Source organism: Acomys minous (assembly GCF_964271855.1).
Source record: "Acomys minous genome assembly, chromosome: 18".
NCBI lineage: Eukaryota > Metazoa > Chordata > Mammalia > Rodentia > Muridae > Acomys > Acomys minous.
Window position 1 is genome coordinate 13,784,256 of NC_140501.1, and position 288,358 is coordinate 14,072,613.

The 288,358-nt window shown below is 35.8% G+C and overlaps 1 protein-coding gene, 1 long non-coding RNA gene and 2 pseudogenes across 21 annotated transcripts in view; 2 read left to right on the forward strand and 2 right to left on the reverse strand.

Annotated features, from left to right (window-relative positions):
- The first annotated feature begins 16,982 nt into the window (after positions 1-16,982).
- On the forward strand, positions 16,983-17,882 carry LOC311589604 (peroxiredoxin-2-like; annotated as a pseudogene). Its single transcript has one exon. The product of its transcript is annotated as a peroxiredoxin-2-like (transcript).
- Positions 17,883-76,908: 59,026 nt separating this feature from the next.
- Positions 76,909-174,566, forward strand: LOC311589608. 3 transcript variants are annotated; one of them, XR_014776581.1, is made up of 5 exons: positions 76,909-77,012; positions 102,649-102,870; positions 104,943-104,986; positions 111,518-111,543; positions 174,432-174,566. It is a non-coding gene; the product is annotated as an uncharacterized lncRNA (long non-coding RNA). The 3 variants fall into 3 exon arrangements; XR_014776582.1 differs by lacking the exon at positions 174,432-174,566 and adding an exon at positions 118,703-118,746; XR_014776583.1 differs by lacking the exon at positions 174,432-174,566 and adding an exon at positions 111,910-112,517.
- Positions 84,079-222,827, reverse strand: LOC311589605 (uncharacterized protein). 16 transcript variants are annotated; one of them, XM_084768103.1, is made up of 11 exons: positions 222,737-222,827; positions 220,957-221,022; positions 217,472-217,576; positions 199,679-199,753; positions 193,522-193,609; positions 187,876-187,941; positions 183,259-183,416; positions 182,576-182,720; positions 176,064-176,129; positions 174,430-174,533; positions 119,466-120,170 (listed from the first exon to the last, which is right to left on the reverse strand). In XM_084768103.1, the coding sequence occupies exons 8-11, from the start codon at positions 182,669-182,671 to the stop codon at positions 119,942-119,944; spliced, it is 495 nt and encodes a 164-aa protein (XP_084624229.1). In that variant the 5' UTR covers positions 182,672-182,720; positions 183,259-183,416; positions 187,876-187,941; positions 193,522-193,609; positions 199,679-199,753; positions 217,472-217,576; positions 220,957-221,022; positions 222,737-222,827; the 3' UTR covers positions 119,466-119,941. The 16 variants fall into 16 exon arrangements, 14 of the variants coding, with proteins under 14 accessions (XP_084624226.1, XP_084624229.1, XP_084624230.1 ...); XM_084768100.1 differs by lacking the exons at positions 119,466-120,170; positions 199,679-199,753 and adding an exon at positions 84,079-84,168; XM_084768104.1 differs by lacking the exon at positions 199,679-199,753 and having other exon boundaries at positions 217,472-217,573.
- Positions 222,828-284,821: 61,994 nt separating this feature from the next.
- Positions 284,822-288,358, reverse strand: part of LOC311589579 (U3 small nucleolar RNA-interacting protein 2-like) — an 8,793-nt pseudogene continuing 5,256 nt past the window's right edge. Inside the window, exon 2 of the transcript in view lies at positions 284,822-285,826. The product of the transcript in view is annotated as a U3 small nucleolar RNA-interacting protein 2-like (transcript). The remainder of the gene's footprint in view (positions 285,827-288,358) is intronic.

Genomic DNA, 288,358 nt, shown 5'->3' on the forward strand with positions numbered 1-288,358 from the left:
ATCTTAAAAAGTAATCTTATAAAAGTCTTGAAAGAATCACAAATCTAAACTTCTATATAAAAATAATAAGCCATTTGTACTTTAAATCATTAAGGTGCACATCTGCTCATTCATAGATTTTATTAAATCATATCTGAAAGCTGAGGAAAAAAAAATACAATAAGGAAATAGATCATCATCTCAGTCACTGGCCCAGCTTGAAAGAGTAACATCAGACAGTGCTACTTTGGGCTACTGTTCTTGCTTGCCAACCTCAAACAGTGCTTAGCTTTACTACCGTACTTTTTGGGACTTTGAATTGTTCCCTAAGATTTTCTGTATCAGAGCCACTAGCAGGAAACATCTTTACATAACCTTGATAAACAATCTATTTTTTGAAATTCTTTCTAAAGGTAGTGGTCACTCTTAGCAATCCACCTTTGTAGTTCCCTTTCAAGGGTGGTGGTTGAATTATTAATCTGCTCCAGCTGCTATGAATGAAAGAGACCAAGCATTATTTGAGTGCCAGTGACTGCCCAGTGAGGTGCTGGAAGCCTACTTAGAGTTCTCATACAAGTCATGTATTATGAGTGATGTGGTTAACATAAGGGAAACAAGCAGGTGTATGTTCCATAACAGCATGAAGTCCTCAGGACATGTAGTTCTTGGAGTTATGCCTCCCCAAGACAGTCATTGTAGTTGGGCTAGCCAGTGGGCTGCATTCAATGAGCTCTAGGGCTGTTGTGCTGTTTCTCCTTTATGGCCCCCAACATGTGATAGAGGAATCACAGAGAGAGAGAGAGACAGAGAGAGAGAGAGAGAGAGAGAGAGAGAGAGAGAGAGAGAGAGAGAGAGAGAAAGGGAGAGAGGGAGGGAGGGAGGGAGATGAAATGAAATAATGAATATGAAATAATCTTTGATAAATTTGGAAGAATTGGTGTCACTTGAAAGAAACTGGATAATTTTTTTTTTTACATAAGCCTTCTCACCTACATCACCAACACAAATTTAGTCCATATTGTTCTTATTTAGGTAACTTGTGGTGGCTGCATGTGTTTTAGGGGTTTTCCACAGGGAGGGAGGGAGGGAGAGAGATAGAGAGTTAAACAGCTACTTCCCTTTTCCCCAAGACTCCTCTTAGAGAAGTAGAGATAGATTTTGAGACATATGTTAGGGACAGTGATATAAAACAGTGACTCCTGAAACTGGCAAGGCTGTAATGCTCATGAACTTGTAATTGTAGTGGCTGCCTGAACAATGTCCGAAAAACATAGTCCAATCAACATTCCTACAAAAATAGGAGAGGTGTTCACCAAGCCTTATACCGAGCTGAGGAGTGATTGGTAGTTGATGGCATTAGAGGAGAGATTGTCAATTTTCTTCAGTGCTGTGACCCCTTGTAGGTTGTCTATGCTACTGTAGTTGGTGATGTAACATTAGCTATCTATCTGTATCTTCTGTCATCTATGTATCTCTCTATAATCTATCGATATATGTATAAAATTATTTTTTAAATATATTTTATTAATTTACTTACATTACATCTCAATTGTTATCCCATCCCTTTTATGTTCCCATTCCACCCTCCCTCCCATTTTCCCCTTAACTCTCCTCCCCTATGACTGTGACTGAGGGGGACCTCCTCTCCCTGTATATGCTATAGGGTATCAAGTCTCTTCTTGGTAGCCTGCTATCCTTCCTCTGAGTGCCATCGGTCCTCCCCATTCAGGGGACATGGTCAAATATGAGGCACCAGAGTACGTGTGTAAGTCATACCCCACTCTCCACTCAACTGTGGAGAATGTCCTGTCCATTGGCTACATCTGGGTCGGGGTTTGCAGTTTATGGCCTGTATTGTCGTTGGCAGGTGCCATAGTTTGAGAGGGACCCCTGGGCCCAAACCTGCCTATCATAATGTTCTTGTAGGTTTCTAGGATACTCTGGATCCTTCTGTTTCCCTATTCTCCCTTGCTTCTCTCACCTAGAGTCCCAATAGGAAGTTTTCCCCTCTGTCCCACTTTCCTGGTAAGTGAAGACTTCCATGGGACATGTCCCTTGGGCTAGTGTCCAGATATAAGTGAGTATATACCATTTGAGTCTTTCTGCTTCTGGGTTAACTCACTCATTATGATTATTTCTAGTTCAATCCATTTATCCACAAATTTCAGTAATTCCTTGTTTTTAATAGCTGGATAGTATTCCATAGTGTAAATGTCCCACAGTTTCTTTATCCATTTGTCAAAATTGCAAAATGAGTAAATATCAATTGCTTTGCAGTGAAAAATATATATCATTAAATAATGAACATAAGGAAGGTTATAATTTAACACTTACAGTTAGTCTTAAAACATAAGTTAATTAAAATTAAAATAAAAAAACAACATCGGAAAAAGCATAAACTGTTAGTAGAATAGTGTTGTCAATAATGACTGAGGCATGATTAATAAGTTTTACTACATTTAACATTCAATTATTAAAGCAGGGAACCAAATGAGAAAATCAAGTGGCAGTTTAAAACTCAGCAATTGTCACATCAAAGAGCACAGCTGTATCAGTGCAATTGGGGCTTGAATCATCAAACATGCAGTGCAATTAGTTAAGTCTGAAAGTCCCACAGTGTTACAATATGGAGATGAATCAGCATAGCTTCCTGGTGATTGCTAAATACCTGACTACTTCCTCAGTAACTGTGGTTCTTGAATAATTCCCTAAATAAATATGCAAATGAAGTTTAGTGAAATGAAATAATGAATATGAAATAATCTTTGATAAATTTGGAAGAATTGGTGTCACTTGAAAGAAACAGGATAATTTTTTTTTTAACATAAGCCTTCTCACCTACATCACCAATGCAAATTTAGTCCATATTGTTCTTATTTAGGTAACTTGAGGTGGCTGCATGTGTTTTAGAGGTTTTCCACAGGAGTTTGCACAAAAGTAAATTTTCCTTTATCTGTAGAAACAATCCAGAGGAATCCAGTATTTGCATTCCTCATTTCAAGAGAATTAATCACACCAGGTGTAATTTCCAAGAAAAAAAAAACCACATATACAAATTTAAAGAAACCTTTCATATTGATGAGCTGAGAGTTCGAGTAGGTAAGAAGCTTTAGAGACAGAAATTTGTGGATATTAGATTTATCTATCATTTATCTATCATCTACCTACCTATCTATAAACTATCTGTCGTCTATCTATCTATCATCTATCTATCTATCTATCTATTTATCTCTCTATTTATAATCTATAACCTATTTATCATCTATCTTCATTATCATCATACACACACAACACACACACACATACATACACACATACACATACATACAAAAACACATACACACACGTGCAAAAATGCAGCCTTTCGTCCTTCACTTTCATACTCAATATAGAAATGGTGTACTTGGGGAGTTACTGAGATTCTAAAGCTGTATGCTCCATGTGAATTTGTCTTTCATAAAGAAGTTTGAGTTTGAAATTTCAAGCACCATATTTGACATATTTTTGTAAGACACCCAATTTAAATAAGATGATAATTGGCAGGTAAAAATACGTTCTTGGTTGATACCCAATGTCCTGATTAAAATTCATGAAATCATTTTATTTTGACAAAGTTGTAGGAATACCTATTTTTTAACTTCATTTTTAAAATAATTCTTTTGGAAAGAAATTGTAAGCTTTCACTAGTAAAGTGTTTGCTGCCAGTTATAATATATATGCTAAAAGTAAATCTAAAACTGGAAATTTGGAGCCAAAAGTATCTGGGGCTCTTGTCTCTATGCTGGCAACCAAATCATATATTTTAAACTTTTCCATCATTACTACATGAACAAATCTAACAACTGATTACTAATGAAATTATCTGCCTCACAATATCCTACCACAATCAGTTTCTTAACAAACATGATATCCATTCTATGTGAAGGAGACAGGTATACACAAATATGACTATAAAACACAAAGTGTACTTAAGAAATCTCTAAAAGAAGATAACACATACGCTCCAAAGGGATACATGTTCACTACTACAGCTATTTAATTTTACAGGGAATAGAGATTCAGTATATGTAGATTTTTGAAACCATAATTCCACTACATTTTATCTCTAACTGTTGGACATTTAAAAAAAATAATAATAATAGAGCCAAATCCACAATGTGTCCGTACTCTGTAATTCTTTAAACACCTTATCTGTCTTGAATTCTACTACAGAGATTGTGCTCTGTCAAGGAACTGATTGGGCAGAGTCTTGTGAGTCAGACAAGTTCATAAGTAATCACTTATTAGATTTCCTTATTAATGATGGAAAATTTTTAAACAACAAAAGATAGCTCTGTTCATATTTTATTTTAAATGCAAAGACAAAAATACTGAGAATTCAAGTATTTACTACAAAGTAAAACTATTGTGGTGGTTTTATTGTTTTTTTATTAATTTGTTATTTGATTCATTATTTGTTTGATTTGTTTTTTATTTCTGGATTTTAGACACACTTGCTGCTCCAGACTAGCAAGCTAAGTTCAGCCCCAGATCCCACTGTGGAATCCTATTGATTGAAGCCATTGATTTGATGTTTTCAATTTTGAATATTTTAGTAGTTGTTTCATACAAGGCTACAGTTGCATTCTTAAGTTACAATTGAAAAGGTATTTCCTATTTGGTACAAAGGCCTGAATAACTCATTTAAACCATATTCTCTCAGAATCAGTCCTCAAAATGTATTGATACAAAGTGTCATTTTAACCAATTTGCAGCATCCCAGTTGGGGCATAGAACAGAGAGCCTTCACTGTTAGGAGACACCCAGGGGAAGATACCTGCCAATGTATAGCCAAACATCATCTCTACATTGAAGAATCATATGTTGATATTATAGCTGTCCATGGAAAACTGAACAGAAAACTGTCAAAGAACTCTAGCAGAAGATTTACCCACAGATGAAAAGTAGGTAGAAAAACACAGAAACAAATATGTTTAGCTTAGTATCCATGCTAGGTCCACATGAAGTAGAAAGGAGGTAGAACAAAGACAATGTAATAGATTTATATTAAAATGTATCAGACCCAAATGCTATATATAGAAGAGCAAAATCAGTATGCTAGCAATATGCTAAATTAATTTTAACAGTTTTCAATAAATATTAGGTAAAATATCTTAACTTGGCCACACTGCTTAGTAATACTTCATTATTTATTCCTTTCCATAAACATTTAGAAATGGTTTCTTAATTTAAATGTGTATATATAATGTTTCTTTGATAACATAATCTTTTGAAAATGAAAATAATGTTGCTATTTCTTTAATAAATCTTCTTTCTTTAGATATTAATATATTTTTCTATTACAAAGCTTTTGAAATTTACAAAATTAGTTGATGATAGAAATCCATTAATTAAATAGGTATAAAAGGACATTAAACAATGATTCTTAATGAGAATAATTTACTTTTAACACACTAAATTGGTGAAAAAATTGAAGCCCATGTTAAGGTAAAGTAAAATACTTTTCATACAGGTTTTATAAAAAGAAGAATACTTTGGGAAATTAAATAAAGTAAAAAAGGAAAAAGCAGAACAGACTAGTGTATATAAAAATAGTTTTCTTTTTTCTTTTTTTTAAAGTTATATTTATTTATTTTATTAATTTATTCTTGTTACAAATAAATGGTTATCCCATCCCTTGTTTCCTCCCATTCTTCCAACCCACCCATTTTCCCCTTACTCCCCTACCCTATGACTGTGCATGAGGGGGACTGCCTTTCCTGGTATATGCTCATAGGGTATCAAGCCTCTTTTTGGTAGCCTGCTATCCTTCCTCTGAGTGCCACCAGGACTCCCCCTCCAGGGGACATGGTCAAATATGAGGAATCAGAGTACGTGTGAAAGTCATACCCCACTCTCCACTCAACTGTGGAGAATGTCCTGTCCATTGGCTAGATCTGGGTAGGGGTTTGAAGTTTCCGGCCTGTATTGTCCTTGGCTGGTGCCATAGTTTGAGCAGGACCCCTGTGCCTAAATCTGTCTATCATAATGTTCTTCTTATAGGTTTCTAGATACATCTAGATCCTTCTACTTTGCTATTTTCCCATGCTTCTCTCATCTAGAGTCCCAATAGGATGTTCTCCCCTCTGTCCCAGTTTCCTGGTAAGTGAGGGCTTTCATGGGAAATGCCCCTTGGGCTAGTATGCAGACATAAGTAAATATATACCATTTGAGTCTTTCTGCTTCTGGGTTAACTCACTCATTATGATCATTTCTAGCTCAATCCATTTGTCCACAAATTTCGGAAATTCCTTGTTTTTAATCTCTGAGTAGTATTCCATAGTGTATATGTACCACAGTTTCTTTATCCATTCTTCTATTGAGGGACACTTAGGCTGTTTCCATGTTCTGCTATTATGAATGAGGCTGCTATGAACATGGTTGAGCAAATTTTCTTGTTGTGTGCTGGAGCATCTTCTGGGTATATTCCAAGGATTGAAAAAGCTGGGTCTTGAGGAAGCCCTATTCCCAGTTTTCTGAGATAGCACCAGATAGATTTCTAAAGTGGCTGTACTAGTTTGCATTCCCACCAGCAATGAAGGATTGTTCCTCTCTCTCCACATCCTTGTCAGCATGTGGTGTCGCTTGAATTTTTGATCTTAGCCATTCTGATGGATGTAAGATAGAATCTCAGAGTTGTTTTGATTTGCATTTCCTTGATGATTAAGGAGGTTGAGCATTTCTTTGTTTCTTAGCCATTTGATATTCCTCTGTTGAGAATTCTCTGTTTAGTTCTGAGGCCCATTTCTCAATTTGGTTATTTGTTTTGGTGGTGTTTAATTTCTTGAGTTCTTTATATATTTTGGATATTAGACCTTTGTCAGATGAAGGGTTGGTGAAGATCTTTTCCCAGTCTGTAGGCTGTCGCTTTGTTCTCTTGACAGTGTCTCCTGCCTTCCAGAAGCTTCTCAGCCTCATTAGGTCCCATTTATTAATTGTTGACATTAATGCCTGGGCTGTTGGTGTTCTGTTCAGGAAGTTGTCTCTTGTGCCAATGTATTCGAGGCTCTTCCTGACCTTTTCTTTTATCTGAATTAGTGTGTCTGGTTTTATGTTGTGGTCTTTAATCCACTTGGATTTGAGTTTTGTACAAGGTGACAAATATGGGTCCAGTTACATTTTTTTACACATAGACCTCCAGTTAGACCAGCACCATCTGTTGAAGATGCTATCCTTTTTCCATTGAATGGATTTGGCTTCTTTGTCGAAAATCAAGTGACCACATGTGTGTGGATTAATATCTGGATCTTTGATTCGATTCCACTGATCTACCACCTTGTTGCTATGCCAGTACCATGCTGTTTTAATTACTATTGCTTTATAGTACAGTTTGATCTCAGTTATCGTGATTCCTCCAGAGGATCCTTTATTGTACAAGATTGTTTTCGCTATTCTGGGTTTTTGTTTTTCCATATGAAGTTCAGAATTGAACTTTCAATGTCTTTAAAAAATTGTGTAGGTATTTCGATAGGGATTACATTGAATCTGTAGATTGCTTTTGGTAAGATAGCCATTTTTACTATGTTGATTCTCCCGATCCATGACCAAGGAAGGTCATTCCATCTTCTCATGTCATCTTCAATCTCTTTCTTCAGAGTTTTGAAATTTTTTTCAAACAAGTCCTTCACTTGCTTAGTTAGAGTGACTACTATATATTTTATATTGCTTGTTGCTAATGTGAAGGGTGTGGTTTTCCTAATTTCTTCCTCTGCAAGCTTGTTCTTTGTGTATAGGAAGGCTACAGACTTTTTGGAGTTAATTTTCTATCCAGCCAATTTGCTGAAGGTGTTTATCAGCTGTAGGAGTTCTCTGGTGGAATTTTGAGGGTCACTTATATACACTATCATATCATCTGCAAATAGGGATCATTTGACTTCCTCCTCTCCCATTTGGATCCCCTTAATCTCCTTCTGTTGTCTTATTGCTCTGGCTAGAACTTCGAGTACTATATTGAAGAGATATGGAGAGAGTGGGCAGCCTTGCCTTGTTCCCAATTTTAGAGGATTTTCCTTGAGTATCTCACTATTTATTTTGATTTTGGCTATTGGCTTGCTGTATATAGGCTTTATTATGTTGAGGAAGTGCCTTGTATCCCTGATCTCTCTAAACATTTAAACATGAATGGGTGTTGGATTTTATCAAATGCTTTCTCTGCATCTAAGGAGATGATCATGTGTCTTTTTTATTTTCAGTTGTTTATGTGGTGTATTACATTGATGGATTTCCATATATTAAACCATCCCTGCATGCCTGGAATGAAGCCTACTTGGTCATGATGAATGATATCTTTGATGTGCTCTTGTATTCGTTTTGCAAGTATTTTATTTAGTATTTTTGCATCGATGTTCATCAGAGAAATTGGTCTGAAATTCTCTTTCTTTGTTGAGTCTTTGTGAGGTTTAGGTATCAATGTGACTATGGCCTCATGGAATGATTTGGTAATGTTCTATCCATTTCTGTCTTTTGGAGTAGCTTGAAAAGTATCGATATTAGCTTGCCCTTGAAGCTCTGGTAGAATTCTGCTCTAAACCATCTGGCCCTGGCCTTTTTTTTTGGTTGGGAGACTCAATGATTGCTTCTATTTTCATAGGGGAATTTGGACTATTTAGCTTGTTTATCTGTTCTTCACTCAATTTTGGCAAGTGAAATTGATCAAGAAAAACGTCCATTTCCCTTAGATTTTTAAATTTTTTGGCATATATACCTTCAAAGTAGGATCTTATGATTCTTTGTATTTCTTCAGTGTCTGTTGTTATGTCTTCCTTTTCATTTCTGATTTTGTTGATTTCAATACTGTCTCTCTGCCTTTTAGTTAGTTTGGCTAACGGTTTGTCTATCTTGTTGATTTTCTCAAAGAACCATTTCTTGGTTTTGTTGATTCTTTGGACTGTTCTCTTAGTTCTAATTTGTTAATTTCAGCCCTGAGTTTGATTATTTCCAGACGTCTACTCCTTTTGGGTGTTTCTGCTTTTTTTTTTCTAGGGCTTCCAGTTGTATCATTAAAATGCTTATGTGCAATGTTTCCAATTTCTTTTTAAAGGCACTTAGTGCTACGAATTTTCCTCTTAGCACTACTTTCAATGTATCCCACAAATTGGGGTATGTTGTTCCTTCATTTTCATTGAATTTCAGGAACTCCTTGATTTCTTTCTTTATTTCTTCCCTGACCCAGGTGTCATTTAGCAGAGAGTTGTTTAGTCTTCATGTATGTGTAAGCTTTTTTTTGTTTCTGTTGTTGTTGAATTGCAGCCTAAGCCCATGATGATCTGATAGGATACAAGGTATTATTTCAATCCTCTTGTATCTGTTGAGGCTTGCTTTTTAACCTACGATGTGATCAATTTTGAAGAAGGTTCCATGGGGTGCAGAGAAGAAGGTCTATTCTTTCTTGTTTGGGTGAAAGGTTCCATAGATATCTGTTAGATCCATTTGACTCATGACATTAGTTAATGATTTAATTTCTCGGCTTAGTTTCTGTTTCAATGACTTATCCTTCAGTGAGAATGGGGTGTTGGAGTCTCCCACTATTATCGTGTGTGGATCAATATGTGGTTTAAACTTCTTTAGCAGATCTTTTACAAATGTGGGTGCCCTTGTATTGGGAGCATAGATGTTCAGAATTGTGATGTTATCTTGGTTGGCTTTACCTTTGATGAGTATGAAGTGTCCATCCTCATCCCTTTTGATTAATCTTGGTTGAAAGTCTATTTTGTTCAATATTAAAATGGCTACGCCTGCTTGCTTCTTCTGACCATTTACTTGGAATATTTTTTCCAACCTTTTATCCTGAGGTAATGCCTATCGTTATGGGTGAGATGTGTTTCTTGAATGCAGAAGAATGTTGGATCTTGTTTATGCACCCATTCAGTTAGTCTTTGTCTTATTATTGGAGAATTGAGACCATTGATGTTGAGAGATATTAATGACCTGTGACTGTTAAGAGTCTTAATTTTGATGTTGGTTCCAGTCGAGCATTTGTGTAGTTGTCTTTTTGCCATGGTATAGTTATCTATTTCCTTAGTAGTTTTGGTTGTAGCTTGACTCTTTGGGATTGAGTTTACCTTCTAGTACCTTCTGTAAAGCTGGATTTGTGGATAGGTACTGTTTGAATTTGGTTTTTGTCATAGAATATTTTGTTTTCTCCATCAATGATTATTGATAATTTTGCTGGGTAAAGTAGTCTGTCCTGGCATCTGTGGTCTCTTAGGGTTTGCAGGATCTCTGTCCAGGCCCTTCTGGCTTTCATGGTCTCTGCTGAGAAGTTGGGTATAATTCTGATAGGTTTGCCATTAAATGTTATTTGGCCTTTTCCCTTGCAGCTTTTAATATTTTTTCTTTGTTCTGTATGTTTTGTGTTTTGATTATTATGTGACGGGCAGTTTTTCTTTTCTGGTCAATTCTATTTGGTGTTCTGTATGCCTCTTGTATGTTTATAGGCATCTCTTTCTTTAGATTGGGGAAATTTTCTTCTATGATTTTGTTGAGAATAGTTTCTGGGCCTTGGAGTCTGATATCTTCTCTTTCTTCAATGCCTATTATCCTCAGATTTCTTCTTTTCATGGTGTCCTTAATTTCTTGGATGTTTCGTGTCAGGAGTTTTCCAGATTTGGCATTTTCTTTAATAGTTGCTTCAAGATCTGTGATTGTATCTTCTAGACCTGAGATTCGTTCTTCCATCTCTTGGATTCTGTTAGAAAAGCTCAGCACTGTGTCATTCGCCTTTTTCTCTGAGGTCTCAAGTTCTCGTTTTTCTTCTGTCTGTGTGTTTATTATTGAATCCATTTTCATATTCTGATCTTGAACTGATTTTTTGATTTCTTTCATCTGATTATTTGTATATTCGTGAGTTTCTTCCATTGCCTCTTTATAGGTCTTCAGAGCGTGAACTGTTTTATTGATTTTATTCATCTGGTTGTTTGTATTTTCCTGAAAAATTTCCAGTTCTGCTCTATGTGCTTCTTTTATGTATCTCACCTGTTTGGCTGTGTCTTCCTGCATTTGATTACGAATTTTATTTGATTCCTCCATTATCATCCTCATTACTAAGGATTTGAGGTCATTTCCTTTTATTTCCCTTGTGCTTGAGTTCTCTAGGTTGATTTCTTTGGGATAGGTGGAAACTGGAGACACCATATTGTTTTGGGGTTTTTTGCGTATGTTTTTATGCTGTCCTTTAGACATCTTGCCATTTCTGTTTTTGTTGGGTAGCTTCCATAGTTGGGTGCAGGGAGTCTGATGATAGATTCCCTTGTTTTCTCACTATTCCCATAGGCCAGAAACTCTGATACTTTACTGGTGTGGATGGCAGGAAGCTAGCCCTGTCATTTTTGACTCTCACAGCCAGTGATCCTCAGCTCCCATGTATTGTGGGTCCTGCAATCGTTTTGGGTCTCTGAATGAGCGTTGGGTCAGGCCAAAGTATCCACTGCCTTCTGGGTCCCTTGCCAAGTCCACCCAGGGACACTAGGCCTGAACCACGTGCTGAGCTCAGCTAGATTCTCATGGCCCAAACTGTCTGCCGAACTCAGCTACGGACTCTGGGCCCAATCCGTGCACTGAGCTCCCCTAGGGACTCTGGCTCCAAAATGCACATAGTCCAGCTAGAGTTTTTGGGCTGGGATTGTGCAGCAAGCTCAGCTAGGGGTTCTGGGCCCAAAGCGCGTGCTGTGGTCAGTTATAGACTCAGGGCCCGAACCGTCACCAAGCTCAGCCAGGAATTCTGGATTCAAACTGTGCACCGTGTCCAACCAGAGTCTTATAGCCGGGCCTGTGCCAAATGCTCCGCTAGAGTCTCTGGGCCCAAGCTGTCCCCCAAGCACAGTTAGGGAGTCTGGCCCCAAACTGCACGGCTGAGCTCTGCCCGAGTCTCAGGTGCGGAATTGTGCACCGAGCTAAGCCAGGGACTCTGGACCCACACTGCGCGCTGAATTCATCCAGGACTCCGGGCCTAAACTGTGTGGAGATTCCAGCCAGAGTCTCAGGGCAGCGATTGTGCACAAAGCTCAGCTATAGTCTCTGGGCCCAATCTGCCCAGCAAATCCAGCTAGGGACTCAGGGCCGAATCTGCGTGCTGACCTTAGCCTGCGTCAGAGCAGCAGAACTGCATGCTGAGCTGAGCCAGTGTCTCTGACAGAACTGCTTGCTGAGCTGAGCTAGCGCCTCGGGCAGAACTGAGCGCTGAGCCCAACCTTTGTCACATTAGGGGAATTGCGGTTGAGCTGAACTAGCACCTAGGGCAAAACTGCGTGCTGAGCTGGGCTAGCATCTCCACGGCACTGCGCACTGAGCTGACCTTGAGACTCAGGGGCTGAACTATCTGCCGAGTCCAGTTTGGGTCTCAGGGCACTGCGCAACCCAAATCCTGCCCAGAGTCCCTTCTCCTGCAGCAACTCCCACTGGCCACCACACCAATTGCCTCTGCTGGAAGGCTCTGAGCTGCAAACCTCAGACGCTGCTGCTGCTGCCACTGTTGCCACTGCTGCTGCTGCTGCTGCTGCTGCTGTTACAATCTGAGAAAATCCACATTCCTCCTGTGTGCAGGGCCATGCAGGTCCTCTGTACACTGGTTCCTTCAAACCATGGAGCACTCCTGATGCAGTGGTGTGGGGACCTCGTTGTTTCTGGTTCAGATATCTGTGCAATTCCCTGAATTGTTTACTGGAGCTTCTAAACATGGTCCACACTGCTCACCGCCATCTTGGATTTCCTAAAAATAGCTTTCTAACACCCTTCGGAATCCATGGGTGGCAATGCAAAATGGAGGAAAATATTATTTACAGGCTCAATGAATGAGAATGGCTGTAATTTCAGTCCTTGTCATAGTATGGAGATATGTGGGGCTAGGTATACCACTAAGGTAAAACAGACTTCCGTATTTTGAAAGCAAACTTTAAAACTTATCTTCAAGATGTAGAAAAAAACATACGTACAAATTAGGCTTAATATCACTTTCTGTGTGTCTTACATTGTTTATATCTATTGCTAATTATTTTCTTTTAGTTGTTATTACCTTACAATCTTATGACAATCAAATATTCAAACCCAAGATCCATTCACTCCCAAGCCTTTAAGTATGAAAACATATCAGACTGTTTTTTTTCTTGGTATTTTATTTTATACAAACTTATTAAGTTAATATTTAATTGTAATTTCTATAAAATGAAACAAAACTTGATTAATAAGATTCTCTTCCAATTTTCTCTGCTCCTTAAACAACTCAGTTATTTTTGTTTTTAATTTATAATACTTAATTACAAATTAAATGTTATATGTGCAAACTATAAGATATTTTCTTATATATCCAGGCATGCATACATACATACTGTGTGATGAATACAAGAATCTAATTTATAAGCTCAGGCTCACTATTATTTATCATGAGTGTTAAGAAGAACTAAAAAGCCTTATTTTATAAAATTCCAAATAAGCAATAATACAGTTAATTATAGTTAACCTGATAATCTGTTGCTTATTAGATTACATATTTCTTTCTGTAGTTCAAAGTTTGAAACTTCAATGAATTCCTCCCTATTCCACACATTCTATCTCTTATAATCACCATTGGATTCCATGGTCCTCAGAGTGCTGCTGCATCCACTTGGTTAATCTATAAAAATTACCTAGCTTTAGTCAATACATATGTATTTAACATTTATATGTTAATTGTACAATAAAACCTTCAGATAAAGAGACAAAAACAAAACAATAACAAACAAACAAACAAAATGAGTTCCTGTCTCACAAACATGTCTGTCAGATATACTAGGCCTGTAGGCTGAAGATGATGCTCTAACATTATTGAGAGTTTTATATTATTTGTAGCTATTGTAGAAGGTAGTTTTTCTCAGCCTGCTTGTCATTTTTATGCAGCAAGGCACCTAATTTTAGTTTAATTTGTAGCCACTTTGCTGAAGGAATTAATCAGCTTCAGGAGTTCCTTAGAATTTTTACTTTTGCTTTTGTATACTATCGTGTTGTCTTCAAATAGTGTAGTTTGATTTCTTTCTTTCCTGTTTGTATCTCCTTAAACTCCTTTAGTTGTTTTATTGCTCTAGCTCAGACATCAGTACTATATTGAAGAGATGTTGAGAGAGTGGAAAGACTTTTCTTTTCCCTGATTTCAGTGGAATTGATTTAAGTTTCTCTCCATTTAGATTGATGTTGATTAGGGTTTGTGATATATTGCCTTTAATATGCTGAGGTATGTGCCTTGTATCCTTGCTTGCTCCAGGACTTTTAACATGAATAGATGTTGCATTTTGTCAAATGCTTTTTTGGCATCTAAGGAGAGATAGCAGTTTTTTCTTTCAGTTTGTTGATATGTTGTTGTTGTTTTGCTTCTATCGGTGCCATATTTGGGTCCCAATTTCTATACTTTTCTTTTTAAAAAGATTTTATTTTATTTTATTGTAGTATATACATTTATATTATTACATGTAAGCAGAAAAATTACGTACAGCGAGAAGAACCATGAAACAACCAGGGATCATATGAATGCTACATTCAAGGAGTTCTGGCTCGCATTTGACAACCTTGTAGAAAACATCTTTTCTATCTTGGTGAGTCTAAAATTCTGAATAAGAATCAATATCTATCATATGTCATCTTTGTTAACTAAAAACCTCTATCTAGACCTAAAAACATCTTAACCCCTAAACAGCTAAGGTTAATTGTAATACTAAACTATCTGGTATTCCACCCCATCAGAGACTTAAGAAGGAATGAAATTTTTATTAATTCATCCATATTAAATCTCAATTGTTATCCCATCCCTTGTATCCTCCCATTCCTCCCTCCCTCCCGCTTTCACTCTATTCCCCTCCACTATGTCTGTGACTGAGGGGGACCTCCTCCCCCTGTATATCATCATAGGGTATGAAGTCTCTTCTTCTTGATAACCTGCTATCCTTCCCCTAGGTGCCACTGGACCTCCCCATCAAGGGGACATGGTCAAATATGGGGCACCAGAGTTCATGTGAAAGTCAGACTCCACTCTTCACTCAACTGTGGAGAATGTCCTGTCCATTGGCTAGATCTGGGTAGGGGTTTGACGTTTACACCAACTAAGGACAATACCTGAAGGAATGAAACTTAATTACTTGAGTGAACCAAAAGTGCAGGTTAGCAGCTTGCAAAATGAGAAGGAAAGAAAAAAAGAAATGACAGAGACAGTTTGCTGCCTAAACAGTCTCTATAACAGCCTTGAAGAAAACATCTTTCTTATCTTCCTGCATCTGAAATTCTGATTATAACCAATTCCATCACATCTTGTCATTGTCATCTTAAAACATCTATCTAGACCTAAAACATCTTAACACCCAAACAACTAAGCTGTGAGACCAGCTGAAACATGAATGTCTAGGCATAGACAACTCTTCCTATTGGCTATAGAATCCCTATGAATTATTATTATATGCCATTCTTAGTATGACATGAATGAAGATTTGCAGATTTTTTTTTCTGCTCACAGAAAGGACAGAGAACCAGCCTTAATTGTTCTTTGTATCCCACATACTTTATACAATTATAATTTTAGGACTGAATAATGCTTGTGAGAAACTATGTTTTCAGAGCAAAAGAACCAAATACTGACATTGGATCAGACTTGACAGGATTCATTCCTTTCAGCATGCTGGACACCGACATCCTGCATCCTTCATGCTCCAGTACCAAGTGCTTCAGTTCTTGTTCCTCATGAAAACAAGGTAGCTCCCAGGAAATCTTCGAAGAAAGTTCCTTTTTTCTTCTCTCAGTCCTGATCAGTTGCCTGAGCCATCAGCTAGGGGACCCATGAGATGAAGTGAACTCGAGGGGATTCTGCATCCAGCCACAGAGATCCTACCCTGGGCCTTGCCAGAGATGCAGAAGGACATTAACTTACCACAGTACCAGAAGACATAGCATAAGCAACTAGGCAAAAGCATAATAATGAAATAGTAAATTGTAATTCATCCATGTCATTATCAATGTACAAAAACGTTACTTGTTTTTCATATTGATTTTGGATTCTATAACTTTCTTTAACTCACTGACTTAAATTTTTTCTTCGTTGGGGTCTTTAATGTTTTCATTACATCAAAGCATGCTATGTGTAAAACAAAACACATTATCCAGATAATTAGTTATTTTCATCCTTTCTTTAACTAAACCCTCCTTCTATGAGGACTTACTTAGTTCAATGAAAATGTCAGCTAGATGTCAGGGTTTTGTTATATTGGCTACTATGGGTGACTGATCATCTGGTATTTTATTTATAACAAGTTTATAACAGGTAATAGTACCAAAGTCTTTCATAAGGCATTTATACAATTAAAAATAAAAACAGAAAATTTCATACCTCATATCACATTATTGACATGGGATTAATACATGTATTTTTGAATATATACACATATACACAAAATCTTTTTATGTAATGATTAATATTTCTTCCACACAGGATATGGACAATCATTGTTATAGTAGCCATGAAAGTTTACCTGTCATACAGTAATGTTTATTCCCTCTGGTCTCCATCACACATGTGTGCCAGTGTAATGTTTCTTGGGCTACTTGGCCAATCCTTAAAATAATAGTCGTATTAGGCACGACCATTTCTAGAAGTGAATAACTACAGCTAAGGGTAAAGAAACGAGCAGGAACCTTGCTAAAATTCTTCAAACTGTGTAAAATTTCCCTCTTTGTTTTCTGTCACTCTACACCTTAGAAGACTCAGACGTGGCCTTCACTTTCTCTTCAGATGTTCCAAACCCCTTTGCATTTTACCCCAAACACCTGTTTGAAATACTTTTCTTAGCCGGGCGTAGGGGCGCACGCCTTTAATCCCATCACTCGGGGGGGAGGGGGGCAGAGGCAGTCGGATCGCTGTGAGTTCGAGGCTAGCCTGGTCTACAAAGTGAGTCCAGGACAGGCAAGGCTATACAGAGAAACCCTGTCTCAAAAAAAAAATACTTTTCTTGGGCTCTGAGACCTCTGTTCTGTCTCCGGTCCTGTCGGTCGTCCGCGTGTCTGGCTCTTGCCCACGTAGTCATGGCCTCCGGCAACGTGCACATTGGAAAGCCGGCCCCTGACTTCACAGCCACCGCAGTGGTGGATGGAGCCTTCAAGGAAATCAAGCTTTCGGACTACAGAGGGCAGTATGTGGTCCTTTTTTTCTATCCCCTGGACTTCACTTTCGTGTGCCCAACGGAGATCATCGCTTTCAGCAACCACGCCGAGGACTTCCGAAAGCTAGGCTGCGAGGTCCTTGGAGTGTCTGCGGACTCTCAGTTCACCCACCTGGCATGAATCAACATGCTACGGAAGGAGGGAGGCTTGGGCCCCCTCAACATCCCCCTGCTTGCTGACGTGACTAAAAGCTTGTCCCAGAATTACGGCTTATTGAAAAACGATGAGTGCATTGCTTACAGGGGCCTCTTTCATTGATGCCAAGGGTATCCTTCGCCAGATCACTGTCAATGACCTACCCTTTGGACACTCTGTGGATGAGGCTCTCCACCTAGTCCAGGCCTTTCAGTATACAGATGAGCATGGGGAAGTCTGTCCTGCTGGCTGGAAGCCCGGCAGTGACACCATCAAGCCCAGTGTGGATGACAGCAAGGAATACTTCTCCAAACACAACTGAGATGGAGAAACATCAGTGAGACTGAAGTCTTTTGTCTCACCTGTGCCCCTACCTGGATGTCCTGTGCTGGCCCAGAAAAGGCTAAATCTTCCTCCATACTCTGTGGAGGGGCTGGAGCCTGGGACAAGGCTTTGTTATTTCCCACTCAGAATCCGGTGAATAGTGACCCCTGCCTGAGCCCACTCAGCTGGCCACAGGTATATAAGAAACCAATAAAGTACTAGGAGCAGTGTAAAAAAAATATTTTTCTTGACTTCCATAATATATCTTCTTTCTGTTTCAACAAGACCTGGACTACAATTTTACACATATAATTGTATTGGTAAACAACACAGAGAGAGCAAACAATACTTAGAGCATTATTTATGTGAATTCCTCATGTGATAATTTACTTGAAGATTTCCTGTTAAATGCTGTAGATTATATAGCAAGTATTTATTTCTGATTGATACTGAAATACTTCTATGACAGTAGCAGTTGAGTTAAAGGAAGAAGAAATCATGCAAAATTGCAGAGTAGTTGATGAGCAAGCAGCAGATGTGAGGTATCAACAAACCTTCGAAATTAAAAAGCAGGTAGAGATTTGTAAATTAATTACTTAAGTGAAAAGCCCTATGAGGCCTTCTAGAGATACCAGAGACAAACACTTCTGTCCTTAAGGTTCCCATACACAAGGGTAGCTGATGATGCTGTTCAGGTGATAGTATATGTCAGGCACTCTAAATGGCAGTTAATCAAGTCCAAATAAATACTTAATATGTACTAAGTACCTCTCAACTGCTATAATTCTACTCAATTTAAAATGATGTAGTTCCAGTATTAGAATAGATTTTAATAAAGTATGTAATGTCTCTGAGACCATGAAAAAAGTGTAAGAGGCATAAATAAAGGAAATATGAGTTGTGGAAGAGTGAGAATATTGTCATTTTGCAATCTAAACTTGCTATTACTTATTATCTATCTATGTATCTATCTATCATATATCTATCTATCATCTATCTATCTATCTATCTATCTATCTATCTATCATCCATTATTTTTCAAGACAGAGTTTCTCTGTGTAGCCCTGGCTGTCCCGGACTCCCTTTATAGACCAGGCGGTCCTTGAACTCACAGTGATTCCTCCTATCTATGCTTCTTTGACTGCTGGGATTAAAGAAAAAGCTATGTGGCCACCACACTTGGCTATTTTTTAAACCTTTATATCTCCATACTTAACTATGCTACAAACTAAGAGACAGAAAGAAGGAAAGTTTGTGCTTTTACTTGTGATTGTGTAAATTTTGCTCCTGTAGCACAGTATTCATACTTCAGAGAAACTGCTTGAGGTCAGAATAGCTGTCTGTTAATTTGATGAGAGTAAGAGCTTCCTCTTCTGATCATTTCAGCTTTTAGAAACACCATGTTTTCCTTCTAAGTAAAGTAATTCTTTTATTGTCTGTGCACTTTATCATAACTTCTTTTACTTATTTTCACCTTAGCATACTAAAGCTGCTGGAAGATGTTTCTGTGCAATGTATGTTCAAATGCATTGATGTCTGTACCCAGAGATCTGGTTTCAGTCCCACACTTTGACATCATAATTATTATGAAGCTCTACTGTCTTGATATGTTGTAAAAATTGTTCTCCCTCACTTTCTGATTGGTCAGCCAATAACTAGGTAGGAGAGGATGACCTAGGACTTCTCAACCAAGAAAGAGGGTCTTTGGTAGGAGTCAGAGGGAGTAGGAGTTGCCATCAGGGCATTGATGAAGATGGAAGAGCCAGGCTTATAACAAGCCACATGTCTGGGAAGTAAGACAGGCCACTATTGGATGGTTAGAAAAGCTGAACATCTTCATAGCTATAGTGCCTGAAGGTTTTGGGTAATATAAAGTCTCTGAGTCATCATTCAGCATCTGGGACAGACACGAACAAATCCTGCATTTTACAAACTATCTCGGTTTACCATTGTTCGAATTATATGCTTTATTAACATTTTCTTATAAACCATTGTCAATATGTTGGGTAGAATTCTGAGGATAAAGTAAGAGCTCAAAAAAGTTGATATTGCTCAGTTAAAATAACTGTCTGAGTCATTTTAGAGTGAGTTTTTCACACACATACACACATTACACACACACACACACAACTGTGAATAGATACCGCTATATAGCGTATGTTTAATTGTTTCATAGTAATGAATACCCTTGTAACTTGGGAGGTAATGATTTCCCATTCCTATAAAGCAATCAAGTGATGACCTCCCAGTACCCAAACAGGCACCCCTAGTTCATTTACTCCCACACAGTTTATCTAATTGTTGCTGTTATTGTACCTTTGTGGACATGGGAGTCACAGCTCTGTTTGAACCTTTACAGAGATTCTAAATACATGCTTTTCTCGCTTTACCTGTAATGAACTACAAAACCCTAATTTTCTAACTTTAGTAGAGGTCAGCTATTTTTCTCCAGTTTGTTGTTTCTATAAGGGCTAGAAGTCATAAATAAAATAGTGTTAACAACTGTTTCCCTTTTGAGTAGGAAGAACACAGCAAGAGATTTTAAAGCTTATCAGTAGTGCAAGCTTCAAAATTCTAACTGCCCCATGTTGACATGAGGCCTTGCATGGAACTTGGTTCTTCATTCAATGTTTACCAGCTTTATTACAGACCAATAAAACAGATCAAGTGTTTGCTTATTTCTGATTCTGTTCCTAGAATGAAATATCTAATCATGTTTCTTCCATGATTGTCACTGTTAATAATGACTTTTGGGGGGGGCAGGGAGAATGGGATGAATATTGTAGAGATGTGAAATCATAGTTTGTAACTAAAGTTGCCAAGGCAGAATCTTATATTAGAGATCCAGTGTTTGCATTTAAACAGATTCTGAAAAAAAAAAAACAAAGCTATCTTTGCATTATGAATTCTGGTAACCACTGACTCACAGCTTCATTTTAAGCTGGTGAACACGCTATGAGTCATGCCATTGTTTGGTCTTTAAATTTCTAATCTCAACTCCCACATTGCTGACCCGCTTCACTCATTTTATACCCAAAGAGCTCTACAGCTATTATTTTATATAAGCAAATCATCCCTTTGTGCTGTTGAGTTGGACTTATTTTTCTTCATGTGCTAAAGCTGCCTTTTCTCTTTTATAATCTTTAGAAACTCAAACTTTGCATTTCATAATCCAAATCAGGTATTATCTATTTCAAAAAGCTGAGATAATGGATTGTGAACCTAATGGAAATGACGGTTTTTTGGTCTCTTACAACTGTTGCTTCTGCTCTCCCACGACATTGCAACTCTCTTTCTTCTCTTATCCTAGACTTCACATGCCCTAAGTTCACGGTCTACATTTTATCTGTGTGTTTTCACCAACTACTAACTGACCGAGGACTGTAGTTGACTTTGTATAGGGGTAAAATGGATGGTTTCATACATACAGAGTTTTACTTTTCTTGCAGTGTATTTATTTCTTCTTTTTCTAATTTTTCAATTTTCTAATTTTATTTTCTTCTAATCCTGATCTGACACTTGTAAAATGGCATCTTACCATTATAAATATAGTATCTATGCAGAGGATACCATGTTTCACCCACTAATTCCTTGGTAGCATCAAATTAGAAATAAGGAACTAATATGGAAAAGCAAATTAAAGCAAGCTAATAACATTGTTTACTAGAAAAACTGCTTAACCTGGACAAACACCAAGATTTAATCTGACATATGTTAATATAAAATAACCCAAGTTTATCAGAGTAAATGTATGAGCAATGTGTTTATTAATTTTTTAGACACTTACACAGTTTACTTTCAACTTCACTTTACAGGAAAATATGCCAATGTCACAGCACTTTAAATACCAGATTAACACCTGCTTTAAAAACTTAGTAAGCATTAATTGACCTGAAAGCAACCCAAGTTGAGCAGCAGGCATGGAGCTATGTTTGCTTCAAAATCCTAAACTGTGCTGCCAAAACCTACCTAATGTAAATATAGGAGAAACAAATTAAACAGTGCTGTTGCTGTGTACTGAAGCTATTTCACATAGAGCCAAATTCTCCCTAAAGCATGTCATTCCTTAGAACCAGATAAACATCCAGTGAGATGAATTAACACTTTGAAGCCACTAGGGTATCATAAAGACCTTTTTGTTGATGATGCTGTGTCTTTTTGGCACCAGGGAAATTCTGGCTCATCTTGTTAGTAGCAGAAATAATGTAATTTAAGTGAGCTGCCAGGATAATTAGAGCAGGTGAACAGTAGACAGAAATAATGCCCCGAAGAGATGTGGGAAAATAGTTAGATCCTGTTTCACTTTATTTCTGTGCTACTAAATGCTATTGGTATGTTTTTTCTTTTCTTTTCTTTTTTTCCATTTTTCTGTGTCCTTGTCATTCTTTGTCGCAAATTGGGCAGTTGGGGGAGACAGTAACTGTTGAAGCTTCTTGGAGAGTTCTTAATGTGCTTTAGAGCAATGCTAATTGACAGGTTTTAAAATGAAAACATCACAAAAAGGTGATATTTATCTACACAGAATTACAAACTTTAGAAATTCACTGGAGAATGACTCATTGTCATCCTTTTTAGAAGGTAATATGACTCTAGATTCCTGAGGGTATTTAATTATATGACAAGAGTGAGTCAGTGGCTTTTTATATGTGGGTGCTGTAGATTAGATGTGTGGTGAAGGCTTTGTATTCTAACATTGCTTTATGAACCTTAACAGCTTCCAAATCCATGGAGGTATTCTGTAAAATATTTGGCTCTCCAAAGTCAATTGCTTTTAAATAATGTGATGAGCATTATTTTTTAACAGTTCTGTGTAATACCAGATAAGCTCTTCACAAAGTCTAGCCTATTGATTGCTTATTAAAGATGTTTTAATACATTTTTCAAAATAAATTTATACCACTGCCCTTTGTAAATGTTTTACTTCCTCAGAAAAGGGGATGAGACTAGAGCTGTACCCAATCTTTATGACTTGTGCTGAGCCCAGTGTATTTCTATCTGATGATCCCTAGGCCTGTAAATTTCTAGCTTCTGTACAATCTAATCCTCTGAAGCCTGGACCTTGAAGGCTTCAGCTCTCAGCCTCCATCTGCTAACTTAGGCCTAGAATGATTTCAGCCTCTGAGACTTACTGCTGAATGAGTTTACACTTCTTAGGTCTTTCTGAACTCTGGCTGGCTGGTTCAGCTCAGCTATTCTGGCTCAAAACTCTCCGAGCTGTCTGATTAAACCTAGCTTCTCAATGAATTACTCTTCTTGGAAAACCTGCCTCTTAATTCCATGAACTGAACTGCACTGATTGCATGAACTGACCATATAGTGTGCAGGTAGCTCCAGAGTGGCAGGAGTCTATGCTGGAGTTGTTTCTTGTTTTGTATTTTGTTTTTGTTTTTATAACATGGATGATGTTTATTGTTTTTATGTTTTTTCCCAATCTGTGGTGAAGTTTTATTCTCAAATATTATCACATTGATCATTTTCTTTTCTACTTTTCTACTTATTTTTCCTTTTTATTTAGTCTTCTCTTACACAATATATCCCGACTACAGCCACGCCTCTCCCCAATCCTCCAAGTGTCCCCTGTGCCTCTCTTCTCCCAAAGATTTCCTGCTCTTCCATTTCCCTTCTGAGAAGTACAGGTGTTGCAGTGATATCAACCAAATATGGCATAACAACATATAATAAGACTAGACACATCCTCATATTAAGGCCGAACAAGGAAACCCATAGGAGGAATAGGTCCCAAAAGGAGGCAAAAGACTCAGATACAGCCCCACTTTCTCATAGAAACCTTAAGCTAAACCACCACACCATGTATACAGAGGACCTAGCTCAGACCCATGCAGGATCCATGACTGCTTCTTCAGTCTCTGTGAGCCCTGATTGGCTTAGTCTGTGGGCCATATTCTCCTATTGCCCTTGAACCCTCTAGACTCTTTTATAAAATGTCTGAAACACAGGTTTCCATACCTCCATGCCTTGCCTCTCGCTCTTCCCATCGCTTCCCTTTCCCCAAGATCCATTCCCCTTCTACTTCCTCTTCAGAAAAGAGCAGGCCTTCAGCAGAGGACAACTTTACTTTACTTCTATGTCCTCCCTTATCCCCTATTACTCCTCCTCCTCCTCCTGCTCCTGCTCCTCCTCCTGCTCCTTCTTCTTCTTCTTCTTCTTCTTCTTCTTCTTCTTCTTCTTCTTCTTCTTCTTCTTCTTCTTCTTCTTCTTCTTCTCTCTCTCTCTCTCTCTCTCTCTCTCTCTCTCTCTCTCTCTCTCTTTCTCTCTCTCACCCCTGGTAACTGGACAGAGAACCTATGACTGACTTGGAAATAAGTTTTTGTGAGAACCTAGCACTTCCTCCTAAATCTGACTTTAAATTCAAAATTTAGTGCATTTCTCAACCCTCATCAAAGACCATTAATACAAAGCCCATAGCTTTCATTGTACAGAAACAAGGGGTCTTATCAGCTATAAATGGGATACATATATCAAACCCCATCCTCCAAAAGCTCAGGACTCATAAAGGAGGAGACAGAAAGATTTTCATAGTCAAAAGCAATGGTTTTTCTGAAACAAAAGAAAAATTCAAACAAGTTGTTTAAAAGCAGTTTGTCAAAAGAAATGGTGCTGAAAAATACTAGCTTGAATAAATGTACTTGCTCAATTAGGTGACATAGAGTAAACATGTTTAATTAAAATTTCACATATAAACTATCACTTGTACTGCCTGGGTTCATATTCTCCATCTTAGAAGTTTCACTGTTTTTTAATCATATTTTTATTTTAAAATATCATAACTTTTCATTTATAAAATACGTGTTGATTATACTTATCTACAATTCTTTGTTCTAACTTGCCACTATCTCACTTCTGAATTCACATCTTTTTAATTTTATTTTTATTAACATATGCATGTGTGTGGACATCCACAAAGAAAAGGGACGCTCATTCCTTTAGCAGTCATCAACTGCCACCATCTCTTCTGTTAAAGGTGAGTATCCACACCTTCTGTCTGATCATGCTAGAATTTGGACTGTTTTATAGAGAAACCAGAACTGCTGTGAGTTTATGTGTTGTCTATCCATGCCATGTTCATAGGTCTATGTTTCATATCTCTCTTCCCTTCTGACTCTCATATTTCTTCTATCCTCCTATAAATTTTTCTGATCATAGTGAGAGCCTTACTAATCTAGGTATACACTTAAATATTTAAAATTTAGTTTGAGGGGTCTGGAGAGATGGCTCACCAGTAAAGAGCAAGCACTGTTTGGTCTTCCAGAGGTCCTGACTTCAATTCCCAGCAACCACATTTAAGTTCACAAACACCTATACTGGGATCTGGTGCCCTCTTCTTACATGCATGTGTACATGCAGATAGAGCACTCATATTCATACATACATACATACATGTGAAGAAAGTATTCCTTTAGAATTTAGTTTGAAAGCATGACCATTTAACATTAAGAATAGTAGCTTCCTTCCTAGAACCTTAACTTGCCCAAGCCATAGACTGCTTACCATCTAGAGGTACTGTCTACAATGAAGGATGGACTGGGTTCTTCCCTGAAACTATATAACTTGTAGATGTTGAGACATACCTCTGATTTCAGAACTGCTAGGACAGAGGGAGGAGACTACAAATTCAAGTTCATCATTTGCTACGCTAGAGAGTTTGGGAACAAACTGACATATGTGATATCTTAACTCAAAACCAAAGCAAAACAAAACAACCCGAGACCCTTCTGTTTGGTAATCTACTTACTTATTATCATAGATTGATTGAGTTTTTGCAAGTTTTGTTAAGGCAAATCTCCAGAATCTAGTAAATGGATGTCTAGAAATTGATAACTCAACATTACACTGTATTGTTAAGAGCTAAAGGAATACCTTTAGTGATTAGCATCACAGATGAAAATAACATAAACATGTAATAGCTCTTTCATTATTGATGAGTGACATGGTTGAAAATAGCAATAAAAAGGAAAAAATTAAAAATATGTGTCTTTTACCCATACATGGTTACATATGTCTCACAAAGATAAAGATTTAGATTTTGCTTTCTTGATTCTGTTAAAGAGTAGTGAAGGACATTAGTTTTAGAAACCAAGTCCATAATTTTAATAACATAGACAGTGTGATATAAAAGAAAATATAAATATTATAATTTAACTCTTTTGGGGGAATAGAACAGGATTACCACAGATAGAAGTAAAAGTTAGAGAGCCATCAGAAAACTACCCAGGCATATAGACGTACACTGCGTGAAAATAGAATTATCTTGTCATTTAGTCAAGTTGGAAAACAAATGGTTTGTATCACATCTGTAACATAGATAATTTCTAAAACAATAATTCTTCAAATTACAGTCTGTTTACCCCATGTTTCACCATACATAAATACTTATAGTTGACTGAGAACTTTTTAGATTACAAATACTGTACTCTAGGCAAATTAATTTTTTTCTAAGCCTGAATTTATCCATGGCAGCAGTGATAATGATTTAAGTTCAACCCTAAATAGGTACTTTCAGCTAAAATGCTTAGTAGAAAGGAGGGAAACTTCTGAGTAATGTTTCTAAGTTAGTAAGATGAAACGCTTAAACCTTATAGATAGTGTTATTATATAAATATACATCATAAGTATTAAGCAGATGGAGCAAAGAATATTATCAAAAAATAAAATGTAAGAAATACTTGAAAATGTTGACTATAAAATTTTAATATATGAAACACAACTTCTAAAACTTAAAACACAAATTGAAATGAAGATGAAAGGATGAAATTAATGAAGAGAAAAAGTTAAATCAGGAAAATGTAAAATATGTTTTTATAGAGGAATTTGCAAAGGAAAATATAAGAAAGATCTTCCAATATTGATCCTGATAAAATAAAAATATCAAAGGGGAAAATACTTGTACAAATATGGAAAACATTATATAGTTAAAGAAAAATAAAGTACCCTCGGAAAGAAAAGTTGGATAGTATATAAAAGAGTTTAAATGCTGAATGTGAAATTATTTGAACATATTTCATTGAAACTTAGTATTTAAATAACAAAAAAGGGAGAAAAATTGGAGTATGTGTGGGAAAAATAACACTTTCCAAAAAAAAAAACAATTAAGTTAATATTAGAAAAATAATTTAAATCCTATCAATGAGAAGTGTAAGAATGCTTTGAAGTATAATCTTCAAAGAGTCAAATGATCTAAGCCTCATACTTAATTTTTATATGATGTACAAGTCTCACTAATTGAAAGGGAAATTATTATTTTAAGTACAAGCTTTCAGAATATTTAGTTTGTTAGCTTCTTTGAAATTTTTTGATATGAAGTAATTATATAACTGATGCTCTGTATTTATGATAGTACTTATTCTCTGTCACTTTCCTCCCCCCTTGCTCTTTCTCTTCCTTTCAATTTTCTTCTGTACACATCTCTCTCTGTGTCCCACATCTTCTTTTTTTCTGTCTATTTTGATTCTCTATTTTTGGTTATACATAGCAAGGAGATCTTCTGAGGACACAGGAAAATGGTGTCTACATATAAGTTCTCTGTCAAGTTCACTGTAATCTTATGGTCAACTTGACAGAATGCAATGGGAAGATCTATGCATAAAACAAACTGCATGTCTTTGTTTTAGTATTTACAGATAGACATGAAAGAAATTCAGAAACCTAAGGGTTATAAGAAAAGCTAGCTTAGACTCGCTGCCTGGGATAGAATCACACTTGCACATCATGGGTGAAATGTTATGAATAGCAGCTTCTCCTGAGTGTTGTACAGTACAGAAAATTCTAGGCTAATCTGTTAAATGATATATTTTTACAAAGAGACAGGAACAGAGCTCTGGCTGCCTTAACTAGTCCTTACCATCTAAGGACATTTTACTGAGTATATCCCTTGTATAGTACCATATCCTATAGTTATTCTCCCTAGCTACAAGTAGGAAATAGGAATATCTGAGTTGGCTTATTGAGAAAAGTCTGGTACAAACCAGGTAGATAGGACTCACAGTGAATCCTACATGTATATCACCTTGGAATTGGACTTTGAACATCCAGAACCTTGAGGAAACAGTTCTATTGCTTCTTCACCTCATTTGTAATTATTTTTATTTTGTTTTGTTTGTTAGGGCTGTCTGAAATGACAATATTCAAAATTATTTTAACTTCAAATTCTTTCATGTCATGTTTTCCTTGGGGATAAGTGAAAAAAATCTGTCCAGACATAAAAACAAGGAGCCATTCTTCTGCTTCACTGTAAGCTGTGGCCTCATTTCTAATGCAGTGGAACATGTTGTCTTCTCTCACTTTGACATGCACTATGAATCTTTCCAACTCTACTGATACCACTCTTTTTCATGGGCCAGCCAATACTTAGAATATTCCTGGAGACTGCTTTCTCCTACAACTCATAAGGCATCCTTTGTGTAGAAGATTTTTCCTTTTGTTTTGTTTTATTTCATACAAATAATGAAAATGGAAAACATGTACAGAGCAACTTAAAATATATACATTATATTATATTAATAAAGTATATTAAAGTGATAATGAAAAATAGACACATTGCCTAATTGATGTGATTAAGTGGAAATTAATATACTGACAATACTCACAAGGGTCCAATTACTCAGTGTAATCCCAGTCAAAATCCTAGTGGTGACCCTTACAGAACAGAAAGAAAATCTCTAAGTGACATAAATTAAAAACATCTAAAGAAATGTTGAATAAGGAAGATTAAACTATAGGTGTAAATATTGGTTTTTATCCCCTCAGATGAGGGGATGATATGAAAGCTAGATGCAAAGTTTACAAATACATGGTTTGGGCTGAGCACGGAACATTTCTATCTGACTATTGCTAGGCATAGGCCTGGAGACTTCTAGCCTCTTTGCAATCTAATCTTTTACAATCTCAGATGTTCAAGGTTTCAGCTCCAGTCTCCTTCTGCTATCCTAGACACAGAATGGTTTTAGCTCTGAGACTTACAGCTGAAGAAGCTTACCTCTTCGAGTTCTTTATGAACTATGGCTAGCTGTTTTAACTCTGCTATTCTGGGTCAATACTCCTCTCAAGACGACTAATTCAAATGGGCTTCTCTCTACCTACTTCTTACTGAATTTGGAAAAAACTGCCTCTGAAATCCACAAACTGAACTTAACAAAATGAACTGCATTCAACTGAACTATATCAAACTATTATGTCCTCCCAAACTCAAACTCTACTGCACAGTCTCCACGAACTTTCTTGTTCTCTCCCTGCCTAGCTCTGAAATAGTTTCTCTTTTCCGTCATATTCTCTCGAGAGTTGGATGTATTTTATCTCTGACTCATTCTGTCCAATTTTCACTGATTCATCACTTTGTCCCTCAATAGATGCCATTGTTTGGGATTAGAGGTGTGTACAAATACCCATCCAAAAGGATTAAAGGTCTGTACTAAGGATGTGCCTGTACTCCAGCAGGATCATACCTAGGTCTTTGGATGTGATACCTTACCAGAGCAGCCATGTTACTCGATTAAAATTCCTCTACATACAGACAATAATCTTTTTTTTTATTCAAAATATTGCCAGACTACAGTAATGAAGAATGTATTGCATCATCAACAAATGGATACAGATCCAAGAAACAACATGTGTATTCAAGAAATAAGTGTGCACATTTATTGTTGGCTGATCTTCAAAGAGTGTGCCAAGAGCACTAGAGTCTATTAGATAAACAATGCGAGAAAATTCAGTGTCCATTCCTACAAGAATAACATGGGACTGCTCTTTGATAACACGTTGTCAAAGCCACTCCCTGGGGCATCTGAACAAATACTGAATAAAAACAGAAAGACAGAGCTCTGGACATTGGCAGTGCTTGGTTGATGCTTATGAAATATATTTGTAAAGCATGCATGAGAGGTTGATATCCAAAATATATTAGCAATTCACACTGTTGAGTAATAAAAAAAAAAGAAAGAAAAAGAAAAACACTATGTATGGGTCATGGAAATTTTTTCAAAGTTTTCTTTGAAATTATAAAGGTTTTGAAGTTTGTCCATGAAGTGTATATTTTTGATATTTATGTATTCTTAGTTACAGACTAGATAATATTCAAATTGTAAAATATATATTAAAAAGTAGAGTAAGATTCAGAACTAGTTATAGCTTTTGCTGAGTAGATCTGTTCCATATTTAGTTATTCACGTATTGATTTGCTTTTAAGAAAGATGGTAGGGTGGCCTCGCAGGCACATAGAGGAAGGGGATGCAGGCTATCATGATGAGATTTGATAGGCTGTGGTCAGATGGTGGGATTGGGGGACCTCCCTGTCAAAGGTCTATGAGAGGGTATTAAGGCAGAATAGGGACGGAGGGAGAGAAGGGGGAAATACGAGTAAGGGGATAAAAATTGGGATTTAATGTGAATAATTTATAATTAAAATTAATTAATTAAAGTAAAGAAGGTGTCTGTTCTCTAAAACAATATAATTCCCTTGTAAAAGCAAACTTCCCAAGACAAAAAGCTGAGACGGAATCTAGACAGGTTATCTGTTGCTTAAATAACTATATTTTTCAGAGGGTATAATTATAAGGAGATAAGCGTTTTCTTTTGTTTTTTTCTGCAGTAGTCACAAAGTTGTAGTGAAGGGACTGTGAAGCAGACAGTGGAGACTAGACTAGAGGAAGGAATCCAATTTTCCATATGTGACTTTTAAAATATATTCTACTCCTGTTCTATGAGTATTATTTTACATCAGAATAGCATCTGTTTCTAAACATTCTTCTCGTACCATAGCTTCCCTTTAAAGTGAGGTCCCATCCTGATCCACTGATCCCAAATTTTCTGAAAAATATCCTGGCTGATTTCAAAACACTCATGTTTAAAAGTACTTGTCTAGACACTATCTCATATCTTAATAAAACCTTGGCTTTTATGTTCAAACAGAGGAAGTTAACAGAAAAGTATCATTCTCAAATGGTCAATGTTTTCCCAATGTGATTGATTCAAATTGAAGAGAGAAAACTAATCAAATTTAATGTGTTATAAAAATAGAAATTGGGCTCTATCCAGCAAAATGAGTTGGTTTGGTTATTTCAGTAGAATTATCTTGCAGTTCCTCTTATTTGGCACTGTGACTGAAAACAAAGGGCTGCAATAATATTATCCCTGCTGTCTTTGTCCCTACATGTGTGCCTGGTACTTATAGTGGGGTCCAACGTATTCTAAATCCCTTTATTTCAGAGGTAAAGATATATTCTGTATCCTTGATGTAGATCGAACATCCTGGGAGTTAGAATATGAATGTTCTGGAATGAATATCTTTGATTCAGTTTGCATGGACACTGTTATGAATTGGGAGGCACTGCTGGTCTGCTGGTTTCTTCCTTTACTATTGTGCTAAGGACAGAACTAATGATAAGAAGTCCTTAAGAATTCTTCCTCAGATTTGTTATTCTTGTTACGTGTTTGTTTGCTTATTTTTACAAAGCACTATCAGCTTTCTCTTCAGTTTTCTTTGTATTGTTATATTTACATCAGACATGGAAAGAAGGGTAGTGAAACCATGTAATAATTTTATCTAACGATCCAGAAGACTTCATTGCATCAGGTTGAGAAACTATTCCTGACTAAATTGAAATAAAAGTGACTTTTCAAGCTGTTTCATCCACAGAAAGGGAAGGAATGAGTCAGGAACAAGCAACAGACAGGGACACTTTGAGAGAAAAGGGCTTTGAGCTATAACGAGCTTGCCAGGATACTTTGTCTAAGCCGTATTTTGTTGAGCTATGCCTTCTCAGCCAAGCTCAGACTCTAGGGAGGTTTTGTAATGATTTTTCCCCTGCCTTTATTTATGGCGGCCTTGGTGAAATGCCATACTGCATCTTTGAGAAACTGTACTTGAATAAAACTGGGGACATAAAGGCAATTTTGCCAAGACAGTTTTGGGAAATGTGTCACAGATTTCTTCTAAGCATCAAGAAATATACTCTACATTAGAGATATTTTATAGTAATGTTGTGGTGCGTTTATTACATCAGGATGTGAAATTTCTTCTAAAGTTAAAAGTCCTCCTCAAAATGCACAACATAAGATGTAGTATATTTTAAAAACTACATTAAGAAGGCCTCTGTGATGTCATCAAGATAGCCAATATTTCAGTAGCAGTGTGCTTGTAGGAATCATGATCATGCCTATTAAGTACTGAGAACACTTTAGTTTAATGAGCAGAAGTATTATTTTGTTACTACCAGGATAAACTTGAGCCATTAGGTAACATATAATGCAGGTCTGAGTGAAAATGATTATTCCCTTTTCAGAAAGTCAAGACGGATATTATAAAATTATAACACATGTAGAAAATTTCCAATTCACACATTTCTTTTAAATAGCACTCCCAAAGCAGTTTACAGATTACTTTTTATCAAGTTTTAACACAGGTCATTATGTTAGCCATCTTTTATGCCAATGGTTTCTTTCCTCAAACTAAATCTAGCTTTTCCTGTGTGTGCTGGAGACTCTGTAGTCTTTGAAAATTTCTTAAATTGGCAAATGAATTAGGACAAGCCTGAGGTTTCATTCCTTTAGTGGTAACTATTCACGGGTAGCCATTTCCTGTCCCATGCTTATGAAATAAAAATATGGTACGAATGTAAGTTCTGAAGGAGAAATAACAGCTATAATATGTATGTATTATCATTAGTAACCTGATGTCCAGATTTAGCTGTCATCAGTCACGTAAAAAGATCTCAAGGAACTGCACCAAGGGGCCTTCAACAATTTCACAAAAATCTACTAGAATTTCACTACCTACGTTACTAGAAAATGCAAGATATCTACTCTTCTCATATAGAAGTGAGCTATTTCTACTGGTGTTTGGCCTCCTTAAGTGTTGGATATCTACAGACAGAAAGTGTCTCAGAATAGATGCAGAAATAGGGTAATAAAAGGTCCCAGATGTTCTAATACTTACGATGCTACAATGTGATTCACAGGGCTGCCTTACTCTGACCAAGCGGCTTTAGCATGGTGCCAGAACGTAGGTGGCTGGCTGCTCAAGGAAACAGTTGTATTTTCATATTTCTTCAGGTGGGAAGTCCAGAATTAATATGTCAGAATCCCTATGTTTTAAGGCTTTTTGGGGCCTCTGTTTGTGTCTTCTTTCTATCGTTTTACATAGTCTTTTCTGTAGGCATGTCCACACAGCCATCTACTGTCACTTACCCGATGAATACATCACAAATCTGGCTAAACTACAATCTTGATTTGTAAATTCCAACAACCTTAATTATTTTTTAAATAATTCTTATCTCAAAATACAGTAATGAAGGACACTAGGAATTTGACATAAGAAGTTTTTGAGGATACACATTTTTGCCGATAACAGATAACCACACCCATTCCTTTTAACTGGGTAAACTACAACTAATGAATATGCAAAAAAATGTATAAATGGAGAGTATTTGTGTTTGTGATACTCTAAAGAGAAAGACAAAAAGTTTAGAATAAACAAATTTGTCTGTAATATAAACACTGTACATGCTTGAGAACATATCTAACAAATTGTTTCATATATGTTTGTTGGAATCACATAAAAGAACTTGAACTGATTGTGTTAAAAGAAAATCTATAAAAGATTAGATTTGGGAGTTTAAATACATGATAGAGAACAGAGATGTTCTTAGTCGTAAAGGTATAAATCTTTCTGTGTGATTAATTAGCAAAAAATTTATTTTAAATGTATTTTAGAAAAAAAATGTCCTTGCCCATAGCAACACTAAAACATCCAGGGACGGTGGTGAGCAATGGCCACCCAGAAGCAGTGCAGTGGCAATGCATATTGTGTTCTGACTTCACTGATCATACAACCATAGGCAAATCCTTATGCTTTACTTTTCTTGTGTGTAAAAAACAGATAAACATAGTATTGTTTTCTGAGTTTTTGGAACCAAATAAATAAGGCATTTAAAATGCTTGGCTTTTATATATAATGCAAATAAAAATAGAAACCATTATTATATTTACTGAATTCAATGAGCTTTAAACCCAACACTTTAAATTAGGTTAAGATTCCACAAGCTGAACAAGGCTTATATTAACAGGGCAGTGAAGGAAGAGAGAAAACCATGGTGTATTTCTGGAGTGTTTTTTTTTAGGTCTCATTTTTCACTATATTGTGAAAAGGTGAAGTTTGTGCAGAAATATATAAGGAATAACAGAGCAAGTACACACATAAACACCTAGAAATGAATAGTTAAGATGGACAAAAATAATAGGTAGGTAATTGAAGGTAATCTATGATTTGTCCAACTGTGGAGTAAAGTAGAAGGCAAGTGGTGAAATAGTGAAACATGGTAAGAGGGAGATTATGTTCAAGATTTTCAGAGAGAAATACAGTCTTAGTATGGAACGAAACTATGAGATTGTATAAGAAATCAGCATGATGTGGAGGGTATATATTATTAGAATCAGCAGAAACAAGGGGACTTACTAGACAGATACTAATGGATGCTGCTGAAAACTGTTGATTATAAAGGAGTGGTAAATGGGGAAGAGCCTGGAACACATAGGCACAGGAGACAACTTCCCGAACAGAAAACTAACAGCCAAAGCCTTAAGGACAACAATCAGTAAATGGGACCTCATGAGGCTGAGAAGCTTCTGTAATGCAGAAGACACTGTCAGCAGAACAAAGCAACAGCCTACAGACTGGGAAAAGATCTTCACCAACCCTACATCTGACAAAGGTCTAATATACAAAATATATAAAGAACTCAAGAAACACCACCAAACCAAATAACCCAATTGAGAAATGGGGCTCAGAACTAAACAGAATTCTCAACAGAGGAATAACAAATGGCTGAGAAACACTTAAAGAATGCTCAACATCTGTAGTCATCAGAGAAATGCAAATCAAAACAAATCTGAGATTCCATCTTACACCCATCAGAATGGCTAAGATAAAAAACTCAAGTGACACCACATGTTGGTGAGGATGTGGAGAAAGAGGAACACTCCTTCATTGCTGGTGGGAATGCAAACTTGTACAGCCATTTTGGAAATCTGGAGATTTCTCAGAAAACTGGGAATAGGGCTTCCTAAAAACCATCTATGCTACTCTTTGGAATATACCTAGCATATGTTTAACTATGTTCATACGATCCTTGTTGGTAATAGCCAGAAGCTGAAAATAACCTAATGTCCCTCAGTCAAAGAATGGATGAAGAAAGTGTAGTACATTTATACTATGGAATACTACTCAGCTATTAAAAACAAGGAAATCCTGAAATTTGTAGACAAATGAATGAAACTAGAAATGATCATAGTAAGTGAGTTAACCCAAACACAGAAAGACTCACATGGTATATACTCACTTATAATTAGACACTAGCCCAAAAGGGATGTCCCATGAAAGTGTTCACCTACCAGGAGACTGGGATAGATGCAAGGACTTCCTATTGGGACTCGAGGTGAGAGAAATATGGGAGAATGGGGAAATAGGAGGATCCAGAGGGTGCAAGAAACCTACAAGAAGAGCATCATGACATGCAGATGTAGACCCAGGGGCATCTGCTCAAATTACTGCACCAAGCAAGGACAATGCATGACGTAAAAATTGAACCCCTAGTCAGGTCTAGTAAATGGACAGGACATTCTCCACAGTTTTGTGGAGAGTGAGGAATAACTCTGACATGAACTCTGGTGCCCCATGTTTGACTACTTCCGCTTGGTGTGGAGGCCTGGTGGCAATCAGAGAAAGGATAAGCAGGCTACCAAGATGATACTTGATTGGCTTTGACCATATGGTATGGGAGAAGGTCCCCTTCTGTCACAGACCTAGGGGAGAGAAATAGGATACAAAATGGAGGGAGGGAGGAGTGAAAGGATACAAGTGAGGGGATAACAATTGACTTATAGTCTGAATAAATTAATTAAATAATATTAAAAAATGGGACATTTGGATTATAAAAATGCAGATCCATCTCACTTTAATGTTCCTAGTTATACACCCTTATATTATATGTCTTAAAACAAGACTTTTTTTTATGTTCTTTGGCCTTCTTAGAAAAAGATATATAAAGTACTTTAGAGCTTTCAGGTACACAATATACAGCTTTTCTACAGTTAGTCTTCTGTGTTCAGATCTTTCTTCCTTGGAAATACTGACTCATGTAGGGTGAATTCCATCATTCCCAACACAGAAATGTTCAACTTCATTTAAATTTATGTTTTTGTTTGATTTTGTGGTAATCTCTTTTTTCAATAGATTTTAATAATTCTTTTTAAATTACTAAGATGTCTTTTAAACTTATTCAATTCCCATTGATCAAATCCTTCAAAATCTCTACTCTTTTTTCCACAAAACCCTGTGTCCTCAATCTTTGTTTTTTAAATCAATCCAGTCTGACATGAGCTGATCATGTTTTTAGGATTTCTGTCCACAGATAACCATATGTCAACCTACTGTAGGACATGCCCTTTAGGAGAACTATGCTGCTCATTTATAGCAGTTGTCAACTGACAGTAGCTCCAGACAAGAGGTGGGATTTTAAGTATTATTTGTGCTTTCACAGACATGTGGCTGATGTCACAACTATTACTTGTGGTTGTCTTTATTTTTTTACTACTATAATTGAAAATAATGTGTGGCTTATATTTACTAAGTATAATTACTAAGTATGATTTATTGATTCTTAATACCTAAGGCAAAAATAAGTACTAATGTAACATGAGATATTTGAAAGCTGAATAGAGATGTACAAATTTGTTATCCCACAACTCAAAAGGCTGCTTCAGGAAGATTTGGTATCCGAGGCCAACAGTTCTGGGCTAGGATATAAGTAATGATGATAACAACAACAATAATATTAATAGTAAACTCAAAAAGAAAGCAAGTTGCAATTTCAAGTTAGGCAATTTCTACGGCAGTTCTATAAAAAATTAAATATTTAGACAAACACCTGAAATCTATGGCAGTTCATATATATTTGTCATTCTAATTCTAATCTTTAAGCCCTGCTGTTAACTATATATTCATGAAACAGAAGTACATCTTCTAAATAGCATCATAGAAACTGAGCAGGAAACTGAGTACTATTGAGAAAATGTAATCCAGCAACATGGCTGTGCTGGCAAGGGATCACATCCAAACACCAAGGTGTGTTTGACCCTTCTAGAATACAGACCTGCCCCTAGTACACACCTTTAATTCCTCTGGCTGGAATATAGACACTATAGATCTTTAATCCCTCTGGCTTTAATTTAGTACTCACATTTAATCCCAAACAATGGTACCTAATAGAGGGGCAGACAAAGTGACAAATCAGAGAATGATTTGACAAAATAAGCCAGAGAAAGGATAAGTCGAACTCTCAAGGCAACAGACAGGAAATAATAGCTACTTAGGAGCAGGACAGAGAGAGAGAAAGAGAGAGAGAGAGAGAGAGAGAGAGAGAGAGAGAGAGAGAGAGAGAGAGAGAGAGAGAGAGAGAGAGATTCTGGATGAAGGCAGTGTGGTAGAGTTTGGTGGCGTTCAGTGCAGTTCAGCTGAATGGAGTAGAGTTCAGTTGACTTTGGGATGCTCTATTCATTTCATGCAGTCAGTGAAGTTCAGTTCATGGAGTTCAAAGACTCCTTCTTCAGGTTTCCCAAGCAGAGCAATTTAGTCAGAAGTAAGAGAAGCTGGATTGAATCAATCAGCTTGGAGAGGAGTTTGAGCCAGAATAGCTGAGTTGATAGTATTTTAAATAATCACTATTAGTTTTGATTGACTAAATTTTGTAATTATTTAATAACATTCTATTTTGATTATGTTCTATTCTCTTATCGAGCTCTATATTTTAAAGAATAGATTCTTAGATTGTTGAGGGTATAAACAAATATTTAAGCCCCTTAACCCTCCATAATTATGAAATATGATACATCTGAGAACACCTTAAAATAGTGCTCCGAAAGAAAAATATGCTATTAAATATGGAGCATCTTCTTACACCCTTCTGTCTAATAACTCTTTAAAGGCTATAATGGCTTCCTTATTCAATAAATAAAAACATCAGGGTCCCAAAGGAAAAATAACCCTATGTGAAATGGTATGATAAAAAATCAGATCATGTGATTTTGCAACCTCCATGAGTATATTAGTAAGGAGTCCTGCTGTTACATATTTAAGTGGTGTGTTTAAAAATGTTTGTGGCAAAGGCAACATTCTAAACCACTTGTTATGATATTACAGAATCAACATTAACATTACAGTTCAGAGGCCGGGCGTGGTGGCGCACGCCTTTAATCCCAGCACTCGGGAGGCAGAGATAGGCGGATCGCTGTGAGTTCGAGGCCAGCCTGGACTACAAAGCGAGTCTAGGACAGCCAACAGAGAAACCCTGTCTCGAAAAACCAAAAAAAAAAACAAAAAACAAAAAACAAAAAATCATTACAGTTCAGTACATTATACTGACTACTTAATTGCATTTAAATCGCCAATAACAGGATCAATTCTTAACAGAAATGTACTTTTTAAATCTCAGGAAAAAAATGACATACAGTGAAAATGCTCCAGAATTCAGGAAAAATATGAGAACCTGGATTGACAAACATGGGTAGGCTACAGTGAACTATGTTCATAAAAACTTTCCTTCAAAGAGAATGGCTGTTGGATCTTTCTTCTGACAGTCCTTCAGTTCCCCAAAGACCTAATGAACCATGTTGGGTTATAATGTAACTAATTATGTTGAAGAAGTTCATAAAGTGATAAGTACCTCTTATTTTCACACAGCAAGTGTTCTGATTGCAAAAGGAAATGGAAGGAACTCAGGATTACCAAAGGGCCTTCTCCCTGGCGATAGGATAATAGGAATAGAGGCATGGAATGCATCAATCAGCTCCAATCGGAAAAGATGCTTTAGAAGCTGCACATCACAGTGCGATTTCTGGGAACCTGCAGGGATTGTAAAGCTAGGAATTATTATATGCTTGTTTACTGCAGCTCAGTCTTCCCCATGAGGAGCAGTGACTTCAGGGACTTCCCCAATCTCCTATTCTGTTAAACATTTAGAAAATATATATGAAATCATGTCGATTCCATTCGATACTGAGTTAATTATATATTTTGTATCTTGACTTTTTTTTAATTCAGGTTTATATTGGGCAATGAGAAAGGTGCATTATCACTTTTAAAAGTAAGACATTAAATCTGCACATTTTATCTTTTACTCATGCTTGAAATAATTCATGTTTCTTTATAGGAGCACGACTTATTTTTGATTCTTTAAACATATATTGAATATAAGGAATTTAGTACAACAGTAAACATCCTATTCAGGAAACAATTTTGCTGAGTGAAGATTCAAACACAATCTTTGATGACTGTGAATAGTCTTACAATCTCTGTAGTTAAACATTATTATGATTGATTCCTAAATATAATAGATAATTCATATTCACCTTATCACATGTAGGAGGAAACAAGAAGTAAGATCATGATTATCTTAATTTTTCTTTGTCAATATAATCAAAACTCAAGTAAGAAAGGATTCTTTCACTTAAAATGCTTATATATGCTATACACAAATTTAAGTTATGATTTGCCATCTGTAACCTTGATTATGCCATTTTTTTCCTATTTTAGAGAATCAACACAGAACCTTACAATACAAAATAGTGTGCTTAATGAACACACAAATATATGGAAGAGTAGGACTTGTTAATGGTTCTACACATCTGTGGACCTAGTTAATTACAATAATGGCCTTTCCTACACAGTAATGTCACCCATTAATGACAGTTATTGGAGTAATGAACTGCTTTCTAGTTGAACTAGAGGCCCATTCTACAGGGAGGATACATGTCTTCTACTGGAAAGTGGTCCCAAGCCTTTGGCTGTGAGGACCTTGGCTCCCGGTGAAAGTGAAAGCTCATCATTGTTGCTCAGTTAAATAGGCACAGAGTCATTCTGCCTTCCAAATGCTAATTCTCAGCTTTCATTAAAAAATGCTCCTTTAGAAGTGAGTTTCAGTTACTGCAGAGGCTCACAACTGGTCAATCTCTGGAGAATTAGTGACTGTGGAGTGTTTGGAATTTAGTAAGACATCTATATTAACCCTCTTAATGCTCAAGGAACTTCATGGAAGAGGTCTATGGAGAAGAAAGAATGCAATGGCAAATGGCAGTAGGTTGTGTAATTGTATTCTAGATGTGACACTACTATGGCAATCACAAGCTCACTGAAGCTGTGATTCTTCTGCATAAGACCAGCATAAGAATTGACCTGTCACCATTTGATTGTTCATGGAGAAGGGCTCATGAGAATCCACTTCTCACTGAGGGACTTTAGAAAGTTAACATGTCCTGGAGGAGGAAGTGACAGCCACTGATAAGTTAACTAGTCAACTAGTTAACTAGTTTTAATAAATAATCCTCACTCCTGCATACAGCTATAGCTAAGCTTAGTGGATCAATTAAGAGAAGAATAAAAAAGGTTTAAACATAAGAATGACACTCTTACTAGGGGCATACAAGTGTTCTTTCTCTCTACATCCTGTCACTACTCTTATATTTTGTCTTTTAGGTAGCAATAAAAAACACTGAAAATGATTCATCATGATTTTAGTTTTTATTTCAGGTGATTATTGATCTTAAGTACCATTTCTGTAGTTGTTAACCCTTTGTCATCCATCTTGAAAATGTGCCTACTTAGACATCCTTGTTTTTCTTAAAATTGAATATTTTTCCTCACCCCTCCCTCCTGGCTTGATTTTGAGTAGTATAAAAGCCATGGGGATTTGGATATTGACAACTTGTTCCAACACATAGTTTGTAAAGACCACTAAATTTTAGCTATGTAGGCCAGTTTCCAGCAACTAATGTGCAGTATGGTGACAATATCTCTTAATACTGCAGTGTTCGTTGAAAGTTGCTAAAAGTGAATGTTAAGTATCTTCCACATACAATGAAATGTAATACTTCAATGGATATAATTAGATTGATTGTGGCCATTATTTCATAGAGTATGCATTTAGAAAAGTATCAGATTATTTTACTAAAATATTAAAAATCAATTGTTAAGTTTAGGCCAAACATATCTATAAAAATAAGAAATTAAATCCGTTTTAGGCGGTCATGGAGTAATTGCTTTGAAGTAATACTTACAGCAATGAAATAGTATGAAAGAAATAACTAAGGGAACAAGTTTCAGCCAAGATTCAGACTGCAATTTTTCTAAAATAATTTTTGACAGCAGTTTAGGACATTTAACCCAGCATAAGAATTAAAATTGCCTTTACATTTTAAGAAATCAATATATCATCAAAGAGTTTTAATTATTTCTTTTCCTGAAGATTAAGTATTGAAAATATATGAAAGAAGTTAAAGGTGAAGTATAACTTTTTTCAAGGTCGTAATTAAGGAATACCAGAATGATATGGAACCTTGGAATTTCAGTAGTCCTCACCATATATATTAGTGATTACCAATACAGTTAGTTCCAATTTAATCAACTATGGTCACTGAGGTTTTTGAAAATGAGCTTTCAAGGTCAGAATGAGAAGAAATAGCACGGGAGAGTAATGATTAGTATATATGCATATGCATAGTTAACAGAAACACTGGATAGGATAGTGTTCCCAACTGTGAGAGTTTGAATGGATCGTGAGTGACGTCTGCATTGTACAGACTGCATTCCTAGCACTTATTGTGGTTACCGTCTCCATTCTCCTGTTTTAATGTCATGGTCTCAGCTATTATTATTTACTAAAAAACATTACTTAGGTTAAAGAGATTTTAGATTTTAGAGAAACCTTGAGACTGATGAGCAACAAGTAATTTACCAGGATTTCAAAACTTTAGAAAGCAGTACTGGGATATAGACAGAAAAACAGGTCTACTCCCTCAAATACAAACCTGTTAATGAAAAGAAAGTAATGAAAGGAGAGGTTTAAACTCTTGCTAGTTACAGGTTTTGGGTTTTGAAATACTTTGTGAATGTGTGATTTGAGTTTTTTTTTTCTAAGAAATATTTTTTATTAATTTTTTAGATTTTTACATATACACTCATATTAGTGATTTGAGTTTTAAATAAATAAAATGTCATTAGAACTCAAGTTCTAAATGCACACACTCACACGATTTCCACATATATGTTATACCACTTTTGTGAGCACCTCAGGATATTTGAATTTTATGGATACTGTCTACTTCACCCAAAAGAAGGAATATAAAAATCTCTTCATAAATTTGGATTGCTTTTGTCATCAATATATCAACTTACATTTCTTATATGGAAAATTCAGATCATAAACTTATCTTTCATATCTGCAGTTTGACGTTGTTTTTGAATGATCATATAGTTGTTTTTATTCACAGAGTAAGACTGGAATTACTCATTTTGAATTAAGTATTTTATTTTGTTTTGTTTTTGTGCTTGCTGTATAGACAGGCACTGATAGTTATGGTTATTGTGTTATGTGTCATGTTTGTACCTATGCCCAGTGTAGCTACAATATCACACCTGACAAAAGTTCCATTATTTTGGGTTGTTCAAGAAAGACACTATAAAAATAGATGCCTGTGGTTCTTTGCTGTGATTGTTCCTCATCCCATGTTAGCATGTGTATTGGTGGTGTATTCCTGCAGGTCAAGTTGTTGTGAAATCATTTCTATTGCCCTCTGTTATACTCATAGAGATCCCATTGACTGACAACATTCCACTATTGTCAGAATTATAAAGCACAAAACAGTTCAATATGCTGGTCAGAGCACCACCTATTCATTCTGAACTCCATCCTAATTAGTTTTTGAACTGATATGGCTTCATTGCACTACATTCCAAAATTCTTATCTTTATATTTATATATCCACATATTAGCACATATGTGTATTTATATGTATATATTTTAATATTATATAACTATTTTCTTATTTTTGCATATGATATGAAGATTTTTTAAAAAATATTATCCTAAGAGCTATTTTTTAAAGCTTATTTTCAGGTTTATTAAAAGTTTTGCCAATCTGTTTCACTTGTGATTTCATCATTTGTCTACTTTATTACACTTATAATATTTATTGTGTGTTCCAGTTACAATAAGTGGCTGTGAAAAATACCAAGATTAAAAGGAATGTAGGGAACAAAAGTTTTATTTCCATGTTCAGACTGTACTCTGTCACTGAGAGAAGCCAAGGCAAAAATTTAATCAAGAGCTTTATCATATTCAGCCATGGTGGGACAAGCTGTTGATCCCAGCACTCTGGAGGCAGAGGCAAGTGGATCACAGTGACTTCCAGGCTAGCCTTGTCTACAAAGTGAGTCCAGAACAGCCAAGGTTACACAAAGAAACCATGTCTGGAAAAACCAGAAGAAAAGAAAAAGAACTTGATCAGAAACCATTGAGAAAATATACCTGCTGGATTGCTCACAGGCTCATTTTTAATTATCTTTGTGATACATCCTTGGAAAGAAACCCGCTCAAAGAATAGTACAGGCCACAGTATTCTTTTGTGTAATTCATGAATTGTCAATCAATAAAGTATCACACAAACATACTTCTAGACTGATGTGATATTGGCAATCTCTCAATTTACACTCCCTTCTCAGGTGAGAATAGGCTTTGTCAACTTGATAGTTAAAGAAAATATGGACTTTGTGGTTTGTATGCAAAATGATAATGCAATGAAATAGTTGGAAATAAGATTGGATTTTGGAAAATATTCATTTTTAAACACTTTACATGTTGGTTTATTTTTCAGTACTAGCATATCTACTGATGAGATGACTAATGCTTAAAATACATAAACAATTTATGAGTTACTGGACACTTACTCCAAAAGAATTATTCCTTTTTATGAGATTCAATTAATAAATTGTATGCTCACTTTTACTTGACTAGATTCATGTATTAAATGTTTCTATTTTAAACATGACTTATAAATAGTTATTAGAATTCTAAGAGTGCTTAGAATAACTCATCTATTAAGAGTGCTTGCTATCATTGGACAGGACTGGAGTATGTTCCCAAATGAGGAGTTTGTCAACTGCTTGTAACTCCGGCTCCAGAGCACATGATGCTTGCTCTGGCCACAAACATGAAAGAAAGCAAGGAAGAGGTACATGGGAGGGTTTGAAGTTAAAAAGAAAAGGAAAGAAATGATGTAATTATAATATTAGACCTAGCAATAAGTTAAACAGCCAAGGACTCTTAAATGTATCAAATAATATTGCTTCGGTGGTATTATATGATTCAGTGATTTAGACATATCAGGACCCTAACTGTATACATGGTGGTTGAAATTATTTCTCATATATAGCATAGAATGTTAGGCTAACATGATATTCAATAGATATAGCTATATATTAGCTTATTTTTATTCATAACTTTATTTTGCTAATCTTTCTTGTAAAGATAAAAGCTAAATAAACTATCTATAGATGCATGATTATAGGCAATCTAAGATATCTAATCCAATACCAGAAAAACTGACCAAAATTCAAAGAGAAAGAGTTGAGAAATCAATAATACTTAATATGTTTTAAGTAACTTAATTATGAAGTCACTTCTCACCTTTTTAAACATACATAAAGATTAAGTATGTTACTATGTTAATATTATGTTAATAATATTTCACACTTACAACAGTTATATCATCATTTAACATGAAGGAAGTTACCTTTTCAAATGGTTAAAATTATCATTTGTTATTATTTTTACTTTTTAAAACTGCAAATAAAAAGATGAAGGTAAGTCCAAATATTGACTTTCTTAACAGTGTTAAAAAATGATAGGGAATTTACATTTTCTAGTTTCCAATGAAAATGATCATAGAAACATTTTAGGAAAATTTTTATTATGTTTCATTTTTAACATATACATTTATATTATTATACATGAATAAAATAAACTACATACAACAGGAAGAACCACAAGACATTCAAAAATTATATAAATGTTACATTCATAGTGATTTGGCCATTTCTATTTGGAAAACATGAAGTAAACAGCTTTCCCTTTGGAGGATAGTCTGATGTTTTTTGATGCTAATTACTGTTTGCTATCTCTGTGACCCAATTGTGTGTGTGTGTGTGTGTGTGTATGTATGTATGTATGTATGTATTCTGCTTTATTTCTCTCTCTATCTTTAGGTAGGTTTTAAAATTTTTTTCTAATTCTTTTTTTATTAATTTATTCTTGTTACATCTCAATGGTTATCCCATCCTTTGTATCCTCCCATTCTTCCCTCCCTCCCATTTTCCCCTTACTCCCCTCCCCTATGACTGTGCCTGAGGGGGACTTCCTCCCCCTTTAAAAGCCATCCCACCTAGGTAGGGCCAAGGGGATAGTTGTGGCTGGGAGAGAGAGGAAATCTGGGAAGAAGAAAAACTGCATGGGAGGAAGGAGGAGAGACCAGAGTAAAGGGTCCCAAGAAGGAGTGAAAGGAATTCTGGGAGGAAGAAGAAAGGAAGGCCACCATGAGACCACGAGAAGGATTACATGGAAGAAAAGCACATGGCCGGTGTGGATGGAGAATCCAGCCCAGATAAGGAACATTAGCAAGTATTTGGGATTATGGATGGAAGGTGTCTTGATAGAATTTATTGGAAGCTGATGGGATGGGATTGAAACAGAGATCCCATGCCTGAAACCCCACTCTGGGAAGTAGTTTAGGGGATTGATATCTGCCCTGCACCAGTTTAACTAAGGCTATTTTAAATTATAACAAGTGTCTGTGTCATGATTGACAGCAGGACATACTGATAATACAAAAATACAGATACTTATAAAACAATACTTTCTTATCTTTTTTTTTTATTGGATTGTTGAGACAGGGTTTCTCTGTGTAGCCTTGACTGTCCTGGACTCACTTTGTAGACCAGGCTGGCCTCGAACTCACAGAGAACCACCTGCCTGTGCCTCCCAAATGCTGGGATTAAAGATGTGTGCCACCACCGCCCTGCTTATCTTTCCTATCTTGATGGGTCTAAATTACTGAATGAATATCAATATCTAACATATCTCATCTCTATTAACTTAAAACACCTATGTTAATCTAAAACATCTTAACCCCTAACCTACTAAGCTTAATTGTAAGACTAAACTCTCTATTCTCAATCCCATCAGAGATTTGAGAAGGAATAAAACTTAAATATCTGAGTGAACCAGAAGTGCAGGTTAGCAGCTTCCAAAATGAAAGTTATGACTGAGACAGTTTACTGCTTGAACACTCACCCAAAACTCTCTATAACATTGGAGGATATTCTTCAGCCTTCTCACCCAATATATCTGATAGACATACTTGTGAGGTAGGAGCTACTGTATATTGAAGTAAATCATGCTCATGTCAAAGACTAGTCTAATTTTATCACAAGAATATATATCATAGGTCTAATAGATATGATTCTATAGCTATATAAGGTAAAATAGTTAAATAAGGTCTACAAAATCCTCAGAGAACTACAGAATATGGCATTTAAAGATGGTTTTAGTATTCTAAAGATTCTTTGACAGCATAACAAGTTAACTCATGGCAACACCCAGCCTGTCTCAAAGGAAACGATGAGCATCAAAGAACCTCCTTATGGAGTTGGCTTCAAATGTGGCAAACAAGACATTATAGGAAAATTTAAGTGTGGGTTTCTTACCTTTCAGAAAGAGAAAGGTAGAAGTAAGCATATCTTTGTTGAGTTCAAGGCCAGCATAGTCTATAAAGTGAGTCCAAGACAGCAAAGATTACACAAAGAAACACTGTCTCAAAGAACCAAAGAGGGAGGGGGGAAAGGGAAGAGAATAGAAGAGAGGAGAGAGAGAGAGAGAGAGAGAGAGAGAGAGAGAGAGAGAGAGAGAGAGAGAGAGAGATTCCAAAGAAATGTACAACCTGTTCTTTTTGGTATATGCAAAAAGTATTTATTTGCTATTTTATCTATTTCTTCAATTTTGAGATTTTTAGAAATGTGGTAATTTTGATAAAGGGACAAAAGGGGATATTATATCTACCAGAACATTTTATTTGATTTGATTTTGTTTTATGCCTCTGATAAGTGTTCAAAGAAAAAAATCAGAAGAGAATAATTTTTTCCAGTTAGTTATTATAAGTCAGGCAATATTATCAATATAACAAGAAATAAAGCATCTAAAAAGAATTTGCCCAGAAAAGCAGCTGTGCAGCATTCAGTAAACACCTCACTCGTTTGGTAGTTTCTCTTCACATTATTAACAACCAATGGACCTGTTAAACTGCCCCAAACTTAAGACACAGACAGGCCTCCACTTATTTTGCTTTATTATGGCATTTTATTTTATTTGTAACGAATGTGTGGGTCCTGTGTTTTGTGGTGAACAGCCTTTCATTGAGATTACAACTTTGTGCTTTCATCCTCAAAAGTAATTTACTCTTACCTAATATGAAGAAGCTAAATAAAATTATCTAACATAATTTCTGTAAATTGTATTGTATAACTAGCTCATTAATATATATTTTTAATTTTTAAATCATTCGTAATAATAAAAGAGAAACAAACTACTCACAGAGACTCTGCAAGGTAAGACTATATATGTTGGAATATTTATTAGCTGAACAAATACCAATGACATGCCAAACAAAGTGTTATCCTGCTTAACCAATGCCAGAGAAAGGAAGATAAAGAATGGAATTAAAAATATTTGCTTAACATGAACAAATATTGAAGATAATTCTTTGGTTATATATTGTTTTGTTATTTTAAATCAATATCCTTCCTATGCAATATAAAGTATTTAATACAGAATAAAATAAAATTTAAAACAATTTTCATAACAATGATATTTATATAATGGCTTTTTAAAAAAGATTAAAATATTACTACTTATAATAAATAAGAAGATCTATTTACTTATAAAGAATTCCTTTTTGCAGGTATAATATTTCTTATAGTTTTAATTTTGTAACAATTTTTATGAGAAATTTTATGAGAAAACACAAAAAGTTATAGGCAAGAAAATTAAATCAGTTTTGAGGATTATATTTCTAAACTCATATTTAGCATTAATTTAACTTACATGATATTAAAAACTGATAGAGTACTCATACATCTTTCCCTTGATGTTAAAAGTCTATGTAAATGTAGTTCAATCCTAGGGAGCAAGATACTAATATTAGTTCAATAAATAGTAGCTTATACTATTTATTCCAATTTAAAACTTCCCCATTGTTACTTTTTGTTGTTGCTGTTGTAGCTCTAGAGTCCAGTGTAGAACACCACATTGTATCTACTCGTTATTTGTCTATAATCTCCTGAAATCTGTAAGATTTACTTAGCTTTTCATTCCATTTGTGATTCTCCTTGATGCTCTTGTTATTTTGTTGGTCATGTTTACATGTAGGTTTCCGTATAATCAGATTCTCTTATGTGATTTTTGTGAAAAATGCCATGAATTTACTCTCACTCATTCCCATACAACATATTTTATATTGACATTCTTATTTATATTACTTATAGTTTCCCTTTGATAGCTTTCCAAAGATAGCTTTTAGTATAAATTATACGTTTTTCTTTTAACTGATGAATTACTTGAAATAGTTTTATACTAGTCTAATATATTCTTTCTCCTCCAATTTTCCTCACAAGTTTTCCTACTATATGCTTGAGTATTCCTGGAAAACCTATCTTTTCACCATCCTACATTCATCACCTAAGTATTATATTCTATTTATATATAGTCACTAATGTTCATGGTGTTACATGTATTTGAGTCAAACATTACCATTCTTATGTACATATGTTAGTTTGGGATAGAAACATTTCAAGTTGACTGTGCCCTCTCCTTTCTCATTTTCTCATATTCTCAATTATTCCATAGAAATCTCCAAACCACTTAAATTAACATTTAAAATATTTATGTTAAAATTTTAAATTTTAAATTTAAATTTAAATCTAAAATATATAAGCTGTTTAATGTTATTTTGTTGAACAAAACATGACACAAAAAGTTTTATTTTGATAAGCAGTATTAAGCAGAAATGATAAATACTGAGGTAATTTGAGTGATTCAAGTTATTAGAAACATTGTTCACCTGAGTATATAAAGACAGTAAAAATGACAAATAAATATTAAGCCAATAATTACACTGTATACATATTGCAAGATGTTTACTTGTTAATTCCTTAACAAAAACTCATATGAATTCAGTCACATATTGTACTTACCCATTCTAATAGATGATATAAAAGCTATTTTTCATCAACTAAATGACAATTATTTTTAAAATAATAATTATGTATTATTCATTAGTCATTGAAATTTGTATCAGATGTCAGGTAACTGATAATGTAGACATCTCTCAGTCCAGTGTACATGACAGAAAATAATGCTTTTTAAAAGATTTAAAATATTGACAAATATTACTGCTAAAAGTGTATGCAAAGGGAAAGTTTAAATCAAGTTCCTTTGCTTTGTGCTTATTCAGAGATAGTGTTTTATGTAACACAAACTATTCTCAAACTCCCTATGTAGACCTTGAACTTCCGTTTTTCTTGAAGTCACCTCCCAAAGAGATGAGGTTATAGGCCAAATTTATAATGTGGCAAGAATGGAATCTAGAAATACATGCATATTAAGCAAATATTTTATTCATAAGAGAGATCTAAGAAAAAGTTAAATTCCATTCTTTTGATAGGACAAAGGAAAAATAATGTAAGTGGGTCCTCAGCCTCCACAAAACAGCAGCTGCTCACAGCTACTTGGACAAATGTGGCAGATAATGCTAATTTTTTATAAAATTTGCAGAAATTTAAAGCCTTGAATAGAAAGAGAAACCACTACTTGGCTGCATAGTATGGATTTAAAGAAATAAAGATGGCATTTTTCTTTAGCTAGATAGGCAACAGGAGAATTCTGACTGTTTTTCAGTACTAAGTGGTATCAATAAAGTTTGCAATAAGTAAAATAGCTTCTTTATGTGAGAGATGAATTTTCTGTATGGTTATAGGCAGTGAGATGGACAAAGCAGAATATAAAAATAAGGATACCTTTCACTTAGGAATAATTTCATGATCATCCACTGAACAATTACCATATGGATAAAACATAATTTGTATCCTTAAGGAATTAATCTAAGATACAAATATAAATATACAATTATGATAGTGATGCACTGATAATGTTGTAGTCAAACTTACAAATATACACCAACAATGGATAATGTACAAGTAAAGGGGTTTGGAAGAATGGCAGAGACTCCCAGTCTGATGAACTGAGAAAAATTTAGGAATTGAGGTAGACTATGTGCATAGTATATGTTCTCTTAGAAGGGACCTAATTGAAGGGGAATGGTATATTAGACACTCTACCTATAATGTCTTAATTGCATGACTTCCCAAATGAGGAGTGACCAAAAGGAACAATAGGCTTACCTGCCTTGATGTGGAAAAACCTACATACCCTCAGCTACAAGCAACTGAGCAAAGCAGATGAGCTTTTTCGAGGAAAGAGTAGATCAATTGGTTTGCAGTGTAGATGGTCATCCTGAGGTTATATACAAATAATATTATTCAAACTGAACACATTATGTTTAAAAGTATATATGTATTCACATATACATATTGCATTATGCAAGAATTAGTAAAAAAAAAAGAGGCAACAAATTTGAAGGATATTGGGCACTGATATATGAGAGGACTTAGAGTGAGATATGTTAAAATTAAATTATAATATAAAAATAAAAATATGTCTGCATAAAACTAGTGGAAATTAATCATTAATACTTGAAACTATATTACTTTTCCATCAAATTAACTAAATTTAAAAATAATTCCAGACATGGTGGTGCACACCTTTAATCCCAGCACTCGGGATGCAGAGGCTGTGGATCACTGTGAATTCGAAGCCAGCTGGTTCTACAAAGTGAGTCTAGGACAGCCAAGGCTGCACAGAGAGATGCTGTCTTGAAAAACAAAACAAAACAAAAATAATACTATGGGCTTAGACATAAGGAGTTGACTGATATTTAGTTCTAGAAAGTATATGTGTGTGTGTGTGTGTGTGTGTGTGTGTGTGTGTGTGTGTGTGTGTGTGTGTTCATATATGTGTGCATATGCATGTATATATTTATAATGAAAAGCCTGATCAAGACCATAAAAATATCTATAGTCATCACATTTTCAGTTTTGAATGAGTGAGCTTACTAAGTACTACATATAAAGCTAAAGTTAAAAGGAAAATGACAAATAACAGTCAGATAAGTAGTTAGATAGTTGACTATATAGATAGCAAACCATCACCAAGTTGGAGAATCAAAATATCCAGTGAAATTTACTAGGGAATTATCTTCAAACAATCACACCATAGTTCCCTACATAGAGAGTTCCGGGGATACTCCCACATGAAAAAACAGAAAAAAACAAAAAACAAGTAACAACAAAGATGCATCATCAAATCAGAGGCTTTCCCACCAGCAATGCAGGAGTGTTCCTCTTTCTCCACACCCTTGCCAGCATGAGGTGTCAGTTGAGTTATTGATCTTAGCCATTCTGATGGGTGTAAGATGGAATCTCAGAGTTGTTTTGATTTGCATTTACCTGATGACTAAGGAGGCCGAGCATTTCTTTAAGTGTTTCTCAGCCATTTGATATTCCTCTGTTGAGAATTCTCTGTTTAGTTCTGCGCCCCATTTCTCTATTGGGTTATTTGGTTTGGTGGTGTTTAACTTCTTGAGTTCTTTATATATTTTGGATATTATACCTTTGTCAGATGTAGGGTTGGTGAAGATCTTTTCCCAGTCTGTAGGCTGTAGTACAACCACTTTGGAAAGCTATCTGATGCTTTCTCAGAAAAATGGGAATAGGGCTTCCTCAAGACCCAGCTATTCCACTCCTTGGAATATACCCAGAGGATGCACTACCATACAACAGGGACATATGCTCAACCATGTTCATAGCTGCCTTATTCATAATAGCCAGAACTTGGAAACAACCTACGTGTCCCTCAGTAGAAGAATGGATAAAGAAATTGAGGTACATATACACTATGGAATACTACTCAGCTATTAAAAACAAGGAATATCCAAAATTTGTGGACAAATGGATTGAACTAGAGATTGTCATAATGAGTGAGTTCACACAGAAGTAAAAAGAGCTAAATGGTATATACTCACTTATATCGAGACACTAGTCCAAGGTGTACGTCCCCATGAAAAACTGTACCTACCAGGATAGTGGGTAAGAGGGGAGGACATCCTATTGAGACTTTAGGTGTGAGAAGCCTGGGAGAATGAGGAAATAGAAGGATCCAGCGGGTCCTGGAAAACTACAGACGAGTCTGGGCCCTGGGGTCCTCCGCAAACTATGGCAACAGCCAAGGAAAAAATAGGCAGTAAACCTCGAATCCCTACCCAGACTAGCCGATGGACAGGACATTCTCCACTGTTGAGTGGAGAAGGAGATCTAACTTTCACACAATCTCTGGTGCCCCATATTTGAACATGTCCCTTGGATGGAGATGCCTGATGACACTCAGAGGAAAGAATAGAGGTCACCAAGGAGAGACTTGATACCCTATGAGCATATACAGGGGGAGTAGGTCTCCCTCAGACACAGACATAGGGGAGGGGAGGGGAGTAGGGGGGAAGTGTGAGGAAGGGAGGAATGGGAGGATACATGGGATGGGCTAACAACTGAGATGTAATATGAATAAATTAATTTAAAAAATCAGAGGCTTGTTAGCCCAAGAGGCATGTCCTATGAAAGTCTTCACTTACTAGGAAAGTGGGACAGAGGGGAGGACATCCTATTGGGACTGTAGGTGAAAGAAGCATGGGAGAATGGGGAAATAGAAGGATCCAGAGGGTCCTAGAAACCTACAAGAAGAACATTATGACGGGTGGATCTGGGCCCAGGGGTTATGCACAGTCTATGGCACCAGCCAAGGACAATATGTGCAGTAAATTTCGAACCCCTACCCAGATCTAGCCAATGGACAGGACATTCTCCACAGTTGAGTGGAGAGTGGGGACTGACTTTCACATGAACTCTGGTGCCCCATATTTGACCTTGTCCCCTGGATGGGGAGGCCTGGTGGCACTCAGAGGAGGGATATCAGCCTACCAAGAAGAGACTTGATACCCTATGAGCATATACAGGGGGAGGAAGTCCCCCTCATTCACAGTCATAGGGGAGGGGATTAAGGGGAAAATGAGAGGGATGGAGGAATGGGAGGATACAAAGTATGGGAAAATTTTTTAAATAAATTGAGATATAATATGAATAAATTAATAAAACATTTTTAAAAATTATAGGCTTTCAGGCTACCAAGATGAGACTTGATAGCCTATGATCATATAGTGGGAGAGGAGGTCTCCCTCGGTCTTAGACCTAGGGGAGGGGAATAGGGTGAAAGCGGGAGGGAGGGCAGAATGAGAGGATAAAAATGGTGGGATAACAATTGAGTCATAATCTGAATAAATTAATTAAATAATAAAAATATTCTTCAATACTAAAAAAAAATTATAAGCTTTTAAACATCACACAAAAAACAACTGGAAAAGTTGAGAAAGTCAACTGGACTACCCATCTGAGACTTATCTCCATGGATTATCTTATCCTAGCTGGAGATCCAGTTTCCCATTTCTTCAATAAGCAAGTTATATCATGTGATAAACTCTAATAACGTCTCTTAGAAGTAGTTTACCTTCTGACTGACAGCAAGAGCATAATATTTTCCCTGTATGTTGCTTTGCACAACTCTTCTCTCCTGGTCACAAAGATGGAAGAACAGTTCATTCTCAGACACGACACCTTGAAGAATACTTTTAAACTTGCTTGCAACTTCCATCATAGACATGGGTAACCCTACTTACAGAGCCAATTAATCAGTGGCCTCAAATACGACAGGACAATGTACCAATATTATGCTCATACCAATGATATGCCTGAAGCCTGCCATACTTCTGGGTAATGACTTTATTAACACAAGCAAAATAACAAAAACATTTTATAAGGTTATCATTAAGTAATATTCTAAGTTAAAATTTTAATTACTAATTATAGCTAAGTCACTATCAGAATTGCAATGTCTGCTTGGGGTGTGTAGTGCTATCATATCATGAAGCCTCCTCATAATATGATGAAAAGGAACTGGATTTTCTACTACAGTATTATATTTGATTCTGGTTGTAGAACCCTATAAATATTTTAAAATCATCCTTTGCCACAGAATATTTCACTCAGTCATAGCTGCTGCTTATAGCCTTTAGTTTCATGGACATAGAAAAGACTTGTCCTCAGATTATTAAGATGGAAATTGCTTGATTATTTCTTGAGATGAAGTCATATGGGTGTCTTATTACACTTATATCTGACAGCTTTTTGTTTAAAATATTTGCCAAAATAAAGTTAGTTAGAAATTTCATTATCTGATATATTCTCGAATCAAAGGGAGACCAGTAAACTGCCCTAAGTTTCAGACAAGAAAATATTGAAGGCCCAAATAGATGTGGCTGCATAACTTCAAAACTTTCTGAAGTATGCACTCATCAAGGAATCTCCTCTTCTAATGGTTTAAATACCTTCCATTCACAATTGAAAGGGATTACTGAAGGGGTTTACACTCAAATGCAATTGATGTGGCTCAGGCTTAATTGCCAAATATACTTTCATTTTGTCTTAGCTTCTGCTTATAATGACATTCTGCAAGAATGAGACTGACACTGGTACTTTGTCATCTTCAATAGCACTCAGGGGCATATTTTTTTAAACACAGAATGAGTCAGAATATCAAGCCCATAATTTAGAGAATATAATGCTGTAAATTGATTCCTTTGAGTTCTATCCAGATGTCTCTTCACTCATAGTACAGAATAATTTATTGAGAGATGTAAATCACATTTATGAACTGTATGTTTGTGTTGAATTAAAAATTAGCTTAGCTACAAAAAATATGCAAACAGGAATATGTAAGTCTTTCACAAAATAAATTTGAAGATAGACTATAACTTGCCACAACTAATATTGCAGTAAGTCATACAATTATCTAGAGGAATTAATACAAGTATCAAGTGAAGTAATATACTCAAACATTTGAAGATCAGAGAAAAAAATCCTTCTGAAAAAGAGCTTAAAATAAATGAAGCTGAATTATGATAGCAATAAATATATTAGGTAATTGTGTGTGCCTATGTGCAGCAATGAATAAAAAAGTTCAGTTTGAATGAAGTGTTAAATACACAGAGAATTTGAATGTCCAGATTATATAAGTCATCCTTAATCTTTGTAAAAACTATGATTCAAATATAATTTTAGTTAAGAAATTTAAAAAATCACATGTTAAAGTCAAATGGCATACCTAAAGGAGAATTTGACATTACTCTTGTTGTTCTTTCAACACATATCTACTGTTCACCCATAGGTTACCAAGTATTTGGCAAGGCACATGCATGTTTCAGGAAGTAAAATGAAGTTAATATACATAATTCCTGGTTTCTTGACCTTCATCACTTAGTGGAGGTATTAATACCATTCAAAATAAATAAAATCATGTGATTAGCTTATCAGACACTGTAGTGAGATACATGGTACACTCTGTAATATGGTAATAGCAATAAAGTTGAAAATAATCAAGTTTGAAGGCATAGTGAGCAAGCTTTACTAAGTTTGATATATACATACAAATGCAATAGACCTAACTGACTCTACTTTCAGTAGAAAAGCAATGTTGCCATTGCTTAATATGACTCAAATCATAGCCATCATAGTTATGATGAGAGGCCATCACAGAAAATTAGGGTTCCAGTTGCATTGCCATTAGTTGGAAATAAGCAAACAGGTGAAGACCATTTTGCATATTTTTCATAATATACAGAATTTGAGTTATTAGACTTAAACTCCTAGATTTAAATGTTGGAAATTTATAAGTGACATTCAATGCCAGATCTTGAATTAACTGAAAGAGATACAGTCATAGAATTTATAAAATTTGATTACATAGAAATAATGATCATAAATCAGAAATCTCATTTGATATATTTCTTGATTAGAAGTTTTAAGAAAAATTAATGCAAACAGCTATACAGAGTTCTTCATTCTTGACTATTACACCATGAAATTGAGAATTTGTATATACGGAAATTAGTGCTGTAGGCAGTATTAGCACCAACTGAAGGGTTTTCTTTTGAAGAATATATGTTCCTCAAAAACTGTATGAAAGTTCAATCTTATAAATATGTAATATCCTAGAAATATTGAACAATGGGACAAGATATTCTGTAGTAACTGAAATCTAAAATCTAATAAAAGCATACAAAATTTTTTTCTTTATTTGCATATTAGAGTTGGATTCTGTTATTGTTGTTTCTTTGTTGGCATTGTATTTTAGCTACTACAACCCAGAATTTTTGGCATCTTACTGTAGTTTCCAAACTATTAATGTAGAAATGCTAAGATGCATTTTTCTGAAAAACATGGATTTCTGTGATCAGAACATTGCCTTAGCCTCCTAGCAATTATAAAGATATATTTGCTGTAAGTCAGAAGAATTATCATTGTGATACATGCATTGGGAAACCAGGTGCAGAATAAACATCAGACATGACTGTCAAGTAATATAAAATAGGACTACAATTAGCTATTACAAGAGAGCTTTTAGGGACACTTTCCAAATAGAAACTGAGTGCCTTGAATAACTTAATTAACTTCCTGTAGGATCAAATCCATCACTGTTAAGTACCTGTCACATATAAGTATTGCCCATAGTGTGGTTCAATAAATGTTTTGTATTAATGTTGAAATTATTTATGTCTCTGTAAAACAATACCCTGGGAAATAAATTATTTTCTATATTAAGAGGGAACTTTTGTAATTGAACAAGCAACTGCTATGATATTAAACAAAACTAGTATTGAAACCATGCAATGTGGGAATATATTAGATGGTTTATTAGAGGTTAGTAATATATAAGACTATTTTTCTGGGACACTGTTGTCATCTTCATATATCAATTTGATGTGGAAGTTTAAGTCACATCCCATAAATGTCTACATCATCATTATATGCCAGGTGGAAGCAAACCTTGAAAAATCATTGAGTAGTTATTTCAGTCAGTGACTATTATTTTCATTTATTTTATTAATCCATACAAGAAGATTCAGATTTCAGTCATGTTCACAAGTTATGTGTCCATGTAGGTGTTAACACCTTATCTTTCAAGAAGAGAGATGTTAATTAGTACTCTAAAACTAAAGATGCAGAAGCATCACAATAGTATCACTGGCCCCAGATACTTGTCTCTAAGCTTCATACTCTCAAACAGAAGTTGAATGAAAATAAAATGGGAGATAGTGTCTTTGAATTTAAATGAGTGTGCAGGTCTACTCTTACAGATGATTTCTTATATTAATAACATACTGAAAAGCTATGCCTACTTTCAAGAAAGTAAAATTTAAATTCAGGAGTTATTGAAAGTAAGTCATGATGTCATGGGGTCTCATAGTTTAGAAGCATCTTTCCAATCATGTTCTCAATGCAGTATCTTCAGGATCTAAACGGTTTTCTACCTTGATTGGCCATAACCTTAGCCCCATAAATTGCCTAGTCCCTTCATCCAATGCACTGTCCCAAACCAGCCACTCTGCCTTTCCTAACCCCAAGCACTTGGCTTTCTCAGGTCCTTTTCCTGTCTTGCCCTCACATGTGACCTCATCACAACTACTTCTACCTTCTATATTCACATAGAAAAAAATACTAGAAAAAAGAAGTATACATTCCCAGATCTCATTGAAAAATACAGACAATATAAAAGATCAACCCAGTATCTAGCCTCCCCAAAAAGTCTTGTAGAAATGGTTGCAAAAGAGAACTGAAGAGATTAATACGAAGTTTGAAAGAAAAAGCAAAACAAAAATTCATCAAATAATTAAAATAGTTTAAATAATACACAGTTCAAAAAGCATAAAGAGAATAAATTACTGTTACTGGGTGATACCCAAGAAAACACCAACATAACACTAATAAAAATGATTAGGATAACCAAGGATTTGAGAACATAATTCAGTACAGAGACAGAAACTTTGAAGAAAAGTCAAACTGATATGGAGATTGAATTGAAAATCCCAATAACTCAACTAAAATTCTCAAAGCAAACTCTTACAAGTAGGATGTATTAAGCAGAAGACATACAAACAGGACTGGTAGATGAAATAGGGGATCTAATCAAAATAATCAAAAATAAAAGATTTTTAAAATACAGAACACATAAAGTAAATATGTAATATTATGAAAAGACTAAATATTCAAAATACAGAAACAGATGAGTCATAATTGGAAGAAAATGTATGGACCGTCAGTGGAAGTCAGAAGAAAATGATCTTAAACTATGAAAGTTGCACATACACAGACATGGCAAACACAAAGAGACAAATGGTATATCATAGTTAAAACACTAATTATACAGAACCAAGTAAGAATATAAAAATCTACAAGAGCAAGTATCAATTGATGTTTAATGGAAATGCTGAAATCGAGAAAAGCCTGGTATAATGCATTTCAATTGCTTTTTAAAAATTTTATAAATTTATTCAGATTACAACTAAATTGTTATCCATCACTTGTATCCTCCCATTCCTCTCTCCCTCCTGCTTTCACCCTATTTCCTTCCCCCATCCCCAGGTCTAAGACCGAAGGGGAACTCCTCCCCCACTATATGGTCATAGGTTATCAATCTCATCTTGGAGCCTGCTTATTCTTTCTTTAATGCCATCAGGGTTCCCCACCAAGGAGTGGTTGTCAAATATGGGGCATCAGAATTCATGTCAGAGTCAGCCCTCACTCTCCACATAACTGTGGAGAATGTTCTGTCCATTGGGTAGATCAGAGTAGAGGGTAGGGTTTCGATGTTTACTACTTGTATTGTCCTTGGTTAGTACAATAATGAACTCAGCAAGGAGCCTAGCATAACTCTCCTCTGAGAGGTTCTACCAGGCTGCAGATTCAAAGCAGATGCTGAGACTTGCAGGCAAATATGGGGCAGAGCTCAGGGAGCCTTGTTGGTGCCTGAACTCTCCTTTGCTCGGCTTGGCTTGCTTCATTGTACATGTTGAAATAATAAAGCCTCCTTTTATTTTGAATGGAGTGCTTTGCCAGTCATTTCTTATATTAATGTATTTACAGACTGTTTTTGGGTACTACTGTGTGTTCATAAAGAACATCTGAAAAATTTAAATTTTCTTAAATTGGATATTTTGACACATTTTGCTTATCATTAACTTGAGATGACTAAATTTTTTATAGTGCTTTTAAGTTTGTGACATACTTTTGGTATGTTGTGTTGTAGGAGCTTATAAGAATTTTTTTCTAAGAATTTCAAAAGTAAATCCAAGGCAAGATGAAGTCTACTCATTAGTTATACATAGTAGATGACACAGTTTCTTTATATTAACAAAGTCATAATGTAGAAATAATGTATAAACCTAAGACCCAAATACATTTAATCATATCACATCCTATCAGATTTTGCCTTCTCATACTTATGATACATTTAAGCATATGTCAACATAATAAGATTATTGATCAAATGCAGTATCAGTCATAATCCATGTATATATGGAGAACTTTTTAGGCAAACATTAATAAAAGATCGTTGACATACCATTCGTTTCTTTTGTTTGGTGAGCCAATAACATGAATTCTGGTTTTCTCTTAGGAGAACAACTGATAAAATATTTAGAAACATGAAGACATTATTTTATTCAAGTTATTTGGAAACTTTAAAAGCAATAGATCTATAAATGGAACACAATTAACATATTTATAAATATTTCATATGAAGTTTAAAAACCAAAAGTAACACAAATAGAAGATAATATAAAATCATTGCATAATAAAAACAGGAACAGTCATAGGGGAGGGGAATAAGGGGGAAATGGGAGGGAGGGAAGAATGGGAGGATACAAGGGATGGGATAACCATTGAGATGTAACAAGAATAAATTAATAAAGGAAAAAAATTAAAAAAAATATCTTTTTTGCTTTTGTCATTTGTCAATTTACTTTGAGTTTCATGACATGGCATTAACAGTTTGAACAGCATGGAACAAATAAAATGTATGTCAGTTTGGATGTGCTTAATGCTACGTCTTATTTTTAACTTTTATTTTATTTTTTACATATATATTTATATTATTAAACCTATATACAATAAACTACCCACAGCAAGAAAACCACAAAACAATCAGTAATTATATAAATGTTACATTCTTAGTGTTTTGGATATTTGTACTTGACAGCCTGAAGAAAACAGCTGTCCTATCATAGTGTGTCTAAAATTCAGAATCTAAATCAATCTCTACCATATCTCTTCATTTTCACCTTAGAAGATCTACCTAGACCTAAAAAACATCTTAACCCCTAATCAACTAAGCTTCATTGTAAAATTAAACTTGAACAAGCATTTTATTTTATGATCCTTAGTGGGCTTTAAAGGTACTAGGACTAGAGTAACTGAGATCCTGCCCAGCACAGTGCTTACAGATTAAAAATAAATAATAGTGTTTCTGTGTCAGTTATTGGGGAACTAGATGGATAGAGAAACTGCTGCCATAATAGTTTACTGCATTTTTTTAATATAGAAAGAATAATTTGTCTTTCTACAACACTTGACCTTCATGATTCAATTATCAAATACTGATGAACAAGATTTACAAATTCCTAACTATATTCACTACTATTCTGTCATTGTGATAAATATCACCGCCAAAACCAAATTTAAAAACGGTTTCTTTTTGCGTATACTTCAAGAGAGAAAGAAACCCTTTACTGGATAAGAAGGTATGATAGAATGGTAGGGGCAGGAAGTAGGCTAATCATTTTACAATTGATACACAGAGAGCAGAAAGATCAATAAAGAAATCAGGTGAGGCTATACATCCTCAAAACTCACCCCAGGAGACATACATTTTTAAATATTACTGTACATCCTAAAGTTTCTGTAAACCTTACCTCAATCCAAACAATGCCATTCACTGTGGACCAAGTGCTATGAGGCTATGAGGTGCATTTATTAACTTTTTAAAATAATTTGTTTATTTTATTACACATGTATAAAACAAACTACATACATCAGGGAGAACCATGTGACAATCATGAGAGTAATGAGTTCTGTACATGTTATATTCATAGTGACTTGTCCATATGCATTCATCCCGTTTGAAGTAAGTGTCTTTCCTGTCTTCTTGGGTCTAAATTTCTGAATGAAATTTAATATCTATCCTATCTCAACTCTAGTAGCTTAACTTCTTTATCTTGATCTAAAATGATCTTATCCCCTAACCAACTAAACTTGGTTGTAAAAGTATACTATCTTGTCCTCAATGGCCTTCAGAGACTTGAGAAGGAATAAAACTTAAATTCCTGAGTGAACTAGCAATGAAGGTTAGCTGCTTTAAAAATGTACAAATTGACTTAAGACTGTTTACTGCCTTAGCAGTCACCCAATGCACTTTATACATTGCTGTTTACTCACTTGATCTACAAATGCTTATTCTCATCGGGAGGTGGTCATAACTCATTATTCGTCTTATACAGAGAAAAATTAGGGGAAATGCAGAAACGTCTCTCTTTCTTTTATCTTGAATACATAGGCAAGGAGATGGGAGCTGAAAAGAAAGAAAGGGAGATTTAGGGATATAGAAGGAGGATAGAACAAAAGCTACATGATTAAACCTCCTCCTTAACTACAAGGCCTTAATTGTTACTTATAATGAAGGGTATGTATAAGTCATTGCTATAGAATTTAGTATATTGATACAAAACATAGGCATGTAAAATACTCAGCAGATTTTAAAACAAGAATATATATCCTAAGTTTAGCAGATAGATATGACTCTATTGATAAATATGGTAAATAGTTGAATAAGGTCTTCAAAAGCCTCAAAGACACACAGAATATGGCATTTAATGTTGTTCTTACAACAAGACAAGTTAACTCCTGACAACACCCAGTTGACCTCAAAGAAGATGATGAGCATCAAAGAACTTCCTTATAGACATGGCTTCAAAGGTGCAAACCAGCCACTGGGCAAAATGTCCTCGTTCCTGCCACAAACAGACTCTGCCTAAAAATGGGCAACTTAGATGCAGGCAGAGTCGACGGCTGCACTCTGCCAAGTCAGGATAAGCAAGTCTTCAATAGTTTCTGCCCTATGAACAAGTCTGGCAGAGATATTAGGCCAGAAAGCGGAAGATGAGCCTCCAATGATAAAAAGTGTATTGAGGTGCATTTCTCCCTTGATACATAACACTCTGCCCTTGACGCCTGTTGACCCATACGAAATGTAGATAGTTTAGCTGCAAATATTTCCATAGTCTTTAACCAGTGTGCAAAAGTCCAAAGTCTCTCCTGAGACTCAAAGAAATCTTTTACTGTGATCTCATTTAATAAGAAACCACAACAACTACAAACCATTTCTAGATGATTTGTTGCGTGCATCATGGATTTCTTTTTTGGTCTGTCCCCACTTTACATCCCTCTTTGGCAGATTTCTCAATGGTTAGGCATCCCCAGTAGAGTAGAGTCACTACAACAATCCATGCTTTACTTTCACATCTTTATGCAAATGCTTTTCAGAGCCTCCTAGCAGAGCCTGTGACCCTTTTATGCATATCCTGCTCTCATTTGCTCTCTGAAACCATTGAACATTTTTGCATCTAAAGCCAGTGCCCATGACAATTACAGTGCCTAGTTCTGCTGACTGCTTGGATATACAATTGGCTCCTTCATGCACATCAACAGCAACTCTTGCTTGCAGTTGATTTGTAGAAGGAAGAAACTTCTTTGGGTTTTTATTTTCACAAGTTAAAGGTACAGTTGGGTGGATTCCTTCTCTCAGGATACAGTTCCTATTCTTCTGATGCCAAACAGGTGCTTTTTCTTTAGTAGTGCTAATGTCATAACAATTATGGCCTACTTATCACAGGATCTTTCCAACAGATGCTCTCACTCCACTGTATAACTGAGTATTTGATGTTGAAACATAGTAAGTAAAACATTATTTGAGTCTACTAGCTGCAGGACCCCTCTCTCATCCAACACGAATAAAATGGGTACTTATATTTATATTTGTGGCCCTGAGATATATTTTCTTAAAGAACCTCTAGGTTTTGCAAACAGCATTCCCTAATCTGGTTCTGCCTTCATATCCTTAATGAGAGTTTAAACATAACAACAACTGTGTGTTCCTTTTAGTTTGAATATTTTACAATTTATTCCTCTTTGGAAATAAGTATTTTCATAGAATTGGCCTAGAATAACTGGGTAAAATGTGGGAATTAGGAATGTTAAATTTAAGGAACCACTCGCTGACTGAAATCATATATGTCCCTCTTTCTTCTCTGTCTCATTCTTTTTCCCTGTTAATCTCTGTCTGTTTCTATCTCTCTCCATCTCTCTCTGTCTCTGTGTATGTGTGTCTCTGTATATCTGTCTGTCTCATATACATTCTCTGTTTCTCTGTGTTTTCAATAAATTTTTTATAAAAAAGGATTCTTTGCAAAAAATTTGCATGAAAATGTTGTTCAATACCTTGCTGCTTTAGCCCTTTTGCATTGAATTCATGTTGATATAGGCTAGCTTCTATTAGTTTGAAAAAGTTAATTATATAAAATGTATTAAATATATTTTGAGGTGAAAGGCCAAAGAAATTATCTATTCCAGCCTCTTTCTTTTATGGATAGGAGAATGAATCACATAGGAGAAAGTAATTTACCTAAGGTCAAAGACTAGCTCAGCACAGAATTACAATCATTAAACTCTCATAATACACTATGTCACTTGCCTATTTGAAGGGTACTTTTAAAAAACAGTTTATGAAACTTGTCATTATATTGACTCTGGTGATGTTTTTGAAGTCATTGTTCACAGCATACCACTTATCCTTTTTATGAGTAAGTACAAAAGATACTTGCCTTGGTCTTAGAATACAAACAGTTGGTATTGAGCAGGTTTTGATTTTGTTTTGCTTTTCTTTGTAATGTTCATTTTCTTATTGAATGTTTTTAGTAACCATTACAACTATCACTGACGGATAGGAAGCACTCTCAAAGACAAAAAGCATACAAAAATTTAAGATGTGTGTCCTTTCCAGAAAGTATGTTCTAATCATTATTTAGTATCATTGTGAACTTATTTAATTTATTCACCTCATATTAGTATATGCATCTATATTTTGCTGTAGTGTTGCTATTTATTTCAATTGATTCTTAACAGTATACTGCAATGACATCCCATAAGATTTGTGTGTTTTATCCTGTTTTTAATGTAAGTTTTATATATTAAAACAGCAAATTATTAAAACAAGCTATATTGATAAATGTAAGTTGAAGAATTAAAAGATATGAGAAAGAGGATATCAGAATTTATTCTTCTTGTCAATCAATTTAATAAAGGGAATAAGTTATTAATTGAGTCTTTAAAATGTTTTAGATTCTGTTATATAGTTTGTATAAACTTCCTCTTTCTAAATTGCATATTCTCTAAAACTACAACTTATATTAAAGAAAAAGAAACTGAGCACAGATGAGCCTATCTACTGTTCTATATTTATAGAGCAAGGATTATACATGTAGCTCTTGATAGCATTCACTTTTGTTATCACAGAAGGTACTGTGTGCCATTCTTCTCAGTTATGTAGTCACTGGTGAGCCACATGATTCCTTGGGTAGTAGTGGGTCTACTTGACCTCAGTGGGAAAAAAATCAAAATCATAAAAACAATAGCATCAAAGCATGTAGGGACATGGTGAAATAAAGTGGAGGCTGGGTTTGCTAGTGAAGGAAGGATTAAAAGAAGAGTGGGAGTGCCTACATTATGTGCCTGAATGAAACTATGAGAAATAAATGATCTTTTAATGATTCTAAAGGGGACCAGAAAAAGATACTTTAAACCTATTATACCACCCTCTAATGGGGATGCTAAATTTAAGGAACCACTCGCTGTTCCTTAGCAAGGAGCTGTCTTCTATCTAAGTCCACATGAGCTGTATAATGAGGCACTCTAGTTCAAAAACATGAAGCATCCCCTAAAAATCAAAACATATTAAAATGTTATAGTAATATAAAACAGTTTTAAATTATGCTTAAAATTGTCATGTGGTATTTAAGTTACATGTCTATATCTGAATATAATTTGAAGTAGAAGAAGAGAACTTTTAAGTTGTGTACATTAGCCACTTCAGAGACTCACTAGGCCTTAGTGTGTAAACCTCAGTATTGTTTCAATATAATTTGAAGATAAATAATTCATCAAGGTGTCTGAATTTTTTTTGCAATTTTGCAGAACAGTTCAGTAAATTGAAATTCAGAGAAGTGATAAACATTATAAACACTGAAACTGAAACCCAGTCTCATCATTCATTCATTGAGTGACTTATTCATTTTAATTATACCTTTTCTTAGTCCATTCCAATACTTGCTCCTAAAAAATCACAAATATAATACCTCTACACTTTTAGCTTGTATTCATCATGCTTGGTATAAATTCATTTTAACAGTAACTTTCCAAATTTTAAAAAAATCTCTTTCCCGTTTTACTTAAAATATATTATTTTCTCATTTAATATATGTTGAGTACCTCTCCTCTATTAATCATTCTTCCCCCACCCCCTCCCATGCTTTCTATCTTTCATTTAAAACATCTGACTTTTAAGAGATAAGAAAAAACATAACAAAATAAAATAATATAGGATAAACCAAAAACTATCACATTGCAATTGGATAAGGAAAATCAACAGAAAGAAAAGAACTCCAAGATAAGGAGGAAAATCAGAAAGCCATTTGTTCACACACTCAGAAATCCCAGAAAAATGCTAAACTGAATAAACAATAAATTGCTTTAATATACATGCAAAGGACCTGGTGAAGGCCAATGTAGGCCCTCTACATGTTGCTTCCATCTCTATGAGTTTATATGATATTTGCTCCATTGATTCAGAGGGCCTTGTTCTCCTGGTGTCCTCTATCCCTTCTGGCTCTTATAAAGGTTGTTTCAGTTATTTCTAAAATACTGTGATAAAACAACATTCCAGAGAAAACTTATAGGGGCGATAGTTTTGGGGATTATAATTTCAGAGGCTGAGTTCTTGTCTATCATGGCAGATAGCTTGAGACCACAAGGTAAGCACGGCACTGGGGCGGTAGCCACAATCAGGAAGCAAAAAGAGAGCTTAATAGAAATGTTATAGCCTTTGGAAACTCTTTCAAAGCCCACACTAGTGGGCTTCCTCCATCAAAGTCACACCTTCCAATCCTACACTAATTGTTCCACAAACTGAGTACCAAGCCTAGACATATAAATGAGTCAATTGAGCCATTCTCAATTGAAACACAAGAGTAAGATCCTCTGAGAGGTTTCATAAAGAATTTTTTGAATGGCCCAAATTGTATGATTTATGATGTCTGAGCAGGTAGACATTTATTTCTATGTTTATTAGAGTTCCAAAACTTCTATTCAGATTGTCATGAGTAACAGATTTATTATTCAAGCCTATCAAAAATGTGACTCACTACCTATAACGTAAACTGCTCTTCCAGTAGGATCTAAGTTTATTAAATCTCCTTTCATGTGTTTGTGTGTGTGGAGCTGCTTGAGAGTACAATAAAACTTCAAGATAAAGACAAAATTTTGATTATATGAGACTCTTGGGGCCCTGGAGAGTGAAGAGGGTGGAGAACATTTCTATACATCCACAAAAACTTCCACCCAATGCTTATCCTACCTACATGATGTGCAGGGATAAAGATAGAAGAGGTAGAGCAGAGACTGATGAAATGTACAAGCAATCCCTGGCCCAAGCCAAGACCTACCCTACGGAAGAAAGCCAACTCCTGACACTATTAACAGTACTCTGCTATGCTTACAGACAGGATCCTATCAGACTTGTCCTCTGAGAGGCTCCACCCAGCAGCAGTTCAAAACAGATGTTGAGACTCACAGCTAAACATTTGGCTAAGCCTAGGAAATCTAGTGGAAAAATGGGGAAAAGAAAAAAAAAAAAAGGACCCAGAGGTGACAAGAGCTCCACAAGAAGGCCAACAGAGCCAACTAGCGAAGGCCCAGAGGAGCTTCTGGATTCTTAAGCACTAACCAAGGACCATGCATGGACTAGACCTAGTTCCTCTATATAGATGTAGGCCATGGGCAGCTCTGGCCTCACATGGGTCCTCTAGCAAGGGGAGCAGGGGCTGTCCTGACATGGACTCAGTTGCCTGCTTTTTGATCACTTCCCCCTAGAAAGGTCTTGCCAGACCTCAAGGGAAAAGAACAGTCATGATGTAACTTGATGTACTAGGGTGAGTGGATAAGAGCCTCCCTTTTCTGAGGAATATGGGAAGAGAAATGGGGAAAGTAGGGTGAGACTAGCAATAGAGAAAGGAATAGGATACTACCAGGATGTAAAGTGAATAAATAAATACATTTTAAAAAATAAAATAATAAAAATGTTGTCATGATATATTCTCATTCTCAAGGGATATTTTTACAAAACAATGATTTCCCCATTATTATAGCCTTTGAGATAGAGAATAGGAATGAGTACGTATTAATAACTACTTTTGAACATCTTATGCAATATGTTATATGGAAAGTTCAGTTCATCTCTTTAAGTCATAAGAGTGGTCTTTATGATTATAAATATGCAGCCAGTCATCATAACCAGAGGTATACAAAATAATTTAGTAAGTGCCAATTACCTTACTGAAAATTATTGTTACTTATCAGAAACAATGGGTAAATTATATATATATATATATATATATATATATATATATATATATATATATACACTTATAAATTCCTAAATGACTGAATGATTTATTAGTTCATTCAAAACACATTTTCAAATTTTCTGTGTCATAAATACCAATACCATATGTTTTGCTAACTGCGTGCCTATAAATCATCATAAGGAACTTTTCATTCCTTCAAATTATAAGCTGAAGTTATAACAATAATTTTAAAAACAATATTCACAAATATTAATGTGTAGAAATACCTGGGTAATGAGAAGAAAGAAATAGTACCTAATAGCAAAAATCATAATTATATATCCTCAATAGATTCAACAAAAACATCATATTTTTATTTAATTAAAAACAGTTATGAGATATTTATGGAATATTTAGTTATTTTCCAAGTTGGAGGTAAAGCTTGGAGTCTCCACACACTCCCAATTACTGCACAGGCAGGCTACGACTGGAAGATAATTAATCTGAGATGACATTGTTTAACATAACAAAGTTTTTTAAAGACTAAGTTTTAGATAGTGTTGTTTTATGTTTTTTTTTACTTTCAAATAATGATCATTTCAATTGTTACACAAATATCATAAGATTAATTGAGGATTTATTAATTTCTGATGTCATTTTTCTGTTATGTCTACCTATTATTCTATACTAGTAGTAATTGAATTCAGAAAGTTAATTTAGTTCAGATATAATTTGTCAAATAACAACACAGAAGAGATTTAGTAAAAGCTACAGCTGAAACAGGTCATGCAGAAGGCAAACTGTTGATTTATGTATCATAAACTGACATAGATAGGAAAGAAGCTATAATCATTCAAGCCTTTAGAAGGATGAGATATTATCTGCTATGGTTTTGCTTGGCATTTTTTTCCAGTTATATTTTTTTTCTCACTTGGGAAAATTGGCTAAAACCTATCAGTCATAACTGAATTTAAGAAAAACTGAAGTAACTTTAGAGGAAAATGATCTTGATAATCTGCTGTGTTTTTAAATCAATAGCCCAAGTCTACAAATTGTTATTTCAACTATAAAATATACATTCTTAGATAGCAGTGAGCCAGCAGAGCCAGGAGAGGTGAACTGTTACAGGACCCAACTACTATCTTCCTCACTTCTTACAAGACCTATGTCTGGCAGAAGCCACATTCAGCTTATACCTTTGTCTGCTGCTTGTTCCACCTTCCTGACCCTCCTGGAACACAGCCAGAAGAGAGATGGCACATACAGCAGAGGTGAGCTGCTTTTAGGACTCAAGCCCCATCATACTCCACCACAAGAAGGCATGTGTCTGGCCTAAGCAAAAATCAGCTTAGAGCCTTCTCTGCTGCTGACTTCTGATCTGCCAGGAGTATCTGAGACAGGCCAACAGAGGGACCACAGTGATTGTTAATACCAGAGACAACCAGATGGCTAGAGATTAGCATAAGAACACAAGCAACAAACTAGCGCACCACCTGGAACCAGTTATCCTACCACACCGGAAGCACAAGAAAATGATCATAGATCTGAGGTTATGAAGATGATAGAGGCCTTAAAGCAGGAAAATAAATCTGTCAAAGAAATATAGGAGAATATATTCACACAGATGAAGGAATTGAAAAAATCTTTAAAGAAAGTCAAGAAAATACAATCATACATGAGAAGGAAATGAGTAAAACTGCTCAAACTCTAAAAATGGAAATAGAAGAAATAAAAACACAAGTATCACCAACAAAATATAAGAGATGGAAAGAGAATATCTGATGTAGAAGATACAATTGAAGAAAACAATGCATCACTCAAAGAAAATGTTAAGGCTAACAAGTTCCTGACACAAATGTCCAAGAAATTTTTTACACTATGAAAAGGCCAGATATAAGAATAATAGGAACAGAAGAAAGAGAAGACTCCAAGCTCCAAGGCCCAGAAAATATTTTTAATGAAATCACAGAAGAAAACATTCCAACCTAAAGAAAAAGACACCTATAAACATGAAAGAAGCTTAAAGAGCACCAATTAGTTTTGATCAGAAAAAAATACTCCTACCACACAATAATCAAAACACTGAATGTGCAGACAAAGAATACTAAAAGATACAAGGGAAAGATCAGGTCACATAAAGGCATACCTATCATAATTACACCAGAATTCTCAATGAGACTGTGAGAGCAAAAAGTCCTGGGAAGATGCCATATAAATCCTAAGAGACCACTTATGTCAGCCCAGTCTACTATACCCAGAAAAACTTTTAATCTCCATAGATGGAGTAAACAAAATATTCTGGGGAAAAGGTGTTTAAATAGTACCTATTCACAAATACAGGTCTACAGAAGATCCTAGAGGACAAACTCCAATCCAAGGAGGCTAACTACATCCAGGCAAATAGGTGAAATAAATTACCGCACATCTGCAGAAGCAAAAGAAAGTTAGTTTTCTGTCTTTCTGTCTGCCTCTCTCCCTCTTTTTCTCTCTTTCCCTCCCACCACCAACATAAAAATAAAAAGAATTAACAAGCATTGGTCATTAATATTACTCAACATCAATGGCTTCCATTCATCAATAAAAAGACATAGGCTAACAGAATGGATGCAAAATTAGGACCCATCACTCTACTGCATACAAGAAACACACATAAGCAGCAAAGATAGATATTTCCTCAAAGTAAAGTGCTGGAATATGTTTTCCAAGCACAAAGACCCAAGAAGCAAGCTGGATTACCCATCCTAGTATCTAATAAAATAGACTTTATACCAAAGTTAATCAAAAGAGATGGTGGAGGACACTTCACACACATCAAACAAAAAATCCACCAACATGATGTTTCAATTCTGAACATTTGTACCACTAGCACAAGGGTACCCATATTTGCAAAACAGGCATCACTAAAACTTAAATCACACACATAAAAGCCAACATTCTTCTGCTTCATAAGTGTTCTGCATTAGTGTAGTACAGTGAAATCTTTACTGTTCACAAGATGTAATGCTATAGTTCATCACAAACAGGGTTGTGGGGAGGCATGCAAAACCTAACATTGACAATTTGAAACAGAAGTAGAATGAGCAAATTTTATTTTGTTCATTGTTGTTGGTTTAAAATAATTCCCCCTTGTGATTATTGTGAGCACCTTGCTTTGTGGTCACTGTAGCAATAGCGAGGTAGGGGGGAAAAACGAAGTAATATCTACATGTCCCTGGCATTTATTCAGAGCAGTGTGCAGAATGTAATTTTCTTTTGTAAGAGACATTTTATGATTTTAAAAATAAATGTAGTGAATCTAATTTTGGTGATCCTTCTTAAAAGAATTTTCAAAGTGTGGTTGAATTTTTCGTCTCACCAAAAAATAAACACTAAGTTTAATTTTCAGCACCTGCTATGTTGGACATAAGTGCACCTCTTGGATACAGACAATATGCGTTGACAAATTCCGTTTGGGTGATTTCTTAATGGATGGAAATACTTGGCATGAATAAGCTTTTATCACAAATTCATGCTTATAAAAATTTTTTTTTTCTTTTGCAAATGTTTACCACCACTTTTCAACATTTTTTTGGTAGTTGTGGAGAACCATGGTGGGGAGCAACAAAACAGGAGTTAAGCATCTTAAGTATATGTCAGAAGCCTGACAGGCAGTGAGCTTATTAACTGGAATAACACTTGGGTATTGAAGTGGTTGATGGCATTTCTATTGATAGCTCAAAATCCACACCTAAATAAAACTTCCGTGATGATCAAAAGAAGAAACAAAAAAAAAAAAAAAAAAAAAGAGGACGAAACAAAGGAACAAAGAAAGAAAAAATAAAGAAAATAAATAACCCCTTGAATCTTAACAGACCACCATGAATTAAAGCTGGACCTCAACAACAACAGAAACAACAAAAAGCCTACAAACTCATAGAAACTGAGCAACTCATTACTCAATGACATCTGGATAAGGAGTGAAATTAAAAACTTCCTAGAATTCAATGAAACTGAAGGCACAACATACCCAAACTTATGGGACACAACGAAAGCAGTGCAAAAAGAAACATTCATAGCACTAAGCTCCTTCATAAAGAAATTGGAGATCTTCAATACCAGCTACTTAATAGCACACCTACAAAGCTCTAGAACAAAATAAGCAAACACACCTAAGAGAAGCAGACAACTAAAAATTCTCAAATCAGGACTGAAATTAATCAGTTAGAAACAAAGAAAACAATTTAAAGAATCAACCAAACCAAGTCCTGGTTCTTTGAGAAAATAAAGAAGATAGACTAGCTAAAAGGCAGAGGGAGAGTATCCAAATTTAAAAAATCAGAAATGAAAAAGGAACAATACAATAGATACTGAGGAGATCTTTTAAAAAAAATAAATCTTACTTCAAAAGTCTGTATTCTACACAACTGGAAAATCTAAAGGAAATGGATGATATTCTTGATAGACAACATCAAATTAAATAAAGAGAAACTCAACAAATTGCACTAAATTAATGAACAAGACAAGGTAGCCCATCTTATATTTCTGCAATATGGTACTTGAAGTTCCACCTAAAGCAATATGACAACTGAAGGAGATCAAAGGATACAAATTGGAAAGGAGAAGTAAAAGTATTGCTTTTTCCAGATGATATGATAATATACATAATTGACCCAAAAAATTCCACCAGAGAATTCTGACAACTGAAAATCACCTGAGTAAAGTGGCTGGATGCAAGATTAATTAAAAATTAGTAGCCACCCTGTATACAAAGGACAAATGGTCTAAGAAATAAATAAGGGAAACTAGATCTGTCAGAGTACACACAAATAATATAAAGTATCTTGGTGTAACACTAACCAAGCAAGTCAAAGACCTGTATGAAAAGAACTTCAAATCTCTGAAGAAAGAAATTCAAGAAGATATCAGAATATGCAAAGATATTCTATTCGCTTGGATCAGTAGTAAAATAATGCCACCTTACCAAAAGGAATATACAGATTCAATGCAATCATCATCAAAATATCAACAGAATTCTTTAAGGACCTTGAGAAGAACAATTGTAAATTTCATATGGAAAAACAAACAAACAAACAAAAACCCAGAATAGCTAAAACAATATAATACAATTGAAGATCTCCTGGAGATATCTCCGTACCTGAATTCAAACTACACTATAGAGAAATAGAAGTAAAAACTGCGTGAGGCTGGCTTAGAAATAGACTGGTTGACCAATGGAATGAAATTGAAGACCAAGAAACAAACCAACACAGCTAGGGACATTTGATTTTTAACAACATAGCCAAAACTACACATTGGAAAAAAGAGAGCATCTTCAACAAATGATGCTGGTCTAACTGGCTGTGTACATGTAGAAAAATGCAAATATATTCATATTTATCACCCTGGACAAAATGTAAGTCTAAGTTCACCAAAGACCTCAACATAACATCAGATACTCTAAATTTAGTAGGTGAGACACTGGGGAAGATCCTTGAACTCAGTGGCCCAGGAAGAAAGTTCCTGAACACAACACTACCAACTTAGGATATAGATCAACAATTAATAAATGGGACCTCTTGAAACTGAAATGATCCATAAAGCAAAGGTCATTGTTAACAGAACAAAACAACAGTCTGTAGACTGGGGAAAATATTCACCAATTTTACATCCAACAACTATTCAAAATATATAAGTACTCAAAACACTAAACAAGAGATAAAATAACACTATTAAAAAATGGGAAATGGGGCTAAACAGAGGATTCTTTAAAAAGGAATATATAATTCTGAGAAGAATTTAAAGAAATGATCAACATCCTTAATCATCAGGGTAATGGAAATCAAACCAACTTTGAGATTCCATTTTACACCTGTTACAATGGGTAAGACCACAGACTCAAGTGACAGCACATGCTGACAAGGATCTGAAGAAATGGTAACACCCCTCCATTGCTCTTTGGAATGCAAACTTGTAAAACCACTTTGAAAAACAGTCTGGTGCTTTCTCAGAAAATTGGGAATAGTGCTACCTTAAGACCCAGCTGTATCACTCCTGGGCATACACCCAAAACATGCTTCACCATATAAGAAACTATGTTCATAGCAGCTTCTTTCATAAATCCTGAAACTGGAAAAACCCAGATATGCCTCAGTCAAAGAAAAAATAAAGAAACTGTACATTGGTACATTACACAATGGAATACTATTCAGCTATAACAAACAAAGACATCATGAAATGTGCAGACAAATGGATGGGACTAGAAAAGATCATCTTGAGTTAACCCAAACCCAGAAAGACACACTTGGTATGTACATACATATAAGTGGACTTCAGCCATATAATAAAGTGTAGGCTCCTGGGAGAATATGAGGTGGACTCTGGCATGGACTCTTAATAGCAGGAGCCATAGTGTTTGAAGAGGACACCCTCTAACTAGATAAGACTCATAGTAGAGGGAGTGGAACACCAACACACCCACAAAAACATTGATCCAAAATTTCCTTTGTCTACAAGATGTTTAGGAATAAAGATAGCGCAGATAGAGCATGATTGAGGGAATGTTAAAACAATGTCTGGCCCAACCCAAGACCCACCCTGTGGGAGAAAGCCAATCTCTGTCATTAGTAAAGGTATTTTGCTATGCTTGCAGAAAAGAGCCTAACAAAATTGTCTTCTGAGAGGCTTCACCCAGCAGCAGTTTGAAATAGATGCTGAGAATGAGTTGGAAGATATGTAGGGAGTCTTATGGAAAAGTGTGAGGAAGAGAACAGGACGTGAGGGTGACAGAAGTTCCCCAAGAAGACCAACAGAAGCAGGTAACCAGGGTCCAGAGAGGCTTGCTGAGACTGAAGCACCAACCAGGGGCCATTGATGGACTGGACCTAGTCCCCCTACACAGATGTAGTCAATGGGCTGCACAGGCTTCATGTCATTCCTCTAGTAAGGAGGGTCAGGCTCTCTCTTGTAGAAGACTCTGATTGCAGCTTTTTTTATCACTCCCCCTGGCGGGACTGCCTTGCCAGGACACAGAGGATGATGACAAGCACAGTCCAGATGTTATTGATGAGCTGGAGTGGATGGGAAGGGGAGCTCCCCTTTTCTGTGTAATATGGGAATGGAGGTGGGGGAGAGGCAAGAAAGGTAGGACAGGGAGGAGAGAATGGATGGGGATATGACAAGGATGTAAACTGAATTATATATAATTATTATTATATATTATTATTGTATATTACAATATATATTGTATATATATACACTTTTTATATATAGTAATGTACAATAATAATAACACTAATAACAACAACAACAACAACTGGCACATTATGATACAAAGCTGCCATTGAGTTCATTTTGTATTGATCATCTACATCTGTCCATAAGCCCTACCTTTAATAGCAATTTGTTTCCCCAATGAGACTCCCTTTAAGAAATCTAAATTTTCATTTGCAAGTGGTCATCAATTGGAGCTAGCTTCTTGGTTGTGGGTGGGTGTGTTTGCCCACTTCTCCTCTCAGTTGGTCCCTACTCCTGCAGCTGTCTGCTTGCAGTATGTATCCTGCCACACTCTCTATTAGTTACAAATGGTGTCAGCCTTGCTGTGTTTGGTTGGCCTTGTTTCCTTGGTGTCTTATATTTCCTCTGGTTCTTACACTCTTTTACCTTTCCTTCAGATTCTCTGAACCCTTATGGAAGGGATTTGATTGAGACATCTATTTACAATAGAGAGAGAGAGAGATTAACTGCTCAACTGTAAGACTTACGGTGAACATTTCTCAGCAGCTAAACTTCCACACAAAGATAAAAGAAACCCTGCAGGATTTGTACTTTTGTGCTTGGCTTACCTCTTTCAGTAAAAGGATTTTGTTGTTATTGTTGCTCCTTCTCAGTTCCATGCATTTATTGGCAAACCTGTGACTCGACTGGTCTATCATCCCTAATCAGAGAAGCTTTGTTTGTTGTTGTTGTTAGTGGACAGTCATTAATACAGAGACTCACAACCGGTCAGATTACATTGCATAAGTAATTGTCCAGTGCTAAATCTTTAATGGGGCATATATGCTGATTCTTTCTTTAGGCAACTGTGTGTGTGAGGAGGCAAAAATGTTGTTAGAAGCAGAAGTTGGAAAAAACTTACTTGATCAGTTTGCTGGACATGACCAAAAAAAAAGTGTTCTATAGACACAGGAAAAAGTTAAAGAAAAGGAACAGGAAGGGAGCCTACCTAAAAGGTCTTTTGAAAGACTCCACCTAGCAGGAAATCCAAGCAGATGCTAAGACACACAGCTAGACTTCACGGTCGAATGTAGGAAGTCTTATGGAAGAGTTGGGGAATAGAGAGACCTGGATGGTCGGGAACTCTATCAGGGGGCCAATGGAGCCAACAAATCTGGGCAGAGGAGGGAGCTGCTGCAGAGAATGATGCACTGACCAAGGACCATGAACGGTCAGGACCTAGACCCTCACCTCAGATGTAGTAGATAGGCAGCAAATCCTTCTCGTGGGTCCCAGAATATGGGAAGTAGGGACTATTTCTGATATTGATATAGACTCTAGTCCTCTCCTGGCCGGGTCGATTTGCCAGGCCAAAGAGGAATCCAGATAAGACTTAACAGGCTGAGGTCAGATGTTAGTGGAGGAGAACTTCCTTTTCTGAGGACTAGAGAAGGAAGGGAGAGAGTATGAGGGAGGGAGGATGAGATCCGGAGGCAACGAGGAACGGAGGCTATAATCGGAAATATACATTTAAAAATAAAATTAAAAATTGAAAAAAGTATTCTAATAAACTGACAGAAATTATGCTTGCTGTAACAAGATCAAGTCAGTCAACATTCCAGGCCTGATGAGGAGGAAACTCACAATACCTCACTAATTAGTAGGTCTTGTTGTTCATTGCTAATGGGCATGGGATGGGGGTACAGACCCGGGTAGGTTGTCCACCCTAGAGTGAGTAGCTCATCCAACCCACAAACCCATGAAACCATGGGAGGCACAGGTTGTATTCTTCAGGACAGCAAAACAGAAAACTATGTATTAAGCAACATATGTCTCATAAAGTTATGATTCTGCTTGTCCTGGGAATTTCCCAAGCAGATTGTTGATGCCAGCAAAGCAACAGCAATTTAGTGTATAGTCTCCTCTCCAAATGTTCTCTTGTAATCACTGTAGCTTAAACCTCTTTGGATCTGAGGCCAAATGAGGACAGAAACTAAGATCCCCACTACTTTGGCTATCACTTCAAAATGGAGACATATTTCATCAATCATCTGAGCTCTCAACTCTTTATCACCCTCATCCTCCTTTTCTACTCATATCCTTTTGTAAAAACACTGTAGAATGAGTGGTTTGAGTCGCAAAGTATCTAAGAACATTATTTTTTCTTGCTGGGACCCGTGCCCAGGTCCCTTGGATGCAGGGGGTGAACCACCATGGAGCAAAAGACAGAGACTCTGGGAGTCCTGTATGAGGCAAAAAGCAGACTCATTTATTGCAGAAATAGAACATGCCTTTATATGACCCCTCTCAGTGTCCCATTGGCTACCAAACTGCAAGTTGGTGTTGTGGCTCCTCCTCCTTGGTTCCTATTGTGATGTCACAAGTCTCTGGGCAGTCAGTCGCTAGGCATGACTGGGCATGTCCAAGCAGGTCTCAGGCCTGCTCTACATGAAGGCTGCCTTCTGCACATATGTGTTGCCAGGTGGTCCTTGTTCCTGCTCAAGGTAGGTACCGTTCCTCCTATAATTTTAAAATATTTTTTGTAATTTCATACATGCATTCAATACCTGTAGATTATATCTATTCCTGACTCCCTTCTAACTCTTAGAATTAGCAACTTAATTTTTACTTAAAACAGACAACAGGTAACAAATCACTTCCTTTAGCCAAATAGCTGGAATCTTTAGCTGAATATTCCTAGGGGTAAGATTACTTTAAGGAGAATATTCAAAATATGGAAAAAATCATTACTATGTGGGCAGTAAATGGAGACAGAGATCTTGATATTAGCATCCTTAAAAGAGGCTATTTCTTTAATGAGAACTTAATTACTAAGAACCCCTACCAAGTATCAGAAAAATAATCACAAGAAAACATTAGTTCTTAAGCATATAAAACATAAAACCACAGATTACTGAAATAGTGAATAATTGAAAATAAGGTAAGTTAAGTAACAAGGATTTATTGACTTTATTTCTCTTAATGCCTTGAGGGTTTATTAAGGAAGTACAAAAACATTTACAAATAAATTAAAAGTTGATAATTTATCATACATATATATGTATATATATAAATATATATAATATGAGGGTAAGGCATTGTGTTATTCATATATTGAGTCTCATAGTTTGAAAACCACTGAAAAAATTTGTTATAATAATTCCATCAATTCTTCTCCTTTACTCTGTTCTTATTTCCACAGCTTCTAAAAACATAATTTTGAGAGGTCTACCGGAGAAATCTCTTCAGACACAAGTTCAAGTCAACAGAACATCTTTATTTGCTATCCAGCAACTACACTGGGTGTTCAGAACCCCAGTGCAGTTTTTATCCTATTTCACAGAGGCCTTTAAAGCAAAAAACCACATTCTGGATTGACATACCTCAGGTAGCAAGAATAGTTACACAGAAGCAGGACTACAGAAGCCAAAAAGCAAGATTAGAACATTTAGGGACATTCCCAGTAATATGGACTTTGATGGATTTGGTCCTTGTTCTTGGCTGGGCAGGTGTTGTTTATATACTGGGTTTAAAGGCCTGGATTGTAAGTCTATAATGGCATCAGTTGCATTAAGGTCTGGAGACCTATTTAGGGTCTGGGACTGTAACAATAACAGGTTCTATTCATCAAACGGATGTTATGTTCTGCAGTAAAATATTTGAGGAGAAGTTGCATACCAAGTGTAAAACACAGGAATTTGGTGCAAACAACTAGAGTGAAATCTAATAAATGTTTTCAAACTCAGAATTAGGAAAAAAAAAGTAGATGAACTGTTTTTGCTTAGAATAAAAGTAAAAATATCAGCAGGGAATGTTAGAGATCATAAAATGATCGGAAACTGCAATGCAGTTTTACTAGAAGCCCAACCATGGGTCATATGCTCCTAATGTAGTTTGCTAAGATGCAAAATATTTAACTAATAGTGGTCAAATTTTTTATTTCAAATCTATGCATCATAATTAACAAAACTAATACTATTTTGTTTTAATCTATTTTTTATTATTGAGCATCAGAACTTTCTATGCAATTGTCCTTTTGAGACATTAGATATCGCTCAGGATTTAAAGAAGCTGTAGTATATAGGAACCTATACTTCTAAGGTAATTCCTATTGACTATGATGTGAAAATGGTAAAAAAACAAACAGGTTGTATTTTGACTATATAGCATATTCTAATGCTATTGATAAACTCTAGGTGAAATATTTTGTCAGTATAAGTAGACTCAGCAGTACAAAAGAATTATGTAAAAAGAAGTTCAAGAAAACTTCAAAAAATGTGAGAGAATAGCAGGCAGGTAAGTTTTAGGGAAAGACAATGTAGGCAGTGGATAGATTCTTGTAAGGTGAAATAATGACTTCCAGAAATGTAGATACTTGATAGTTAATGATTCTCTTTAATAATAGATCTCTCTACTCTAGGAAATGTTAATTAATTCTATTTAAGGGGGTGCATTTGTACAGTTCATATTTATATCTTATATTTTTCAATACTTATTTTCCTTATATTTTTTCAGAAAAAAATCCTGTTTAGAAAACAATGTTAGCCTCAATGTGAAAAAAGTTCAACTGACTCTTGTTTTAATGGAAAACAATAAGGCTCTTTAATAATAAGAATAGCCAATACCATCTTTATTATAGAATAATCAATTCCATCTTTATTATGTAAAGCTGTGATATATATTAATGATAGATAGATAGATAGATAGATAGATAGATAGATAGATATCTGCATATCTTTGGAAATCCCTTTAAATATAAAATAGGTTATAAATATGGGGAACCAGAGTTTGTGTGAAAGTCAGTCCCCACTCTCCACTGAACTGTGGAGAATGTACTGTCCATTGGCTAGATCTGGGTAGGGTTTGAAGCTAACTGCATGTATTGTCCTTGGCTGCTGCCATAGTTTGAATAGGACCCCTGTGCCAAGATCCACCCATCATAATGATCTACTTGTACATCTCTAGGACCCTCTGTATTCTTCTATTTCTCCATTTTCCCTTGCTTGGCGGCAATCAGAGGAAGGATAGCAGGCTACCAAGAAGAGACTTGATACCCTATGAGCATATACAAGGGGAGGAAGTCCTCCTCAGCCAAAGTCATAAGGGAGAGGAGTAAGGGGAAAATAGGAAGGAGGGAGGAATGGGAAGATAGAAGGGATGGGATAACAATTGAGATGTAATAGGAATAAATTAATAAAATATATTAAAAATAGGTTATAAAAGTAGAGGATGAAAAATTATCATATTACATACTGTGACTATAAAGTGACTAGGTGACTGGTACTTATAAAACTATGTGCTAGAGCCTTGTGGAATCCATTATACAGATTTATATTCATCTCTAAGTAGGAAATATGAAAAACAAAAGTTATAAACTTGTCTATGTCCTCAACAGATAGACAAGCTTTGCTTTCAGCAAGTATATTGTTTTCTTACTTCTGTGAAAAACTGACAAAAAAACAACTTAAAGGGAACAATAGTGATAGGTGAAGTTTCTAAGTAAATGTCAAAGAACATAAAATTACTAGCTTACATCTAAGAAGACCAGGAAACAGACATTTTGGATCACACTAGGAAAAAGGGTGAACATCTATTTCCTCCAGTGAGGATCAGCCAGTGCTAGTGACTGACTTGTTACATCTCCTAAATTTACATACAACACTAAGTGCAACATGAAGACGGAGAGTAATAGAAATCAGTCTTAAATGGATACTTCACATTCATGCCATGACATTCTGCTTCTGATCCCAATAGGCTCATGGCTATTCCATAAAATGATATGTATTCAATACAACTTAAGAAATCTGCTGCCTTATAATTCTAATATTGTTTAACTCAAAGATTTTTCTTTTTTTTTTTTTTTTTTTTGTTTGTTTTTTTGAGACAGGGTTTCTCTGTGTTAGCCTTGGCTGTCCTAGACTCACTTTGTAGACCAGGCTGGCCTTGAACTCACAGCGATCCGCCCGCCTCTGCCTCCCGAGTGCTGGGATTAAAGGCGTGCGCCACCACGCCCGGCTCAAAGATTTTTCTAACACTCAAGGTAATCTCCCTACTGTTTACCATAGTAAAATCAAATACTTAATCATTCATTTACCGCATACTATGTGAAAGAGTAAAGATTCTATTCTAAAAAGTAGGAATGGTAAGAAAACTAGGGCAAACCATATCAAAAGAAGACTGAAACCCAGAAGGGAAAAGAACAAACCTAGCACATCGCTGTGTAACCTCTCCTGGCCTATAGTGCTTCCTAAAGAGATGTCTCATTTTCCTAGCATCTGCAACCTCTTAGAATCTCTTTGTAATTCAGACTACAGCTACACTACTTCTTGAGCTTTCTATTAATCAAGCAGGACACCCATTACCATTAATTATCCATTGCCTGACTTCAGGTGACTTCCAAAACATTGGTGGAAGCTTTCATTATTTTGTGGACTTTAGTGGTTGTATTCTGAATACATTCAAGACATTACATAGATAATTGTACCCAGGTCTGATGCTAGCTCTAAATGTAGACTTTTCTCTTTGGATCATCACTACAGTAGCCAAGCGTCTCTACAGCTAAATGTGAGAAACCAGTTGTGAGAGTTCATTTTTGAGCAAATAAACCCCATGGAGCTATTCTTTATTCTGAAAATATTTTTTGTAGATACTCTGGTCAAAATGAGTTTTCAACTTTATTTCTTGGAGCCTTCAGTTTGTGTTAACTTGTCTCCAGACACCTTTAAAGTTGCCTTAGTACAAAATGCAGGTCTGTTTAATAATGCTTATACCTATAATAATGATAATTTCTCTAACAATGCTAATGTCTTTAATGTCTCTATTGGTTCTAGTCCCATCAAGGAATACAGGCACAGCATTTTCCTTTTCTTTCTTGCCCAACATTCTAACTGGGTCCATGCTTTTTTTTTCTTGCTGCACTATGTATTTTCACACAGTTGTGCTTCCTCTCACTATTAAACTCAGGCAAAGTTACTGTACAACAGTACCTGAATGCTTTCTGCCTAGAAATTTCCTTCATTGTCCTCATGATGTTAAGCATGGCAGCAGGTAAATATACTGCTAGAGAAATAGCTGGGAGCCTTGCACATCATTGGGTCCACAAGATAGCAGCAGAGAGAGAGAGAGAGAGAGAGAGAGAGAGAGAGAGAGAGAGAGAGAGAGAGAGAGAGAGAGAGGAGAGAGAGACTGAGCCTGGTTTGAACAACTGAACAATTAAAGTGGCCTCCAACAAGGCCACACCTCTTAGTCCTTCATAAACTGTCCACCAATAGAGACAGTTTGAGCCTATGTGGCCATTCTCATTCAAGGTCTCACAAATACCTCCCAAACGTATGCAAAAACACTCCCCACTGGGAGTAACTATTCAAATATCAAAGTCTATGAGATGTATGAGCCAAGTCATTAAAATCCATATATCTTTATAAACTACTTAATAGATATTTTATAGAATGTTCTTACGTGATTAGACAATATCATAGAAAATTTTATATCCTTACAGATATTCATTTATTTCAATAACTATTAGCATCTCTACTGCACATGAAGATGAGTTAATAAGGAGTTTCACACCTCAACTATGAACATATTTCCAATTTAATTCCTCACTAAACTCTTACAAGTTTTATATTGTTTAAGTAACCTAAAATACCTTTACCATTGTCTTTAATTTTATTTATAGTCATTTGTCCCAATGTCAGTTCTATTAAACAGTCATACAGTAATTATATACATTTTTAACCCTCCCATAAACCTCACTTTCACTTTATGGTTCACAATTATAATTATTGAGAAAAGAGTAACTGAAAATACTTTTTATTTTTCCCTTTTATTAAAAAAGATTCTTTTCTCCTATATATCCTGATTGGAGTTTCCTCTCCCTCTGCCCCTCTGATTCCTTCACAACTCCCATAACACTCAGATCCAGTCCCCTTCTATTGCTCATTAGAAAGAAACTGGATTCTAAGAAAAAAACTAGAGAACATTACAGAATAAGACATAATAAGATTTTTTTTTAAATCCCTTCATATCAATGTTCAACAGAGGAAAACAACAGAGGGAAAAGAGCCCCAAGAGAAGACAGAAGAACAAGAGACCCATTTATTTTTAAGGGACTCATGAGTTGCATAAAAATACAAAGCGAAAATATAAATGCAAGGAACCTGGTGAAATCTCCTTCAGGCCCTCTGCTTTCTACTTCATCTGAGCTTTGATCAATTGATTTAGAGGACTTTGTTCTCCTGGTGTCCCTCATGGCCTCTGGCTCTTACACTTTTTCTGCGTTCTCTTCCATGGGTTTCCCTGAGCTCTAGGGGGAAGGATTTAATGGAGACACTCCATTTAGAGCTGTGTATACCAAGGAGACTTTGTCAGGGTGTGTCAGCCTCTGTTTCTGTTTCTGTCTCTGTCTGTCAGTCTGTCTGTCTGTTAGTCTGTCTGTCTGTCTCTCTCCTCGTGTGTGTGTGTGTGTGTGTGTGTGTGTGTGTGTGTGTGTGTGTGTTTAATGTCTGCCTGTGGTGTCTGTAGGTTTACCTACCACAAGCTGTGGAAGGAAGCTTCTCTGATGATGACTGAAAAAGGTACTGATCTATGAATGTAGCAGAATATCGTTAGGAGCTCTTTTTGCGGAGGGGGCATTGTTTTGACAAGCAGTCTTTGGTTTTACAGTGGTCTCTGAAGCATCTACTCTCTGGTTCAGGTGATTCAAAAAGTATTGGATATGGCTTCCATCTCATGGAGTGACCCCTAATTCAAATTAGACATTGGTTGGTTATTCCTACAAGTTTTGTGGCACCATTACCCTACCATATTTTACAAGCAGGATTGATTGTAGATCAAATGGTTTGTGGTTGGGTTAGCAAATACTTTTCTCTTTTGGTAGCCTACAGAGTACCTTCCCATACCGAAGACAATAGAATGTAGTGGTGAAGGATTTATGTAGCTTCCAGTTGTACCTCACTACATTCAATGAGCTGTGTAAATGTTGTGTTCAGCAATGGAGACTTGCTATTGGTTTGCAAAGAGAAACCTTTTATCTTGACAACAGATTTGTGTTGCTTGGAAATTTCCATGGCACTCCTTCAACAGACCAACAACTCAATTGGAACCATGTCGTTGCACTTGAAGATATGTTTGGTGATGAGAGATGGTCTGCTGTGATTCTGTCTACCTGATTATTTGGAGATTTCACTAGAATTTTCTTCATATTTTAGGGAGTTTCTGCTGTACAATGTTTTGGTGCCACTTCTAAAATGCCTCTCTGTTTTATCTATATAACCCTGCATTGTATTCCCTCCATCAATGCTCTCTCTAGTGCTCCTCCCCAGCTGATCCTCCTGTTCCTACTACTCCCACTCTACACTTAAAATAGCTTCTATTTTGCCCTGCCAGGGGGAACCATGTGTCTTCCCTAGTCCTTAATTTACACCCAACTTCTATGTATATGGCTTATAACTAGATTATCATATATTTAATGGTTAATATCCACATATAAGCAAATACACACATATTTATCTGGGTTTGGATTACCTCACCCAAACATGTCCCATGAAAGCCTTCACTTACCAGGAAACTAGGACAGAGGGGAGGACATTCTATTGGGACTCTAGATGAGAGAAACATGGGAGAATGGTAAAGTAAAAGGAACAAGAGGGTCCTAGAAACCTACAAGAAGAACATTATGATAGGCAGATGTGGGCACAGGGGTCCCACACAAACTATGGCACCAGCCAAGGACAATACAGGCTGTAAACTTCAAACCCCTACCCAGATCTAGCCAATGGACAGGACGTTCTCCACAGTTGAGGGGAGAGTCGGGTCTGTCTTTCACATGTACTTTGATGCCCCATATTTGACAACTTCCCCTGGATGGGGAGACCTGGTGGCACTCAGAGGAAGGATAGCAGGCTACTAAGAAGAGACTTGATACCCTATGAGCATATACAGGGGGAGGAAGTCCCCCTCAGTCATAGTCATAGGGGAGGGGAGTAAGGGGAAAATGGGAGGGAGGGAGGGAGGAATGGGAGGATACAAGGGAGGGGATAACCATTGAGATGTAATATGAATAAATTAATAAAACAAAATTAAACAAAGAAAAACCAAAATGATTTCTTCTACTTTCATCTATTTGCCTGCAAATTTCATGATGCCAAGTATTTAATGGCTGAGTACTGTTCCACGGTGTAAATATACCATATTTTCTTCATTCATTCTTCTTTGAGGAACATCTGAATTATTTCCAGTTTGCGGGCAATATGAATAGAGCATTAGTGAACCTGATTGAGCAAGTTTCTTGTGGTATGATGAAGCATATTTTAGTTACATGTCAAAATGTAATAAAGCTAGATTTTAGGGTAGATCAATTCCCAACTGAGTAGCTGCTATACTGATTTTTGAAGTGGAAGTTTCTGGTTTCTGTATATTAAAAACTCTCCATTGTATTATGTGATGTTTTTCTGGAAGCTGTCTTGCAAGAGGGCATGTGATATTTTGCTCAAAACAGACACAAAAATCATGTGATATTTAGAAAGAATATAAATGAAACCACCAAAGACAGTGAGAGGATGCATTTTGCATTGCAACACTTCACTGCCCTACACTTTGTAGAGAGAAATGCACCAGAGCACTTCTCTTGGTATTCTAACTGATTCTGTGGACTCCTGCCAATTTGGTGGAACTTGCAGTTTCAGCAGCCTTGTGCCATCGTTACTAATTCATGTAGCTCTTTGGTGTTTCTTTTAGACTAGACTGCGGGTACCCTAACAAGAAAGAGTAAGCTCACACCCAAGGAACTAATTCTAAACAGGTCCACAGCCCACTTTATCTATTAACCTCTTTTCTCCCCTACCTCTGGTAAGTGGGTTAGACAGGTGATAGAAGCATTTAAGAACCATAAATTACATAGCTTTTTTTTTAATTCAAAGCTTTCAGATTTTATTTAAAATAGTTTAATTATATATTATATAACTACTGAACATTAAGAAAATTAATTAAAAACGCTAGGTAAGAAATATAGCACTGTATTCTACAAATTATGATCAAACTCAAAGTAAAATATTAATTAATTAAGCTATCTTCTTCAATGAGTAGTGAAAGTACTAAAATATCACAAAGGAAACTTTACGTCTATATATGAAAATACTCAGAAAGTTGATATGTTAGTAGAGTCTTTCTTTCATCAGCAGTTGGTTTCAAGAAGCCTGTCTTTTTAAATAAAGACCCCTAAGATGTCATGATTTCATGGGTTTAGAGGTCCAAAGAAGATCATGAATTGTGTTATGAATCTAGAACTTTCATGCAAGACTATCCTTACCATATATACTTTTGTTTAATATTTAGTTCCCTAAAAATCTTTCATTTTCCAGTTCATAACATCATTATGTGCACTTTAGTGCACAACATTAGGTCTCTCCTTACTGTTTGAATCTATGCCACTCTGTAGTAAGAAATGTAGCTACATGCCTAGAAGACTTTAAATGTCTTGTTATAGTATTGTTTCATAGTTTCATGCTTTTAATGTTATATATGCAGACATATGTGCATATATTTAGCATGAATATAGAAATTGTATGAATTGTAGCCAGAAATGCAGAACCAGTGTGGAAAATTTAAATGAGCTAAAGTGTTTTGTGATAGTCTAAATTAAATAATAATATTCCATGGAAATTTTTCTTTATTGCTTCCATACCTCTATGGAGCAAATTGTAATAAGATTAGAAATGCATTTTCAATAAACATATGTAATTTATTGAACTTTAGTTTCAACCTCTAGTCATTATAATACTCTTTAAAAACATAAATGTGTTTTGTTTTAAACCATAAAAATAGGTAAAATATAGAATTAAAATATAAAAGTCCTCTGTCAAAGCAAGATTTCTGAGAATCAAAAAAAAATTATTTTCATTCTCAGGAAGTAGGTGAAACTTGCCAGCATATTAATTCTCCAAGGCAGTCAAAAAAGTCCTGTATTCAGAACTGGGTAATGAGTAGGATGAAGGTCATAAATAGAAACTAGAGATCGAGCACAGAATGTGATTCACATTGTCTGCTTTCTTCAAAAACAATATTTTATAAAGGAAGCACTCAATTTTTTCTCTCTCCTTGAGCTTACAACATTACAGTCAAGACTTGTAGGAGGAGAAACTCACAATTACCCACTGTTTGGAAGAATAGATTTTTCATACCCCAAATCAAAGAAAAAAGTTCATCTTACACTAAGACTAAAGATTATGTTTGAAATGGAAGGCTCAACAAAAACATAATTTAAAAAATAAATAAAGGGCTGAACAGAAAGATGAAAATGCATAATGACAGATAATGAAAACGTGTCAAATGATTGAAATGGTGGGCCAAAATGCATGTGTGTGTGTGTGTGTGTGTGTGTGTGTGTGTGTGTGTGTGTGTGCAAGCGCGCGTGCGCAGAGAAATCTAACAGTGTGTATATATGAAGATACTGATGTGTGAAAGATATGTATGAAATACAGAGTAAATATATATTTACACAGAACTTTCATATAAAAAGCAAAAAACTCATTTTATAGTAACTTCATTCAAAGAAATATGTATACTAACAAGAGAACCACATTATTTCTTACAAAATGGTAAAATTTTTAATTAACATCTCTATTGTAAGCAAAATATTAATACGTTTCAAATAGCAATAGCTAGATACTGATATAGTAAACGAGACATAAGATGAAAAGGAATAAACTTCAAACAAATAAAAAATAAAATTAACAATATAAATGTTATATAAAATAATTTTAGTAAAATATAGCATGTTTCAAAAAGGGGACAGTGAAATTCTTAATTTGAGTTCTAAGAGTAAATTATACTTCAATACAAAGATATAAAGTATATTTTAATCCATATAGAGATACAATTTTATTTAGTATTTACTGGATAAAAATATCTGTATCTTAATAGATAGCACAGAGAAAAGAAACAAAAGATCAAAACTTTCCTGAAAATGATGGAATTAATGAGTCTCAAGTGATCTTGAATTGGATGGTGGCAGTGTGTAATGACACATCCATGTACTTTGAGCACCTTAGAGTTAGAGGCAGGTGAAATAATTGCAACAACAGCCTTATCTACATAACAAGACACTATCTCAAACAAAGACAATGAACTTATAAGCACATTAAAAATGCACAGAGCAGAGCAAAAACAACCTTGCAGCTTAAAAAACGTGCACAGAAATGTAATTATAATGTAAAGTGAAATTCCAAGATCAAAAAGTAAAATATATTTGCACTCATATTTGAAATAAAAGAAGTTTTTTCTTAGAAGGTGAGAAAGAAGTGGAAAAACTCTGTGTGTGTGTGTGTGAGTTATACATGTAGCAGAAAGAAAATTCTGCTGGGAAATTGCACAATGCAATAATTATATGTAATGATAATTTATGCTTGAATATTTTCTTCCTTAAGTATAAGGTAAATACAAAAGTACATAAATGTTTAAGTTATATAATGTGTATATGTATTGACACATCACAGAGCACTTGATAAAAATGAAGAAATGTTTTCTGCCTTATCTATAAATAAACTCAATCAACTAATAAAAGTAGAATAATACACTAAAATTATCTTGACAGTGTAGAGAATGGTGATCTAGATGTTAAGATGGAGCAAGTTAACATTTGCTTTAATGACAAAATCATCGACACTGAGATGCACAGTAAATGAATGTATCAAGGATATAAATTTACAAAAAAAAGTGAAATGTGAAATAGGAAGCTACAAATCTATAGCTAGTTATTGGAAGGCTATTTTAGCAATATTGGACAAGGGCTGAAAATTTTTAAATTAAGTGATTAAAATTTAAACTTAAATATTGTACCCTATTAAAAATGAATTTAATATTTTTAACCTCTAAGAACATTAGAAACTATTGCTGTTAATCTTTAAGTTTTCATCTGAAATATGTATATATATGCATGTATATGCATATATAAACTTGTAGACATGTAATAGCAGTTACGGAATAAAGAAAGCATGTATTGAAAATTAGCAAAAAGGAGTATAGGGGAAGGAAGATAATGGAAGGAGAAATTACATAACTATAATTTAAAAAATAAAAAATAATACATAAGAAGAGCCACCCCTAACCCAAATAATCAACTACTTGAGTGATATGGCTTCGTGAAAACAAAGGCACATGAAAAACCAAGTCCACATTAAGTTTACCTTTGTACCAATCTTTCAAAAGGAACAAATGTGAATTAGATTTGAATCTGCAAGACAGCTGTCACTAACTTGATTCAACAAAGGCCTCTGATGGTACCCATCAAGAATGAGAGTTACTCATTAAAAAACAAACAAACCATTGGCTAGATCTGGGTAGGGGTTTAAAGTTTACCGCCTGTATTGTCCTTGGCTGGTGCCTTAGTTTGAGCGGGACCCCTGGGCCCAAATCTGCCTATCATAATGTTCTACTTGTAGGTTTCTAGGACCCTCTGGATCCTTCTACTTTGTCATTCTCCCATGCTTCTCTCATCTAGAGTCCCAGTAGGATGTCCTCCCCTCTGTCCCAGTTTCCTGGTAAGTGAAGGCTTTCATGGGACATGCCCCTTGGGCTAATATGCAGATATAAGTGAGTATATACCATTTGAGTCTTATGACTTTCTCATGTACTCTGGGGCCTCTCATTTGACCATGTCCCCTGGAGGGGGAGATCTGGTGGCACTCAGAGGAAGGACAGCAGGTTACCAAGAAGAGACTTGATACCCTATGAGCATAAACACGGGGAGGTAATCCCCCTCAAGATAGGGGAGGGGAATAAGGGGAAAACGGGAGGAAGGGAAGATGGGAGGATACAAGGGATCGGATAACCATTGAGATGTAACAAGAATAAATTAATAAAAAAAATAAAATTTAAAAAAATAAATAAAAAACAAACAAACAAAAAAGCAAAAATTAAAAAAGAAACAGAAAAACATCTATTTTGCATTTCTGATGTGCAAACTCTTCAGACACACTAACACCTCACATTTAAACTGATGGGCTAGTTTACCATTGAAAAATAACCATTATTAACAAATTGTATATAAAACCATTCATTGTACAACCTAAAAACCAATGCTGATCAGAATATTATGGTATTTTATGGCCTTGAAATTAAATCAGGTCATGTGGTATTTTTTCCACCAAAGACACAGAAGTGTAACAAATTATGTTTGTCTTTAATATACAATATTGAATTTATCATTAATAGAATAAATCTATAGTGAATAAAATATTTTTGAAAAACAGATTAATGAAATCTTTTGTAGGAAAATATCCAATATTTTCATTGCCAGTTGGCATTGTCAATGTCAATACTACTCAGAGTTCACAGGCTTTTGAAGTTGCATGTTTGAAAAAGTTCTTGTGGAAATCCTTTAAATCTTGTGGAGAAAAAATAAATAAATGAATAAATAAAAATGTAACTAGAAAAAACTGAACTTGTTAAACATTCTAATCATCCAAAAATAAACAGATGGCTTGTATTCAAGCAAGCAAAGCAACAGTTATGCACATCTGTGAAACACCAACAAAATCACATCTATCCTGAAACTTTTGCTGCCATATCACAGCAGGTTCAGAGAACAACATTTGTATGGTGATTACTCATGTTTTATAAAAGCTTATGTGACACTCAAATAATTTTTCATGCCATATATAAGAAGGTTTCTTCAATTCATTTCTTATGAAAGAAACATGTGCTACAAAGTGTCATGTATTATTAAGCTTGTTAATCATAGTGTCCCTTTGCAAATTTTTATTCACAAGCCATCTATTATTTGCTACAGCTTGGGAAAAAGTTCATTCATATTTACTTGGATATTTGAGGAAACACGTACACCTAACATCAGGTGTATGATAAATATCACACCTCAAAACTCCTGTGAAGCATACTGATCACTGGCAGAACTGAGCACAGTTCTTTAGGCTCTAAACTTTTCTTGTTAATTTTCTTAAGCAGGCAGAAATGCCATCACCTAAAGTAGGGTGTTGGAGCCCCACGTGAAGCAACAGCAGCTCAGCCATCTGGAGAGATACTTTAAAGGATTTTATTGTCCAATTGGGTTTCTCTAGCTCTGTATGGCAGTCTGTAGACACCCACATTTTCTGTCTAGAAGTGCAAATGAATGCTTTTATTTCTGGAAACTCATGTAAATTGCTGTACTCCAGATAGCCAGACTGAAAAGCTCCTGGCAACCAAAGCCATTTCATTAGCCCAGTTAGAATGACATGCAAAAAATTCAGATCATCCTCTGTAAAAATCAATTCTCATCGCTAATTTTAATGAGCCCAGTGTCTTGTTATTTATATTAAAAAACGCAGAAGAGTTTAGCCTAATTTTAGTATCAAATAAAAATTCTTGTTTATGGATGTTGTGGATACTCTGTAATTTGGTATAATGAAGAGAGCCTCATTTATTGATGTTAAAGGGAGTTGATGATGACGAACCAAGAATATTATGAATGGCTTAACATGGCATATTATTATTTTTATTTCCCTGATTTTTCACTTCAATTAAATCTATATTGATTACTGTGATCTAATTTGTTAATAGCTAAATAAATTTCCATTGATTAGTAAGGCAAAAACTTCAAAGTTAATGAAAATTGGTGGGAATTTTCACTTCTACTGAAGTAATTGTACTTAGGCTAAAGGTATTTAGGAAAGGCCTATATGCCCTTGAAGGTGCAAGGGCATTGTTAGTGGTAGACAGAGGTAGGACACTTACGTCCTATAGCTTAAACAAAAATAAAATAAATGCCCTATATATAAAAAAATGTAGTCCAGTAAGTTACAAGTAAGAGAAAAACAAAAATAATAATAATGTAATCAAGGAGAAATTTGGAAGGAAAATGATTGCTAATGGCTAAAACTACATGGACAATGTAAGACTATATACCAGTCATTAGAAAGAAGAAAAATATGAATAGATTTTGGATAAAAACTCTATTAGCTAGGGACATGACTGTGAATATTGATGAGTGCTAAAGAGTTTAAAGTGATATATTTGATAACTTTTGTGATGAAATGCTAAAGTTATGGTGTGCATGCTCCATTATATATTTCAAAGCTACTTTGACATTTAGAGAAAAAGGAAACATATGAAACATAATTGTTAAGGCATACAAGTGTTCAGAACAAAAAAAAAAGGTTTTAATGATTTGCATCACATAGATGTTGTGAGTACATATTTAAATGCATATACTATTTATTACATATAGAAATATATGATAGCTATTATGTTGGTTCTAATGCTATAGTTTTTTAAATATGTACTGTATCTTATGTATTAATAATAAAGCTACTGTTCTTGGCTCAGTGCTTGAAATATTAGACCAATAACGATCATATTAATTGCTTGTCATATCAACAACAAAAACCATATGATGGCATTTCACTTCTCTTTTCTTGAAACATTCCTTTGAAGAGAGTAAGTAAACACAAATACATCAAACATGAGCACCAATTTAAAACTTTTTATGTTATACATCCCATCAATACTTAAATAGTAGTTAACATTATTTTTTAGTAAAATCATCCAAAGAAGTAATAAAGTTTATATTCAAGAATACCTGAAAAATATGCAGAGAGTAGATACATTCAAACATAGGACAAGTTCTTTAGAGACATAATGAATATATTAAACCAGCAAAAAAAAAAAACATATCAGGCAGTGTATTTTTTCTTTTTTTAATTAGAAAACCTAGCCATGACTGTCTAAGTTTTACATAAAGTACCTTAAAATTAAAATTAGAAATAATTCCAAGTTGGTAGACCTGAGCTCCAATTTAAAATTTCCAAAAGTTTCTTCTCACATTGAATAAATCTTCTCATGGTTAGCATCACTTTTTTTTTTAATTTTTAGAATAACTTTTTGATGTACTAGAATGCCCCATGAATACAATAGTTATCGTGTAAATAACACAAGACAGACACTAGTTGAACCCTAATGTGTATAATGAGTTCTTTTATTTTGTATTGACAAGCAGTAAACCAATAATAAAAAAAACTTACCAACTCATAATATTATATCTATAATTCTAGAAATTTCTGAAAAGCTGTGTGAAGGAATTCCTTTTGATTTGTAGCATATCTTAACTCCTATGGTTCCAAGTCTAGGATACAGCATATTTAACTGCATGTGTATGTTGAAGAGCAATATATAATTATATTGTAGATTTCTCATTACGCAAGAAATTCCCAAGAGCTGGGGTTATATCTCAGTGGAAACTCAACTGTCTAACACGTTCAGGTTTAACAAGTTGCTTAGTATAGAACAGCCCTTCTCAATGTCATTTGATATTTTTTGTTTCCCTAACAAAATACCATAACAAAGAAGTTAAAAAAGAAGATGCTTATTTGGCTCACAATTCTAAATCACAGTCTCTTCATTATGAAAAAGAAAACAAAAACAAAATAAAGATTATGGAAACTTGAAGTGAGTAGTCATATCACATCCACATTCATGGACAGATAGCAACGCATCCATGAATGACCCTTCATACTTCCACTCACTTCACTTTCACCAATATTTCAAGCTGGAATATACCTTGGCCAGGATATGGTCCCAGCTGCAGTAGGTGCATCTTTTTAATTTAGTTAATACCATCAAACTACCAACAAGTCAAACTGATATGGGTGAATTTTCACTGAGTATTACTCCTCACCTGATTCCCCATGGAGCCAAATTGGCAGCTAAAACTGAACACCACAAGCCATTACCTCATTGAAAGTTTCCTTTAAAATTTTGTTTTGTTAGGTCATTTTTTGTCTCTGGGAGGGAACACAGTTGCCCCATATAAGGAAAGTTAATTAAAGCTATGTATACTTATAAACTTTTAAAGCATTATACAAATTTTGGGTAAATAATAATAATAATTTACCCAATTAGATCATTTGTACATCACTAATCACCTTTATGTTGTTTCTCAAACCTATATCATGGGAGTATCTCAATTTTACTTTCCTATAGTGACTACCAGCTGTTTTCACATCTGATGATTTGGAGCAAGGTGCCTCCAACAGGAGAGAAGAGAATCTGTGTTATCTGACTCCCTATACTCTTCTCTAGTTCCATCTGTTCATCAGCAATGCTCATGATTTTATTCTTCTTTATAGTTGAATAGATTTCTATAGTTTATATGTACCATATTTTATCTATTAATCAGTTGTGGAATAATTAGGTTGTTTTACTTTCCATGTACTGTGAAAAATATCTGTGGACTATAATGTTGAGTTCTTTGTATATATACCAATGAGTGGTGTATCTGGTCACAATTATTTAGCTTTTTGAGAACGCTCCACAGCAATTTGAAAAGTGGTTGCACCAGTTTTCAATCCCAGTAACAGTGAGAGCTGGAGGATCAGTGGTAGTAAGATTAGGTCTCCAGGTCAATATCTACACCTGTAAACATGAACTGCATGCATCAGCATATAGCTGGGAGGGAAAAAGGGTGTCCTGTCCAGAGAGGAGCACACCAATTTGTTGTCCAGTGCCAAATTGTCAGTGAGAAAACATAGATATAAGTAGCATTATGCAAAGTTAGAGGTTATTTTTAGGAATATATGTGTATATATAAATACATATATGTGTATGATAACCACTGATAAAAAAGATTCTGTAAGTCTGAGAAATAGTAGGAAGAGTACTATGAGGATGTGAAAGCATATAGTTTTCTTTAAATTAATTAACTAATTTATTTTCCAACCTTATCATAGGCCCCACCTCCTCTCTTCCTGGTCCCATATTTGCTCCCTTCTCAGCTATCTTCCCTTCCATATTTCTCAGGAAAGCAGAGCCTCCCCCACCCTCTACCAACCCACCCAAGTACATCAAGTTGTATCAGGACTGAGCACATCCTCTTCTCCATGTGACCTGGTGTGACAGTCTCACCATGGGGAATTGATCAAAATTCAGGCAACAGAGTCCATGTCAGAGAAAACCTCACTCCCCTTACTAGGAAACTCACATGAAGACCAAGCTACCCATTGACTACATTTGTGTAGAGAGCCTGGGTCCAGGCCATGCAGGGTCCTCGGTTGGTGCTTCAGTCTCCTCATGCCTCCTGGGCACTAATTAGTTGGCTTTGTTGGTCTTCTTGTGGAGCTCTTGTCCCCTCTCTGGGTCCTTCTATCCTTTCTCAAAAAATTAGTAATCACTGTACCTCATGACCTGGTTAAAGCACTCCTCCACATACGCCAAAAAATGCACCACTGTACATGAAATTAGGCTCATAGCAGCTTTATTCATAATATCCAGAAATTGAAAGCAACCTAGGTGTCTCTCAACTGAAAAATGAATAAAGAATCTGTGGTACAATTACCCTGTGGAATACTATTCAGTTATATAAAAACAAGGACATCATGAAATTTGCAGGAAAATAAATGGAACTACCAAATATCATCCTGAATGAGGTAACTCAGTCCCACAAAAGATAAGTAACGAGGAGGATTCAAGAGAGGGGGCCTAAATCTCGCTCAGGGTGGGAAATAGAATAGACAGAAGTAGATCAGCAGGATCAGAGGAGAGAGGGCTTGCAGAGAGAAGAGAAACTATGGGCAGGGGCATCTCTGTGACAAAACTGAAGACCCATGACAGAGTTGGCTCCTGGAAGGATATGGGGGGTGATGCTAGCTGAGACTTCAAGTAGCAGGGGGGCATGGAGACTGAAGATGCTGTCTCTAACTAGACAGGACTCCTAGTAGAGGGAGAGGAACACCAACATACCTAGAAAAACTTCCACCCAAAATATACCCTGTCTACAAGATGTGCAGGGATAAAAATACAGCAGAAATTAAGAGAATGTCCGATGAATGCCTGGCCCAACCTGAAACTCTCATCCCATTGGAGAGATCCCACCCCTGACATTATTCATAATACTCAGCTAAGTTTGCAGATGAGATCCTGGTATATCTGTCTTCTGAGAGGCTCCACCCAGCAGCAGATAGAAACAGATGCATAGACTCACAGGCAAACATTGGCTGGAGTACAGGGAGTGTTGTATAAAGTGTGTAGTTTGATAAGCCTGAGGCAACCTAGTCTATGGAGTAAAATAGGTAGAAGTCTTATCGTGCTTATCTTGTCTCTGAGTGCCTCCAGGCCTCCCCACTATGGGGAAGTGGTTAAATATGGGGCACCAGCATTCATGTCAGAGTCAATCCCCACACTCTACACAACTGTGGAGAATGTCCTGTTCATTAGCTAGATCTGAATAGGAGTTCAAAGTTTACTGTATCTATTGTCCTTGGTTTGTACAGTAGTTTGAGCAGCTCTCTCTGGGTCCAGATCCTCCCATCATGATGTTCTTCTTGTAGGTTTTTAGGACCCTCAGGATCTTCTGTTTCCCTATTCTCCCATACTTCTCTCACATAGAGTCACAATATGAAGTCCCCCCATCTATCCAAATCTCCTGGTTAGTGAAGATTTTCATGGGACATCCCTTTTGGGCTAGTGTCCAATTATAAGTGAGTATACACCATGTGAGTCTTTCTGGATCTGGGCTAATCACCCAGAATCATCATTTCTAGTTCCATCCATTTGCTCATGAATTTTAGGATTTCCTTGTTTTTAATGGCTGAGTAGTATTCCATAGTGTAAACGTACCACAGTTTCGTTATCCATTCTTCCACTGAAAGACATTTAAGTTGTTTCAAGGTTCTGACTATTATAAATAAGGCTGCTATGAAAATGATTGAACATATGTCCTTGTGGTGTGGAGTGGAATAGCTGGCTCTTGAGGTAGCTCTATTCCCAGTTTTCTGAGAAAGTGCCAGATTGATTTCCAAAGTGGTTGTAAAAGTTGCACTCTCACCAGCAATGAAAGAGCGTTCCCTTTTCTCCACATCCTCACCAGCATGTGCTGTCACTTGAGTTTTTGATCTTAGCCATTCTGATGGGTATAAGATGGAATCTCAGAGTTGTTTTGATTTGCATTTTTCTGATGACTAAAGATGTTGAGCATTTCTTTAAGTGTGTCTCAGCCATTTGATATATTACCAAACTCATTGTATGAGGCCACAGTCACTTTGATACCTAAACTTCAAAGACCCAGCAAAGAAAGAGAATTTCAGATCAATTTCTTTTATGAACATTGATGCAAAAATACTCAATAAACTACTTTCAAACTGAATACAAGAACACATCAAAGATAATTTTTAACAAGGTGAGAAAGCAGTTAAAATGTTTGAAATATGTTAAATATTTTTAAATATAGAAAATTATTAATTAAATGTTTTATAATGTTTTCCTGGTTCATCTATTGTACATTTAAATATTTCAAAAATTATACCTTAGCCAAATTAACTAATTGCAACAGAATTAATCAGAGACAGACAAACTGTTATAGGAAGTGTGAAGAAATCTGGACTGCTCTGAGGGGATTTTCTAATTCTGAAGCTGAAGATACTGAATTTACATAGGGTGAATATGTTTTTTAAAAAGTTAAGCTTCACCAAAGCAGAATTAGCAATGAAGACACAACATGAACCCTGGTTTTCATAAAGTTGAAAAGGACCATGGATATTGTCTCAAAGGCCACAACATTGAAGAAACATAGTCTCTCTTCTCTAGTATCCATCAATTGTCCATATAGCCTTAGCTAAGGGTAGAAAATCATGAGGTCCTCCATTATTCATTTGTGAATTTTGGTTTGTTAGACTGTATGCGTATCTTATACTGCTGTCATGGGTACAGTGACTGTACAATGGCCCTGACATGTCAGGCATATATTCTTTCTCTGCAGATGTCTACAAACTCTGCTTCTTCAAATCTCTTCCCCCTGAAAATCCCTAAGCTTTTAGAGTTTGAGGGCTCTGAAATCCTATCTTCTATCCATGTTGACTGCTTATGATTCTTTAAGTTAACAGCAACTCTCTGCAAAAGAATCTGTGAGTACAAATAAAAGAACATAGGGGTCAGTTTATTATTATAATAATTTAGCAGATATATATTATTAGCTTATCTCATATGGCTTATTACTTAGTCAGCCATAGGTTTGGCCGAGTTAAAATTACCACAAAAAAATGAGATATGTCCTATGGGATTGGCCTTAAGTATAAGGAGAAATTTTTTGCTTATTCCCATAATATTTGTTCCAATGTTGTACAAGTAGCCATAAATTGCCATACCAATTGATGTTTTGGCTTGCAGAGTTCACAATTTGATAAAAAAAAATATGTATTTATTTTTCGTCACATAGCATGTACAGCACACTTGAGCACTATGAAATATAGCAGGTGAGGATGGAGCCTCCAAGTCAGTACCAAATTTATATATCCAAGTCCTGTGATGCAAATATATGATGTTTTCAACAATGGGGCTGTCTCATTGCTTTAGAAACCATGAAACTAGTAACAGACAATGGGAGGATTTCAAGACAGGGAAATATAGTTGAGCTGGTAGGATGGGCTAAAGAGTCACAAGGAGACCGGAGGAGTTAGAGGGTGTGGGAGAGGTGCACAGGTAGAAGAAGCACTGTGGATATGAATAGCTATCTTTAAACACTTCTGAAAATGTCATATAAATTTTACATTAGAATTTTTAAAATATGTATAAATACATGTACCAAAGGGGTTTAAATGGATTTGCCCTATACATTAGGTGACAATGCATTACCTACACATCATAGGGCCTATGGCACAGGACAATAAGTAGAAAGCCTGGTTAGTTTTTAGGGATAGGTTAGCCCTTTTCATATTTGTTCTCAGTGGTCTCATAGACTTCCTCAGACACTGCAAACTATTTCCATTGCTTGTGTTTACCTTTTAAACTTTTATGAGAAGTTATTACTGCTGAGGGTAACACATACTTTAATAATTGGGAGGCTTATATAGTTAACATGTAAAGAAAGATATGATTTTCCTCCTTAAGGAAATCAAGAATGGTTTGAGAAACTACAATGTAAGTTCAGTTAATTATACATGTACTTAACTATTATTCTATCCATCTTTTCATATGTTAGTTGATTTAACTTCTAGCTACCATGAAGGTAGTGGGAGAGGAGAAACCAGATATTTTCATTAACTCATCAAATATGATTTTGTAATTATTAAAACCAAAATTGAAAGATTGAGAAAATTAACAACAGGAAAAAATAATTGGAGCAATTAATCAAGTACTTAGCTAACAACTAAAACTGAGGAAAAAGTATGAAGGCAATGTCAGAAGCAGGGAATAAAATAAAAGAAAATTGTAACTCCTGGGTGTAATACTCTCACTAGAAGATTGGATGGTGAAATAGAGGGCTTGAGAGTTTCAAAACTATGGAACAGGTCCAGATGTCTATGAATGAGAAAAATGTCATATATTTATAATATATAATGAGCTTTTATTCATCTTTAAAATACAATAAAACACAGTATCTATAGGAAAATAGAAGGAAGTGGTAGTCATTTTATTAAGTGAAATGAGACAGATTCGGAAAATGGACAGTGCTTGCTGTCTCCCTTGTAGCGTGAAATTAGAAGGGGAGGGAGCAAGGAGTGAGATATCTAACAGAAAGAGTAAAGGGATGAGTGAATATGGTACTCTTGTATATATAAACAAATATAGGAGTGTGTGTGTGTGTGTGTGTGTGTGTGTGTGTGTGTGTGTGTGTGTGTGTGGTGTGTCTTTTAAAACAAGCATGAGAACTATTTGTGGGAAGGAAGATGAGAAGAAAGATTAGATAAAGAGGTGGTGGAGAGATGGGGGAGGAGGTTAGCAGAGAAAGCCATCACCGCTGGCATCTCAATTCAATCACAGGGACTTGTATAGTGAAATGGAAGAAAAACAGTTGAAAAAAATTCTCTGAACTCTCTACAAGATCCATAGTAATGCACCCTTCCACACACACAAACATAAAGAATGAATATAAAAGAAAATTTAAAAATTAACTTCTCAACACCACTACAAAATATTGTAACAGAGACTTTCATTCATCAAGATCAAATAATTATGTCAAAATTGTTCACCAAGGCTAACAACTAAAAGGAAAAACTTTCAAATATTAGAGTAAAAATAAAGTGTTTTTTTAAAAAAATAATCAATTTAAATCTTGTATACTTTAAAAGTTGTTTTAGTAAAGTGGAAATAGACCTTAGAATATTCCAAAAGGTAGAGAACTAATAGAATTGCAGTATTTATGTAGCTTTCAAAAATATTCAATTTCTAAATAAAACTTCATGTATATTGATTTCTTCTATAGAAAAATTCTCAGAAATATAAAAGTAGCCTTACCTCAGTTGACAAAAGAATTATTAAAGAAAATCTCACCAATAAGACCAGCAAAATAGAGAAATGTATAAAAGAATATTAATGAAAAGACATAAAAAGATAAATTAATATTTATCATAAGCATCTTCAATTTGTGAAAATATTAAGAGACTGACATAATCATGGAAGTCTAATTGCTCAAGCTGCAAATAATTATTAAAGAATATACTTAAATTGACCATAGTGGTACACACCTTTAATTTCAGCACTTGAGGAGTGCAGTAAAAATGAAAGATTTTATATTTCAATAATGAAATATATGTTCAATATATTATCAATGTAGTTTGGTAAATGTAATACACACAAATGCATGTAATAACAATTAATGAAAAAATAGATCATAAATTTCAAGGAAATCATGGAAGAGCATATAGTAGGGTTTGGAGGAAAGTGATAAAAAGGTAAAATGATGTCCTTATATTAAAATTTTCCTACTGTTGAGGCACTTGATCAACCGTGTTAATTGCTGATCGATTCATAATATCCTGAAATTATAAACAACCTACATGTCCCTCAACTGAAAAATGAAGAAATATAGTACATTTATAAAATAGTTTACTCAGCTTTTCACAAAGTAATGACAGCATAACATTTGACAACAAATGAATGGAGCTAGAACAATGTCGCCCTGAGTGACATATCCCAGGCACAGAAAGATAAATATAGTATGCATGTGCTTGTATTTGGATATTAGCTATGAGGGCTATGGAGCCCAAGCTACAGTTAATAGAACCACAGAGGATAGATATAGAGTAAGGGACTAAAGGGAACAAATGGATCTCTTTAGGAAATGGAGCATGAAGCATCGTCCTTCTGTAGGCAGGTAGGACTTCCTGTGGAGGGATAAGGACACCAACACACCTACAAAACCTTTGACACAAAATTTCTTCTGCCTACAAGATGTGCAGGGATAAAGATGGAACAAATATTGAGGAAATGGCCAAACACAGACTAGTCCCACTTGAAACCCATCCCATGGGAGAGAACCAATCTCTGATATTATCAATGTTACTCTAGTATGTTTATAGACAGTAGCCTAGCATAACTCCCCTGAGAGGCTTCACCAACAGCTGATGAAAACAGATGCAGAGATCCACAGCCAAACATTAGACAGAGCTCTTAAGTCCTATGAAAAGCTTGGAGGAATGATGGAGAGAGCTGGAGGGGTCAAGAACTCTACAGGAAGATCTACAGGTCAACTAATTTGGGCGCATGGAGCTCATAAAGACTGAACCACAAACCAAAGAGCATTCATGAACTGGTCCTAAGACCCTGGCACATATGTAGCATATGCACAGCTTGGTCTTCATGTGGGCCACCCAACAACTGGAACAGAGATGCTCTCTGACTCTGATGCCTGCCTTGTCTGGCCTCCGTAGGAGATCATGCTTCTAGTCCTGCAGTGACTTAATGTGCCAGGACAGGTTGCTACCCGTGGGAGACCTCCTCTTTCTCTAAGGAGTTGGGAAGCGTAGAATGGAGGGAGGGGTGTGTGTGTGTGTGGGGTAAGTAATAGGAGAGGGAAGCTATGATTAGGATGTAAAATGTACACATAAATAAATAAATAAATAAATAAATAAATAAATAAAGGAAAAAAGAATCGATAACTGGCTAGTTGGGGAGTGGAAAGGATGGATCAAGTGGGGAGGGGGAGGAGTGGTGGATAGCGGGAAGGAGTACAGGGAAAGAACTAAAATTATGGGTATTCGAGGGGTGGTGTGAAAATCAAATACAACCTTACTAAAATATATACTGTTAGGAATGTTAATTAAATAATATAATTAGGGAAACACGGCCACAGCTGGGCATCTCTAGTCACCAAATGAAGTCTTCAGTAAAAGGATTGGGTTGTATCCTGTTGAATTGTTAATCAAAGTTCCCATGAAAATCCCCAAACAACCCTGGATGTTTCTAAAACTAGGTAACTTGCTCTGAAAAAAATTGACAGCAAGGCCTGTTGTTGAAGACAATTTACTATGATAATTCTCCCGATCCACAAACAAGGGAGCTCCCTCCATCTTTTGATGTCATGTTCAATCTCTTTCTTCAGAGACTTAAAGTTTTTTTTTTTTTAACAAGTCCTTCATTTGCTTGGTTAGAGTTACTCCTAGATATTTTATATTGCTTGTGGCTATTGTGAAGGGTGCAGTTTTCTTAATTTCTTCTTCTGCATGTTTGTCATATGTATATAGGAAAGCTACTGAGTTTTTTTTTTTTGAGTTAATTTTGTATCCAGCCAATTTGCTGATGGTGTTTATCAGCTGTAGGAGTTCTCTGGTGGAATTTTGGGTGTCACTTATGTAAACTATCATATCATCTGCAAATAGGGATAATTTGACTTCCCCCTTTCATGGATCCCCTTGATCTCCTTTTGATGTTTTATTGCTCTGGCCAGAACTTCAGGAACTATATTGAAGAAATATGGAGAAAGTGGGCAGCCTTGTCTGGTCCCCGATTTTAGAGGAACTTCCTTGAGTATCTCTCCGTTTAATTTGATGTTGGCTATTGGCTTGCTGTATATAGCCTCTATTATGTTTAGGTATGTGACATGTTGATCTGGTGCCTACAGAGAAACTTAACTCACACTTTCCCAGGATCTTAATTACAGGAAGTTACTATGGTTGCTACCAAAAGGGAATCAAACAAACCAAGCCTGACCACAACCATTTATCTCTAATGGTTTCCTGGCTGAAAGATGTGCTACGGAAATGGTGACAAAAGCTTCTGGGAGTAGCCAATCAATAACTTAATTTTTTAGGGAACACTCCATTAGATGTAACCCCTAACAAACACTTCTTAGTTGACAAAGACTATGGTCTTAATAAGCCAGGGATATGGAGTAAAACTCTAGGTCTGAAAATTAATTGTGATATTCTTCTATTCTCACAGGTCACTACAGTGTATGGATATCAGCAGAGAAGCTTTGTCCCTCAGCTAATGGTGCCAAGCACGGAGATCCTTAGCCAGACCTTGTGCAGAGAGTGAAAGACTTGGAACATTCAGGACTAAATGGAAAGTGATCATCAAGTACTTCCCCTCACAGATCAGGAACTTGGCAGAAAGTAGGTTGAAGTCACTGAGACTGAGGCAGCATGTAGATGGCCGTAACAGGTCAGAACCAGGTTCATGATGCATATATAATATTGTTTCCAGCTGAGTGTTTTTATAGGATTCCTGAGTGTACAAAGAAGTGAATCTACAATTCTAGTGCCTATGCCTTCTCTTGTGCTCTATCCTTCTGTTGGTTTGTCTTGTTCAACTTTGATGTGATGGTGTGATATTTTAATTTTTTCTTAGTATATTTTATTTTGTTATACTTAAAAAGTGAATGAACTGAGAGCTATCAGTTATACCAGCTGTGTGTGGGAAAATCAGTTTTTTTCCAATAGAGTAAAACTGGGTATATAAATTACTCCAGGACAGGCTTCAGGAGTAGTTGAACAACATGTAATTGGACTCCATAAGTCTCTCTTCTCTCTCTCTCTCTCTCTCTCTCTCTCTCTCTCTCTCTCTCTCTCTCTCTCTCTCTCTGTGTGTGTGTGTATGTGTGTGTGTGTTTTTTCTTCTTTTCTCTCTTTTTGATTTTTCATTTGTTGTTTTACTTTGTTTTCTTGACTTGAAGAATTTGTTGTATTTTTTTGTTTATTTTTGCTTTTCTTGGGAAAGAACTTACATTTGGATGGGTAGAGAAGGGGAAGGAACCTGGAAGAACTTGGAGGAGTTGACATATGTTTTCATATATATATTTTAATTTCAACATTGCTTTTCCATTTTATAAAGAATAGAGTTATTTTCTCATGCAATGTATTCTGATCACAGTTTCGACTTCATCTACTCCTCTCAAATGTTCCCCATCTTTTCTCTGATCTGGTTCAGTTCCCTTCCTTTTTCTCATTAGAGAATAATAGCCTTCTAATAGGTATAAAAATATAGCAAAATAAAATTAATAAGATGTAACAAAGTCCATACCATAGAGGTTGAATAAGGAAAATCAACATAAAGAAAACATCCAAGAGAAGACGTATCCGTTTGCCCACTCTCCCAGGATTCTGATAAAAATAGTATACTGAAAGCTATAATATACATGCAGCAAACCTGGTTCAGAGCCTTGCTGGCCCTGTGCATGCTTCTATATCTCTTTAAGTTCATATGAGCTTTGCCAGTTGATTTAGAAAGCTTTCTTCTCCTAAGATCCTCTATCCACCAATCTTTTCACCCCTAATTCTGCCAGATTCTCTGAGAGTTAAGTGGTGGGATGTTATGGATAAATCCAATTTGTAGATATAGATTCCAAGTCTCACTCCCTCCTCTCTCCCTCCTTCTCTCCCTCTCTCTCTCTTTCTGCACAACATCTGCCTGTGGGTCTCTGTATTTGTTCCCAACTGATGCAAGAGAAAGTTTCTCTGGTGATGGATTAATAAGGCATGTATATACATGTATAGCAGAATATCAATAGGAATCATTTTATTTATTTTTTAGATTAGTCATGTTTGTTTTATCCTAAGTACCTGGGATAGCTCATCTTTGTTTCTTGATTATGCAGTTTTGGGTATTGGTTCTGCCTTGTGCTGTGGGATTAAGTCAAATCAGATATTCAATGGTTACTTCCATACCTTAGTGTCACCATTGCCCTCGCATATTTTGCAGACAGGACAGATTGTAGCACATAGGTTTTGTGGTTGGATCAGTATTTTATGTTTCCTTTGGGATATCCTATAGAGTACCTTCCTATACTAAAGACTCACAAATGGGTGAAGATTCTGTGTGGACGCCAGCTCTACCTCTCCATGTTCAATTAATCCATCTCTGGTGATGGATTAATAAGGCATGTATATATATACATGTATAGCAGAATATCACACATACACACACACACACACACACACACACACACACACACACACACACACATATATGTAGCCCTATTCTGTTCTTTTATACCTAACCTCTCTGGCTCTTTGGATTGTAGCTTGATTGTCATTTACCTAATAGCTACTATCCACATATAAGCAAGTACAGACTATCTTTATCTTTAGGGTCTGTGCTGCCTCACACAAGATGGTTTTTTAATTCATCTATTTGCCTGATAAATTCATAATGTCAGTGTTTAAAGAACTAGTAATACTTGATTGTGTAAATGAACAATATTATCTTTATCCATGTTTCTCTTGGGCAAAAACTAGGTTGCTTCCAGCTTCTATTATGAATATAGCAACAATGAACAGAGGTGAGTAAGTGTTCTTGCAGTAGGATTAATTATTCTTTGGTAAATGCCCAAGATAGATCTCGAGGCATATTCCCATCATTTGGAGAAACCATCATATTTTTTTCCACAGTAGCTGTAATAGTTTTCACTGTACCCAGCAATAGACAAATTAGACATCCTTGCCAGCATCAGTCTTCACTTGTGTTATTGCTCTTACCCATTATGACAGGTGTAAGATGAAATTGTAAAGTAGTTTTGATTTGCATTTCCCTTGTGGCTAAGGATAAGGAACATTTCTTGATGTGTTTCTTGGCTATCTGAAATGTTTTGATTGCACCCAATTTTTAAATTAGATTACTTAGAGCTTTGATATCTAACTTTGTGACTTTATAAATTTTGATATTAGTCCTCTAATGAAAGTGGATTTTGTAGTTAAAAAAAAATCTTTCCCATTCGATACATGTCACTTTGTCTAAAAAACAGCATCCTTGGACTTACATAAGGTTTCCATTTTATGATATCTTATTTATTATTTGTTGATCTTAGTGCCTGGGCTAATGGTGTTCTGTTCAGAAAGACTTCTCTTGTGCCAGTTAGTTCAAAGGTATCCCCTACTTTCTCTTCTATAATATTCAGTCAGTGTATCCAGGTTTAGGTTAAAGTCTTTCCTCTATTTGAAAATAATTTTATGCATGGTGATAAGTATGGATATATTTACATTCTTCAACATGCAGCCATCCAGGGTGATCATGAATGACCTCAACAGTATGCTATATCAATGATTTTTAATGAAACATTTTTATTGTTTACATATACATTTAAAATATTACACATATATACAATAAACTACCTACAGCAAGAAGAACTATGACACTATCAGGAATTATATAAATGTTACATTCTTAGTGTTTTGGTTATTTGTATTGGACAGCCTTGAAGAAAACATCTTTCCTATCATGGTGCATCTAAAATTCTGAATGTAAATAACTCTCCATTATATCTTGTCATTATCTGCTTAAAACATCTATCTAGTCCTAAAAAATCTTAACCCCGAAACTACTAAGTTTCATTGTAAAACTAAACTACCTGGTCTTCAACCCCATCAGAGACTTGTAAAAGAATAAATTTGATTGCCTGAATATGCTGGGATTGCAGGTTAGTAGATTTCCAAATGAGAAGGTGAAAGAAACAGTTTGCTACCTGAACAGTTACCCAAAACTCTCTATAACATTGGAGCAACTTCTTCAACCTTCTGGCCCAATATATCTGACAGACCTTTACTCTGAGTTAATGTATATCTTTATTGCTGATGTGTGCCTTGTATGAAGCCCAATGATGGATCTGTTTTCACATCCATTCTGTCAGCCTGTGTCTTTTTTATTGGGGAATTGAGGCCATTGATGTTAAGAGATATTAATGACTGGTGGTTGTTCCTTTTATTTTGATGTTGGTGGTGTTAAAGTGTGTATGTTTCTGTGTTTTTGGATTTGTGGATATGGAGTTATTTATTTCCTGTGTTTTCTTGGGTGTAGCTAGCCTTCTTGAGTTGGAGTTTTCCTTCTAGTACCTTCTGTAGGGCTAGATTTGTTGATAGGTATTGGTTAAGCTTGGTTTTGTCATGGAATATCTTGCTTTATCCATTACAACTCCCCATTGAAAGTTTTCCTGGCTATAGTAGTCTGGGTTGGCATCTGTGGTCTCTTAATGTTTGCATTACTTCTGTCCAGGCCCTTCTAGCTTTCATAGTCTCTGTTGAGAAGCCAGGTGTAATTCTGATGGATTTGCCTTTATATGTGACTTGACCTTTTTCTCTTGCAGCTTTTAATATTCTTTCATTGTTCTGTACATTTAATGTTTTGATTATTATGTGGAAAGAGAATTTTCTTTTTTGGTCAAATCTATTTGGAGTTCTGTATGCTTTTTGTATATTTACAGGCATTTCTTTCTTTATATTGGGGATGTTTTCTTCTATGATTGTGTTGAAAATATTTTCTGGCCCTTGGAGCTTGGAGTCTTCTTCTATTCCAATTATTCTTGCATTTGGTCTTTTTATAGTGTCCCAGATTTCTTTGGTGTTTTGTGTCGGGAACTTTTTAGTTTTAAGATTTTATTTGATTGATTTATTGGTAACTTCCATCAAATCTTCCACACTTGAGATTCTCTTCCATTTCTTGTATTCAGTTGGTATGGCTTATGTCTGTCATTCCTATTCTCTTCCTTATGTTTTCCAACTCTAAGATTCCTTAGCTTGTGTTTTCTTTGTTGCTTCTTATTCCTTCTTTAGGTCATGAATAGTCTTCTTTCTTTCTTTTGATTGAATTATCCTATAATTCTTTATGGGATTTATTCACTTCCTTGATCTGTTTGGATGTATTTTCCTGTGTTTCTTTGAGTCATTTATTTTCATCTTTGAAAGCTTCTATTTTTTTTTATCACCTCAGATTTACAGTATTCTCCTTGTGCTTCATCTCTCCTGTGCTTGGTCTGTTAGGATCACAGGCTTCTAGTGTTGCTATATGGCTCTGAGTTTTGTTTCTAGGCTTCTTTTACTGTCCTCTAGGCACCTGGGTGTCTCTGGTGTTAACAGGCCTAGATATTCCTCCAATGAGGTCACTATTTGTGTCCCACATTGGCCAGGCAGGTTGGGAGCAAGTAAAGAGAGCTCCAGGCCAAAGGTTGTTTGCTACAGCTCCACAGAGGCCTCTTCAGGATATTGGGCAGTGGGTGTTAGAGCCTATGCCCAACTCAGTTCAGCTGGGTTCCCTGACTGTATTCCAGTTGGGTCAGGCAGGAGAGGAGTGGGCTGTTAGATTTCCTAGACCAAAGATGTTCAGGTGCTCTACAGTACTTTTGGAGATGGCAGGGCTCTTTCTATATGCTCTGTGTTCCAGATGGGCTATACCATTAAGCATCTGGGGGTGGGCTGCAAGAGATTCAAGCTTGGACTGGTCAGGTGCTCCACAGTCCATTTTGCAATGGCAGCAAATGTGAGGCTTGGTCTGCGCCCGACTCAACTCTGTCTATCTGTTCTTTATCCAAGATGGGTCAGGCTGTTAAGCAGCTGGGGATATGAGAGGTACCAGAGATCAAAGCTGCTAGTGTGTTCTACTGGTCTTCTTGATAGGACAAGGCACTATTTATCTGCTCTGTGCCCAGTTGGGCTAGGCCAGTAAACCACTGTATGGTGGAGAGGAACATGTAAAGAAATGTTCAACATCTTTAGTTATCAGAGGAATGAAAATCAAAACAACTCTGAGATTCCATCTTACACCCAACAGAATGGCTAAGATCAAAAATTCAAATGACTCCACATGCTGGCAAGGATGTGGAGAAAGAGGAAAACTCCTTCATTCCTGGTAGGACTGCAAGCTTGTACAAACTCTTTGGAAATCAAACTGTTGCATTCTCAGAAAATTGGGAATAGGACTACCTCAAGTTTCATTTTTTCCACTGTTTGGAATGTACTCAAATATGCTTCACCACAGAAAAAGGATATTTGCTAAATTATGTGCATAGCAGCCTTATTCTTAATAGCAAGAATCTGGAAACAACCTCAGTCAAAGAATTGATAAAGAAACTGTGATACATTTACACTATGGAATACTACTCAGCTATTAAAAAGAAGAAAACCTTGAAATTTGCAGGCAAATGGAGGGAACTAGAAATGATCATCCTTGGTGAGTTAACCCAAACCCAGAAAGATACACATGGTATATACTCACTTTATAATTGGATACTAACCCAACATGGATGTTCTCTGAGAGTCTTCATTCAGCAGAGGATTGGGACAGATGTTGGGACTTACTAACGGGACTCCAGGTGATAGTGTTATGGAAGAATGGGAAGTTAGAAGGACCCAGAATATTCAGGGACCCTGCTGGAAGACAATCAAGGCTGGAAATCTGGGACCAGGAGGGGCTGCACAAAGTGCTATAACAACCAAAGACCATGTATGAGGAAAACCTAGACTTCCTATTCAGCTCTACCCAATGGACAGCATATTGTGCACAGTTGATGGAAGACTGAGGACTGACTCTGACATGAACTCTGGTGTCCCTTATTTTACTACTTGACCTTGGATGGGAGGTTTGGTGGCATGCAAAGGAAGGGGAAAGAGGCTATCCAGATGAGACCTGAGAGGCTGTGATCATATGATGGGGAATGAGGTCCCCTTCTGTCACAGGTCTAGGGGAGGGGAATAGGGTGATTGAGGAAGGGGGAGGCAAAGGGAAGATACAAGTGAGGGGATAACAATCGGCATGTAATCTGGATAACAAAATTTAATAAATTTAAAAAATAATTTTTTGTACAAGAATAACTATTTTTTTTTACCATTTTATTATTATGTTCTTTGATAATGGCATAATTTTTGTACATATGTATACAAAATCACTTTGGCATGTGTTTTTTTCTCACTACAAGAATTTCACTTTTCTATTATGGAATAATTTTAGTACATGAGGTGAGCTATTTTTTAGTAATAATTTAAGTCAGCCTGATAGGTGCCCATAGAAGATGGCAAAAGTCAACTAATACTGTGTGCACTCTGACTTTTGTGATTATAATTTCCTCTATATTACACTTTTTAATTTCATGTGTGAAATATCTGAGAAATTATCGAGTTACTAATTGAAAGGTCCATCACCTGCACAAGACACACAAGACTAAGTTCTGAGCACATAGGAGATTCTTTTGCCCCAAGAGGATAAAGGACAGGTGATGAGAAACAAGGAGGGGAGATAGAAGACAAGGGGGAAAGGAAAAAGGAATAAAGGAGAAGGAGACGGGGAGGAATATAAGCACCAAGGATACCTCTGGACAAAGATGGCCATAGCAAGTGTCTGTTTATGAAAGAAAAGGTGAAACTCATTGTTTGGTGAGTTGGTTAATTTTGATTGTGCATGTTAATTAGAATAGCAGAAAGGGAGTTTTTGATTGCTCTACTTCAATACTTTGATAGTTGGACCTAGTAGTCAGCCTCAAGGGGAGGAAGTGCTCAAATAAAAGACTAGATCTTTAACAATGTAACCTATAGTTTAATAAGGAGGAGAAAAAGGAGAAGGGCAATGCCTGCTGGAGTTGTGTTTGCCACGTCATGCCTGCAGGTTCACTAATGTTACTGTGACATCTGGGTGTTGAGGTAAAATAAAACTTTGCACAATTCTAATATTTATCAAAAGTGATAAATGATGGATTTAGGGGGAAATAATTGCTAAAACATGATTGGTGGAATGTAGGAGTTAGTCTGCCAATGAGTTAGTGTGTATGTAGAGAAAGGGGCCCTAGATGACACTTAACTCACTATTTACTGATGTACGTACAAATGACAGAACAAACAAACAAAAAACAAACAAAAAACAGAAAAGTCTTAGTCTTGGCATGGAGAAATTGTAGTACTAAATTGTCTGCAGATTGTGCACTGTGCTCTATGCTTCAGGTTTTGTATACTTTCATCCATTCTGGCCTTTAGATTATGAAGCTGTTATTGAGGCATGTATGTTCTTATAAGTAACCTCTTATCCATGCACCTGTAAGTGACCCATATATAACTCATTAGCTCAACAAGTTAGATGTTGGTGCTATCTGTACCTTGGCCTGCCATCTATGCCTTCTATGAAGTGATTAGGTGTTTGTTCATGTCTTCCCAGGAACAGTGTCATAAAACAAACTGGGTGGTTTCTCTACACATTCAAGTGGGAAAACAATCTCATTACACATGTCAAAGAAATCAATATGTACATTTGATTTTAAAGATATAGGCCAGAAAATTTAGAAACTCCCTTTGTCAGTTTATCAATTAAAACTCCACTTGATAAAGATTACTTCTCTATTTTGAATGTATATTCTTAGATCTGTCCTCTTTCCCAACAAACCCAACTTTGTTTCCTATTTTTGTTCCTACCTATCATGTCTAAATTGTGCTGCTCATATGTCTTGTATATGTGACCACATACAGGAGTGTGGCTAACCTACATGGGCTAAGATGTTGAAAATGGACTCTCCCTCTCCCTCTCACTGTAAGTTGTTAATAGCTCTTCAGATGGGAGAGTGACTTCATGTCCAGGTTGCCTTTCTGAATGCTGGGATTTTGTTGAATCTTGGGAGGCAGTAGCAAGAAATAATTGTTGTATGTAGGGCTGAGCATTCGATGGGCTTCTATTCACTATATCTTGGTAAGATGTATGTCATTGTCTTAACCACCATCTATTGCAAAAGAGTTTTTGTAATGAGGCTTCAGTCATTAAGAATAAATTTAGTACCATTAAGAATACATTTAACCCATTGAGATTCAGTCTTGTCATTCTGCTGTTGTAGTCTCCATATATGTATTTATCTAGTCAAAGTGGATTGCTTTTCATTCATGTTGGTATAGATTGTCTTTTGTTTGTTCTTGAGCTTAAGGGAAATCTATAAATAAAATTAGCATAAATATTAACTTTGAATATTTTACCTCAGTCTCAATTGGTGTATTTTTACCAATATCCGTAATCATCCATATTTTGTTTTCATGATTATATTGTCATTTTTACCCTTTCACTCTCTTATTTTCAGGTGCAGAGTATTATTTGTGAAAAAAGGTAATAAATCTCTCAAATTTCATCTGTAAAAATGTAACAAAATTTACTCATTCAAAACAGACATTCCTTAGAAATAAAATTTTGGTTATTTATTTTATTTGAAAATAATGATTCTCTGATGAACAAATACAAAGTATGAAATCATAGCAAATTTTGAAGAATAACCATCACTGTAGATTTGACCTCTTTAATAACCATCATGGAAACAAACTTTTGGGTATTTCTGTAAGGCTGTTTCTAGAAATTTTTAATTAATAAGCAGGACTCAACATGAATATAGATGACACAAGCCCATTGCTTTGGGTTTTTGGATAAATATGAAGAAAGAAAATAAAGCAGTATTGTGTCTCTGCTTCCTGATTGCAGATGCAATGTGACCATCTGCCTCCTGCTCCTGATTTAAAGCCTTTCTTCCCTTCTACATTGGACTGTACACTTACAAAATGAGTGATGATTTTATCCGTTATTTTTTTTTTTACAAATATGAGAAAAGTAACTAATTCAAACAATAGGATTATTGTGAAAATATGTTAGATATTCTATCAACTTTTTTTTAGTGGCATCAGACTTAGGAAGCTTACACGTTAGTCATCTCTCTGTTGCCAATGGCAATATCACAGAGTTGGAAATTTGTAAAGAAAGATTTGTTTTGGAAAGTATTTCTTGTGATGCTTAGAATCTCTGTCGGGTCAAATCATAAAGATTCTACTCAGTGATCTTATCTGTACCCAACACCTGAAACCCTTAACTCTCTGTACTTTTAAAAAATAAGTTCTTATACCTTCACATTTTAAGAATACTTATTTGTTATTAATTATTCAATTTATATCTTGGTCATAGCCCTCTCTCTCCTCTCCTCCTGGTCTCATCATCTCTCCCTGTTTCTCTTATCCTCTCCTCCCCTAACAACCCCAGCATATCAAGTAGCATCAGGACTAAGAGCATCCTCTTCCCTCATGGCCTGGCAAGGTAGCCCTGACAGGGAAAGTGATAAAAAAAAATTAGGCAAGAGGGTCCTTGTCAGAGTCAGTCCCCATTACTTTTACTAGGGGACCCATCTGAGGACTGAGCTGCCCATCTGCTACATCTGTGTAGGTGGCCTATGTCCAGTCGATGCATGGTCCTTGGTTGGAACTTTAGTCTCCACAACCTTTCTCTCCAGGCCCTGGTTAGTTGGCTCTGTTGGTCTTCTTTTAGGCTTCTACTCCCCTCTGAGTCTTTCTATCCGCTCTGCCACTCTTCTACAAGACTCCTGTGCTCACCCAATGTTTGGCTGTGTGTCTCTGCATCTGTTTTCATCAGCTGCTGGGTGGAGCTACACAGAGGACACCTATACTAGGCTCTGGTCTGCAAGCCTAGCAGAGTGTTGTTAAAAGTGTCAGGGGGTGGCTGTCTCTCATGAGGTGGGCCTAAAGTTGGGTCAGGAATTGGTGAGATATTTCTTCAATCTCTGTTTTATTTTAGGGAAACAAATTATAGTATTTCTAAAATACTCATACCTGACATATTAATTTATGCAAGTATTCACATATGATTATATATGAGTATCCCTTTTCAGTATGATATGTTTTAGCTTGTCCATATATGCTGCATGTCTCCCTATTTTAGATTATTTCCATGGTCACTATGGCATGTTTAAAATAAACAACACTTTTCAAAATGAGGTAATGCATTCAGCCAAACTGCAAAACAGAATTTGTTGCCTAGGACTGTTTGTGCTTTGGAAGTGACTTTGCAGAGCTTTTTTTCTGACATTACATGGTTTTACAGTGTTAATCCTCAGAGCCCATATTGTCCTTTCTTGTTTATATGTGATATTTGTCATCCAACATCATAGACATCACTTTCAGTTTTGTCTTGGCTAAAACTTTAATAGTAAATATCATTGATACAAAAGCGTAAAGCAGAGAAAGCCAAAACGCTCTGTCATATGAATTAGAATCTACTTCTCCACTGGTAGAGATCTCTGAACATGATCAGTGCTGGCAATCCCATAATTCCTTCTGACAAAGAAAATTTTCATTTCCAAGGACATCATGTGAGACCTAGTGAACTGCATTTTTGAAGTCCAGATGTACTGCAATAAATGTGCTAGCCAAATTAATGCTTTAGTAAACATGCATGAAATTAAAAAACATCCAAATGATGTTATTTTTATACTCACATGTCCTTGATGAGAGCATTTTATATTTAAAATATTGTATTATTATTAACATTTCATATTACTTCTAGGCACATAGCTTATGGTAAAGCATTACTACAGTAGCCTTAAAATCTGAATTAGAATCCTTGCAACCCATTTAAATCTAGATACTGCAACAAGCATCTGTAACCTGCAGTTTCCTATGGAAAGATGAGAGTCAGAGCAGAGAATTCACAAAGGTTGGGTACCGACTAAATTGGCATGCACAATACTAAAAAGAAATTCTGTTTCAAACATGTTTGATAGTAAGAACTCATGACCTAGGGTATCTTCTGAACCTCAATAAATGTACAGAGGTCAACATGTATCTGAATTTACACAGGGAAATACACACATACAAACACAAACATTTTATACATATAGATTGAAAAATGCTATATAAGAAAGGGGGAATTGGGTAGGAATTTGAGAGGGTGTGATTATAATGAAAATATACAGGATAAACCTCTCAATGATGTAATAGTAATTTAAAACATGTTTTTTCCCTTGCTGCTACAAATTGATAACAATTCCTCAGCTATGACATAGAATACAAACCCACTTCTTTCTTCTTGCTGATATTTTGTCTGAGTTTAGTTTTTAAAGCTCTTGTGCATGATGTTACAGCTTCAGTGAGCCCATAACTCTAACTGCCCTATTGTGTCCATAAGACACTATCGTTGCGTAGTCATCCACTACTTCTGGCTCTTAAATATTTCCCCCTTCCACAATGCTCCTTGAGCTGACCATTCGGAGATGGTATTTCAGTAGTGCCTTTTGTTGTTTTGAAGGCACTCAAATAGATGGGCATACACCCAAGAGTATATAGACAGCACAAATTAGACTTCTTGTGTTTAAAGAAAAATAGTGGCCACAAAATTGGGAATATTGGGAATAGGAGATTGATCTGGGAAGAGTAGAGGTAGGGTTTGTGAATGTGATAAAAATAAATTATTTCAAATTCTTAAATAATTTTTATAAAAGGTGGAAAGAAGGGTATGTAACAAAAACCCTTGAAAAATTGAAAGATACCAATGAATTCAGGAGATACATGTTTTTGGTAAATATATTTTAATTTCTAGTTAAACAAGCAAAGTAAGTTTATGTGCCCACATTCAAGTTTTGATTCTTAAATATTTTATGATTTAATATAGGGCAATGTATGAATATCTCATGTAAGTCTCCTATTCATATATAGCCATTTTCAGTAAATGACATTCAAACAAATTTTTGTTTTGTTTTAATTAATTTATTTATTCTCCATCCAGATCTCAGCCCCCCTTCTTTCCAACAGAAAGTGGAACCCCCTATCCAGTGTCAATCCACTCCACTATATTAAGTTGCATCATGACTGAAGATATCCTTTTCCATGTAGGCCAGACAAGGCAGCCCAGCTAGAGAAACTGATCCAAAAGCAGGCAACAGAATCAGTGTCAGAGAAAACCCGGCTTTACTTATTTGGGGACCCACATGAAGTCTGAGCTGCCCATCAGCTACACATGTGTAGGGAGCCTAGATGCAGTCCATGCGTGTTCTTTGGTTGTCACTTTAGTCTCTGTGCACCCACACAAGCCTAGGTTAGTTGACTCTGTTGGTCTTGTGGAATTCGTTTTCCCTTCAGGGTCCCTGTATCCTTTCCTCCACTGTTCCATAAGACTCCCAGAGCCTTGCCAAATGTTTGGCTGTGCATCTCAGCATCTGTTTTGATCCACTGCTGGATGGAGCCTCTCAAAAAACCATTTATGCTAGGCTCCTATCTGGTATTAGATGTACGTTTTTATATTGGAGTATTTTGTTGTAGATTACAAAATTGTAAAATACAAGTAGAGCAATTTCATCTCACATTGTAATGCACAATTCCTTGCAATTTTACACCTGCCGAGACCTAATCCTATCAGGGTATGGTGTGCTAATGGCAGCTGTGTTACTAAAGCATTAAACAATAAGCTGTAAAATTTACTACATTCTGTAAGGTGTATATTCTTTAGTATAGTAAATATAAAAATCTACTATAGGAAGTACAGGATAATCCCGTAAGAGTCTCCTACATTAAAGAACCTGTGTTTGATGAAGGAAAGTAAGCTATCGTCATGTGTCCTATTCTAGTGTCCAGACAAACTTTCCTTTGTTTCATTAAACATTGAATGATTTTGTCTGGACTGAAAAAAAGTTCAGAAAACCTCAGCAGATTGCTGATAACTAATGCTGGCTCCCATGGAAATGGTAGCAAACGTTGTCCTTCTGTGTACATGAATTAGTGTTCCAATCCTTCTAGATTCAGTGATGGTTGATGAACATGTATACTACACTAATTAAACGGTCCTCAAAGAGAAAGAAAGAGTGGTGGTTTGGTTGGTTGGTTTTGTTTTGTTTTGTTTTGTTTTTTTGTAGTTGTTGTTTTTCTTAAAATTTTTCCTTAGTTTTTAAAATTCAGTTTTAGTAAGTAGGCTCTGGACATGGAAATAACATAAAATCTTTCAATCATTCAACAAAACAAATTGTCTAAAACAATTTTTTTTTTTTAGTGGGGGCTGGAGAGATGGCTCAGAGGATAAAAGTTCCAAAGGTCCTGAGTTCAATTTCCATCAACCAGAGGGTGGCTCACAACCATCTATAATGTGATCTAATGCCCTCTTCTGGCCTGCAGGTGTACATGCAAGCAGAGCACGATATACATAACAAACAAACAAATAGATCTTTGTGGTCTCCTTTCAGTAAAAGCAAAGAATACAAGATGAATCAGGCACATTTAAATTACACACTTTGCAGATTCTTTTTGTTGACACTTATACTGTCAGTGGAAATATTAAAGCATATTTGGATATTTATTGTACCAAATGGATTTTAATATTTTAATTGAAAGATTTATAGAAGTTAATTTTCACATGCTCTATACTTTATCTATTGTGTTATAGGTTAAGTAGTGGGCTACATACATATCCTAATTATTTTTAATACACTTATAAGGTAATATAAGATTGATGCAATAACATTTTATTAATATATGATAAAATAAAGTTAAAATCGAAGCATATCTCAAATTGAAATTCAAATTTTTCTAGTTTCATGAATTTAGAGGTTATACTACTAATTTACAGGGAATAAACAACCTTTTAGTTTCTTAATAAAGCAGTTATGATCTGTTTTCCAAGTTTAGTATGATATTTTAAAAGAATAATTACTAATTATGTGATTCCAAGGTAGTAAATTTAATATAATGAGATGAGTTTAGGAGAAATTTTTTGAATTGTGAGGCTTTAAAAAAAATGTAGGACCTTTGCATCATATACAAAAGAAACAAAGCTTAATCTTTCAAAATATTTCCTTTTATTTTCATATGGTGGTTTATTATGGGAAAATCGGTTGACTATAATTAACATTACAAATACATCCATATTAATAACTTCATTTCCATGTTTAAATAGTAAATATCTTTCCTACGTGCAAAGTACTACATGTCTCTTAGTAATTCCTCCTTCCACTTTTCTAAATATAACCCTCTCTGCCATTACAGACACATTTGCATCTTCCCAATTAATTAAAAACACACATGTACTTTGGCTTCCCAGTATTTAACACCGACAATCCCATTGACACTTGCAAGTACAACAACAGTTACTAAGCAGCATCTTATTGTACAGATACTCTGTTTTTGACAATTCACCTGTAGACAAAATGGGATATTTCTAGTTTGGTGTATTATAAATATGGCTACTATAAAATACATTGAGAAGTCTTTGTCTTAACAAGCTCTTTGACCTCTTAGGATAGCGGCACCACACACACACACACACACACACACACACACACACAAACACACACTTTTGAAAGATAACAATATATTTCTAAAACAGTATATTTCAATGTATAACTCCTATAGTTTCCATATATCTCTAACAATTATTAATACAATCAATCTTGTTTTAAATATTGAGCTTCAAAAGAAATATATTTTAACCATCCATTTGAAAACATTCTTTAAAATTTTTCTATAATATCTAACTATTATCTAAATAATTTCACATCATTATTTTCCATAAATATATTTACTATAATGTTATTTCTGTTGACATACATTCTCATTTTGAAACTTTCAATGTTTCTATTTATTGAGTTTTACAAGGAATTTACATGCCTTGGGCATACATTCTAATTCAAAGAGAAAAATTTTTCAAGCATTATTTCAAAATATATGACTGTTCTTTTTTATTCCCTTAATGTTTTATGTTTTATATATATACATATATATTTCTCTATGAATATATAAAATAGTGATATATATGCATATAAAGTCATATCAAGGCTGGATAAGAAAAACTAGTAAGAAGAAATAGTTCCCACAAACAGGCAACAAATTTATAGAATTGTTAGAAGCCTAACAAAATCCTTCAGCTAAAGATTGACATCATGTTTGGGAGTCAGATGCAGATCCATACGAGCTTTCTGGTGTCCCTTAAATGTCTATCACCTCTACAAGTCCTGTCTTTTGATTCTCATGGTGTCCTCAGCTCCTCTAGCTCATACAATCCTCCTTCCTCCTCTACATATTAACTTTAAAAACATCTTTATAAAGTTTTCATTGAACATTTTTTCCAAGGATCAGTGATAGTCCATACAACCAACATTTGTTTGTTCAGTCTTTGTATGTTTTGTCATGCTATGTCTAGGGCCTCACGTAGGTGAGGGAGCCACTGCACAACTCAGCTATTTTCTTCATCCTGGACAATACAGAAAAGCTTGAGCTCTTATGCTTTAAATAAAAGTTTTAATTGTATTAAAGTGAGATTTAAATAGTGGTATTGTATTGGAAGAGATAACAGCTACATTCAATTCCCAATAGTCCGCAGAAGATGGGTTTATTTTTATGAGAACGTTAAGCAAATTATTGAAGGTAAACAAGCTGCCTAGCATGCTTTTGACCATGATATGTGGTGTCATGTGACATGGTGCTAATAGTGTCATAATTTTCGTTCACAGAGCTTATAGAAAAGAAATGATAAGGGAAGAAAGAGAAAACAAAATAAAAAGTAAATTTATGCTATACATGTCTTTGCCTTTTTGTCTAACATTTGCTTTATTATGAATATTTGAAGTTAAAGGTTCAAATTTTGCAAAAAATTTACTATTAAGCCAATAATTTTTCCTCATACTTCTTAGCTTTTTATTAGCTGTTTTATTTTCTATTTTACATATATATTTATGTTATTACAAATATATATACAATAAACTACCTACTTCAAGGAGAACCACAGAACAATCAGGAATTACATAAATGTTACATTCATAGTGTTTTGGCTATTTGTATTTAACAACCTTGAAGAGAATATCTTTCCTATCATGATGTGTCTAAAATTCTGAATGTAAATCAATATATTTTTACATGTCTTTCAAATTACATTACCTTGTTTTTTATTCATTTTGAGGGAGTAGTATGTGAAACAGAGTAACCATATAATTCAAATATATATATATATCTTTAAATGCTTTAGAATTCTACATACAAGTATTTTGTTTTTATTATTACATTAACATTTTAAATAAATTATGTGATCATTTTTGTTAGGTATCACACTAGAAGGTAAAATAAATGATAGTGTAATCTGTCTTTTCACTTGCAGTTGAAATGTCTGTTTTTAAAGCATATGCCTTTAAAAAGTGCTAGGAAATGACATTGTTTGATATGAAAATAGTCAACTTAGAAAGAATGTAGACATAAAGTTTATGTATAAGTTGTAGAAAGATTTACATTGGCATAATGCCTACATTTCAATCAACTGAAGAACCATAATGTACACTTCAAATGGCAATTTTAGTTTCCAGAAACATCACTTTCATGATAATTCAAATATTTAATCTGTTATATTATTATTGGAAATTTTGATGTTTAATCTGGGATATACAATATGGTCAAATACTTATAAAAAGATACTTAAAAGTGAAGTCTACATGAATCTTCAATCAGAAATCAAAGGGGAGCAACTGGCAGACACAGCACCTTCTTCATCTGGAACTTGATCCTGGATCTTACATCATAGACTTTGGCCATATTTTATTTTGTCAGTAGGCAAAGGCACTTGCCCGCCTTGTTTAGGCCTGTGCCCAGGATATATGGGATCTGCTTGATCAGCAAGTCATTGGCTAAAAAGGCATCGTACTTCTTAGCCAGCATTTCACTAACTTCTTGTTCTTGTAAGCTTCTTCTTCAGCATCTCAATGTCAATTTGGCGGATATCTATGGTCTTGGCTACTGATCCTCCAGGACGCACACTGCAAATTTGGGGTGAGGAGTAGCCTGAAGCCTGATGGCACCTGAGAAGTGGTCATCCTTCTGAAAGTCAGACACCTTCCAGATGATATACAGTATCCAGATGATACTGCAGCGCTTGCACTTCTTGTAGTGCAGGTCTTCCCACACCACCTCAGACAGGGTGTTGCTAGGCTGTCGCTGTTGGCCACATAAAGATGATAGGTAATGAGATGGTTTACAATGTCCACCTTGTCAATTTCTTGGTGACCTTTCTCAGTAAGAATTGGCAAAACATTCAGGGTTTGCACATCAAAGAGCACTGTGAGAATGAGAGAGAGGGGAGAGAGAGAGAGAGAGAGAGAGAGAGAGAGAGAGAGAGAGAGAGAGAGAGAGAGAGAGAGAGAGAGTGAGGGAGAGAGAAAGAGGAGAAGAGAGAGGGAGGGATGGAAGGAGAATTTAGAGAGAGGTTCTCTATTGGTTCCCGTTGATCACATCAGGACTTTTAATAATGACTCTTTCCAGTCAACACTTTCCTTCAGTGCTATTTCTGGACTTCATCTTTCTCTACTCTCGGTGTTTCCTAAAGAATGTCAGGCCAGTGATTCAGGCACCACACTATCAGGTAGATATAATTTCAAAAGTGTTTGCTCAATGGCTACCAAGTGTGTGCAGTGCTGAGGAGTGTGATGTGAAGAGAGTGCAAATGAGTGTTAAGTTTCTGGTCCTCAAGGAACTCAGTCCACTGAAGAAGACAGAGAAGTAGACAAATGTTTTCAATTTAATATAATAAGTGCTATGTGAGTCTACCAGGGGAGTATTTAAATTAAATTGAGAATGAGAAGGGCAAGGCATGATCTTGAGGGAGAGACACTGACCTAATTCTTGTGGGAAGCTGAAAAGGCTAAGACATTTAATAAAACTGGAGGAAGAAATGAGCTTGAGGAAAAAAAAAAACAGGCATCAGATGGTTAAGACTTCTATACCAGCCTACTGAGACTGGTACTGATCAGCAAAGAGTGGAGTGTTCATTTAAGGTATCTATGCAGCAAATATCATGGATTTGAGATCAGCAGGGCTATCCTACCAGAGGAGTACAAGACATTAATAATGGCCTTTTATTCACCATAAATTTATATATCGCAAAGTTTTGTGTTCTCATTATTTAAAATTATGGTACTAATTACCATGCCTTTCTAGGTCCCCAACAAACAAAAAAGCGTATGTTGAATCTGACTATGGAATCATCTGTTCCACCAAAATAGCATTAATTAAAATGTTTATTTTTTTACCTTAACAGAATTACATATCTTTCCTTTTTTCCTAATCATAAATTTTGCTTTGCTTTTGATCCTGACTTACTACCTTTCAGAATAAGAAATTGGAAACAGTGCCCTAGAGAGGTACCTAGGGCTTCTGAAGCATTCTCTGAGTAAGAGGCAGTGAGTGAGGTATTCACTCTGCCTTTCTTCTTTCAAGTGAACATCCTCCCTTAAAAAAAAAGTTATCGATTCAGGCAGTTTGTTTTCTAAACAAGTGTTGCATTCTCTGTATTACAGGAAAAGACATTCTTTCATACACTTCCCACTTGAGAATTAGGATTTCTCTCAAGATAACATATGACTCTGAAAACTATTTTTTTTTATTTGATGAAAATCTATTCAATATTTACTTCCCCTAAGAATTCTACCTTAATGACAAACCAGTAGCCAAGCAATGCTGTGGTTTCTCCTCTGGGGTAGGACAACAATGGACCTTGAAACAATGTATTACTCTCTGGAGATTTTCTGTTGAAACTGAATGCATTGTCAGCTGTGTCCCTAGAGATGAGTTAAGATGGAGAGCATCTCCAAGATTTGTTTTATAAAGTAGATCTTTCTCACAGGATACTATTCTATAAAAATATTCAGCATTTATATTCTGCTTATATTAATGTCACTGAAAGTAAAACTCTACAAAAGCCACATAATGGCCATATCTATAAAACTGTGCTTTCAGTCTCTATACCTAATATACACACAATGAATGATAGAGCTCTGAAACTCCATATTTGCCTTCATTGAATGGATTTAAGTCTTCTTAGTTAGAATATATAGTTTATTACATGTCTATCTTCCCTTCTTCAGTTTAAACTCTCTCATCTACTCCAATATACTTCCCCAATCTACTTTTTAAAACTAAATTTATTGCATTCCAATATGTATATTCACTTGCACATATACTCCTACATAAAATAAGCTGTGTCCTTATGATGCTATGTGTAGGTATGATTTCAGGGATAACTCCATAGGACTAGATAAACAATTGGTGTGTTCTTCCCTGGAGAAGGTCAACTTTTCCTTTCCTAGCACCACCTTAGTCATAACCAACAGAACCCTAATTGGACTTAATCCACTCAACCAAAGGGAGACAATGCCTGGAACCAGAAACCTAACCAAGTACTCAGTGCTAGTCAAGCCATGGCTACTGGATGAGCTCTTATTATTAAATAGTATGAAAATCATACAAGAGAAAGTTTTAAATTAGACTAAGTTATGTGTACTTTCATCTGTCTGAAGGAACTGGAAGCATGCCTGTCCTTTTTCCTTTGATAGAGTAACTATGTCTATTATCCAAGGTTTTATTTTAAAAAATAATTAATTTATATGTTGTATATTTTAGCCACCTGTGTTATTTTCTTACACATGCTTCAGGAGCCTGCAGTAGCCAGAGGAGGGCAAATGACCCTCTGTAGATGTAGTATTAGGTAGGGTAGCTGGATGTGCTAGGAATTTAACTCTGCATATCTGCAAGAGAAATAAAGTACTTTTGACAGACTCTCCATTCCCTCATTCAATGTTTTAATAAAACATGATTTCTATTTTGGAGGAAAGATTATGTGTCAATATTATTTGCTTGTGTATGAAGTATGGTTCTCTCACCTGAGGTTTAGAAATATAGGTCTCAGTGCACAAACAATGCAGATACATTGTCAGGCACATGGATATAGATGAGGCAGTGTCCCTAGACTTTATCATTACTTTTATCTTTCTGTTTCCAGAACTTTTAAAATTAAAATAAGTATATCACTCCCCTTTTCCCCTTTTTTCCTCCCCTTCCCATCCTCCCTCCTTTTCAAATTGATTTCTCTCTTTTCATTGGCTATTATAGTTTATATATATAAAATATATATAGAGATAGATAGATAGATAGATAGATAGATACAAATACATGTTGAGCTCCTTTAGTTTTGTCTGTAGTTGGATAAACAATTAGGAATGTTTTTCTACCTCAGCAGTCATTCTTGCCTGTAGTTCCTATCTCCCAATGGGAAACTTTGAGGCTTACCCCTTCCTTGTCAGCCTGTCTACTGATATTGCCACTATCCAGGCCTTATTTAGGCTTAGATTTTTTTCATTAATTAATAATTTAATATTTTACAGCCTGACCGCAGCCCTTCCCTTCTCTCTCCCATCTCACACTTGCTTCTCTTCCCCCCTATTCCCCTCTTCTCTTCTCCTAGGGAAGGGGAGGCCCCCGGTGAGTAAACAACCTACCCTGGCACATCAAGTCACAGCAGGACTAAGCACATCCTCTCCCACTGAGGCCAGACAAGGCAGCCCAGATAGAAGAAAGAGATCCAAAGGCAGACAACACAGTTAGAGACAGCCCCTGCTTCCATTGTTAGAGGACTTCCATGTTGAACAGGCTGCACATTTGCTACGTATGTGTAGGACGCCTAGGTCTAGCCCATGCATGCTTTATGGTTGGTGGTTCAGTTTCTGTGATCTCATATGGGTCCAGGTTAGCTCTCTATGTAGGTCTTCTTGTGGTGTCTTTTGCCTCTCTGATTTTTTTACTCCTCCCTCCCATTATTCCACAAGAATCTCCAAGCTAGGCCTATTGTTTGACTGTGGGTCTCTATATCTGTTTCCATTGCTGCTGGATAAAACCTCTCAGAAGACAGTTATACTAGCATCTTGTCTGCAGTCATAGCAGAGTATCATTATTATTGTCAGAGGTTGGCTGTCATTCCTTCAATCTCTCTTCCATCTTTGTCCCTATACTTCTTCTAGGCAAGACACGTTTTGGACCAGTAGGTTTTATGGATATATTGGAGTCCCTGCTCCTCCCCTGGAAGTCCCATCTGGATACAGGAGGTAGATTTCAGATCCCATATCCCCAGCTGCTAGGAGTCTCAGCTATAGTCATCCATGTAGACTACCAGGATAGACAGCCATATTTTTTGAGGTATCAGGATTATAACTTCCCTGGTTTTATTTTATTTTTTGTTTTTCGTTGTTTTTTTTTTTTTTTCAGTACACACAATCTCATATCTTACTACATGGTCTTCTGGTTCTCATAAACTCTATGGTCCCTTAAAATATTTTGTACTCATTTTCCCAGTTAATTTTCTATTTCTGATTTTTCAGTGATTAAGAATGCTATAATTGTGATGTGAAATTGTCTATACTGACATCTTATTAAAGGCTCTACCGATAACCTTCAAGAATTGAGCTATCTCTCAACAAGTTAAGCAATTGAATCTTTAGGGTGTATATAGGACGAGGAAAAAAGTAGTGGTATACATTTGAGCATCTTTCCCCTTATCCTGGATGTATTTCTACAAATTATCTGCCTACCTGCCTGTCTGACTGCCTATATATCTATTTGTCTTTCTGTCTGTCACTCTGTCTCTGTCTCTGTCTCTCTGCCTCCTTTCCTTCTTTCTTCTCTCTCTCTCTTCCTCCCTTTTCCCCTATTCTTCTGTTTCTCTCCTTTCCAGTTTACGAGATGGCCTGATTTATTCCAATCCACGTTGTTTAGTCTTATCATGTATTAATAAACAACAGAGGAAAATAAATGTTTGAAACTTCCAGATTCATGTGTGAAAAATAAATCTGTTTTTATCTCTTAAGTTATTTTTAAAAATATGTCATCATGCATTATAATTTATTAGTCCTCAGTCTCTCTTTTTAAAATTTCCTACATATATTTTGCTGCTAGTTGAACACTTGATTAGACCTCCGCTGCTGTCATTTCATGGGTACATCATTAATAATGTTTTTTAAATGCTTACATAATCTGTATTCAGAGGTTTTTTTTTTTTGTTTCCTTTCTGTTTTCTTTTGGCTTTTAAATAATTAACTAAAGGGACAGTAGAATTAGTGGATAGAATTATTCCCTTCAGGACACACTTGCCTTACCTTTCTCACCAAAATTTACTTGTGACAAGTTTGTGTCCTGTTGAAATGACTCAAACATATCAAACATAGATGGTTTTAAATATTAGTACTAATAGGTGCCCAGGGCTGGAGATCTATATCAGTAGTGGAGAGTCCTTTTTGCTTTTATGAAAGACTCTGGTTCATTTTCTAGTATCTGCATGATCACTCAAAATCTTCCAAACATATAAAAATAATGTAGAAAATTTCTTTCTTCCCACAACAAAATCATATTCTGGAAGCCTTCCTAGGAGCTAGTAGTTTATCCAGCTGTCTGACAATCAGTCATTTTTCATAGAGAGACCAGGCAAAGGAGGAATGGACAACAAGTTGGGTGTATTGGGAAAAAATTTCCATGGAGCTGATTTTCTGAACACAGGATTCCAGTTTTTCTGTATAGCTTTTGTTTTGAGCAATACAACACTGCCATTTTCATAAATGAAATCATAACAATTTAAGATACATTCTTGACAGTTTTCTTTGAAACCTCTTCATTTTGTGCTTTAAACAACACTGAAGGAGCATACCTGTTCTGCCTGACTTAGGTCAGAGAAGACAAGTAGTGCCCAAAGGACTTTAATTCATGACATTTAGCAGATAGTGATTATTATATACCAACACTGAGTGGCACACATGACTCTCAAGAAAGAACAAGTGCTTTTTTATGAGAGTATATTTTTATCATTCTGTATACGGCTTAGTTTGTGATCTTTAGTATATAGTATTTGGGGAAATATGAACAAAATAATACCATGAAATTTGGATAGCCATTTTTTGACAAAAACAAGCAAGCAAGCAAACAAAAACATTTAGATCAGGGAAGAAGCATTATGAGGATGCTATGAACACTGAGAGCAGGAACTACACTAAACACCACAACTGAACATTTGCCTTGATGTGACTTAAGATATTTAATAAGACAAAGTCACGAATAATTTAAAACTCACTTATTGCTAGCCTTAGAATCTTTCTTAAACAGTGTTTATAAGGTGAACATATTTCCTATAGTTTCAACATCAGTAATGTTTACCTATTACATAATCCAACCCAAATTTTTTATTTCAAACTCCTCTCTTGAGTCCTTCAAGCTTGTAATATTGTATTCTAACTCATATATATGTTAAATAAAAATGCTACCAAATTAAATAATCTGTAGGTAGACATGATATGTATGGTGTGTGTGTGTGTGTGTGTGTGTGTGTGTGTGTGTGTGTATGTGTGTGTGCTTTTGTGAGTTTAAGTGCAAGCAAAAGGCTTCTTTGTTTTGGGCAGGATTTATGTTGTTTAGTCATATGGAGAATCTGGTTTCTACTTCTTATTTAGCACAGGAGTACTTGGATCTCAGGTCACTGCTATCATTCCTGGGTTTGAGTGAGTTATAGAGATTCAAACTCAGTTTTTCACACTTGGTTAGCAAGTGTTCTACCCATTGAACAATTCCCCAACCCTGATCATTAATTCTTTTATTCAAAAAATTTATTGGCATGACTTCCAAGATATCTCATGAGCTGCTTTATACTTCCTTCTACAGTCTCATTTCTCATGGCTTTAACAATCCTATGTTTCAAGGGACTTTTACTTGGAAGCAATACTGATCCTAAGTTTCATTCCAAATTAGTTATCACTGCCTTTAAAAAAATCATTCAAAACTTTTATCCAATTTGCACATTGTTACTTCCTTTTCCTTGTTTTGTTTTGTTCTTGTTTCCTTTGTCGGATCAGGTTGCAGCATCATACATTTTTTAACACATTGTTAAATCTCCCTTTATATTCATATGTATAATTTTGTATCCTACTGTGTTTATTCTTACAGGTTACTTGTAAATACACCAAGAAATGTTGTCAAACAGTAGGCAAAATAAAAACTGAAAACAATACTGCCCACAAGCTACTAATAATATGCCAAAAATCTGCACAATATATCTCAGAATATCTATAAAAGAATTCACAGTTACTGCACCATTTAATGTTTGTCACTCAACACCATGTTGCTTTTAGAAAGAAACGTTTATTGCCTTGAGTAAGCTTTCACATGTTCTCGTGAGGCCAAGTTCTTGAATGTTCCAGAAAACAATTTCTTTGACATTCATTTAATTTTATGCTTCATCTCTTACCTCTAACTCAAAACAACTTGTACAGCGTGAACAGTGTAGAGTTCAGCCTGACAGATGTGGCCATAAAAATAGGTGTACAGAGTTGAAAATGAAAGTATATGTTATACATCCTTCAAATTCGAGCACATTGTTGGAACCAGTTCAAGAAACATTATTACACTGGGCAATGCTTTGTTTTTGTAGTTGAAAACCGCTACTTATCTCAAGATTTCTTAAATACTGTGTATATCATTTTGATTTTTGTTAAAGAAATTATTTAAGGTTTTAGAATATTAATAAAATTTATTTTCACAAATTACCTCATCTTGAATCTTTGACCATCTATACTGACACTTTTGATGGAAATGTGTATTTGTCCACAGTACATGAGAGAAGGCTCTAAAACAGCTCCTTTGGGCATCATGATTTTTCAGTGGTTTCAAATCATTTAAATTCAACTGGTTATGAGATACAACCCTAAGAAATTAAACTGACCACAGTTTCTTTATCCATTCTTCTACTGATGGACACTTAGGCTGTTTCCATGTTCTGCCTATTATGAATAAGGCTGCTATGAACACGGTTGAGCAAATGTTCTTGTGTTCTGGAGCATCTTCTGGATATATTCCAAGGAGTGGAATAGCTGGGTCTTGAGGAAGCCCTATTCCCATTTTTCTGAGATAGCACCAGATAGATTTCCAAAGTGGCTGTACTAGTTTGCAATCCCACCAGCAAAAAAGGAGTGTTCCTCTCTCCCCACATCCTCGCCAGCATGTGGTGTCGCTTGAATTTTTGATCTTAGCCATTCTGATGGGTGTAAGATGTAATCTCAGAGTTGTTTTGATTTGCATTTCCCTGATGATTAAGGAGGTTGAGCATTTCTTTAAGTGTTTCTCAGCCATTTGATATTCCTCTGTTGAGAATTCTCCGTTTAGTTCCAAGCTCCATTTCTCAATTGGGTAGAAGAATGGATAAAGAAACTGTGGTACATATACAGTATGGAATACTATTCAGCTATTAAAAACAAAGAATTCCCGAAATTTGTGGATAAATGGATTGAGCTAGAAATGATCATAATGAGTGAGTTAACCCAGAAGCAGAAAGACTCAAATGGTATATACTCACTTATATCTGCATATTAGCCCAAGGGGCATGTCCCATGAAAGCCTTCACTTACCAGGAAACTGAGACAGAGGAGAGGACATTCTATTGGGACTCTTGATGAGAGAAGCATGGGAGAATGGCAAAGTAGAAGGATCCAGAGGGTCCTAGAAACCTACAAGTAGAACGTTATGATAGGCAGATTTGGGCCCAGGGGTCCTGCTCAAACTAAGGCACCAGCCAAGGACAATACAGGCCGTAAAACTTTAAACCCCTAACCAGATCTAGCCAATGGTCAGAACATTCTCCACAGTAGAGTGGAGAGTGAGATATTATTACTTTCTCACATACTCTGGTGCCTCACCTTTGACCATGTCCCCTGTAGGGGTAGACCTGGGGGCACTCAGAGGAAGGACAACAGGTTACCAAGAAGAGACTTGATACCCTATGATCATATAGAGGGGGAGGTAATCCCCCTCAGGAACAGTCATAGGGGAGGGGAATAAGGGAAAAATGGGAGGGAGGGAAGAATGGGAGGATACAAGTGATGTGATAACCATTGAGATGTAACAAGAATAAATTAATAAAAAAGGGGAAAAAGCAATTAAAAAAGAAATTAAACTGACTTCCTTCAATAATTGATAAAAACAAATACATTAATACTGGCTTTAGGTATTATTATATGTAACAGCAATTTCATAATCTTCTAGATAAACTGTCTAGTTGAACTACAACCATCTTTGCATAAGGCCTAAATTCAGAACTATTAACTTCTTTTGCTTCAGCCTCACCACAAAAATAATCAATGATGACGATCTCCTACAATTTATTTTAATGATAATTATTTATATAGTTGAATGTTTCTGCTAACCACATTTATTAGACAAGGACGAGTCTAAGTAATATATGACTCAATTCATTTTATTTATGATTTGCCTGTACATGTTCCAAATATAGAACCACAAGAAATCAATCAATAATCTAGTTTCTGAATTATGAACATATATTTCCACTTAATTATATTGTGACTCATAATTTTTGGATGGAGAGTGAGTGTGATTGAGATTCATATAATAACAACAGCAACAAGAATAATAATAGGTCAATTATTAATCTCAACTGTGAAAGGTCTTGCCACTTAGCCTGATGAAATTAATTTGATCACTGGATTCGTTATAAATGTAGGAGAGAACTGAACTCAAAAATGTTTGTCTTCTGACATTCACATATACATTAATTCCTCTCAATGCTCTCTTACTCATACATACACATATTACTACTACTACTAATGATGATGATAAGTACTAGGCCTTATCATCATCAACAGTGATTCTCAGCCTTTCTACTGCTGTGACCCTTTGATTGAGTTCCTCATGTAATGGTGTCCCCCAACAATAAAATTATTTTTGTTGGTACTTAATAACTGAAAATTTACTACTGTTATGAATCATAATGCAAATATTTTTGGAGATAGAGGTTTGCCATAGAGGTAACAACTCACAGGTTAATATTTTCTGATAAGATGGTGATGATTGATAATGAGGATGATAATGATGACCAGAATGAGGAAGAAGAGGATGGGGAAAAGGAGGAGGGGCTGAAGAGAAAAGAAGAAGGAAGAAGAGGAGTAGTTGTAGTCAGAACGGCCATAGCTAGTCATAATGAGTCATCCATCTATAAAAAGAATAATAGGTACACTGCTCAGTATACTTTTAATCATCCAGTTTCACCAAGTCTTGGAGACCAAATATCTATGGAATCTGAAATAATTTGTTATTTAAACCTATTAGAAGTGACCCCAGATAGCTCAGTCATTTTTGCTGAGACACAAATACCTGTGTAGCCATCTTATCTAAACACTCCCCTCTTACTGTTACTCTAATATGTCCTGTTCTTTCTTCAGTGGAAATCACAATTAACTTATCATTACAATTTTTGGTAGTATAGTATTTTATTCATGTGTCCATGGGATTTACATAGTCAAGAATGGACTTGTGTTTTTGTATTTCCTTGATTAAATGCACTGGATAGCACACACACATGTATATATATATATATATATATATATATATATATATATATATATATATATATATATTATGCCACTTGTTCAAATTTTTAAATATAGTATTCATTCCACAAAAGTCAAAATTAGCATATGTACCTTCCTTATTTCTTGTCACCATTCCCAGCTCATCCTTCTACACGTTGAATTTCTTTTTACATAAAGTATCATTGCATTTTATACACTTATATTTGTAGGTATGAACATTTATAAAACATCTAATAAACTTTAATTTACTGAAAATTATACAACCACATTTATTATTCATATCTTCTCCAGAATTGATGATATTGCTTTTATTCAGTTAATAGTATTTCAGTTCACTCCCAATGCTGTAAGCTCTCCCACTGTTACTTGTTAACACTGTTAGTAACTAATGAATATCCACAGCTTGTCAAGTCAATCACTTGTAGTTTCTCTTCTTTTCAGTGGCTGTTCTTTCTTTTTTGAATCATTTTAATGCAATAAGATGCTACACATCTAATATTTTTCTTTTACCCACAATCCTCAAGTACTGTCTGCAGTTTTGTCATTTAATATCCATTGTTCACATGGATTGCATAGGTACCAATGCATCAGTCAGATTTTAAAAAGATGCAAATAAGAATCTCTTCTCTCTCTCTCCTCTCTCCTCTCTCCTCTCTCCTCTCTCCTCTCTCCTGTCTCCTCTCTCTCTCTCTCTCTCTCTCTCTCTCTCTCTCTCTCTCTCTCTCTCGTGACCTCTTAGAGTCCAAGGATAATTTTGCATAAGTTTTGAATTCTGAGCCTGGCTATAAATGCTATGTCTATCCTAACCAAAATTTCGAAGGAATTCAATGCTAACATATTTGTAGTGCTCTTTCACAAAATACTTTAACTTAGTACAAGGACTAATTCCTGGGTTTCCTTTGCATTAAAATATAAATAATAGATTAATGTAGTCGTGACTTATTTGAATATTTAATATTTTTTACTCAAAAGGTCTTTTTAAAAGAGTTCCATATTTATTTGTGTGAATGAGTGATATATGCATGTGGTTGGCCATGGAGTCCAGAAAAGGCAATGAGTTCCATTGGAATTGGAGTTACAGGATGTGGTGCCCTACCATATCTGTATGGGGTGACAAACTGGGATATTTTGGAAGATCAGAACATCATCTCTCCAGTCCTGATTGTTCATACACCAACTATTAGAGATTATATTAGATACTGTTTTGCCATAACCAATTATATTACAAAACACAACTTAAAGATAGAAATATTTACTCTTACTCATAGTTTGAGGGTTTAGAGACCATAGTGATGGAGAAGGTATGGCAGACATTCTGGTGGTGGTAAAATTTGACCAGAAATCCTTGTATATTGATATATCAAGAAATAGAAACGTGACAGAAATGGAGGATAGGGACAATAACTATCAGAGTTGAAAGCTAATGATATCCTTTGTTATGTCCCACCTGCTCAAGTTTCCATAACTGTGTTAGTTAAAGTTACAATTGCAGCGATGAAACACCAAGATCAAAAGCAACAAAGCAACAAGGGAATGAAAGAGTTTTATATAGTTCTATATAACAGTGAGGGCAGGGACTCACTTAAGACAGAATTTTGGAGGCAGGAGCTGATGCCAAGGCCATGGAGGGTGCTGCTGACTGGCTTGTTTCTTGTGGTTTGCTCAGCCTGCTATCTTAAAGAACCAAAGAGCTTCAGCCTGGAGATGCCCCCACCCCCAATGAGCTGGACACTCTCCAGTCAGTAATTAAGAAAATGTCCTCTTGGCTAGCTTATATCCTTATCTTATGGAGACATTTTCTTAAATGAGGCTCCATCCTCTCAGAGGACTTTCACTTGGGTTAAGTAGACATAACATTATCCAACAAAATAACCCTCTAAAGCAGGGCCAAAAGTTGACCAGATTTTCAAGTGCATGAGCCTGCCAGGTCTCTTTCAAATCAAACCATAACAGAGGTAAAGTTATTCATTTTGTATCTAAATAGTCACCAAGTAAATTTAAACTAAATTATTTTATTCTAAATATTTGCTATTTCAGAAAAAGTCAAGAAGGATTCAGGTTATAATATATATGTTAATTTGTGTTAAAATTCAGGGTCAGTCGGTTACACATAAAATATACATATCAGAATATGTACTTAAAGCTTTTTCTTTTTTTTTTTTTTTTTTTTTTTTTTTTTTAACTGTTTTTTTTGTTTTAATTTTTTTTTTAATACATTTTTATTAATTTATACATATTACATCTCAGTTGTTAGCCCATCCCATGTATCCTCCCATCCCTCCCTTCCTCCCACTTCCCCCCCCTACTCCCCTCCCCTATGTCTGTGTCTGAGGGGGATCTCCTCCCCCTGAATATGCTCATACGGTATCAAGTCTCTCCTTGGTGACCTATTATCTTTCCTCTGAGTGCCACCAGGCATCTCCATCCAAGGGACATGATCAAATATGGGGCACCAGAGTTTGTGTGAGAGTTAGATCTTCTTCTCCACTCAACAGTGGAGAATGTCCATCGGCTAGTCCGGGTAGGGGTTCAAGGTTTTTACTGCCTATTTTTTCCTTGGCTGTTGCCACAGTTTGCGGAGGACCCCAGGGCCCAGACTCGCCTGTAGTTTTCCAGGACCCACTGGATCCTTCCATTTCCTCTTTCTCCCAGGCTTCTCACACCTAAAGATTCAATAGGATGTCCTCCCCTCTTACCCATTATTCTGGTAGGTACAGTTTTTCATGGGGACGTACACCTTGGGCTAGTGTCTCGATATAAGTGAGTATATACCATTTAGCTCTTTTTGCTTCTGTGTGAACTCACTCATTATGACAATTTCTAGTTCAATCCATTTGTCCACAAATTTTGGAAATTCCTTGTTTTTAATAGCTGAGTAGTATTCCATAGTGTAAATGTACCACAGTTTCTTTATCCATTCTTCTGTTGAGGGACACGTAGGTTGTTTCCAAGTTCTGGCTATTATGAATAAGGCAGCTATGAACATGGTTGAGCATATGTCCCTGTTGTGTGGTAGTACATCCTCTGGGTATATTCCAAGGAGTGGAATAGCTGGGTCTTGAGGAAGCCCTATTCCCATTTTTCTGAGAAAGCACCAGATAGCTTTCCAAAGTGGTTGTACTAGTTTGCATTCCCACCAGCAATGCAGGAGTGTTCCTCTTTCTCCACACCCTCGCCAGCATGAGGTGTCAGTTGAGTTATTGATCTTAGCCATTCTGATGGGTGTAAGATGGAATCTCAGTGTCGTTTTGATTTGCATTTCTCTGATGACTAAGGAGGTCGAGCATTTCTTTAAGTGTTTCTCAGCCATTTGATATTCCTCTGTTGAGAATTCTCTGTTTAGCTCTGCGCCCCATTTCTCTATTGGGTTATTTGGTTTGGTGGTGTTTAATTTCTTAAGTTCTTTATATATTTTGGATATTAGACCTTTGTCAGATGAAGAGTCGGTGATGATCTTTTCCCAGTCTGTAGGCTGTCGCTTTGTTCTCTTGACAGTGTCACCAGCCTTACAGAAGCTTCTCAGCCTCATGAGGTCCCATTTATTAATTGTTGATGTTAAGGCCTGGGCTGTTGGTGTTCTGTTCAGGAAGTTGTCTCCTGTGCCTATGAGTTCCAGACTCTTCCCCACTTTTTCCTCTAACTGGGTTAATGTCTGTGGTTTTAAGTTGAGGTCTTTAATCCACTTGGACTTGAGTTTTGTGCATGGTGACAAATAGGGGTCTAATTGCATTTTTCTACATGTAGACATCCAGTTAGACCAGCACCATTTGTTGAAGATGCTGTCGTTTTTCCATTGAATGGATTTGGCTTCTTTGTCGAAAATCAGGTGAGCAAATGTGTGTGGATTCATCTCTGGGTCTTCAGTTCGATTCCATTGATCCACTAGCCTATTGCTGTGCCAGTACCATGCTGTTTTAATTACTGTTGCTCTATAGTACAGCTTGAGATCAGGTATGGAGATTCCTCCAGCGGATCTTTTATTGTAAAGGATTGTTTTTGCTATTCTGGGCTTTTTGTTTCTCCATATGAAGTTGAGAATTGTTCTTTCAATATCTACAAAATATTTAGTAGGTATTCTGATAGGGATTGCATTGAATCTGTAAATTGCTTTTGGTAAGATGGCCATTTTTACTATGTTGATTCTTCCAATCCACGAACATGGTAGATCCCGCCATCTTCTGATGTCATTTTCAATCTCTTTCTTCAGAGGTTTAAAGTTTTTTTCAAATAAATCCTTCACTTGCTTGGTTAGGGTTATTCCTAGATATTTTATATTGCTTGTGGCTATCGTGAAGGGAGTAATTTTTCTAATTTCTTCCTCTGCCTGTTTGTCATTTGTATATAGGAAAGCTACTGACTTTTTTGAGTTTATTTTGTATCCTGCCAATTTGCTGAAGGTGTTTATCAGCTGTAGGAGTTCTCTGGTGGAATTTTGGGGGTCACTTATATACACTATCATATCATCTGCAAATAGGGATAATTTTACTTCTTCCTTTCCCATTTGGATCCCCTTGATCTCCTTTTGATGTCTTATTGCTCTGGCTAGAACTTCAAGAACTATATTAAAGAGGTATGGGGAAAGTGGGCAGCCTTGTCTGGTCCCTGATTTTAGAGGGATTTCCTTGAGTATCTCTCCATTTAATTTAATGTTGGCTATTGGTTTGCTATATATAGCCTTTATTGTGTTTAGAAAAGTGCCTTGTATTCCCGATCTCTCCAGAACTTTAAACATAAATGGGTGTTGGATTTTGTCAAATGCTTTTTCTGCATCTAAAGAGATGATCATATGGTTTTTCTCTTTCAGTTTGTTTATATGGTGGATTACATTGATGGATTTCCGTATGTTAAACCATCCCTGCATTCCTGGAATGAAGCCTACCTGGTCATGGTGAATGATGTCTTTGATATGCTGTTGTATTCGCTTTGCGAGTATTTTGTTGAGTATTTTTGCATCAATGTTCATAAGAGAAATTGGTCTGAAATTCTCTTTTTTTGTTGGGTCTTTGTGGGGTTTAGGTATCAATGTGACTGTGGCCTCATAAAAGGAGTTTGGTAATATTCCATCCATTTCTATCTTTCGGAATAGCTTGAATAGTATCGGTATTAGCTCCTCTTTGAAGGACTGGTAGAATTCTGCGCTGAAACCATCTGGCCCTGGGCTTTTTTTGGTTGGAAGACTATCAATGGTTGCTTCTATTTCTATAGGCGAAATAGGGCTATTTAATTTGTTTATCTGGTCTTGGTTCAATTTTGGTAAATGGAATCGGTCGAGAAATTTGTCCATTTCCCTTAAATTTTCAAATTTTGTGGCATAAATGTCTTTGAAGTAGGTCCTTACGATTCTTTGTATTTCTTCGGTGTCTGTTGTTATGTCTCCCTTTTCATTTCTGATTTTGTTAATTTGGATAGCTTTTCTTTGTCTTTTAGTTAGATTGGCTAACGGTTTGTCTATCTTGTTAATTTTCTCAAAGAACCAGCTCTTGGTTTTGTTGATTCTTTGGATTGTTGTCTTTGTTTCTAATTTATTGATTTCAGCTCTGAGTTTGATTATTTCCAGGCGTCTACTCCTCTTGGGTGTTTCTGCTTCTTTTTTTTCTAGGGCTTCCAGATGTGTTGTTAGGTTGTTTATGTGGGATGACTCCATTTTCTTTTTAAAGGCACTTAGTGCTATGAATTTTCCTCTTAGCACTGCTTTCAATGTGTCCCACAAATTTGGGTATGTTGTTCCATCATTTTCATTGAATTTCAGGAAGTCTTTTATTTCTTCCCTTATTTCTTCCGTGACCCATGTGTCATTAAGTAGAAAGTTGTTTAGTTTCCACGTGTTGGTATGCTTTTTGTTATTTCTATTGTTGTTGAAGTCCAGCCTTAGACCATGGTGATCTGATAAGATACAAGGTATTATTTCAATCTTCTTGTATCTGTTGAGGTTTGCTTCGTGACCAACTATGTGATCAATTTTAGAGAACGTTCCATGGGGTGCTGAGAAAAAGGTATACTCCTTTGCGTTTGGGTGGAAAGTTCTGTAGATATCTGTTAGATCCATTTGATTCATGACATTGGTTAATGAAGTTATTTCCCGGCTTAGTTTTGAAATCAAAGTCCTATCCTTGAGTGAAAGTGGGGTGTTGAAGTCTCCCACTATTAATGTGTGGGTATCGATGAATGGGGCAAGCTTTGTTAATAACTCTTTTACAAATGTCGGAGCCCTTGTATTCGGAGCATAGATGTTCAAAATCGTGATGTTTTCCTGGTTGACTTTACCTTTGACAAGTATGAAGTGACCATCCTTGTCCCTTTTGACTAATTTTGGTTGAAAGTCTATTTTATTAGATATTAGAATAGCTACCCCAGCTTGTTTCTTGTGACCATTTGCTTGGAATATTTTTCCCCAACCTTTCACTCTGAGGCAATGTCTGTCCTTGTGGTTGAGATGTGTTTCTTGAATGCAGAAGAATGTTGGGTCGTGTTTATGCATCCACTCTGTTAGTCTGTGTCTTTTTATTGGAGAGTTGAGACCATTAATGTTGAGAGATATTAATGACCAGTGATTGGTAAGTCCCTTCATTTTTGGTATTTATAACAATCGAGTTTTTGTGAAGTTGTGATTTTGCAATGGTGTAGTTATTTATTTCTTATGTATTTTTGGTTGTAGTTTGACCGGTTGGGGTGGAGTTTTCCTTCTAGTAACTTCTGTAAAGCCGGATTTGTTGCTAGGTATTGTGTGAATTTGTTTTTGTCATGGAATATCTTGTCTTCACCTCCAATGGTTATTGATAATTTTGCTGGATATAGTAGTCTTGCCTGGTATCTGTGTTCTCTTAGCGTTTGCAGAACCTCTGTCCAGGCCCTTCTGGCTTTCATGGTCTCTGCTGAGAAGTCAGGAGTGATTCTGATAGGTTTGCCTTCATATGTTACTCGTCCTTTTTCTCTTGCCGCTTTTAATATTTTTTCCTTGTTCTGTATATTTTGTGTTGTTATTATTATGTGGCGGGAAGATTTTCTTTTTGGGTCTATTCTATTTGGTGTTCTGTAGGCCTCTTGTATGTTCGTATGCATCTCCTTCTTCAAATTGGGGAAATTTTCTTCTATTATTCGGTTAAAGATATTTTCTGGGCTGTGGAGTCGGTTACCTTCTCTTTCCTCTATCCCTATTATTCTCAAGTTTCGTCTTTTCATGTTGTCTTTTATTTCATGAACGCTTTGTGTCAGGAACTTTTCAGATTTAGCATTATCCTGGATGATTGTTTCCAATTGTGCGATTGTATCTTCAAGTCCTGATATTCGTTCTTCCATTTCTTGCAATCTGTTAGATAAGGCCACCTCTGAGATGTTTGCTTTCTTTTCTGATGCTTCTCGATCGCGTTTTTCTTCCGTGCGTTCTTTTATGATTTCTTCCATTTTTATCTTCAGGTCTTGAACTGTTTTAATAATTTCCTTCATCTGGTTATTTGTGTTTTTCTGAAATTCTTCAAATGCCTCTTTATATGACTCTTTTAAGTCATCAGCCCTCTTGTTTGCTTCCTCCTGCATTTGTTTACAAAATTTATTTGATTCTTCCAATATCATCTTACTTACTAAGGATTTGAGGTGGTTTTCATTTATATCCATTGTTGTTGGGTTCTCCAGGTTGTTTTCATTAGGATTGCTGGGATCTGGAGATGCCATCCTGTTTTGGTTTTTGTTAGCATTCTTTCGTTGTCCCCTTGTCATTTTGGTGAATCTAATGTTGGGAGGTGGTTTGTAGTGACCTTCCCTGTTTGGGAGTGGATAGTTGATGTCTGCTTATAGGTAGGGTGCCCTTATCTGTGGGGAACAGGGAGTACTTCCCTGGACCAGGCTGGTGATTCAGATTCTACTCCTGTAGATTTTTCTCAACACCTTAGGCTCGAGGCTGAGTCCCGCGAAGTAGGTTTCTGTTTGGGCCTTTTCCCCTTACTGCTGTATCTCAAGTCAGCAGTATTGGGATCTAGAGTAAGGTCAGCACACAAGCTCTCTGGTTGTGTAGGTTGATCCCAGCTGTCTGTCTTTCCTGTTGCTTTGTAGCCAAGACCCCAGGTGGATCAGATCTTCTGGGTTGTAGCTGTCTTAGGAGCGTTCAGCCTTTCCCATGAATTTGGGAGTTCTTGCTGGGTCTGCAGGAGCTGACACAGCTAGGATCTGCCTGTTGGAGATTACAGGATCTGTGCCTGTAACCATACGGTTTCAGGCCACTGGCAGTATCTGAGGAGGTAGCAGTTTCCACGCCCCTGTATGCCAGGCCACTCCCAGCTTGCTATAAATTAGCGGTTATACCCTGCACATATGAGCCTCAGCTCCCTATATTGTGGGATACAGCTAGGGAGAGCCCAGTCAGAGCCAGCAGTTCGTCCCCGTGGCTGGGGACAAAAGCAGGTTAGACCGCTCCCAGACGCTTTAAGGCAGCAGTTATTCCCTGCCAGCAAGGCCCACAGCTCCGGATAAAGTGGGCGGTCCTAACGAGGGCGCGCAAGAATGACCCCTGCTAGGGCTATTGATCAGGTAGAGCCCAGTCAGAGCCAGCAGCTCGTCCCCGTGGCTGGGGACAAAAGCAGGTTAGACCGCTCCCAGACGCTTTAAGGCAGCAGTTATTCCCTGCCAGCAAGGCCCACAGCTCCGGATAAAGTGGGCGGTCCTAACGAGGGCGCGCAAGAATGACCCCTGCTAGGTCTATTGATCAGGTAGAGCCCAGTCAGAGCCAGCAGCTCGTCCCCGTGGCTGGGGACAAAAGCAGGTTAGACCGCTCCCAGACGCTTTAAGGCAGCAGTTATTCCCTGCCAGCAAGGCCCACAGCTCCGGATAAAGTGGGCGGTCCTAACGAGGGCGCGCAAGAATGACCCCTGCTAGGTCTATTGATCAGGTAGAGCCCAGTCAGAGCCAGCAGCTCGTCCCCGTGGCTGGGGACAAAAGCAGGTTAGACCGCTCCCAGACGCTTTAAGGCAGCAGTTATTCCCTGCCAGCAAGGCCCACAGCTCCGGATAAAGTGGGCGGTCCTAACGAGGGCGCGCAAGAATGACCCCTGCTAGGTCTATTGATCAGGTAGAGCCCAGTCAGAGCCAGCAGCTCGTCCCCGTGGCTGGGGACAAAAGCAGGTTAGACCGCTCCCAGACGCTTTAAGGCAGCAGTTATTCCCTGCCAGCAAGGCCCACAGCTCCGGATAAAGTGGGCGGTCCTAACGAGGGCGCGCAAGAATGACCCCTGCTAGGTCTATTGATCAGGTAGAGCCCAGTCAGAGCCAGCAGCTCGTCCCCGTGGCTGGGGACAAAAGCAGGTTAGACCGCTCCCAGACGCTTTAAGGCAGCAGTTATTCCCTGCCAGCAAGGCCCACAGCTCCGGATAAAGTGGGCGGTCCTAACGAGGGTGCGCAAGAATGACCCCTGCTAGGTCTATTGATCAGGTAGAGCCCAGTCAGAGCCAGCAGCTCCTCCCCTCGGCTGGCGACAAATCTCCTGTATTTTCCCTTTCTGCTAGAGAAAGGCAGCGTGCGTCGCCTTAGGGCAGCAGTTATTCCCTGCCAGTAAGACCCACAGCTCCCGATAACCTGGGTGGATCTGTCGCGGGCCCACAAAGATGGGCCCAGTTAGTTCAGTTGTTTGGGGATTGCCGGCAGTCGGGCCACGCAGCTGGCGCCAAAGGCAGTTCAGACCGCTGGCGTGGATCTCCTGCCGGAGTACTGCCAGTTCCCTTTAGGGCAGTAGTTAGTCCCTGCAAGCGTGACCCTCGGCTCCCTATAACATGGGCGGACCCACTGGGCTGTGGGAGCAGACCACGCCGGTTGCTAACTGCCCCAGTTTGCAGGGTCAAACCTTTGTGTCTGGCTTCAGCTTGAGCGCAGGACGCGGACGCGGTCCCCAGATCTAGTTGGTTTTGGTGAGACTCGCCACCTGTGTTTCCACCCGGGTTAGGCAGGTGGCGTCCGCAGTTCGGCGCGGTGTGGATGTACAGGATCAATGGTAGTTTCACCCTATTCGCTGAGACTCCTCAGGCTTGGGGCTCCGGAAAATCTCCTCCCCAAATGGCGAATTTGGGTTTTTTGTGCTGGCTACAGCTTGATTGTGGATTCCTTTTCAGAGTTTGGGGAGTGCGTTTAGCCCTCGGGGCTGTCGCTTGTCCCGGGGTTGGACCCCCTGGTGGTCTGCGGAGTTTGGGGTCCCACTCACCTACAGTTCTCAAAATCCAGCAGTCTGTGGTTCCATTCAAGTCCCTGGTCTCCTCAGAGAAGATCAGCTATGGTGCCTACTGGTCGGCGCCATCTTGGAAATGCCTCAAAGCTTTTTCAATACATAGTAATTTTAATGAATGTCAAATTCACCTGCTTCATCTTATGGATTAATCTGTAAGTTTATTCTCTTATATTAAAACATATAAATACGTAATTTAACTTTAAATATATAATAATAAAACTGAGATACAACAATTTAATAGGAGTAGTATCTGTTTTTAATGAGTACTTTGAGACAACCTTAGCAATTAGTTAAAAAGTTTTAGTTCAGCCATATTTCCTTAATCAGGGTACTTAAGTTATATTGAATAAGCATAATTATTTTTATGAATTTTGACAAAAATAATGTTTAATTATATTTGAAAATTTATGTTTTTAAAAGTTGTTCAGAATATAAAACAACTGATTCTTCTATAATATAGAATTGTGGGGTCTTTTTTTTTTTTTTTTTGTCTATTTAATGTCTACATACAGCATGTACTTTTATGTGTACATATATTTTTTCATGTGAGAACACAGTTATTTGTGCAGATGGGTGCTTGCCTACATGTGGAGGCACTAGTTAATGTCAGGAATCTTCCTTGATCATATTTCACTTTAATCTTTTTGAAGCAGGTCTCCTAAGAGAGCCAGCGATGCCTAATCTATTAGTCATTGTAGTCAGATTGAAACCTCTTCTTACTTCTCAATGCTGCTAGTACAGATAAGCTGACAGTGTACTGGCATGTTTGTGGGGCCTGGGAATCCAAATTTTAGCATTCTTCCTTGTATAGTAGAGCTTTAATTGATAAGCCATCTCTCTAGCCCTTCATTAATATCTCTCTTGAAAGGTTTCTTGAAAAACGTAACTAAATTATAACTAAAGATGAAGAAGTCGTAAATTTAAGTGGGAAAGAGAGAGGGATGGAAATGACACCAGTACACACATGAATGAAATTCTCAAAAATTATTTGATTAATTTAAAAATTTTACTCTACATCAGTGAGAGAATATTTATTTTAAATCTTGGTACATTGCCCAGTTTATAAGACATAGCTTTGGATAAATTACAGTCAGTGTGTAAACATATGAATTATTTCTAAGTGCTAAATGCTTCCTACATAAATAGGTATATTGTAAATGTACAAGGTGAAGTTTTTGAACAGAGTTGTTTGAATTATTGTAAGCAAGTGGATTTTGAAATCTGTGTTAGTACCAGTTGCTTTCAATTCTTATCAGGAGATAGAATGACATGGACAGTCATTACCTTACAGTTGCTGATGACACAACAGAATGTCCATCTGCTTTGCTCTCACATACTAGTATCACCAAAGGAAGAAAGCTAAGGAAAATGCTCAGAACTCATCCCAATTACGTGAAATATTATGATAGTTTTAAAAATATCTATTCTTCTGAAATTGTGGTTTTCTATGAAATTTTAGAGTGGAGTGAAGCTAAACCTTTGAAGTAGTTTTACATTTTACTAAGATATAACTATTCATTACCCTGTACTAATGTATGATAGGAAAATTACCCCATCAGTAGTAATACACTAAAAATGGAATCAATTACCCTTTTGAGAAAACAATGAGCAATTTTAATGATTCAAGGGGTTATTTTATAACTCTTTGTCAGTTATGCTCATGAGGCAATGTTAACTACTCTTTTGCTTAGCACGAGAGATATTTATAAGTAATGCATAAGTGCAAGGAAGTCCAAAATTACCATTGCTGTTGTTACAATAAGTTCATTTTGATATTATTGTGAAATAAAATGCCTAGAAAATATGAGGTATGTTTTATGTAGTCATGCTTTATACTTTTAACTTTGCTTTCTCATTCATGAAAGTTTTATTCAGGATCAAATATAAGATTCCTTATCATTTTTATGACTCAAAGAAAACCAATCAAGATGTCTGGTTTTCTTTTTGAGATGCAATACAATTTCTGGCATATAGGACACATTCATGAATTGTTATAGTTTTGTTTTTGTAATATAGTTGTTAATGCCCGGCTAGTGCTCTGGTGAGGGTCCAGGGTAGATTCTCTCTGGTGTTGGATCGCTGATGCCCTTCTTGTTCACTTTATCTCTTGGGTGGCCAGAGCTGATGGCTCAGGCAACTGATCAGAACTTAAACTGACCACCTTTTTTCCTATGGCTGAGGCTGTAAAAGCGGCTTTTGGCTAGAAACTGCACAGGGTCGTAAAAGGAGGCTCTTTGATCTGTAGATAGGCCTCTTTATGGAGATCTCCAATAAGTTGGTATAAACTTAGGCTTATTAGCTGTAGAAGGCTGATGGCCCTGAGTCTGCTAACTTATTTGCGAATCTACAGAGAAATAAGAAGTAAGCGAGAGATAGAAAATGAACCACTCACACACATACATTCAAGAGAAGAGGATCAGGAGAAAAAGTGGATGAAGTCAGGCATCTTAACTTCAATTGAAGTTGAGCTGCTCCATTTTTTCTCTCCAACTTTTCTCCTCTCACGTTTATTGTAGACCATACTTATACTTCTGAGAACAGGGAATTATCTCATAGTCAAAAGAGTACAATTAATCACAAAACAGATGCATTCTAAAAATACAGCAGGTTACATGTTTTAAATCTAAACATTTCTTATCTATGTATCCATTACATAAGTTCATGGTGAGTTCAAAATGACGAAGGTTGGCAGGGTCTAAGGTTAATAGGGTCGGAAACTTACAAGAGTATACAACTTATCAGTTAGGACGGACCTGACTATCCATTATCCAGCTATCTCTTAGTTCGTTATGAGCGCAGGACAATAATTTTGTCTGTTATCATTCTGAGAAACAGAGTAAATTCAGACATCTGTAGGTCACTTCATTCCACATAGGTTCACATGGAGTTTAAACAAATTTGGCTATATTTATGGTGAAATACCAGGATTCGTGGTGCCATCTACGGTGGAGGCTTATCTGAAGCCACAAATCTGCTGGTAGGCTATCCTAAGTGAGGCATCTGGAGGTCCACAAAGGTATTTATTGCAGCCATAAACTAACTTTAACTTTTAAAACTATTTGAGCCAAATCAGGAATTCCATAATCAGGGATTAATTCATCTGGATAACAAAAAGTACATCTTCAATAAGATCCTCTAGGAAGTTTGCTCAATCAGAGCTGGTCAGTACCCAGAAAATAACAGTTCACACCAATGCCAGATGTATTTATTTTTGGTTTTTCAAGACAGGGTTTCTCTGTGTAATCTTGGCTATCCTGGACTTGCTTTGTAGACTGGGCTGGCCATGAATGTAGTCCTGGCTGTCCGGGACTCACTTTGTAGACCAAGCTGGCCTTAGACTCACAGTGATTCACCTGCCTCTGCCTCCCTGGGTGCTGGGGTTAAAGGCATGCGTCACCATGCCCGGCTCTAATGCCAGATTTCAGAGAGATGCAACAGTGCACAATTGACAGGGTAGTCAGAGGTTGGAAGCAATTCTGGGGCAAATCACGATACAGACCTTGCAAATATCGGATCACCTCCAGAGATCTCTCATGCCTCCTGGACTTTCCCAAATCAATGGCTCCTGACGGCATGTCAGAGGCTGGAAGCAGTTTCTGGGTACATCATGGTATAAGACCTTGCAAACACCAGATCACCTCCTAGACAGCCCACATGCCTAGTGAGCCCCCTCAACAGGGCGGCTCTCGGCATATAGTTTTGTAATATTTATTTTTTTTATCTTACCTTGGTTTATGTGTATATACCAATAGAAATATCAAACCAATAAAATTGGTTTAAGAATGGTTGAAGTTCTCTGGTGGAATTTTGGGAGTCAGTTATGTATATTATCATATCATCTGAGAATCATGATACTATGACTTCTTCCTTTCCATTTTGACTTCCTTGATATCCTTTGGTTGTCTTACTGCTCTAGATAGAACTTCTACTACTATATTGAAGAGATAGAGAGAGAGTGGGAAGCCTTGTCTTATCTCTGATTTTAGTGGATCTGCTTTGAATTTCTGTCCATTTAATTTGCTGTTGGCTATAGTTTTGCTGTCTATAGCCTTTATTATGTTTAGGTATGGCCTTGTATCCCTGATCTCTCCAAGACATTTATCATGAAAAGGTTGTATTTTGTCAAAGGCTTTTTCTGCATCTAATAAGATGATCATGTGATTTTTAATTTTTTTCAGTTTATTTATGTGGTGGATTACATTGATGGATTTTTGTATGTTTAACCATCCCTGCATTACTGGGATGAAGCCTACTTGATCATGGTGGATGATATATTTGATGTGTTCTTGGATTTGGTTTGTGAGTATTTTATTGGGTATTTCAGCATCAATGTTCATGAGTGAAATTGCCCTGGAATTCTTTCTTCATTGAGTTTTTCATCATGAATGTGGCTTCATAGAATAAGTTTGGTAATGTTTCTTCTGTTTCTATTTTGTGGAAGAGTTTGAGGAAAATAGGTATTAGCTCTTCTTTGGATGACTGTTAGAATTCTGCACAAAAGCTATCTGGCCCTGGGCTTTTTTGGTTAGGAAACCTTTGATGATTGCTTCAATATCCCTAAGGGTTATAGGTCTGTTTATACTTTTTACCTGATCTTGATTTAACTTTGGTAAAAGAAATCCAGAAAAGTGTCCATTTCATTTAGATTTTCCAATTTTATGAAATACAGGCTTTTGAAGGAAGACTTAATTTTTTTATTGCCTTAGTGTCTGTTGTTAAGTCCCACTATTCATTTCTGATTTTATTAATTTGGATACTCTTTCTCTCTCTGCTTTCTAGTTACTTTTCCTATAGGCTCATCTATCTTGTTCATTTTCTCAAAGAACCAGTTCTTGGTTGCACTGATTCTTTGTATTAATCTCTGTGTTTCTAATTTATTGACTTAACCCTGAGTTTGATTGTTTCCTTTCATTTACTCCTCTTTGGTGTGTTTGCTTCTTTTTGTTCTAGAGCTTTCAGGTGCGCTCTTAAGTTGTGCTAGTGTGGAATCTCTCCAATTTCGTTATGAATGCACTTAGTGCTATGAACTTCCTTTTAGCACTGCTTTCATTGTTTCCATTGATTTGGGTATGTTATGTCTTTATTTTCATTGAATTCTAGAAAGTCTTTAATTTCTTTCTTATTTTATTCATGACCCAGTGATCGTGGAGTGGGGAGTTTTTTAGTTTACATTCTCGTGTAGGTTTTCTGTTGTTTCTGTTGTTGAATTCCAGCTTTAATCCATGGTGGTCTGATAAGATACAAGGGGCTATTTCATCTTCTTGTATATGTTAAAGCTTTCTTTGTGACCTGGTCAGTTTTGGAGAAGGTTCCATGAGATGCTGAGAATAAGGTATATTCTTTTGTATTTCAGTGAAATTATATATATATATATATATATATATATATATATGTTTTCTTCCTTCTACAAACTATCTTTATCCTTCCTGTTTGGGATTAAATGTGTGTCATTGCAACAGGATCACACAGATCCTGTTTCGATGTGCTTTCTTGCCAGAACAGCCATGTTTGTGGATTGAAATTACTCTACATGACTTATGTTTACATTTATACATTAATTTATTACTTGGGCATCATCAGAGAAGCTTCTTTATGTAGTATGCAAGAATTAATGAAGGACTCACAACTCATCAAAATTCAGAGAATTACTGACTGTGAAGTACTCTGCTGCAACTGGGACATTTATAATTACCATGCCACATAGAGAATATTACAGGAAATGAAACACAAAGATTGTAACATCCAGTTGTTAAAAAAGGAGTGATATTAAATCTGGCCATTACATTCACGAACTCACTGTAGCTCTGGGTACATTCAACTTGTACAAAATTGGTTCCATCATGAATAAAGGAAAAGAAACATGTTGTTGGAATAAGGACAAATAAATCAATTTTCTCAAATACTTTTCAGTTCAATTGTCTATCTTTTAAGATAGAGAACATATTATTTGACTCATTGTCATCCTGTGGTACAATAAGTCAGTAATAAGAACAATCTTGATAAATTTGCGTATTATTCTTCCTCCCTATCACTTTCCTTACCTGCCAGTTGCTACCACTGCACTCTACAATTCCATTAGATCAATGGTTAATATTATGGTGCTTGCTATGTTTTGAATTGGTTTGGCTTGCCCCTCTGTCGTTGAAGTTTTAACTCTAATATGTAAATGCAAGGGAAGTTGGGAATGTCTAAGAGCTGTGGGAGATCTGTTGGGATTGGAATCTCAGAAAAGGTGGTGGCACCGCTAATGGGGCCCAACCGCAGTACATGGTTAGCAAGCATTAGCCTGAACACTCCTCTGCTTCATGCTCAGGGATGTTATTCCTTCCTTTCACCTTTGTTATCCCATAATTCAATTCATCCATTGACCATCTTAAGAGATAAAGGCAGTGCAGTAAATTGATCTTATATTGGTGCTTCTACAACTAGGAACCAGAAAAATTGTTGTTTTTATAAATATCTACTTTTTTGTATTTTGTTACATTAACAACAATAACAACATCAGAGTTATAATACAAGCTACGTTTGTAATATTACAAATACATTTTGGGGGTAATCGTTATGATCAATATTGTAGGATGCCAAATATCAAGTAATACATGTTTTTAAAGATATTTTATAACATGAGAATACTCTTAACTTTTTGCTTAATTTCTGTTAGTAAATAGAAGTAAATAACAATGCATTTGGATATTTACATTAAATTATTTTAGGATAGGAAATATCATATTTTGAGTTGGTTTTTTAAATGTCTCAGACTGATGTAAATTCAATAGGGAGAAAAGGGAGCTTCAAGAATAGCTTCACCCCATGTCCACCTCTGCCATCACAACTTAACAAATGCTGTGATTAAACTCCAGACATGCAGTGTGGTGCCCAGTATTTGGTCACTGCACCTTGGCAAGATGGTCTTTCTGGCACCCAGAGGAAGGATGTAGGCTACCCTGATGAGATCTAATAGATTGTGGCCAGGCAGTGGTGTGGGAAAGTCCTGCATCAGAGGTCTAGGGGAGGGGAACAGGGCAGAAGCGGGAGGGAGGGGGAATAGGAAAATAAAAGCAAAGGGAACAATAGGGATGTAATATGATTAAATTATATTACATAAAATATGCATACAAAGCTTTGCCCATTGTACTCATCCGGTTATTATTATTATTTTGTATTTCTTTTGCAAAGTGCTAGGAAACGAACCTAGCCCCTTGTAGGGCTCTACCAATTTACTATAAATGAATTCCTCCAGTTTTTCCAATAACAACACAAAATGGGTAGGCTCAACAAAAGATGTTCGTGTTCTATAAATTCCAGTTACAGAAACATTGTTTCCTCAGTGATAATCATGAACTTAATTTGATTGTAATTGATAAATGCATGAACAGCATTTGTCATTCCAGTCTTAAAATTGCTTAATTTTGATTTGCAAATCAATCAGAAATAAATATGATTATATTCCAAGAATGATAAATTGGTATAGCACGCATATTTCACACGTGTAATCTAAAAATGTGCTAGAAACAGCGATTTTCTATTTGTTCAATCGATGAAATGACTTTTCCTGATAGCTCTTCTTCTGTGCAGTGCTCTGAACTACACTATATTTGTATAGAATGTATAAGCCCACTTTATAATTTGTCAACAGAAGCACGTCTTGCAATTAGTTTGCTCTACAGAGCTGACCTCATCAGTATTACCTGAAGAAAACAATCTAACACTGACAACATTCTCTTAGTTAAAGATAGGGAGCTGTCAGGCTTCCATTAAATTTATATTCCCCTAGGTTTGTGGCTCTGTTTCTAAATATGCCACAGGCATAAACTTAGCATGCATAGTGTTAACAGAGTAGTTTATTTTAAAAGAAAAGCTGTTTGTAAATTGAGAAAATGTCCTTCAAGTTTGAAAAGGCAGCCAGACGGCATGAGTGTCTGCAAAAGAAATGTCTGTGTTAATACCAACTCTGTGATCTTAGCAATCCTGCTGATGTTATAGCCAGTAAAGGACAATGATACAGCTATAGTTGACTGGAAATGTCAAATCATTCAGTGAGCCATTACTGTGTCCTCAACTGTCCATGCATGTGCTCAGGAAGTCACTCTTTTTCACTACTAAAAAGATTGCCAAGTTGGGATATCATAGTCATATTACATAAACCCAGGCAGAGGCAGAGTTTGTGATCTTTAACATAATAGAGAGATTTTTAGCCTTTTGTTACTAATATGATACTTATTATCAAATGAACTTAATTGATGTAAAGTGAGGGAATCAGCTTGATAATGACTTTCCAGATACATTTTAGTAAATTCTCTAAAGCCAAAACATGCAATGAAAATATGTCATTAACATTACAAGTCAGGTTGTGTATTTAATGTGTGATATTATGACATCATATTTTCTTATCAGCATGGCTGGCTCACGTACCACATTGTGGAATACACTGGTACTTGTTCTGCATAGTCTACAATGTTCTCAATATTCAGGTTATAGTTATGAGAGGAAGAGGAATTGTCTTTATGGAAGACTATTTCTATGTGTCAGTAATTGTCAACTTACACTTACTGTTGCATGTATAGATGTACCGTGGGGATCTGATAAAGTAATAGGGACAAGATGAAATAATACTACAGTGTACGTTCTTAAGATAGAAAGTGAAAAATAAAATACACAGAATAGTGATTTTAGAGATAATACATCTGAACTGATCAAGGGGAGAAATTCAGAGAGTTACAAACAGAGAAAGGTAATGCTTCTATGGGCCCAGTCTGATGACTGAAGAGAATTTTGAAAGTTATGTATATAAAAGTTATTAAAGCTAAATATTACTGAATGATTTTAATTGTGGACATGAAAATGAGAGTACAGGGGGGTCAAGAAAATATATATAACCCAAAGAAGATATTTAAAAATAATAACATATAAAAAGAAATCTATGATCTGAGAGTTAGGGCCATGCTGAATTATTGAACTAATTAGTGAACATTAATATGGAGCTCCTTAAGACTCCCCCAATAATATTCTGTAAACATTGAAACAAAACTAACTCACAGGAAAAGACAAGGAATTGCAATCTATGCTGGAAGAAAGAAGTTAAAAGGAAATAGAAAAACTCACCTAGAATTTTATAGATGTTATGTATATCAAGGTGAAAACATAAAACATATTTTTAAAATTATTCTGAATTTATATATTAATAAGTATGCAAAAACATTTTTGGGAAAATGGTTTATTATTTTTATTATTGTCTGCTTCCATACAAGAATGTAGACACTGAAAGCAGAGGAAGTAAAAAAGGCATGTTATGTGAACATAAAACTAACAGTATCAAGACCTAGGCCCACTACACATACGTAGCAGATGTGCATCATAGTCTTAATGTGGGTCCCCTAAAAATGGGAGTAGGGATGTCTCTGACTCTGTTGACTGCCTTTGGATCCTTTTCCCCTAATTTGGCTATTTTGCCTTGCATCAGTGGGAGAAGATGTGCTTAGTCCTGCTGTGACTTGAAGTGCCAGGGTGGGTTGGTGTCCATGGGGCATCTCCCCTCCTTTGAGAAGGATATGGGGAAGAGGGTGAATGGGTTGAAGGGAGAGGGGGCTAGGAGGAAAGGAAGGGGGAAGCTGGGATCAGGGTGTAAAGTGATTAAGTAAATAAAAATTGTAAAAAAGATATGTTAAACTATATAACAGTGGAAACTTAAAGAAAAATGTAAGACACCAACAAATCAATTATATAATGACCATCCAGGTGATACAGAAATTCAGAACACATATGAATAAAAAACTATAGCATCTACCAAGGAAATAATATTTAAGCAGTAAGTAATGGTAAAGACCTTAAAAAAAATAAATAGGTACAAACTTTTTAAAATTAATTTATTCATATTTCATCTCAGTTGTTAGCCCATCCCTTGTATCCTCCCATTCCTCCCTTCCTCCCACTTCCCCCCTACTCCCCTCCCCTATGTCTGTGTCTGAGGGGGACCTCCTTCCCCTGTATATACTCACAGGGTATCAAATCTCTCCTTGGTGACCTATTACCCTTTCTCTACCCTTTTGTAAAAGCCCAAATGATTCCAGCAGGTATTGGTAGGGAATTTCATACAAACATCTACAGTATAAATAACACTATGCTGGCACATAGTACACTGTCAAAAACAGATCCATATTAGAACAAAAATGTCATAAAATTAAAAAGGTAGTAGTTGTAATAAGCTTCCTTTTTTCTCTTTTGAATAGCCAACATATACTACTTTATGTTTCATAAGCGGAGAAATCTATATTAGTTGTCCTTTCATGATAGTCTTATTTCACTTAGCATAATTTTTTGAGTTTTACATGTCTGGCAACAAGATAGAACATTTTTCACACATGGAAGTCCATGTAATATTACATTGTATATAAAATACTTTCCTCACTCATTTATTTATGGGTAGATATTTTTGCAAAACTTCAATGACCGTAGGTGAATGTGAAAATATTTTTGTGAAACTATTTTTACTTAACAATTTGTCCATTCTTCTACTGAGGGACACTTAGGCTGTTTCCATGATCTGGCTATTATGAGTAAGGCTGCTATGAACATGGTTGAGCAAATGTTCTTGTGTGCTGGAGCATCTTCTGGGTATATTCCAAGGAGTGGAATAGCTGGGTCTTGAGGAAGCCCTATTCCCAGTTTTCTGAGATAGCACCAGATAAATTTCCAAAATGGCTGTACTAGTTTGCATTCCCACCAGCAATGAAGGAGTGTTCCTCTCTCCCCACATCCTCACCAGCATGGTGGCACTCAGAGGAAGGACAGCAGGTTACCAAGAAGAGACTTGATACCCTATGAGCATATACAGGAGGAGGTAATCCCCCTCAGGAACAGTCATAGAGGACGGGAATAAGGGGAAAATGGGAGGGAGGGAAGAATGGGAAGATACAAGGGATGGGATAACCATTTAGATGTAACAAGAATAAATTAATAAAAAAATTAAAAAAAAACAAAAAACAATTTGTCCAGTACTATATTATACCAGAATTTTATTATTTGCTGTTAAATAACTCTCAGTACACATTTTTGTTTTTGTTTTGTTGTTGTTTATATTTATTTATGTTTATTTTGACTTGTTATTTATTCATTTTATGTTCCAATCATAGGGCCCTCCCTCCTTCTTCCCCCTATCTTTCCTCTCTCACTCCTCAGGAAAGGGGAACACCTTTCCCCCACAAACCCACCCACCCCAGAACATGAGGTCACATCAGAACTGAGAGCATCTTCCTCTACTGAGGCCAACCAAGGCAGCCCAATGAGAGGGAAGTGATAGAAAACCAGGCAGTAATGTCCATATCAGGGACAGCCCCTGCTCCCCTTACTAGGGGATCCACATGAACCCTCATAAGCTGCATCTCTCTAGGTAGACATGACTTTTAGTGTAGGGAGAGTAACACCAATCTACCCATAAAATCTTCAACCCTACATTTACCCTGCCTACAAGATGTAGAAGGATAAAGATAGAGGAAAGATTGATGGAATAGCTAACCAATGCCTGTCCCTGAATACTCTAATGCTTTCACTAGTTTTTAATCCAGCCAACAGTTAATAAGTGGTCCCACTTCATCATACTCATTTGATTATTTGTGGTCACTTGCTTTATTGTTTGTTTTTAATTTGCTATTATGTTTTGGATCAAATGGAATTTTAAAGTGTTTTTAATTTACATTCCTTTCATAGCTAAAGATGGTAACTATTTTAAAACATATTTCTTACCAGTTGTATTTATTCCATGAGAATTCTGTTTATCTCCAAGCCCCAAGATTTATTTGCATTGTTTTAGCAATGTTGACTTCTTTTAGTTCACTCAATATGCAAGATATTAATTCTGTCAGATATATAGCTGGGAAAACGGTTTGCTCATTTTATAGCAATGACTAAATGGTATGTAGTATGGGAGAACAAGGTAGGAAATGGAATATGGGGATAGAAAATGAACACTATGGACCTTAAAAAATATCCTGTATAATCCTACATTATAGAAGCTTCAAAAAATTAAGGTGATGGACAGCATATTCTCCATAGTTGTGCGGAGAGCAGGAACTGACTATGACCTGAATTCTGATGCCTGCTATTTGACCACTTCCCCATGATTGGGAGGCCTGGTGGCATTCAGAGGAAGGGGAAGCAGGCTACCAGGATGAGACCTGATAGGCTGTGATCATATGTGGGGGGAGAGGAGGTCCCCTTCTGTCACAGACCTAAGGGAGGGGAAAGGGTAAAAGAGGGATGGAGGGGGAAGTAGAAAGATACAAGTGAAGGGATAACAATTGAGATGTAATCTGAATAAATTATTTAAATAAAAGTCGGATGATTTAAATATTTACTCTTTCTTTTAACTTTAGAACACATTATAATATTAATTTTATTGTAATAAAATTATTAATAATTATATATTAATTTTATTATAAAAGAGAGAGGGACAGGACTTGTGATGTTGAAGAACACTTTTTTAAATTGTATTTAAGGCTTTGTGTTGGGTTCCTTACAGAAGATAAAACTGTGGTGGTGCAAGTCTGTAGTATTATGATACAGAAGAAGTGATAAAAGACACAAGTTCATATCATCCCAGGCTACAAAGACAAGCCTAAGCTACATGAGAAGCTGTGTTGATTTTAAAAAAAAGTAAGAGGCAGAAAGAAAGCACTGCAAGTTTTATTGCAGATGTATGAAAAGTATGTAGAAATGCAAGCATTTGCCAGTTTAACATTAAAATCTTTGGTTTTCTCTCTTCAAATTGCTGAAACATAAAAATGTATTCTTCTAGTTAAGTATACTTGAATGGTTGAAAAATACATATGTAATATCAGAAATATTTTCATTTTCAAACACAAATGAAAACGTAAAATTTCTATTTGTATTTGCCAAATGCTTGAGATAATCACTATTCATATTGTTAGTTTATATAAATTCTCATGGGTTACAAAACCTCATTGAGAAATTTTTATTAGTCAGCAAAGAAAAACAACAACAAACATATTGAGCCACAATGAGATGACATATTGAAATCTCTTTATTGTTCTAAATTAGTATATTTAGTATTATTCAGATGGGTTGTAGCTCAATTGTAGTATGTGCTTATCAAAGTGAAAACCTTGAACACAATTCATAGTATTCAATAAAATAAATAACAAGTGACTAATTTATTATAGATAAATTTTAGTATGACTTAATACCCTTTTTCATAAAATTTTATTTCTGGTTTTTACAAGAAATGACCTAGAACTGGTAAAATCAGTTTGTTCACTGGGCTTGAAAACTCTTGTTTATAATGTCAAAACCTGTCTTACACTTAAATACAGTTCCTATTTTTGATTGCATTGTTTTCAGAATTAATTAAAAAATGATTAAACATTTTATTTAAAAATTCCAATTAATATCACCAGCTTTTAAAATAATCAATACTTACAAAATACTTCAGTCCATTTACTCCATGTTTTTGTTACATCTCCTATGTAAGTTTATAATCACATCAGCATCAACTGCTTTTAAAATTTGTGAAAATAAAAATATTGTTGAAAAATATTAATTTTAGGAAAAAAATTAAAAGCCACTATTTATCAAACTGCACATACTTTCCAGTATTATAAAGTCAGTGCTAACTTCACAACCTGAGTCATGGAGAAATTTGAAAGTCAGGTCAGTTATCTTTCCTCACGGGAACAATGATTTTATATATGACATGATGAAATCCTTGATGCTCATTCTAGGAACTTCTTCCTTTTCCAGATATGATACTGCACCTCCTGATATTCTTGTCTTTACTACCAGACCCACTACCCCTATTACTGAGATGATAGACTCTCTTTAATTCTCCTGCCCTCTTCAAAGTAAGGTTTAGTTACATTAGTCTTCAACATGAGCACATTGCTGACTTATTTATGACATCGGTAGCATTAGATCTTTAAATAAGATTTCAATAGGTGATTATAAAATGCATACAACACACACACACACACACATGAACTACCATCACAAACACCCTACACATGAATGTTTAGAACTCATGAACAATTTTTCCATTCTACTAATGCCTATTCTGTAAAAAACAAAACAAACAAAAATCCCTCAGGATTTATATTCACGGACTCCAAGATGTCTGAGAAAAGAGCCCACAGACTTTTGCTCTATGGCTACCAGAGATAGGAACTGATTGCTTCTAGTATTTTTCTGTGTACTTTAACTGTCAAGCTTTGAGGCTAGTGGGGACAGCTACTCACTTGGAGAAACTCTGAACTTTTTTAAACTCTTAACTGTCAGGCTGATGGCTCTGACTCCTTTGTTTTTAATCCCTAAATTTTTGGGCTGGTAGCCTTGCTATTTGGGACCACGGGTCACTCTGAGAAAAACATCTCTATATTTTAACTCTTGGAAGTGGATGCATGCTATCCAGATGATACCTAATAGGCTCTGGTCAGGTGGTGGAGGAGGAGGTCTAGGGGAGGGGAATAGGGCAGAAGAGGAAGAGAGGGTGAGAGAGCTAGGAGATTACAATCAGGATGTAATGTAGATAAAATATAATTTTAAAAAATTAAGAACAAAAACATACATTTACACAAACATAGGGAGGTCCCATATAAAGACAGACAATCAACAGATAGACTCATATTTGGTGCATGACAAATGGAGGAAAACTCCTGTCACCCAACAACAAATTCCTGTGTTTTATACCCTCTAAAACAAAGGTTTTCGATGTAAGAAAAACTACTTCATTCAAGGAGAGATACGATCATTGCATAAATAGGGAGTTACAGTAGGACTTTTGATTTATGTTCTTTCATCAAAACTATATATAACTAGATACTTTTGCTCATTATAAGTTTAAAAGAGCAGTTTTATCTATGCTCATTATGAATTCAAAGCAAAAGTTTTATCTCTCAAAAAAAAGATACCTTATGTATTAAAAGCAAGAGTTTCTTATGTCAAGGTTTTTCTAAGAAACAATTGTCTTGTATTGATAACCATTTTTTCTTTGTTTCTATATTTGTATGGTCTTTTTTATCATGGTGTACACCTGAACCTTGTCTTTGCACTAAAACTAGAATGAATGTATTTCCTGGCTTATTAATTTGTTTCAATCTTGTTTTCATTCTTGGTATAAATCACATGGAACTTAATTAGAGCGCCTAACAGATTTTGCTATATTGAAGAAGGGTTTCAAGCTATTTGAATCAAATAGAAACAATTATCAGGAATTATGAAATCATCTGTGAAAAATCTGCTCAACTGAGAGAGTAGCATCTATAGAGAAATACTATTATGTTATAGGCAATGAGGGTCTGTTCATGTCAACTGCATTATGCCAGGCATAAGAGACAAGCATAGGAAGGCAGCATAACAACAATAGGTAGTCTTAAGGCAAAATCCCTTGGGGCTTCGCCTAAACTAGAGATACACCCACTCATCAGCTGTGTGAAACTGAGTGGTTTGACTCCAGGAAGTTCATTTGCTTGCTTTTGCCAATTCAGCATGTAATTTCTCCCAGGATGCATCTTCTACTCAATACCTGGGATGTTTACTTCTCTTGTATTTTCTCTAATATTATTAGTAGCTTATTTTATCTTTCATGACTTCTCCTTTGTAGAGATAAGTATGCTAATCAAGTCTTTACAATTGGATTTTATTTCTCTGGTGGTGAGTGAAGCATATAGTATTTCTTGTTAAATTTATTGTCCATTTCATCTTTTAGGATTGGTAATCCTATTAATCTACATATTGGTTACTTGTTGTTGTTTTGTTTTGTTTTGTTTTGCCTCTTCTGTATTTTTGCATTCTTTTATATTTTATATATTATCAATTGTTCAGATAGTTAGATTATCTTCCAATACATAGGCTGCTCTTCACTTAACTGGTTTATTGTTTTTGTTCTTGTTCTTGTTGTTGTTGTTCTGCAGAACCATTTAGACCTAATGTGGTCCATTTGCCAATTGTCCTTAGTTCGTGAGAAAAAGCTGTCTTACCCATATTGTTTTTCCATATCTGAAAATGTGAAGTACTTTCTATACCTTTTTGACAGCTTCATACCTTATAATAATAAATCTATAGAAATAGCCTAGATGTTGAACAACAGAACGAATAAAAATGAGCTATGTATCAACAATGAACACTTCTAGTCATATAAAAAATGGAAGCAATAATGAATACCACCAGCAGGAGAGTGGAGGTAATTGGACATAATAATTATATTATCTGAATTAAGACAATTTTAGAGAGATAAATACCACATTTTCAACTCCTTTATGGTTCAAAGATTTTATAAAGGTACATAATAATAGGTATCTATAGAACATGAGAGTAGAAGTAAAACTGTCTGACGGAACAAAGGACACTCATGTAAGAGAGTAGAGAATGGAAAAATCTCTACTCTACTCACAGGTCTTATATCTAAAATTAAGCCTGAAACTCTAGGTGAGTTTCTGAAAATATATTATACTGTATATATTTATCTAGGATGTTGTGAATAATTTTTGCTCATTGGAATTTTACAGTGGCTATTATTCCAACTTTTATTAGAGTATATGACTTGCAAAAAGTCCTTATCGTAACAAATTTTTTAAAAATTCTCATAGCAAATTGTTCATATTGTAGAGCAATTTAAGCCTTCATCATGTTTCAGCTTTGATCACCATAACTAAATCTTTCAATTATTTTTGGATAAATAAGACTTTAGTGATGGATCCACTCATTAAGTTCCCAGTTCTCATCTCAAATATATGAAAAACTGAATTCAGATTCTTAGCATCCCCATGAAGTGGCTGTGATGCAGTGTGTGTTGTCATGGTGCTGGGTTAGAGGAGACCATAAAGTTGTTTATTTGGTAACTACTTTAGCCAAATCAAGAAGATTTTAATATAATGTGAAAACCTATCTCAAAAAATATGCATAAAAATACATTTAATTACAAAAGTATAAAATCTCATGTGAAATTAGTTTCAGAATGTCTATTGTAACTTTGCATAATGTCATTCATGCAAATTCCACTACATTTTATACATATTTTAATTTGTAGTTTACTTATATTATATCTATATTGTAATCTCCTTGATTGTATCTTTGTTACCACCCTCAGTCCCTTTTCCTCCCTATTCCCTTGCCCGAGACCTCTGACCTATGAGATCCTTCTCTGACCTTCTGACCACAGCCTATCAGGTCTCATCTGGGTAACCTGAATCCCTTACCTCTGTGTTCCATGGGGCCTATCCTCAAAGGAGCAGTGATCAAATCAGGAGCACTAGAGTTCTTGTCAGAGGCAGTACCACACTCTCCCCTCTACTTCTCGCAGTGGAGGATGAGCAGTCCATTGCCTACATCTGAACAGGGTGTCTGTGTTCTCTGCTTGCAATGTCCTTGGTTGGTGCATCAGTTTGTGCAGGTGACCACCCACCCCCCCACCCCCACCCCCTGTCCAGATCTACCAACCTTGATAGTCTCTTTGTGGAGCTCCTAATAACCCTCCTCCCTGCTCTCCCATCTGTCTTTCCATCCTCCATCTCTTCCATATAACTCAAAAGCAGCTCATAAGAGTCCAGCTTTGTGTTTTAGTATCTATCCTTATCCCCTGCTAGGTGAAGTCTCTTAGAGGACATCTATGATCGTCTAATATCCACTTATAAGTGAGTTTATACCGTGCATGTCTTTCTGGGTCTGGGTTACCTCACTCAGGATGGTTGTCTCTAGTTCCATCCATTTAAAAGCAAAATTTAAGATGTCCTTGATTTCAATAACTGAATAGTATTCCATTACATAGATGTACCATAGTTTCTTTATCCATTCTTCAGTTGAGGAACATCTAGGTTGTTTCTAGATTATGAATAAGGCTACTATGAACAAAAGTCCTCAAATATGGTGGTGAATCTTTCAGGTATATGCCCAGGAGTGGTGTGGCTGGGTCTTGAGGAAGCCCTATTTCCAATTTTCCGAGAAAAAAGCTAGATTGATTTCCAAAATGGTTGTCCAAGTTTGCATTCTCACCAGCAATGGAGGAGTGTTCCCCTTTCTCTGCATCATTGCAAGAATGTGCTGTCCCTTCGGTTTTTTGATCTTAGATACTCTAATAGGTGTGTGATGGAATGTCAGAATCATTTTGATTTGCAATTCCCTGATGACTAAGGTCATTGAGAATTTCATTAAGAGTGTCTCAGCCATTCCATTTTCCTCTGTTGAGAACTTTGTTTAGCTCTGTACCCCATTTTTTAATTGGGATATTTGATTTGGTTTCTAATTTCTTATGTTCTTTACATATTTTGGATATTAGCCATTTCTCAGATGTAGGTTTGGTGAAGATCTTTTCCCAGTGTGTAGACTATAGTTTTGTTCAGTTTGACAGTGTCCTTTGACTTACAGAAGCTTTTCAGTTTCATGAAGTCCCATTTATTGTCGATCCTAGAGCCTGAATAGTGCCAAGGAGCTCTAGGCTCTTTCTCACCTTTTGTTCTAACAAATTTCTTGTGTCAGGTTTTATGTGGAGGTCTTTAACCCACTTGCACTTTAATTTTTTGCAGGGTGATAGATATGGAACTATTTGCATTTTTCCACATTGAGATATCCAGTTCGATCAGCACCATTTGTTGAAGATGTTCTTTCTTCCATTGCATGGATTTTGCTTCTTTGTCAGAATCAAATGTCCATAGGTGTATACATGTATTTCTGGGCCTTCAATTCTATTCCATTGATCAACCAGCCTATTTCTATGCCAGTACCATGCTGTTTTTATTACTGTTGCTCTATAGTACAACTTGAGATCCCAAATGAGGATTCCATTGGAAGATGTTTTATTGTACATGATTGTTTTGGTTAATCTGAGTTTTGTTGTTTTTCCATATGAAGTTGAGAATTGATCTTGTGATGGAAATTTCACTTGCTTGGTTAGACTTATACTAACATACTTTATATTATCTGTGGCTATTGTGTAAGATGTAGTTTTCCTAATTTTGTTTTCAGCCAATTTGTCAATTATATACAAGAGGGCTAGTGCTATTTTGAGCTAATTTTGTTATCAACCTCTTTGCTGAAGGTGTTTAGAAATTTTGGGATCACTTAGATAAACTATCATATCATCCACAAATCGTTGTAATTTGACTTCTTCCTTTCCAATTTCTATCCACTTGATCTCTTTTAGTTGACTAATTTCTCTATCTAGGACTTCGAGTACTATTTTCTGACCACGTCCCCTGGATGGGGAGGCCTGGCGGCACTCAGAGGAAGGATAGCAATTTACCAAGATGAGACTCGATATTCTAAGAGCATATATAGGGGGAAGAGGTCTCCCTCAATCACAGACATAGGGGAGGAGAGAAAGGGGGAAGTTGTTTGGGATGGAGGAATGGGAGGAAACAGGGGAAGGGCTAACAATCGAGATTTAATATTAATAAATTAATAAAAAAATTTAAAAAAAGAAAAGATATGGAGAGAGTGAACAGCCTTGTCTTGTCCTTGATTTCAGTGCAATTGATTTATGGTTTTCTCCGTTTAGTTTGATGTTGGCTATAACCATGCTGTGTATTGTCTTCACTATGTTCATACATAAATATACACATAGGAAAGTAGCTCAGTAGAGAAATGGAAACAAAACAAAGACTGGTGGCTATCCGTATAGAAATAATTGTTACAAACACATCCAGAAGGTTAATAATCAACATCCCCTTAGAAACACAATGTATTATGTTTAAAATTTTATGCTTCTCTCAAAGATTGCATCCCCAGCCCACACCACCTCCTTTTTTTTATTCAAGCACCATCTCTATATTCCCTCTTTCCCAGATCCGTTCCTCCCACATTTGCCTTTTGAAAATGGTAGCATTCCCAGGGATATGAAACAAACAGTATATCAAGTTGCAGTAAGTCTGGGCACATCTTCGCATATTAAGCCTGGATGATGCAAACCAGTAGGACGGAAAGAGTCACAAAGGCAGGGAAATGTGTAAGAAACAGCCACCACTACTACTGTTAGCAGTTCCACAAGAAGAAAAAGGGGTGGGTCAGACCCAGCATGAGACAGAGAAGACAAATGGGAAGGGAACTCTTAAAATTTTTGTTAGAAAAACCCATAATGATTTACAATTCCCTGTATGATCATTTTTTAAAAATTAAACATAAGGTAAAGGGTGATTGAGAAAAAAAATGTCATAGCTGACGTCTGGCCTGTGAATTAGTTACAAATATGTACAGACACAAGAAAATATCTACATTCAGTAAATAACTAAATATTACTTTTCCCTGATGAATATTTTTTATTTAATTACCAATGATTCTCAATTTTGACACTTGTGTTTTTATCCATTTTATGTTTAAGGAGAATCTATTAATAATGGATAGTAAAAAGAACTGCTACTCTGAACCCTCTGATCTTATGCAAGGATGCCTGTGGACACAGAAATAGTGTAGCGAGAGTTATACTTAAATACAATTGGGAAGAAAGAGAGACATAACAGAAACAAAACGGAAATTATTTCTGGAGAAAAGGGACTTTTTTTTTTTTATCATATTACAGTCTACTTTCTAAACAAAACACCACTGGTGATAGAAAATCCCAGATCATTTAGTCTTATGATGAAGTTGTACAGAGAGGACAGCCATTAGTGATGTCTGTGCCTCAGCAGAGAAAGAGGAAAACAGCAAGTACTCAAGTCCTCCAGCTGTGGACCCCCTCACGGCTGGAGGAGCCTCATGTTAAGATCAGTTCCTCAAACTGACAATTTTATTAGATCAGTAACCAAGAGTATAAAAACAAGTGATGCTTTTCAGACTAAGTAAACAGCAAAGAGAGTCAAGCTGACACCTGAAGACGTCTCGTTATCTTGTACGGCTTTCAAATAAGAGATGTAAAAAAACAAAATGTCACACTTATGAAAACTAAATTCAAGTTAGCCCTTAAGGAAGTTTCGGTGATATTAACAGATAAGTATTTAGTTTAAAGATAATATGCCCATGAAATTAGTTTTCCTTCCTATATCATTCCTTCCTATAGCATATATATATGCTTTACATCTTGATCCCAGCCCCCTCCCTCCTGCCCTCCTGTCCCACCTTCATGCCCCCTTCTCCCATTTCTCCCTCTCCTTATTCTCAGAGAGGGAGGCTCACAAGTGGTATCAACCCATTTTGGCACATAAAGACACTCTATCCCACTGGGACATGACAAGGCAGTCTAGCTGGAGGAAAGGGATCCAGTGGCAAGCAACAGAGTCAGAATCAGTCACTACTCCCATTGTTAGGGGACTCACATGGTGCCCACATTGTACATAAGCTACACATATGTAAAGGTTGGGTCTAGGTCTAATCCAGGCATCCTCTTTGGTTAGTGGTTCAGTCTCTGTGAGTTCCCATGGACCTAGGTTAGTTTATTCTGTAGGTCTTCTTGTGGTGCCCTTGACCTCTCTAGCTCCCCCTATCCTTCCTCCTACAATTCTGCGGAACTCTTGAGCTTGGCCTATTATTTGGTTGTGAGTCTCTGCATCTGTTTCCATTAGCTGCTGGATGCATCCTCTCTTGGAAGACAGTCACGCTAGGCTCCTATCTGCAATGATATCAGAGTACCATTAATAGTGACAGAGTTTGGCTCTCTTCCATGGAGTGGGTCTCAAGTTGGGCCAATCATTTCTAATTTACATTTCCCCAATTGCTAAGGATGCTTAACATTCCTTTAAGTGTTTCTCAACCTTTTGAGATTCCACACTTGAGAATTCTCTGTTTCAATCTATACTCCACTTTTAAATTGGTTTATTTCTTTTTTTATGTATCTAGTTTCTTGAGCTTGTTCTCTCATTCAACTTCTCTCTGTAAAACTCTCCCAGTAAAACTGCCTCTTCTCTTTCTGCATTGCCACATTAGTAGCTTCCCTACCACTCTCTTCTCTTGAGAGTTGGGCCTATCCTATTCTGTCATATCTTTCTCTGATTCATCACATTTTCTGCCACTCAATTAGACATCGCTTTCAAACATGGATGCTCCCATCTATAAACTAACATTACCTTCATTGTTTGGGAAAAGATGTATACCATCACCCCTGGACCTAAACTTTTCTTTTTTTTTTTTTAACTTGCTCTATACATGACTGGCCTTGAACTCAGATCTGCTTGCCTCTGTCTCCTGGATGTAAGGCAAGTTTGTAGTCTTGCCTGATCATACAGACCTAGAAGGTCTTTGGATGTGATCTCTTGCCAGAGAAACAATGTTCTGAATTAAAATTTCTTTACAATGTTCACTGAAGTTAAAAATTAGGTCTTTACTCTTTTTCTTCTTTTTCTTTTCTTTTTTTTCTTTTATTTATTTATTCTTTTAGACAGTGTTTTTTCTGGAACCATGGCTTTTCTGGACTCACTTTGTAGACCAGGCTATCCTCAAACTCACTGAGATCCACCTGCCTCTGCCTCCTGAGTGCTGGAATTAAAGGCATGTGCTATCACTGCCTGGCAGGGTTTCACTCTTGTATAGGAACCAAGATTTAGGATTCCTATCTCCTTAATAACTGGATTCTATTGACGTGAATTTCAAATGCCTAAGATAGACATTCTGGATTTTAAAATCAGCAATACTCTCTTCCCAGGTTTACAATACAAAAGATCAGTTATAGAGTTAAAAGATATATATATATAAACCAGAATAGCTAAAACAATCTTGTACAATAAAAGATCCTCTGGAGGAATCTCCATACCTGTTCTCAAGCTGTATTATAAAGCAACTGTAATTAAAACAGCATAGTACTGGCATAGCAACAGGCTGGTTGATCAGTGGAATCTAATCGAAGACCCAGATATGAATTCACACATATATGGTCACTTGATTTTTGACAAAGAAGCCAAAATACATTCAATCTTCAACAAATGGTGCTGGTCTAACTGGATGTCTATGTGTAAACAAATGAAAATGTACCCATATTTGTCATCATGCACAAAACTCAAATCCAAGTGGATCAAAGACCTCAACATAAAACCAGAGACAGTAAGTCACTTAGAAGAAAAAGTGGGGAAGAGCCTGGAACACATTGGCACAGGAGACAACTTCCTGAACAGAACACCAACAGCCCAAGCCTTAATGTCAACAGTTAATAAATGGGACCTCATGAGGCTGAGAAGCTTCTGTAAGGCAGGAGACACTGTCAACAGAACAAAGCAAGAGCCTACAGACTGGGAAACCATACACCAACCGTACATCTGACAAAGGTCTAATATCCAAAATATATAAAGAACTCAAGAAATTAAATACCACCAAACTAAATAACCCAATTGAGAAATGGAGCTTGGAACTAAACAGAGAATTCTCAACAGAGGAATATCAAATGGCTGAGAAACACTTAAAGAAATGCTCAACCTCCTTAGTCATCAGGGAAATGCAAATCAAAACAACTCTGAGATTCCATCTTACACCCATCAGAATGGCTAAGATCAAAATTCAAGTGACACCACCTTGCTGGTGGGGATGCAAATTAGTACAACCACTTTGGAAATGTATCTGGTGCTATCTCAGAAAACTGGGAATAGGGCTTTCTTAAGACCCAGCTATTCCACTCCTTGGAATATACCCAGAATATGCTGCAGCACAAACAAGGACATTTGCTCAACCATGTTCATAGCAGCTTTATTCATATTATCCAGATCATGGAAACAACCTAAGGTCCCTCAGTAGAAGAATGGATAAAGAAACTGTGGTACATATACACTATGGAATACTATTCAGCTATTAAAAACAAGGAATTCCCAAAATTTGTGAACAAATGGATTGAATTAGAAATGATCATAATGAGTTAGTTCACCCAGAAGCAGAAAGAGTCAAATAGTATATACTCTCTTATATCTGTATACTAGCCCAAGGGCTAGTCCCATGAAAGTCATCATTTACCAGAAAACTGGGACATAAGGAAGGATATCCTACTGGGACTCTAGATGAGAGAAGCATGGGAGAATAGCAAAGTAGAAGGATCCAGAGGGTCCTAGAAACCTACAAGAAGAACATTATGATAGACAGATTTGGGCCCAGGGGTCCCACTCAAACTGTGTTACCAACCAAGGACAATATGGGCGGTAAACTTCAAACCCCTACCCAGATCTAGCCAATGGACAGTTGAGTGGAGAGTGGGGTATGACTTTCACACGTACTCTGGTGCCTGAAATTTGACCACGTCCTCTGGATGGGGAGACCTGGTGGCACTTAGAGGAAGGACAGCGGACTACCAAAAAGAGACTTGATACTCTATGAGTATATAAAGGGGGAGGCAGTCCCGCTCAGTCACAATCATAAGGGAGGGGAGTAAGGGAAAAATGGGAGGGAGGGAGGAATGGGAGGATACAAGGGATGGGATAACCATTGAAATATAATATGAATACATTAATAAAATAAAATTTTAAAAAAATAAATAAATAAGTTATATGAAGTGATCAAAAGAAATTCAGAGGCCTATGGTCTTATTTTTTTTTTAACTGAGTCAAAATAAAGGGAACGTTATGGCTCTGCTAAGGAGAAGTTAGAAAACAGGGGTATTTTTAGATTTTGCTTTTTTGAGGGAAGTAGTGGTGGGTCTTTTGGGTTGGTTGATTGGTTTTTGTTTGTTTGGTTCTTTTTGTTGGTTTTATAAAGGCATGATGTCATATACCTAAAGAGGATCCTGACCTCTTGACCACCTTCTAAGTGATGATGTTCACAACTATGTGCTACTACGCTCTGTGGACATTGCTAGTTTAAAAGATCCTCTCTCTGACTACAGATTCACTGAGACCATTAAGAATTTTCATTGTCGATGATCAGGTAATGAGGTGCACAGGTTACTCTTCTGTGGGATGGTTGACAGTTCTACCTCATTGCAGATGAATAGCCATTCACTCTAAAAATCTATATATTATATGAGATGTCCATTTTAAGAAAATGATTTCTTTATAGAGGAAGGACAGCAGGTTACCAAGAAGAGACTTGATACCCTATGAACATATTCAGGGGGAGGTAATCTCCCTCAGGAACAGTCATAGGGGAGGGAAATGAGGGGAAATGGGAGGGAGGGAAGAATGGGAGGATACAAGGGATGGGATAACCATTGAGATGTAACAAGAATAAATTAATAAAAAATTAAAAAAAATACATTTCGTAGGTAATATCTGTGGCTTACTAAGTGGTCAACTCATTCACCCTTTTCTTCTGACCTAGAAATAGGTTTGATTCTATATCTATGTCTCTACATGCAATATAGATATATGTGAATATAATGCACATGTAAAATAATAACTTTATAATTATTACATGAATTCATAATTATAAAACACAGTACATGCAATAAATAAAAGTATTAATCTCATAAGTAAACATGGATCATCTTAACAATTCACTTAAATGAAGAAGAGAGAATTTAAGAAACAAAGTATTTTATGTAACATGTGTGGAGCAGCCTTGAAAAAAATAACAGCCAAGGAATTATCAAAGTACAAGTCATATACTTTATGCAATATAAATATCCTTATGAAGATCAAGGGTTTCAGCACAGTCTCATTAATATCATTTCAAGAACTCAACATTAGAATAGCTGTTTCTATATTAGAGAGTGCAAAAATATAGACTATTTATATCATCAAACAAGCTGTTTGACAGAACTGATATAAAGAGAGCCATAGGAACAACCACAGGATAATAGATATAAAAGAAGTAGAAAATAAAATGGAGGTTTAGTTAGATTACTGTGAGAGGGATAATTGCATAAATTTTGAAACAATGAGTTACAGAAGAAGAAATGGACTAATTGAGTTACATAAAGGTAAAGACCTGGCACAGTAGAAAAATCAACTATCAAATTTTGTTTTGTATTTTATATTTAGTGTATTATAATTTATTCAGATTACATCCGGATTGTTATCCCTTCACTTGTATCTTCCCTGTCCCACAATCCTGCCCTCTTCCACCCTATTCCCATCCCCTAGAGTTGACAGAGGGGGACCTGGATAGCACATTCTCCCCAGTTGTGGGGAGAGAAGGGACTGCCTCTAAAAATTATTTTTAAGAAGTGACTGATTTAATCATGTGAGACATATATATAAATACATATATATGTATTTATACATACAGTTTTATGTATATAACTATAAAAAAACCATTGTATAACTATTTGATAAGGCTTAATATGAGCTTTATGTGTGAGTCACAAAAGGTAAATTCATAGGAAATTAACAAGAATAATGTTTGAGATAAAGTTACATTTTAGAAACAAATATGAAGTAGAATTTTAGAAATATTGATCTTCCTTGCAGCAAAGCAATTGAGAATTATATACTAAGAGGCTTATGTTTTACCCTGCACAATTTATATTAGGGTCACAGTTTCCAGAGCTAGAAATACAATGTTTTAGAAAATGATACATCTTCAAAAATTTTATCATGATTATTAGTTCAGATATTTGGAATTACCTTGTCTTTACAGTGATTAGGAAAGCTTGAAAGTTCATCTCCTTTCACACAGAATGTAAGAGATGTAAAGAAGCATAGTAAGTGAAAGGAAAAAAATACTAAGTTCTAGTCTGTTTGGTTCATAACTGCGTAAATTATATATCCACTTAAGTTACTATAGGAAAAGACTTCTAAGAAACAAAAATAATCTAGACACTTCTGGCTTAGTGAAAGTGTAAAATCAAATAATAATAATAATAATAATAATAATAATAATAATAATAATAATAATATTCTTTGAGGAATACACATCAGCTGTGTTTTATAATATTCTTACTGAATCTTTCTTATAAGCTTGGAAAGAAGCTCTAATCATCTTCCATGTTACAAGTGAAATATCCTAGGACTCCTAGGGACATCCTATACCTTACTCAGTACCAGTCTAAGGAAGTCTTAGAACTCTTTGCTTAAAATATAACTGTACAATGCCAACCCTATGTCTGCTTCTGCCCTCTGGGTATCTAGGAGCCGACTGTGCATTGGGCCTCACTGGAAGGAACGGCACTTAGCCAGCCAGATTGGTTGGGTTAGTAGCATCATAGTCAGTAATGAGTATGGAAGAAACAGCCTTCTCCTTTGAGACAGTTTTCAATGAAACAACTTTCGTTATTGGGATTGAATAAGGACTATATAAATTTTGGGGAGCGGGTAGAGGTATACGGCATAAATGTACATCATTGGCTGGCGCCATGGTGGTGGGCACAATTTGTTTGAAGAGGAATTCCAGGTGCAGCTGTGCATGTTCTCATAAGGAAAGAGGTTTAACCTCAAACCTGGCAACCAGCCTATGTGACTGCTTCAGGGGTGGTGGAGGGAGTTGGGAGTCATCACAGGCTTGCTTCACTGAGACGTGCACCCCCAGAGCAAGGATGGTGTAGTCCTACTGACGCTGGTGTCAGTCAGTATGAGATTTTCAGGGTTTAGGCACATCTTGACCTTACTCTTGCTCTGGACTGGCTCCCCAAGTCACACATATTTCTGGCCCCACACACAGTATAACTTCACTCAACATATACTGTATAAGAAAATTTTTATTTATAATTTATTGATTATTTGATAGAGTTACGAATTCTTTGGGAATTATTATCATTTCTATAGTTTATTACTATCTTAAATTTTAGCACTCAAATATGTATGTTGAAAGCCTTATCCTGTGCTAATGTTACATGTAGGGAGGAAAGGCTGTGGACAGAGATTTTAGCATTCACTCCTCATAGATGAGATCAGTGTACTTAAACAAAGATTACGCATAGACATTTAACTTTTTCCCATGTGAAGATATGCACAACAGCAACATCATCATCAACCACAAATCCATCGAAGAGCACAAAAGTGTCCTTAACTTAAGTTTCGTGATTACCTCCATCTATGTTTCTCAGTTTCTAGAATGGTTACATTTCTTACTTACAAGTTATCAATATTGTAGGCATTTTTAGCTGTCTAAGATCACTAATAAAATACTACTCTATATTGAACTATGAAAACTTGATAAATACTGGCGCAAATTGATTACAAGTGCCTAAATATTTTACTATAAACCTTACATATTGATAAGACTTTCTTCTTGACACAGTACATACATTTCCAGGGAAATAAGTTACATTCGTGAATATTGTCCTGATAGGAAAATGATAAAATCCTTGGCACCGAGAACAAAACTGTTTCACAAAAAGTTCATCCACCACCACTCAGGAAAACAAACAAAACTAAACTAAAACAAAAAATCTGATATGGAGATGGATTGAGAGCAGCTCATATAATTTTTTTATTTGGTCCTGATTAATTACTATTATGGTATTAACTTCTCTTTGTGAATCAAAAAATAGTATTACAGAGATAATGATAAAATATAAAATAACACAAATGATTAGCAAATTTGAACAATGTTGCCTTGTTATATTGGCATTGTCGTAGTATAGGAGCCCAGCTGCACTCCAAGAACTGGAGTAAAGAGAATTACAGTAAACTGTCACCAGGCTTTCATTCCTTCCTAAAAGACATTGTAAGACATAGGAGAACTATTGCAAAACTCCACATTGCTTCCAGTCGAAGCTGAAGTCAACTTCAGATGACTTGTTTACTCCCCTATAAGGAAGTCCGTTCCAGTGTCATGGGCCTGATCACAGTTTCAAGATTCTTGCCCCATAAAATCTCATCAGCATATGCAATAACCTTCTCACAACAGAAATCCCATGACCTTCACTTAAAAAGATCTCTCTTGTTTCTTACTATTTGGCTACATCTCTTCCTCAAATTCTTAAACCTAAAAGTGTATAAGACTTTTTCCTGTTGTTTTTGAATACTTCAAATAAATATCCTTACTTAAAGAGAAACTAGCAACCTTGAGTGCACCTACAATTAAGTTATTGTGCTAATTAAATTCCTAAGCACATTTCCTACAGAGTACATAGATTAGTTTTCGAATCAACAGTCACAATATAGCTATAAGAGCAAAACAAGTTACCCTTGTCAGTTTTTGCACTAATAAATAAAAGTTTAATTTCATTTGTAATTAGGTTTGTCAATGAAAAACACAGTCATTTTCTCAAAACCAATAAGACATGGTTTGTTTCATACTATATACGAGTGACCTTGGTACTAGGATTCATATTGACCCAAATAATTTGTTATACCATAAAAGCTGTTTCAATCATAAGCCAAGGCATTTAGCGAATGCATTGGTAGGGACCACAGATAATCAGATCACAACAGAATGAGTAAATACTCTAGTTTAAGTTATTATCTGAAGCCATGTTCAGTTTTGAGTTTGGTGGGAGCCAATGTTCTGCTAACACATTTCAAAATAGTTATCTGGCATGTCTATGCTTCAAAGCCAAGAACTTTCCCGTGAAAGGAAAAAAAGTCTGTGTGTACTCCTTGATATGTTGGGTTAGGCTAATAGCATGCTCTGACATAAGAACTAGTAAGCAGCAAAGTGAAAATCACAAATATGAAAGAAAATCATATATAGAGAGAGGAACTTTGGTCACATTCATTTTATCACTACATGATTCTCATTTGCCCTAGTGACTCCTTCCCATTTTGACTCCGTCCCTACTAATAAAATAAAGTCTGAATAGACTGCTTTGTGAGTCACTAGTATTATTTGAAATTCTTTATCAAAATTCCAGAAAGTATTGATATAAGTCAGAAAAAAATCCATGATAAAATTATTTAGCCAAGTATTGTCTAGAAAGCATAAATATCAATATCCCTCTTTACTTTACCTCAAATAATATTATTTGGTGTATTATTGGAAGAAAAGTTTAAAAATGTATAGCAAAAGAAAGATGAAGGTAGAGGACATAAAATCAGAACTGAGTAAATGAGATCAGGGGGTTAGAAGTTAGAGTTCTCAGAAACCACTTTAACTCTTAGATGTCATCTGGTAACATTCATAAATTCTGTTTTGTGTTCTGTAAAATCCATTATTTTTCCTGACCAGTGAAAGACTGTTGAGTCAGACACAAATCTAGATAATAAGTGCTTGCGAGAGAAAGAAATTCTCTGTTCTTCCCAGTCCTGCCTGCTTAGAATAGAGAATTTCAACAACTGTTCCTGATCAAACATCAAGAGTACTTAGAGGAATGAAAGAAAATACCATGTTGCTGTCCATTTAACCTCCACAACCCCCTCTCTTGCCTCAGGAACTCCTGCAGTTCTCTGCCTCCTATAGTTGTCCCAATTAACTTATTCCCTCCCACTCCCACTCTAACCTGGGGATCCTTGTCCACTGTCTACACAGGGATAGTCTAGCAAGGATGTGGAACAAATGATGATGTGAACGACACAGCACAAAGTCTTTCGCTCCTGCCACCTTGAGACACTCTGTCACTTGGGGCACTCTATGCTCCTCCATGCCACATGACCCACAGCGTATGATACTTCCAATATCCAAGTCCTTTCTGGGATGACTCAGGAACTTCCTTTGCCACTTCCATCCATCATTACATAAAACGAACAGACAAACAAAACCACACACACACAAAAAAAAACTTAAAAACATATCAACCCAAGCTCTAGATTGGGTCCTATCAAGATAATATACTCCCAGCTCAAATTACCACTCTCCTCTCCATAGACTCAAGGGGAACAAGTAAAATGACAGTCCAAATACACTATTCAAAAATAAGTTATAAACATTCTCAAGGAATTTAAAGCATTTTAATCGAATACAAATACCTGAATGAACTTAGAGAAGGCAGAAATAAAATAACCCAACACAAATAAGCAAAACATAATAAAAGATATAATATGTGTGTGAACTAGAATTTAATAAATAAAAATACTGGAAAAATCCAAATTGAAATGAAGCTGGAGAAAAAGAACTCAATTAGTTAATTAATTTAAGTCTTCATTACTAATTCTTCTGGTAGTTATGATAAATGTATGTGCAAGGCCACACATAAACATATCTACTTTATAGACAGACTTCATAAATAGAGCAAACAATCACAGAGTTATTATCCTTTAAAACCTTTTACAACATGTAACTTCTCTTCTAAAAACAGTATACTATCTGGTTTTCCCAAACATAAAATGTCTCAGGTTTCTTTATATGTAATTAACATGAAATCACATTAGTGCTTGGGATGCTGCTTCTTCAGGGTTTCCTCACTCCTCATACCTGCTATGAACTTTGAATCTCTCTCATCCATTTTTGTACTTTATGGCAGTTTCATTATGGAAAAATTATCTGACACTCAGGAATAGTGTGTGTGTGTGTGTATCTGTCTGTCTGTCTCTGTTTTAGTGGCTTATTGAAGTTATTTAAACATGATACATAAGCAAATGAAACAGTATTATTCTTTCCTTGAATAGACATTGGTAGGACTAATGCCAAATACAATTACCAGGTGAAAGGTAGAGAACTGAGATATGTATAATGTTTCTAAATATATTGCAGCATATCACTAAAGAGGCACAGGTTTGTAATCTTATCACTTGGGAGGCAGAGACAGGTGGATCAACGTGAGTTCGAGGCCAGGCTGTTCTAAAAAGTGAGTCCAGGACAGCCAGGGCTACACAGAGCAACCCAGTCTTCAAAAAATAAAATAAAATATATAAAAACAAAATAAATGAAAATCAGAAATGTTAACTTCTCAGTGGGAACACCTGACAGATATCCTTTTAAAGACCAACGTTAACATCAGGGATGCTGAGACACTGCCACCCAATGTCTCCTACTCCAATCCACCTGGGTTGCATGACCAACTAAGTGGTATTCCTGATGAAAGCAAGTATCTGAATGTTATCAGCCGGAAAAGTAAACAAACCTGTAAACAACAATACTGTAAAAACACAGCATTTCTTCACATATTATGTATTTAGATTTACAATGACATTAACAGGGAAGAAATTCCTGTGTGTCATACTTTCCCTGTTTTCCTATTTGTAGATAGTCTTTCCTTTACTAACCAATAAAGTATCTTGTTGCAATCATTATGTCTAACTAACATGTTGGCATACCCAGTAGATAGCTTACAGTGAAGTGAGTCTTGGTGCTGAACCTTTAGTAATTTTGAGCAAATAGAGAATACAATGCTTCCAGTTTTCACTATGCTAAAAATCCTGGGACTTAAGATTTAAGGACTTAAGGAATCCTAGGATTCCTTTCTGCCTCTGAATCCCTGCACTCACTGCTCATTTAACTGTGTCCATAGTGTGGTCTTTTCAGAATCTATTGCATTTAACAGACTCTGTAGACCGTCTTCTTTCATTGCACAGAGCCTTTTTTTTTTCAGGTATTTTGACTCCTTTGCAGCTTATTTGTTTTAATATTCAGTAGGAATTAATTCTCATGATGTATGACAGTTCATCCATTAATATCCATACTATATTGTTTATTTATTCAGAGTACTGACAATTATGAGTAAAGCTGCTGATTGTGGCTTTGTGTTTTTGTTGGTCCTGTTGATGTTATCTGTGAATGTTCCTAATCTTTATATTTTTGGGCAAAATAAAGAAATAATGACAGTGTTTAGTTCTGATAACATATAAGCAGTGTAATTCAAATGCTTATATCTGTACCCCCTATATCTGGTTGCAATCCTTGTTTTGAGACTCTTGTGTTTCAATGTTGTATAAACATTGCTCCCCAATTCTCTCCTGATATGCCAATGAAATGGATTTTAGCCAATCATTGAACAGGAGAGGGAAAAGGGCTGGACTTCTTACCAGCCAGAAGAGGAAGAGTTGGAGGAGGAAGTAGGGGATTTAGCCATGGGAAGACTTCCAAGAGACATCAGGAGAAAGCAGCTGAGCACAGAGAGGCAGAAAGTGCAAGGACCTCTGGGATATATATTGGGAGGAACATGGACTAGTTTAGAGGGTTAAAAATATAATAATTATTGTTCAGTGTTGTTCATGAAGGTTGCTTATACAGAGTGAGTTATTTGAGTGATAGCTGGGTTAAGATAGAAACAGGAAGAAACAATTTTATAAAAACAACTAACAATGTTATGTGAGTATTGTCAGTGTTCTGGCTTTTGTCTACTCTAATAGGTTGTTTTTCTAGTATCCCACTATTATTTGAGTCTTTATATTTCTGACAATATATATTACGCTTTCACATATAGTTCAGGTTTTTATGTGTACACCTTCTTTGATAAGGTATCTACTATGGTGTTTGCAAATTTTATTATTTAATTATATGCATTTCTTTGTTGAGTTTTAAAAATTATGTATTTATTTATGTGACCTGTCTTTTGCAAATATATTCTGTCAATGCTTTTCATTCTTATAATAATATTTGTTCTTTTCTAACAACAGTTCTTAATAGTTCTATTTTTATTTTTTATTATAATATATTTACACTACACCTTGATTGTAATTCCCTTGCTCTTATATTTCTGTTCCCACCCTCCCTCTCTCTCTCTTTCTCTATTCCCCTCCCCTGTACCTCTGACAGGTGGGGTCTTCCTACCCCAACATCTGACCATAACCTATCTGGTCTCATCTGGATAGCCTGCATTTCTTCTTCTGTGTTTCCACAAGGCGTCTCTGCCAAGGGGCAGTGATCAAATGATAGGTACCAGAATTCATGTCAGAGGCAGTCTCCTGCTATACCCTCCCCTTCTGCATGTGGAGAATGAACTTTCCATTGACTATATCTGAACAGGAAGTCTAGGCTTTCTGCTTGCAATGTCCTTGGTTGGTGCATCTAAAACTACAGACATTTAAAAGAAACTGATAACTAATGCATAGACCTTGTGCATGACTGGAAATCAGTCTTTCACTGTATAATGTTCTCACATAAAAATTCCTTTGCATAAGGAAACTATATTACTGTTAAAATAATACTATTCTATCTATTCCATGACAGAGCCCTCCCCTGACACTATTAATGATATTCTGTTATACTTACAGACAGGAGACTGTTAAAAATGTTATCAGAGAGGCTTCACCTAGCAACTGATGGAAACTGATGTAGAGATCCACAGCCAAACATTGCATGGAACTTGGAGAATCCTGGGAAAGAAGGAGAAGATGAACTGGAGGAGCAAGAAGGTCAAGGACACAGCAAGAAAATATACAGAATCAACTAGTCAGGGCCCATAGGGGCCCACAGAGACTGAACTGCCAAACAGAGAGCACAAATGGAACTGCCAGAGAGCATGAATGGAACTAACTGCCTTAGGCCCTCCGAACACAGGAAACAGATGTGCAGCTGGATCTTTACATGGAACTCCAAAAGTGGGAACAGGGGCTGCCTCTGATTATATTGCCTGCATTTGGAATGCTTTTCCCTAACTGGACTGCCTTGTCTAGCCTCAGTAGAAGGTGCATATCCAGAATTACTGCAATTGATATGTCATGGCTGGTTAATATCCATGGGAAACCTTCCTTTTTCTGAAGTAAAGGAGAAGAAGGGTTGATGATGTTGAGGCATGGGGTGTGAAAATGTAACTGAGACAGAGGAGGGAGAGGGAGCTGTAATTGGGATATAAAGTAAATAACTTAATAAAAAATGGAAGTATGCTAATATTGAAAATTTTTGAAATTTTCTTCAGGCTGTAAAATACTGAGGATTGGTTGACTGAGCAAGACAGACATTGAAGGTTGATTTCTAAGATCAGGGAAACAGTAGCTGAATAAGCTTAGGGAACAAATCCACAGGCAAGGGCCACAGAGGCCTCAAAATGATTTAAATTTTATTTGGAAAATAATATCAAATGGTTAGAAAATCTGGAATGAAACTCTATAGTATTTTAGTTATATGTTAAAAACAATAATTTTTTAAGAAAATAGAATAATTTTGTAAGTTAAATGAAAACTGTACTAGAGATATGGTCATACACCGGAAAGTGTCCATGACAAAGAAAGGGATCTGTAATGATGTTTTGAGTACCAAGACACAAAGTGAAAGACAGATAAAATATTTCATGGTGAACTAAATAGGAGGATGCATCTGTTGTGTGTATATAAATACAGAGAGAAATACTATAAATAATGTAATTATAAATGAAACATAATCATTAAATTATTTTGTGCATACTTATTAACTTTTAATTATTCATCATGAATAATTTACCTCATTATAGGAAATGTTTTAGTAACAGAAAGAAATAATTTTCTTCCAATTCTGAGTAATGACTAGTCACTTCAAGAGGATAGTTTCTCTGAAATCTACCAAAAGAGGAATGTAATCAAAAAGCACAACACAAACTTCCTGATTTGCTATGATATCTTGCCTGTGAGGTTTGCTCATGCAAAGGTGACACAAAGCTTGTTTGGATAACCAATTGATATCTGATTTTACATAAAGCCCAATCCAGAATTGGAACCCATACCCGATACTGCTTGAGTGACCAAGAATCTAGACTAGACAGCTCAGGGAAATACATAAAACAAAATACAAGCTGTCTAAAAATATAATATAGCCAAACAAAATGATTCCTAATGACCTTCATCTATACTCATTTTTCAGGCATCAGCAGAGTAGCTTCCTCCTACAGCAGATGGGAACTACAAATGGAACATAGGTAGATAATAATATACCTTGGAGCAATCAGCCATAAACAAAATGTCTTCATCAAATTCCTTTCCTGAAGGGTCAAGGACCCTCTAGAAGAGGAAGCAGAGGAACAGTCAAGAGCCAGAAGAGGTAGAGGAAAACAAGAAAACAAGTCCTCTACATCAGCAAGATTAACAAATGTATCAATTCACAGACACTGAGACAGCATGCACAGGGCCTGCACTTCTCCGAACCATATGGGTTCTTAAGCTGAATGGAGAAGTGGACACATGCTCACATCCTAACTTGGAAGTTATCTCCTAAAATTGAAGATTTAGTTTTTTCTAAAGGTGTGTTCCATGGGGAAACAAAGTCTTAAGGGCAGGCTGCATGCCCATAAGTAGATGGCAACAGAAAAACACAGTGTTACCTTTGAGGTTCTTTGTCTCATAGTGTCATGTTGAACATTTTTATTTATATTTTTATACTTCCTCTTTTTCACTTTACAGTACACACACACACACACACACACACACACACACACACACACACATATATATACATATATATACATATATATATGTATTACTTCCAGTTTAGTGTTTTCATGGAATTCCTTAGTCCTCTCAAGTTGCTATTTGCATGTATGTGATTCTTCAATATTCTCCTGGAGTTTTTCCCTCTTTTTGTTTGCTTTGTTCTATGTAATGTTTTAGTTTTTCTTTCTTTTTCTGAGCTATCATCCCTTAGAAACAATTATGTTTTCTACTGAGAGACAGAAAATGGGTGGATCCAAATAGAGAGGAGGTGGGGCAGAACTGGGATGAATAAAGGAAGGGAATCACAATAGTTAAGATAAATACATTAATTTTTAATAAAAGGAACAAGAAGTGCTGATACATATTATTAAGTATGTAATTGATATACCACCATAAAGATGAAGGGAGAGAGAGAAAGAGAGAGAGAGAGAGAGAGAGAGAGAGAGATATCAAGGGGAAGGATGAACAATTTGAAGAATCCACAGACAGTATGATATAAATCAGGGACAAACGTCATAACAGTAAAATTGAAACAGTTTTGTTTTCCATGCTAAACAATGAGTAGATTTGAATAACCACCTTACATTTTCTATCAAAGGAAATTAGAGATTAATTTGAAAATCTCTTAACAATAAAGAGAGAAAAAGAAAAAAAATAAGTTTGTAGTCTTATTAACTCAAAAGTGTCTTCTTACTAATTTAAAAACTATATATTGCAATGCAGTTGATTGCATCCATTTTCAATACACATTTCATTTTCCATTCTATGTAATGTCTATTTGAGAATTGATTGGTTATTGTATCATTTAGATAAGACCAATATTGAAATACGTCCTCAATCAATACAGGTTCATTATTTTCAACTATTAGTATTGGACTATAATTTCTTTTGTTTTTCAAACTAGAAATATCAGTTACTTTTTAATACAGTCTTTTGAAAAAATGTATATACATGTTTCTGAGTTTCAAGTCTCCTGTACTTTTCCTAATGTTTTATAACATTCTACTGTAAAACTTTTTGTCCAAAAGGGGTGAAGTAAGACTTTCATGACTTAGAGTGTATCTTTTTATATGCAGAATCCTTGTTCAATACTATTTGATGCTCTCTTCCCCCAACAAATGTTAAGCACAGAACAAATCACATCTATTGAATTGAAGTAATTAGATTTCTTGCTATTCAAAAGCTAGAGGGAATTGGCAATCCAGTGTGTTTTATAGGCATTGTTAGAAGATAATACAAAAATGAAGTCTAAGCCACCTAAGCTTTAGACAGTGCCTATTACAACAACCTCAAGTTTACAGAGAGAGAAAGAATAAGCTCCAAACTTACTAAGCTGACACAACATTCTAATTGGCTTCATTACTGTGCCCTGAACTAAACCACAGTAGCTCATTCTGTCAGCATGAGGAGCAACAACAAAAAAACAGGGTTTAATTCACTGAAAAAATAGTCAGCTACCTATTTTACTTTAAACCCACAGCCACGGAACTAGAGGTACAAATCACACTGGAAGAGAGCTTGCCTGACAGGCCTGAGAGCCTTGGCTCTGTACTCAGCACCAAGATAAGTACTTAAGACACATTTATATTCAGTCTTGTTAATGAGCCATACCCATTGGTTAAACTAGGTGAGAGATATACACTGAGCTATACGTTTATTTAATTTCAAGTATGAAAACATAAGACATGCATGTTACCCATCTAAGGGAGAAAAATATGCAATCGTTAAATTTAAGATTGGAAACTACTCACATGCCAGATTTAATGTGCCAGCCATAAGAATGTGTATTTTAGAATGGTTTTATATAAAATACTGCAAAGGATCAGCAGTTAAACTCAGATCCAATCCATCTTTCTGAAAGCCTTACTTACGGTATTAAGAATAGATGTAAAGAAAAAGAACAAACTGCAATATGATATATGTATTAAAACATCACAATGAACTAATCTCCCCCAAAAAAGAATAGGATTTACTTTATTTGAAATGTTCCTAGTGTACCTGATAGTCTATAGCAGAACCCAAGTGCATCTAACAGTGCATATCGCTGTGAATGCTCATGGCTGAGATGATTCCCCAGAATTTCCTCATTTGAGACCTGGTGACACTCAGAGGAAGGATATCAGGCTACCAAGAAGAGACATGATACCCTATGAGAATGTAAAGGGGGAGGAGGTCCCCCTCAGTCACAGTCATAAGGGAGGGGAGTAAGGGGAAAATGGGAGGGAGGGAGGGAGGAATGGAATGGCATAACCATTGAGATGTAATAGGAATAAATTAATAAAAAAAGAAACTATAGCTATTGTTGAGTTTTGCTGTTCATAGAATTACACATTGCCGCGCAGTAGGAATTCCCTGGGCCGCCTTTCCACATCATTAGACTTCTGTTGTCCTGTTTTGGAAGGTAGATCACAGGGATGAATTACTGACCTAACTATACTGTATGATGTACACCATTAGTATTACTATTCTTTATGCCTGTTCAGTGAATTTGGTCCAAGCATCCGAACCAGGAAATTGTACTATTCCTTTATGCTCCTTTACAGCCTATATTCCTTGGAAGGAAGTCACAGCGGTCAGTTCAAACTTCAGATGTAGAGTCATGGTCTACATTGTAGAAGGGAAATCAGAAATGGAAACATGTCTGTTTGCATGTCCCCCCCCCCCCCATGTGTGTGTGTGTGTGTGTGTGTGTGTGTGTGTGTGTGTCTGTGTCTGTGTCTACTAAAGACCTTGAGTTTTAATCCAATACCACTTAATTTTGTTGCTAAATTGTTCAAAATTGGCTATTGTGTGCACTTTCTGTTGTCTTCTGTGTGTCTGTTGTAAACATATGTGTATCTGTTGTCTTATCTTTAAACATGCTGTCACTTTTTAAATTGGTATATATTGGAGGCTCATCCTAAGTCAATTATTCACCATCTTTTCTTTGATAATCTATCAATTATTTTAGTAATGAAAATAAGGGACTAAATTAAAGGACATAACTTCACTGGTTAACTTTATCCCTAACAATAACATTTATTTTCTTCTATTTTTTACCTTTAAAAATTTTATATCTTTGTCTTCCGCAAGTCCTTCCAAAACCTCTCCCCATCCAAGTCACCTAACAATAAGATTTTTTCTCAAAAACAATCCCGACAAACACACACACACACACACACACACACACACACACACACACACACACACAAATAACTCCTGAAGAAAAGGTCTCTCTTAGTGTCTTTGATATAATCAGTGTCACTTTACTGGAGAAAACTCATTTACCTCTATCATCAGATATAATTGATAGCTTAGTTCATTCATTCATTCATTCATTGAAATGTACAATAAGTAAATTATAAGATTTTTAAAAACCTATCACTTCCATGTGGAACAAGATAAACATAAGTAAAAGTTTCTAAAAGAGGACACAATATAGACACACTCAAGAATCCTATAAAAAAAAACCAGTAAAGTTCAGATTATTATATATACACAGAGGATCTGGGGCAGACTCATATAGGACCTGTGCATGCTGCCTCAGTCTCCGCGAGTTCACATGAACTGTCCTCAGGATCATTTAGAGGCTCTTGATTTCTTGGTGCCCTCCTTCACCTCTGGCTTTTACACTCTTTCTGCCTCCTTTACTCTGGGGTTTCCTGTCTCTGAGGGAATAAAATTGATGGATATATTCTATTTAAGGCTTAATGTTCAAAGTACTCTTCCTTCTCGGCCTGATATGTGGCTATGGATCTCTATTTGTTATCATCAGCTTTAGGAGGAAGCTTTTCTGATGATAATATAACAAGGCACTGATGACTGAGTATAGGAGAATGTTATTAAGAGTCATTGTATTACTATTAGCTGTATTTTCATTAGGTCCCTGTGATATGTAGTCTCAGTATCTGGTCACCCAATCAGCATCAAATATGAGTTACAACTCTTATAGTGGATCTAAAGTCAAATCAGTTATTGGATGGTTATTTCCACAAGCTCTGTACCACCATTACCTTAGCATATATACTGTTAATACACCAAGCAAATAAAGGTGCTGTGGCTCACTTGGTGTTTCCTTTTGACAGCATGTAGAATACCTTCCTGTACCAAAGATGCTGGAATATAAGGGTGAAACCTTGATGTAGGCACCAGCTTTATATCTGTATGTTCAATATAGATGTTGTCTTCAGTAAAGGGTGTTTGCTGTCCGTTTGTGGAAAGCAAACTATTCTCTGAGATTTTTATCTTACAACTGTAATAACATATAAGATCGCCAGAACAAGTGATAAATATTGCTCATGAAGATGTGGAACAAAAGGAACACTAGTACATTTTTCATGGGAGTATGAACTCGTACAGCCACTGTGGGAATCAGTGTGACAGTTACTCAGAAAGATGGGAATCAATCTACCTCAACATCCAACTATACCACTCTAGGGCATATAGCCAAAGGATGTTTTACTCCACCACTGAGAAACTTGCTCAACTATATTCAATGCTACTCTATTCAAAATAGCCAGAAGTTAGAAATGACCTTGGATGTCCCTTAACAGAAGAATATATGAAGAAAAATGTGATACATTTACACTATGGAAGATTACTTGGCCATTACTAAATTATAAAACTGGCACGCAAATGGATGAAATTGGAAAAAAAAGATCATTCTGATTGAGGTATCCCAGACCTAGAAGGGCAAATATAGTATGTATTTACTTATATTGGATATTAGTTGTTAAGTCAGTGATAACCAAGATACAGCCCATAGAATCGAAAAGCATGGTTATAAAGTAAGGCGCTACAGGAAGCAGGTAGATCTCATTAGGAATGAGAAATAAAATAGATATATCTGATTGAAGTGGGGGCAAGAATGTGAGGATCAAGTTAGGAGGAAAAATGGGGAGGAAGCTGTGGAGTGGAATAAGGGGATAAGCAGCTAGAATTAAGGGACATTTAAGAGGCATTATGGAAACATAATACTGTATAAGATGTAAACTTTTATTTTTATTTTTATCCTAAGTGTGTGATGTTAAACAGACTTGTGTGAGGGTGCGAGGTGTTTGTCTGTGACTTGTGCGAGAATATGTGATATGGTTTTTGTCAACTGATAAACATCCTAGTATGCACTCATGTGTGTGTGTGTGTGTGTGTGTGTGTGTGTGTGTGTGTGTGTGTGTGTGTTTGTGTGTGTGTTTGTATGTGTTTGTGTGTGTGTATGTGTATGAGCCCAAAACAAAAGGCTTGACTTTTTGGTTTTGGCATCATTTCCTATTGTTTAGCTGTTCATTATTCTGCTTCTAGATGCTCCTAGAAGGAAACACTCCAGAGAACTTTTCAAGGTTCCAGGTTCCGGCTGCTGGTCCACATTTCAACTGCTGAGGTTGCATTCACCTTTGCTGAATTGCTGGTTTTCTATATTTAATGGGACTTCTGAAATCCTGAAGATGAAGAGTGGAATCACTCCAAGGAACTGGGCCTAAAAAGGTCTACTTTTCCTGTTAATATTTCCTTTCTAGGACAGGTGAGCTGGAAGAGGGGTAAAAGCACTAAATAACCCCAATTAAAGGAGGTTTGAGAAAGTTCAAAGCCTACATAGTACAGTAGATTCTTTCGAAAACATATACATATATGAAGATGACTTAAGTGAAATAATTTATCAAGTAACGGAATGTACAGAATTTCCATTTGTCATCTATTATCACCCACCAAGTTTCCAGTATTAGGAATGGATTATATCTAATTAAGCTTTTAGGGCAAAGCAGCCTCAGGGAACTCCCAAAAGTATCATTTTAAAAACTATTATTTTCTTTGTGATAAAGGTTGTCCTTGGTCAGTGAGCATGCAATACTAGCCCTGAACTATTGAATAACATTAGAGAGACTTGTACCAACCTTGATAAACTATTTCTCTAAAAGCCAGTCTCTTACTTATTTGGAGAATGAGAACTCAGGCACGCACCTGTTTTCACGCAGGACATAGCCTGCCAGTGCCAGCCTCCACTGCCCCCGTAAGGCTGCCACTGCTCTCAACAGAAAACACACCTCTGAATCAAATGGGCGCGTTCTGGTGTAGAGGCAATCCATGCTCAAGTTCTCCTCCATGAGGTACAGGAAGATGTGTGATGCTTGCTTCTCCATGGTTCATACTCCCTACACAGAGAGTTCCTTGGTTTAGGTAGACAGATATCTTGGGTAGCCATGTAACAAAGCATTGCATATAGTTAAAATAACAAAGGCAATTTCTTGTAGCCCTTCTATTCTGATGCTCTTAAAACAATTATTTCAGTTTTGCAAGAACATACATGCTAAGATTCATTGTTGCAATGGACTCATCTTATAAATAATGCAAATGAATAAGAATGGAGACTTTCTACTTGAACAAAGGTACTGAGTAGAAAACATTCAAATTCTGTTACAAGGGAATTTCAGACCAATGCCATTAATGAAAATTTGGCTCTAACTTCCAAAACTGCAGGAGCTATTAAGCTTCATAAGGTTTTCTTAAACTGTATTCTGAATTCAAATCAGAAACAGAATTATGCCTGACTTAATATTTAACTAATACCCCTCTTTCCATTTGTAGTCCCTGATTGAGAGAGGCATTTGTAGCTGATGAAACTCCTTACTTTAGCGATTTTTATAAGGCAAAGAAGTGGAAGTCATCCTCATATTGTTTCGGTTTGTCCAGTCAAGAAAATTCAGCCTTTTGATTGCTGAACTGTTACCTTTTCGTCAGTTTTTAACATCATCAGACTCAGTTGATTGCCTCTAAAGTATCTTTGTCAGTATTTCCCATCAACTCCAATATATTCGAGGCGTGAAACTTGCTGGCTCCTAGTTTTGCGGCCACTTACCTGAAGAGCTTTCAAGAAGCTGGTTCCACCTATCAGTCAAATAGGAAGAAAGAAGGAAAGACTAATTTCATGAGACCAATGTCAGAGGAAAAGAGAATTAAAAACTAGGAAAGACACAATTGCCTAGGTTCAAAAGATGTGGGAAAATTTCCTGTTTTTCATTCATTCATGTATTTGTTTCATCACGTAACAGCCTGATCCCAGGCCCCTCCCCTCTCTAATCCAAGTCCCACCCTCCTATCCTCCCTACAGGCATTTCCCCCCTCTTGTTCTTCTCAGAAAAGGCAAGGCCCCCTCTGTTACCTGCCTGTGGGTCCCTTTCCCCTAGCTGGGCTGCCTTGTCTGGCCTCAGTGGGAGGGCATGGGATTACAAAGGTAGGTTGGTATTTCTTAGGGGCCTCCCCATCTCAGAGAAACCTTCATTTTTTTTTTATTTTTTATTTTTTTTTACATTTTTTATTAATTTATTCATATTACATCTCAGTTGTTAGCCCATCCCATGTATCCTCCCATTCCTCCCTTCCTCCCACTTCCCCACTACTCCCCTCCCCTCCCCTAAGTCTGTGTCTGAGGGGGACCTACTCCCCCTGTATATGCTCATACGGTATCAAGTCTCTCCTTGGTGACCTCTTATCTTTCCTCTGAGTGCCACCAGGCATCTCCATCCAAGGCACATGTTCAAATATGGGGTACCAGAGTTTGTGTGAAAGTTAGATCTCCTTCTCCACTCAACAGTGGAGAATGTCCATCGGCTAGTCCGGGTAGGGGTTCAAGGTTTTTACTGCCTATTTTTTCCTTGGCTGTTGCCACAGTTTGCGGAGGACCCCAGGGCCCAGACTCGCCTGTAGTTTTCCAGGACCCGCTGGATCCTTCTATTTCCTCTTTCTCCCAGGCTTCTCACACCTAAAGTTTCAACATCACTTTCTGCCTGTCAGCTTTACAGGGCTGCTGCCTGAGACATTGAAGCTATAGGGATACATTCACAGCAAGGAATGGAGCAGGGGAACAAAACAATCATAAAAATAATCTTGCTTCAGCCTTTTCATGTTCTATGAGCTGCAAATATTCAACCACAACTGAAATTGCAACTTATATTTTATAAACTAAAAATGCTATTGTGTAGTTAGACTGGCTGCCAATTAGCCTGATTAAAACCTACCATAGATGTAAACTGTATCATAACAACTACTAACATCTTCATTTTCAAAGACTGAAGACATCAATATTACTTTGATTTCAAATAGTTCATTTTAGTATCAAAATATCTTTTCTTTGAACTTCTATAATTTTTTATATTCTAATACACTCTTTATTTTCTTATGGAATGAACATCTATATTATAACTTCAAAGAGGTAAGTGCCAACATTTTTTAAAGAAATGATTTCAATGTTAAAGGAAAGAGAGTGTCTTTGAAAAGTAGCACTGGAGTAGAAACAACAGATTTTTTTTAAAGGTCTGATTTTGATAAGAGAGATACCAAAAAAACCTGTTTACTATAATTGAAAAATCCAAATAGAAAGAAAATGGAAAAAAAAGGAGGGGAGCGGAATCAGTCTCAAATATCACACAGAACACAAATGCGTTTAATATGCAATTTCACATTATTACTGGTGAAAAATCATCTTCACAGGAATGATTTAAATCAAAGATACGGTCTATTTTTCAAAAATGCTGTTATCTAGGATGTGGCATAAATATAAATCCTGTGGGGCTATTGGGCTCCTCGGTTGCACAGTACCTGTGGGAAAGGAAACTGAAGTACCCCTGACAGCTGATATGTAGTTACAGATTGTAATAATGGAGCACACATCCTTCACTTCTGAGCCAATGTTAAACCATTCTAAATATATTAAAAGCTCTTCACTTATCAGTAAAGCATGAAATAAATGTGTAGTGACAAAGGTAATATTTTACAAGACACAGAAGTCTTTTTAAAATATATTATCTTGTTTTCTTCTTGAATACTGGGAAAGTCAGAAAAGGATGTGGGCAAAATACAAACTATTAACACTTTCACATTTCAGAATACATATTTCAATGTATTTTATAGTCCAGCATTCTCTATTTTCTTTTATGTTTGGGACAGAAGAATTCTCAATATTCGTGGAATGTAACTAGACCAGATAGAGCTAAGATTTATTCCTTAATCGTTTTATCTCTCATATTTTGAAGTTAATTTGATGCTCACACTGGTACTAAAATGGAAAAGTCTAATAACCCTCATATCAAAAGACTCTGAGAATCAAATTTGGTAATTTAAGGAAAGTTCTTAGAGTATTTCTGGCTTATGATCATTTTTCTGAAATTTTAGTAATTTAATATTTAAAAGATGGCATTTTCAATGTGAAGGAGCATTATCAGTTCATAATATGGCTTTCTTGTGTTTGAGAGAGTGGTTTATTAAAAATGTAAAAGAATAGGAGAGCATTAAATATAGGTTTTGACATCCAAAACAGTACATGACATGGATTAATGAAAAGCAAGTATTTCCCAAGAGAGAATTTCACAGCCTTCACTTCCTCTTCTCTGAATCAAAAAGCAGAACTTAATGCTTGCTGGTAGAATTTTATATAAGGGCCATAATCAAATGAAGACAGCAAGTCAGAAATAATCTTTTTGTTTTGTTTTGTTTTGTTTTGAGTAGAGATGTTTTGGGGGAAAATGGTGTCATAGACTCTGCTTACAATGTAAGCCTGTAAAAATGATAACTTAGATATACACCTAGCTCTGTGCATGGGAAATAGTTAGCTATAAAGTCATCCTGTGTCCAGTACACACTCGCCACATGGCTTCAGGAACCCCAGGGAAAGAGGAAAGACCCAGAAATGAGGTATGGGAGAGGACTGCATGAGCTAACCGCTGTGTTTCCCGCCTCTCACACATGGCGGAGTACTTGTGCTTGTGTTAGCTCCTCTTGTGCCCAGACTACCCTGAGGTTGATAAGAAAGAATTAGCTGCCCTACCCAGATCTAGCCAATGGTCAGAACATTCTCCACACTTGAGTGGAGAGTGGGATATGACTTTCTCACATACTCTGGTGCCTCACCTTTGACCATGTCCCCTGGAGGGGGAGACCTGGTGGCACTCAGAGGAAGGACAGCAGGTTACCAAGAAGAGACTTGATACCCTATGATCATATACAGGGGGAGGTAATCCCCCTCAGGAACAGTCATAGGGGAGGGGAATAAGGGGAAAATGGGAGGGAGGGAAGAATGGGAGGATACAAGGGATGGGATAACTATTGAGATGTAACAAGAATAAATTAATAAAAAAAAAAAGAAAAAAAAGAATTAGTAACATTTGGAAGAGCAGAAAATATGGCTCAACCCTTCTGTTCCAATAACACCACTGACATGGAGAAGGTCAGAAAATATTTGGATTACTGAAAATGACTCTATTAGTTCAGAATGATAAATTATGATCACACCACAACAATTATTGCCACTATTAAAATGTGTCAACAAGGCTGACTATTGTGTATAATAGCAATTTTCTATTTACTTGATCTATATTTTATATAACTTCCCTATAACTGTGAGGATATCTTGCTGTATATAAATACAATAAAATTATCAAAAAATTAATAACTATATTTTAATTATCATTGCATTATCAATTATAGCTATTTCAACTTATAGTTACGTACATCATGGATGCTATTATTTTCTTCTTTTAATTTCTAAAGTTTATTATTTAAATTAGCATAGAAAGAAATAATGTTCTTACTAAAATTGACATGTATCCATTCCATTCTTCTTTTTTGCCCTTCTCACGTGTTGCCATTTACCTATCACCTTCATCTGGCCCTTTTCCTCAAATAGTTCACTGTCTCATTTTCTATTATTTGTTTCCCATTCATACGGTATTATTTTTTATTATTATATTTTTACTTTCTGATAATTTATTCAGATTGCATCCTGTTATCCCCTTCCTTGTATCTTCCTGTTCCCACCATTCCTCCCCTCCTCTTCCGTCCTCTTCCCCTCCCCTAGGCCTCTGACAGGAGGGGACCTCCTCCCCCACCTTATGACCGCAGCCTATCAGGTCTCAACTAGATAGCCCGCTTCCCCGCCCTCTGTGTGCCTGCAAGCTCTCCTCAGGAAGGGGAATTGATCAAATCTGGGGTGGGGGGTTGGGGACCAGAGTTCATGTCAAAAGCAGCCCCTGCTCTCCTCACAGCCATGAAGAATGAGCTGTACATTGTCTTTGTCTGAGTACGGGGTCTAGGTTTGCTGCATGCCTTGTCCTTGGTATATGCAACAGTTTGTGCAGGCTCCCCTGGCTTTAGATCTGCGCACCTTGGTGGTCTCCTTGTGGGCCTCCTGAACCCTCTGGAACCTTCCATCTTCCCACTCTTCCATACCATTCTCAGCGCTTCTCCCAGAGTCCCCCAGCAAGTCCCATCATCTGGCCGGATCCATACCTGGCTGGAGCCTCTTAAAGGACTTATATGTTAGGCTAATTTCCAAATATAAGTGAGTACATACCATGAGTAACTTTCTGGGTCTGGGTCACCTCAGTCAGTCTGATCATTTCCACTTCCACTCATTTGCCTGCAAATACAAAACAAAAACAAAACAAGCCAGCAAACAAATCATAAATTGGCTCGGAAAGCATTATTGTTTAAAAGTTTTAAAAATTTAAAACATTCAAATTATAGTTCAGAATATTGCTTCAATTAGCCTTGTACTCATATCCTACCAAGGAATAAGCTTGATAATATAAAAATTGTCAAAAAAAATATCCAGAGCAAACTAGCAGTCTAATTCAGTAAATAATAGTAAAAAAAAAACCTTTATATAAAGCCTGCCTAATGACTAAAACATGTCGTGGATACTCAGAATTCTCGTAGTAATTAACAGAAATAGCCATTACAAAAATCAGTTTAAGTTCACTATATTTTCTATGACCATTGTTAGTTTACATTAGCATTAAGCAGAAATGAAATACTGAGTTTATCTCTCAACTGGGATTCTATGTCTCTTAATCCCTTTACAGGGAGGACGTACGTTGAATCAATATACTTACCAAGTTCTCATTTCTTTGAGAAGCGTGCAACGTGCAATTTTTTTCTACTACAGGGAGAATGTGGCTTCCTGCATTTTGTGTTCTCTGATACGTAGTTCTGTACTTTCTCCGATCTCATTTCTGTGTGTTTTTTTTTTTTCAGCTGCAAAATTACAAGCCTACCAATATAGTTACAAGGCAAGACATGACAGCATGTATCAGTGATGAAACGTGCAGGGTACCATGCAGGATGATATTGAATGCATTGCTTACTTGAACTACATACTTGAGAGCCTGTCACAAGAGAATGCAGTGTCATATCTGTGTGCTATGAAACCTAAACAATGTATCTGCAACCAGGACAGCTGCCAGTTCTTTGTTTTTGCAATCAGAGCCTGTGTACCCTCTCTCCTTTCAACAGCTTCAAAAGTGCCACAAATTATTATTGACTACTATTCCTACGCTGTGCAATATGTATTTTATTCTTGGAAATGATTAATTGGCCTTATACATCATACTACAGTGGCGCATACCTGAACATTATTTGATGTATAAACTAATACCTGAGACCATCAACAGAAAAGCTGTTTATGTTCTCTATCTTAATAAAGTGTTTGCTTAACAGAGTTCAAAACAAATTCCATTTAAAATAATTATTATGAAAAAAATTCAAAGAAAACTATTACTATAAGTTGAATGGCCAAGTGACTTCAAATCACCAAACAATGGGAAACAAAAAAAAAAAAGGACAACCCTGGCTTGTTTTCACTGTCTCAACACAGCTACATATATAATGTAGCTATCTTTCACAATCAGTTTGCATAATATCAACAAAGACATTGTCTTTATGAATAACAGTATTTACCCTTCTGTTTCAGAGTTGCAAATTATTACTTGAAAAAAATACCACACCCTAGTGGGACTGCCTTTCAAAGCCACAGAGAAAGACAGTGAGCTCCAACCTGAGGTGACTTGATGAGCTCGGGTGGGAAGGGAGCACACTCCCTTTTCTGAGGAATACAGAAGGAAGGAATTGGGAGCAAGGGTGGAGAGGAGGGAAGGGGCCATGGCCAGAATATAAATAAATTAATTAATAAAAAAATATAGACAAAGAGATACTAACTTCTTAATTTTTACTATAAATTTTTTTTTCATAGAATATATTCTGGTCAGGGCCTTTTCCTTCCCTAGATCCTTCCAGATTCTCCTTACTTTCCAACCCACCCAATTCAACAGTTTCTTTTTCTGTCTTTTTTTAAAACAAAGATAATAATAACCGAAAATTACAAATAAACACAAGAAAATCACACAAACACAAAAGTATGACTCAACTTATTAACTCATTGTATATCATTATGTATTTATTTTCTCTGAGTAGATCATTATATAGAAGATTGGTAGTCACTTAATGAAATTGTTAATCTTGTAGAGATTTTTTTTTTCAGTTACCTTTTGTTCCTAGCACTCAATTCTTCTTGCTTTGGCTTGATAAACTAATATGAAAGTTGTTTGCTCCAAGCAATGTTTTTTATGAAAGAATTGAACTCATATAACCTAAAGCTGCTTTTTCTGAATTTGTGACTAATTAAAGAAAGGTGAGTTTTTTGACAAATAACAAATTTCATTTCTCCATACTGAACCTAAATATTGGTGTATGAAATAGTATTTCCTTTATGAAATTGAAGTATCTATGTTGACTTATAATTGTCTATCCTTTCTTTGAAGTAAAAGTAAAGAAACAATGTTACAAATCAAGGTAAGGAAAACTAACATGAATAAATAACATAGTGCTATATAATTTGAAGTCAGATAGGAGGGGCCTGTAAAAACTTTGACGTGATATGCCTTTGAGACAGCTTTTAAAGGACTGGAACAGAATCGAAGGATGAGACCTGGTAAACTAGTTGCGAAGACACAAATTGAGAGATTATGTAAATTAAGAAATATTACATATCCTGAGCAAATAATCTTTTTAAAGGTTTATTTATCATGTATGCATGTCAGAAGAGGGCACCAAAGCATACTGTAGATCTTTGTGAGCCACCATGTGATTGCTGGGAATTGAACTCAGGGCCTCTGAAAGACATTCATTCAGTGCTGTCAACCTCTGAGCCATGTCTCCAGCCCCAAATCCTGTATGCTGAATAAGACATTTACATGAATTTAATTTTGTCCAGGTCAATAAATCCTAAGAGGTAGTATATAGTGAAAAGCACTGGATCTGAGCACTAGCAGACACTTATTAATTCAGTTCTCTTCTTTCTTCCTGCTTCACTTCCTCTCTTCCTCTTACTCCCCGTTCCTTTCTGGAGTGCAAGCATTGTAGGTATTAACTACGTTACCACTGAGATATAGCCATAGGATTTCTAGTTCTTGAAGTAGAGAATTCTGTTCTGAAATAAGACTGGTATCCTGCCATCTAACCTTGGTAGTAAGTAATAGGATCATTGTACTTTATACCAAAGTAGGCTCTTCAAATATGATGAATAGATATCTCTTAGAGACAGAATCATTTAAATTTGAATTTTGAATGTAACTTACTTATACTTAAATTCTAATTTTACTAATATACTAAAGTTTTAAAGTAATGAGTAATCTTGTACAATTTTAGCCTTAGCAGTATAATGCTTTTATGACAGTCCTTTGATTTGTGAGAGGGTGAGGAGAGTTTCTATGCACATATATGGAGGACAGAGAAGAGTTTTCAAGCATGTTTAATGGCTTCCACCTCATAGACCTCAGAGATTGAACCAAGGTTGTTAAGCTTGACTGAAAATACTATAAGCCATCACACCAGTTCTTTATTTTTATATGTTTTGCAAAATATGAGGTGCAGAATCTACCAGATACTCAAATTCATTCAAAAAGGGCTAGAAGGAAGGGACATACACCCTAGACATAAAGAAGTAAAAAGAAGGGCAAAATAAATATTATGACTTTTCTATGTTAAGAGTTGTAGAAGAACTTTTTGTACCAAGATTTCAATTTTATGAACAAAATAATGAGAATGACAAACTATAGTAATTAATGTAGTAGCTAAATGTTCATATCAAATTTGAAGAGGAACTTGTCTTCCTATTTTTCAGCAGAGTAATCATATTTACTAATTTTTCAGCAGTTTCTGAAATCTGATTTCTATTTCTCACACTTACTATTTATAATAAAGGCAAGGATATTTATCATATGTTGCATGGTAATAAGTAACATACAAGAAAAAGTATCATCTCTGTACAGAATCTGTTTTCGTTAAATATCAGAATCATTAAGATCTAGACCACGGCAATAAGCACTTGTTATTTAATTTTTATTCTTTGTTTTAAAAAAATACATGGAATCCAGCATCCATTCTGCAGCAAACTAGATAAACTGTATTCTGACACCAGTCCACATAGATGACATTCACACACTGACTTTTGTGAGTTTCCTTTCTTAGTCATGCAAAATATATCTAGCTGGATATAAAGTTACCTTACTCTGTAGTTTTATATTAAATTTATCTATCCAAGAGTTCTGCACCTCTTAAACATAAGCACCAAGGGAGGTCGCAACTTTCATAGCACCAAGTCTTTGTTTATTCTGTTTCCTCAGGATAAAATACCAATAACCCATCAAAACCACCCTATTCTCCATGGCATAAAAATCTTCCCAATCTCAGAATGTTACTTTGCTTAAAATTCAGCCAGTGCATTCAAATATGAACTATTCATATAACTCAAATGAGTTAAAAAAACATGTAATAATAGTAGGATATTAGAATTCCATATAAGTTAGAAATGGAACATGTTTTTTTTCTCATAACAAGAGAGGCAGCAATAAGAGTTTATAGAAATGTGTTCTAAATTAGGGTTTTCTCTACAAAGGAATTTTATCTCGGGGATATTGAAAATTCCTGAAGTCCTTTTGATGTGACCTTTTATAAGGGTAGGTGGCACTTGTATCTGAAGATTGAGTTTCAGAGTGGCTGCTATGCAGTAGAGCAATTCAGGATGCTCCCCCCTCACTTGCAGAGAACGAAGACTACTCTTTTCCAACTGGTAGCTCTTCCAAGACTGAGAATCCCTTTTCAGGGGCAAGATGTCAAGACCTCATTCCCCTTCCTTACTTCTACAGAATTAAGCTGAAAATTGTAGTGTTAGACTAGCAGTGGTTCTTTGTGAAAACAACAAAGAAAATTGTGAGCTGTCTACAATGGATGAAGTTACAGCAGGCTTGTGAGGGAGACAACTGATGGTGAGTTCATGATTGATGTCCTGAGGCTATTGATGCAAGCAGACCTGCAGGGAAATGGACATATTGCTACAAAAGGATTTCCAAGACCATATCACTTCATTTCTGGTATCATATATCTAAAATTAAAAGGAAATATGGTTTTATTTTACTAACAAATGAAACCAGACAAGTTGCATGTAAAAATAATACATTTGAGTTGTTACCATGAGTCAGGTAATTAACATAGGTTGTCTGTTTTTTTACAAGATCTCTAGGAACTGGTTATTGCTCTCTGTATTTTACAATGGTGTAGAGACCAGTAGCAGTTACCCCTGAATACGAATCATTATCAGGATGATTTGTCTCCTGTCTAAAGATGGTTGTAGGCTTTTCACTTTTCCCACAGAGGACATAATTGTCTTGGGGAACAAAAAACCAAAACAGTCTTTATATATGTTTCTACAAATGGAAGTTGTTCCATTTTTCATTAGAAAGAAACATATTACACTTCCACTGTGTCTAAGATTTTTCTAGCTTTTACTCTAAATTATTTTGCTATCCTATATGTTTGAGTATGCATGTTTTGTCTGTGAAATGCATGCATTCTGTGCCAACCAGGGCAAGAAAAGGGCTTCATATAGTCTGGAATTGGTTACAAAGGATTGTTATCCTCCATGTGGATGCTGGGAGCAGAATCTGATTCCTTTGAAAGAGGAGCCAATGTTTATATCTGCTAAACCATCTCTTTACTTACAGCCTATTATTATTATTACATTATTTTAATTATCTTTTTCTTTAATTACTGAAATATAGTCAGTCCTAGGAAAAAAATCTCACTATAAATTGTCATACTTTGTAGAATTTTTAAAAATAAGAAAAGTACAAATGGTGACCACGGTCAAAACAAATAATCTTACCTCGTTCATGCTCAGAATACAATGGAGTCTTGATCCTAACATTATTTCTTATATCGGTGCATCAGCTACCAGAAGAGTTCCTACGAAACTAACAGAGAAGTGTTTTTCAACTTGGAACCACAATAAACCACATAGTGTAGTTATATCATATCTCACGTTTCTCAGTTTCATTGTGGAGAAGCTTAGTAAGCAGTCTGTGTGCACAGCTCCTTCTCTAAATCACTCTGCAGAAGAGGGGACGCTCAGTAAGTGTTTATCAATATTGATTAAATGAATCATATAATCTCTCACTTGGAGAACTTTCAAGAAAAGACGTATGGAGCATGCAATGACGTGCTTAGTGCTGGCTGGCCAGCTGGCCAGCTGCCCAGAACGGTCTTCACTCTAAGCCTTAACTTAATCCTTTAACCTCAGTGCCGAGTTCATATCAAGCTAAGCAGTCTGATTTGTAAATATCAAGTGTCTCTATGTTCCAGAATAGTCACAGATAAACCAAGCTCGATGCACTGAACAAGAACTAATACAATTAGTGTACAAAGAGAAGTAAAACTAGGGTCTAATCTATAGTCTCTTCCTGGAGGTTTTTTAATAGAAAATGCCAAACCTCATATTTGAAGGTTTCTTAGTGAGCATAAAATTAAATTAGGAGGGTTAATAATAGAAATTCAATATTTAATGTTGTCATATTAAATTAACCTCAGAAATAGATGATCACAATAGGTTATGATCAAATATCAGGGCAGGAAGTCTACTCTGAATGTGAGGTGATTTGTAAAACAATTCCATTTGGTTACATTAATGTAAAACTTTATCACTGCAACCTCTGAATTCTACTTATTTTCAGCCTGCTAGCATGATGGACCTAGAGGAAAGGCTTGATGGAGAATGGCACTTTATCTGTTATTACATTGTTATGATTATGTTTAATACCCACAATTTTGAATTCTGTACTTATTGCAATTGCATTTTTCTTTTGTAAACAATAATTTATAACATTTTGATTAACATTTATTTAAAATTCAAGCAATGGATATAAGCATAGTATATCTACAGAATGAAATAATCAAGGAACAGTGTTATGCATGTTAAGACACAATTTATTTTAAAAAATTATAGAAACTTTAAGTAGTTATTTTACAAGGCTTCATTTAGAGACCATTCTGTCATTTTTATTACAAAGTCTTATGCATTTATAGGTTTGATATTTATTATCTCAGAAGTAATAATTGTTTGTAATTACTATGAGAAAGAAGATGATAGTGATGATAATTTTATAATTTTCTTATTAATTGGTCTTGCTATATGTTTATGCTATAAGGTTACTTGGTCTCATTTCACAAATGGGGGACCTGTACTAACCTAAAATTGAATGATGTTCTTAAAGACAGCAAATTGAAAGGGAGAGACTGTGCTTAGATTTAGGCTTGTCATTATGTAGCCCTTACATCTAGCACTCCTGGTGCTCATGAACCCTTTCATAGAGTTTATTTAAGTGGTGAACAACAGTTGAGGAGATTGGAGGATCATCTGTTCTATAACTTCCTTTGAGTTATTCAGGGGAGTCCACTTATATGGTTTTCTGGAGTCTTCATCCATATGGTCGTGAGACATTTTGGTACTACAGCTGTCTAGGTTGACTGACATATTCCTGTATAAAACCCAATTCATTTCCTCCAAATTACAAGAAAACTATTGGCCAACCAACTGTATTTGAACTGAATTTTTTCATAGCATTTCCTTCTCTCAAAGAATAAAAGTAAATACCCCAGAAAACACATAAAATGAGATTAGGTTCCACAATGCATTTTATTCTCTTGTTTCATTTCTTATAGAGTAAATGACAAATACCAGAGTCTAGCACATCATATTGTTTTCCAAGATATTTTAAGAAAGTATTACCACCATTCTTTTTATATACTATATTTTAAATTAATTGTGCTTTTTTTCTATTTTTAAGTTTTAAAACCTTTAATCATACTATGTACATCAAGGACATATGTATCTATATTATAAAATGTATTGAATTAAAATTACACTACACATAACAATGAGAAAATTCCAGAAAATTCTATTACTTAAGAATATTTACCGTGCATGTACTTATGTTATATACTATATTATATTGTTTTACCACAAGGAATTTAAACTTTATTATAAAAATTACTAATAAAATTAGTCAAATAAAAACATACATGGTATGAGCTACTAACTAACATGATGGTTTAGAGAACCAGAGTGCTTGCTGCATAAGTGGGGAATTCAATAACCAGATACCACAGTGAAGAAAGAATACACTTTGAAAGTTGTTCTCTGACCTCCTCACAGCAGTCATGGCTCTTGTATGGCTTTCACTTACATGCAGAAAATTTGTTCATGTGTATGTGCCTGCACACATACACACACACATGCAAACACACATGCACACATACAAACACACACATACATGCGTGAGTGCAAGCCTCTGTCTTCATACCTGCATGTTCATGAGCTCATGTGCACACTCATACTTGTGCAATGACACACACACACACACACACACACACACACACACACACACACACATTTATACCATACTTTAATACTAAGGGTCCTAGCAGAAAGCAGGATAAAAGAAGTGATTTTTACTTTGTGTAGAATTTTTATCTTTTGGTTAAATAAATACTAATCTGTCCACTGTTGTTTCCAATATACTGTAAAAGAATATTTTGCTTATACTAAAATAGTAAATGGAGCCTATATGCCATGTCTTTTATAAATATCAATGAAGTATCTTCATGTAATATAATAGTTAATTCAACTCTTTTAGAGTTATATAGTATAAAGAATTCCTTCGTCCAAAGACTAGCCTTTGAATAAAAACAGCGGCCATGGCCATAGGCATGAGATTTTGGGAAAGTAGTGGTACGAAATATGTTTCAAGTGCAGTGGATTGAAAGTGGGGTCATACTTTCAGTCATTCTGTTCTCAGATGCACACACACATGCATCTGAATAAATCTAATAAGAGGAATGTTACACATTTTTATGTTAAATCATTTAAAAAATCAAATATATGTAAGAGAAATATACCCAGAGAATCTAGTTAGCAATTAATTTCCAGAGGGTAATCCTCAGAGAGAGCAAAGGGAAATGTAATTTGCACACCTAGGCCTTTGGTTAGTAAGGTTATGAGCCTAGGGATAAATACATTCAAACTCTAAACAAGTTCCACATCCATTATTATTTAAATAAATATTATATGTTCTTCATATAAAGTAAAAAAATATTAAAATTACCATAAATTAGATAGGAGTCCCAAGAAGCACACTGAAATTAATTTTATGTGTATAAAGCTCTGAGTAAATTTTCTCAGGGCAAATATAGATGCATTTGGAAAGAGAGATTTTGATCTATGACACCCAAATAATTCAGATCCCTTGATAAAATCAATAATCTGTAACACTTAACACTTAGCTGAGTTTTATATTTGCACATTAACCTTAGAAATTTATGACCTTATGAAATGCAGATATTTAAAATAAAGTTAAGCTTGTATGGATGAGGTACACTCGAGATGGTAGATCTGTCACCAGAGGAACATAGTCCCAAAAGAGTGCTTTTGGACATTTATGTAGCACACCATGTTGTAGATCCTGGGTAGATATGGTATATCATTTGCTTTCTGCTGCTTTGACAAAAACACCATAGCCAAAAGAAAGTTGGAGAAGAAAGAATTTTGGCTTACATTTCTGGAAGGGCAGTCCACAATAATGAGAGGCAAAACAGTAGGCAGCCTGGGCATAAAGCTGAGAGATTACATTTCCATCCAAACTCAAGAAGAGACAGTGGGTGTCAAATTCAGGCCCCAGAGGTAGACTTAAAGACCACATCTTTAATTACTTGAATCTATGTGGTAAGCTACTCACTTAAACAGTTACACTTGACATAAATGCTCTACACACACACACACACACACACACACACACACACACACACACACACTCATTTGCAAACCATTGAAATTTTGAACAATGCTATTTTTTATTTTCCTGAAGAAACTTCAAATGGGAAGGGTAGGAGAAAAACATCGAACTTCTGACACTGCCACCTCTGACTGAACTATAATGATCTTTTTCATTTTTATTTTCTCCTTTATTGTTCTTATCTTCTCACTATAAAATAGACTCTTTGAATGCTCTGTTGGAATGACCTAAACTAAGTCTATTTTTTAAATTCTATTATCAATTAGGTCACAGAATTTATCCAATTAGCATAAAAATTTACTAGAATTACAAAAAATGGAAAATATATTTTTTCTATTCAACTACTTTAATGTAATTATTTCTATTGACTATCAAGGCCAATTATTTATGCCACAACTCTACTTTTCCTGTTATATTGTTACACAGCAAGAAAAATCAGCCTATTTAATTCTAAGTAAGTTCATAATTCAATTATTATCATGCTTTATTTTTGGCAGAATATTTTCTTCTCTTGAAATAATGGCATCTAGATAACCTATTCTAAATAGGAAAGCCAGGATCACCAGAAATGATGAAAAATGTTGGCAGTCCAAGTAGACTATTGTTAGACTTACATTTTGTTTGTTTGTTTGTTTCTTTCTTTTTTTTCTTTTTCTTTCTATTTTTTTTTCACTCAAACTACAGGGTCTCCTACCTCCCCTTTTTCCAGTCCCTCTCTCCACCTGCCCCTGCGCCCATAGCCACTCCTCCATTTTCTTTAGACAAGGGCAGGGCAGGTCTCCCATGAATATTAGTCAACCAGGGCATATCAAGTTGCCTTAAGACTAGGCTTGTCCACTTGCACTGCAGTTTGACCAAGAAACCCAGTAGGGAGAAAGGGTCCCTGAAACAAGCAAAACAGTAAGAGACAGCTCTTTCTCCCTCTGGGAGGAGTCCCACAGGAAGACCATGCTACACAGCTGTAACATACACAGAGAGCTGAGGTCAGTCCTATGCAGGCTCCCTGACTGTTGCTTCAGTCTTTGTGTGCCCCTGTGAGCACAGATTTCTTCTGGGGTTTTCTTGTGGTGTCCTTTTCCCCTGTAGTGCCTGCAATCCTCTCTCCCCTCTTATTCACTGCACCTAATGTTTGGCTGTTGGTCTTTGTATGTTTCCATCAGTTGCTGGGTGAAGCCTCTCTGAACTTGGAGCAACTGAAGCAGCGTGCACAGAGACTGCACAGAGTCTGCACCATGGCTTCTGTGTATATTACTAATTCCTGTTTATTAAGGTTTTTTTTTTCTGGGTTTCCTGATTGTGTGAAGGAGTGGATCTTTGATTCTTGTGCCTTTTCTTGGTTACTTATTCTTCTGTTTGTTTTGTCCTATTCTAATGTGTAAGTTTTTGTTTGATCTTAATTTTTTTTTTTTTTTGCTTTTTTCGAAACAGGGTTTCTCTGTGTAGCCTTGGCTGTCCTGGACTCACTTTGTAGACCAGGCTGGCCTCGAACTCACAGTGATCTACCTGCCTCTGCCTCCCGAGTGCTGGGATTACAGGCATGTGCCACCACGCCCGGCTTGCTCTTAAATTGTTATTGCAGCCCTAGGCTGTTTGTTTCTAATGAGAGACAGAACAGGATGTATGCAGATAGGAGCGGAAGAGATGAGAAACTCAGAGTAGAGGGAAGGAAAACCATAATTAGGCCACATCATGTAAGAAAATATACTTTCAATAAAATAAAAAAAAATTAAAACTAAATCAATATCCTAAAATTTTATAGCCTAACTCCAGGGACAAAAGATGTCTTTTAGTAATTAACATTTTGAGATACAAGGATCTTAAAGAATAGAGTCTCCCTTTATTTGGAGAAGAAATCTACCTCACTAGCAATCTTAAACCCTTTAGCATGATAAATCAACAAATATTGAGAATTGTTATCTTTGGCAGTTTTTGCAGATGTACAGTATGAATTATCTTAGGTCTTATTCTTCTAGTAATTAAAATGAGGTGAGCAAATTGTTATACAATTTGAGTTTCTTTTTGATGTTATAAATCTCAGATTTTTTCATAATGTATTACACTGATAGAGTAAGGAGCATTTAAGGTAGCACTGGGATGAACTTATGAATCAAGACTGTGGCCTATTTTACTTTCTCTTGCTGTGATAAAGTCAACGACTAAAACCAACCAGTGGAAGAAAGAGGTTATTTTGCTTACATGTCCAAATCACAGTCCATCGTGGAGGAAAGCTGACATAAGTTCTCAAGTAGGACAAGAACCTGGAGGATGGAACTGAAGCAGAGGTCAGGGAGGAATGCGACTCACTGGATTGCTTTCTACAGCTTGCTCATTATATATATATATATATTTTATTATGCTACCTAGGACTACCTAACCAGGGGTAGGACCATGCTGAATGGTATATGTGCTCCCACATAAGTCAGTGAAGAATATATTACCACAGATGGGCCTAAAGAACAGTAGAAACCACACCTAAACAGCACAGACTGCTTTTGGTAGAGAAAGAGAGACTACTGAGCACATTTCAACATTCACGTTTCTCTGACCTTGTTAAGTACATCCGTTGAGATTATCTTTGGCACAGAGTTGCTATCTCTATACTTTGCCCTATTTTCAGTAATACATTGTAATCCTTCAGAATTCATCCAAGTAGATATTTTCAATGATGATGAAATAATTACTGATCTCATAGGGATCACATAAGGCCTATGTTTATAGGAATTTCCTGTTATAATTAATTTCAACCTATTCAATCTTAGGGCCAGGCTACAAGTCAATTGACCAATCCCTCTGTTGAGATGCTTAGAGAGATGACGTATGACCTTTAGCTTCTCACGAGTCATCCAGAAACTATTAGCAGAATTTTAAATATCCTGGCACCCTCCCCCACTTATTTCTGTGTTTTCACAGGGAGGAATGCCACATATATCCTCTCTTTATGAGGGAAGTGGATAAATCATAACTGCATATACCTACTGTGATACCATAGCTACATCTCTCTTCCTCTTACTGACTTAGTCTTTCCATTAGTCAGTGCTTTACCAGGTCAAAAAACTGGATCAGATCCAGAAACAGATAAAGGATAATTATTTTTTATTACAGCAGCTGCTCTCTACTTTCAGATCATCCATAATTTATTATTTTGATTATATAGATTGAGCAATAACATTTTTGGCTGTCTCTATGACATTTTTATTTCAGTAACCTTATTGGTGTCTCTCTGTACATGTGTCCCCAATGGCAGCTAATTTGACCCAGTTGTATTTATTGATTATGCATCACCACCTGGCCTCTGATCTGTAAGGGACTATTCATCTTCTTAGTATAAAGGAATAATATCTATTGCCATGTCACTTAGCTTATGCCCCAGATCACATAGGATCTCACCATTGATTTTCTCAAATTTGCTAGGTCTACCTCTTAATGGAATGCCTCATATATTCATTGTCTACAGAACCCTACCCTCAGACTGAGAATAATTTTTCAGACTGTCATTCTTTTTGTTTGTCCATTTTTATTTCTTTATTTACTTTTTGCTTTGTTGTATTTTATTTTGTTTTGGTTTGTTTTTGAGAAAAGGTTTCTCTGTGTAGCCCTGGCTGTCCTGGACTTGCTTTGTTGACCAGGCTGGACTCAAAACTCACAGAGTTCCATTGGCCTCTCCCTCTGCCTCTGCCTCTGCCTTTGCCTCTGCCTCTGCCTCTGCCTCTGCCTCTGCCTCTGCCTCTGCCTCACTGAGTGCTGGGATTACAAGTGTACACCACTCCCCAGGTGTAGAACATCAGTCTTTATCTGCTTCCACCTTTTGTTCCCATTTTCATGATGTACCATGAAGCAATTGCGTTTTTGCTACATGAAAAAAGTACCACTGCTTTTTCCAGTTAATCAGTAAAACTGTTCATTGTTGATCTACAATAAGTTCTGCATTAAATGAGACAAATTCTATATCAGTTATCTCTCTAAATTATGTTTATATTCTAATTTCTATACCATGTTATTGATTATCTTGATACTCACAAACTCTGCAAGCTTTTACCAGTACACATGAACAATGTTATATCTCTTTATGTATGTAAATCCTTTATCTCGCCAACAGACCTAATGCTCCATGGTCCTGTTACACTGTGATTTTTTTCTCAGTGTTATATGTTGTCAAAAATGATGTTGGTCCAGATGCTTTGTAAGCAGAACCATTTCTGTTCTCTTTAACAAAGATGCCATGTAAATCTTGAAATAGAAAACATGATTGCTTTTATACAGAATATTTATAAAATCTGAGTTTTCAAGTGCTTGAGTATATCAATATATTTGGGACCAGAATCTGTTTTCTTTCAATCATATTCCTAATTTTCCCAAAATATATACTCCAGGCTATAATTTAATATTCTATGTAAGTTAGCAACACCTAAAGCCTGCATGTCCTAGCTCCAAGCTTGAAGATGGGTGCTGTTTTATATACACAGCTCTTATTCTATTAATTTGTACACTCTTTCTAGTAAATTCCTTAACTTTTAATACATTACTCACTCTTTTGATTCCAAGAATTGTGTCACTTTATAGAATTAAATTTACTTTTCCCAAAACTATCACGTATTGTTTCTTGCAAATATCCTTTATAAATACATTGATACTATACATAGAAGCAATCCATTCTTTACTTATCATGACATAAAAAAAATTATAGCAATGACATTAACGTTAGAATTATCATTACAAATTTACTAATGGTAACATTGTTCTCAAATCCCACTTTATAGTATGCTTCTTCAAATTATTTCTGTGTCTTAGGTCACATATCTCAGGTGGAAAGATCTGTAATGTCCAAGTGTGAATCTAGATTTTAGTTAGAAGTGCTTTGAAAATTAAGCCTTATCAGTACTAAAAGGATGATACACTTTGATAGAGAGGGAGTCTCAGTCCTAATATACTCACATCTAAGTCCAAGAGAGTACACCAGAGTTCAAGAATATTAAAACAATTAATCAATTTATCATGATTTGTATTTATTTAAAACACAAATTGTTCAGAGGAGCAGTGGGTTGTATACGCATTCATAACTGGGTGCTAGGATAATGCTGTCCCACTTCTTGAAGGCCTTCATTTAGGGAAGAAAAAATATTGCTATGATTTATATCATAGAGAAACAATCAGAGTGGGAGTATGATAATCTAGCAAAACAATTGTGGGTGGCCAAAAAATGTGGAAGAAAACATTTATGAATTGCTTATTAAATTCATAGTCATAAAGGTAAAAGAAAAAGTTATTATGAAAAAGAATGAGGAGAAATCGAAAAACAAAAGAGTAGATATTAAAAATAAAAACCCAATAGATAAGAAAGTGAAAAGCAAACAGGTAAGCAAGAAATACACGTCAGTGAATAATCTTTAATATTATACAAAAGAGCATCATATTAAATATTATTAGTGGATAAAATAAAATCTTGTCTTCTAATCAATACTGTGCTGACAAGACTAAATTATAAAGGAAAAATAAAATATTAAATCAAATGTAATTCATAGAAGAGTTATCTCAGATCACCAAGTATCTTTCAAATTATTCTACCCTTTATTTACTTAATTCTTTGCATTTTAGAGCTGCAATGTCTATATTTGGTTATTATCAAATTAATGTAACTAATTTTAACCTTTTATTGTCATAAGTCACTGAGTTTTCTCTTACATAATTTCTGACAGAATGTACTATATGACTTCATCCAGAGGCTGAATTTTTTTACCCCCCCACACTAATTAAAAACTAATGTGCACCCATGTAATTACAAATGAATTTCTTTTTCTCTGTGAAAGTGTACCAATCCCAAAATATTTGACCCACTTTTCTTCTACCTATGAAAAGGAAAATAAATTGATCTCTCTGTAGTTTATATATTACCTGGTTAGCTAGAGCAATTTGTAAAAGAGAATTTTCTACTCCCTGTAGCTCAAGTATAGTATCTGCAATTTTATGACAATAAAGAAGATAACAAAAATACCACTTTGATCATGAGTTACTGGTAGTGAGTCTCTTCAAATTGTCATGAGAAGGGAAGGGCTTCTCTCTAGAACTGTGTCCTTTCTTATCTGTTCAGATTTATGGGGAGAAGAGAAGCCATTCATTCTTTAGCATAAATTTGAAATCGGCTGAAGCTAAATCAAACTAAGCTAAATTCTTTCATATAATTTTAAACATTGTGTATCAATATTACAATTGCATCAGTTTCTTTCACAAACATTTTGAGCAAATGGGTATAGACTTACACTTTCACTTGCTGGGACAGACAGAGTTATAAGATGGTTTCAAAAGCTATGAGCTACATTTACAATTAATTTCTTCAGCTCCAAATATCTAATTTCATTGCAGCTAGCAAATATTTTTTGTGCCTGCACGCTGTTGCAATTTTATACATTCCCTCTTATAAACACACCCATCATCCTTAGTGATGATTTCATTCTTTGAGAACAAGTTCCAATAATTATATTCTAAATAATCATATTAAGAGCTTTACAATGAGGTTGTATATTCACACACAAAATATTTGATTAAAAATGTTACAAATAAAATATTTTTCTTATTTCATTCAAATATGAAGAAAAACAATATAACAAAGTATATGCAAAACAAAGAGATCAGAATTGTTTATCTGTTTCACTCCTATATTGTCTAATCGTTATTACCTGTATTGTAATTGGAGTCTTGTTTTCTCTCACAAGTAGTAGACAGAACATAATGAAATCTACTCTTTTTTTTTCACATTTTCTGAGGCTGGAAGTGAAGTTTCAGCAGAAACAAAAGTCTTGGCTTATTTTTTTCTTCCTGTATAACTACTTACTCTTGCACATCTGATATAGAGACTGGCTTAATCTACTGGATTCTGGGTACATTTTGTTTTCCTAAGGTCAGCAGGAACACTTGGCTGTATGTTCTAAATACCTGCCAGTCATATACCAAACACACACAGTCACATATGTGATTACAGGAAGTCCACAGGTATCTAGTCAATTCCTTCTTTATAGTTTATATAGTCAAATTTCTCCTATCAATTTTATCTTTGTTTGTTGATCTTATGTTACATGATAGTTTATTGACTGAAACAGCTTTTTAGCCATTAATATTTTTGAATCTTATTGTGGGTGTATTTCTGAGTAGCTTTATTTTACCAACTTAAAAAAAAAAAGTAAAAAACTTAATTTCCTGGTACTGAATAACAATTTCAATTGTTTTACAAATATTACCAGTATCACTCACTCTCTATGATTAATTTGATTCAATAAGAGCATATGAAATTATTATTTTGAAAAATCACCTAAAGCTGTTAGAGAAGTCAAATTTGCTGTGAGTTCTCATTTATATTACTTTTTTTAGATTCTCAAATATCTTTGTTTTATATAAAGCTATTTTGCAGTGAATGCTGCTATATACATAGTAAGTCTTTGCTTCTTATTAATGTTTAAATCTCTGATATACTGGAGGCTGGAGAGTTGATTTAGCAGCTAAGAGCACTGTCTGCTTTTTCAGCTTTTCTGTATTCAATTCCCAGCAACCACATGGTGGCACATAATCATCTATAATAAGATCTGGTGCCCCCTTCTGGTGTGAAGGCATACAGGCAGAACAATGTATACGTAATGAATAAATAAAATCTTAGGAAAAAACTCTGAAACACTCCAAGCTCCTTTCTATGTGTTCCTGAATGTTTCATTATTTTATGGTAAGTCCTGGATAATATTTAACTTAACAGTGTAATATTTACCTTCAATATATCCTCAGGAATTTTGTGAGTAGTTCTCACCTTTACATACTTTAGTTTTAATGGTGACATGATAGTAATTAGTCTTATTACCATTATTATCGTGGTTTTGGTTCCAGTATCTGTAATATGTAATGTAACACTTGATGGTTTTGTACATATATATCAAAAGAGAAAATAATCAAACGAAGTAATTGGGAACTCGCAAATTACTCACAGTACTGGCTACTGTATTGAATAGCAGATCTTTGTATCATTTAGGAATCTCTCCAAAACTGCTAAGAATAGGGATGTGTTAGTTGGCCTTGTATGGAGGACTTGATAGTAAAAACATATGTCAGTAATAACCCACATGTTATACATAAGTTTTTTTTCCTGAAAGGAAACTCTGTTTTCCCAAAAGAAGAAATTGGCATCTGTAAAACCAACTCAAATTTGCAATGCAATATAAACACTTTCGAGTTTAATTTATTTCTAAGTTGATAGTCATTTTTTTAATCACCTGGGTTTTCTCATTTCTAACTGTATAGTACCTATTATTTCTAACCTTTTGTGTCTGAAGTTAATCTGAATGTTTTTGGGTTTTTTGTTTGTTTGTTTGTTTGTTTTGTTTTGTTTTGTAAAGTGAGACTGAGTTACTGTGAATGACATCAAAGGTATAGATGCTTGGAAGTATGCCAGGACCCTAGGAAAAATAGCGTGCCTGTGAACTCGGCCTGTTTTCTATTTTGGCTTTGCACTCTTGCAGACAACAGCAACAAGGGGAGGGAAGCAAAAGCAGCTGTTGAAGCAAGGAATCAAGCACCCAAGAACAAAACTGAATAAACTGAACCCATTTTAATCTAAATAGGTTAAAAAAAAAAAAGCAGTGGCACTCAGACTAGGCTACTAAATGTGTGGAGAGTTTGAAATTTACAAGGGCAAAATCTCAGGAAAGCATACTTGATAAAAAATATTTAGAGAAGACTCAAGGAAAGTAACAGAAAGCATACCTATGCACCTCTGAACCTGAAAGTAATGTTAAGGTTTTTGTAGTGACCCTATACAGAGGGGTGTGCTTGCTATTAGGCAGACTCACTAATTAAATTTTTATTAACTAGATTCATGGCACCTGGGTGGCCACCTAGAAGACTAGTGTCATACTGGCGGCTCAGTGTTGTTTCCTGCTGCTTGTATTTGGCCTCCCTCAGTTTCATAGGAACTAGATTTTTCACATGATATATTCTGATTATCGTTCCCCTCCCTCTACTTCTACTTCTTGCCATCTTCCTCTCCCATCTAGATCCATGTATATTAATATTCTCACTAGAAAAAAATAGACTTGTAAGGGATAATAATAACTAAACTAAGATGTAGTAAGTTAAAACAAAAATTAACACATGAGCATTGGTCAAGGTGAACAAACAGAAGAAAAGGATCACTAGAGAAGTCACAAGACACAGAGACCTACTCATTCATACACTCAGGAATTTCACATGTAAATGACACTAGTATCCATATTATGAATGCAAAGAACCTTGTACAGATGAAGACCTTGCACATGCTGCTTCAGTCTCTATGAGTTCATATATATATAATATATAATATATATAATATATTATATATATATATATAATATATTTTATATATATATATATATATATATATATATATATATATATATATATATATATATATAAAATCTCCTGTCTCTTTAAAGGACCATGTTTTCTTAGTTTGCTCCATTCCCTTGGTTCTTATCCTTTTTCTGTCTCTTCTTGCACTGGGGTTCTTCAGGCTCTGAGGGGAAGCATTTCATTGAGATCTCCCATATAGCACTGAGTGTTCCAAGGCTTAACATCTGGCTATGGGCCTTTGCATTTGTTCTAAATATATCTGCTGCATAAGAAAGCTTCTCCGATAATGTTTAAGTAAGTAAATGATCTATGAATATGGTAGAAAGTCATTGGGAGTAATAGTCATCTTATTGATAGGACTATTATTTTTTGACAGTAGTATCTGGGATTAGCCTTGATCCCGTGGATATCTACTCTTAGACTCCTGGTCACATAACCAGTGTTAGGTAGTGCATACAACTAGTGCAGTGGACTTCAATCAAGTCAGATATTGGTGGTTACTCATACATGCTTCAGAGCACCATTGCCCTAACATGCCTAGCAGATAGGATTTTATATTAAAGGTTTTTTTTAGCTGAGTTGTTTACCTTTTTCTTCTTGTAGCATACAGAGCACCTACCTTCCTATAACAAAGATGTTCAAACATAAGAGTAAAGGTTTTAACTCGGCACCAGCTGCACTTGCTCTTGTTCAATATGTTGTGAAAGTACTGTTCTTAGCAATAGAGTCTGGATACTGTGAGTTTGTAGAGCATAGCCTATAGTCTTCGCAAGAGCCTGAAAATCTTGAGGGTTCTTATGATGCCCCTTTACCGACAACGCAGCTAGATATCACTGAATCCCTAAATGCAGGATTCATGAATTGAACAAAGACCATCAATTAATGCTTTGCCTATGTCAAGTTTTACCAATTTCATTTAGATTACATTTGTAAGTTTTATACTTTATGAAACTTCTACTATCTTAGGTTTCTATTCTACCCCTCAAATTACCCTTTATTTCAGCTGTCTCACACATCTCTCTCCCTCTCCACTGGATCCTCCTCTCCAGCACCCAACCCCTACCATCCATCAGTAATTGCTCACTTTATTTCCTTTTCCTAGAGAATCTATCTATCCTACCATTGTCTCTCACTCTATACCTAACTTATGTGGTTCAACAGAGTATATATTGATTATCATCTACTACACAGTGGATATCCACATGTAAGTGAATGCATACAACACTTTCTTTCTACAATCGAGTTACCACAATCAAGATGATTTTTTTTGTAGTTCCATGTATTTACTTGTAAATTTCATGATTTTGTCCTTTTTGTTATTGTTTGCAGCTGATTAATACCCCACTGTGCAATGGTAATACTGTTTTTCTTATTAGTTCTTCTGTTAATGGACATTTAGTCTGTTATAAATAGCTTAGTTTTATGAATAGAGTAGCACTGAACATAGTTGAACAAGTGACTTATGGTATGAGGAAGCATCCTTTGGTTATGTACTCAATAGTGGCATAACTGGGTATTAAGGCAGTTCAACTCTTGTCTTCCTGAGAAACTGGCAACTTATTTCATTAGTGTATGTACAAGATTATGCTCCCACCAGCAATGGATGAGGACTTCCTTTACTGCACATCCTTGCCAGTATAATCTGGCATTTTTTTTTGGATGACCCTTGGCTATTCTGTGTGGTGTAAGGTGAAATATCTACATTGCTTGTAGGCAGGATGAGTTTTGGATCAAAATTTTTGTGGGTGCATTGGTGTCCTCCCTTCTCCACTAAGAGTGTTGTCTAGTTAGAGAGTGTCCTCCTCAGTCTCCATGGCCCCTGTTACTCGGAGCCCAGCCATAGCTGTTCCCTTCATATCCTCCCAGAGGCATATTATGACTTAGGACTCCAGCTTGTCACAGAGATGCTCCCACCTGCCATTTCTCCTTTTCTCTGCAGGCCTTCTGTCCTCCTGACCCAGCTAACCAAGGAGGACCCTGCATGGATTGGACCTAGGACCTCTACATAGATGTAGCAGATGATCAGCTCAGGCTTCATGTGGGTCCACTAGTAAGGGAACAGGGATTTCTCTAACATGGACTCTGTTTACAGGTTTTGGATCACTTCCCCCTGATGGGCCTGAAAGAGGATGAAATCTGTTCTGATGCTACTTGATGAGCTGAGTGGGAGGGCAGGAGGTTCCCCTGTTCCCAAAGAATTGGGGAGGAAGGAGGGAGGGTCAGACTGGGAGGAGAGGAGGGAGGAGGGTATGAACAGGATGTAAAGTGAATAATTAATACAGAAGATAAAATTCAAAATAATTTTCATATGCATTTGCCTCATGACTAAGAATGTATGTAGAACATTTCTGTAAGTGCTTCTCAACCATTTGAATTACTCTGTTGAGAATTTTCTGTTTAGATCAGTAACCCATTTTAATTAATTTTGTACTTAATGTCTAGATTTTAAAATTCTTTATATATTTTGGATATTAGCCCTCTATCAGATATGTAGTTCTTAAAAACCATTTCCCATTCTATAGGCTGCCCTTTGTCCAACCTTGTAGGTTTCAGAAAGTCCCTTTTTTATTAATTGATGATATTAGGGTTGTGTTAACAAGTCTCTCTTCAGAAAGTCCTTTCCTATGCCAAAGAGTTTATAGCTTTTCTCCATGTTATCTTTTAGCTTGTTCAAAGTATCTGATTTTATGTTTTGATTCATTTGGAGTTGAGTTTTGTGCTGATTGATAAGTATAGCTTGGTTTTGTTTCTTATACATCAGTTCAATTTGATCAGAAACCCTTTTATGAATATGTAGGTCTTCTTCTCAATGTGTATTTTTGTCTTGTTTATTAAAATAAATTAAAGTTTCCATAGGTGGGTAGATTACTGCCTGCCTCTTCAACTTAATTCCATTGGTTGAAGTGTCTTTATTTTGTGTGCTAATACTATTTTTATTTTATAGCTTTGTAGTTCAGTTTGAGGTCTGAGATGTTGACGCCATCCTCAGTGTTGTTATTACTCGTATTGTCTTAGCTATACTTAGTTTTTGTGTTTCCATATGAAGCTGAAATTTGTCCTTTCCAGAACTCTGACGAATTATGTTGGAATTGTGATGAGGCTTGCATGGGATCTGTCAGTGGCTTGGTATTATGGACATCTACTTGAGTAATGCCACTGATAATGAACATGGGATTATTGCCAGCTTCTAAAATCTTCATCAGTTTCTTGGTTCAATGTCTTAAAGTTTTTGTTTGTTTGTTTGTTTGTTTTTTGTTTTTTGTTTTTATCATCCAAGCGTTTCACATGTTCGGTTAGTTACCTGAAATACTTTATTTAAGACTATTAGGAAATGCAATGTTTCTGTGGTTTATTTCATGCTCTGCTTCTTGTTGGTATACAGGAGAGGCTATATTTTGTTAATTTTGTATTCTACTATTTTTCTGAAGGCATGTAACTGCTGCAGGAGTTCTCTTGTGGAAACTTTAAGGTCGCTGATATATATTGTCATATAACCTGCTAATAAAGACACTTTGACTTCTTCCTTTCCAATTTGTATCCACTTAAACTCATTCAGTTGTCTTTTGCTTCATAGAGTAGGAAACCTTGTTTTTTTTTTTAATGATTTTAGTGGAACTGTTTTAATTGTATGTTCTTTTAATTTGATTTTGGCATGTACTTCTTTTAAACTGCCTTTATTGTGTTGATGTATGTTGCCTATATTCTCAATCTCACCAGAGCATTTTTAATGAAGGGGTTTTGGATTTTTCAAAGGCCTTTTCTTCACAAAATGAGACTATCATGATTTATCTTTTTTTTTTTTAGAGTGGATTACATTTATTGATTTACATACATTTAACCATCTTTACATCTCTGAGGAAAAGCCTAATTGCTTGTGGTGGATGATCTTTTTGATCATGGATTCAGCTTGCAGGTATTTTATTGAGAGTTTTGCATCATAAGGGAAATTGGTCTGTAATTAATTTTCTTTGTTGCATCTTTATGTGGTTTTAATAACAGAATATATGTGGCTTTGTAAAATGTTTTGGGAAGTGTTCCTTCTCTTTCCATTTTGCAGAATAATCTGAAGCATATTGGCATTAACTTTTCTTTTGAAAGTCTAGTAGAAATGTGTGTTGCAACTACCTTTTTCTGGGTCTTTTTGGATAAAAGACTTAATGACTGCTTCTTTTTCACTAAGGAATGTAGTTCTGATCTAATTTAACTTTGATAAGTGATATGTATAGAGAAAATTATCCATTCCCTTTAGATGTCCAGTTTGGTGAAATCATGTTTTGAAATGTCTTTTTGATTTTCTGGATTTTCTCAGTGTTTATTGTTGTGTCTTCTTTACATTTCTAATTTTGTTTCAGAAATATGTTGATTTTGTCAAAGATCCAACTCTTTTTTTCATTGATTCTTCACACTGTTTTATTTGTTCTTGTTTGTTTGACTGATTCCATTTCATTGATTTTAGCATGGATTTTGTTTATTTTTGCCACCTACTTCTTTGGGGTATGAATTTTTTTCTTTTGTTTTAGAGCTTCTAGTGTGCTGTCGAGAGCTTCTATTATGAGACCTGTCAATTTATTTTTATGTGTGCACTTAGTGCTATGAATTTACAACTTAAAACTTCTTACAATTTCTTCCATATATTTGGATATGTTTGCATTCATGTTTTTTTGAATTATACAAAGTCTTTAATTTCTCTATTAGCTTCTAAGTCTTAACTCTTTTTCAGTCATTAGTGTGGTTTAGTTTTCCTGAGTTTGTAAACATGCCTTTGTTTCTGTTGTTGTTCTTGTTTTTAAATGTTTTATTATATTTCTTTTTAACATATGCATTTATATTATTATACATAATATCCATGTTTCATCTGTGGTGGTCAAATCAGATGCCTGGTGTTATCTCAATTATTTGTAAGTTATGAGTCTTAACTTTTTGTCTGAGTATTTGGTTAATTATGGAGAAAGCTTCATGAAGTGAGGAAACTAATGTTTATTCTTTTGCGTTTGGGTGAAATAGTCTGACCATATGTTGGTTCATCATAATTATAACAGCTACTTCCAGAATTTCAATGTTTTTGTCTGGATGACTTGTCTGTTGACAAGAGTGGGGTATTGAAGCCTCTTGTTGTAAGTGTGTGATGATCAACACTCAGTTTAAGCTATAAAGTGTTTCTTTATGAACTTTGTTCCTCTTGTGTCTTATGCATAGTTGTTATAAATTTCAATCTTTCTTTGGTTGACTTTTCCTTTGATGAATATGGAGTGCTTTACCCATCTCTTCTGACTAGTTTTGATTTACAATTTTCTTGTCAGATATTAGAATGGCTGCATAAGGTTTATTTTTACTGACATTTATTTGGAATTTATCATTTTTCCAATCCCTTTACCCTGAAGTAATATATATTCCTGAATGTAGGGCATGTTTCTTGGATACATTTGAAGGATAGATCCTAATTTCTCACCCATTCTGTTTGTTTCATTCGGAAAATAAAAGCATTCATTTTGTGAGATATGAATGAGCATTGCTTGTTGATTCCTGTTATTTTTTGCTTTGTTTTTGTTATTGTTGTTGCTTCTGCTGTTGTGATGGTGGTAGTGCTGTGTGTATGTGTGTGTGTCTCTCTGTGTGTGTGGTTATTTCCTGCCCTTGGATTATTTATTTTCTGTGCTTTCTTGAGTGTAATTAACCTCTTTGAGTTGGAACTTTCCTTTTATCACTTCTGCTGCACTGTGTTTGTATATTGACATTGTTCATATGTGTTATTCTAATAAATCTGCCTTTACAGGTACTTGATCTTTTTCCCTTCAGCATTTAATGTTCTTTTTAAATTTTTTCTTTATTTCTTTCCCTTTTTTAAGTTCTGTATGTTTAGTGATTTAATTGTTGTGTACCCAAGAGGACTTTCCTTTCTCAGCAGAACTCTTTGGTGTCTATACGTTTATTTTACCTTTAGGTATCTCCTTCTTTAAGTTAGGAAAATTTACTTCTATGATTTTATTGAAAAACTTCCTGGGTCTTTTACCTGGGTTTCTTTTCCTTATATTTCTATTATTCTTATATTTGGATTTTTCATGGTTTTCCATATATCTTGAAAATTTTTGTGCCAATATTTTCTTTTAGATTTAATGTTTTCTTTCACCAATCTACTAATTTCTTATATTATGCTTTCAGTGTCTAATATCTACCTTCCAGTTCTTGTATACTGTTGGTAAAGCTTACTTCTGTGTTTCCTGTTCTAATTCCTAACTATTTCATTTCCAGATTTCCCAGAGATTGGACTTTATTTATGAATTCTATTTCTACTTTGAGGTTATGAATTGTTTTATTAGTTTTATTCCACTTCTATGTGTGTTTTTCAAGATTTTAAAAAGTGATTTATTAATTTCCACTTTAAAGGAATTGATCATAATTGTTTACACTGTTTTCTTGGCCTTCGGTTGTGTTTCAGTACTCAGAGGATGCTGTGATAGCGTTTGCTGATGTCTTGCTTTTGTTGAGTTGGTGGATTTGGGGGGGGGGGTGTTCTGTTGTCCTCTCTGACTCTTAAGTGTGGTGGCAATGGGTTGTTTGCTAGGAAATTCTTCTGATATCCTCATAGGTATGACCACTGGGGATGGTTTGTAAAAGATATTTATAGGTATATAGGGCTGACACTTCATATTGGTGATATGCTAAAAGGCATGGGCAAACGGGGTCCATAGGAGGAAGGAAGCAGGGTATTCTTTCAGGATAAGCTTAGTCCTCTAAGAATATGAAAGTGAAGAAAGCCTGCAGCGATTGTTCTGCTACAGAGCTAGGAATGAGATTGATGATTGGACTTGGAGTCATAGATCAAGATCAGCAGCTGCCCTATCTGCTTTGCCAGCTGGAGTGGCCTGTAGTTCTCAGGAAATGTCAAAATTGGCCACTGGGGTTAGGCAATTATTCAGGAGAAGGATGTTTGGAATGGAATATATATGTGATTCACTGGCTGTTATGGCAGAGAGGGCTGGGAGGCTGGGGCAGGTGCTGTGTCAGAGAGCTGGGGATGAACTAGGTTATTAGACTTACAGAAATAAAGGAGAGGTAAGGATCTGCAGCTAGCCTAACTGCTTCCTTAGCCTGAGTGGACTAAGGATTCCCAGTGAATGCCATGTAGTGTTGGAGCCTGGAACAAAGAAATGAGTAGGCACTTAGAAATGTAGAGAGGCAGAATTGTTGGCACCACTCAAGACAGTGGTAGAGAGTAAAGACAGTATTAGCTTGTGTGTGTGTGCCCCTGGATTATTTCACTTAACAACACTTAAGTGGCTCTATGTTAACGTAATCTATTAGTAAAATCAGTAGAAAACTACAATTTATGATGATATTAATTCAGCATAGGATATATTACATGAGAAATAATAGTAAATAAAAGCTATTTTAAATATCTGCTAAAATATTTGCAAATATTTAAGAACATGTTCTTAGCAGAATATGACAGAAGTCATTTCAAGTATAGTCCTTGTTTCTATGAATAGCCACATGATAATATCTTCTGTTTAGATTTTATACTAACTTGTCTGTGTTTTCTCTATCCTCAGTATGCAAAATTTTTCCACATTCTTCTTTTCCTGTAAACTCTGGCCCATTTATTTTACTACTTGAATTGAGTTGTAGTGTCCTATTGGCCTTACTAACAGATTATGTTAATACAGAGAGTCATCCTAAAAGACTCCTACATTTTGTACATCCCTTTCTTTACCTCCACTATAAAGTCGTAGTGCAATTTTTCTATGGAAGTCTGGGTCAATCCTCCCTGATAAAATAACTCTTTTATAGGCCTGTTAACTTAAAGTTACTACAGGCCCAATCAGGGCAAGGCTAAGTCTAACCTTCAGGTTCAGTGTTTCCTGTAACTCCTGGGAGTAAACATCGTCTTTTTTCTGGAATCAACACTTCTAAAATATCAACGCCCAATGTTTAGGAATAGGAAACAAAAGTTTTGCCTAGAGAGTAAGTAATAATGTATATCAAATGCTGATTGGGAGCACATACAGCCTTCTGTAGAATTCCTACTAAGATTTTCAGGTATTTTCGCTTTAAAAGAGCATTCTACTGGTTTATCAAGGCAATGTTTCAAGATGGGGCAAAACCATATAAGACCAGTAAATCACTGCCTAAAGCTTATTGGCATGTTGATATGAAAGATTTGCTTGCAAAGGTGGAATACAACAGCAGTGGGAAGGCATTCTTTAAATTATTTGATGATAGGTTTGTCAGTAAAAGCATTGCATGTAAAGAAGCTGAATCCATAACTGTAATAAGTCTCTCTATTCTATTAAGGACAAACTGCTGCCCCTTTCATGATGGAATTGTTCCAATGCAATCGACCTACAATCCGTCTCTGACAATGTTACTAGATACAGTGCCGTGTGGCTCTCAGATGTTGATGTATTTGGCATTCATTAACAGCTATTTCAGGTCACCTTTGGTGATTGGAAGTTCATATTCTTGTAGCTATGTACTACCTCCATCTGTGCACCAATGGCGATTTTATCCATGGGCATACTTAACTACAACTGGATGGCTGGATAAGGAGGTTGAATCTTTTCCCCAGAATGCATCATCTTGATTATTAAGTTGTCCTCCGCAGCTCATCTTTTGTTGTTGTATCTTTTATCAGTGACAATAGTATCTTTATATGTTTGCCCGTTTGAAATGGTTTTCATAGAAACATTTCTCAAATGTTTTTCTCAACAATTTCCAACCATGTTACCTTGAAGTTTTCAACCATCCAGCATGATCAATGGCTACAGCATACAAACCACAATTCAATCACTCCTCTGGAGTTACAGTTTCCCGTTGGCCATATTTCCTTTCATCTGAACATATAACCCTGTGCAGTGCTGAATAGCTGTCCTCGGTTACGGTTTGCCTCCAACACTATCTTTCATGGGTTTTTCAGAAGGAGACTCCTGCGGTACACTGGTAATGTTCCAGATAACCTTTGTATAGTTTCCATAGCCATTTATAAAACAGGCTTTAGTCTTCTTTTTCTCATTCAGTTAATTGTAAGGAATAGAAGGTATTGAAACAAAAGGAACAATCATTGGTTTGAATACCACTTAGATCAGGCTTCTCTTGCAAATCCACCCTACTATCTGAGTATCTCACTGACATATAGATATTCCCAGCACTGCTATAACTCCATCACTGCTACTGAGGTATCATGTATCCTTTGCTACCACCAAACAGTAAAGCAATCACTGTGAGAAATCCATTCCCAGCTTAAAATGACTACACATTAAAGTAGTGATATCCATGCCTATTTTGACTCCACATCCACAACAGAAGGACCATTTAGCCTGTATTCATCTTCATCTGGTCAATAACCTGTGAAACTGAGGTAACAATAAACAGAAATCTGAACACCAACTAAACAAAGGTAGGAACACTATTAATACTAAGAAACACCACCAACAAGATTACTCTGTATTTCTTGATTCCATGAGAAAAACGCAAACAACATGAATTGCCAAGGCAATATGTTTTCAGCAAATATTAGTTTTCTCATAAAAATAGTCTCTCAAAAAAAGCAATTTAGTTTACACACAAACAAATCACTCCAAAATAAAAAGTATAAGCCACAATTTAAGGAACCCAAAGGCAACATGAATAAATTCAAGAATGATTAACAGATAAAGTGAAGAACACATAAAGAAGTATAAAGTATTGAATACAATATTGGAAATGTTTTTAAAATGCCCAGCATCTGTAGCCATCAGGACAACATAAATAACTGCTTTAAGATTTCATCTTACTCTAGTCAGACTAAAATAAGAGATAAAACAAAAAAAAAAAATGACAAGGGATTTTACTGCATAGAGGTATGGAGAGAGAGAAATTTTATTCACGGTGATAAGGGTACAAACTGAAGCAGCCACCATAAAAGACCGAAAGTTGAAAATAGATCTACTACATGATCAAAGAGTAGGGGTTGGTTGCTTATGAGTCCTCATCTTAATATGACAGTTTAACATCTTCAGCATCTTGAGTCTTGCCACATATCTGTATGCTAAGTTACAGCATGCTACAACTTTATTAGTATTTGCACTTGAATGACAGGAAACTTTTGTAGCTAGGCATGACACTTCCATTGTAACTCACCCAAAAATATAATTAGATCATGCGATGCTTTATCCACACCTTTAACCATGTAGCTACTGGAGTGAAAATATATGCTCAGCACAAACTTAGAGGGCATTAATGTGTTCATGTGCATCTGGAGCTGGAAAAAATGCATCTCCGAGCTTATTCTTTACCAGTGTTACTTTATTCAGATGTATTAAACAATCCTTCCAGCTTTCCTGTATTTCTTGTTTTCCAGAAATATTCAAAGGCCTTATATACAAGTTATAAGTGTATTTCTTCAGTTTATAACATGGATTGTGAATATTTTCCATGGTACTAAGATAATCTTTAGCTATTTTGGAAACAGTGGATCTGGAAAGCCAGCTTTAGTAAACACCAGGGTCATTAGGAAAATTCACTTTTACTATTGTATTCTCTCTTAATATGTATTAGGCCTGGTTCTCTAGAGGAATGTAACAATAGATTGTAGAACCCAAATACATGATGAACCAATAATATTACCCAAGGGAATTGACTAGATTTGCTTACAAGTTCGGTGCAGGAGAGTCTCATGATGGCCACATGCAGCTGAAGGAACGGAGAACCTGTGTCTGCTCAGGCCACAGAGTTCCATATCTCAGCAATCCAGATCTGCTGAAGAAGTCATGGAAAACCCTTGTTAAAACGATGGTATTCTGCATATTATAAGATAAAAAACTCTGGTGTCATCTATCAGGTTTGAAACTGGCAACAGTAGCAGCCACTGCAGTGGCATTTGGCAGCAAGAAGCAACGAAGCTTGGGAGATTGTGTTTTCCTCTGATCTCTCTTCAGAAGTTACTACAGAATGATAGTGGGTTTTTTCTCCTTAGTTAATAATTTCTATGAAGGCTTTTCTAGCCTCACCCCGTCCTATCAGTTACATGACTCACCTTTCTATTCTTTAATAAATACATGTATATATAATATCCGTATATTTATTTTAGTACATTATTCATGGATAAATTCTTCAATTTCAAAGTGTCTGCTGATTTACGCATTTTTGTTGCTGATGTTTTCTAGGCTTATTGCATTGTCATCAGAAAAGGTAAATGTTACATGTTCTTTATGTTGTTGCGGACTGTCAGGGTTGGTCCTGGTTAATATTTAATTTGTTGGGGTGAAGAGTATGTTTTCTGCAGTTCTTAAATGGAAAGTATATTCATGTCAAATTGTTAGTTTTGGTCCACAGTTAAGTCTTTCTTTTGTTGTTTGTTTGTTTTCTTTATTTATTTTTCATTTTTTGATATTCAGCCCAGATGATTAGTTCAGTAGTACAAGGAGATTTCTTTCTTTTTTTTTTCCAAGTTCCCCAGGGCTATGTTTTGGAGTGTACTTCTCATTTTAGACCTGTTAATTGTAGCTCATAAAGTTGAGTGCTCTGATTTTTAGTGCCTGGGAATGAAAGTTGCTGGTCCTTCTCATTGGGTTACCAGTCTTCATTTTACAATTGACCTTTCATGATGTGTTTTTACAAGTATGTATTTGATTCTTTTGTCTGCTGTAAATATTATTCCTTTTATTTTCTTTTGAATTCTCCCTGCATGCAATGTCTTATTTTATTGCTTTACTAACAAAGTACAGCTTTAAAGAGTAAGACTGTAGAGTATTTATCTTAACTGTTAGATTAATACATACCATTAAGTAGAAGTATATACTGTCTGAGTTAAACTGAATTGACTATAAACAGTATAAACAAATAACACTTTCAATTTAGTGGCCTCATATAACAACAAAAATATATTTTCTGAGCTACCTTGACTCTAACATAAACAAGTAAACAAAGGAGATTTGAAAGATTAAAATTATCCAAACTCTTCCACCTAGTGCACAAGGCTTGAAGAAACAAGCATTACATAAACCTATTCCATGATGGTAACCAAAACTATTGGCAGATGTAAAGAACAAAGACAGGCAAGTACTGTTAACTTGTAACCTAAACATACAAAGCAATAGTTTAGAAATGATAGATTAAAACATTAGAGTTTTCTGTGTAAAAATCACATGAGATGGGAACAGAATTCATACATTGCTTTTTATGTTGTAACTTACTATTCCTTAAAAGCTATTTGGGGAAAGTTTAAGTTGTGGAAGCATTATGTTGGCAGTTACAGAGATCAATACAGCTATTTGTCTGGATTAATTCAGACAATTTTTCATACTATTGTTTAGTAGGCAAAATTAGAGTTCTAAACACTTAGTAATTGCTATGGTGTTGGAACTCGCATTTCCGGCTCTGCTTGTTCATCTTCACGTTACTCCTCATACTCAGTAGTCTCACCTTCTGTAGGCTTGAAGCATTTGCTTTCTATGTCAGGCTATGTTTTTAGTTTTAGCTGGTGCTGTATAACCATTTAAGACTACCAATCCACCATTCCTCTGCTTAGGATCTCAAAGTGGTCTAGATGTTCTCTGTATCTGTGTCTTTCTGTCTCTCTGTCTCTGTCTCCCTCTGTGTCTCTGTCTGTCTTTGCCTTGTCTGTCTCTATCTCTGTCTCTGTCTGTCTGTCTGTCTGTCTGTCTGTCTGTCTGTCTGTCTGTCTCTCTCTCTCTCTCTCTCTCTCTCTCTCTCTCTCTCTCTCTCTCTCTCTCTCTCTCTCTCCCTGACATGTTGGATCGTGGTCCAAGAATGGAACTATGTGAGGAGAATTCTGCATGTTTTGAGAACACTCCTAGAAAACAAGACAGAAGTCTTATGACCTCAGTTTCTTCAAAACATAAAATTGTCCTTGGGATGTGTTTCATGGACCTCTCAGGTGGAGCAGACAGGTGTTTCCTTCTGCTGCTGTTATTCATGATTATTGAAAACACGTTTTAGCCATGTGACATGCCCTTGTTATTGAACATCTTACTCATTTGATACTTTTTAACCATTAGAGTACAAATTGCCTGGTCTTCTGAACAAAGTTGCTTCTTGCATAAGACATTAGTCCACCTCAATTTTAGGCCTCACTCTCCCAGGTTTAGTGGTAAAGAATTACCAATCTTAAAAAATAAATAAATAAATAAATAAATAAATAAATAAATAAATAAATAACAATTACCAATCTTGATCTCTAGGTTATACACACAGTGATCTCTTAAAGTATCGTATAGACAATTACTTGCTGAGTGACCCTTCCACTTCATCACATGCTTGTCTTACTACCAACAAATATTCAGTCATAGGCATTTTGCCAAATTTGTTGTGATTTCTAATAGCTATGGAAGTTAAATTCTTAGATATATAAGCACATATAAACTCCTAATAGTAAAGATGATTTATGTAGAATAATTGCTGCTTTATTTTTGATTTGTCACAGAGGAAAGTGGTTTCATCAAGAAAAAGTATCCCAATTAAGTGTTCAAAATATGTGATTTAATTTAAAACAAAACAGCCATAGTAGTATACTACAAAATATAGTATTTAGCATAACAATTTAAACAGGCATATGTGTCCGTGTGTTCTCTCTCAAGCCAATAAACAAACTTAGAGAAGCTCAGTACAATTAATTTCTCTCCCAGAAGACAAATAAATATGGTATTTTGCTTCTGTCTTTGATTTAACTGATTGTACTTTACTTCTGGAAGGTGAGTATGACTATTGTAGACAAATCCCAGTAGTCTACTGTTGCTGCTGCTGCTGCTACTACTACTACTACTACTGCAGCAGCAGCTGCTGGTACTACTACTACTAATACAGTGAAACCAGTAAGGAGAAAGAATGTTTTCAGGGCCTATTTAGGTTTGCCAAAAACCAATAATTAAGTCACAGAGTCCTTCTTCTAAAATGTTGCTAGGCATTACATTCTCAATAATTTCATGTATTCAAATATACAAAACAACAATGGGATATGACTTTGTCCATATAGAGCAAGTGTTTTACAAAATAGTATATGATTTCTTTGTATGATTTAGTGCATGTATGATGGGTGACTTTGGGTTACATTGCTGTGGAGAGACACTGTGACCACTACAACTCTTGTTAGGGAAAATATTTCATCGGTGCTGGCTTACAGTTTCAGAGGTTCAGTCCATTATCTTCATGGTAGGAAGCAAGGTGACTTCTAGACGGACATGGTGCTAAAGAAGGAAATGAGAGCGTTACATCTTGAACCACAGGCAGCAGGAGACTATGTGCCACAGGGGGTGTGGCTTGAGCATTATGACCTCATAGTTCACCTCCACAGTGACACACTTCCTCTCACAAGGTTGCACCTCCTAATATTTCCCACTACCTTTGGCAAAGTATTCAAATCGGATGGGGACCATTTCTATCAAACAACCATTTCATACTCCCTGTCCCATAGGCTTGTAGCCATAACATAACGAAGAAGCAACGCAGTCAGTGCAACTTCAAAACTCCCCTTAGTCTTTAATAGTCTTAACCCTGTTTAAAAGTCCAAAGTCCAATGTCTCTTCTCAGACACATGGTAATCCTCTTAACTGTCATCCTCTATGAAATAAAAAAACACATTACATACTTCCAACATACAGTGCCACAGGGTACACATTACTATTGCATAATGGAGTACAGAAAGGATAGTGAGGATATATTGGACCAAAGCAAGACCAAAAACCAGCTGGGAAAACTTCAAACTCTATCTCCACATCTGATCTCAAAATATTCTTCTGTTCTCCAACTCATTTCAGCTTTGTTGACTGCAACACACTTCTTTTTTGGGCTGGTTTCTTTCCAAATTAGTAGCTTTTCTTAGCAGGTATCACAAAGTTCTGGGATCTCTAACACCTTGTTGTCTCCAAGGCAATACAGGTTTCACCTTCACAGCTTCACACAGGGGTCTTTCTAAGCTCACATGCCGGGACTCCTCTGCTAAAGACAAGTCCTCAGAGACTTTCACTAGTGGTAGAAGGATACTGCCAAAGCCCTTTCTTCTGTTTTTTACCCTAAATCCGGAATTATGTGGCCAAAGCTGTTAAGTTCCACTGTTTGATGGGGCTTGAACATGGCCCCTGATTCAATTACATCATTATCAGCTTTCTGGTTTTTGATGGTTTCTTTCACTGCCTAAGCTTGACTGTACTGGAACATGCTCTGCAGATAAAGTTGAGCTTGAACTCAAACATCTGCCTGCTTCTGTCTCTTTAGTGCTGAGATTCAAGGCATGAACGGCCACGAGTGGACTTAAACTTTTTCATAATTCCTTTTCACTAGATGGAACCTTGGTTCAGTAGGGTCTTGCCTGAGGCCACCACTCCCTTGGTTTCATTTAATATTTTTAATATGTCTATCACTTTGGACATAGGATTCAGCTCTATTCCACTTCCTTGTGTGTCCCTTTTCTCCTTTGAAATATACATTTTGAATTTTTTCCTTGCTCAACTTACTCCTTTTCATAAGAGTGAACCACAAAAAAGCACTACATTAGGCTGTTCTGAAATTTCACTTCCAATTGCAATTAATCTAAATATTTTTGCTTTAACCCCAGGCAGACTCTGGACCAGGGCAAAAAACAGCCACATTTTTCACCAAAATATCCAAAGGACAATCTCTAGGCAACATACTAAAGTCCTTTTTTTCTGAAACCTCTTGAGCTGGGGTGCCACAGTTCAAATAGCAAAGTGGGGCACCACTGTCTTTCAGGCTCATACTAGTATGGCCCATTAAGCAACACACTTTGCTCCTTTCCTAACCCAAAGTCCCAAAATCCACATTCCTTCAAACAAAAGCATGGTCCCTGGTACCAACTTCTTTCTTAGGGTTTCATTGCTGTGAAGAGACACCATGGTCAAGACAACTTTTATAAATGAAAACATTTAGTAATGGCTGCCTTACAGTTTCAGAGGATTAGTTCGTTAGTATCATGGTAGGATGCATGGAAGCTTCCAGTTAGACATGGTACTGGTTAAAAAGCTGAGAGTTCTACATCTTGATCCACAGGCAGCAGCAAGAGTCTGAGTGCCACACTGGAGCATTGTGACCTCACAAAATGAACCACAGTGACATACGTCTTCCTCTAACAAGGCCACACCCACAGGCAGTTGTACTCCTTATGGCCGAGCACTCAAACACGAGAGTTAAAGTCAGAAATTCTTACAGCTGTTGATATGTCAAAAATGTATAAAGATGTGTTTAGATTATAAACATGAACTAAATATTTAATGTGCAATTGCATTATCTCTGCCATAGTAGTAGGGAACCACCCATATTCTACAGTGGATGTAGATGAAATATAATTTGAAGAAAGATAATCAAGATAGAATGCAAAAGCTTTACACAGTTTAAAAATCACTAGTATTAAAGCCAAAAGGAGAAAACAAAAAACAAAAAAACACAACAACACAGAAAAGCAAAAAACAGCAACAACAACAACAACAAAAACCCCTAAGTGATAGTTAAAACAACATACACCTTGTTTGTAATACCAAATGTGTGCAAATAACTTCTTAATAGAAAGAAGGATATAATAAAAGACAAGCATTATAAATTCATTAAAAGGCAAAAGATTTATATGATCTGAAGAGAAAATTTGTGGACAAATGGATTGAGCTAGAAATGATCATAATGAGTGAGTTAACCCAGAAGCAGAAAGACTCAAATGGTATATACTCACATATATCTGCATATTAGCCCAAGGGGCATGTTCCATGAAAGTCTTCACTTACCAGGAAACTGGGACAGAGGGGAGGACATTCTATTGGGACTCTAGATGAGATAAGCATGGGAGAATAGCAAAGTAGAAGGATCCGGGGTCCTAGAAACATTATGATAGGCAGATTTGGGCCCAGGGGTCCCGCTCAAACCATGGCACCAGCCAAGAACAATACAGGCTGTAAACTTCAAACCCCTACCCAGATCTAGCCAATGGACAGGACATTCTCTACAGTTGAGTGGAGGGTGGGGTATGACTTTCACATGTACTCTGGTGCCTCATATTTGACCATGTCCCCTGGACAGGGAACCTGGTGGCACTCAGAGGAAGGATAGCAGGCTACCAAGAAGAGACTTGATACCCTATGAGCATATAAAGAGGGAGGAAGTCCCCCTCAGGCACAGTCATAGGTTAGGGGAGTAAGGGGGAAATGGGAGGGAGGGAAGAATGGGAGGATACAAGGGATAGGATAACCATTTAGATATATCAAGAATAAATTAATAAAAAAAATAAAATAAAATAAAGATACTTTCCATGTGCAATTTTGTCATGTTTAAAGTTCTTGCAACTTATTGAAACTATAGGTTCTGGTTGTATTTTGGGTTAAGCTACACCATTAAATTTCCTGCTCGCTATGATAAAATAACAGACAGAAACAATGTAATGCAAGGTAGGCTAGCCTTGCCTCACAGGTTAAGAGGTAAATTCCATCATAATAGAGAAGGAAAGGCAGCAAAGGGTTGTGCCCTGTGTCAGGAAGTAGCTCTTGTTCTGACCTCTTAACTCTGTCTTCAACCAGGAAGGAGAGAGCTTAGATGAGAGGACAAGTTTAAACTGGCTCCAGTAATGAGTCTCAAAAGGAGAAGTCTTCATATAATCTCTACAGATTTTCAAAAGATACATAATAAAAAAACAAATTTATAACCAGCTACTTACAGGGTCATAATTTTGGAGTACAGGACATTATCAATAATAAAAACACACCGTTGTGTTGATCTATAAGAATTTTTTTCAACAAAAGTTTTACTGGGGAAGGGAGGCACACACCGAATAAAAACAAAAAATGCACCACTGCATCAACATCCATCTTCCCGTGTTTTCTCACCACATGCGTGATTATGAGTTGCCTCACTGTCTTGCTACCATTTTCCCCACTGCGGTGGCCTTAACTCTCAACCTGGCACCCCAAATCAGCCCTTCTTTCCTTAATTCACTTGTATCTAGAATGTGACTTCAGCAAGAATTAGAGTAACTGATCTAGAAAATTAGTGACACTGTTTTAGACTTCAACCAGGGAACAGAAATATATTAGATACTGGATATGAACAAGAGAAGCTCCCATCATAGATGTCAGGAAAAAGGAGAGGCTAATGCTGAGGCATGCAGTTAGCTGAAGAACACTGCAAAACTGCTGCTAGCAACATTTCCACAGTGTGGCTGTTAAGATTGTCACTCTCTGTGTGAGACACCTCAGGCAACATTGTCAATGAACACAGCCTCCAGGGAGAAACGTCAGCAGCCGCAGTGGAGGGGGTTGACAACCTAAAAGACACAGTGGGAGCTACAGAAACCCCCGCCAACTCCTCCTGGCAAATAAATAATTGAGATCCCAGCCCATCCTTTCACGGACATTTACCAGGCTGTATTCAGCTTGTCACTCCTACAAACTCCATTCATCATAAACTGCTACCATATCATGCCAGCACTTAATGAGTTATTTATAACACAAAAGGATGAGGAGAAACTACCTCAGAGAATCTAACATGAGTCAATATAATTATTTAAGTGCCAATAAAATAAATTAACAGTAAAATGCAATTCTAGAAGTAAACATAAAAAACAAACACCACATTTTATTACCAGACTCATTATGTATAAAAATGTTTTGTAACATTGCTAAAAAGTATCAGACCAAATTAGTTCTTGCTTTCTGATTTTATTACACTGAGAATATGCATGCTCAGTGAGAAATACAGATTATGACCTTCAAATCAACTTTGACGAATACAACTCCTACTTCATTACTTTTCAAAAATATTTTAATTTAAATACTATTTTCACAGACTTCCTACAGCTCTTCTAAAACACAACACTTTTGCACTATTATAATTTTTAAATTCCGTTTTTTAACTTTTTACTCAGTCTTCAATGTACTATGAGCCTTTGCCCTCCTCACCTTAGCTCAACTATCCATCCCACTTAGAGTCTTGTTTCCTAACACTGTCTCTGAATAAAACTCAACTATTCCTTCCTAGTCCACATAGTATGCTTAATAATAGTACTCTAGTTTCTGTCACTAGGAGTTATTATTTCTCTTCTTTATCATTTATAAACATTGCCTATAAAATGATCATCTTATATTTGGACTTGATAAAAGGCATTGAGAGTGAATCCTACCCAGGATGACACAGCAATGATTTGCTGAAATAGATCTATCTAAATAGAAAGAGCTGCCAAAATGCAGTTGTTGCTTGGAGAGATTCCTGTCTGATTCACCGAGGCTCTAAAGTCAATCTGCAAAGCGTTATCCCATGCCTTATGACTTATTTAAGAAGATTTACAGATGAGTTAGGTGTTTTTCCTGTTGATATTTTGATGTTTCAGGTAAGTTTTATTCAGAAAAGCAAGAGTTATTTCTCTCATCAATAGCACACTGACCATAAATTCTAGAAATGAGGGATATTTCTTGATTAAGGATATTTGATGGTAATTATATCTCTTACACTTGGGAATTTTGCCTGAGAATCTTATAAGTGTCTTCATTAATCTATAGAAGATATAGAAAACATCACATTTATGAGGATAGTAATTATAATGAAACTGCAGTTGCTGATTAGGCTACTTGATTTCTTATTTCCATTTGCATGCATGAATATAATCAATATTCTCACTGTAGAGATAGTGTTGAAAATAGTACCACAAGCAATACTTGAGCAAATGCTCTTTTCATTGTTTGTGTCTTATATGATTCAAACATTTTTTTTCTATTTCCAAAAATCCTTGGTGTACTTTCACTTATTCTTATTAGTTAACACTTTCAAATCATCCTTTAAAATAGTAATAATAAGAATCAAATATTCAATGGTACTCACTCACTCCTACCTAGCCCCATTTTTATATTTTGCACATCACGTGTATCTGATTTCCTCTTCTAGTTAGTTCACACCTTTAAAAAATGGCTTTGCAAGTTTCTCTGCATTTTCTATAATAAATTTAGCTCCCCACAAAGATATATAATTAAGAAGGGAAGTGCAATCTGATTATCTGTCAAATATAGATGACTGCCTCACCATATTCAGATACTAGATCACTGTGCCTATAATAAATTAAAACACCTCCATCTCAAATGTAAAATTAATAATAACAGTTCTATCCAGTCAGCACATATTTACTGAATACTTGCTGGGTGCCAAGAAATCTAGTATTTGAAGAGTAGTTTTAGATAAATTTCACATTTTTTCATCCGAGCTTCAGAATTACTTCTCATCTACACAGATGAAAATGCTGCTCTCCATTTACAGATGATACAATGGGAAAGGTAAATTCATAGTGTCATATGTTTTGAAATTGTGTAGCTGTAAATAAATCTCAGAACTCCAGACTCAATTCAGTCTTTTAACAATAAACAGGTTGTTTTCTACAAATAAGATGTTCTCTGAGTGTTTAATTTTACTTTTGAGGACTTTATTTATTATGAAAGTCTTATAATTATGTAGAAATCTATTTTTCTCTTTTGAGAGGATTATCCCTGTGGGAGTCCAATTGCAGTCATATATCACAAGCTTTCACAATGAAGTAAGTAGATGTCATAAACATTTCTACAGAGAATTGCCCACTTGAATCTATGACAAAAGACTACTTAATGACATCCACACTTATGCATCACTAAATTGGTAATATTCTCCTGTATTAGTTTAATAAAATTCTAGCATGAAAAACATATTCTTATGTGTTTCCTAAAAGAGTATATACAGATTATAATTAGCTCTTTTTTCTGTGACTTTTTAAAATACTGACTTCTTGTTTTTATTATTATTTTCCTTTTTGACATAGACATATATTTTATTACACAGAAATACAATAAGCTACATATAGCAAGAAGAATCATGAAACAATCATGAATTATAAAAATGTTACATTTATAGGGATTTGGCTATTGGGCAACCTTAAAGAAATATCTTTTCTATCATACTGAGTTTAAAATTCTAAATGAAAATCAATATCTATCATATCTCATCTCTATCAACTTAAAACATCTATCTAGACCTAAAAACATCTTTACCCCTAAACACCTAAGCTAAATTGTAAAACTAACCTGTCTGTTCTCCAACCCCATCAGAGACTTGAGAAAGTATAAAAATTAAGTACCTGAGTAAGCTGGAAGTGCAGATTAGAAGCTTCCAAAATGAAAAAAAAAAGACAAAGACGGTTTGCTGTCTGAACAGTCACCCAAAAGGCTGAAGATGATGTTTCTGTGTTCTTATTACATGGTTAGGAATAACAACTCTAAGAGACAAAAGTGATCTATGGGAAACAATTGTGTTTGCCATCACATCGCTGTCCTTTGACATCTGTGCTGCAGAAAAGAAAATGCACTGAGAATCAAACTCTAAGAGGAAATAGCTCATATCTGTTTTACTCACTGCTGTCTATATAACCCTAAAGTAGTATCTGTTATCCAGTGTACACTCAATGGATATTTATTAAAATAATTGTTTGAAATGCAAACTTTTGTCCCTTCTATCTTTGATTGAATGCAGATTTGTGGTGTTAGGGAGTGATGTTTCAGCGTAACATTGAAGGTTACTCTGGAGCCCAATGAATATAAACAGTAAAGCTGAAGCCTCTGATACCATGCAGGTCACATGATTCATAAGCAGGTCACATGATATATCAGCCACAGAAGACATAGTCAGTTCAATCATCATTTCTCTACTGAAAAAAATTATATAAGTTAGTGATATGGAAAATAAGGAACACATTTCATTGATCATGGTTCAGGGCTTTCAATTATGTATTATTTTAAAAAAATAACAAGGCCAAAAAACAATAGCATCTCCATCAAATAGTACTGGTCTAACTGGATTTCTACATGTAGAAAAATGCAATTAGACACATATTTGTTACCATGCACAAAACTGAAGTCCAAGTGAATTAAAGACCTCAACATAAAGTCAGAGACATTAAATCAGTTAGAGGAAAAAGTGGGAAGAACCTGGAACACATTGAAACAGGAGACAACTTCCTGGACAGAACACCAACAGCCCAGACCTTAAAGTCAACAATTAACAAATGGGACCTCATGAGGCTGAGAAGTTTCTGTAAGGCAGGACACACTGTCAACAGAACAAAGAGACAGCCTGCAGACTGGGAAAAAATCTTCACCAAACCTACATCTGACAAAGGTCTGATATCCAAAATATATAAAGAACTCAAGAAATTAAAGACCACCGAACCAAATAACCAAAGTAAGAAATGGGGCTCGTAACTAAACAGAGTTCTCAATGGAGGAATATCAAATGGCTGAGAAACACTTAAAGAAATGCTCAGCATTGTTAGTCATTAGAGAAATGCAAATCAAAACAACACTGAGATTCCATCTTACACTCATCAAATTGGCTAAGATAAAAAATTCAAGCTACACCACATGCTGGTGAGGATGTGGAGAGAAAGGAACTCTACTTCATTGCTGGTGTGAATGCAAACTGGTATGACCACTTTGGAAATCTATCTGGTACTTTCTCAGAAAAAAAATGGGAATAGGGCTTCCTCAAGACCCAGCTATTCTACGCGTTGGATTATACCCAGAAAATGCTCCACCACACAACAGGGACATATGCTCAACCATTATTCATAATAGCCAGAACATGGAAACAGCCTAAGTGTCCCTCAGTAGAAGAATGGATAAAGAAACTCTGGTACATTTACACTATGGAATGCTACTCAGCTACTAAAAGCAAGGAATTCCCGAAAGTTGTGGAAAATGGATGGAACTAGAAATGATCATAATGAGTGAGTTCACCCAGAAGCAGAAAGACTCACATGGTATATACTCACTTATATCTGGACACTAGCCCAAGGGACATGTCCCATGAAAGTCTTCACTTACCAGGAAAGTGGGTCAGAGGTGAGGACAACCTATTGGGATGTTAGGTGAGAGAAGCATGGGAGAATAGGTTAGAAACCTACAAGAAGAACATTATGACAGGCAAATCTGGGCCAAAGGGTCCTGCTCAAACTATGGCACCAACCAAGGACAATACATTCAGTAAACTTCGAACCCTTACGCGTATCTAGCCAATGGACAGGACATTCTTCATCGTTGCGTGGAGAGTGGAGACAGACTTCCACACCACCACTGGTGCCCCATTTTTTACCATATTCCCTTGATGGGGAGGCCTGGTGGCACTCAGAGGAAAAATAGCAGGCTACCAAGAAGAGACTTTATACCCTATGAGGAGGTCCCCCTCAGTCACAGTCATAGGGGAGGGGAGTAAGGAGAAAGCAGGAGGGAGGGAGAAATGGGAGGATACAAGGGATGGGCTAAAATTGAGATGTAATATGAGTAAATTAATAAAATATTTAAAAAAACAACAAGGTGAGAAGTTGGCAAGCTAGAGTGCTTACTTCCCCATAAGAGCCCATAAAAGCTCCATTCTGATTATAGTTAAAACAGACCAATAAACAAAATAGTATGTATAAAGTTTCTCAGTTGTCTGTAAGTCAAACACCTTGATCAACAGACAGTGACTGAACCTGTATTTGATTTTTTCACCTCAAAAAACAAAAGCTTGATTAGACATAATGTTAGGTAATTCCACTTAATTCCTATGCAATAGGCAATAATTTCAACATGCCCTTAACGACTTTATGTGGTTGGCTTAAAAGAATTTAAAATCAAAGAAATCCTGGGTCAAATGAAGTCATTGTGCCTTCTGTAGTTTGGAAAGTCACTAAATTTTCTCAAGTTTAAGGTTCATTTTATTTTCTTTCAAAGTGAATTTAAAATATTCAGATAGATGGCAGAAATTAGTAACTGAAGTACCAAGATTGGAAGACCACAAAAATTGCTGGATTAATAAGGTGTAATTCTGCATTCACAAATCAGGTGCTTCTATTTGTGGAAGTCACATAGAGCATTGCTCTCTTTTCTCCCATAGAACTACACACGGCTAAAATTTCTATCTGAGTTTACAATGTACTGAAATCCAAGCGTGTTGAATTTTTAAAAGGTCTGTGCTGTCATGTGCCTTCCATATAATTTACACTGTTGCTTGTATAACATTCCATTCTCTGTCAACCAGTGGTCTGGATTGACAAGATGGCAGAAGAACAACCTTATAAAATTTTAATAATTTCCAAAATAAGCACTCACAAAAGCCAGCAATTAATAATTTTTGAAGAACCTGCTATCAACAAAAGGGAGTCACTTCAAGTAACAATAAAAATTTAAATTTTCATTAAATAACCTATTAATTTATTTTTATATACTCCAAGTCATGTACTATTCTCCACACAAGGCTTTACTCTTATTATTTTTGCTCATTTTCTACTACTCTATCTTAGTTTTTTTCTACCAAACTCTAAAAGAAAAAAGAAGACTTCAGTAAAGCAGAACAGCAGGGCACTATTAATTTATTTGGCCAAACATTCACATCATACTCCTGGATTCAGGGTCTCAGCTTTGACCCTCATAAGATTTAACAAGTCCCTTCCTCTCTAAGAAAAATGTCATTTCCAAAGAATAGCATCAGACACTACAATAGTGTGTTCTTATTTTCCTATGATTCAAACTAATTGCCTTCAACCTTGCCTAGGAATGTTACAAAATGCTTTCTTCATTCTGCTACTGAACTGTTTCACCTAAACTATCATCCACTTTTTTAAACAACTAATTGTTAAGTCATAAAGAATGTCAATAAATTACCCATAACTTTCACATTAGGTATTGAAAGATACTTATCTTCAGTTTTGTTCTTCCAACCTTGTTCTCAGAATTCTGCTTCTATCCATTTTCTCACACATATTTAAACCCCCTCCTGACTATTTTATCATAGAATTCTCATGCACAAAGACTGTCATTAAATGTAACAAGCTAGTATATGCTATTATAATATAAATAGTTTATTAACTGGAATGACTTTTAGGAAAATAAGCAATAAAAACCTCAAACTCAATATCTTATGACAAGTAAAATGCACTGCTACTAACATTTCTGAATAATGCAATTATCTACAAGGGTTCCTTTCTTCATTCACTCAAGTGCTCATCCATCTTCTCCCATATAAGTTGGTCTGGAATCTGCATAGAACACAGTGCTTTTTACTGCCTGCCCTGAAACCCAATAACATGTATTTACATTCTTTGGCTTTCTGAAGACTTAAGCATGTATGCTATATAATGCAGAGTTTATGAACAACTTAGTAAATTTGTTTTAATAAATACAAAACTATTTGCTTAACAAGGACATATTATAAATATCTGAATCCAATAAACTAAATTCTTTTTATGAAAAACAAGAAGATAACATGGTAGGATTTATGAGGGTGTATGGGCAACCTTATATACTTTTCCTACTCTGTACATTGGATATATATATATTTATAGTTTCCAATACTGTTTTTAAAGTATTCTTTATGTTCTATTTTCTCCAAGGCTTTGACTAACTACTTTCTTTTTCTTTTGACTTAAATGCCACAAAGACAAAGAAAATATTTTAAAATACATTTATTTCTTGCCCTCATGCATTAAAATATCCCTTTGCCTGGTCATACCTACCTCTCTTATTGACATACCACACTTTCCCAGCTTCTACTCTCAGAAAAATATTTCTGCACAGGTTGTGTCATTATGCACTTGTTGTACAAATACATCATTAATATCCTATCATGCCCATGGCCCCTTCGGTCTTTTCACTGGGCCCATGGCACTCTCGAATCACCCAGAATCTTCTTTTCAGTCAATATAGTAAGAGTGTATCTCAAGAGGGCCACTCTACTTCTGCCTGTGCTCCTTCACATCTCAGGTGCTCTTCAGTTCACTTCAGAATGGCTTTAGCCCACAACACTCTAAAGACATTGATTGTTCCAAGACTCTATTGATTTCTGTCATTAATCAAACACTACCTTGTCTCCCCACTTATAATTTTTCACTTTATCAACCATCCATACACTTGAAAAGGTAATTTCTATCTTGAACATGCTCTGTTCTTGACTCCTCTCACAATACACTCTTTATCCTCTTCGTGTTCAGTATCATTTTCAGGTCATTTTGATTTGTTGAAACTTTAAATTTTGAAGCTCTGGAGCAGAATTTCACACTCTGTGTTTTGTATCTATTTTTAAAAGTACATACTGAAGATCTATGCACATAAGTTCATAATTTATTTTTCATATTTTATTTTAATAATTTTACTGTAGCAAAATATACTACACAATACATTTTTCACAGTATTTACAATATTCCCTGCCTAAACTATGTTCAATTCCAAATAACTACACAAATTCTCCAACATTTTCCTTTATAACTGCATTTAACTTAATTTTAGTTCTTGGTTCAATTTATAGCTCCCTCAAGGTAAAACATAAAACTGGTTTGTTTTAACTATTTGATGATCTAATTAAAATAATTTTACTCAGGATTGGTATAACACAGTTGGCAACAGTAGTGGTTTAAAACATATCTATCACCCTGTTCATAGATGCTCAAGAATGCAATTCTCTTGCATTAACCTCTGACCTTGTGCTTGTAGTGAGAAAATACTCTTTTAATTAGCAAAATTAAAACTTGTAAAAATTGATGTGTGTATATGTAGTTTTTATTTTATTAAGTGTCAGCTTTGTTTTAATGGTCTATTATATTGTTCTCAATTTTCTGTATTAAATAGTTCTTAATTATTTGTTCATCAACAGATTTCATTGCAGTTAAGAATTCTTTCACACTGTAATTCTTTGCATTCATCTTATAAGTTGGTTACTTTTATCTAAATGCACATATTGTGGAAAGGGGTTTAGGGATGAACTCACACTGTGTTTGCCAGCATGACTTTCTTGCCTAAGAATTATGCAGAGACAACAGGTGGAGAGTTCTGCAGCATTTATTCTATAAAATGTCATAGCAGTCCTTTGCAAGGAGCCTCTTACCAGATACAGCTATCCATAGCAAGTAAACCCCACTGACTGTTTTCCTTTTCATGTGTAACTTCATTTAAAGTCAGAGGGACCTTAGGGATAGCCATTTTCATCTAACAAGGAAACTGATGGGTAAGGGACAATATGAAATCACCAGTGAAAAGTAAGAACATGAAGCTAGAGTGTGTGACTACAAAATCCTCGCATATAGTCAATAAAATTGATGACATCTTGTTAGCTACAATGTGTGATCCTGTGACCTAAGGGGAATGTTTGTATACTGACAATTTTTACTTAGTTTCATAATGAATTTTTCGTAATCTCAATGGTGAAATTCAGATGAGATTCAGATCACTGGTACCTATGGCAAAGGCCTCATATCTGATATAGTAGGCATTACTTATACACTAATTGGCTTCATATTCACACATTATACATTATTAATGTGGTACAAAAATGTGTCCGCAAAGACATCCTGATGTTTAAAAAGTTGTTTGTGACATCAACGTACAGAATCTCTTCATTCGATGCCCTTTCTAATTACTGCTTTGGAATCATCATTCTATATTGAATACTCAAATATTATTTGGTTGCAGTTTTGTTTCATGAATAACAAAATTCTTCCAAATTATGAAATTATTATTTATTTACTTAACAGAAAACCACTATTGATGGTGATGTTTCTAATGCTATACACACTCCAAGAATCCAGGATTCATCTGAGGGACTAAGAGTATATTGTTCCTCTTTTAGAAAACACTTCAGTATTTAGATTTAAATACTTCAAGCCTTTCTTTATACTATGTAATTTCCTATTACCCATGTAATAGATTACTGAAAACATAGTCTTCAATATTTGTTCTTCATATGGTCCTCCTTTGAAATGTCATCCTTCATTCACTCTTACTTGCTTGGGGTAAAGAAATATTAACGCCTGTGACAGAACTGAATTGGATAACATGTTTACTTATTTGGACTTATCTTGATACTTTTGTCACTTTGAGTTGCTGGACGAGCAACACAGAGACTAATCTGTAGAATTCCACAAGGCCCAAGTCCTTTTACTTTTATCTCAGAAAACAATCAAGCAGAGGTAGTGAGCTGACTGTGAGACATCTGAAGTCAGATTCAAATGTGAGTCTGTCAGAGACATGCCAATCTCTGTTTATCTACTTCACTTGCTGAGCCAAGGGAAAAAATAATTTTGCTTCTGATAGAAATGTCAATAAAGTTACACCAGGATATTTTATATGATTTGTAGCTATTTTGAAGGGTGCTGCTTCCCTAATTTTTTTCTCAGCCAGTTTACCATTTCTATAAAAAGGGTCTACTGATTATTTAAGTTAATTCTTGTATCCAGACACTTTCCTGAAGGTGTTTACCCACTGTAGGAGTTCTCTGGTAGAATATTTGGAGTCACTTATGCACACTATCACACTATCATATCATCTGCAAGTAACAATTCTTTGACATGGTGCAACTCTTAACCAAGCAAGTAAAAGACATGTTTGACAAGAACTTTAAGTTTTAGAATAAAGAAACTGAAGAAGCTTTCAGAAGATGGAAAGATGTTCTTTGATCATAGATAGGTAACATTAACATAGCAAAAATGGCTAACACACCAAAAGCAATCTATAGATTCAATAAAAGTCCCATTAAAATTATAGCACAATTCTTTACAGACCTTGAAAGAACAGTTATCTTCATAAGGAAAAAACAGCATAGCTCAAACAATTCTGTACAATAAAAGGATTTCAGGTGTCATCACAATCCTTGATATCAAGCTGTACTTCAAATGCAAGAGTAATAAAAACTACATGGTATTGATTAAAAGGCCATGTTGATCAATGGCATGAAAAAAATCCCTGAATTAAACTATTACAATTAAGACATCTGATTTTGGAAGAAAAAAAACAAAACCACACTGGGGAAAAAATGAAAGTATCTTCAACAAATGGTGCTGGTCTAACTGGATGTCTACATGTAGAAGAAGTTGAATAGATCAATATTTATCACCCTGAACAAAACTGAAGTCCAAGTGGATCAAAGACCTCAACATAAAACTGAATATTCTAAATCTTATAGAAGAGAAAGTGGAGGAAAGCCCTGAACTCATTTGTGCAGGAGACAACTTCTGTTCAGAACATCTCAGGTACTAAGATCAATAATTAATAAATGGGACCTCATGAAACTTAAAAGCTTCTATATGGCAAAGCACACTGTCAAGAGGACGAAAGGGTAGCCTACAGATTTGCAAAAGATCTTCACCAACCCTATATCCCACAGAGGCTAATATCCAAAATATATAAAGAACTAAAGAAATTAAACTCCGCCAAATCAATTATCTAATTAAAATGAGATACAAGCTAAACAGAGAATTCTCAACAGAGGAACATCGAATTGCCAAGAAATACCTAAAGAAATGATCAATGTCCTTATTTATGAGGGAAATGCAATCAAACAGTGCTGAGATTCTACCTTATACCTATCAGAATGGCTGAGATAAAAAATTCAAGTGACAGCACATGCTGGTTAGGATGTGGAGAAAAGAGAACACTCCTCCATTGCTGGTGGCAATATAAACTTGTACAATCACTTTGGAAATCAATCTGATTCTTTCTCAGAAATGTGGTAATAGTACTTCCTCAGAATCCAGCCATACCACTCCTGGGCCTATACCCAAATGACACTCCACCATACAACAAGGACCTTTGCTAAATTATGTTCCTAACAGCTTTATTTGTAGTAGCCACGATCTGGAAACAATCTAAATGTTTCATACCTGAAGAATGGATATAGAAACTATGGTATATTTACATGACCATATACTACTCAGCTATTAAAAACAGGGAAATGTTGAAAATTGCAGGAAAATGGATGGAACTAGAGACAATCATCTTGCACAAACCGTTGGCACCAAACAAGGACAATGCATGCAATGAACACGTTATTCATGTCTAGCCAATGGACAGCTCATTCCACAAGGTCATGTTGTGAGCAAGGACTGCTCTGATATGCACTCTGGTGCCCCCAATTTGATCACTTTCCCTTAGCACCACTTCCAGGGTGGCACACAGAGGAAGGGGAAGCAGGCTATGCAGATGAGACCTGATAGGCTGTGGTCATGTGGTGATTTGGGAGGTCTCTTTCCATCAGAGGGGAGGGGAATAGGTCAGAAGAGGAAGGGAGGTTGGGAATGGGAAGATAAAAGCAAAGGGATAACAATCAGGATGTAAACTGAATAAATTATAATAATCTAAACATCAATACCAGACCTCTGAATTTGTATTTTTTTCTTGTTTATCATTTCATTTGTTGACTGTATGTATAAATATATTTTAAAATACCAGTTGCTTTTGGGCTAATTGCAATTAATTTTTTATGATTGGAGTTATATTGGATTGATTGTATTGAGATTGCAAATGTGTGTATTTTTTTTGTAGTTGTGGCATCTTGTTGACATGGAATTTGATTTTGATAATAAATACCAGTTCTTGAAAAAAATGTGAATTCAATAAACTGATGCTTTAAGCTATTGAGTGCTTATTTCTTATATGCATGATATATATATATATATATATGTATATATATACACACACACACATATATATATATATATATATATATATATGTATATATATACACACACACATATATATATATATATATATATATATATATATATATATATATTGCATGTGTTGTTTGTGCATGCAGACATGCATGTGACTGTCATATGTGTGGAGGTTATAGGATAACTTTGGGTAACAATTTTCATCTCCAGCTTGTGATGGAGAGAGCTAACAAGGAAGAGAGTGGGTGTCTACATGTTTTTGCTAGCTGACCTGAGATATTCTAGGGATTAGGTCTCCAACTCCTATCTCACCCTCTGAGCTCTGTTATTACAGGTAGGGTCTGTAATTAATCCCAACTAAACTTATTGATTCACAAATAAATGAATGAAATAACAATAAAATAACAAGCGATGATGTTTGGATCAAGAAATGTAACAAAGGATAAATTGGATGAAACAAAATATTTGCACGAAATATCATAACAAAAAAACTGGGTAGAATAAATACATATGAATGTAAAGAAGAAGAATAAGGATTTGAATAGGACATAATTTCTTAAGTAATGATACTCATTTGGATAGTTGCATCATCAGGTTTAAACTGAAACTTGATCATTTATGTATTATTCATAGTATAATTGCTTGGTTTATGGATTTTTATATTATATATGTTGGCAATAAAGTGATAAAATAGAACATATTTTCCAAAAAAATCCACATCTGTTTACACTCTCTCCTTTCATTTGTCAAACTACTGTTGGAAAAATTTTAAATATTTCTTAGACAGACATCAAACCAGAAGTTGCAGTTGAAACAGAATTTGTTAGTAATGTCATCAAATAAACAAAACAATCTATATTTTCTTGACAATAACATTTCTAGATGAAAGGGAAAATACTTGTTTTTGACATTGTCATTGAAGGTACTTTCAGTATTATTTGCCAAGTAGACGAAGAATGGTTTCTGTGCATCTTAAAGACAACCTGAAACTATGGAGGAGTTATTACAAGGCACAAGGAAATTAGATGTGCAGAGAGCTAGCTGGAGAGAATTACATATAGTATATACACATTTGACATTTTCAAAACTTAAATTTAAAAAGTGTTATAAAACTAACAACTTATTTAATTATCTTCCCAGTTTCATGCTCTCAAAGGAGTAAATTTTACCATATTTTATAATTTGTGCAATGAACTAAAATCTGGAATTATATGTCACTGTAAATGGAGAGAATATAATCAGTAGATAATTAATATAAAAATTGGATTTTCTACATTTCTTAACAGAAAATGAAAGTTACATACTTCTGTAATGATAAAATTGAATTTGTTAATGTACCAGATATTCAATTTATTACCATACCTCACAAACCGTGCTTTGATGATTGCAACATTCCTTAATGATAAGTGTCCTGAAGATATTAGGGATAATAATAAAGGCAGCTCGGAGTGAGTCTATATCCAACTTATAACTTAAATGGAAGGAACTGAAATAAATTCTACTACCATCAGGAACAAGACCAAGTTGTTTATTTTCTCAGTACCTATTCAATATAGTACTTGAAGTCTTAGCTAGAGCAGCAAAACAATTAAAGTTTATCAATCTGCTATAAAGTTAATAGTAAGAAGTAAAAAATATCATTATTTTCAGATGATATAACAGTACATATAAATAACTCTAAAAAATTTCCACCTCAAAAGTCTCACAGTTGAAATATATCTTCAGTAAATAATTGGATATATAATTAATTCACAAAGTCAATAGCTCTCTTATATACAAAGGACAAAGGGACTGAGAAAGAAATTGAGGAAACAACATTTTTTAAAATAGCTCCCTAAAAATAAAAGAATTTTTAACCAAGCAAGAGAAAGGCTTATATAATAAAATTTTTTTTATATTTTATTAATTTATTCTTGTTACATCTCAATGGTTATCCCATCCCTTGTATCCTCCCATTCTTCCCTCCCTCCCATTTTCCCCTTATTCCCCTCCCCTATGACTGTTTGTGAGGGAGATTTCCTCCCCCTATATATGCTCATAGGGTATCAAGTCTCTTCTTGGTAACCTGCTATCCTTCCTCTGAGTGCCACCAGATCTCCCCCTCCAAGGGACATGGTCAAATATGAGGCACCAGAGTTCGTGTGAAAGTCAGACCCCACTCTCCAACTGTGGAGAATGTTCTGTCCATTGGCTAGATCTGGTTAGGGGTTTAAGGTTTACCGCCTGTATTGTCCTTGGCTGGTCCCTTAGTTTGAGTGGGACCCTTGGGCCCAAATCTGCCTATCATAATGTTCTACTTGTAGGTTTCTAGGACCCTCTGGATCCTTCTACTTTTCCATTCTCCCATGCTTCTCTCATCTAGAGTCCTAATAGGATGTAATAAAATCTTTAAGACATTAAATATATATATATATATATATATATATATATATATATATATATGTTAAATAACATATCAGAAAATAGAAAGATCTCCCATATTCAGGAGTTATTAGGATTAATATAGTAAGTATGACCATCTTAGGAAAAGCAATCTTTATCAAAATTGCAAGAGATCTTTAAAGCACAATGAAGAAAACATTTTTTGAATAATAATAACAAACAACTGAAGTCATCTCTGTCAGTTCCTCATATAGAAGCACAGAGGTATAGAAATAAAACCAACATGGTATTGTCTCAAAACAACAGGCATGGTGCACATTTCTTTAATCCCACCACTTTGGAGGCAGAGACAAGTGGATCTCTGAGTACAAAGCCAGCCTGTTCTACAATGTTAGCTCCAGGACACCAAAATAACATAGACAGACACAGTCTTGGGGGAAAAAATAAGAACAACAACAATAAAATACACTGAAGAATGGATCCAATTGAACATCCACACAGCTAAGGACATCTGAACATATACACATTGGGGAAAAGATGAGATCTTCAACAAATGATGATAATCAAACTGGATAGCTGTGTGTTGTAGAGTCCAAATATATACATACTTACTGCCCTGAAAAACACAGGCCAGGTAACAAACGGCTATAATCCCAGCACTCTGAGAGGCGGAGGCAGGTGGTTCTCTGTGAGTTTGAGGCCAGCCTGCTTCACAAAATAGGCCCAGGTCAGGCAGCCAGGGCCACACAGGAACCCTATTTTGGGAAAGAAAAGAAAACCAAAACCCTCAACATAAAAGGTTGAAAGGCCTCAATATAAAATCAGAAGCATTAAACCTGTTAGAAGAGATACTAAGGGAGAGTCTTAAAGTCATTCTCACTGGAAAAGGTTTTCTGTACACAACACCGTTAGATCAGGCACTATGATGAACAGTTAATAGATAGCATACATTTAATTGAAAAGCTTCTTCTTGGAAAAAGGGCACTGTCATTAAGTTAAAGAGACAAAGCAGCAACACACAGATGGGAAAAAGATTTTCTTTTACCTATTACACATCTGGTGGAGGTCTAATATTCAGAATACTTAAGGAATTTAAAATATTAATTATATAAAGCACAGAACTTGTGTGTAGCAACCCAATAACATTTGGTTTGATTTTAAGCCCATTCCGTCAGAAGGAACCCCTATGAGACAATGTATGACCAAGAAACTGAGACTAGATATCCCAGGAAGCTAGAGTTACGGCCAGATACTGCATTTGTAAAAAAGAAAGTAAAAAGTGAAGGAAGGAAAGAAGGAAGGAAGGAAGGAAGGAAGGAAGATAGAAAGAAGGAAAAAAGGAAATAGAAGTAGGGAAAAAGGGAATGGAGGAAAAAAAAAGAAAAGAAAAGAAAAGAAAAGAAAAGAACTGCCTTAAAACTGGCTTCTTACAATATTCTTCCACACTCACAGATCAAAGCCTTGCTAACCCATCATCAGAGAAGCTTCTGCTGCAGCAGGTTGGAACAAATGAAGAGACCCACAGCCTGTCATTATGCAGAGAGTGAGAGACCTTCTAATGCTCAGTTCTCAGTGGGGCATCTCTATCAACTGTCTCAATCCAAGGTTCATAGAATCCTGTGGAAGAGGTGGCACAAAGAATGTAAGCTTCAACAGATTCAAGAAGAGTGAAAGAACACTTTATATCTCACCATGGACTAATCCTGGAACTCAACAACAACAGAGAACTTACAAACACATGGAAACTGAACAGCTTCCTACTCAATGACCACGGGGCCAAGGATGAAATAAAGAAATTAGAATTTCTAAAATTCAATGAAAATGAAGCCACCACATTCCAAACATATAGGAAACAGTGAAAGCAGTCCTAAGAGGAAATTCATAGAACTAAGTGACTGAGTTGGAGAGATCCCATAGTAGCAACTTAACAGCACACCTGAAAGCTCTGGGACAAAAAGAAGTAAGCACATCAAAGAGGAGATGTCAAGTTATCATCAAATTCAGAGCTGAAATCAATAATAGAAATAGAAATAGAATTAGAAAATAGAATAGAAATACAGTTAGAGAACAATGCAAAGAATCAATGAAATCGAGAAACCAAGAGCTGGTTCTTTGAGAAAATCAAACAGATAGAGTAACTCTTAGCCTAACTAAATAAAAGGCAGAGGCAGAGTATTCAAATTAAGAAAATCAGAAATGAAAAGCAGGATAAACCAACAGATCCTGAAGAAATCCAGAGAATCAGTATGTCTTACTTCAAAGGCCTATATTCCATAAAATTGGAAAGTCTAAAAGAAATGCAAGATTTTCTTAATAGATTTTACTTATCAAAGTTAAATCAATACAGGGAAACAGTTTAAACAGTGATATATCTCTAAGAAAATAGGGGCAGTCATCAAATGTGTCTCAACTAAAAGCATTCCAGGACCAGGTTTGTTTAGTATAGGATTCTACCAGATATTCAAAAAAAGAGCCAATACCAATATTCTTCAAATTATTCTACAAAATAGAAACAGAAAGAACATTATCAAACTTTTTCTATGAAGCCACAGTCATCCTATTATGTAAACCACAGAAAGTCTTAACAAAGAAAGAGAATTTCAGACCAACTTCATTTATGAGCATTGATGCAGAAATCCTCATTAAATACTTGCAAACTGAATCTGAGAACACATCAAAAATATCATTCACCATGAAAAAGTAGGCTTCATCCTAGGGATGCAGGCATGGTTCAACATATGAAAATCCATCCACATAATCTACTATATAAACAAACTGGAAGAAAAATAATCACATGATCATCTCATTATTTGCAGAGAAAGCCTTTGATAAAACAAGATACTACTTCACGATCAAGATCTTGGAGACAACAATGATACAGGGCCAATACCTAAATATAATAAAAGCTATATACATCAAACTGATGCCCATCATAAAATTAAATAGAGAGAAACTCAAAAGCAATTCTACTAAAAAACAAGGACAAGACAAAGCTTTCTGTTCACTCCATATAGAACTTGAAGTTCTAGCTACAGCAATAAGACAATGAAAGGAGGACCAAGTGGACCCAAATCAGAAGGGTACAAGTCAAAGTATGTTTATTTGCAGATGATAGAATAGTACACATAAATGACCTGCAAAAATCCAACAGAAAACGCCTACAGCTTATAAACAGCTTCAGCAAAGTGGCTTAATACAAAATCAACAAAAAAATAGTTCTATAACCCTCCTGAATACAAATAATAGAGGACTGAGAAAGAAATTGGAAAATGGACACCCTTCACAATAGCCACAAATAAATTAGGTATCTTGATGTAACTCTAACCAAGCAAGTCAAAGACCTGTATGACAAAACTTCAAGACTCTGAAAAAAGAAATTAAAGAAGATATCACAACATGGAAAGATGTCCCATGCTCATGGGTAGGTAGAATTACCATAGTAAAAATGGCCTTCCTACGAAAGGCAATCTACAGGTTCAATGCAATCCCCATCAAAACAGCAACACAATTCTTTACTGACTTAGAAAGAACAATCCTAAACTTCATATGGAAAAACAAAAACCCAGAATACCTAAAAGAAACCTGGACTAAAAAACAACTTCTGGGGAGTGTCTCCATCTGTGAAGTCACTCTATAGCACAGATCAAAAGTAATTAAAACCTCATAGTAGTGGCCTGGAAATACACTGGTTGATCAAAGGAATTGAATGGAAGACCAAAACTAAACCCACATAACTATGAGTACTTGATTTTGACAAGGGAGCTAAAACCATAAAATTGAAAAAAGATAACATTTTCAGCACATGGTGCTGGTCTAACCAAATGTCTACTTGTAAAAACTACAAATAGGTCCATATTTATCATGATACACAAAATCCAAGTCCAAGTGGATCAAAGACTTCAACATAGCACCAGATACACTAAATCTATTAGAAGAGAAAATGAGGAAGAGCCCTGAAGACATTGGCACAGGAGTCAGCTTCCTACACAGAACACCAGCAGTTCAGGCTCTAAGATCAACAATTAATAAATGTGACTTCTTGAAACAAAAAAGCTTCTGTAAGGCCAAGAGTTCAGAAAAGGTCTTCACAAGTCCTACAATTGACAAAGGGATAATATCCAATATATTAATATATATACTAATATATAATATATAACTTATATATTAAACACCAACAAACAAAATAACCAAATTAAAAAATGGGGCACAGAGCTAAACAGAGAATTCTCAACAGAGAAATAATGAATGGCCAAGAAGAACTTAAAGAATTACTCAATATCCTTAATGTTTAAGGAAATGCAAATCAAAATGAATCTCAGATTCCATCTTATGTCAGTCAGTCAGAATGGCTAATATAAAAAACTCAAGTGACAGCAAATGTTGACAAGGTTGTAGAGAAAGGGGAATACTCCCCTGTTGCTGGTGGGAGTAAAAACTTATACAGCCATTTTGCAAATCAATCTGGTGCTTTTTCAGAAAAGAGGGAATAGTGATAATTCAAGACTCAGGTATCCCAGTCCTGGACATATACCCAAAAGATGTCCCCTTATTATAAAACAAGAAGATTTGCTAAACCATGTTCTTAGCAGCTTTATTTTTAATAGCCAGAATCTGGAGAAAACCCAGATGTCCCTCAATAGAAGAATGGGTAAAAATAAACTGTGGTACATTTATACAATAGAATGTTATTCAGCTAGTAAAAAACAAGGAAATCTCAAAATTTACTGCCAAGTGGATGGAACTAGAAACAATCATCCTGAGTGAAGTAACCCAGACCCAGAAAGACAGGAATGGTATATTCTCACTACTAAGTGGATACTAAACATATAATACAAGATAACCACAGTGCAATACAGACCTAAAGAAGCTAAATAAGATATTTTGGTATATTAAACATAAATGAACAATTCAACTGATGTCCATTAGATGTACACAATGTATAATATAAGGATAAAAGTTATGAACTTGTCAATAACAATATTCCTTAGGCGAGTGTTGTGATAAAAAGACTTTTGATTTAGAATAGAATATTCTAAATTTTCTTTAAAATCAGAAAAACAGATTGAAGAAGAAAAGGCAGAAGAGGAAAAATACAGGGGAAAAATAATAAATGTGCCTTTCACACTTATAAGTGCTGAAGGAGAAGACCCATCACTAAGGGTTTGATGCTAATATCAAACCTAACTAGAATACCACAAAATAGAAAACCACAGGCTAGTAAGCAGAGAAATATAAATACACTTTCAACATATGCTTTACGTATGTTACACATTTGATTGTTAATGTTCTTCTGAAATCCACAACCATATGTGCAATACTGTAAAATGACTGAAGAACTCATTAAAAGGGACATTCTGAATGATCATGTAAGGCATATTTTTGGACTGTAGGATCATGGCGAATACATAAATATATGTATGGCCCATCATCATATAAAAATATATTTTTGAGCACATGAGGAAACATTTGGCAGAACTTAACATCATTCTTTCTATATTAAAAACTGTGGATCATTTAAGTGTATCAAAAAATAATGTATGTCCACAAATATCTCACTACTTAAATGTTGAAAGTTTATTTTAAAGCTATTTTAGCAAAAATATTTCTTAAATATTAATAAAAAAGGAAGTAACTAAACTTGGAAGTTGTAATCTGAGCTATCTCTGCTTACCTTCAAAGTGCAAAAGAGTGTGTGTGTGTGTGTGTGTGTGTGTGTGTGTGTGTGTGTGTGTGTGTCCTTTCATGTGCTTAAGCAATAGTACACATAATCAAAGCTAGTCACCATGAATATTTAGTGCACTCAGTCCAGGCCATTATATTCAGGAGGACATATCAACATTGTATTCAAAATGTTAGGTCACATATGAGGCACATTATGAGATTTAAGAAAACATGTTTACAAGTATTTTTAAGTAAAGTGGATACTCTTTCTGAGGGTCTTCTATAGCTTCTCTACCTAACAAAAGGCACTTCTAAATCTCATTGTTGTGACAGTGGAAATGGTAAAAATTAAAGAGAGGAAACTAGAGAAGAGTTTAGGCAGTGGCTGCTAAAAACCATTAGTTGGAACAGATACTAATTCTCTTCTCAAATGTTTCTGTAAAAGTAGAGCGTTCTGGCTGTAAGATCTTTTGCATCTTTAAAATCACAGATAAAACTTGAGTCATATTAAATCCAGAACCTAAGGACAGAGGCTTATGTCCTCACTAAGGAATAACCTGGTGCTTTTCCCAAAAGCATAAATCAATGAGGGTTGACTCACCATGAAAGGGCTTATCAGAACGGAAGTATTATATAACAGCACATCCTATACTTGGAGAAAATAAAGTGTTATTTCTAGAGCTGTCTTGGTTTACTCAGAGTTTGAGGTGAAATCTCTGACTTTGACAATTATATAAATTCCACCACGTCAGCTGATGCAGAACAAGGTTTAAAGCCATTTTTCCAAAGGCTTTAGGAACTTTAAAGTGAGTGGTGCTTTTACTTCACAGCAGGACTTCCTTATTCTAGAATAAAATAGAACTTGCAAAGCAGCAATAAAAATGATACCAAATAAAAGTCTGTGCCTTGTTGAGTGGGGTAAAAGCCGAGAGCAATATTTTAATTCAAGCATAAAAGAAAAGTTTCACATTATTGGTCCAACACACCACTTCATGCTCAAAGAGACACATCTCTGATGAATATATGCATAGCAAAGGAGTTTTTCTCTCAAGTTTCTACTGCTGAGAAGGAATTTATACCATAGTGAGATTTTGAAGTTATGTAGGTCTCCTTCTGAAAGGGCGAAAAAAAAAACCCATAGTTTTGGAAAAGACAAATACTTCAAAATATCAGAATGATATTCTTTGTATTCACAAGTAAATAAACTCATGGGTTTCCTAATATCACTCTCTTGAAAGTTCTAAGCTAGAAGGCTTCTGCTCTTTCAGTCACAATTATGGGTATAAAATAGGAACAGTTTATTTATCTGGTAATATTGCTTTAATTATTACTGAATAAAAATTTTCTAATTGACTGCAATAATCTCCACTGGGGAATTAATAAGGATCTTTTATGGCTATACTCTAACATACAGTACTGTCTAAAATATGCAAATTTAAGAAGCAAAGAAAAATTCACAATTATCCAACAGATAAATCGATTATAATGTTGAAATTAAAATATTAGGATTACTTCACAGTAGGAATAACTTTCTTGAGTCAGAAAAACACTGCAAAGTATAAAAGTAATGTGTCTTATTAAAAGCTTTGGTTTGTTGTACTGGTATCCAACCCACACATTCTCAACCTACCTCTGTCCTAGTTCCATAAGGAAGTCTATTATTATCAACTCTATTACTGAGCTGGAATATAAAATTGATACCCAACACTTTTTCCATAACCTATTTTCTAGCAAATGGCAATGGATTTACCTGAGCTATCATTATTATGGTAGCTTATGGAAAGTTTGGGTTGAAAAACAGTATATTAAGCTGGTTTTTTCACTGTGCTAAGATATCTTCCTGAGCAGTCAGTCTAAAAACAGTTAATTTGCCATTAATGTATGTAAATATGTGCTAATGATTGTGTCTACAGATAGAATATAATTTATTGAGAATGGACCTATGTTTTCTATTTTTCTTGTATGTTTAACTGCATTCTCTTTTAAATTATAAAATATGTACAGCTTTGAAAATAGAAGCTGTAGCTAAGTACATAGCAATATAAAAAATATTTTATTATGTAATGTCTTGATAGAACACATTCTTTTCATTTTTATCCTGTCTCTAATAATCTGTATACCTTACTTAACAAATCCTCATAAAAAATCTAGAAACAGAATCAAACTCAGATAAGCCGTTAAAACTTAAAGGAATGAAAAAGTTATTGAGGTCTGAAATTTATCCTCTTACATAGATAAAGATAATTACATTTTCTTGGCTCTTGTTGTTTCTATCTACTTTATAGAGGATTAGTTTAAGAAAAATAAAACTCAAAAATATTAACATAAATTTTAGTGTGATGGACAGAGTACTTTTATCAAATATCTTCATTTGCCTACTTAACAGATTCAACATACATATTATCCTGTTAAATTGACACAATAGTTCTAAAAGATATATTCTTAGGTTTTCTGTGGTCACAATGTGTAATGCTGTTGATGATACTTGGGTTTCTGTGAGCCAAATCCCATTGGCTGGTGTCTTGGGTGGAACAGAAGGAGAACATGGGCAGTCATCACATTTCTGTTTCTGTTTCCTTTCTGTGGATATAATGTGACCATCTGTGTCAAGCTGCTGCTTTCATGTCTTTACAGACGTGAAGGACTTTATTTCAAGCCATAAGCCCAAGTAAAACCCTCCTTTATTTCTGTTCCAATTGCTTTTGCCAGGTGTTTTTTCACAGTAATGGAACAAATAACTAACATAACCCTCAAACTATATCCACTGTTATAGACAACACTTAGATTTTAAATAATTTGTTTGCAACATTTATCCATTTCAAATAAAGTGGTTTTATTTATAGCGATATTTCTCAGTTATTCTGGGCTTAGTGGGATCTCTTGACTAATTAAGGCCAATTGCAATTGCTTTCCAGTGGAGAACAAATACCTATAGCATGTGAAGTAAGTCCCCAAATCACACATTCCAACTGAGCATTGTTCACTAGAGTTCTTTATTAGTGACATGTTCAAACAAAATTGTGTATTTGGAGTAAAATTCCTATTGACAACATGAGCTATGAAATACTTGAAGAGCAGAATGATTCAGGAGCTGTATTTGGAGTATTATTTATTTTCAACTTATCTACATCAAATAATTGCATGTCACCAGAAGACAATTTGGTCAATGCAGATAAGAATATTTTATTCCTCTGTGCTGTCTTAATCAATCTCATATTTTCAGTAGTAGAGGCAGAACTGAATAAAATGTACAGAACTCACTGCTTGTCTGTGATGGATATTGGGTATAAGATAGATCAAAGGCAGGTTGTGTCAGAATCACACTATGGGAACAATATTTTTTAAGAATAGTACTATCCTCCTACATGATGAAACAGAATAATCATAAACAAAAATAATAGATGAAGAATTTTATCTATGTATATACAGAACATTATATGCAATAATATATGTTTATATGTGTGCTTCATGGAAGACATATAGGCATGTGCATGCATTTACATCTAGTTGCTTGCACACATATTTGCAAAGTATGTGTTTAATAAATTATGAAGATAGACTATTTAATTTATTGACATAGAAACCATAAGAACTAGAAAATAGGGCTAATGCAGATATTTTAGTTAAAAAAACCTTCTGTATAGATTTTATCAGCACTATTCTTATAAACAAAAGGAGGAATTTATAATCTAATCCCAAAACTAGAGACATTAAAATAGACTGATCCCTGGGACTGCTGAGCCAACCAAGTTACCCTGCATGATGACTTTCAAGCCAGTGAATGTTAAGGTAACAACAATAACAACAAAAGTAAAGAACATTATCCAAACCATTCTTTAGCATCCATATGCACATGTACACACATCAACCTCTTCCACAATATCCATGTGCATGAACACAAGTATGACTATCACATATATATGCATATATATTATGAGAGATTGTAAATGATAAAATACAAATGATCTAACTCATAAATATGAGGACATAAGATGACCAGACAGAAATCGATGATAAAGTTAGCATTCATTTAGCAATTTTGAGCATTGGGGTGGATTTTTACTATACACAACTGAAGCCTGCATTTAAAAAGTATTTAAATCACAATTACTTCTTAAAGTTGCTAGCTTCCCTGTATTCCTGTCAATGGTGCATTCCTAAGTTTTATTCTGCTGCTGCGAACACTTTAAGCCTTCTGTCCTCACAGATAAAAACACTTTTCTATCTCCTGTTTCTCTGATCATTCATTTTCCATGAGAGCATCCAGCAATTATTTTCCAGACAAGTGTTATTGCCTTTGTTATGAGGGTCCATGACTTTTATCCTATCGAAGTCTTATTCACTGATTCTCTGTATAATTGCCTGACACTGAGATGTGGATCTATAATTATTTGTCATCTGGATTAATGCTAAGTGATGAACACAAATAGCCGCCTACTGGTTTCAGTAGTTCTTATCACACTGTTTTATTTTTAACAGCTAGACAATAGGCTTCAAATAATCTTCCTAATGTGATAGCTTTTCCTCTGCTCTAACATACATCACATTTCTGTGCGAGAACTTACAATTCACCTACTCCAATCTCATTCTTCTTTGTCATCGACGAATGATCCTCCGTCTACTGGTTTTATGGGATAATTATTTCTATCCTCATTTAACCTGTAAGAAGACTGAAGATTATAGAGTCTCGATCTTTGTCACAGGGAAAGTTCAGGCTAAAATCAGCCCATGGCTCTTGTGAGCCAGTTGCACAGCCTCACAGTAAGAGAACCATTAAGAATACCTGTGACTAAGAGACAGAACTGCAGGCAGAGAATCAGGGAACAGGTGCATTGAAATTACAAGAAAACCTTGTTTACATATAACCCCAAACTTGCAGGACATTAATCTTTGCTTTTGATCTGCCTCCAGGTTTATCTCTTTGCATATTTTCTTTCTTGTGTTAAATGTGTCATTTACCTCCACTCTTCCTTGTTTAATGACAAACCACAAAGAATGATGACACAGAATGTTTGGCTACATTTCCCAAGCTTCTTTGCTGGAGTTCCAGCCCTCATTAATGCTCTGAACAACCTATAATTGGCATTTTCTTCCTATGATTTGTTTGATTAGGAAATAGTTCTCAGGTGAGGGATATGAGGGCTCCAGTTTGTCCACAGCTGATAGTTGCTTCATGAGAGGGCATGTGATGTTTGTCAGCTGTGAACTGCCTTGGGGAAGGGGGACATTGTCATTGTCACTTGGGATAAATGCCAAACCCAAAGAGAGAGTGGGGGCTCCAAGAACGAAGAAGGCTGCTGGAGCTTCCCCACCCCCACCCCTCAGTTCCTGATTGTTGTTGATGTTGGTTTGATGAGAAGAGGTCAGAGAGTGCCTGCAATGAAGATTGGACTTGCCCTCAGGGAATGACAATCCTAAACAGCAGGAAGTAGCTAAGAAAAACTACACTCCCTCTCCTCACTAACCTCCTTTCTCTCTCACCTGGTTTTGGAGTGTTGGGAAGATTGGGGAGGAGTAGGGATGAGGAGATTTATGGAATCCAAAATAAAAACAATTCAGAAATAAATTAGAAGAAAACAAAAGAATATTTCTCCAGATAACAGTGAGGATAACTTTTCTCAGGGGGAAAATCTACTCACATCTGCATAAAATACTATAAGAAGAAAAATGGCCAATGAACTGTAAATAATATGTTTCACTAAAGCCAAGAGTGTAGTCAAAGCTAAAGGGAACATTTCCCAGAGAGGAACACCGTGTGGAGAGCAGCATAGTGGAAGCAAAAGCAAATTGCTGTTATTGGGTTTTTTCTATTCATGCATCTTCATTTCAAGTGTTGAAGCATATTTAACTTGTTATTTATTTAGTAGCAATCCTGTCAGTTCTGTTTTTTGTTTTACATTTATATTCCCACTTTTAAAATATGAGTATTGATCTGTGTGTGAGGTGTGTGTAAGTTCTATTTCATTAACTCATTTTTAAATATTTAAACTACTTAGCAACAAACTCTTCTTTCTCATAGCACATATTACCAAAATATTCTTTAACATTACAATTTGGAAAACTTTTAACTGTTTTTGTTATTTAATTATGTGTTTTAAATTTAAGTTTTTATCGATTCTTCGTGACTTTCACATCACGGACCACTATCCCAATCATTTCCCCTTCCTCTTGTGCCTGCCCTATGCCCTTGTGACCTCCCAGCAAAGAAAAAAAATGTCTCATTGTGGAAGATGGTGTGTGTCACAGTGTGACCCGCATGACTGACTTTTGTCTACACTTCTTTGCTTGCAAATGCTCATCTCATGGCAACAAGTCCTTGTTTTGGTTCCGGGCCTCTGACTCTGCTGCACTATCAACACTGGATCCTCACTGAGACTCCTCTTGAGTGCCGTGTGTCCTGGACATCCTGCAACTTTGGATTTGTAGGACCAGCCCTTTCAAGAGCTTCAGCAGTTCATAGATGGGGTAGATTTTGGGATGGGCCAACTCAAAACTCTGTATCTGAGCCTGGGTGATGTTTGCGCTGGCCAGCCTGCCAGTTCTTCCACATCCACACCACCAGGTTGAGCTCTCCTGCACGGCTTCAGATCATCCAATGCATAGCCCGCAAGGGGCAGAGTCAGTTCTCCTCTCTCATGCTCTTGGTGCTGGCTCCCTCACCACAGGACCAGGCCTAGGTGCAGGGCCCGCTTTCCAGACTGTTGCAGCCGTGAGTGGATGGACAGGCTCACCTACTCTTCCAACCTCGGGGCTGCCTAATCTGTTAAACCTTCCCCCTGTCCCTTCTCTCTCCTCCCCTCGCAATCAAGGTCAGCTCTACTGTGCAAGGTGCAGGGCCCATTCTCCCAAGCACCACACCGGATAGGGTCAGGGACAACACACCATTGGAGCCAGCTCTCCTAAGATGAAAGGGAAGGGGTAGAGCCCGTTCTGCACAGCCCTTAGGCATCAACGTGGACCAGGGACATCTGCCTGACCATTGGTGGTAACAAGTCTCTGCCATGCAGCATAGCCGTGGATCCAGCCAACGTTCAGTGGTGGCACAGGCAAAAGATCTCACCCTGGCCCTAGGTGGCATCACTGGCTACTCACATCAGGCTGTTGCTCACTACCGAGTCTCCGGTGCTGTCTCTCTTCATTATGTGTAAGTCTTTCTCCTTCTCTTTCTCTTTCTTGTTTGTATCAGTTTCTTCCTCATCTTAGTGGCACGCAAGGTCTCTGGGTGTCTGGGGTCCTCCCAGGAATGGTCTCAGGAGTGCTAGGCCCTGCCTGTGCTAAGTAGCACTGCAAAGAGATGTGGTCTGCCTTGTTATTTAATGGTATTTAATGGTATTGGCATTTTAAAAGATCTATAGGATTAATTTGTCATCTAGTTTATTATCAACTTCTTGGTAGAAATCATTGGAAACTATAATCACAGTGATTTACTGTAGAAAAATAAACTTTCAAAGCTAAAACACTAAGCAATGAAACAGAAAATAATAATAATAAAACTAGTTGACACTATGCATGAACTCCAAGAACTCTTTAAGGTAAACAAATGGAACAAATTAGAAAAACTTATTTTATTTTATTTATTATATCAATATGCAAGCTGGTCATCAAGAAAAGTTTTAAACATGTAAAATAACATCAAATATAAAAGAAAGGAGTGCAGACTCAATACATATAAAAACTGGGAGATGAATCAATGAACATTACCCTTAGTAAACAAGCATGTGTTAAATAATGTTAATATAAAACAGACCATAAGAGAACATGAACTTATAACAATGAAAGAGATTGAAGCAATGGGCATAAGTTAAATTTCAGGAAAAGAAACAAAAATAAATGTATAACTTTGTCAGACAAAAGACATTTGGATTCAAGTGAAGCGACACTTTTTTTGTGACACTTTAATATAAAAGATTGTTATAATAATGAGAAAATTAATTTTCAGTTGAAAGAATAGTCAAATTCTAATCTGAAATCACCACAAAAAGTCAGGCACAAAAAGGACTTTTATTTTATGAAAGATACAAACACACTTAGGCAGAAGCAAGCATGAAAAAAGGCCATGCTTTCAACAGAACGTGAACCAGAAAACATATTGTTCTGAGCAGACTCTCAGGAACAGGTATTTAGAAGAGGTTTCATGCTGGGTCACACTGAGGGTCAGAAAGCAGGAATCTGGAGAATGAGAATTATCTTAATTACAGTTTGGTCAAGGTGATCATTTTTGTGGTTTGGTCAGCAGACACAAAAAGTTCAACTAATCATTTGTGATGTAAAAAAAAAAAATAATGGGATTTGGAGGGTAGGAGTCACTCCTTCTCACTGGTATGCAAGGAGATAATCAGAGCCTTGTCCAAAATCACTGGCAAGCTCAAAGAATGATGGGCCTCTCTAGTCACCACTGCTTTCCAGGGTCATGGACACCAATAAAGTTCAATGCTGTTTATGTTTAAAGCAATATTGCAAAGCAAGAGGTAAAGTATAGTTTGTGTTTTAGAGGCCACACAAATAGTGCAAGAAGAGTATAATGTAAAATTACCTGATAACAACTTGTCCCCTGGTGGAGGCCAGGTCCTGATGAACACGTGACCAGATTAGGAGTGAAATAATGTCTTTAACTTCAAAGGGTTTCCCATCTTAGGAGGGGGAATTAGTACTAGCTAGGGTTATAACTCCTTTCCCATAAACTGAACTAAATAAAAGTTTTGTTCACTAGTTGGAAAAATAAATCAGTTTGCATGTGAAATGGCTTATTTCTTAAAGAGAGTAACTGAAAGTCGGCACAATATAGTAAACTTTGTTCATTTTAGTTTTCTCACATTGATCATTTCTTTTGAAATAATCACAAAACATAAATATGCCTTTGCAGAATTTATTTTCTTCATTTTACAATTGGAGAAATTCAGCCATGAATGATGGAATTAGTTTTGCAAGTCTTAGTTTTTTGATCTCTAGTAAAATGACTTATTTTTTCCTATCCTTGGTTATACTTTGAGAGTAAAGTTTGGACTGAAAGAGAGAGTAGATTTTATTCATTACTGAAAGAAAAGTTAAAAATATAATATATATATATATATATGTATATATATGTATATATGTGTGTACAAGGCAAAAATAAGTATCTCTGGTTCTAGGGTTTGAAAAGATAAATGGTTAAATCTGGGGAAATAAGTGAGAATAACTTCACCTCTTAAACCTGGCTGTAGCTTGACCCAGAACCTAGAGTTTGTCTCGATGGAGTGATGGAGTCTCAAAACAGTGCTCACAGGATAGTTTTCTTTTCACCTAACAGAGCTCCAAATCAATTTCTGCTTAAAATTATAGAATTTAATGTAGGAATCAGGCCTGACTGGACTGCCTTCCTGTCTTGCTGTTTCATGCCCTGTTTCTAGCAGCTTCCTTGTCTGTGTTTATGTTGGTTAGCTAGTCATGTTTCCTGCTCTGAGAACGCACCCCTCCCTTCCTCAAGACTTTTCCTCCTATGTGCAAACACCTCTTGGATTTCACCTGCAAGTGGCATTCCTGTTTTGCTGCCTATAAGAATGCTCTTTGAACACTGAATAAAAGCTGCTGCTGCTGCCCTCTTAGCATGAAGGACCCGCTGTGTTAATGTGTGTGTGTGTGTGTGTGTGTGTGTGTGTGTGTGTGTGTGTGTGTGTGCATGTTAAATCCGCAGTCCCTCGCCCTTTACTCGGTACCGCGGAGCAAGTTAACACTTTGGTTGGTGATATTTCTCACTACTTGTGTCACCTAATTATATTTAGAAGTAATTAATCTGGTATGATTTTCTAAGGGATCTTGATTGTAGTCACAGCATTCATATATTGATATACATGTGTATGTGTATGACAATTATACTCAGAAATAATATAACAAACCATGACCTAATAGTTATTGAAACCTAAAAGAATAAGGTACTAATTTTCACTCAATTGTTAAAATAGGGTTTTAAGTCATACTTGTACAACCTAAATGATATAGAACAAAATGCTGCAGATTTTATGGAACAGTAATCTTTTATGGCTTTCTCTTTCTGACTTTTTTTTTTTTTTTTTAGAAACCTGAAATTTCACTGAATGACAGAACAATTTCAACGAGTGGTAAAATAAATTATTCAAGCCTGTGTTCAGGACTTCTCATCACTTTCTTGATTACACCTGAAGGAAGCAAATGTGATTAATAATATTCAAGGCCAGCCAGAGTCATGGGATAAAAAAGAATCCCTCTTTGGAACCTTAATCTAACACAAAATTTACTTTTGTTTATCACACTATCTTATATTCAACAAGGTAGTGAGATGTAAATTAATCATATTTGAAGAGACATAGAATGATGATGCAAAAAAGAATACTTTCCTAGAAATATTTTAGTTAGTTTAATGTTTTTTTACCTAAACATCAGAGTAATCACAGATATGTGTACTGCAGTAAAAGCCAAAGGAAAAAGAAAATAAGGTGAAAAAGATGCTCGGACTTTAGAGAGTGTTGGGTGACTATTCAGGTAGAAAACTGTCATCTTTTCATTTGGGAAGCTACTAACCTGCACTCCAGGCATACTCAGGTAATCAAGTTTATTTCTTCTCAAGTCTCTGATAGAGTTGAAGACCAGGTAGCTTAGTTTTACAATTAAGCTTAATTGTTTAGGGCTTAGGATGCTTTTAGGTCTAGATAGATGTTTTAAGTTCATAATGACAAGATGTGATGCAGATTGCTTTACATTCAGAATTTTAGATGAACCAAGATAGGAAAGATTATTTTTCAAGGCTGTCAAATACAAATAGCCCAAACACTAAGAATGTAACATTTACATAATTCCTGATTATGTCATGATTTTTTTTGTTACAGGTATTTATTGTATATATGTGTAATAATATAAATGTGTATGTAAAAACTAAAAAAATTTAACTAAAAAAAGAAAATATGACTCAGTAAAATTACAATATACCACACAAAAAAATTGAACTGATGTGTGTAACAAGTTAAGCTATCTCTATAAAGGCCTAAAAGGAGCTATAGTTGAAATCTTTAAGTACTGATATTTTAATTTGCCAGTGGTTTGTGTCAAGCATCCTAGCTCTAAGAGACTCTATTAGTATTAAGAACAAATGCATCAAAAACATCATGCACCATGGTCAAGTTGGCTTCAGCCCAGAGATGCAGAGATGGTTCAATACACAAAAGTCAGTAAATGTTGTATACCATATAAAAAAAACTAAAAGAAAAATTCATATGGCCATCTCATTTGATGCAGAAAGAACTTTCACAAAGTCAAACACCTCTTTATAATAAAAATCTTGGAGAGATTAAGGACACAGGGGCATACCTAAACAGAATAAAAGCAATTTACAGTAAGCCTATAGCCAACATCAAGTTAAGTAGAGAGAAACTCAAAGAAATTCTACCAAAACCAATGAGAGACTTGATACCCTATGAGCATATACAGGGGGAGGAGGTAATCCCCCTCAGTCACAGTCATAGGGGAGGGGAGTAAGGGGAAAATGGGAGGGAGGGAGGAATGGGGGGTACAAGAAATGGGATAACAATTGAGATGTATATGAATAAATTAATAAAATATATTTTAAAAAATGTTGCCCACTCTTTCCATATCTATTATGTATAATGCATCAGAGGTTTTTAAATTTAAATTTAATTTTAAAGTTTTATTCACTTTACACCCCAATCAGCTTCCTCCCCTGTGTCCTCCCAGTTTGTCCCTCCCCTCCTCTTACCCCTATTCTCCTTCCCTACTCCTCAGAGTGTGGGAGCCCTTCTCCCTTACCAGAGACCCCAGACTAACAAGACTCATCATTAATAGAGAACCCGTATGGAGACTGAGTGCCCATTGGCTACATCTGAATGGGGACCCTAGGTCCTCTCCATGCCTGGTCCTTGTTTGGTGCACCAGTCTCCACCTGCCCCTTTTGGCCCAGATTTGTTAGCTCTGTAGTTCTTCTTGAGAGCTGCTGTCCCCTTCGGCTCCTTCTGTGCCCCAACTCTTCCAGAGTACTCCCAGCCTTCCACTCAACGTTTGGCTGTGAGACTCAGCTTCTGCTTCAATCCTCTGCTGGATGGAGTCAATAGAGATACATGAAAAACACCGGAGGGTCAGTAGCCCTTCTATACACAAATGACAAAATGGACTGAGGGAAGAAAGTCAGGTGACAACACTTTTCACAATAGCCTCAAATAGTAAAAATACCCTGGCATAACTGTAACCAAGCAAGTGAAAGACTTTCATATTGAAAACTTCAATTCCTTGAAGAAAGGAAATGCAGAAGACATCAGACGGAACAAACTTCAAGGCTCATGGGCAGGGAGGATTAATATGACCACCTTACCAAAAGCAATCTACCGAGTCAGTACAATACCTATCAAAATTTCAACATATTTTTTGTAGAATTTCAAAAGGTAATTACTGAATTATAAAAAGAAAAAGACAGTTCAGATCTAAACAGAAAATTCTCAATAGAGGAATCTAAAATGACCGCACAATGCTTAAAGAAATGTTCAACATCCTTAGCTTTAGGGATATGCAAATCAAAACTATTTTGAGATTCTATCTCATACCTGTCAATGGCTGAGATCAATAACATAACAGTTAATTTAGTACCTGGCCCTGTAATCGTGAGGTCTAGAATTTAAGCCCAATGACTTATGGACCAGTCTGGTTGGAGCAGTATGCTTGTAATCTCAGTGTGAGAGGGGTACGAACTAGATCCCATGTCTCACCGGCTAGCTAGCATAGTTGTATATCCAGTTAACGAGCAAACAAACAATAGTTACTCTGCATGTTTTTGTTGTTGTTGTTTGCTTCACTTACTTAGATAAAACTGAGATGGACCTTAGGAGTCACACTTGATGTGCAATAAGCAGAAAGTTTTTGGTGCAGTTTCTAGGGACAACCTAACTTTTCTGTTGGTTTTCTTTTGTGTGATTTGAAGTGACTCATATTTCAAAGCAATCCAATTTGAATGACTGTAAATATGCTTCATACCTATAACATGACAGAATAAAGTTTTACATCCCATTTCATAATTATGTGTTCATATTTGTATTTTACTGATATCATCTATTTTCTTCCTTATTTGAAAGGATGGTAACTAATATTTATTACAGTATAAAAGAGGAAATATGTTTTTATGGTGATAATGCATTAAGGAGGATTTATATACTAGCACCATGAAAGCTTTATATTTTTAATTAATTTTATATTTAGAGAGCATATTTTTATGCCTCGGAAAATCTTTATAATTATTTTTCAATTTTAATAAAATCTAATCACCTGTTTTGAAAGGAATAAATTGAGCTTTAAATTTTTGATTATCTATCAGATATCAGCATAAACTTTAGACATAAAATGTTATATAGCACAAAATATCTCTCTCATATCACAGCTAAACGGTAAAATGTAAAGACATAATTGAATCTGTTACTACCTGTGGCATACTTTCCTGTACTGCCTTCAAAGTACCACTTCAGTGGAAACCTTACCATGTTTTATTTCTCTAGGGTCTAGAATCCAGATAATTAGTAAATTCTTTGCTTTTCTCTGAAAAATATTGATGGATTATCAAACAGAAAGGCAATACACATAACTATAAAGCACAAGGTAATAGTAATTATAAATAAATATAGAATTTAACAATAGAAAAGATCTAAGGTGTTAGCAGTAAGGGTTAAGAATTACAAGTAAATGATGATTTGGAGATGACAGTACTACATTATATAATCAGCAACTCAGCAATGGTAAAGTTCATAAATAATGAAAGGAGATGAAAGGAAAGGTGGGAGGGAGAGAAGGAAGGAGAAAGGGAGGGAGAAGATTTCAGCTTAGCACATCTGTAATGTTATGCTCGGGGTTTTATGTGCCTTTCTAAGATTAACTCCTTGGTAGAAAAACAACCTTGAACTCACTGTGGTGTGTCTTTTTTTTTTTTAAATCAGATATTCACTCTTATTATAAGTCTTTGTATCTTCTAATTCTAGCCTTTCTCTTATATATTGTTTCTGATTCTAGGCAAGGCCTAAGCACACAATGTTACAGCTTGCAAGTGAGAGTAGAGTATACTGAAGACATTAACCATCTCATCACTGGAAAGACTTAGATGTACTTCTCAGCCACATTAATCTTCGTAAGCTGAAAATCTATGTGGTTATCAGTCAGGTTACAAAATCCCCTCAGGAAATAGCTAGTATAAAAATATTGAAAAGACAGACTTTCTCGGACTGGCTATCTGAGTTAGAAGTGAAAGTTACTAAGCCCAATGAATTGTATTTTCATGTGGTTAGAAGACAAATGGGGAATGTTTACTTTTAGTTTTATTCAATTATGAATTTTATAAGCAATTATCCATCTCTAGGTTTTGTAAAAATTTTATTTTTTAAAATTTTGATAATTTGTACATTTCTCTAATGTATTTTAAAATTTATTTTAACTTATATATTCACTTTGTATCCTGATTGTAGCCTCATCCCTCCTCTCTTCTTGGTCTATCCATTTCGCCCTCCTCCCCACTCCCCAACCACTCCCCTTGTCATCAGAAAAGGGGAGGTTCCCTCACAACCAACCCAACTTAGCACATCAAGACAGAACTTCTAGTCTACTAAGGGCAGCAAGGGGAAATGATCAAAAGCAAACCGCAGAGTTCATGCCATAGGCAGCACCCATTCAATTTAGGGGGCCCACGTAATGCACTGTAAACATATTCACTGCTCACCTTCTTTTACCTCCCATGCTACTTTGTAGGGCTCCTTTTTTCTTCACAAATATCCCCTCTCCTCATTTTATGTCTCAATTTTTTTGTTTTGTTTTGCTTTATTTTACAGGTTATACACAAGGCTGCTATAGACACAAAGATGACAATGTATATTTCTCATTAACAACTGACATATTCTGCTATCAAAACTCTTTTATTTTGCCAATTTTTCAAAATAATTTGTACTCTCTTTAATCCTACAAATTTTAATTGAATAAAAGTAGCAAATATGAGGCACCAGAGTACGTGTGAAAATCATACCCCACTCTCCACTCAACTGTGAAGAATGTCCTCAGTCACAGTCATAGGGGAGGGGAATAAGGGGAAAATGGGAGGGAGGAAGGAATGGGAGGATACAAGGGATGGGATAACCTTTGAGATGTAATATGAATAAATTAATAAAAAAGTAGAAAATTTTTTTAACAAATGAACACTCTTGAGTTTTTATGAGGTCATTTGTTTAAAATAGTTTCTACTTTTAACAGTGACAAATGCATTGCTCTCAAGTATTGGGTGCTTTTCACACAGAATACTCTAACTGACTCTAATAAATAATGGTGCCTTACAGAGAAGAGGTGATTGCACAAGCAATGAGGAGTCTGAGGTAGCAGCAGGTGGAGGGTATTAAATCACAGAGGTTGAGTAGTGGCTTCAGTGGAATAGTTAATTATTCTGAGTATTCCTTAGCTTCCCAGATGTTAATATTTCTATTTACACCACTCCCCCGATACTTCAATATCACACAGGCATCGATATTTCTCGAGCAATACTGATTTCTGTTTCATAAGAAAAATAATATATTTCAAACAATTAGACTTACTTCTGCATCATATTTACCAGACAAAGTGGGCTTGAGAAAATAATGCAGAGCCATATAGAATAATCAATTGTGCTTGTGCTGATGCCACATTCTACCTTTAGCAAGCTCTACTATTGAATGACTTGTGCATGTGAGGCCATGCCCCCATTTCCTATGGCTAGTCTTATAAAGATAAATGGCCAAAAGTTTAAAAACACTTGGAGAAGTTCATCTCTCTAATATCTTGATGATTCAATTGTGAAATATTTTCTTTGTGCTAGGACACTATACTTTTCTAGTTCAATTCTTAAGGCAATCAGGTTTTCATCAGGGAGAGAGTAATAATCTCTCTGTTAGCTGTAGTTTTAGTCCACCGAGATTCATTACTCATGCTACTGCAGCAGCTGGAAATGTGCGCAGCAAGTCTTGGGTGGAGTGACCTATACTGACTCCAGAGAGGATGTGTGGCAGCTGTAACACACAGAGTCCCTGTCATCCAGTTCTAGAGCTGAAGTGATACCTCCAGGTGTCTCACAGGTTTTCTACACTTAGAACTGATACAGAATACTTCACTATACCACTTACATGTTTAGAGAAAGAAGGGAAAGTTTAGGTCTAAGTAGAAAGCACCAGCCATTGAACTATAAGCGATCAATTCCTTAGATAAAGAAAAACTGACTGTAGTCTGGTAGTTAAAAGTGAAGTATGAAGTAGACTTGCATTGTTTTTAAATTATATGCAAACTGTGGTGTGTGTGTATGGGACCCCACTTCATTATCTACTTCCTATGCAATGATTTTCATGCTCAGCTTTTTTCTTCTATTGAAAAAAATATATATGTAGTGCATATTGATGGATTCTGTGGTGAACCTCATTGCATCATAAGGCACCCCAATTAGAGATTTTTAGAGTTAAGGCATGTGATCATAGAACCAGGAATTGGAATGGATACTATGAAAAAAGGTTTAAAGGTGCTACAATGCAAAAAGATGTAGGCATTTTCTCTTAGCAAAGATGGCACTGTTATGAAGCAGTCACTACAACATGGAAAGGGACCTAGTAGAGAAGACAACTAGATCTTAGTCCAACAACAACAGCAGCAACAACAACAACAGCAACAACAACAATAACAACAACAAAATTAAGTTTGGCTCGCATAGTTTGTAGAGAAAATTAATGTCGTTTTATGCCACTGAAGTACTAGTACAAATCTGCAAAACTAACACGGATACGGTTCCAATACGTCTGTAACCAGTATCTTGAAGATCAGGCACTCCTACAAGAGCAAAGAGGAGTAATTACCTTCTTTAACAATGGCTCCCAAACCTTAGCCTGACATTCTTCATGCACATTCATTAATTGTACAAAAGTCAATTAGTTCTTCAGGTAGGAACCAGGATTCTTTTTATTACTTTTAATGAGATATATACTTGTACTGAGATGGTAACTAAGGTAAAAAGTTAAACGGAAATACAGTGCTTAATAGTGTTTCCTAATTTTTCCATAAAGTTTGAGACACAACAATATTAATAAGTAGATTCACAAAGTGGTCTTTTTAATTTGTTTTTAAAAGCCTAAATGTTAAAATATATTTTGTTACATTATGTTCTGTAACATATACTGGCACTTTGAATTTTAAGAGGTTCATTAATGCAGGTAAATAACTATGCAGCAGGAACCCCATACCAAATGTCACACACACACACACACACACACATACACACACACACACACACCCCTCACCACACACAAACACATACATATAGTCATATATTTTTATTATTGCATAAATAATACAACTCAAATTATTAAAAACATTAGGAAAATTGAATCTATGGGGTTTAATGGGGGAAACCACAAATTTGAGAGGGAGCAAAAAGTCGTACGGGGGTTTGGAGGCAGGAGAAGGATGTTAGAAGTGTAATTGTATTACAATTTCAAAAATAAAAAGTTAAAAATGTAAGTGTTCTGTAGAGTGAAAATATTATCATAGAAAATAAAATTATAATGATTATTTTACCAAAAGAATTTTAGCAAACTAGTACAATGCAGCAAGTTTATTATATATATATGTGTAATAACAAAAATGTACATGCAAAAAAGTCATCCAGTAGAAAGGGGTAATATACAAAATCCCATCAAATAATGACAGTTATACTTTTCCTTAACATTCTGATATACAATAGAAATAAACTTGTCTTTTTCTTTAGGAATTATCAATGCCAAATGAAATACAGACTTTGAAAAAAACCCTTAAAGCTTTACTTTTTATCCAAAGGCATCACAGGGCTATAACATATTCTTATTGAACATATTGCAATGTGAATCATTCATCATTAAAGATGACTTCATGGTTTAGACAAAATTTGCTTTGAAAAGTGAGCTGGGATATGATTAATGGAGAATGGTGGGGTATAGGGAAATGATAGGTGAATATATCTGCATTTTTTTGAAAATGTCTCATGCATATACATATTCTATAGTACCTCTTAAATAGTCTGGATGATATCTTTTATTGCAATTTTAAATTATTTTATTTAAATGCAAATATGTACACATACTGGGTATGTGTGCATAAATATATGTGCATACACAAAGATATATACATACATTTTTATATAAACCCACATGTATCTATATATCCACACACAATATATGTACTATATATACATATACATATAGAGAGAGTGGGGGGGAATTAGTGTCCAATGTATTGATTTCTATTTCAGTTTTATTGTAGTGTGAGAGCTACACCCAGTCCCTCTTCCACCCTATTCCCTTCCTCTAGACAGCAAGGGACCTCCTTCTCCACCATATGGCCACAGAGTATCAGGTCTCATCATGATAGTCTGCTTCCCTTTCCTTTGTGTGTCTCTGGGCCTCCCTACCAAGGGGAAGTAATATCAGTTTATTAGTTTATTGTATTTCATTTATAATGAGTGAATCAATTATAAACCTAATAAATATTTGATTATGATTAAATATATATGCATATATACTTATACACAAACATATGCATTATTATCATCCTCAGTATTTTCCCTAACCACGTCTGCTGTTTTTATTAACACCTGAGTGTGGTGATTTCATTTGCAAGGTGCATGCCCATGTTGATAAAACTGTGAGGAAAGGGTCTTGCTGCAAATACAAACAATGTGTCAATGTGGAGAGCTGAATTTTTGTCCTGGTGTCTGCTTTAAAGATCTGTGAAGTCCTCTGGGTATGATCTTTTTTCCACATCTTGAAAACCTCTTTTAAAGTCAAAAGGGGGAACTGCATCCTGGATGAGGTTCCTAAAGAGGTAAAGGAAAGATCATAGTACTAAATCCTTCCTGCTTCTCATTTAATGCTCTTTAAGTATCTACTGTATTCCTCACCTTGTTTTCCATCTATATCTGAAAGATCTTAGTAAGGGCTCCTCTGCTCAGTAATGACTTTGGCAGTCCAAAGGGGAGGCAAGTAGCACAAGTGAGAACCAGATTGTTGCCTCTTTTTTTTTGTTGTTATTTTTTAAGAGTTTTTTAAAATTAATTTATTCTTGTTACTTCTCAATAGTTATCCCATCCCTTGTATCCTCCCATTCCTCACTCCCTCCCATTTCCCCCTTATTCCCCTCCCCTATGACTGTTCCTGAGGGGGATTACCTCCCCCTGTATCATAGGGTATTAAGTCTCTTCTTGGTAAACTGCTGTCCTTCCTCTGAGTGCCACCAGGTCTCCCCCTCCAGGGGACATGGTCAAATATGAGGCACCAGAGTATGTGAGAAAGTCATATCCCACTCTCCACTCTACTGTGGAGAGTGTTCTGTCCATTGGCTAGATCTGGGTAGGGGTTTAAGGTTTACCGCCTGTATTGTCCTTGGCTGGTGCCTTAGTTTGAGCGGGACCCCTGGGCCCAAATCTGCCTATCATAATGTTCTACTTGTAGGCTTCTAGGACCCTCTGGATCCTTCTACTTTGCCATTCTCCCATGCTTCTCTCATCTAAAGTCCCAAGCTTCTAGCCTGCATATAATCTAATCTTCAGCAAACCAGGACATTCAGCTTTCAGCTGCTAACCTAGGGCTGGAGTGTTCTCAGCCTCAGAGTCTCGCTGCTCAATGAGCTCATTCTTTCTAGTTCTTTCAGACTCTAGCTCTCGCTGGTTCAACTCAGCTTTTCTGGCTCAAAACTCCTCTCCAAGATGGCTCATTCAAACTGGCTTTTTTTCTGCTTCTTTTTCCTTTCTGCTCTAGTGAAAGTTGGGTGCATTTTATCTTTGACTCATTCTATTATATCTTTCTCTGGTTCATGACTTTGTCTGCTCCTTAATTAAACATCATTCTTTGGGATTAAAGGTATATACTAAGGGTGTAATCTCTGTTACATCCAGAAGGATTGAAGGTGTGTGTCTGTATTCCAGCCAGAGGGATTAAAATTGGGTAACATGTCTGCATCCCAGCTGTATCACACAGATTTAGATCTCTGGATGTTATCCCTTGGGGAAGCAACCATGTTGCTGGATTAAATGACGAGATATGATAAATATTGATTTACATTCAGAAATGTGGATGCATCAAGATAGAAAAGATGTTTTTGTTAAGGCTTTCAAATACAAATAGCTAAAACACTAAGAAAGTACCATGTAATTCCTGATTATGTCATGGTTCCCTTGCTATAGGTAGTTTATTGTATATATGTTGAATAATATAAATGTATACGTAAAAAGTAAAAACTTTAATAAAAATTTAGAAAGTCCTTTATATAATATCTAACCTTAATAGGTATTGTAAATAATTATTTAAAAATATGAAAGCAAATAAAGTATAGCAACTCTCTAGCAATGGCTATGAGTATATAATTTTGGCAGAAAATACTTGTACATATATTTTTAGTTTGTTCAAAAAGTACTCATAAGGTGATAGAATATAGTATATATTTCTTTTTATACATGTATGATGTGTACTTAGAAACTTAACAAATAGGAATGAACATAGCTGACATGATGTAGTACCATCATTTCTAGGCATTTGACTACAAATCTCTATATAAATAAATATACACAGGTACTTCCATGTGTGAGTAGCACCATTCTTTTATGTAGTTATATTCCAATTTATACACTGATTATTCAGATATGTAAATAGCATCTTTAACATTAAATTTATTAATTTTGAAATATGAGTTGTTTCACTTATTTCTTAAATTTCTTTGTACAAAGTCTTCAATAAGCACATGTGAATTTGGAGATCGTGCCTCTACAAAAATATGACTTTAACTCTTGACCTATTTGTGAACAGCAAATTGTCTTTCATGACTTCTGGATAAGATGTATAATGATGAAGAGTGATCATCCTAAGGTACATATATTTTTAATAAAAAGGAACAAAAATAAGTTTAAATGGTTAATATATAGGATATTATATATAATCATACAAAATGCTTCCTAATTGCAAAAAGCTGGAGACCGTAATAATCATGTTTTTCTTTTAATTGAAATAAACACGTAGAAAAAAGTGTGCATATAACAGATATTTACTATGAGATGAAAAAATCTGTTTGTGCCTTTCTTTTTCACTCTTATTATTGTTATTATAGTTGTATCTCTTGTAAGAAGTGTGGAGGAGGAATCCTATCCAAAATTAAGGAAACAAACAAAAAAACAAATAAAGGATACTGTATGCTAGTTATAAGGTTTCCTACCACCAGCTTTATCTATACTGTTGCAAAATGGAAAGTTCACTCTGGAATCTGTCATTGAAAATCCATGTGCTCTCCTCCTGTGCACACTATAATCTGTTCTTCAAAAGCTGTTACTCTGTCCAGTGTTAGACTGGTCACAGTGATGGCAAGAAAAGGTCAGTAGTTCAGAAAGAATAGAAAAATCTATCTTAGTACTAACCTCACTGTAAATTTAGACTGTAGTTATAAACCAATATGATGAGCAGATTATTTCTGGACAATCCTCTCTCCTTATTATTTCATAGCTTCCACTATGAATGAGACACTGTGATCCCAGGAATCATTTTTCTATCCATCTCTATGCTGAATCTTACAATATCTAGAAGCACAGTGCCCATTTTTCTCTCCATTTTCTAAATGAGTGCTTGACTCAGACTCTGGGCATCCCTCAGATGCTCAATCTGTTTTTTGTATGCTTACACATCATGGAGCATGTCTTTGTGTTAATGTAATCTATACTATGTAAAAAATAACTTCACTCCTAAAACTCATTTTTGCATTTGAATTAGTAGTCTCATATGCAAATGTCACAAACCACCCCCTCACAAAATGATAAAAGGAAATACATAGAATATTATCCATTATGACATATAGGTCTTCTTTCTGGATCTGTGGTCATGCACTTTCACTGGCTCACCTATTTGACAACCAATTGAACTTTTTTTTACGGCTCACAGGCTATTAGAAATCTAATTTCACTCTGAAATCAAAACAAATTCCTTCAAACAAAGACAATAGGAAATGAACCATAATGATCCTGTAAGAAAATTTTCCTATGATTGGCATTCTCATATTTTAGAAAACTATCAGTAAACAGCACAGGAAATCTGAACAATTGAAGTACATTATTTTTCTCTAGGTGCAAACTGTTTCTAGGAGGATTGTATTTCTATAATAAGGGTAGAGTACATACAGCCAAGGATGCCGTTTTATCTTGAATAGTATTTATATGAAGATTTCTACAATGCCAGGAGCCCAGTTGGGGTATGTGATGAACTTCAACAAGATAATCTAATGTACTTCGGGTAAAAAGCTTTTCTAAAGGGCAGATGGTCAGAATTCTCAGAAGGCATAGGCCCAGGCATGCAGGGCACACTCCTGCAAGTAATAAAGACTTATTGTCAGTAAAACCAGCTGTCCCAGCATCTGTGTGTGCTTCCAGTGAATGCAAAAAAAAAATGAGGAAATGGCCATGTCGAACTTTCACAGTTTGTACTTTTGCACCAAAAAATATAGAATTACACTTCAAAGGATGTTTTTGAGATTCAGCTTTTTAAATGACTATAACCACAGACTCAGAAAAAGTAAAAGAAAGAATTAAACCTTCTAACACAAATAAATATTTTCATAGTATAAAAAATAGTCAATGCCTGGAATGGAAGACAATCTCTTAATATTTATTGTTCATCCCACACTCTTCACTAGTCAATGCATTCTAGTGTGGCTCACTAGGTTTTCTGGATATATCATAAATAAGTACATGGACACTGTTGTCATTTGAATAGCTATGGCCACCATAGACCCCTGTGTGTGAATGCTTGGCCAATTAGGAGTGGGACTATTAGGGAATTTGGCCTTCTTAGAGAAAGTGTATCACTATGGGGCAACCTTTGTGGTCTCCTATGCTCAAGCAATGCCCAATGTGATACAGTCTCCTTCTGCTGCCTGTGCATGTAGAAATGTTGGCCTCTCCAGTACCATGTATGTTTGCCTGATACCATACTTTCCATCATGACAATATGGCGTAAACCTCTGAAAATGTAACATAACCCAATTAAACTTTTTCTTTATAAGAATTGCCTTATCATGGTGACTATTCACAGCAATGAAAACCCTAACTAAAGCAGACAGAAAGACAGATTAGGTACACTATAAATAAACATATGAACATATTCCTTAACTAAATAAAAATTTTAAGTATGGACATGGATAACACATTATACATATTAAAAGTTGATAGGTAACAAGGAGGATACAAGGAATCTAGCAGAGACTCCTACTAGCAGGGCCATAGAGACGGAAGAGGACTCTCCCTAACTAGACAGTCTCCTAGTAGGGAGATGGGAACACTAATCCCCAAAAACTTCAACTCAAAGTTTGCCCTGACTATAAAATGTTCAGGGATAAAGACAGAGCAGATACAACAAAGATTGAGAGAATGTCCGACCAATGCCTGGCTCAACACAAGACCTATCCCATGGGAGGAAGCTAAGTTGCCCTGACACTATTCATGTTGCTCTGCTATGCCTTCAGACAGGAGCCTAGTAGATTTGTCTTCTGAGAGGCTCCACCCAGCTGCTCTTCAAAACAGATGCTGAGACACAATGACAATAATTGAGTGATGTGTAGAGAGACCTGTAGAAAAGTGGGAGCAAGGAGTAAACGACCTAGAGGTGGCAAGAGCCTGTTCCTGTTCACAGGAACAACAGAAACAAATAACCAGGACCCAGAGGGTCTTGATGAGAGTGAAGGACGAAGTAAGGACCAGGCATGGGCTGGACCTAGGACCCCAATGCAGATATAGCTGACGGGCTTCTCAGACTTTATGTGAGTCCTCTAATAATGGAAGCAGGGGCTGTCTCTGAAATGGACTCTGTTTCCAGCTCTTTGATCACTTCTACCTGGCAGGGTTGCCTGCAAAGGCCACAGAGGAAGAGGGCACATTCATCCTGATGTGACTTGATGAGCCAGGTTGGATGGGAAGGGTGATTCCTCTTTTCTGAGTAATAGAGGAGCAGGGATGGGGGAGAAGGAGGGAGGATGGGACTGGGACATTCCTCTTGAAAATAAATTAAAAGATGTAACTTCCCAGGCAATGAAGGAGGAGCAGCAATCGTTTAACTTGAAGGGTGAGATTTGGACTTCATCAGTAGTGTTCCTTCATATAAGACCCTGAAGATGGAGTGGACACAGCCTCAGAGTATGCTTCCTTAACACCTTGAAAAGACCTGAAGAAGTGGACAAAATGTAAGTTCTTAGTAGTTCAACTTAATAAAAAGAAGCCTGATACTTTGGCAGAGTAGAAAATTTTTATTCAAAGATTTTTTTTAAAATTTTTATTAATTTATTCTTGTTACATCTCAAATGTTTTATATGTGAAAATCCAACCACCAGTCATTAAGAATAAGCATTTCTGTCAACCATCATGCTGTATTCTGATATGCAAATCAGAAAATGTAAGGGAACAACACTGCTCACAATATTATCAATTATATGCTTTTATGTCAAATAACTAAAAAGTTAGCAAAACAGCAGCATATTATTTATTTTCATTTGCAGTACACAGGCTTCTAGGTTATTAAATGGAATTTCAAATGTTTCATAAACCTCTTAATAGAATTCTTTACAATACCTAGAACTCATTAAATCTGCATAAATTAATCTGTAGAATAACATGAAAATAATTTTTCAAATTTTAAATGTGTTAATATTTTGTAATGGAAATGAGTTAAAATATAGCATAAGAAAGTAAATTATAGATTTGAAGGGATAAACAACTTACACAGTGTTTAGATAGTTATTTAGAACACATGAATAACAGTAAAGATACAGAAAAAGTTATAACTTTCCAACACACATCAAAGACCACCAGCGTTAAATACATGGATACACATTTGGTATTTTTACATATTGAAGCAAGAGACACAATACAACTGGAATAGATGTAAATATTGTTGTTGAAAGGTATTTGTAGTTTGATTTGCCCTTTTGAGCTAAGCAATCTGCCAAAGGATTCTGGAGGGAGAGGCTTACCTTTGTCTGAGAGTCCCGAAAATATATAATCATAATTAGAAAATTAGTTTTATAGAAGTGAAAAAATGGAATGTGTTCCTCTGTAATTCATAAGTAAACTAAAATCACTCACATTTACTGATGGAAACAAGTAGTGGAGTCATTTTTATGGAATACACAGTGTTCTTGTTTTGTCTGTGTATGGCTCTGTGCAGTGTTCTTTTTTTCCCTGCTCCATCATGGGCACAGAATGACCTTGTCTGATCTCAGTGTTCTGTGAAATTGTAGATATTTCAACAGATAAACAACACGAGTCAGCCAGCCAGGCAATCTCCCGAGAGAATCACGCGGCTTCATTGCTTTCCTTCCTAACATGAACTTAAAGAGGAGGAAGTTAAAGAGAAAACATACAAAGGTACATGAACAGAGAGAGTGCACTGCACCTGCACTACAGATATGTCAGAATAGAAATTTATCATGAACATTCTACTGAAAATACATATGTATGTAACAACAATTAAAAATAAAGAAGCCATGAATTTGAGTGAGGTAAAAATGGGTGTTCTGCCGGGCGATGGGGCACACACCTTTAATCCCAGCATTCTGGAGGCAGAGGCAGGTGGCTATCTGTGAGTTCAAGGCCACCGTGGTCTCCAAAGTGATTTCAGGACAACCAAGGCTACTTACTTACTAAGAGAAACTAAGTTTTGAAAACAAAACAACAACAACACCAAAACCCAAAAATCAAAACCAAACAAAACCAAATGTGTGTTCTTAGGAGGTTTTGGGGGAAAGAAAATAAAGAAATGGAAGAAATGGTGTAATTAGAGTATAATCTCAAAAATAAAAAGTATTTGAAGCAACATAAAAGAATTATCAAAGCTGTAAAGATGTAAATACTATGGTGATTAAAAAATATTGATAGTATAAGAAACATATACTTACAAACAAAATGTATCGTAAAGTTGTAATATGAGCCTTTATTATTGTAATTGATATATATTTGACTTAGATATATTTAAATTTTCAAGCAGTATTAAAATAGTGAAACTGAAAAAAAAAGCTTTTATTTCTGTTTGCAAAATAGCAGCAGTAGAATTTAGTTGAAAGTCTGAAGTAAGATCAGTAAATGGTGACAACTTTAAATATTTAAAGAATTTAGTAAAATATTAGAAATATAAAACAATGTCAGAGCATATTTATTATGGTATAGTGAAACCAAAAGAATGACTGGGATACTGAGAAATATTTACATATACCAAATATTGTTAGTATTTCAATAGTTAATAATTATTCCTGTCACAGGCTGGAGAGATAGCTCAGTGGTTAAGAGTGCCGCCTGCTCTTCCAGAGGGCCTGAGTTCAATTCCCAGCAACCACATGGTGGTCCACAACCGTCTATACGATATAATGTCTGCTTCTGCAGATAAAAACTCATATACAATAAATAAAATAAATAAATCTTTAAAAAATAATTATTATTCCTGTTTCTAGATACATCATTAACATTATTATGAGAATGCTTCTAAATATTTAAGTACAATATGTTGTATAGAAAGTATATTATACCACTTAAACTAAGGTAAATTATTGATGACAGAGCAAATTGACTTTTCAAAAAGCAAAGTACTCACAGGTATCCATCTCACAATTCCTATGAAATACTGCTTTATCATCAGAGAATGGAGAGAACTGGAAACAAAATATGTAAATGTAAATCTATAGGATGGCTCCATTGATCTTTCTTTGTTTCTTTCATTCTTTCTTTTCTGTTGTTGTTTTTTGTTTGTTTGCTTGTTTGTTATTTTGATTCCTCAATACAAGGTGTGTCTGTGTAGACTTGGCCGTCCTGGACTCAATTTGTAGATTAGGCTGGCCTTAAACTCACAGCAATCCAGCTGCCTCTGCCTCCCAAGTGTTGGGATTAAAAGCGTGTGCCACCAAACCTGGCTTTTGTTTTTGTTTTTTATGTCTTTCTTTATAACCTTTTATATATACTAAACTTCAAAGTCTGCAGTCAGAAAAATGTTTTTAATAGCTGATTAAATTTTTTTCAAAGCTTGCATATAGAATAGAAGCGAATTGATTTTTACAAGGCTAAATTTGTACTAAAATTGCAAATAGTAAAATAAAAGGTATGCACTTAATCAGCAATACAAATATCATCTAGATATATTATAAAGTAAGCAACATTTGTATAAAGGGATATCATACAATCATTGTTAAAAATTATGCAGGAACAGTCACATTGTGCTTGTAAGGCAGCTGCAGAGAAATTAAGGATAGGCAATAGCAGACTTGTTTGAGGTGAATATAGCAATATGCGTTAACTTAGTAAATATGGACATATAATCAGATACAATGTTTCCAGTTCTCAAAAATATGTACACAGAAGCAAAAGAAAAGCTACTGTAGGTTAAGGATTTTCATTCTCTTTTCTCTGTCTTCTGTGAAGTTTACTAATACAGAGAAGATTTGGAGGAGAGTTACGACATGACAACTCTAGACAGGATATGACTAGTACATGCATCAAGCCACTGCAGCTGGAATTATCTCCACAAGATGTGTTGAAGATCAAACCAGTCTGAAATCCAGCCTCCCAAATCTTCATAGGAGCTATTGGCAGGGCAGAAGTGACTGTTTAAGAAAAGGAACTATTTTCCTTTGGAAACATGGATGATGATATTTTTGCTCATACCCAGGTACACGGTACTGCCTCCATTCATGGCACTATTCATATACAAGATATTATTAATATAAATATACATGAAATTTGAAGGAAGATGAGATAGTAGTATGGCAGAGAGTTGGAAGGAGGTAGTGGTGGAGAAATAGTATCAATTGTAGAGGAACTTTAACCCAGCAACATGGCTACTCTGGCAAGGGATCACATCCAAAAACCTAGGTGTGTGTGATCTTGCTGGAAAACAGAAACAGCTTTAATATACATCTTTAATCCCTCTGGCTGGAATACATACCTTTAATCACTCTGGCTGGAATATAGAAAGGACACACCTTTAATCCCGTTGGATGGAATAGACACAACTTTAGTACACACTTTAATCCCAAACAATAATACCTAATTGAGGACCAGACGAGGTGACAAATCAGAGAAAGATGTGGCAGAATGAGTCAGAGATAGGATATACCCAACTTTCAGAACAGGTTAGAAAAGAAAAGGTATTTAAGAGCAGGAAAGAGAAGAGAGAGAGAGAGAGAGAGAGAGAGAGAGAGAGAGAGAGAGAGAGAGAGAGAGAGAGAGACAGAGACAGAGAGAGAGAGAGAGAGAGACAGAGAGAGAGAGAGAGAGAGAGAGAGAGAGAGAGAGAGAGAGACAGAGAGAGAGACAGAGAGACACAGAGAGACAGAGAGAGAGAGAGAGAGAGACAGAGACAGAGAGACAAAGACAGAGAGAGACAGAGACAGAGAGAGAGAGAGACAGAGACAGAGACAGAGACAGAGACAGAGAGAGACAGAGACAGAGAGAGAGAGAGACAGAGACAGAGACAGAGACAGAGACAGAGACAGAGACAGACAGAGACAGAGAGAGAGAGAGAGACAGAGACAGAGACAGAGAGACAGAGACAGAGAGGGAGGGAGGGAGGGAGGGGATTCATAGAATAGAGTTCTGGAGTAAAGTATAGTTTGATGAAGTTTTGTGCAGTTCAATTTAGTGCGGTTGAGTTCAGGCAGTTCAGTTCATAGAGTTTAAACTTAGTTATTTTTCCAAGCAAAGCAATTCAGTGAGACACTGGGAGAAGACAGTTTGAATCAATTAGTTCAGAGAGGTATTTTAAGGCAGAGCAACTTTCCAAATGAGAAGATGTCAGAGACAGTTTTCTACCTGGATAGTCACACAAAATTCTTTATTATGCTGAAGCATCTTCTTCAGTCTTCTTGCACAATATAGCTGACAAACATATTTATGAGACAGGAACTATTAAGGACTAGCTTACCTTCTCTTGAAGACCAGATAGCTTAGTTTTACAATGAAGCTTAGTTATTTAGGAGTTACGATGTTTTTAGGTCTAGATAGATGATTTAAGTTCATAATGACAAGATGTGATAGAGATTGATTTACATTCAGAATTTTAGATGCACAAAGTTAGAAAAGATTTTTTTCTTCAATGCTGTCAAATGCAAATAGCCAAAAGACCAAGAATGTAACATTTATATAATTCCTGATTGTGTCATGGTTCTTCTTGTTATAGGTAGTTTATTGTATATATGTGTAATAAGATAAATGTGTATGTAAAAAATAAAATGTTTAAAAATAAACATATGAATAATAAAAAATAAAGTAGTCCTCATGTGATTATTTAAAAGAAAAACAGAGCAGTAATGTTAAACCAAACAGCAAGAGTTCAGAAAGAACTGGAGAGGGTGATTTTATTCAGCAGTAAGTATCAGAAGCTGAAACATTCTAGGCTTAGATTGTAAAATGGATGCTGGAAGCTGAAACCATAAATGTCCCAAAGTACAGAAGGTTTGACTGTACAGAGAATAGAAGCTTCTAGTCCTCGGCATAGGGGTAGTTACTAATGCTATGGGCATAGCCTAAGCTTGGGTATAACTCTTATCTCATGCCTTCATATGATGAAATAAAACCATTTACAATGAATGTACATTATATACATGTAGGAAGCTTTCAAGAAATGTTTTATTTTTACCTTTTTAATTTTATTTTTGAGATTATAATTACAACAACACTGCCTGTTTTTCTCCTTCCCTCCAAATTTTTTCCTATACCTCTCCTCACTCTCCCTCAAATTGATGTTGCTTTTTCTCAACTAATTATTCTCAACTAATTATTTATATACATGTATTTTTAAATACATTATTGTAAAAAAACTGTAATACATAGATGAAAAATTAAGGAAAAACTGCACTGTATACAATACACTTGCATCACATATATTTCATTATATGAAGATATGAAGCAATTCATTCACATTACATTTAAAATATGAATATATATTTACCTAGCCATTGAAGGATGCCTACAAGATAAAAGTTATATTCTTATAGTTTTCAATGTGACAGAATTGTAAATATTTTAATTTAATTCAAATTCAATGTATATGTCTTCTGAGTATTTACATTTTGATCTATAATATATTTTCATATAGTTAGAATAAACAAAATAAATTATTTTAAATATCAGGATGCTATTACTTTTGGAATCAATTTGAAGGATTGATATATGAATTCTAATAGGACTAAAAAATAATATAAGTGATCTTTTTAACAAACTGAAAAGTATAATGCAGATATCAACATATTACATATTGTCTACAGCAAAAATATGCATAATTTGAAGTATTCTTTCAATCTGAAAATAATGCTTATATTTAGGATTAAATATTTTGTGAAGAGTAGTTTCTACTAGATAAAGACACAAGTCACTTATGTTAACACTAATACCAAGTTTTTATTGAATCACGAATCATTACATAACTGTAGTTTGAATGGAAGTGTTGGCTTGGATAGCCATTTAATCCTGGCATCTTAGGTGGTGTATTTATGCTATTCAACCATAAAAATCTAATCTTCCACTGGTGAATATTTTTAAGTGTATTTGTTGCAGGTTTGCCTTCAGTTTCATCATTACATGCTGTTTCCTTACTTTGCATACTGGTTTCCTTTTCATCTGCATCTCTCAGGAGTAAAGAAAACATCTTATTATGGATTATGGAATCAGCCCATCCCTCCTCCTGAGCTCCTCCAGTGCTGCTTCAGGCAGTGAGTTGATGTTTTTTGTTTAGCTTGGCTGGACAGTTATTTCTCATCTATTGCTTTACTACCTGCTTCTAAAGAGAACACTTGTTATCTACAGTGCAATTAAGTCTGTCTTTCTCTGATATAATCTCTTTCTCTTCCATGTGTATTTTGTGTCTGAAATTCTGCTGAGTGCTTTATTAACTTCCTGCTGCAAATCTGTTGAAGGCAGAATAGAGATAATATAAAATCCTCTTATATGGCATACAATGAAAAAGAAGGGTTATAAAATTATCTAACTACAGAATCTGTATAAATTATTTTTATCATTCTTTCTTTACATCACTCTTCAAGATTCAGAATTTCTCCCTTTATTATGAATATTTTGTAGTAAAAAATTTATTAAACACCCTATAGAATTTCCAAAGTTTTCTACCTGGTGCTCTTCTAACATAAAAATTAATTTTCAAAATATGAATGGCTTGTACAAATCTATAAGGAAAGATATATTTTGGGTAATAGATTATTAATAAATGTATTTTATTTATTTTATTGCTTATTTGATAAATACCATGAAGATATGGACCGTATATAAATATATATGTTCTTACTGCTGACTATTTGAGAAAATAAAATAACTTTTTTCAGAAGAAAAATGGTAAGAAAACAATGAAGCTCTAAAAAGACACCTTGACTTCTATCTTATAATATTTCTATGATATTTCAGGGTAATATTATAATACATTCTAAATGACAGAGAGAATGTGTTCAAAGATATGTCATGAGTGTGGTAGCTAGAAATTATTAGGAAGTTTAAAGAGCTAGGAGTGTAGGAATAGGTTAAAAAAGAATACAAAGAAAAGAACATTTAACTATCTGGATAGTTGTCTAAAGGAGATTTTATGCTATGCAAATGTATATTTTATAGTTTGTTCATCCTGCATCAGCGTAAAGGGAATGCACAAACCCAATAGTGTAAATCGAATTAAGAGGCTTCCTCATTTTAAAACAATATAAATGTAGTAAGATAAAACAAAATCATCACACAAAATGTGGAAATCAGAACAAAAGGAAGAGGGCCCCAAGAGAGGAGACCAGAATCAAAGATCCACTTTTCACACACTTGGTTTTCATAAAAATATTAAACTGAAAGCTAGTGTGTGTGTGTGTGTGTGTGTGTGTGTGTGTGTGTGTGTGTGTGTACAGCCTCTTATACTCTTTCTGCTCCTCTTCTATAGGATACCCTGAATTTGAGGAGATGGATGTGATGGAGACTTCTCACTTAGATCTATATGTTCCAAGGTCTTTTTAACCACATAGTTTCTGGCTCTTGGCTTCTGCATTTGCTATCATCTACTGACAGAAGACACTTCTCTGATAATGGCTGAATAAGGCATTGATCTATGAATATAGCAGAATATCATTAGGAGTCAATTTTCATAACATTTTGAAGGCTAGTATTGTTTGCTTTTTATTATAGTCTCAGATTCATATCACCAAAGCAGTTCTGGGTATGGGTTCCATGTCATGAAGTGACACATAAGTCAAGTTATACATTGGTTTGCTACTTCAAGAAGCTTTCTTGGATTGTTACAATTTTGGTGGACTTAAATTTTCAACAAATTTTTAAAGCACCCTGAAATGCAGTTCTAATAAATATTCTTATACTATGTATTATGAATGTGCTACATCAAAAATATAGACAAATATTTTGTATCTTTAACATATGTCTTAATTTACTAATAATAAATTCACAATACTTTTTCCAATATTTTAAATTTTATCTTGTATGTATGGATTATATGATATGTCTGTGCATCTCATGCATGTCTGATGCCTGAAGAAGCAAGAAGAGGCCATTGGATCACCTGGATCTGGAGATTAAGACAGATGAGAAACAGATCATGTGGGTGCTAGGTATATAATCTGGGACTTCTGATGGAACAGCATGCTCTTTATCATTAATTAATTTCATCATTTACTTTACATCCTGATCATAAGTTCCCCTCCATCCTATCCTCTCAGATCCTCCTCTTTTTCTCCCTGCTCCTCCTCATATGCTCCTATTTCTTTCTTCTTGGAGAAAAGGAGACAACCCACCTTGACATATCTAGTAGGATTGGGAAAACCATCCTCTATTGAGGATACACAAGGTGGTCCAGTTAGGAGAAAGGGATTGAATGGCAGGCAACAGAGTCAGAGAGAGTTCCTTCTCCTGCTGTTACAGGTCATACATTTGGACCAAGATGAACATGGCCATGTTACCCAAAGAAATCTACAGATTCAATGCGATCCCCATCAGAAGTTCAACACAATACTTTATAGGGCGTGAAAGAGCAATTCTTAACTTCATCTGGAAAAAAAAAACAGGATAGCTAAAACAATACTATATAAGAAAAGAACTTCTTGAGGTATCACCACCCTGATTTCAAGCTGTATTACAGGGCAATAGTAATAAAACCTGAACAGGTTGATCAACTGAATCTAATTGAAGACACAGAAATAAACACACATAGCTGCAGATACTTGGTTTTTGACAAAGAAGCCAAAACTATGCAATGGAAAAAAAGACAGCATCTTCAACAAATGGTGCTGGTCTAACTGGATGTATGCATGTAGAAGAAGATAAATAGATCCATATTTATCACTGGGCACAAAACCCAATTTCCTGTGGATCAAAGAGCTCAACGTAAAACCAGATACACTAAAAACACTAGTATCTCCACTAGGAGACAAAGTGGAGAATACCCTTGAATTCATTGGCACAAGGGACAACTCACTAAACAGAACAGCAACAGTTCAGGAAGTAACGTCAACAATCAATAAATGGGGCCTCATAAACTAAAAATGTTTGTAAGGTAAAGGACACTGTCAATAGGACAAAATGGCAGCATATATGAACTTTTTAATGCCAAATAATGACTCTTTCCTTCATAACCTAGGCTTTGGTTGGCCTAGGTGGACATAGGTTCTAATATTATAATCTTAGTCACCAATGTTAACTCAACATTAATATATTCTATATCACAGTGAGAAAAGCTATATATATATATATATATATATATATATATATATATATATATATATATATATGTGTGTGTGTGTGTGTGTGTGTGTGTGTGTGTGTGTGTGTGTGTTACAAAATATACATTGTGAGTACTGGGAAAGTAGGAAGCTGATATAGTTGTAAGAGTCTTTAGTGCTAAGTTAAAAACCAAATGCAATTGCAGAGAAGAGACCGACGAAGCTGCACCTAGCAGTTGGGAGTCAGGCCTCAGCTGGTCACAGTGAGAGGAACACACATACAGGAGTCCAGTTGCTGAAGTAAAAGGGCAGAATTGGGTCCAGTGGGAGGAATAAGGAAATATTTTTGTAGACTCGGAAACATCAAGTTTGTGCTGAACATGAAATTTTTTCCATACTAGTTAGTGTTCATAGTAACTGAGAAACATCATCAAGACTCCTACCCAGCTGTGAATACTATAGGCTATGAAAAAAATTAGCTGGTTAGATGTTCTTAATGTATGTAACAGTTGTACTGATTAAGTTATGCAGCTAACAAATTACTGTCATTACATTCTGACTGTACATACTCCTCCTCCACATCAAAATACACAAATACCCATGCCCAGTACTGCAAATCTGATCAAAAGCTCATTACTTAGAGGTTAATGGTCCCTAGAGATAAACTTGCTACTTTGCTATTTTGATAAATAGAGATATTTCAGGTTGCATTCTCAATAAACATCCCGTTATCCATGGAGTTGTGTATGTCTCAGTCCTCATCAGGAAAGCATCTTTTTCAGGTGATAGCAGTTAATTCAGACACTCACCACTGGCAAGTACAACTGAAATGCTCAGTCATACATGGGACATCTATTTCACACTTACTCCTCAAAAAGCTGAAGAAATATTGTAGAATATGGAACAGAAAAATTGTAAGAGGGTGAGTTCAGAGATGATCATGCCGAACACTGTCTTCTGTACTGATATGCAAGGACTGATGAACTTATGTACTCACAGTAGTTATGACAACTGGAATAAGAACTGCATAAAAGCAAGTCATTCAGTTTTCTATTACGGAACATCAAGGAGCACACAACCTTCATTCCTAGCTGAGGAGCATTGATAGTAATTGTTTCCAGGGTAGAGTAAGTTTTCACTATGGGTGTGGCTCTTGGCAGGTTGATCATGATACATAGGGTGGCCCCACATCTACACACTGATATACTGTGAGTAACACTTATTGGGTTCAGTAGGTTGCAAAGTAAGTATGTGCATGGAGTTAGGAGAGGAGATCTGGGAGAAGGTGGAAGGAATAAGTTAGAATGGAAAAAAGGAAAATACAATCTTTACAGTATACCATTGTAGATAAAGGGTGTGTGGATGGCTTGGTGATTAAATTCCTCTTTTGAGAGTATGAAGAGTATGTCTCAGAACCAGAGATTCTGGAACATAGTGGTAAAGACACAATATCCCCATCTGCAATGAATTTTATAGATATTGTCAAGACACCTGGGATTACCAACCAAAAATTGATTTGACTTAAAGTCCACTTCACAAGATGTAACCCACATCAAGCTCAGACTGGGTGTCTAAGAACCTGAAACTACTTAGGCCAGGGCCCTAGGATAAAAATCAAATAATATTGGTCTGAGAAAAGAAAATAATTGTAGTTATACAATGTATCCGAAAAAAATAAATAAAATAAAATAAATGTATTCATATGATATTTTGATATACTCCTACTGCAGTGCCTTGTTCAACCATCATCGGATAAGCTTCCTTTTGCACCATAGGAAAACAAATATAGATATCCATGGCCAGGCATTATGAAGAACATGAGAGACTTGGGAACATCAAGCCTTAAATTGGATACTGCCATTAAATCCTTCCATTCTGAGCTCAGGGAACCACAAAGTAGAGGAAGTAGTAAGAGTGTAAAAGCCAGAGGGGATGGAAGAAACCAGGGGAAAAAGGTCCTCTAAGTCAACATGAGAAATGCTCATATAAACTCACAGAGAAATGAGGCATGCACAGGGCTTTCACAGATTTTTACCAAATCTTGTTAAAGGTATTATGGCTTTTGATTTAGCATTGCTACCAAGTGTGTGAAATAGGAACTCTTTAATTTTTGGGCCTTCTCTTGGGCATTTTTACTTCTGTTCATTTGTCTTGTCCAACTAAGATGTGATAGCTTCTGTTTTATCTTTTTTTGTTGTTATATTTTGTAAAACTGCATTAAAACTCAGCAAGTATAAAGGTATTTTGTTTTTAATTTTTAAAGTTTTTTTTTTATAAATTCTTTTCATAAATACACTGTTGGAAATACATTTGAAAAACAAATTTCCGTCATAGAATATAAATTTTAAGAAATAATAATTAATTCACATAAAATATCAAGAAATACATCTCAACATATTACTAAATAAACATAAATGGAACAATAAAGGCAATAAAATTATTTTATACCCCAAACATGCACATACAAAAAATTGTGAATACTTGTAGATGAGAGACAAATAAGTTTGTAAAATACAGAGTGATCAACAGGGTTTCATAACTATTCTTATATGAATAAAAATTCTTAGAATTATTTACATACTCTAAATTCAACAAAGAGTTTTGAAGTCATAACAAATAAGCTCTGATGGCTAAGATATCTTTAGAGATATAGATAGATAGACATATAGATATACATGTAGATATACATATAGATATAATGTAGATCAGTGAACAACAGCAATGTTCTTTATTTCATTAAACTTTGCCTTAAAAGTTAGCAAAAAAAAAAAGTGAAATAAAACAGGTTAAAGTACAGAGAAACTTTACTTGGTTATGTTTGAAAGGAGAAGGAAATTTCTAGAGCAAATCTACATTTGGAGTGACCAGAGAGAAATCATTTGCATTTATGAAGTGGTTATGATCAAAGAAGCCACCTGAAAACTATTTCAGGAACCTTGCTTCTGTTATTATTATTAATTGTTTTGTGTTCACTTTACATCCTGGTTAGAGTCCACTCTCTCCCTCCTTCCCTCCCAGTCTGGCAATCCTTTCTTCTTTGCCCATCCCCCTTCCCCTTTTCCTCAGAAAGGGGAGCACCCCTATCTATTCACCCCAGTTCATCAAGTCACATCAAGACTGAGCGCATTCTCTTCCTCTGAAGACTGTCAAGGCAGTCCCTCCAGGGGAAGTGATCAAAAAGCAGACAACAGTGTGCATATCAGAGACAGCCCGCACATCCCATTGGCAGCTCAGTGTAGAGGGCCTAGGTCCAATTCATGCATAGTCCTTGCTTGGTGTTTCAGTCTCCAAAAGCCTCTTTGGGCAATAGAGGTGGGAGCATTCTAACTTACCCACAAAAACTTTGACCCAAAATTTACCTTGCCTACAAGACCTGTAGGGATAAAGATAGAACAGATAGAGCAGAGATTGAGGGAACATCTGACCAATGCCTTGCCTAACCCAAGACCCACCCCATAGAAGAGAGCCAAACCCTGAGTACTAAACCAGAGTGCTATTAATGGTACTCTGCTATGCTTGCAGAAAGGAGCCTAGCCCAGTTTTCCTCTGAGAGGCTACACCCAGCAGCAGTTAGAAACACATGCTCAGATCCACAGCCAAGCACTGGGTGAAGCATAGGATCCTTGTTTCTGAAGGTTGATAGATGGAAATTAGGATCAAAGAATGTATAGGAGTATGTTCATAAAAGACTATTATATTAATTAAACAATAACAACGAATAGGATCTTATGTAGTATGTAGTGTATGTAGAAACTTCTCCATGGAGATAAACCTTCCATTTTGAGCAATGCACATTTTTTTTTCTTCAGGAAACTGCCATGTTCTGTGTGTATTATTGTTTGAAACCCTGATTTCCACCCACTGAATGTCATCAGAACACCTATGGCTTCGAGTATAAAAATATTTCCAGAGATTGTCTAACTCCACAGGGAAACAAGTTCCTTCACAGCTGACGACCATGTTTCTCTGTAGATACAAAAGAGATGAAAACATATGTAAATAAATATGTCTCAAAAATTAAGCTAAAAGTTGTTTTCAGAATTGGATATGGCCTGTGAAATAGATGATGCCTCGTTTTCTGATTTGAATAGCTGGATCTTAGAGGCAAAGAGAGTGGTGGACATCTATATATCAGCTTTGGCCTTATTAAATTAGTATAACGGTTAGATGTAAAATGGAAGTCCAAAAGGAAGCCTGGTGTGCAGATGTTACTTTGTGGACTCGGTGTATATAGATAGCCTTTAAAGTGAAAGGAATAAATGAGTTAACTTAGAGAAAAGCAACCGAGAGAAAACATCTTCCATGCACTGTAGGCTTTTCAGTGCTAAACATTGGGAAATCTAAAGATCAGTGATGGAGGGGGAAATATGTCATGTATGTGTTTATACATGCACACATATGCATAGTCATCAAACAAATTTTGTTTATAGTTTCTTATTATAGTACCTACCTCATTTGAGAAATCACCCTATCTTTCTCATTAAACTATTAAATCTGAGGCTGAGAGTCATCTGTAATTTCTACCTCCTTACACATAATGAAGAATATCTAATAAATGTTGCTGCATCCAGAGTTCTCAATTCATGACAAAATTTCTACAGTAAAATTATGCTTTATAAAAATATGTATAATTCATTGTTATCTACATTTGAATTCTATACCACTCTATTTAGAATTAAACTTTTTTTTTGCATCTATACCAGTGAATTAAAAATAATCTTGTGAGCGACAATTGAGGCATTAATTGAGGAGTAGATCCACTAATCAACTTTTTGTTCTATATACGTATATATTTCTATATTCCCCCTTCTTTCTTTTCAACACCTATCTCCAAACCTAAGAATGTAAGATAAGGGAAAAGAGAGACATCACTGAGTCTAAGCTTGTTTTCTTTCTAAATAAAACCAATAATATCCTGTAACCAACTCCCATTGATAATAACCCTCTATTGCCCAAGAAAGTAACCACAAACCTACCTGACTCCTCTTAAAAGAAATGGAACGTCATTCTCTTAAAGTTCTTTCTGGCTGATTTGGGATGAGTAATACCTAGCAGAGGCCCAAATAAAATTGAGGAAATGGTTAAACCAGCTAGGATTTGTGTTTATTAATTGTTCATGTTAGAGGCTGAGTTGCTGCTCTTCTGTTCAGGAGCTCATCTTTTGTGCCAAAGACTTCAAGGCTATTCCCAATTTTCTCTGTTAGATTTATTGTATCCGGTTTTATGTTGCAGTTTTTGATCCACTTGAACTTGAGTTTTGTGCAGAGTGATAAATATGGATCTATTTGCATCTTTCTATTTGCAGACATTCACTTAGATCAGCACTATATGTTGAAAGTGCTTTTTTTTTTTTTTTTTTTTTTTTTTTGCCATTGTATGGTTTTGACTTCTTAGTCAAAATTCAGGTGTCCATAGATTTATCTCTGGATCTTCATTTCAATTTCTTTGAATATCCCCTTTGTTTTAATGGCAATACCATGCAGTTTTTCATTATCATAACTCTGTAGTACGACTTGACATCAGGGATGGTGATACCTCTAGAAGTTTTGTTTTGTTTTGTTGGTTGGTTGGTTGGTTTGGTTTTTCGAGACAGGTATTCTTTGTGTAACAGCTCTGGATATCCGGGAACTTGCTCTGTAGACCAGGCAAGGAGGCTTTAATTTAAAAAGGGGTGGAAGGCACTTAAATAAGGATGAATGTCAGGAGACAGTAACAGGGGCTGCAGGGTCCCAGAGGAATGGGATGATACATACGGAGTAGCAGCCTTTTGATAATCCATCATCGGTCAAGCCTGTGCTCCTATCCCATTCCTGCCACTAAGATGTCCCCAGCACTGGAGAGCTTGAGGCTGTTGATAAAACCAACCTGGATGATATCACAGAGAGAGTCATGCTGCCTGAAGCCCTCTCGACACAGCCAAAGCCACACACAGGCATTGTGGGAGCCCATGGCCACATGGTCTGTATTGCGTAGGGATGCCACCAATGATACCAAGAAAGGCTGTTCCAAGCTGGGTTCCACATGTAGCCCATGGGCTTCATGCTAGAAGGCAAGTAACTGTATCTGGGAGTGACCCACAAAGCCACAGAGCCTTCATCTGCACCTGACACCATGTGTTCCTCCTTGATCAGATGAAATCAGTCAACGGAACCCTGGTGGCCATAGAAGAGAAGCTTGGATTTCTATGGGATGTTCCACACAAGCATAGTCCCATCCCAACCCCCAGCTGTCACACAGTATTCTCGACTCATGGAGTCTAATGCAGCCACAGCATTCTGGTGCCCAAACAGTGTCTCCACATAGGAGTTTTCTGCTACATTCCACACCTTCACAGAGCAGTCATGGCAAATGCTGTAGATTGGATAGGCACCACATTGGAAGGCCAGTCCCAACACGGCAGCCTGGTGGCCCATAAAGGTGTACAGGTGCTGAAAGTTCTGGGCCTCCCAAATTAGAATGAGCTTACTACAGTCACCAGGGGCAAGGTACTTGCCATCAGAGGATGTGGCTGCTGTGTCCTGCAGACTGCCCTTGGGTACCATTCTTGGCTCTAAGTATCACACACAGCTTCTGCCCACTTTCTATACTGCACTCAATGATGGTAAGGTTTTGGGAGGTGGCATGATGGCCAGGTCATCAGGAATGATAACTAACGACATGATGAAGAGCTGGTGGCCCCACAAAACTCGAATGTCTGTGGAAGCAGGGACCTGGATCTCCTTTGCTACCGACATTTGCAACCTGCCTCTCAGCCAACAAAACACTGACCATACTTGAGACCCATCCTATGGGAGAGAACAAATCCCTGATGCTAGTAATGTTACTCTGCTATACTTATAGACAGAAGCCTACCATAACTCCTCTGAGAGGCTTCACCCACAGAGGCAGATACCCATAGCCCAAAGAAAAAAAAGAAAACAAATACAAGCAAAAAAAAAAAAAAAGAGTGGTTACTCTAACCTGTAGACTTACAGAAACTCAGATGCTTTCAACTTCTATCTGTAGAGCAAGGATACACAATGAAATTAACCTGACATGTAAAACTATTAGACTCGTGAAATCTTCAGCAGATGGTTCTTGTCATGCAAGACTGCTGATCCAAGTTCATTACTAACAGCCCTGTAAATGTGAAAGACATAATGAACTTGTCAACCTTTCTTCTAAACTCCATTCAAGTGTATTACAGATGTCATATGCTCACAGAGAAACAGAGCTAATAATAAATAAAACAGATCTTAAAAGAATTAAGATTAAAATATTTAATATTAAAATTTTAATTTTTCCAGTTTCAATCAATTATGAAAAGTATTCAACATTTAAAATTAGTCTTGATTTGTTTTTAAATAAATAAATATTTACTATTGAGATGTTATGGTGCTGTGATGGTATACACTGATTGTTTCTTTGACGGATTCTATAGTCACCCACAGACAAACCTCTTAGCATGACTGGGAAGGAATTTCTAGACGCCATGAGCTGAGAAATGATCCACTGTCAGTGTGATCTGATTCTTGTCCTGAGGTGCATAAATAGATAAAAATAAGGACAGAATTGGAGCTGCGCTTCTATCATTCTTTGGTCCATACTCCTGCCACAGTTATGGACTCTGCATCCACACAAAGACATCTTTCATTCCCTCAGTGGCTTTTGTGAGGAATTTACTCATTAACAACAAGGAAGGTAACTAATACAGCTAAACAGTCATTGTTAGTCTTACTGTGGTACTTTAAATATTAACCACATAATTGTTACTTCAAGAACTTAATTTTTTAATTTTATTTTATTAATTTATTAATATTACATCTCTATGGTTATCCCCTCCCTTGTATTCTCTCATTCCACCCTCCCTCCCATTTTCCCCTTACTCCCCTCCCCTATGACTGGAACTGAGGGGGACTTCAGCCCCCTGTATATGCTCATAGATGGCTATAAATTTACATGTAATTGTCTGGAGTAATAATGATAATAATTGAGGTTGTATACTGTTGCTTTCTATAGTTTTTTCTAAGAGCAATATCTTGCAAATATACATATATATGTATAAAGATAGATAGCTAGATAGGTTGATAGATATACATATAGATGTAAATGTAGATGTATATATATATATATATGTGTATGTGTGTGTGTGTGTGTGTGTGTGTGTGTGTGTGTGTGTGTATAGATGACAGAGATAGAGGTAGATATACTTAATCATTGCCACAGTTACATTGCTAAAATCCACAAATTTTATCTAGATGTGCTCAGGGACATAAGTTTTCAAGGCTGTGTGTATGTATTTGAGTGTTTGTGCATGTGTGAGTCCTTGTGTGTGTGCATGTTCACGCACACTCATGTGTGTACTTATGGAATTTTATCACTTTTTTGACTAATATAAGATTTTCAAAGCTTCTGGGATCATTGGTAGACCCGTTTCATACAGATACTCTTAAAAACATTGTTCTACTTCTAAGCAGTCATGTTTATCAGTCGAGGAAACACTTTGACCTAAATGAGTTGATACTTAATTTAAAAGCAATTGTGGATGACTTGAGGTAATAATTTGGTAGGATAGATGGAAGACACTCAGCATGCTAGTGAAGGAAGTGGAGCATAAGACTGAAAATAAAATAGTACAAGGCACAAAATCATCAAAGAAACCATTGTTTGAAATTAGGCAATACAGAACTTGCCTTATGGGAATACTTGAGTTAAGTGATAACTATTAAAATAAAAGTGAGTAATTTGTCAGTAGGTATAAGAGTATCTATTTTCACTGACAAGTACTTGTTAGTACATAATAAAATTCATATTTATATCTACTTTGTATTTATTGTGTAAATGAATAGCAGGAAATAGATTGGTAAAACAGTTTAATTTTCTCAAGATGCTTCCAATATACTAGGGAAAAAAACTGTGCTCATTTGCCAAAGAAATAATATTGGTGCTCAATATAGTATGCTGATATGAAATCTAGTGCCAAAGAACAAGAACATAATTAGGTTATATTCCACAAGAGATGGGGGGATCAGTTACCAGTTAAAGGTGGCATAATACTGGTAAAAAGTAAAATAAGAGAATGCTCTCATGATTAAGAAGAGAGAAAATGCTGACTTCTGGGAAGGTGGGTTGACAGAGAGCAGGATTTATAGTAGGGAGGGTGAGGAGCCAATATCTCTCTCACAAAGCCTGGAGCCATAACACAAGATCCTTGAAAATAAGTGTGAGACTGACATTGAGAATCAATCCTAAAATCAACACATCAAACTGCCTGAGATGACAGGTACACTCATGTTTTTATCTTGCCTTTCTGTGATACACTTTGGCTGAAAAAAAAA

Coding starts and splice junctions, on each gene's coding strand:
- LOC311589605 (XM_084768097.1), bottom strand. CDS start 182,671: ATGGAGAAGCAAGCATCACACATCTTCCTGTACCTCATGGAGGAGAAC. Junction 174,534..176,063: donor TTATGGCTGATTGCTCCAAG/GTATATTATTAT, acceptor CTTCTTTCCCAG/GATTCTCCAAGTTCCATGCA. Junction 120,171..174,429: donor TTTTTAACAGTCTCCTGTCT/GTAAGTATAACA, acceptor TGTGGCCAACAG/CGACAGCCTAGCAACACCCT.